This window comes from Manis pentadactyla, chromosome 8 (genome assembly GCF_030020395.1).
Source record: "Manis pentadactyla isolate mManPen7 chromosome 8, mManPen7.hap1, whole genome shotgun sequence".
Classification (NCBI taxonomy): Eukaryota; Metazoa; Chordata; class Mammalia; order Pholidota; family Manidae; genus Manis; species Manis pentadactyla.
In genome coordinates, this window is record NC_080026.1 from 22,779,325 (window position 1) to 23,067,682 (window position 288,358).

Below are 288,358 nucleotides of genomic sequence, written 5' to 3' on the forward strand. Positions count from 1 at the left end.
TCCCGATTTTTAACATGGGAACAATGTTACAAAGTTCACAGGACAGCTAAGGAATGATATTAATTGATACATTTATCACAGGCACTTATAATAAATGCTAACTATGTTACTAAAACAGGAAGTTGAGAATGAATTACAGAGATTAGAATTAACCCTCAAGAGTCTATTTACTTTCACAAGACACTGTACCAGCAGGGGGTTCCCTCCTTTTAAATTGTGAATCATTATTATTCTAAAAGGTACATTTTAAAGAGGACAAAGGAAATATTTCTAATATATTTTAAATTACATATTTGAAAATCATGACGGGAACCAAAATAATATTCTTTGTGTTTGAAACATCCCTTAACTAAGAAACTTTCAACTCATTTTACTAAAGTCACGGAAACAATAAAACACAATAAAGATTAAAAATTGCTTCAGATTTAGGACTAGAACTGGGAAGTTTCTTATAAGGATCTTGGAAGAATACATCTAGCATGCACTAAAAACTCCAAAACTCCTAAATAGTGCATGCCATAATTATTCCATGATAATTAAATCATACTGTCAGCTTAAAATATGGTAGAAAATAACTCAAGTGCTTAAAATGATAATGTACAATGTCATGTCTTCCAATGAACCATAAAAGATAATCTGTTATATGAGATGTAAAAAAGAAAAAAGTTACTTTTTAGGAAAAAAAGCTTAAGTTTAGAGAGTTTGATTTCTGTTTGTTTAATAATTGATAAGTACTATAATGAACGGTGTCGTCACTTTCAAATAAGTGTATAGAATAAAATACTAGCAATGATAGCCACATAGACTATTTTCATGGTCTAAATTAGTGAATGATACACAGTAGAAATCCCCTGAATACAGTATTAAGTGGAAAAATTTTCTTCATATTTTCTATTTTATTAAAAGACAGCAATATCCCTCCTAACATGTATTTTTCCACTCAACAGTATATATTTAGTTAACATAAAATTTACTCAGGTAGAAGCATCAAAATAAAGATATCACCAATATGCTTATGGAATACAACTAAGATATCTCTTCACATTAAACTGTAGGAACCCTCCTTGTTTCTCAGATGCCTAGTACAGTGCCTGACAGACAGATGCTCAGTATATGTTTAAAGAATAGCTAGTACAATCTCATTTGCACATACATTCAAAATCCAGACAAGTTTGCAAAGGTACATAAGTTGGACATAGGCTTTCTGGCTGACTTCATGGGGTCCCACTGATGACTAGGAGTAAATCTTCATATCCATAGAAAACTGGCAAGTTGGTAATTGTCTGGATAAGGACCAAAAAAACAAAGTCAGGGAAACATGTCACCTAAGTAACAGTTGCTCTATAGAGTTGGTAAAAGCGGTTTAAATCATTCCAAAAATCTATTGCAGCACTCAATGAAATGAAATTTCAATGTATTCTGAACATTTGCTAGTGTATTTTTTATTGGAATTTTTTTGATTATCCTGTATTTAAAATAAATCACTTTTGTCAATTTGCATCCTAAAGAAGGATTAGGTGGGGTTTGTTCTTACTTATTTGCAGGATTTAATTTGATTAATAGAAAAAGTGAGAACAACAATAAAGATAAAGAAAAAAATTTTCATGGTAGTGAAGAAATTGTAGCAGGGAAGAAAGGATAAAAGAGGAAAGGGAAGGACTATCACATGGCAGTAAAGAAATTCAAATATGACTAATTCAAATATTACCAATCATGACAAACAACCAATAGGGTACTGTGCACTGGACACTGTGCTGTGAGGGATATGAATGTTAACTAGACAAAAATCTTTAGCCTTAAGCTGTTAATAAAACAAGACTCACAACTAAACATTTATAACAGAATAGGCATTCCTCTTATATATATATATATATATATACATATATATATATGGGTCCTTAATATAAAAGTAAGAGTATATTTATTAATTGGAAGTGTAAGAAAAAATAAATTTTAGGGAAAGCTGAAATAATTCTTGAAATAGCAATAATCACAATGATAAAAATCAGTACCTCAAAAAAAATTACTGAATTATAAACAGGCAAAATTATGGTTTAAAGCTATTCATCTTAATATTCTGGAAAATATTCCTCCATATAAAATCTTTGAGTGCTATACATAGAATTGTGCACAATAATTTCATTTCTGACAAAGGAAAATTAAGTAGTGTAGCATAGTGAATGTCAAGAGATGTGAGTTCTCTGGTCCAAGCTCTGCCCACTTCAGGCCTTGGAACATTGTAACCAAGTTCCTCAAGTTCTCTGAACTTCAGCAGTATGGAAAATGAAGAGTTGGGCAAAGTGACCTCCACAATACCATCTCATTGAAAATTACAATACAAAAAATACATCTTAATACTTAAAAACATAAGCCATAAGAAAAATACAAGGCTCTCTAAACATAAATCATTATCCAACTTCAAAGAAATCTGGAATTTTCAAACCATATAAGGTTACCCTGGGATGGGGGTATATAAAGGAATGTTTTCAAAGGAAAACAGAAATAAGAGTATGTAAAGGCATTACATTCAAGACTAAATTTGTACTCAGCTGCCTACTGAGCAACCACCACCCTAATTAGGTATATAATTCACTTTACTCAAAATTGCTTTCTTCACTAATTTCAACTTTCTATCTCTTATGTTAAGGTTGCTGAGGTATTAAGGTGAAGATAAGAAAACCTAGACGGACACAGATGGTAGGATTGCTGTTGGGAGAAAAACTTAAACTTGGCACAGATTACTGCTTAAGTGCACCAATTACACATCCGAGAAAGGTTAAGACACTGTTCACATTTGTAACAGAAAGGAGGGAAATAGACCATATTGTTTACTGCTACACACCTTTTTTCCCTTGTGTATAAATGTCTACTTTTGAACACAGTTGGTAATTAAAATTTTACAGAACAAGTTTCTACATATGTAATGCTTTTCTGCCACTAAAATACATTGTTTTGGCCTTATCATCAAGAAAATAAAAAATCAGAAGTATTATCATGTCTCCATAACACTTACGTCAAATATCTTTCTAGATTTATTTTTCTTCAATCCTTTTGTAGTTGATCAAACTGCTGTTTTCATATTGATTGCCAGTCTGATCACAAAATTGGGGCTTTACAAAAGAATATTTTTTGCTGACATAAATTATGGGATCAGAGATATCAATGCAGTAACAAAAAGGGTGTGTGTGTGTGTGTGTGTGTGTGTGTGTGTGTGTGTGTGAGAGTGTTTGTGTGTGTTTGTGTCTATGAATGTGTAAATCCATCTTCAACGAAAGGATAAATTTATGTATGAAACAAAATACCACTTTCCAATACAAGCCCGAGTGAAAGGCCTACGTCGGATATATACTTTCTACATTTGTGAAATAAAATACAGCACTGAATTTGAAAGCCATTCACTGAGAACAGACCATGTAAAAACAGAGAATAGTGATTTTTATCAAGATTGTTATTCTATAAACCTAATTCTGGAGTTATCTTTCAATTTATATCTAACTACAGTGAATAGACTGCAGCTTCACGATTTGACTCATAAAAACATATTTTAGAAATTTGTCTCCTTTCACATATAGTGAGCAATTTGGTTCAATACGAGAAGAGATGAAAAACTCATCTCAATTTACAACAGTAAATAAATAATTCAGTTAAAATTGAAAGTGGTACCAATCCAGTAAACTACTGATGGAGAGGTCTGGTCCTGCATGAAGCCAGAACAACATAAAGTTTTCAGTAGGGATTACTTGTTCGGACAAGTTACAAAGATTAGAAAAACACCCATATTAATTATGAAATAGCTGGTATTCTCATCTTATGGAAAATAAATATCAGGAACGTATGTGGGAAGAGACAACACCAGTGGTACTTAAACTTTAAGCATTTTAAGCTTTGAACTTTATATGATGATATATGAAACAAACATCTAAGAAAAAAAGCAGTAATACAAGTCAAAACCTGACCAAAGGCCTCTATCAACTAAAAATCTTAAATTTTCTATGCAAGTCAGAAAAAATGAAAAAAAGGAAAATTGAACAGAGAAAGCAAAACCCAGTTGAGTCTGTCCCAACACTTAAGTCAATATCCAAATCACATAGAGAACCAAAAAGGGGAAAACACTCAGGTCTACAAATGGATAAGCAGTTCCCATAACAATCCAGATCCCGACATTTTCCCACTCAGAAACAAATGCAGTGGAGCTTTTCCTAAGGAAAAAGGAAAAAAGCTATCCAAATGGATTTTTTTAAGTGACATCTAGAAAGTGCGGTTCTTTCTGTCTCTTTCCCTGGCGCCTCACTGGAGGAAGGAGGGGTTGTTTTTGTATTCTCCCCCATTGGAGCAAGACACAATCGGTTGTTAGCTGGAGGAGAGAAACCACTTTTGACAACAGCAAATAAAAATAAAAGTGCCCTTCCTCCGTGACAGGACGAACGCCCCCTCCACCCTGCCCACCCCCCAGTACCACCCCCTCTCCTCACCCCGAGCTCCACTGCGTATGTGGTGCTGTTGCCCCGGAGTTAAGTCAGAGCCAGAGGCAGGCGGCAGAGCCCCCGCAGACGCACTTACCTTTCCTGCCCCCCACTTCTGAGTGCCTTCCCCGGAGCTGAGGAGGATGACACAAAGGGTAATAAAGGGGGGAGTGGAGGCGGCGGCGGCGGAGCGCTGGGGCAGCGGCTGCTCCCGGGTGTAGTGAGACGTCTCCAGCCAGGGCCAAGCAGCGGCGGCAGAGCAGGGCTGTGTTGCTAAGAGGCTCTGGGCGCTTTCTCTCCCCGCACGGCCAGAGAGGAGGAGGGTGGGGGGTCGGGAGGGAGGCTCGTGGAGGGGTGAGGGGGTAGGAGTCGTGGATGGGGGTTTTCGAAGAATAAGAAACTCCTTCTCCTTCTCTCTCAGGCTCAATCCCCTTCTCAGGTCTCAGGGCTTGAGGGTGGGGGAAGGAACTCAGCCGCCTTCCCCCCCACCCTCCTCAATTCAAGGTTGAAGTGGGGTAAAATTAGTGTCCTGTCCCTTTAAAAATAGAAATAAAAGGTGCCCCCCCTCTGCCACTGCCTCTCTCTTCATCATCAGCTGCTGCTGCTGCTGGGGTCTCTCTGCTTGGGGGGGGAGGGGGGGCTCGGGTAGAAGAGACGGGAGGCACTCACTGCGCATGTCCCCCTCTGACGGGAGGCTGGTTGGTTGAAGACAGGAGGAGGGGGAGGGGAGGAAATGAGATGATTTCCCAGAAGGCTCCGAGGCGCTCGTGACCCGGAAGATATTGTAGCAGGGGGTAGTGGGGCGGGGGCGGAGAGTGGGAGGAAGTCACTACTCTTTAACACCACCAACCCCCTCCTTCCTCCTAAGGGAAAGTGGAGGAACGGAAGTGGGCGTGACGGAGGCGATAGGAGGTCACGTGCTTGGGCGGGAGGGGGCGGAGTGGGAGGGCGGTGCGTGCACGAGGCATGCTGGGAGTAGCGATGTGTCGTCGGCAGCTGCAGGTGAGGCTGAGCAGGCGACTCGGTGAGGGGAGCCTGTGAAGCGTTTCACGCGGTCTCTAGATCCCCGCTCTGGCCTGGTAAGGGCAGACTTTTCTGTGAGAGGTAACGTGGGATAGGCTAGCCACGGAACGAAGGCCAGCGGCACCAAGTGGTAAAAGGCGAGTCGGAAGGGGGCGGACGAAAGGCTGTGGAGACTGGGAATGCGGGGAGATGAGCAGGTTTGTCTAGGCCCGCATGCCAGAAACCGGGCGGGCTCCTTCTGTCTCGTGGCCTCCTTTTGAGCCTACGGACGAATTCCTGACGAGCTCAAAGAGTACTGATGCGACTAGATCTGTGGCGGGTTGGTGAGTACACCCGGGAGTGATGGGGAATGTGACCGTCCTCGTGTTAGAAATGGGAGTTGCGGAGCCTCAGCAAGATGACTGGTGACTGCTTCATCAGATCAGAGCAGGGGACATACCCAGGGAGAGAGACAAACTCCATGTGTGAATTTTGGTAACTTCTGGCATTACGTCTATTACTTATTAGATGTATTGGGTATTATGACCATCAGTCCTTTCTTCGCTACCCTCCTTGAAATTTTGGCGTGGCTTTGAGGAGGGACCAAGCTGGGAAGACGAGTGGAATTTCTCTCCCTGTCTTGGCGTTGTTGCTGTAACACAACGCCTCTGCCGGTTCTCAAAAGAGGTTATAGAATTGTGTAGTCCTGATAACAGTGTACCGGTTGATAGAAAAGGAATATCATTAAAATTTTCCCTTTCTGTAGTATAGATGAGAGATTTTTAAATGGGTATTTTGTTTTAAGTTTTTTTGGTTACCTCCCTCTAATTTAGAGCCTTTGGATTCCCAGATAAATGCTGCCTACATATTTTTGCTGGAAATGTTTCTCTCTTAAGATCAGAATTAATTCAAAATACTAAGAATTCATATATTTACATTAGTAAAGCTTTAATTTTAGTAAAATAGTACCATTTATTTTTTGCATTGTTTATACAATCTTAACTAAAATCATTCCAATTCTTCCTTTTGTAAAGGTACCTTGAAAGATTATCACCCATGTATGATTTCTTTTAAGACCGAGAATCTAAAATTAGTGTGTATTGTGTATTTTAAAATTTTATAAGAGGTTTGTAATTTTCAACTATCACTAAATTTACTAATTTTCTACCTTTTACCTCTTACATGTTTGGCAGTGGACTCTATATACATCATTGTCTAGTGCTTACTACTTTCTGCGTGTGCAGTAATCTTGTCAAATGGAATAAAACCTAGACTCCTTTGCCTTAAAATTTTGCTTACATTGAAACCAAATGATTATTATTTCATAACAAAAAAAGTTATAGCAAAGAATAGAAGTACTTTAGATAACAATTTAAAAATCATTTTAATGGGAAAATACTAAATAGGCAAAAATGTGCACAAATTATGCATATTCAGTGTAATGAATAATTATAAAATGAACAATCTGTAATCTACTTCTAAAGTCAAGAACTAGAACAGTGTTGGCGCCTAACACATACTCTTCTCCCCATTCCATTCTTAATCATTTCTCCCTCCTCACCATTTCCAGAATTAACACTCACTGAATATTTCTGTTAATTATATATTTTCTTCTTTCAAGTATTTTTTTATCCATCTATGTCAGCATTCCAAAATAATATAGATTAGTTTTGCCTCTGTTACCTGTAAATAAATGAGTTATACATTATGTGTAATTTTTCTCTCATGTTGCAAATATTAAACCATTTGAATATTTAGCTTTACTTCGTACGCATTCACTCCTGTACAGTAATGTCTGTAGTATAGTATGTATAATGTAGTAAGGCCTTTTATGAATAAAGAACAATTAATTTAACTGCCCATCATCATTAATGGCCATTTGGACTGTGTCCAATTTTTAAGCAATTATGAACAATGCTATTATGAATGTTCTTATACACATAATTTTATACACATAACATGCATTTTTTTCTAATTTTGGTATCATTAATCAACAATTACATGAGGAACATTATGATCATTAGACTGCCCCCATCATCAATTCCCCACCATATACCCCATTACAATCACTGTCCATCAGTATACTAAGATGCTATAGAATCACTACTTGTCTTCTGTGTTGTACAACCCTCCGTGTGCCCCCACCTGCATTATGTCTGCTAATCGTAATGCCCCTTTTCCCTCTTGTCCCTCCCTTCCCACCCATCCTCCCCAGTCCATTTCCCTTTGGTAACGGCTAGTCCATTCTTGGGTTCTGAGAGTCTACTGCTGTTCTGTTCCTTTAGTTTTTTTCTTACACTCCATATATGAGTGAAATCATTTGATATTTGTCTTTTTCTGTCTGGCTTATTTCACTGAGCATAATACCCTCTAGCTCCATCCATGTTGTTGCAAATGGTAGGATTTGTTTTCTTCTTACGGCTGAATTATATTCCATTGTGTATATGTACCACATCTTCTTTATCCATTCATCTACTGATGGACACTTAGGTTGCTTCCATTTCTTGGCTATTGTTAATAGTGCTGCGATAAACAAAGGAGTGTATATGTCTTTTTCAAACTGGGGTGCTGCATTCTTAGGGTAAATTCCTAGGAGTGGAATTCCTGGGTTAAACGTATTTCTATTTTTAGTTTTTTGAGGAATCTCCATACTGCTTTCCATAATGGTTGAAATAATTTACATTCCCACCAGCAGTGTAGGAGGGTTCCCCTTTCCCCACATCCTCACCAAAATTTATTGTTGTCTTTTCATGGTGGCCATCCTTACTGGTGTGAGGTGATATCTCATTGTGGTTTCAATTTGGATTTTTCTGATGATTAGCGATGTGGAGCATCTTCTCGTGTGCCTGTTGGCCATCTGAATTTCTTCTTTGGAGAAGTGTCTGTTCAGATTACCTGCCCATTTTTTAATTGGATGATTTGCTTTTTGGTTGTTGAGGTGCATGAGCTCTTCATATATTTTGGATGTTAACCCTTTATCAGATATGTTATTTATGAATATATTTTCCCATACTGTAGGATGTCGTTTTGTTCTATTGATGGTGTCCTTTGCTGTACAGAAGCTTTTCAGCTTGATATAGTCCCACCTGTTCATTTTTGCTTTTGTTTCCCTTGCCCAGGGAGATATGTTCATGAAGAAATCACTCATGTTTATGTCCATGAGATTTTTGCCTATGTTTTTTTCTAAGAGTGTTATGGTTTCATAACTTACATTCAGGTCTTTGATCCATTTCGAATTTACTTTTGTGTATGGGGTTAGACAATGATCCAGTTTTATTCTCTTATATGTAGCTGTCCAGTTTTGCCAGCCCCATCTGTTGAAGAGACTGTCATTTCCCCATTATATGCCCATGGCTCCTTTATCAAATATTAATTGACCATATATGTTTGGGTTAATGTCTGGAGTCTCTAATCTGTTCCACTGGTCTGTGGCTCTGTTCTTGTGCCAATACCTTGTCTTGATTACTGTGGCTTTATAGTAGAGCTTGAAGTTGGGAAGCAAGATCCCTTCTGCTTTATTCTTCCTTCTAAGGATTGCTTTGGCTATTCAGGGTCTTTTGTGGTCCATATGAATTTTTGAACTATTTGTTCTAGTTCATTGAAGAATGCTGTTTGTACTTTAATAGGAATTGTGTTGAATCTGTAAATTGTTTTAGGCAGGACGACCATTGTGACAATATTAATTCTTCCTAACCAAGAGCATCGGATGAGTTTTCATTTGTTAGTGTTCTCTTTAATTTCTCTTGAGTGTCTTGTAGTTTTCAGGGTATAGGTCTTTCACTTCCTTTGTTATGTTTTTTCCTAGGTATTTTATTCTTTTTGATGCAGTTGTGAATGGGATTGTTTTCCTGATTTCTCTTTCTGCTAGTTCATCGTTAGTGTATAGGAAAGCAATCGATTTCTGTGTGTTAATTTTGTATGCTGCAACTTTGCTGTATTCCGATATCAGTTCTAGTAGTTTTGGAATGGAGTTTTTAGGGTTTTTAATGTATAATATCATATCATCTGCAAATAGTGACAGTTTGACTACTTCTTTACCAATTTGGATGCCTTGTATTTCTTTGTTTTGTCTGATTGCCGTGGCTAGGACCTCCAGTACTGTGTTCAATAACCGTGGGGAGAGTGGGCATCCCTGTCTTGTTCCCAATCTTAGGTGAAAAGCTTTCTTCTCACTGTTAAGTGTGATGTTGACTGTGAGTTTGTCATATATGGCCTTTATTATGTTGAGGTACTTGCCCTCTATGCCCATTTTGTTGAGAGTTTTTATCATGAGTGGATGCTGAATTTTATCAAATGCTTTTTCAGTATCTATGGAGATGATCATGTGGTTTTGTCCTTTTTGTTTATGTGGTGGATGATATTAATGGATTTTCAAATGTTGTACCATCCTTGCATCCCTGAGATGAATCCCACTTGGTCATGGTGTATGATCCTCAATGCATTTTTGAATTCAGTTTGCTAATATTTTGTTGAGTATTTTTGCATCTATGTTCATCAGGGATATTGGTCTGTAGTTTTCTTTTTTTATGTTGTCTTTGCCTAGTTTTGGTATTAGAGTGATGCTGGCTTCATAGAATGAGTTTGGAAATATTCCCTCCTCTTCTATTTTTTGGAAATCTCTAAGGAGGATGGGTATTATGTCTTCTCTATATTTCTGATAATATTCTGAGGTGAATTCATCTGGGTTGGAGATTTTGTTCTTAGGTAGTTTTTTTTATTACAGATTCTGTTTCGTTGTTGGTAATTGGTCTGTTTAGATTTTCTGTTTCTTCTTTTTCAGTCTTGGAAGGTTTTATTTTTCTATGAAGTCCATTCCTTTAGGTTATCCAGCTTGTTAGCATATAGATTTCCATATTATTCTCTAATATTCTTTGTATTTCTGTGCAGTCCCATGTGATTTTTCCTTTCTCATTTCTGATTCTATTTATGTGTGTAGATTCTCTTTCTCTCTTAAAAATAAGTCTAGCTAGGAGTTTATCTATTTTGTTTATTTTCTCAAAGATCCAGGTCTTGGTTTCATTGCCTTTTTCTATTGTTTTATTCTTCTCAATTTTATTTATTTCTTCTTTGATCTTTATTTTGTCCCTCCTTCTGGTGACTTTGGGCCTCATTTGTTCTTCTTTTCCCAATTTCAATAATTGTAAGTTTAAACTATTCATTTTGTATTGTTCTTCTTTCTTTGAATAGGCCTGGATTGCTATATACTTTCCTCTTAGAACTGTCTTCGCTGTGTCCCACAGGAGTTGGGGCTTTGTGTTGTTGTTGTCATTTGTCTCCATATATTGCTTGATCTCTGTTTTAATTTGGTCATTGATCCATTGATTATTTAGGAGCATGTTGTTAAGCCTCCATTTGTTTGTGAGCCTTTTTGTTTTCTTTCTGCAACTTATTTCTAGTGTTAAACCTTTGGGATCTAAGAAGTTGGTTGGTATTATTTCAATCTTTTTGAATTTACTGAGGCTCTTTTTGTAGTCTAGATTTGGTCTATTCTGGAAAATGTTCCATGTGCACTTGAAAAGAATGTGTATCCTGCTGCTTTTGGGTGTAGAGTTCTGTAGGTGTCTGTTAGGTCCATCTGTTCTAGTGTGTTGTTCAGTGCCTCTGTCCTTACTTATTTTCTGTCTGTTTGATCTGTCCTTTGGAGTGAGTGGTGTGTTGAAGTCTCCTAAAATGAATACATTGCATTCTATTTCCTCCTTTAATTCTGTTATTATTTGTTTCACATATGTCGGTGCTCCTGTGTTGGTGCATATGTATTTATAATGGTTATATCCTCTTGTTGGACTGACCCCTTTATCATTATGTAATGTCCTTCTTTATCTCTTGTTACTTTCATTGTTTTGAAGTCTATTTTGTATGATAAAAGTACTGCAACACAACATCTTTTTCTCCCTATTTGCACGAAGTATCTTTTTCCATCCCTTCAATTTTAGTTTGTGTATGTCTTTAGGTTTGAGGTGAGTCTCTTGTAGGCACCATATAGATGGGTCTTGCTTTTTTATCAGTGCTATTACTCTGTGTCTTTTGATTGGTGCATTCATTCCATTTACATTTGGGTGATTATTGAAAGATGTGTACTTATTGCCATTGCAGGCTTTGGGTTCGTGGTTATCAACGGTTCAAGGGTAGCTTCTTTACTATCTAACCATCTAACTTAACTCTCTTATTAAGCTATTATAAACACAGTTTAATGATTGATTCTCTCCCTTCTGATTCTTCTTCCTCCATTCTTTATATGTTAGGTGTTTTATTCTGTACTCTTTTGTGTTTCCTTTGACGGTTTTTTGTGGATAGTTGATTTTAGTTTTTGCCTTTAGTTAGTATTTGGTTGGTCTGCTTTGTTTGCTGTTATTTTATTTTCTTTGGTGACATCTCTTTAGCCTTATCAATGTTTCCATCTAGAGCAGTCCCTTTAAAATACCCTGTAGAGGTGGTTTGTGGGAGGCAAATTCCCTCAACTTTTGCCTATCTGGAAATTGTTTAATCCCTCCTTCAAATGTAAATCATAATATTGCTGGGTACAGTATTCTTGTTTCAAGGCCCTTCTGTTTCATTGCATTAACTAATCATGCCATTCTCTTCTGGCCTTTAAGGTTTCTTTTGAGAAGTCTGATGATAGCCTGATGGGTTTTCCTTTGTAGGTGATCTTTTTTCTCTCTCTGGCTGCCTTTAATACTCTGTCCTTTTCTTTGATCTTTGCCAGTTTAATTATTATATGTTTTGGTGTTGTCTTCTGTGAATCCCTTGTGTTGGGATATCTGTGGGCTTCCATGGTCTGAGAGACTATTTCCTTCCCCAGCTTGGGGAAGTTTTCAGCAGTTATTTCTTCAAAGACACTTTCTATCCCTTTTTCTCACTCCTTCTTCTTCTGGTACCTCTATAATGCAAATATTGTTCTGTTTGGATTGGTCACACAGTACTCTTAATATTCTTTCATTCCTAGGGATCCTTTTATCTCTCTCTGCCTCAGCTTCTCTGTATTCCTGTTCTTTGATTTCTATTCCATTAACAGTCTCTTACACCTCATCCACTCTGCTCTTAAGACCTTCTATTGATGGTTTCATTTCTGTTATCTCCCTTCAGACTTCATCCCTTAGCTCTTGCATATTTCTGTGCAGGTCCATCAGCATGATTATGACTTTTAATTTGAATTCTTTTTCAGGAATATTGGTTTTATCTATCTCCCCAGGCCATCTCGCTCAGGTTGTCTGAGTGATTTTTGACTGGACCAGAATCTTCTTCCTTTTCATGGCGTTAGAAGTGGTCGCAGGCAGGTGACGCATGTTTCATTTGGGAGAACAAAGATTGTTCCTGCTTGCTGGTCTTGCCCTTCTCTGCTGCCTGTCTTGGTTACTCGCACACAGGGAGCAGTCTGTGGGATAATCTCCTGAGCTGCCGTGTGCGTGGCAGCCCTCGGGATAGCCTAGAGCCCTGCGGGGGTTTGCAGACGCGCCTTGTGTGTTCTCCTACATGAATGGTGCCCCTTTGTGCCTTCCGGACCTTGCTCCGGCTTCTGCTGCCTGTGCCATTTACCCACACACGGGGATCAGTCTCTGGGATACTCTCCTGAGCTGCCGTGGGCGGGCCGGCCCTCCGCATAGCCTAGGGCCCTGCAGGGGGTTGCAGCTGCACTGGTTGTTTTCTTCTGAGAGAACGGCGCCCCTTCCTGTCTTGCGGACTTTGCTTTGACTTCTGCTGCCTGTGTCATTTACCCACAACCAGTAGCAGTCTCTGGGATAATCTCCTGATCTGTCCTGGCTGGGATGGCCCTCGGGATACCCTAGGCTCTTGCTGGGGGCGGTCACAGATGCACCGGGTGTGTTCTCCTGCAAGAATGGCGCCCCTTTGTGCCTTCTGGACCTTGCTCTGGCTTCCTCTGCCTGTGCTGGGCAACTGTATGGCAGCGGCAGCCTCTGGGTCTGTTCCAGTTAGCTGCGCACTGGGATAAGACTCTGTGTGGTTCCGGTGGGCGGGCTGTTCTCCAGCTGCTCTGCAGCTGTGGTGGGTTAGCCGGTTTGCTTGCAGCACTGGCCGAGGAGAATGAATGGCAGGTTGCTATCACCGTGAGGGACCTCGGAGTTGTGTTGCCACCCAGAGGGTTAGGGCGCCTCAAGTTCCTCAAGATTTCCAACCTACTGGGCTGAGTGTGCTGGGACGATTTTGTCCAGCTGTTAAGCCCTTTTCCCTTTAAGACTTTTAAAAAGCGCCTGCTTTTCTTTTGTCCCAGGGAAGCCGGCGTGGGGACCCACTTGCAGTCTCCTTCTCGGATTTTACTTTTCCTTTTCTCTAATATCCATTACACCATGCAATGTGTGTCTGTACTCCTGATGCAGATTACTTGGACTGGTTATTTAGTAGTCCTGTGCATCCACTCCCTCCCCATTCTGATTCTTTTCCTCCTGTTGGTGAGCTGGGTTGGGGGGAGTGCTTGGGTCCCTTCGGGTCATGGCTTTGTATCTTACCCTTTTAATGAGATGCTGAGTTCCTGCGGATGTAGATGTACCCTGACTGTTGTACTGTATCTTCTGGTCTCTCTTTTAGAAATAGTTATATGTGTTGTATTTTCAAAAATATATATGGTTTTGGGAGGAGATTTCTGCCACCCTACTCATGCTCCCATCTTGCCTCTTGTCACAGAAACATGCATTTTGTAGAGAGTAAATTATGCGAAACATTTCCAAAGTGACTATCAATTTATATTCCCACCGGTGGTATATGATCAATCCCTTTTTTATAGTCTCACCCACAGTTGATTTTTGTTTTTGTTTTTGCCAACCTGATGAATCTAGCTTTATATTATTGAGTTGCAGTGCCCTGGTTATTAATGAAATTGAGTTTTTAAAAAATGTACTGGCTGTTTGGATTTCCTCTTTGAATTGTCTTTTTCAGTCTTTTGTGCAATTTTTCTATTAGGTTGTCCATATTTCACTTTAAGATTTGAGCAGAGTGGTAAATATCTTTGTGCTTGGAGCATTTCTCACTCCCTAAATAATTCTGTGTCCATTTAATTCCTTACTGGCTTTTAACTACTATTGTTATTTGAATTTTATTTGTAATTTTAATGCCAGGAAAAAGAATGTATTAGTGTGGTATCCAGTACAGCAGCCACAGGCTGCATGTGATTGTTGAACACTTGAAGTGTGCCTACTCTTACTGAGGAAGTGAATTTTTAATTTTATGTAGTCTTAATTTTAATTTCAAAATCCGTGGTTCTATTGTTGGAAAACCCTTAAGTATATTTGGAACAACTTGGGTATGTAAATTTACTGTCTCAACTGTAAACTTTATGAAAGTAAAAATCTAGAATTTCTGATGACAGTTTAAATTGTCATGTTCTGGAAATGTCAGATAAACATCAGATTTCTAAGACTTAGTAGGAAAACAAAGTAAAATAGTTAAACTTTTTATTATGATTGCAATGTAATATAATAACTTAATTTCACCTTGTTTTACTTTTTTCTATGTGGGTACTAGAAAATTTTTATTTACATTTATGGGTGGTATTGTATTTCTTTTGGACGACACTATTCTTTACCAATATCGAGTTATATATTTCTACATATTTACCATTGTTAGTTCTTTCTTTATTCTTGTATCTACCAGTTTTCTTTGGGGATCTTTTTCCTTTTGCTTGAGTACACTCCTTAGAACTTTAATGCAGGTATGATGATGGCCAGTTCCCTTAATGTTGTATTTAACTGTATTTTGTCTTTGTTTCACCTTTAGTCTTGAGGAATGTTTTGGGGCTATTAAATTACAGGATTATGGTTGTTTTTCAGCACCTGGAAGGTAACATCACACTACTTTTTCTTTGCTTCCGTTATTAGTTTTGAGAAGTCAGCTGCCAATGTAATTCTTGCTGCTTTGAAAGAAATCTGTCTTTAAAAAATTCTTTTTGCGTCAGGTTTTCTGCCATTTTTGTCATGATTTTGTGTTGCATTCTTTTTCTGTTTTGGGTTCACTGAGATTTCTTGAATCTGTGAATCAGTGGGTTTTTTAGGAATATATTGCCTGTGTTCATTCTTACTGTTTCTAGCTACCTACTAAAAATAAGAATTGTGGCTTTTATTGGCATTATACTTATAGTTAATTTTTTGTTTATAGTTAGTTATTTTGACTATTTCAGTTTCTAAATTTTTTATGGGTCTGTTTCTGCTAGTTCATGATGTTTTTTTCTTGTGTGCTGGTTGTTATATTTGAGAAATTACAGGACTGTTTAAGGCCAAGGATAATGATACCTTTCTCAAGAAGGCATGTTTTCCTAGGAAAGATGCTTTGTGATGCTAGCAGTATCAAGTCACTTAGTTCATTTTCAAGACTTGGGTTTCTTTTATACACATGACATTAAGCAGGACCTCAAGTCATATGAGTTCTATTTTACCTCCAATTCTCCCTTATTTTTATGATGTCTCTAAGATCTCAACTTAAATTGGGGGATGATTTATTTGAGTTCCCACGTTAGGTGGGCCCTGTGCTTTGACTTCTTTTCCCATAGCCCAGCAAAGCCACCACTAGCTCAGCCTTTCTTCTTTCTTGGCTTTTCTGTCTGGACAGGCAAAAGGACTAAGGAGAAAGCAACTGGGTGTGTGTGGTTTATTTTTCCTGTTTACCTTCTCCTAGATTTTGGCATGTGATTTCATTTTGCCTTTTTTGTTTTATTTTTATTATGAAGTTTTTTGTTGGCTTCAGCAGGAGGATTTATCTGAGCTGCTTGTTACCATGACTTGAATTCTTTTTCTCATTCTTTTTAATTTTTGAGATTTGATTTCAAGATCTTTCTGCTTCTAGCCAAAATTATGTGTTTTAACTTAATTCATACATGAGTTTAAGTTTTTAAATCATATTGATCTCTACAGTATTAGAAGCTAAGTTAAAATTGAGAAAGAATTTTCAAGTATCTTCTCTTTTTTAAGTTAGTAGTTTCAAATGTAAAAGAGCGCCTACTTGAAGCATCAATTACTTCTACATGGCTTATTATTAAAAACAGCTCATACCAATTTATCACAGTTTCCGTTCTCTATAATATTGCCAGTCAGAGTTGCTCCATGGCAAACCAAAAATGGTTGGGCCTTTCTCTCCTCATCTTGTCCAGGCCCAGGAAGGCTGTGATGTTGGATAAGGTGACTGTTACCTATCTCCCTTCTCTAGGGGCAGATACTTTCAAAACTTCTTTTTGATTAATTTGGATTTTCACCTCCATTATCTAAATTACATATTGCTACCCCTTGATTCTTCTTTTTAGGCATTATCTGTTGACTTCTCCTATGGATGATGTAAATTTAGATTTTTTTTTCCCAGAGATACTCCAACCACTCTCCCGTTGCTCCACTGATACCTTAATTTTTAGTAAATAACCATTTAGTGACTGTATAATTTTGCAGTATTTATCATTAATTTAGTCCCAGACTATTTGCTTGATGTCAGAAGTATCAACATTTTTTAAAAATTACTTCAGCCATCATTGGGCGATTTCACCTAGTATATTCTGATCTTCAGTTTAGGCTGGCTGCTGGATGTAGCTGTCCTTCATGCAACCTGTATTCTGTGGTGGATCCTCTGCTTCCTATATCCATCCCATGTAATCCTTTGTCTTGTATACTTATTTTGTTTGGGCACAGTCTCCACTGAGTGGCAAGTTTTGAGGTACTAGTTTTCATGTAAATGTCTTTCCTGTTAGTTTGGGTGTAGAATTTAAAGTTGAAATGTTTTTTTTTTTCAGAATTATGGAGGTCTTCTTAGTGTCTTATAAGAAATCTGAAGCCATTCTTATTTTTAACACTTGGCAGTTCACTTTTTTCTCCCCTATGGAAGCTTCTGCAACCTTTTTGTTTGAAGCTTACAGTCTTTTCTTATTGTATCCAGTGTTCTGAAATATCACAGTGATGTGAAGTGACTTAACTATAAGTCTATAGCATCTACTTTTCTGTGCATTTCATGGGTTCTTACAGATTGGTATCCCTCAGAAAGTTTCTGGTACTTTTTCTGTAATTTCCTTGCCTCTGTGTTTTTGGTTCTGGAACTGCAATTAGACATTGTACTCATGGACTGTTTCTTTTCTCCCATTTTTCAACTTTTTCCAGTTTTGATTTTTCAAATCTTTGAGATTTTCACTTTTGCTATCATCTTTTAAATTTCCAATACCATTTTTGTATGGCGTTGTATTTTTCTCTTTATGGATAATTAAATTTTTGTTTTGAAGTTTACTTCTCCCTGCTTACTCTATTTTCTCTTAAGTTACTCTTTCTGTTAGCATGTTTTGGCTTCTTTCATGTTTAGAGGCTTTCCTCAGCTATCTTGTGATCCTTGATTATATGTTCAAATTCATGTGAAGGGCATTAGAAAGCTATTTACGGCCTCTGAACTTGACTGGAGCTTTCTAGCTATTAATGGTTCTCACTATGGAAAGATTTGCTGGGAATTTTTTTGGGGAAAAAGAAATGTGTCTGTTTTTTTAGTTTTGGAAGCCTTTATCGTGGGCTAATTATAGTCCAATGAAAAGGATTTTCCAGCCTCCTGCCTCTAAGTCATTGGTTCTTGGCTGTAACAGTATGACCCCCAGGGGACATTTGGCAGTGTCTAGAGACAGATTTGATTATCAGAAGTGGTTGCTACTGAAGACTGGTGGGTAGAAGCTACAGGTGCTGTTGAACATCCCCAATACACAGGACACACACCTATAACAAAGAAATAGTTCAAGAATCTCAGTAGCACTTATTATGATAAACCCTGATCCAGGATAAAAGCCTGATGGTCAGTGCTCTGAGAACCCGGTGAAAACAGGGAGATAATGAGGTGAAGATTATAAGCTAGGAGGCAGATGAAATCTTGAATTAACTATTGTTCCCCATCCTTTATTCAATTTTATTCCCCCTTTTCATCTCAAATTCTGCTGTAGGTGCTCATCTTAAAACAAGCATGTGTTAATTTCTTTTTCCCCTAAGCTCACATTCTTGTCCCCAATCAATCCCCCTTTTTGCCTCCCAGTAAAAACACAAAATCTTAGTTTATTACTGCTTCCTTGATTAATGTGGAAATTGAGATTATTATGAAGGTTTGACCAAAAGGTTGAAGTCACACTTGGCAAAATTCAAGTTCTAAGTGTATTAGCTGTTAGCTTTTCTTTTGGTACACATACTCACACTTTTACTTTCCCCCATGTGCTTTCATCTTCCCACCATTTATAAAAACATATACATTTTTTATATGGTTGACTCTGACATGTCAAGCTATAATGCTCTCTTAAAATAATCACTTGTGGTTTATTTAGGTCTCAAGTCAACTTACTTTACAATGAGTGAATTAAAAAAGCTAGGTTGCAACTAATTGCCATTAGATTTCAGTTGTTTGTATCATGTCCAGTGTGTTATAGCACCACTCTAATGCAATGTCTGGTGGGCATTATGCGTTTAAATATTTAAAACTGTTGAAACCAGTTTTATACATGTGACTTATGTTTATAAGTTAAAATGAAATTTTTAGTGTTACCACACTGATTATTTATATGGTCAAATCATAAACATCATCTGATTTAAATGTACAAGATAATTTCTTAACGTTATAAAACAGGTGATAATACATTCAGGGTAAAAGTGATAAAAAATGAAAACAACCTATAATCCCTACACCTGGAAATAATTCTGTTAAGGTGTTGGTATATTTAATTTTAGTTTTTTAAACCTACATTTCTATATGTTTATTAAAAGAGCTGAATCATAGGGTTTCATAGGTTTTAGGGTTTATCGTGTGTGCTTTTAAAGAATTAATATGTAGTTAACATCTTTCCTTGATACTATGTTTATTTGCTTTACATGGTAGAAATCTGCCAGCCAACCCTCTGGGAATTATCTCCTAAACAGTGTCATGATCAGAGAAAATAAAATATTGAAAATTTTCTTACTTTCATATATATATTCTTGAAACATCTGATTTCTTTAAAAACAGCAGATGAGTTAGTATTAAAGTATTTTTAAAGTAGCTAACATACCCCTTGAATTACTGTCCATTGTGTTGCAAACATTCCTATAGGGACACAGTCTGCTAAAGCAGATTTTGCCCATACATTTTATTTTCCAGAGATTTTTACTTCTATTATCTAAATAACATATTGCTACCCCTTGATTTTTTAATAGGTTGTAGATCTTACTGATGTAAAACTAACTTTTGTGCTTACATTTCATTTTCACAAATCTTCTATAAGCTTGTGTTCCCACCTGCTTTTTAAATTATTAAAAAGAGTAAAGCGTATTTGAGTTTAGATTTCTGCATGTATTTTGGGATCACCATAGTTGACTGCAGGGAAAAGTAACAATTGTGACTTTGAATCTTCATTTCTCCTTTCCCTGCTTTTTTCGTATTAGCACTTTTTTTTTTAAGAGCAGTTTTAGGTATACAGAAAAATTGAGTGGACATTACAACAAATTCACTTACATCTCAGCTGGACCACCTGCCTTTATCACTAACCCAGGTTCCCTACTATTAAGGTCTTGCTTTAGTGTGTGGTATGTTTATTACAATTGATGAATGAGTATTGATGCATTGTTGTTAAAGTCCATAGTTTACATTGTTTCACCCTTTGAGCTATATACATTATGGGTTTTGCCAAATGTGTAATGACATGTATCTACCACGCAAGTATCATACGTAATAGTTTACTGCCCTGAAAGTACCCTATGCTCTTATCCTCCATCCCTCCTTTGAAATCTTGGCAAACACTAACCTTTAGCTCCACAGTTTTGTCTTTTGCAAACTCTGATATACAGTTGACTTTTGAACAAAATAAGGCTAGGGGCACTGACCCCCTCCTTACACAGTAAAAAATCTGCATATAGCACTTGATTCCCCAAAAACTTGACTACTAATAGCCTTTTGTTGACTGGAAGCCTTACCAGTAACATAAACAATAAAGACATGTTTTGTATATTACATGTACATATCAAATACTTTTTCTTACAGTAAAGTAAGCTAGAGAATAGAAAATATTTTTTTCAAGTTGTTGCAAATTTCCATAAGCTTTTCAAATATATTTATTGAAAAATATGTTTGTATAAATGGATCCCTGCAGTTCAAACCCATGTTGTTCAAGGATCAACTGTATTTGGAATCATACTGTGTGTACCCTTTTTAGAATGGCTGTTTTCCCTTAGCAATGTACATCTAAGTTTCCTTCATTTCTTTTTATGGCTTAATAGCTCATTTCTTTTTAGTTCTGTATAGTATTTCATCTTATAGATGGAGCACAGTTTTTCCATTGACTTACTAAGGACACCTTGGTTGCTTCCAAGTTTTGGCAATTATGAATAAAGTTAAAAACATTCAGTTACGGGTCTTTGTGTGGACATAGTCTTCAGTTCATTTGGGTAAATATCAAAGTGCATAATTGCAAGATTGTGTGAGAAAAGTGTATTTAGTTTTGGAAGAAACTGCCCAACTATCTTCTACAGTGGATGTACTATTTTGCATTCTATTCAGCAGTACATCAGAGTCCTTACTACTTCCCATCTTTACCAGCATTTGTTGTTGTCATTGTTTGGGATTTAGTCATTCTAATATATGTGGAGTGATACATAATCTTAATAATGCAATTCCCTAGTGACATATATTGGGCATCTTTTCACATGCTTATTTGGCACTGATATACCTTATTTGGTGAGGTGTCCAGATTTTTTGTCCATGTTTTAACTAGTTGCTTATTTTCTTATTGTTGACTTATTTCAGAATACTTTGTATATTTTAGATCCCAGTCTTATCAAATACATGTTTTGCAGGCATTTTTTCTCAGTGTGGCTTGTCTTCATTCTCCAACAGTGTCTTTTGGAAAGTAGGAATTTTCAAAGTCCAGTTTATCTATTTTTTAATCCATGGATTGTGGTGTTGGTGTTTATCTAAAAGCTCATTGCCAAACCAAAAGGTGCCTAGATTTTTCCTGTTTCCTTTTCAGATCTTATAGTTTTGCATTTTATGTATAGATCTGCAATCCATTTTGAGTTAATTTTTGTGAAGGGTATCAGGTCTCTTGTCTGAATCATTTTTTTTTTTTAATGGAATGCTTCATGAATTTGCATGTCATCCTTTTGCAGGGGCCATGCTAATCTCTGTATCGTTCCAATTTTTTTTTTTTTTTTAGTATATGTGCTGCCGAAACAAGCACTGTCTGAGTCATTTTTTTAGCCTGCAGATGTCCAGTTCCTCCAGCACCATTTGTTAAGAAATGATGAAGGACTTTCTCCTCTGAATTGCCTTCGCTTCTTTGTCAGAGATCTTTGTATTTTTGTGGGTCTATATCTGGGCTTTCTATTCTGTTCATTGATTTCTTTCTCTACTCTTTCACCATTACCATGCTATATTTGTTAGTCTAGCTTTATTATAGTAAGTCTTGAAGTGGCATAGAGTGTGACCTCCAATTCTGTTGTTGTTGAGTATTGTCTTGCCTCTTTGTCTTCTGCCTTTCCATATAAGTTTTAAAATCACTTTATCATGTACACAAAATAACTTGCTTTTGACTGGAATTGCATTGAATCTATCAAGATTAGAAGAACTGGCATCTTAACAATATTGAGCCTATCTATTTATGTACGTGGAATGTCTCTTAATTATTTAGATCCTCTTCTATTTTTTTAGTCAGAATCTTGTAGTTTTTTCTTTTTTTTAAATTAAGGTATGATTGATATACACTCTTATGAAGGTTTCACATGAAAAAACAATGTGGTTACTACGTTTACTCATATTATCAAGTCCCCACCCATACCCAAATGCAGTCACTGTCCATCAATGTAGTAAGATTCCACAGACCCACTATGTGCCTTCTCTGTGCTACACTGTACGCCCCATGATCCCCAACACCATGTGTACTAAACATAATACCCCTCAGTCCCCTTCTCCCTCCCTCCCCACCCGCCCTCCCGCACCCCGGCCCTTTAGTAACCATTAGTTCATTCTCAGAATCTGTGAGTCTGCTGCTATTTTGTTCCTTCAGTTTTGTTTCATTGTTATACTCCACAAATAAGGGAAATCATTTGGCATTTGTCTTTCTCCACCTGGCTTATTTCAGTGAGCGTAATGTCATCCAGCTCCATCCATGTTCTTGCAAATGGTAGGATTTGTTTGTTTCTTATGGCTGAATAATATTCCATTGTGTATATGTACTACATCTTCTTTATCCATTCATCTACTGATGGACACTTAGGTTGCTTCCAAATCTTGGCTATTGTAAAAAGTGCTGCGATAAACATAGGGGTGCATATGTCTTTTTGAATCTGAGAAGTTGTATTCTTTGGGTAAATTCCAAGGAGTGGGATTCCCGGGTCAAATGGTATTTCTATTTTTAGCTTTTTGAGGAACCTCCATCTTGCTTTCCACAATGGTGGAACTAGCTTACATTCCCACCAGCAGTGTAGGAGGATTCCCCTTTCTCGGCATCCTCGCCAGCATTTGTTGTTCTTAGTCTCTTCGATGCTGGCCATCCTTACTGGTGTGAAGTGATATTTCATTGTGGTTTTAATTTGCATTTCCCTGATGATTAGTGATATGGAGCATCTTTTCATGTGTCTGTTGGCCATCTGAATTTCTTCTTTGGAGAACTGTCTATTCATATCCTCTGCCCATTTGTTAATCGGGTTATTTGCATTTTTTGGGTGTTGTGAGGCGTGTAAGTTCTTTACGTATTTTGGATGTTAACCCCTTGTTGGATATGTCATTTACAAATATATTCTCCCATACTGTAGGATGCCTTTTTATTCTGTTGATGGTGTCCTTTGTGTACAGAAACTTTTTAGTTTGAAGTAGTCCCATGAGTTCATTTTTGCTTTTGCTTACCTTGCTTGAGGAGATGCGTTCAGGAAGAAGTTGCTCATGCTTATATTCAGCAGATATTTACCTATGTTGTCTTCTAAGACTTTTATGGTTTCATGACTTACATTCAAGTCTTTAATCCATTTCGAGTTTATTTTTGTGCATGCAGTTAAACAATAATCTGGTTTCATTCTCTTGCATGTAGCTGTCAAGTTTTGCAAACACCAGTTGTTGAAGAGGCTGTCATTTCCCCTTTGTATATACATGGCTCCTTTATTGTATATTAATTGACCATATATGGTTGGGTTTATATGAGAGCTCTCTAGTGTGTTCCATTGGTCTATGGGTCTGTTCTTGTGCCAGTACCAAATTGTCTTGATGACTGTGGCTTTGTAGTAGAGCTTGAAGTGGGGGAGCGTAATGCCCCCAGCTTTATTCTCCTTCTCAGAATTGCTTTGGCTATTCGAGGTCTTTTGTGGTCCATATGAATTTTAGAATGATTTATTTCTAGTTCGTTGAAGAATGCTGTTGGTGTTTCGATTTGAATTGCATTGAATCTATAGATTGCTTTAGGCAGGATGGCCATTTTGACAATATTAATTCTTCATATCCATGAGCATGGGATGAGGTTCCATTTATTGGTATCTTCTTTAATTTCTCTTAAGAGTGTGTAGTTTTCAGAGTATAGGTCTTTCATTTCCTTGGTTAGGTTTATTCCTAGGTATTATTCTTTTTGATGCAACTGTGAATGTAATTGTTTTCCTGATTTCTCTCTCTGCTAGTTCATTGTTAGTGTATAGGAATGCCACAGATTTCTGTGCATTAATTTTGCATCCTGCAACGTTGCTGAATTCAGATATTAGATCTAGTGGATTCTTTAGGGTTTTCTATGTACAATATCATGTCATCTGCAAACAGAGACAGTTTAAATTCTTCCTTGCCAATCTGGATGCCTTTTATTTATTTGTGTTGTCTGATTGCCGTGGCTAGGACCTCCAGTACTATGTTGAATAGAAGTGGGGAAAGTGGGCATCCTTGTCTTGTTCCCAATCTTAGGTGAAAAGCTTTCTTCTTACTGTTAAGTATGATGTTGGCTGTGAGTTTGTCATATATGGCCTTTATTATGTTGAGATACTTATCCTCTATACCCATTTTGTTGAGAGTTTTTATCATGAATGAATGTTGAATTTTGTCAAATGCTTTTTCAGCATCTATGGAGATGATCATGTGGTTTTTATCTTTCTTTTTGTGGATGATGTTGATGGATTTTCGAATGTTGTACCATTCTATCATCCTTGGAATAAATCCTTATTGATCATGATGGATTATCTTTTTCATGTATTTAGAATTCAGTTTGCTAATATTTTGTTGAGTATTTTTGCATCTATGTTCATCAGGGATACTGGTCTGTAATTTTCTGTTTTTGTGTTGCCTTTGCCTGGTTTTGGTATTAGAGTGATGCTGGCCCCATAGAATGAGTTTGGAAGTATTCCCTCTTCTGCTCTTTAGAAAGCTTTACAGAGAATGGGTAGTAGGCCTTCACTAAATGTTTGATATAATTCAGTGGTGAAGCCATCTGGTCCAGGGATTTTGCTCTTAGGTAGGTTTTTGATTACTAGTTCAATTTCATTCCTGGTAATTGGTCTGTTCAGATTTTCTGTTTCTTACTTGGTCAGCCTTGGAAGGTTGTATTTTTCTAGAAAGTTATCTATTTCTTCTAGGTTATCCAGTTTGTTAGCATATAATTTTTCTTAGTGTTCTCTCATAATTCTTTGTATTTCTGTGGTATCTATAGTGATTTTTCCTTTCTCATTTCTGATTCTATTTGTGTGTGTAGACTCTCTTTTTTTCTTGATAAGTCTGGCTAAGGGTTTATCTATTTTGTTTATTTTCTCAGAGAACCAGCTATTGTTTTCATTGATTCTTTCTGTTCTTTTATTCTTCTCGATTTTATTTATTTCTGCTCTAATCTTTATTATGTCCCTCCTCCTACTGACTTTGGGCCTCATTTGTTCTTCTTTTTCTAGTTTCATTAATTGTGAGTTTAGACTGCTTATATCGGATTGTTCTTCTTTCCTCAGGTAGGCCTGTATTGCAGTATACTTTCCTCTTAGCATGGCCTTGGCTGCATCTCACAGATTTTGCAAGGTTGAATAATTATTGTCATTTGTCTCCATATATTGTTGATCTCTGTTTTTATTAGGTCATTGATCCATTGGTTATTTAGGAGCATGTTGTGAAGCTTCCATATGTTTGTGGGATTTTTCATTTTCTTCACATAATTTATTTCTAGTTTCATACCTTTGTGTTCTGAGAAACTGGTTGGTACAATTTCAATCTTTTTTAATTTATTGAGGCTCTTTTTGTGGCCTAGTATATGATCTATTCTTGAAAATGTTTCATGTGCACCTGAGAAGAATGTGCATTCTGCTGCTTTTGGTTGTAGAGTTCTGTAGATGTCTGTTAGGTCCATCTGTTCAAATGTGTTGTTCAGTGCCTCTGTGTCCTTACTTATTTTGTGTCTGGTTGATCTGTCCTTTGGAGTGAGTGGTGTGTTGAAGTCTCCTAGAATGAAAGCATTGCATTTTATTTCTTCTTTTAATTCAGTTAGTATTTGTTTCACATATGTAGGTGCTCCTGTATTGGGAGCATAGGTATTTATAATGGTTGTATCTTTTTGTTGGATTGACCCCTTTATCATTATGTAATATTCTTCTTTCTCTCTTGTGACTTTCTTTGTTTTGAAGTCTATTTTGTCTGATACAAGTACTGCAACTCCTGCTTTTTCTCTCTATTAGTGGCATGAAATATGTTTTTCCATCCTTTCACTTTTAGTCTGTGTATGTCTTTGGGTTTAAAATGAGTCTCTTGTAGGCAGCATATAGATGGGTCTTGTTTTTTTATCCATTCAGTGACTCTATGTCTTTTGATTGGTGCCTTCATACTATTTCCATTTAGGGTGATTATCGATAGGTATGTACTTATTGCTATTGCAGACTTTAGATTCATGGTTACCAAAGGTTCAAGGTTAACTTCCTTACTATCTAAGAGTCTAACTTAACTCATTTAATATGCTATTGCAAACACAATCTAAGTGTTCTTTTTCTCCTCTTTCTCCCTCCTCCATTCTTTATATATTAGGTATCATATTCTGTACTCTTTGTCTATCCCTTGATTGACTTTGGGGGTAGTTAATTTAATTTTGCATTTGCTTAGTAATTAGCTGTTCTACTTTCTTTACTGTGGTTTAATGACGTCTGTTGACAGCTATTAAACCTTAGGAAGACTTCCATCTATAGCAATCACTCCAGAAAACACTGTAGAGATAGTTTGTGGGAGGTAAATTCTCTCAGCTTTTACTTATCTGGAAATTGTTTAATCCCTCCTTCAAATTTAAATGATAATCTTGCCAGATAAAGTAATCTTAGTTCCAGTCCCTTCTGCTTCATTGCATTATATACATCATGCCACTCCCTTCTGGCCTGTAAGGTTTCTGCTGAGAAGTCTGATGATAGCCTGATGGGCTTTCCTTTGCATGTGATCTTATTTCTCTGTCTGCTTTTAGTATTCTGTCTTTATCCTTGATCTTTGCCATTTTAATTACTATATGTCTTGGTGTTGTCTTCCTTGGGTCCCTTGTGTTGGGAGATCTGTGCATCTCCATGTCCTGAGACTATCTCCTTCCCCAGATTGGGGAAGTTTTCAGCAGTTACCCCCTCAATAACATTGTCTATCCCTTTATGTCTCTTCTTCTTCTTCTGGTACCCCTATAATGAGAATATTGTTCTGTTTGAATTGATCACACAGTTCTCTCAATATTGTTTCATTCTTAGAGATCCTTTTTTCTCTCTGTGCCTCAGCTTCTTTGGATTCCTCTTCTCTCGTTTCTATTTCATTTATTGTCTCCTCCAGTGTATCCAATCTGCTTTTAATACCCTCCATTGTGCTCTTCAGCGATTGGATCTCCGACTGGAATTCATTACTGAGTTATTGAATATTTTTCCATACCTCCATTAGCATTTTAATGATTTTTATTTTGAACTCCCTTTCAGGAAGAGTCATGAGGTCCATGTCACCTTTCTCAGGGGTTATATTAATTTTACCTTAAACCAGGTTCCTTAGGCTTTTCATATTTGTTTATGGTGCCCTCTAGTGTCCAGGAGCTCTACTCTCTGGACCTGCTCAGCCCCTGAAGCAATGTCGCTGGTCACAGAGGAGTGGTATTGGTGCCTGTTGGGAGGAAAGAGCTGTTCTCTGCTTCTTGGCTGCTATGCTTGTCTCCACTGCCTGAACCAGTGGGCTAAGCACACAGGTATAAGCTTTTGTCCCAGAGCAGCCAGATATGGATCCCTGCTTTCCACAAGTGGCTGGAATCTCAGTCTCTTCTGGAATTCTGCCTGTCTTAGCTTTCCAACCTTGTAATCACGAGAGTATTATGAAAGCCCCATGAAATGTAGGTTTGTTCTCCCAGAGCAGATCTCCAGCGTTAGGTATTCAGCAGTCCCAGGCCTCCACTCCCTACCTGCTCAGCTTCTCTTCCTCCCGCCAGTGAGTTGGCATGGGGGAAGGGCTTTGGTCCTGCCAGGACACAGCTTTGGTATGTTACCCTGTTCTGTGCAGTCTGCTCTTTTCTACATGTGTGTGCAGTCTGGCACAGTCATCTTTTCTGTTGCTCTCTCAGGATTAGTTGTATTAATTATATTTTTGTATAATATGCTGTTTTAGGAGGAAGCCTCTGTCTCACCTCTCATGCTGCCATCTTTAATCCCCTCCTCTTTTGGAGAATCTTGTAGTTTTCTGCATAAATTCTGTATGTATTTTGTTAGGTTTATTTTTGTAAGTATTTTGTGGAGGTTTTTTTTTTTCAGCCCTTACATAAGTAGTATTATGTTTTTTAATTTCAAATTCCAGTTGTCATTACTGTTGTGTGGGAAAGCGGTTGCTGTTGGTATATTAACCTTTCTTTAATAGTTTGCAGCCATGCTTTAATAGCTTATTAATTCCAGTAGTTTTGTGTGCATGGATGCTTTGGGACTTTCTACATATACAATCCTGATATCTGCAGATGGAGTTTTACTTCTTCCCTACCTGTATACCTTTTACTTACTTTTCTTGTCTTACTGCATTAGCAAAGGGTTCCAGTACGATGCTGAATAGCGGTGGTGATCCTTGCATTGTTCTTGATCTTAGAGGGAAAGCATGTACTTTCTCACTATTAAAAGTCATGATACCTGTAGATTTTTTTAAAGTTTTTTTTACTAAGTTGAATAACTTCCCTTTAATTCAGTTTGCTGAAATACTTTATCATGAATGGGTGTTGGATTTTATTAAATGCTTTTCCTGCATTCAGTGATGAAATCATGATTTTTCTCCTTTATCCTCTTGATGTTATGGATTACATCAGTTGCTTAGGAATGTTAAGAGTCTTGCATACCTGGAATAAATCCCACTTATTCTTTGTTTATAATTCTTTTTATATATTGTGTTATTCAGTTTTTCCTTAAGTGTTTGGTAGAATTCACCAATGAACCCTGATATTTTCTGTTTTAGAAAAGATTATTTAATTATTGACTCAATTTTTTAATAGATAGAAGCTTATTCATACTATCTGTTTCTTCTTGTATAAATCTTGCTAGGTTGTGTCCTTCAAAGAATTGGTTCGTTTAATCCAAGTATTAAGATTGTGATTACACAGTTCATAATTTTCCTTTGTTATCATCTTAAGGCCCCTAGGATCAGTAGTGATGGCCCTGCTTTAATTTCTGATGTTAGTAGTTTGTGTCTTCTCTTTATTTAGTCTTTTTTTCTTAGCCTGGATAGAGGTTTATCAGTTTTAAATTTTAAATGAAACGGTTTTTTATTTTGTTGATTTCCCTGATTCATTTCTTGTTTTCAGTTTCATTGACTTCTCTAATTTGTATTCTTCTCTTCTCACTTTGGGTTCAATTTGCTTTAATTTTTCTAGTTTCCTAAGGTGGAAACTGAAGTTAATTGACTTTTAGGTCTCTTTTCTGTTCTAATATATTCATTCAGTGCTTTAAATTTCTCTCTGAGGACTGCTTTTGCTGCATCTCATCTTTTTGGTGAGTTTTATATTCATTTTTATTTCATTCACAACTTTTTATTTTTCTCTATTTGTCTTTGATCCATGTGTTGTTTAGAAGCATTTAACCCCTGTATTGTGTTAATTTCTAGCTATGTTTGTATTATTTGATTTAGTTTAATTCCATTATGGTGTTAGAGCATACTTTATGTGATTTATATTTTTAAAATTTAAGGTATGTTTTATGACCCAGAATGTGGTCTGTCTTAGTGAATATAAAATGTGAGCTTGAGATGAATGTGTATTCTGCTTTTGTTGGATTCAGTATTCTGTAAATATCAATTAGGTGCTCTTGACTGTTGGTCCTGTCCAATTCAAGTGTCCTTACTGGTTTTCTATTCAATTATGAATAGAGGGATGTTGATGTTTCCAAGTATAAAGGTGGATTCATCAGTTTCTTCATGCAGTTCTGTCAGTGTAATGTCATGTATTTTGACCCTCTATTGCTAGACATGCACATTTTCAGTATTACTGTCTTATTAGAGAATAAACTCTTATTGTTTATGTAATGCCCTCTTTGTCTTCTTGCTCTTAAATTTTCTTTGTCTGAAATTAATATAGCCACTTCTCAACTTTCTTTTGATTAGTATATATCTTCCTCCCTCTCTATACTTTAATCTCTGTCATTATAGTCAAAGTGGGTTTCTTGTAGACAGCATAAGTTAGGTCTTGTTTTTTTACCGACTCTGACAGTCTCTCTTTTTAATTAGTGTATTTATTTAGACCATTGGTCATTAGTGACAGATTAATTTCTACCACATTTATTGCTGTTTTCTTTTTGTTGCCCTTATTCTTTCTTTTTTTGCCTTTGAGAATTTTTTATCGTTCAGTCAAGCATACCTTTTTTTTTTACTTTTTTAGCAGTTGCTGTAGCTCGCAGCATACATGTATAAGCAGTTCGAGTCCACTTTTAATTAACACTATGCCATTTAACAGGTAGTACAAATATTAAATAATATTTCCAGTTCCTCAGCCCTGTACCTTATAACATTCTTGTTCAATTATTTCTACATTGCATATCAAAGGCATTCTTTATTTCTGTTTTACTCTTTTGATTTCTGGCATTTCCTTTGGCTTCATTCTTAGAGTTTTCATCTCTCTGCTTACATTGCCCATCTGTAATTGCAGGTTGTCTGCTTTGTCATTTAGAGCCTTTAGCATATTAGTCATGTTATTTTAAGTTCCCAGATTGTCAATTCCAAAATTTCTGCCATATCTGAGTCTCATTTTGTATCTTCAGTATCTTCAAGCTGTGGTTTGTTTTTTTTTTTCCTTTTAATATGCCTTGTAATTTTTTGCTGAAAGACAGACATGATGTATTGGGTGTAAGGAACTTGGTAAACAGGTCTTTAGTATGAGATTTTTATGTTCATTCAGCTCGAAGTTGTTGCTGGGCAGCTGTGTCTGGGGAGGTTTCTCCCTGTGCATTATGTGAAACCTCAACTGGGATGGGGAAGGGTTCTTGACTCTGAATGAGAAAGAATTCTCAAGAAGGTCACATGAGTAAAGGTAAGGAAGGAATTCATTAAAGCAGGAGTAGCAGGGAATGGCAGCTGCTTTGAGGGCTGCAGAGAGCAAGACAGAACACGGAGGAAAGGGAAGCTCATTGAACTTCTGTTCGGCATAGGGCAAATCCCTTGCCAACTCCTGAAGCCAGGGTTACCTACCATCCACTGTCCATTTGAATCTGCACGGTGTGGGAACTAAGTGCCTACCACCCCAGGATTTGGGGGGAGCAGCAGAGCACTGGATGGAGTGAGATTATGTTCTGAGAAATTCCCAAAGGCAAAGAAAGGAGATATTTTCAGGTAGGCTATCACAGCATGAACATACAGCGGCAGTCCTGTCTGGGTCACCTAGGTGACAGGAACTTGAAGCCCAAATCAGAGATCTCAGTAGCCCCTCCCTACTTGTCTTAAGTAGGACAGAGAGAGTGAAGACTTGTGTTTAATCTAGAACATAGAATGAAAAGTAACAAAGATGCCTAGCACTGGAAGAGTGCAGGGAAAATGCACTAAGTTGAGCAGTGAGAACTCTTTAAAAGCAAAAAAGTACATACACTGAGAAAGGGTAGTGTGGGCAACCTCAGAGAGGAGGAGTACTTAAGTGTTCAGGATTCTTTCTTTAAGGCTTTTAGGAATGGGGCAAAGGGTAGAGGGGAGAAGGGTATAGGCTTGACATGTAGTCTCATGATGGCTCTCTCCAGTGAGAGACATTATGTCACTGTCCACAGTCAGTCATCTGTATAATACAGATAACTGTGTAATACAGATAATTCTGTAATATACACTAAACACAAGGGATTTATTGCTCTTGTTCTTTTCCAGGATAGTGGTTGCCCTCAAGAACTGGAAACATAACAGTTAAGGATGCTTGCCTTGCCTTAAGATAAGTTCAGTTGTTGGCTGATTACCAAAGAGTATGTTAGGAATCTTACTCCAAACTCCCTGGTTTTAAAATGGAATCTTAACCTTAAGATGGAGTCCTTCCTGTTCTTACTGTACTATTTGTAATGGCATTTTTCATCATAAGCACGAAAATTTAATCATAATGCTTGCCCTATGTCCCTCAGTAGTAGTAATAGTGGATATGCTGTTTTTATTCACAACCCTTTACACAATGGATTTTTGATAACTATCCTATTTCAAAATAAAGAACCAGATTCTAAAACAATGTTATTTTCTTTTTCACATGTCTGATTTGCTAAGAGATTATTGATCCAGAGTCTTTTATTCTGTTTGTGAATTCTGTGTGACCTTTATCTATAATCTTTTAAAATCTTTTGTCCAGTTTTATTTTAGAAAGTTTATATTAGGTGCATAGCGTACAAAGGGCCTGCATATTTTTTTTTCTCAATATCAGAACTGTTTAAATCCCTTTGACCTTTTTTGAATGTTTGGTTAAAAACTTACTTCCAAACCTATGTGGTGTTATACCTATTTTGTGCATAGTTTTGAGCCCCTTTTCCTTCCTTGTTTTTTATTCTCCATTAGTAATAACCATTCCATCAATTTTATGCCTTGATCCTTATTGTTCATTATGTACTCTTGTTTTTAATTACTTTTCTAGCTTTATAAGTTACATGTTGCAAATTCCATATTTATTTTTTTCTTAATAACACATTTGTAAGTTTGTTTGATACTAAGTAGTTATATACCTAATTCCAAGGTAGTAAGTGTAGATGTGGGTTCCCGATGCTACCAGATAATTCTCAGACACCAGGTGTGTGGGTATCCTATAATTCATCTTAATTCTGAAACTGTTTACCTGGAGATAGCACCAGATTCCACAGGTTGAGAGCTCAAATCTAAGACTGCACCCACCCCACACCTCACCCCACACTTAGGATGCAAGCCACAAGTCAAAGATGTTACATGTGCTTGTGACTAGCCCATTATAAATTGCAGATTTCAACAACCCCTTTCCATTAGTTTGCTAGAGCAGCTCACAGAACTCAGGGTAAAATTTTACTTTACTTGTACATTACCAGTTTATTACAAAACTCAGAAATGGCTAGAGAGAAGAGATCCATAAGGGAAGAGTATGGAAAAGGGCTATACTCACCCATGTTATAAAGTCCCCCCCCTCCATCCGATTGCAGACACTGTCCGTCAGCGTAGTAAGATGCTGTAGGGTCACTACTTCTCTGTGCTATGCTGCCTTCCCTGTGACCCCTGTACATTATGTGTGCTAATCATGATACCCTTTAATCCTCTTGTCCCACCCTCACAACCCACCCTCCCTACCCACTTTCCTTTGGTAACTGCTACTCCCTTCTTGGAGTTGGTGAGTCTGCTGCTGTTTTGTTCCTTCAGTTTTGCATTGTTGTTAGACTCCACAAATGAGGGAAATCATTTGGTATTTGTCTTTCCCTGGTTTATTTCACTGAGCATAATACCCTCTAGCTCCACCCATGTTGTTGCAAATGGTAGAGTTTGTTCTCTTCTTATGGCTGAATAGTATTCCGTTGTGTATATTGACCATCTCTTCTTTATCCATGCATTTGCTGATGGACACTTAGGTTGATTCCATATCTTGACTATTGTAAATAGTGCTGCGATAAACATAGAGGTGTATGTGAATCTGGGATCTTGTTTTCTTTGGGTAAATTGAGGCTTGTGGGTTCGTTATATATTTTGGATATATATATATATATATGGTCATTTATGAATATATTCTCCCATACTGTAAGATGCCTTTTTGTTCTACTGATGGTGTCCTTTGCTGTACAGAAGCGTTTTATTTGATGTAGCCCCATTTCTTCATTTTTGCTTTTGTTTCCCTTGCCTAAAGATATGTGTTCAGGAAAAAGTTCCTCATGTTTATATTCCACAGATTTTTGCCTTTGCTTCTTCTAAGAGTTTTATGGTTTCATGACTTACATTCAGGTCTTTGATCTATTTCAAGTTTACTTTTGTGTGTGGAGTTAGACAATGAAACCGTTTCGTTCTCTTGCATGTACCTGTCCAGTTTTGCCAACACTGTTTGTTGAAGAGGCTGTCATTTCCCCATTGTATGTCCATGTCTCCTTGATCATATATTAATTGACCATAATATGCTTGGGTTCATATCTGGACTCTCTAGTCTGTTCCATTGGTCTATGGTTCTGTTCTTGTGCCAGTACCAAATTGTCTTGATTACCAGAGCTTTGTAGTAGAGCTTGAAGTTGGAAAGCATAATTCCCCCAGCTTTATTCTTCCTTCTCAGGATTGCTTTGGCTGTTCAGGGTCTTTTATGGTTCCATATGAATTTTAGAACTATTTGCTGTAGTTCGTTTAAGAATGCTCTTGGTATTTTGATAGGGATTGCATTGAATCTATAGATTACTTTAGGCAGGACGGCCATTTTGACAATATTAATTCTACCTATCCATGAGGACAGGATGTATTTCCCTTTATTGGTATCTTCTTTAATTTCTCTCATGAGTGTCTTGTAGTTTTCAGAGTATAGGTCTTTCACTTCCTTGGTTAGGTTTATTCCTAGATATTTTATTCTTTTTGATGCAATTGTGAATGGAATTATTTTCCTGATTTCTCTTTCTGCTACTTCATTTTTAGTATGTAGGAATGCAACAGATTTCTGTGGGTTAATTTTGTATCCTGCAGTTTTGCTGAATTCAGATATTAGATCTAGTAGTTTGGGGGTGGATTCTTTAGGGTTTTTTATGTACAATATCGTGTCATCTGCAAACAGTGACAGTTTGACTTCTTCCTTACCAATCTGGATGCCATTTATTTCTTTGTGTGGTCTGATTGCCACAGCTAGGACCTCTAGTACTATGTTGAATAAATCTGGTGAAAGTGGGCGTCCTTGTCTTGTTCCTGATCTTAGAGGAAAAGCTTTCAGCTTTTCTGTGTTAAGTATGTTGGCTTTGAGTTTGATGTCTATGGTCTTTATTATGTTGAGGTACTTATCCTCTATACCCATTTTGTTGAGAGTTTTTATCATGAATGGATGTTGAATTTTGTCCAATGCTTTTTCAGCATCTATGGAGATGATCATGTGATTTTTGTCCATTTTGTTGATGTGGTACATTATGTTGATGGATTTTCTAATATTGTACCATCCTTACATACCTGGAGTAAATCCTACTTGATGATGATGGATGATCTTTTTGATGTATTTTTGAATTAGATTTGCTAATATTTTGTTGCGTATTTTTGCATCTGTGTTCATCAGGGATACTACTCAGTAATTTTCTTTTTTTGTGGTGTTGGTATTAAAGTGATGTTGGCCTCATAGAATGAATTTGGAAGTATTCCTGCATCTTACTTTTTGGAAAACTTTGAGGAGGATTGGTCTCCTCTAAATGTGATAAATTTCAACAGTGAAGCCATCTGGTCCAGAGGTTTTGTTCTTAGGTAAGTTTTGATTACCAATTCAATTTCATTGCTGATAATAGGTATCTTCAGATTTTCTGTTTCTTCCTGAGTCAGTCTTGAAAGGTTGTATTTTTCTAAAAAGTTGTGCATTTATTCTAAGTTATCTAATTTGTTAGCATATAATTTTTCATAGTATTTTCTAATAATTCTTTGTATTTCTGTGGTGTCTGTGGTGATTTTTCCTTTCCCATATCTGATTCTCTTTAAGTGTGTAGACTCTCTTTTTTTCTTCACAAATCTGGCTAGGGGTTTATCTGTTTTGTTTATTTTCTCAAAGAACCTGCTCCTGCTTTCATTGATTCTTTATATTGTTTGATTCATCTCGATTTTATTTATTTCCTCTGTGATCTTTATTATGCCCCTCCTTCTACTGAGTTTGGGCTTCTTTTGTTCCTCTTTTTCGAGTTTCATTAATTGTGAGTTTAGACTGCTCATATGGAATTGTTCTTCTTTCCTGTGGCAAGCCTGCATTGCAGTATACTTCCCTCTTAGCACGGTCTTTACTGTGTCCCACAGATTTTGTGGTGTTGAGTTATTGTCATTTGTCTCCATATATTGCTTGATCTCTATTTGATCATTGATCCATTGATTATTTAGGGGCATGTTGTTAAGCCTCCATGTGTTTGTGGGCTTTTTTGTTTTCTTTGCTTAATTTATTTCTAGTTTCATCATTTTGTGGTCCAAGAAGCTGGTTGGTACAATTTCAAACTTTTTAAATTTACTGAGGCTCTTTTTGTGGCCTAGTATATGATCTATTCTTGAAAATGTCCCATGTGCACTTGCAAATAATGTGTATCCTGCTGCTTTTGAGTGGAGTGTTCTGTAGGTGTCTATTAGGTTCATCTGTTCTAATGTGTTGTTCAGTGCCTCTGTGTCCTTACTTATTTTCTGTCTGATTGATCTGCCCTTTTTAGTGACTGGTGTGTTGAAGTCTCCTAAAATGAATGCATTGCTTTCTATTTCTCCCTTTAATTCTGTTAATATTTGTTTCACACATGTAGGTGCTCCTGTGTTGAGTGCATAGATATTTATAATAGTTATATCCTCTGTTGGACTGCCCCCTTTATCATGTGATGTCCTTCTTTGTCTCTTGTTACTTTCTTTGTTTTGAAGTCTATTTTGTCTGATGCAGGGACTGCAACTCCTGCTTTATTCTCCCTATCAGTTGCATGAATTATCTTTTTGCATCCCTTTACTTTCAGTCTGTTTATGTCTTTGGGTTTGAAGTGAGACTCGTGTAGGCAGCATATAGACAGGTCTTATTTTTTAATTCATTCAGTGACTCTGTCTTTTGACTGGTGCATTCATACCATTTACATTTAGGGTGATTATTGATAGGTATGTACTTACTCCCTTTGCAGGCTTCACATTTGTGATTACCAAAGGTTCAAGGGTAACTTCCTTAGTGTCTAACAATCTAATTTAAGTCACTTAGTATGCTATTACAAACACAATCTAATGGTTCTTTTTTTTTTTTCCCCACCTTTTTCTTCATCCTCCGTTTTTATGTATTAGGTATCATTCTGTATTCTTTGTCTATCCCTTGACTGACTTCAGGAGTGGTTGATTTGATTTTGCATCTGCTTAATAATTAATTGGTCTACTTTCTTTACTGTGGTTTTATTTTCTCTGTTGACAGCTATTTAGCCTTAGAAATACTTCCATCTATATAGCAGTCCCTCCAAAATACACTGTAGAGGTGGTTTGTGGGAGATAAATTCTCTCATCTTTTGCTTATCTGAAAATCTTGGGGCTGCATAGCTAGCCAGATGGATGGAGTGACTGAAGCTCCTGAACGTTCCCAGCGTGTTGGGCAGAGTGAGCCTATACAATTTTGTCCACCTGTCCTTTCTCCTGAATAGCAAGCTCTGTGCAGTCCTTGCCCCTTTAGTAGCCCTCTGGCTATTAGGAAGTCTCTCAGACTGCCTTCGTTTCTTTTGTTCTAGAGCAGTCAGATGTGGATCCCTTTTTTCCACAAGCAGCTGGAATATCAGTCTCTCTAAGTATTCCGCCTGTCTTAGCTTTCTAACCCCACTAATCTCCAGAGCACTATGTAATGTAGGTTCGTGCTCCCAGTGCTGATCTCCAGGACTGGGTATTTAGCAGTCCTAGGCTTCCACCCTCTTCCCATTCAGTTTCTCTTCCTCTTGTGAGCTGGGGTGGAGGAAGGGCTTGGGTCCCTCTAGGTCATCCTTGAGGTTTGCCGGTTTCCCCAGGTGTAGGCAGTCTACTGCAATATTCTTTCCTGTTGCTCTTTCAGGATTTGATGTATTTGCTCTATTTTCATATTATATGTGGTTTTGGGATGAGGTTTCTGTCTCACCTCTCATGCCATTATCTTTAGTCCTCTCCTCCTTTTTCCCTACTTTTATGGGGATTTTTGTTGAAGCTTTATCACACAAGCATGGTCTTTTAACCCCATTTTTAGCCGTTCTCCCTTCTCAAGAGAATGGATGGGAGTACTGAAAAATTCCATGCTTCTGATCATGGCTTGGTCTTTGAACTAGCCCTTGTCTAGGACCAGCATAGGACCCCACTAAGAGTCACCTTATTAGAAAAGATACCCTTATTATACTCGGGAAATTGCAACCATTTCAGGAGCCGTGTGCCAGGAACCGGGGTCAGAGACCAACTATTGGAACAAAAAATGCTCCTGGTGCTCATACCACTTAAAATATTATAGGAGTTTCCCAAGGTCTATGCCAGGAACCTGGGTCAGAGACCAATATATATATTTTCTGTTACTTCACAAGTACTATTAAGTTTTTCTCCTAAATTTTTACTTTGGTCACATCCTTTAGATTTTTGCAATAATTTGTGCGTTTGGGGGTGCCAGGTTGTTTTTGTGAACAAATTTATAATATTCACAGTCAATTCTCAATGTCAATAATTGGGTTATCAATACTTTTAGTGTTTTTTATAAATTCTAAAGAAGGCTGTATTAAGTATAGTTGGATTATCAATACCTTTAGTGCTCTTTATAAATTCTAAAGAAGTTTGTGTTAGTTGTCCTTTGCTATAGAGCAAACTACTCCAAAAAATTTGCAACCAGTAGTGGCTTAAAACAACAGATATTCACTTTCTCATGCTATTTCTGTGGAATTTGGGAATTCAGGAGGAGCTTAGATGAATGGTATTACTCTTATATCTCATGAGGTTACTGTCAAGATGTTAGCTGGCGTTGTAGTCATTGAAGGCTTGAGAGGAGCTGGAGAATCTGCGTCTAAACTGGTTCACTCATGTGGTTGGTAGGTTACTACCAACCCTTGGTGAGAGGCCTCAGTTACTTAACCATATGGACCTCTTCCTAGGGTGGCCTGACTGTTTTCACTACATGGCAGATGGCTTCTCCCAGAGCAGGTGGTCCAAGAGAAATCAAGGCCAACCTCAGAAGTCACACTTCATTATTTCCGTGATACCCTGTTTGTTACGATGGTCAGCTCTATATTGTGATAGGAGATTATTCAAAGACATGAATTGTAGAAAATGAGAACCACTGGAGGCCATTTTGGGGGCTAGTTAACATAAAGTAGAAATAAGTTTTCTTTTGAACTGTAAAGAAAACCTTGCATTTTGAGTATGAGATTTCTCTCTTATGAGGGCCAGAAAGTTATCTGGGAGGCCACTTCCCCTTAGGCTCATCAATGCTTACTCTAGGTATCTTCTGAAGCAGCTCTTACTTTTATGTAGAGAACTATACTTGAGGACTGCAGTTGGGATAAATGGAACAGCTAAGTATTCAAAATTAGAAATTGTTAAACTCCTTTATCATTCATTGCCCTCATCTCCTTTTATAATCTTTGTCCTGCTACTTGGATCCTCTTATGGTTATTCTGAAGTTCTGAGAAAACTCATCTTTTAAAGTTTTTTTTTTTACAAATATTAGGTTTTAACTCCCTCTCTTCTAATGGATTTTTGGCCCATGTTCTAAACATTTTGGTTTTCTCAACTTTTTAGCTTTCCTTATAGCACAGATTTATCCTTTTTAGTGTTTCTTCTGTAATATCAGTAACATTTCTGGAGCAAGGCAAGGTAAATAGATGTGTTCAGTCAGCCTTCTTAAATAGGAAGCCTCTTTTCTTCTGAACCTATCCTTCTCTGAGGTTTGAGTCACTATTATATAATCTTGTCTGCCTTCAAAGGGATAAAAAACTTGTTCTCGCATATTTTTTCTCATGGATTTATTTAGAAAAGACTCTTCTTTATCAACAAGTAGATTGCACCACAGATCCAGTTTGGAGATTCCATCATTTACTTGCTGCCTTTTCAAGGGAATAATTGAAATATCAAACTAGCTCTATCTTACGTAAGAATTAGGACACTGATTGGCCAGGATGTATTTTGGATTATTTTTGGCTACTGATTGATTTTTACCTTAACCAGTTAATGAGACTGGTGCTTTTCTTTACTGTTGGCAAGTTTTGTTTCCATGAGGGAGTTTTTTATTGTTGTTTTCCTTACCTCAAAAACTAAAGAATAACATTTTCTCAGGACAAAGAATGGTGTGTTTACATGATAAAAGGTGTATAAAAATGACATCAATAGAGGAAATGCTACATAATCCTATCTAACTGTTCATCAGTTAGTTGTCTTATTGACAGTCCTTGAACCACCCTGGGAAGGGGAGAGGGGAGGGACTTAAGAAAACAATGGACATATTTCACCCAAGTTCTTGACCTGGATCTTCCTGTAACTGTGTCTGTGTGTAAATTTGTGTCACCATTTTTTTCATATATGTAAATGAGGGAGTAATGTTTGGTGATCTTGCTAAAAATACTTGAATCTGTGTCTTTTTTTTTTTTTTTGAGAGGGCATCTCTCATATTTATTGATATATGATTGTTAACAACAATAAAATTCTGTATAGGGGACTCAATGCACAATCATTAATCAACCCCAAGCCTAATTCTCAACAGTCTCCAATCTTCTGAAGCATAACGAACAAGTTCTTACATGGTGAACAAGTTCTTACTTAGCGAATAAGTTCTTACATGGTGAACAGTGCAAGGGCAGTCATCACAGAAACTTTCGGTTTTGATCACGCATCATGAACTATAAACAATCAGGTCAGATATGATTATTCGTTTGATTTTTATACTTGATTTATATGTGACTCCCACATTTCTCCCTTATTATTATTATTATTTTTAATAAAATGCTGAAGTGGTAGGTAGATGCAAGATAAAGGTAGAAAACATAGTTTAGTGCTGTAAGAGGGCTAATGTAGATGGTCAGGTGTGTGCCTATAGACTAAGTATAAATCCAAGCTAGACAAGGGCAACAAAACATCCACGATACAGAAGATTTCTCTCAAAACACGGGGGGTGAGGTTCTAAGCCTCACCTCTGTTGATTCCCAATTTCTCACCTGATGGCCCCCCTGCGACTGTGCCTGTCTTAGGTTGTTCCTCCCTTGAGGAATCTTACCCGTCTCTGGCTAACCAGTCATTTTCCAGGGCCATGCAGGGAAATGTAAAGTTGGTAAGTGAGAGAAGCATTATTGTTTGAAAAGGTTAGCTTTTTACTTCTTTGCAGATTTATGCCCTGTGGCTTCTATGCCCAGCATTTGTCTTGAGGTATCTTTACCACTTGGAAGAATTATGATACTTGGTAATTTCAATATGAGGCACGAATTCTACTTAAGGGTTGTAATTAGGAAGGAAGAAGAAAAGCTATAGAAGTAGTAGACGGAAGAAAACATGGGAAGATTGATTATTTCTTTGACATATCTTCATGTAGTGTAACATAAGCATGTATAGGTTTTAAACTACTAATTAAATTGCGTGCACACATTAACATAATAGGAATACAGCTACATAACCAAAGCAGACCTACAATTACCAGCCATATCCAGTGAAACCAAGAAAACCAGTTAGGCACCCTAGGCATTTGTGAAAACTTATCAATGATATGATGGATATTGTCTAACTGAATTTGAATAGTTTGAGAAAAATCAGACATATTAAAACAACACATTCCTGGGAACTGTTCACATCCCATGTGTTCTTTTAACAGTAGATAGTCTATAGTCACAAGATTTTGGAGCACTGCAACTTGCACTTCTCCTAATTCTTGGTTGAGTTCCAACAGTATAGATCCAGTCAAATTTGTTGTTTTACTGTATGCACAGGCCAGCTTAGATACCTCCTTCTTCATTCCAATGACAAGTCCAGGAATGAGTGGGATGAATGCAGCTACAACTACAACAGCGCCAGGATCTTTGTTGAAGTTTTTTCATGATCGTCTTCTGGAATGACTCTTCTAGAGAATGTTGATGTTGGAAGTTCTTCTTCATATCGTATCTTAATTCGTTTTCTGTGTAGGCAAATTAGGCTTTGATCCTCTGTATAAACACAAACAAACCCTTTGCCCACCCTTTGATATGCCCTTAATACCATTGTGAAGAACTTATTGGAGATCACCACACAGGAACTACTTTTTTTTTCTTTAAGAGAAAGGAATATTATCAGAAAAATGTACTTCCATAGCTGATAATCTGACACCCTTTAACTGATCAAAATTAAGGATATTTAAAGCATGCATTAATCGGTGATTTGCAGTTAGTTTTATCCTATCAGGGAGTAATCCCCCTTTTCTTTCTTTTTTTTGTTATCATTAATCTACAATCACATGAAGAATATTATGTTTACTAGGCTCTCCCCTATACCAGGTTCCCCCCACAAACCCCTTTACAGTCGCTGTCCATCAGCACAGCAAAATGTTGTAGAATCACAACTTGTCTTCTCTGTGCTGTACAGCCCTCCCCTTTCACCCACCCCCCCATTATGCATGCTAATCATAATACCCCCTTTCTTCTCCCCCCCCCTTATCTCTCCCTACCCACCCATCCTCCCCAGTCCCTTTCCCTTTGGTACCTGTTAGTCCATTCTTGGATTCTGTGATTCTGCTGCTGTTTTGTTCCTTCAGTTTTTCCTTTGTTCTTATACTCCACAGATGAGTGAAATCATTTGGTATTTCTCTTTCTCTGCATGGTTCATTTCACTGAGCATAATACCCTCTAGCTCCATCCATGTTGTTGCAAATGGTAGGATTTGTTTTCTTTTTATGGCTGAATAATATTCCATTGTGTATATCTACCACATCTTCTTTATCCATTCATCTACTGATGGACACTTAGGTTGCTTCCAGTTCTTGGCTATTGTAAATAGTGCTGCGATAAACATAGGGGTGCATCTGTCTTTATCAAACTTGAGTGCTGCATTCTTAGGGTAAATTCCTAGGAGTGGAATTCCTGGGTCAAATGGTAAGTCTATTTTGAGCATTTTGAGGAACCTTCATATTGCTTTCCACAATGGTTGAACTAACTTACATTCCCACCAGCAGTGTAGGAGGGTTCCCCTTTCTCCACAGCCTCGCCAACATGTGTTGTTTGTCTTTTGGATGGTAGCCATCCTTACTGGTGTGATGTGATACCTCATTGTAGTTTTAATTTGCATTTCTCTGATAATTAGCGATGTGGAGCATCTTTTCATGTGTCTGTTAGCCATCTGTATTTCTTTTTTGGAGAACTGTTCAGTTCCTCTGCCCATTTTTAATTGGATTATTTGTTTTTTGTTTGTTGACGTGAGTGAGCTCTTTATATATTTTGGATGTCAAGCCTTTATCGGACCTGTCATTTACATATATATTCTCCCATACCATAGGGTACGTTTTTGTTCTATTGATGGTGTCTTTTGCTGTACAGAAGCTTTTCAGCTTAATATAGTACCACTTGTTCATTTTTGCTGTTCTTTTCCTTGCCTGGGGAGATATGTTCAAGAAGAGGTCACTCATGTTTATGTCTAAGAGGTTTTTGCCTATGTTTTTTTCCAAGAGTTTAATCGTTTCATGGCTTACACTCAGGTCTTTGATCCATTTTGAATTTACTTTTGTGTATGGGGTTAGACAATGGTCCAGTTTCATTCTCCTACATGTAGCTGTCCAGTTTTGCCAGCACCATCTGTTCAAGAGACTGTCATTTCTCCATTGTATGTCCATGGCTCCTTTATCAAATATTAATTGACCATATATGTCTGGGTTAATGTCTGGAGTCTCTGATCTGTTCCACTGGTCTGTGGCTCTGTTCTTGTGCCAGTACCAAATTGTCTTGATTACTGTGGCTTTGTAGTAGAGCTTGAAGTTGGGGAGTGAGATCCCCCCCTACTTTATTCTTCTTTCTCAGGATTGCTTTGGCTATTCAGGGTCTTTGGTGTTTCCATACGAATTTTTGAACTATTTGTTCCACTTCATTGAAGAATGTTGCTGGTAATTTGATAGGGATTGCATCAAATCTGTATATTGCTTTGGGCAAGATGGCCATTTTGACGATATTAATTCTTCCTAGCCCTGAGCATGGGATGAGTTTCCATTTGTTAGTGTCCCCTTTAATTTCTCTTAAGAGTGACTTGTAGTTTTCAGGGTATACGTCTTTCACTTCTTTGGTTAGGTTTATTCCTAGGTATTTTATTCTTTTTGATGCAATTGTGAATGAAGTTGTTTTCCTGATTTCTCTTTCTATTTGTTCATTGTTAGTGTATAGGAAAGCCACAGATTTCTGTGTGTTAATTTTGTATGCTGCAACTTTGCTGTATTCCGATATTAGTTCTAGTAGTTTTGGAGTGGAGTCTTTAGGATTTTTTATGTACAGTATCATGTCATCTGCAAATAGTGACAGTTTAACTTCTTTTTTACCAATCTGGATTCCTTGTATTTCTTTGTTTTGTCCGATTGCCATGGCTAGGACCTCCGGTACTATGTTAAATAACAGTGGGGATAGTGGGCATCCCAGTCTTGTTCCTGATCTCAGAGGAAAAGCTTTCAACTTCTCGCTGTTCAGTATGATGTTGGCTGTGGGTTTATCATGTATGGCCTTTATTATGTTGAGGTACTTGCCCTCTATACCCATTTTTCTGAGAGTTTTTATCATGAATGGATGTTGAATTTTGTCAAATGCTTTTTCAGCATCTATGGATATGATCATGTGGTTTTTGTCTTTCTTTTTGTTGATGTGGTGGATGATGTTGATGGATTTTCGAATGTTGTACCATCCTTGCATCCCTGGGATGAATCCCACTTGGTCATGGTGTATGATCCTTTTGATATATTTTTGAATTCGGTTTGCTAATATTTTATTGAGTATTTTTGCATCTACATTCATCATGGATATTGGTCTGTAATTTTTTTGTGTGTGTGGTGTCTTTGCCTGGTTTTGGTATTAGGGTGATGTTGGCTTCATAGAATGAGTTTGGGAGAATTCCCCTCCTCTTCTATTTTTTGGAAAACTTTAAGGAGAATGGGTATTATGTCTTCTCTGTGTGTCTGATAAAATTCCGAGGTAAATCCATCTGGCGCTGGGGTTTTGTTCTTGGATAGTTTTTTGATTACCGTTTCAATTTCTTTGCTCGTAATTGGTTTGTTTAACTTTTGTGTTTCTTCCTTGGTCAGTCTTGGAAGGTTGTATTTTTCTAGGAAGTTGTCCACTTCTTCTAGGTTTTCCAGCTTCTTAGCGTATAGTTTTTCATAGTAGTCTTTAATAATTCTTTGTATTTCTGTGGAGTCTGTCATGATTTTTCCATTCTCATTTCTGATTCTGTTGCTGTGTGTTGATTCTCTTTTTCTCTTAATAAGTTTGGCTAGAGGCTTATCTATTTTGTTCATTTTCTCAAAGAACCAGCTCTTGGTGTCATTGATTTTTGCTATTGTTTTATTCTTCTCAATTTTGTTAATTTCTTCTCTGATCTTTATTATGTCCCTCCTTCTGCTGACGTTAGGCCTCATTTGTTCTTCTTTTACCAGTTTTGATAATTGTGATGTTAGACTATTCATTTGGGATTGTTCTTGCTTCTTCAAGTGTGCCTGGATCGCTATATGCTTTCCTCTTAAGACTGCTTTCGCTGTGTCCCACAGAAGTTGGGGCTTTGTGTTGTTTTGTCATTTTTTCCCATATATTCCATGATCTCTATTTTAATTTGTTCGTTGATCCATTGATTATTTAGGAGCATGTTGTTAAACCTCCATGTGTTTGTGAGCCTTTTTGTTTTCTTTGTAGAATTTATTTCTAGTTTTATACCTTTGTGGTCTGAAAAGTTGGTTGGTAGAATTTCAATAATTTGGAATTTACTGAGGCTCTTTTTGTGGGCTAGTATGTGGTCTATTCTGGAGAATGTTCCATGTGCACTTGAGAAGAATGTATATCCTGTTGCTTTTGAATGTAGAGTTCTATAGGTGTCTATTAGGTCCATCTGTTCTACTGTGTTGTTCAGTGCCTCCATGTCCTTACTTATTTTCTGTCCAGTGGATCTATCCTTTGGGGTGAGTGGCATGTTGAGGTCTCCTAAAATGAATGCATTGCATTCTATTTCCCCCTTTATTTCTGTTAGTATTTGTTTCACATATGCTGGTGCTCCTGTGTTGGGTGCATATATATTTAGAATGGTTATATCCTCTTGTTGGACTGAGCCCTTTATCATTATGTAATGTCCTTCTTCATCTCTTGTTACTTTCTTTGTTTTGAAGTCTATTTTGTCTGATATTAGTACTGCCACCCCTGCTTTCTTCTCTCTGTTTTTTGCCCGAAATACGTTTTTCCATCTCTTGACTTTTAGTCTTTGCATGTCATTGGGTTTGAGGTGAGTTTCTTGTAAGCAGCATATAGATGGGTCTTGCTTTTTTATCCATTCTGTTACTTTCTGTCTTTTGATTGGTGCATTAAGTCCATTTACATTTAGGGTGACTATTGAAAGATATGTACTTATTGCCATTGCAGGCTTTAGATTCGTGTTTACCAAAGGTTCCAGGTTAGCCTCTTTAGTATCTTACTGCCTAACTTAGCTCACTTATTGAGCTGTTATATACACTGTCTGGAGATTCTTTTCTTCTCTCCCTTCTTATTCCTCCTCCTCCATTCTCTATATGTTGGTTGTTTTATTCTGTGCTCTTTAGTGTTTCCTTTAAATGCTTTTAGTGGGTAGTTGATTTTATTTTTTTGCCTTTAGTTAGTATTTGGTTTGTCTGCTTTCTTTGCTGTGATTTTATTTTCTCTGGTGACATCTGTTTAGTGTTAGGAGTGCTCCCGTCTGGAACAGTCCCTCTAAAATACCCTGTAGAGGTGGTTTGTGGGAGGCAAATTCCCTCAACTTTTGATTGTCTGGGAATTGTTTAATCCCTCCATCTTATTTAAATGATAATCGTGCTGGATACATTATTCTTGGTTCTTTGCATCTGCCATTCTGTTTCATTGCATTAAATATATCATGCCATTCTCTTCTGGCCTGTAAGGTTTCTGTCGAGAAGTTTGATGATAGCCTGATTGGTTTTCCTTTATATGTGACCTTTTTCTCTCTAGCTGCCTTTAAAACTCTTTCCTTGTCCTTGATCTTTGCCATATTAGTTATTATGTGTCTTGGTGTTGTCCTCTTTGGGTCCTTTCTGTTGGGAGTTCTGTGTATTTCCGTGGTCTGTTTGATTATTTACTCCCCCAGTTTGGGGAAGTTTTCAGCAATTTCTTCAAAGACACTTTCTATCCCTTTTTCTCTCTCTTCTTCTTCTGGCACGCCTATAATATGGATATTGTTCCTTTTGGATTGGTCACACATTTCTCTTAATAATTTTTGATTCCTGGAGATCCTTTTATCTCTCTCTATGTCAGCTTCTATGCGTTCCTGTTCTCTGGTTTCTATTCCATCAATGGCCTCTTGCATCTTATCCATTCTGCTTATAAATCCTTCCAGAGTTTGTTTCACTTCTGTAATCTCCTTCCGGGCGTCTGTAATCTCCCTCCGGACTTCATCCCTTAGCTCTTATATATTTCTCTGCATCTCTGTCAGCATGTTTATGATTTTTATTTTGAATTCTTTTTCAGGAAGACTGGTTAGGTCTGTCTCCTTCTCAGGTGTTGACTCTGTGATCTTTGTCTGCCTGTAATTTTGCCTTTTCATGGTGATAGCAATAGTTTGCAGAGCTGGCACGAGTGACGTCTGGAAGAACTTTCCTTCTTGTCAGTTTGTGGCCTTCCTATCCTAGGAGAACAGCGACCTCTAGTGGCTTGTGCTGGGCAGCTGCCTCTGATTCCTGCCCAGCTGCTGTGGAGTTTATCTCCGCTGTTGCTCTGGGCGTGGCTTGCCTCAGGTTCCTGCTCCGATATGGTGGAGCTGCGTTGGAGGGGCAGCGGCTGGGATGCTACTTATGTCAGTGAGGGGCCTCCGTGCTCCCTAGTGCCCAGAGATCCCCAGATTCCCTGCCGCTGGACTAAGTGTCCTAGGACGCGTCCTCCAGTTTTGGGTTCCCTGTCCCTTTAAGACTTCCAAAAAGCACTTGCAAAAAAAAAAAAAAAAAAAAGCCACTCGCTTTTCTTTGTCCCTGGGCACCGGCCTCAGGGACCTGCTCACAGGTCTTGCTGTCCCGTTTCCCTAGTATCCAGGACCCCACGCATGCACTGTGTCTGCGCTCTGGTCCGGATGGCTTGGGCTAGTTGTTTAGCAGTCCTGGACTCCCTCTTCTCCCTCCCTGCTCCCACTCCTCTCCTCCCACTGGGAGCTGGGGTGAGGGACGCTTGGGTCCCGCCGGGTTGGGACTTGTATCTTACCCCCTTCGTGAGGCGCTGTGTTCTTGCAGGTGTGGATGTGGTCTGGATGTTGTCCTGTGTCCTCTGGTTTCTATTCTAGGAAGAGTTGTCTTTGTTATATTTTCATAAATATATGTGGTTTTGGGAGGAGATTTCCGCTGCTCTACTCACGCCGCCATCTTGGCTCCACCCCCTTGAGTCTGTATCTTTTATGGAGATACTTTGGATATTTTGTTGCCTTAAGTCATGATGAGAAGATATTTTGCAATACAAGGAATAACAAAATTTTTAACATTCTCCTGGTTTGGTGTCTGAAAGAGTTTTCCTCTGTATTGTGCAATGTCATAAAAGAAAATACTTTTTTAGCACTCTACCATTTAAAAAAAATATTTGAAGATTTTATTGCAGTATAAATGTTTAAACTCAAATTTTTCATCTGTCATGGCAAAGTTACCTAAACATGCTTCTTGAGGGCAGAGATGTGTATATTTATTAGCAAACACACTTGGAGTGCATAACTTCTTTGGCCCTACTACCCATTATAGAAATTTGGTCTCCTTTTTCAGTGCATAAGCTGAAGAGTGACTAGAAACACTATATTGTTCTTAAAGTTTTTAGGGAAAAATCTAAGATTTCTGGTTCACATGGGAAATTTCTAGAAATTCTCAAGTGGTTTCTAAGGCAGTGCTATTTTCCAATTTTCCCTGCAAAAATAGTTTAATTAACATTTCCTAATTAATTCACTGTGGTTGTAGCGTATCATATTTACATTTACATAAATTCAGCTGTGTTAGCATGTCAAAGGAAAAAAATTATTTAAATAGTGAGGAAGATTCTATTCATTAACCTCAAAATGAGCATGTGCCCTGGAATAATTGCGCTTGCAAGAAAGTCCAGTACTGTATAGTGCTGTTCGTTATGAGCAGTTCAGGGCTTTTTAAAGCCAATTTGCCTGCATGTGCTCTCTCCTTATTCACTGACTTGAGTGCCCAGGTCTTATTTTGGGTTTCATGTACGATACCCTCCTCCTTCCAAAAAAATGATATTTTCATTGATTCAAGTTTTTGTTGCCTTTGTTCAGTTTATCCATCCAAGTAAACACATTAGCTTTGTTTCATAAGCTTAGTTCCTCCTCCCATTCAGCATGTTTCTAGTCAGATTCTATCTTGTCAGAGAATGTAGACTACTGTTGGTCAATATAGTATTTAAGATGCAGTTAAAAGATAAATCAGGACCTATAAAATGATAACGTGAAAGGCTGAAAGGATTTCTAGATTGTTCAAAAATTTGTGTTGCTTCCTTCATTAGTCTCTACAATTCAGATGTGGATATATTTTATTTTTAGTCATCTGTATAAAGAAGTCCTAATATTATCTCTTTTTTATTTATTCTTTTATACTAATGCAAAATTAATACTTCTTATCACTTACAATGGGGATAGTCCATGGCTAATAATTTTAAAATACTGTAGTAATTTGTAAATGCATTTTTTCCTGAGGATTTCAGGTTATTAAACCTATTTTCCACTGAGTGTGTTCATTTATTTTGTGACTGTTGATCCACCATGTTCAGAAAAAGAACTCCATGGGCATATTTATTAATATCAGGATTCTAATAGGTACTTTAAAGAGTAAATACATATACTAAAATATATGTATGTATATGTGTCTGTATGTAAGCATATGCATACATAAATGTGTGGGGGTATGTTTTTATATGTATATGTGGTTCTGGAGAACTGCAAACCTTTCAGTATGAAATATTTGGTGAGTTTTTGATTATTAGAAAAAATGTTTTTCTTCATTTTATTTTAATTTTTTAGTTTTGATATCATTAATGTACAATTACTTGAACATTATGGTTACTAGACTCCCCCCATTACCAAGCCCCCCCACATATCCCATTACAGTCACTGTCCATCAGTGTAGTAAGATACTATAGAATCACTACTTGTCTTCTCTGCATATACTGCCTTTCCCATGCCACCGCCCCCTACATTATGTGTGCTAATTGTAATGCCCTATTTTCCTCCCTCCTTATCCCTCCCTTCCTACACACCCTCCCCTGTCCCTTTCCCCTTAGTAGCTGTTAGTCCATTCTTGGGTTCTGTGAGTCTGCTGCTGTGTTGTTCCTTCCATTTTTGCTTTGTTCTTATACTCCACATATGAGTGAAATCATTTGATACTTGTCTTTCTCTACCTGGCTTATTTCATCAAGCATTGTACCCTCTAGTTCCATCCATGTTGTAGCAAATGCTAGGATTTGTTTTCTTCTTATGGCTGAATAATATTCCATTGTGTATATGTACCACATCTTCTTTATCCATTCATCTACTGATGGACACTTAGGTTGCTTCCATGTCTTGGTTATTGTAAATGGTGCTGCGATAAACATAGTAGTGCGTATGTCTTTTTCAAACTGGGGTGCTTCATTCTTAGGGTACAGTCCTAGAAGTGGGATTCCTGGGTCAAATGGTATTTCTATTTTTAGTTTTTTGATTAACCTCCATATTGCTTTCCACAATGGTTGAACTAGTTTACATTCCCAGAAGTAGTGTAGGAGGGTTCCCCTTTCTCCACATCCTTGCCAACATTTATTGTTGTTTGTCTTTTGGATTTTGGCCATCCTAACTGGTGTGAGGTGATACTGTGGTTTTAATTTGCATTTCTCTGATGATTAGCGATGTGGAGCATCTTTTCATGTGTCTGTTGGCCATCTGAATTTCTTATTTGGATAAGTGTCTGTTCATCTCCTCTGCCCATTTTTTAATTGGCTTATTTGCTTTTTTTGTGGAGGTGCATGAGCTCTTTATATAACTTGGATGATAACCCCTTATCAGATATGTCATTTAGGAATATATTCTCCCATACTGTAGGATGTCTTTTTGTTCTGATGGTATCCTTTGCTGTACAGAAGCTTTTTAGTTTGATATAGTCCCACGTGTTCATTTTCGCTTTTGTTTCCCTTGCCGGGAAGATATGTTCATAAAGAAGTTGCTCATGTTTATGTCCAAGAGATTATTGCCTATATTTTTTTCTAAGAGTTTTATGGTTTCATGGCTTACATTCAGGTCTTTGATGCATTTTGAGTTTACTTTTGTGTATCAGTAATCCAGTTTCATTCTCTTACATGTAGCTGTCCAGTTTTGCCAACACCAGCTGTTGAAGAGGCTGTCATTTCCCCATTGCATATCCATGGCTGCTTTATCGTATATTAATTGACCATATATGCTTGAGTTTATATCTGGACTCTCTATTCTGTTCCACTGGTCTTTGGCTCTGTTCTTGTGCCAGTACCAAATTGTCTTGATTATTATGGCTTTGTAGTAGAGCTTGAGGTCAGGGAGCTTAATTCTGCCTGTTTTATTCTTCCTTCTCAGGATTGCTTTGGCTATTGGGGGTCTTTTGTCATTCCATATGAATTTTAGAACTATTTGCTCTAGTTCATTGAAGAATGCTGTAGGTATTTTGATAGGGATTGCATTGAATCTGTAGATTGCTTTAGGCACGATGGCCATTTTCACAATATTAATTCTTCCTAGCCAAGAGCATGGGATGAATTTCCATTTATTAGTGTCCTCTGTAATTTCTCTTAAGAGTGTCCCATAGTTTTCAAGGTATAGGTCTTTGGCTTCCTTGTTTAAGTTTATTCCTAAGTATTTTATTATTTTTGATGTAATTGTGAATGGAATTGTTTTCCTGATATCTCTTTCTGCTAGTTCATCGTTAGTGTATAGAAAAGCAACAGATTTCTGTGTATTAATTTTGTATCCCACAACTTTGCTGAATTCAGATATTAGATCTAGTAGTTTTGGGGTGGATTCTTTAGGGTTTTTTATGTACAATATCATGTCATCTGCAAACAGGGACAGTTTGACTTCTTCCTTGCCTATCTGGATGCCTTTTATTTCTTTGTGTTGTCTGATTGCCATGGCTAGGACCTCCAGAACTATGTTGAATAAAAGTAGGTGAGTGGGCATCCTTGTCTGGTTCCTGATCTTAAAGGAATAGCTTTCAGCTTCTCACTGTTAAGTATAATGTTGGCTGTGGGTTTGTCATATATGGCCTTTATTATGTTGAGGTACTTGCCCTCTATACCCATTTTGTTGAGAGTTTTTTTCATGAATGGATGTTGAATTTTGTCAAATGCTTTTTCAGCATCTATGGAGATGATCATGTGTTTATTGTCCTTCTTTTTGTTGATGTAGTGGATGATGTTGATGGATTTTGGAATATTGTATCATCCTTGCATCCCTGGGATGAGTCCAACTTGATCATGATGGATGATCTTTTTCATGTATTTTTTAATTTGGTTTGCTAATATTTTGTTGAGCATTTTTGCATCTATTTTCATCAGGGATATTGGTTTGTAATTTTCTTTTTTTGTGGTGTCTTTGCCTGGTTTTGGTATTAGCGTGATGTTGGCCTCGTAGAATGAGTTTGGGAGTATTCCCTCCTCTTCTACTTTTTGGAAAACTTTAAGGAGGTTGGGTATTAGGTCTTCACTAAATATTTGGTAAAAATTCAGCAGTGAAACTACTATTAAGATTTTCTGTTACTTTCTGGGTCAACCTTGGAAGGTTGCATTTTTCTAGAAAGTTATCCATTTCTTCTAGGTTGTCCAGTTTGTTAGCATATAATTTTTCATAGTATTCTCATAATTCTGTGTATTTCTGGGTGTCTGTAGTGATTTTTCCTTCCTTATTTCTGATTCTTTTTATGTGTGTAGACTCTCTTTTTTTCTTGGTAAGTCTGGCTTTGAGTTTGTCTATTTTATTTATTTTCTCGAAGAACCAGCTTCTGCTTTGATTAATTGTTTCTAATGTTTTATTCTTCTCAATTTTATTTATTTCTGCTTTAATCTTTATTATGTCCCTCCTACTGACTTTGGGCCTCATTTGTTCTTCCTTTTCTAGTTTCATTAATTGTGAGTTTAGATTGCTCATTTGGGATTGTTTGTCTTTCCTGAGGTAGGCCTATATTGCAGTATACTACCCTTTTAGCATGGCCTTTGCTGCATCCCACAGATTTTGTGTTGTTGAATCATTGTTGTCATTAGTCTCCATATATTGTTTGATCTCTGTTTTTATTTGGTCATTGAACCATTGATTATTTAAGAGCATGTTATTAAGCCTACATTTGGTTTTTGTGCTTTTTCATTTTGTTCGTGTAATTTATTTCTAGTTTCATCCCTTTGTGATCTGAGAAGCTGGTTGGAACAATTTCAGTCTTTTTAAATTTACTGAGGCTCTTTTTGTGGCCTAGTGTATGATCTACTCTTGAAAATGTTCCATGTGCTCTTGAGAAGGATGTGTGTGTATCCTGTTGCTTTTGGATGTAGATGTTTGTTAGGTCCATCTGTTCTAATACGTTGTTCAGTGCCTCTGTCTCTTTTTTTATTTCTGTCTGGTTGATCTGCCCTTTGGAGTGAATGGTATGTTGAAGTCTCCTAAAATGAATGCATTGCATTCTATTTCCCTGTTTAATTCTGTTAGTATTTGTTTAATTGTTAGTATATGTAGGTGATCCTGTGTTGGGTGTATAGATACTTATAACAGTTATATCCTCTTGTTGGATTGACCCCTTTATCATTATGTAATGTCCTTCTTTGTCCGTTGTTATTTTCTTTGTTTTGAAGTCTATTTTGTCTGATACAAGTACTGCAACTCCTGCTTTTCTCTCCCTCTTAGTTGCATGAAATATCTTTTTCCATCCCTTTACTTTCAGTCTGTTCATGTCTTTGGGTTTGAAGTGAGTCTCTTGTAGGCAGCATATAGACGGGTCTTGTTTTTTAATCCATTCAGTGATTCTATGTCTTGATTGGTGCATTCAGACCATTTACATTGAGGGTGATTATCAATAGGTTTGTACTTATTGCCATTGCAGGTTTTAGATTCGTGATTACCAAAGGTTCAAGGATAATTCCCTTACTATCTAACAGTCTAATGTAACTCACTTTGTGTGCTATTACAAACACAACCTAAAGGTTCTCTTTTTTTTTCCCCTTTTTCTTCCTCCTTCATTCTTTGTGTGTTATGAATCATATTCTGTACTCTTTGTCTGTCCCTTGGGTGACGTCTGTTTAGCCTTAGGAACACCTCCATCTATAAGAGTCCCTCCAAAATGCACTGTAGTGGTGGTTTGTGGGAGGTAAATTCTCTGTACTTTTTCTTATCTGAAAATTGTTTAATCTCTTCTTCAAATTTAAATAATAACTTTGCCAGTTATAGTAGTCCTGGTTCAAGGCCCTTCTGCTTCATTGCATTAAATATATCTTTCCACTCCCTTCCGGCCTGTAAGGTTTTTGTTGAGAAGTCTGATGATAGCCTGATGGGTTTTCCTTTATATGTGATCTTTTTTCTCTCTCTAGCTGCTTTTAAAGTCTGTCTTTATCCTTGATCTTTGCCATTTTAATTATTATATGTCTTGATGTTGTCTTCCTTGGTCCCTTGTGTTGGGAGATATGTGCACCTCCATGGCTTGAGAGACTGTCCTTCCCCAGATTGGGGAAATTTTCAGCAGTTACCTCCTCAATGACACTTTCTATCCCTTTTTCTCTCTCTTCTTCTTCTGGTACCCCTATAATACGAATATTGTTCCATTTGGATTCATCAAACAATTCTCTCAATATTCTTTCATTCTTAGAGATTCTTTTTCTTTCTGTGCCTCAGCTTCTTTGTATTCCTCTTCTTTAATTTCTATTCCATTTACCGTCTCTTCTACTACATCTAATCTGCTTTTAAATCACTTCATTGTATGTTTCATTTCAGATATGGAATTTCTTAATGATTGAATCTCTGACTTAAATTCGTTACTGATTTCTTGAATATTTTTCTATACCTCCATATGTATGTTTAAGATTTTTATTTTGAACTCACTTTCAGGCAGATCGGTGAGTTCAGTTTCATTTGACCCTTTTTTTCTGGGGTTTGTGAGATTTTGGTCTGAACCATGTTCTTTTGACGTTTCATATTTCTGTGTGGTGCCCACAGTGCCCAGAAGCTCCAGTCTCTGGAGCTGCTCAGCCCCTAGAATGAGGTTGTGGGTTATAGGGGAGCAGAGCTGGTGCCTGGGATGAGGAAAGATCTTTTTCCTGATTCCCATCTGCGGTTCCTGTTTCCGGTGTCAGAGCCAGTGGGCCCAGCACACAGGTGTAAGCCTCTGTGCTTTGCATCTCTAGCTGTTGTAGGCGGGGCTTCCCTGTGGCTTCCCTAACACCAGCACAGTGACTGCAGGTTTGTGAACCACTGTTGTCCAGCTAGGAGGAAGGCGCATCAGGCTGCGAGTCACAGTGTGGGGCCTCGGAGCTGAGTTGGCAGCCAGGGGTTAGGGGCACCTGAAGCTCCTCAAAGTTTCCAGCCAGCTGCACAGAGCGCACCCAGACAACCTTGTCCAGCTCTCCTCTCCCCTGCACAGCAAGCTGCGTGCAAACCCCGCTCATTCAGCAGCCCTCTCGCTGCTAGGAAGCCTCTCAGACTGCCTGCCTTTCCTCTGACACAGAGTGGCCGGGTGTGGATCCCCTCCTCCACAAATGGCCGGAATCTGTCTCTCAAGGACTCCACCTGTCTTAGCGCCCCAACATCCAGAGCACCACACAGTGTAGGTTTCTGCTCCCAAAGCAGACCTCCAGGGCTGGGTGTTCAGCAGTCCCAGGCTTCCACCTCATCCCCTGCTCCATTTCTCTTCCTCCTGTCGCTGAGCTGGAGTGGGGGAAGGGCTTGGGTTCCTCCTGATTAAGGCTATCATATGTTACCCAGTTTTGTGAGGTCTGTGTGCAGTCCCTGGTTTCGTGAGGTCTGTGTGCAGTCTGGTTCAGCCTTCTTTCTTGTTGTTTTAGGGTTAGTTGTATCAATTAACTACATTTTTATACTATCTGTGATTTTGGGAGGAATTCTCCATCTCACCTCTCACACCTCCATCTTGAATCCCCTGTTTTTCTTCATTTTAATATCAATGAAGAAAATAGCAAGTCATTATGATTAAACTAAAGATTATTAAGGCTTGGGTTCATTTGATATGAGTGAATTCCTGAGTAAATTGTGTCCTGCTATATTCACTGGGAATAAATGAGAAGAGATTATGTAAAATTGTGAGCAATTATCAGTTATTCCATTGTAGACAGTTTATCTAGAAATCACAAAAAGCAATTATTTTATTTGGAATTACTCTTCAGCTCTGTAGAGCTCAGGGAAATCATCTCACCAGAGACTGTGTCCCAACTTGACTTACTAAATCGGCCTAATTTCATATACAGCATTTTCAACCTGATCCCGTTAGGAAATACTAACAATATGTTTGTTAACTTAGAATTTTTACTCATTTTTTTCCACCTTATTTCCCCTACCTTTAATCTTTCTTTTAACTCTATTTTAATCTTAACCTTGCTACAAATGCTGCAACTAGAAAGAGGTTAAGTGTGAAAACTAATTCTAGCTGGATGAAAAACAGCTTAAATATATTCTTAAATCAGTTTCATCTTAAAGAACAATCATGAAATGTGGAAACCACCCATAAACTTCTCCTAAAATACCTTTTGTTTTACATTATTTGACTGTTTAATTAAGAACTTTCACTGAAGAGATGCAAAGTTCTAACATTTTGTCCATTTTTACCTTTCTTGAAAAATGTCAGCCACATAGAGAGTTAGACACTAGGTAAACAGTGGTAGAATGTGTATTTTAACTATTACCTAAATTAAGCAGAGGTTGATAGTGGTATAAATTTCAGTGTTTTCTTCTATAATCATCAGAAACAGAGTAGTTAAACATTTTTAATTTGCCAGTAATTCTTGTCACAAAGTAATACTCCCCTCTGCTGGAACTTTAGGTTTTTGCTCAAAAGAAAAGCTGTAATGATCGTTTATATATGTATTTTTTCTTTTTCAGTCTGATGCAACAATTTTTTTACAAAGGTTTTTGTAGGAATTCTGTAAACAAAGTTCATCTTCTCTGTAATTTTCCGCCACAAATTGAGATGAAGACATTTTCAAAAGTCTCTATACATAGCAGTTTTAAAAAGCAGTTTCTTTCCTACTTGTATCTTAAAATTCTTCATGAAGTATTTTTGATTTTCTTTTATTTGCTAAACAATCTGCTTTTGACAGGCAGCCACTTTTCATTCTAGAAATTTATTGAAACACCTGAATTATTTCTCTTTCATTTAAAAATCAGAACAATACCTTCAAGTTCAGCAAGTCAACTGGCTTCACTGGGAATAAATGAGAAGAGATTATTTCACCCAACTGAGTACATACACCAACACTGTGTGGCAGTAAGCTGAAAGTGAATAAACAATGTGATGGTGCCATTTGTAATCCCAGTTACTGATCTGCTATTAGGGATCCTGGGTTGCTGTTAGTGACATGACATAACCTGCTAACACAGGAATCAAGTGAAGATAGTAATGTTAATTTATATATTAAATATTACCTAAGCTTAATTTAGCTCCTATTTTTTTAGATAAAAAATTGTAAGCATAAGTTTTTAAATACTTTCTTTACCCAAGAGGGTTATTTTATAGCAACTATCTTAGAACCCATTGATCTGCAGGATAAGAAAAACTGTTTATCTCTTTGACCTACTTGGACAACTTTGAAACTGAGTAAAATAGGACATGTTCTCATGTAAATACTTACCTTTGGTATATAGTTATATGATTCCTGCTCACATTACTACTGTAAACTTCATCTAATTTTCCTTTCTCCTTACCTTGTCTCTTCACTACTCTGTACACTTGAAATAGAAGTGTACCTCCGAAGGGCTTAGCTGAGGTGCTTCATTAAGCATTAGCAATGCTTCATTCAAAGGAAGATGATTTCATGGTATTTCAAAAGATTTTAATAAAACTTCTTAAACATTTTATTCTACCTTATCTATAGTACATTTGGCCCCTGAACAAAACAGTTATTGGGGTGCCAACCCCCTGCACAGTCAAAAATCCATGTGTAATTTATGACTCCTTGGGACTTAACTAATAATAGCCTACTGTTGACTGGAAGTCATTCTGACAATATAGACAATAGATTAACACAAATTTTGTATGTTACATGAATTCTATACTGCATTTTTACAATAAAGTAAGCTAGAGAAAGGAAATGTTTCTTCAAATTTTGTCACTAATTTCCAAAAATGTTTCTAATATATTAATTGAAAAATATCTGCATATAAGTGGACCCTCAAAGTTCAACCCTGTGTTCAAGGGTCAACTATATTTTTAATTATTAAGCTGAGGTTCGTCATTTTTTTTCTTAAGCAGTTTAATCAACTATTCTGGTTTTGTTCCTTTGCTTTTAAGTTAGTAATAGGAAAAGTAATAAGATATATGCATAAATATACTGTGTGGGTGTTTGTACAAATGTATGTATAAATGTGGTAAATTGTTCATACCCTTTTAAATGACAAATATGAAGCAGTATGTAGGGGATCCATTTTAGTAAAATTGCATGTGTGTGTGTGTGTTGTGCACTCATGAATAGTATTGCTTGCATTCAATTTTCCTATTTTTAAGCAAATAAAAATCGTAGTAATTGCTGAACTTTGTGTATTTATTAAACTCAAGAGATGGTTTTATGAAAGATTCCAATCTAAGGTTAAAAAAAATCTTTTACACTGCATGTTTCAATTTTAGACATTATTGTCTTCCTACTATGAAAAAATGAAGAAGTTAGCACTCATACATTCACTCTATCAAGATTTATATGTTCATCATCTTTTTAGCAACTGTAATTCTTACAGTTGTTTAGTTTTCTTTAATGGAGTCAAAGCTCACCACTGTGTATGTGTGTGTGTTATGTGTAAGTAGTCATGATTCAATTGGCTGGATTTCATGATTGAAATCCATGTATCTCCTCTGCCACTGTATCTCCTCTGCCACTATTCCCCACCAAAACTTTATTTGCTGTGTTTGCGAAGTCTGTTCTAGGTTCACAAGATTATACCTGTTACCTTTATATTGGAATGAGATCATTACTAAGTATGAATCTTTAAACTCTTTCTCTTAGAACTTTGTAAATTTTATCTCATTGTCTTTTCAGCATTTATTTTTCTACCTTGTAGGTGTTTTTCTGCCTGGAGCCTGATGCATGCTTTATTTAGGCTTAATGTTTGATGACCATATTATGATTTTTACAATTTTCTTCTTTGCTTATTTCACACATTTGTGAGAATTTCTGGGTTTTTGAGAGTGGGTTGAAGTTGGAAGTTGTATAGAACCCATCTATAATTTTCTAGGCTTTTGTTTCTATGTGTAATACTAACTTCTGCCTCTTCTTTTAATTACTACTAGAATATTTCCCTTTTTTCTAAAGGTGTGTGTGTGTGTGTGTGTGTGTGTGTGTGTGTGTGTGTATTTGTGTGGTAAAATATCACATAACATAGAATTTGCCATCTGAACTATTTTTAAATGTACACTTCAGTTCAGTGGTATTACATTTGTATTGTGCCAACATCATCACCACCCATCTTCAGGACTCTTTTCATCTTATAAAACCTAAGCTTTATCTATTAAAAAATAACTCCTTATTCTCCCCTTCTCCCTCAGACCCTGGCTCCCTCAGACCTTATATTATAGGAATTTTAGTATCTGATTTTGACTATTCTGAGTGCTTTACATAAGTGGAATAACAGTATTTGTCTTTCAGTGACTAGATTAATTCCCTTAATATAATGTCCTTAAGCTTCATTCATGTCATGTCATATGTCAGTATTTCCTTCTTTAAAGTTGAATATTCCTTTGTTAAAGTTGAATATTCCTTTGTATGTGTATGCCATATTTTGATTATCCACTCATTTTTTGATGGACACTTGGGCTGCTTCCATGTTTTGTCAGTTGTGAATAATGCTTTTGTGAACGTGAGTGTACAGGTATCTCTTTGAGACCCTGATTTCAAGTCTTTTCAGTATATACCAAAAGTGGAATGGCTAGATGATATGGTAATTCTGTTTTTAATATTTTGAGGAGCTACCATACCATTTTCCACGGTTGTTAAGTACTATTTTACATTCACCAACAGTGCTCAAAGGTTCCAATATCTTGTCATCATCCCCAACATTTGTTTTTGGTTTTTTTTTAGGTACTAGCTGTCCTAATGAGTGTGAGTTGGTATCTCTGTAGTTTTGATTTGAATTTCCATGATTTGTGATACTGGGCATCTTTTCATGTCCTGATTTGTGTACCTTCTTTGAAGAAATGTCTATTCCAGTTTTTTGCCCATTTCAAATTGGAGTATTTGTTTTTGTGATTCTGAGTTTAGTTCTTGTATGTATTCTGGCTTGTGATCCTTTGGTGGATTGCAAATATTTTCTCCCATTCTGTGGATTGCCTTTTACTGTTAATAGTGTCTTCTAATGCACACATTTAAATTTTTTCATGATGTCCTATTTACCTTTCTCTTTTGCTTGTTCCTTTGGTGTCACATCCAGTAAATTATTGCAGAATCAAATGCTGTGAAGTTTTTGCCCTATGTTTTCTTTTAAGAGATTTCTAGTTTTAGGTCATTGATTTTGGTTTTTGATGCATTTGGAGCTGATTTTTTTTATACATGGTGTTATGTGAGGGTCCAACTTCATAACTTCTAGTATGTCGAGGTAGTTTCCTTCTGTTCCTGGTTTTGAGTTTAGTGTTCCTTGGTTTGAGTTTAGTATCATGAAAGTGTTAAATTTTTATAATGCTTTTTGTGCATCAAGATTATCATGGTTTTTTCCCCCTTTGTTCTTTTAATATGGTGTTTTACATTGATCAATATTCAGACGTTTGAACCATCCTTGGATTCCAGGAATAAATCCTACTTAGTTGTAATGTATAATCTTTTTACTCTGCTGTTTCAGTTTGCTAGTTATATTGTCAAGGATTTTTACATCAACATTCATAATAAATACTGGCCTGTAAGAAAATGGAGTTTTATTGTAGTGTCTTTGGCTTTGGTATCAGTAATGCTAGCCACAAAGAATGAATTAGGAAGTATTCCCTCCTGTTTTAATTTTGGAGGAGTTTGGGAAGAACTGATATTAGTTCTGTAAATGTTCGGTAGAATTTACCAGTGAAGTCATCAAGTCTAGGGTTTTTCTTTGTCAGAGATTTTTTAAAATTTTTTATTCAGTCTTCATTAGTTTTGGGTCTATTCAGATTTTCTATATCCTTTTGATTTAATTTTTTTTTTTTTTTTTTGGCATTTGTGGCAAACCCACTTTATTAGCATAGGAATGTCAGAAGGCTGGGGCTTAGCTATTGTCAGCTATCGTCTCAGTAATCCAGTCCACAAAGTTGCACACCTTGATGTAAACCCCAGCCAGGCTTGTTCTTTTGGGCACAGCCATAGCCCCAGGAGACAATTCCTTGAAGCTGTCCATTGCAGACCACAGGGCCGCCAGAGTCACCTTGGCAGGAATCCTTGCCTCCCTTGAGGAAGCCAGCACAGACCATGTTGTCAGTGATCTGCCCAGGGTAGGAGGCCTCACACTGGGCCTGATTTTGACTTAATTTAATTTTATGTTTCTAGGAATTTGTCCATTTTATCTGTATGATCCAATTTGTTGACATAGAGTTCATAGTGCTCTCTTATAATTCTTTTTTATTTTTGTATTGTTGGTAGTAATACCCCACTTCCACTTCTGATTTAATTTGAATCTCCTTTTTTTAGTCCATCTGTCTAAAAGTTTTTTGATTTTTTGATCTTTCCAAGTATTAGCTTTTGGTTTCATTGATTGTGTTTTTCTATAGTCTGTTTATCTCTGCTCTAGTCTTTACTATTTATTTCCTTCCATCTGTTTTAGGTTTGGTTTGTTCTTTTTTTCTAGTTTCTGAAGTTGTAAAGTTAGGTTGTTGATTTGAGATTTTTGTTGTTTTTAAATGTCAGGGTTGATAGTTCTGAATTTCTCCCTTAGTATTGTTTTAGCTGTGTGCCATAAGTTTTGGTATATTGTATTTTTGTTTTCATCATCTCTAAGTATTTTCTAATTTGCCATGTGATTTCTTTCTTGATCTATTGGTTAAGACTTTGCTGATAAATTTCCATGTTTGTGAAATGTCTATTTTTCCTTATGTCTAACTTCATCTCATTGTTGTTGGATTAGATACATTGCATGATAATGATCTTTTCAAATATATTAAGACTTAATACGTGTGCTAATATATAGTATATCCTGGAAATGACCCAAGTGCACTTGAGAAGACCACGTGCATTCTGTTAGGTAGAACGTTCTGAATACATCTCTTATATCTGGTTGGTTTATTGTGTTATTCAAGTCCTCTGTTTCTCTTCTGTGTTTTTCTATCCATTAATGAAAGTGGTTCTCCAACTATTAATTATAAAACTGTATTTCTCCCTTCAGCACTGTCAATTTTTTCTTCATATACTTTCATGGTCTGTTATTCTGTTATTAGGTGTGTAAATGTTTATAAATTGTTATTTTTGCTGTATTGAACATTTTAATATAGAATGTACTTCTTTGTCTCTTGTATTCTTTTTTGATTTAAAGTTTATTTTATCTAAAGTCTACTATGGTAGCCGCCTCCACTCTTTTGGTTATTATTTGCATGGAATATCTTTTTCCATTCTTTCACTTTCAAACTATATGTCTGTGTATCTAAAGTGAATTTCTTGTAAACAACATATAATTGTATTATGCTTTTTTATCCATTCTGCCTATCTGTATTTTGATGTAGAGCTTAACCGTTAACATTTAACATAATTACTGATAGGAAAGGTATTATTTCTGTCATTTTGGTATTTATTTTTCATAAGTCTTATAGCATTTTTCTCCCTCATTTTCTACATTTTTACTTTTGTGCTTAGTTGAAATTTTTTTGGTAGGGAAATATCTAAATTCCTTTTTTATTTGCTTTTGTTTATATTTATAGATATTTTCTTGGTGGTTACAATAGGGATTGCATTTAACATCATAAAGTTATAACACTAGTTTTAATTTATACTATGTTACATCAATAACATACAAAATCTTTGCTCGTTACTACTCCCTTTCTACCCCTTTCAGTTTTGATGTCATAAAAATTCACCTTTAAAACTTGTGTGCCCAAAACCATAAACTAATCATTATTCAAAATGCACTAGTCTTTTAAATTATGCAGAAAACAAATGGAGAATTACAAACTATGGTTACAATAATACTAGCTTTTAAAATTCCTCATGGATGTACCTCATTGAAATCTTTATCCCTTCATATGGCTTTGATTTACTGTCTCATTTCTTTTCATTTCACCTTGCCAGACTCCCTTAAGGTTTAGTGGTAAACTCCTTTGACTTTTAATTATCTGGGAATGTATTAATTTCTCCCTTGTTCTTGAAGGACAGTCTTTGCTGGATATATGATTCATATTTCTTTTCTTTTGGCACTTTGTATATATTGACTCACTTCTTTCTTGCCTCTAAAGATTTTGATGAGGAGTCAGATGATAATCTTATGGAGGATTGCTTGCATGTGAAGAGTTGCTTCTGTCTTACATCTTTCAAAAGTTTGATTATAATGTGCCTCTCTTGTAGGTCTCTCAGTTCATCTTAGTTATAGTTCATTTAGCTTACATGGTTATATTCATGTCTTTCATCAAATTTGGAATGTTTTCAGCTATTTCATCAAATAATCTCTCCTCATTTCTCTGTTCTCCTTCTGGGATGCCAACAATGCATGTGTTGGTCTGTTTGGTGGTGTTCCACAGGTCACTTAGGCTCTGTTGACTTTTTCTCAGTTCTTGTTCTTTCGTTTCCTCAGACTTGATCATTTCCATTGTCCTATCTTCGTATTGACTGATTGCTTTCTTTTGCCTGCTCAAATCTGCCTTCTAATCCCTCTGGTAAATTTTTTTTCATTTGTGTACTTCTCAACTCGAGAATTTTTTTGTTTCCTTCTTCTTTATTGGTGTTTGCATTTTGTTCATAGATAATTTCCTTGTCTTTCTGCACATCTTCCATTAGTTGTGAGCATCTTTAAGGCAATTGTTCTTAAAGTTTTTGTTTAGTAGATCTGCCATTAGGTCTTTTTAAAGAATAACTTCTGTTCATTTATATTTTTCTTTTGAATGGGCCTTGTTTTCCTTTGTATGTCTGGTATTTTTTGTTTGAAAACTGGACATTTGGATCTAATGATACAGTTACTCTGAATAGTTTTCTCATTCTGCAGGGTTTGCTGGTTTTTTTATTTGTTTACTGTTTCTGTTTTTTGATTGCACTGTAGCCTGTTTCTGTGTTGAAGATAGTCTGATGTGTAAACTTAGGTCTTAGGTTCTTTTGAGGCTGTACCTTTCTCTGGACATATATGGTGACATTCTGATTTCCCCTTATATGCAGTTTCTTTTGAATGTCCTAGTCTTTAATAGCTCCCAAAAAGAAAAATAAAATAAAGGAAGAGGGACTTGCAGCAATAAAGGGAGATGGACCAACAAGGACCACCAGTCTCTCTCTGTTCCTTTGAAATGGGAAGCCATGAGTAAAGCATAGACATTTGGGTGACAGGGTCATTTTTAGTCATCCTTTCACCTCAAGCTGTGTGCAGGCTGCTGCAGGAACAAGTGCCTAGCTGCCTTCCATTGGGGTGAGTGGTGGGGAATGGGTAACTGCTACTGTGCTGAGAGCCAGAATTGATCAACATTAAATTGCTTTCCAAGTCTTCCCCCTTTAGTATACTCTAGAGTTTCTAAGTAGTTAGATTAGACAGATTCTGCCAGTACTGTTGCTTTCTAGATGTGGAGACAAATTTCTTGGTGCTTCCTACTCCACCATTTTACCATAATCCACCTAGAGAATTTCTTTTTAACTTTTTTTTTTTAATTAGATAATGCAAGAACAGAGAGTCTCTTGATTCTGTTTTGCTCCATGATACTTACCTACATGACCTCTTATTGGCCTTCCAAAGTTTCTGGGATAAACATGTATTACTTTCTACTGAGAAAAAAACAAGTATATGACTTAAGAAATATAGATGTCTATAAAAAAATAATTGTACATATACACATCTGAAAAAAGAAGTGGATAGCCAGCCTTAAACATCTGGGATGCTAACAATTTTCTTTCAGAATGCATCCATATGCTGTTTTTGTTCCACCAAAGAAAAGCTCAGAGATGATATTGATGGCTTTTTTTTTTATGTTCACAGGTTTTTTCCCCATGCCACTTGAGTCTAACCAAACACTTCATTGGGTGTCACTAGTTCTAAAAGCTTCTGCTTGTAAGTAAGTTGTGTGATATTGGGTGGGTCTTTTAAAATCTTTTTGCTCAGTTTCCATTTTTATAAAAAATGGACTGTACATTCTTCAAGGTCCTTTTCTTTACTAAATCCATGAGTTTATCCTTTGTTGTATAATTTTACTACCTTTTCTGCTTTTACATTCATATATCTTATTCCAGATTCTAAGCTTCTTGAGGATAGAGGCCAACTTTTATATTTCATCATTCCTATAGTGCTTATCACATGACCTTTTAATAAGTAAATACTTGCTAATTACTTGTTATATTGGATTGATTGAGACTCTGCCATCATCTTAGAGTTACTTGGTTTTCTTATTAACTATAATACAAGGAGGCATTTTTACAGAATAAATATTTAACCCTTTATCAGAATGCACTTATTTTCTTCTTCATTTGAAATGTCATTCCCAGTAACATGGGTGTTTCAATGTAGTAAAAATGTTTCTTTAAGAAGTGTCTGAAGCTGAAGCCATAAACTCACACACACACACACACACACACACACACACACACACACACACACACACACACGTCACCCAAACACATATACATACAGAAACATACATTCACATGGAAATTGTAAAATATACCAAATATATGTTGTTTTGCCATCTTATTAATATCTTTGGCCAAGAGAAGTTAATCATGAAATGTTATCATTGCATGACAATATCATCATAAAATGTATATGTAGTTTACACAGCTGACCGGTTGAGTGCCTACAATATGTGACATGAAAGGACTTGTAAGTGACTTAAAACAATAGTATTATTTTGACACAGCAATAATCTGTTTGACTTAGAAGCGCTTGTTGTATTCTATAATTTATTTATTCCCAGATGTAGTTTATGGTATTGCCATGTAAGTCTTGTGATTGGTGCTTTTTAAAATTTGGTAATTCTAAGAGTAGTATTCAAAATTAGGTTTAATCTTGTCAGTGTAGATAGATGTATGCTGTTGTTAGTCAGCAAGCCAAGATGTCTTTGGTCAGTTGACCAGACTTCAAAAAATAATCTCACTTGAGGGACTTTCCCAGGCATCTATACATATTGGTTTTCCCTTAATGGTTTAGTATTGTATTAGTCAAAAAGAAAGATTAGAAACAGCCTGAAATAAAGAGATTAAGTTGGCTGTGCATATGCAGTAGATCTTTGTTTGCCATTCCTAGGGTGGGAAAACACTTGACATCTGTCTGGATATTAGCTATATGTGGAAATAAGTCATTAGTGTTAATTATTTCTTTCCTAGTAATCATTTGCATTGTTGGCCAAACAGTTAATCCAAAAATATACTATATAGAGATAGTGAAGTAGAGGTAGAGGCTTTGAGTGGGGGTTTGGAACTGAGAAAAGCACCATGAGAACTATATAACTGCTCGTGTAATCTCAGAACCAGTGAAGGACATGGTTCATAATTCTCAGAAATATATCAACATGTCTTTTTTGGAAAGCATAGGAATGGGTAATTATCATGATAAATAAGCCACTTCAGTTGATAAGTGGAAAGAGTAGATATACACATGATTGAATCTTGAACTTACTCATTTAGTAATCCTGCTTTGGTTAACATGTTTTTAGAAGTCTAAAATTCCAAATATAGTTATGGTAAGTAGTGGTCAATGAATGTATTTCAGTGTTTTCACCTTTTAACATCCCTTCAGTTGTAAAGGTGTAGGTTGTAAGGATCTTGATGTCATGGAAAATGTAGATAGGCTATTCTAATCAGGCAGCTTCAGGTGACATTTTTATAATTCCTGTCATTTTTGTCCTTTGTAATGAAGGAATAAATTTTACATAATATGTTCCTGATTTATAATATAGAAGTTGTTTGGAATTGTTGTAGTCATAACAATTCTCCACCTTATGTATCCACCTTTATATATGTGACAGAACTGTGTAGATTGACCTAAGACAGTAGAAATTCACAGCTACAACTGCCACTTATTCGAGCTCACTTATTTGAGACAATACTATAAAGCAGTGGTTCCTAGACCTGGTGATACAGCCGAGTCAATTGCTATATACTTTCCTCATAAGACTGCTCGCTGCATCCCACAGAAGTTGGGGCTTTGTGTTGTTGTTGGCATTTGTTTCCATATATTGCTTAACCTCTATTTTAATTTGGTCATTGATTCATTGATTATTTAAGAGCATGTTGTTAAGCCTCCATGTGTTTGTGAACCTTTTTGCTTTCTTTGTACAATTTATTTCTAATTTTATACCTTTGAAGTCTGAAAAGTTGGTTGGTAGAATGTCAATATTTTGGAATTTACTGAGGCTCTTTTTGTGGCCTAGTATGTGGTCTATTTTGGTAAATGTTCTATGTGCACTTGAAAGAAATGTGTATCCTGTGGCTTTTGGATGTAGAGTTCTGTAGATATCTGTTAGGTCCATCTGTTCTAGTGTGTTGTTCAGTGCCTCTGTGTCCTTAACTTATTTTCTGTTTTGTGGATCTATCCTTTGGAGTGAGTGGTGTGTTGAAGTCTCCTAAAATGAATGCATTACATTCTATTTCCTCCTTTAATTCTGTTATTGGGTGCATATATATACTTATGATGGTTATATCCTCTTGTTGGACTGAGCCCTTTATCATTATGTAATGTCCTTCTTTATCTCTTGTTACTTTCTTTGTTTTGAAGTCTATTTTGTCTGATACTTATACTGCAACACCTGCTTTTTTCTCCCTATTACTTGCATGAAATATCTTTTTCCATCCCTTGACTTTTAGTCTGTGCATGTCTTTGGGTTTGAGATGAGTCTCTTGTAAGCAGCATATAGATGGGTCTTGCTTTTTTGTACGATTTATTTCTAGTTTATTACTCTGTGTCTTTTGATTGGTGCATTCATTCCATTTACATTTGGGTGATTATTGAAAGATGTGTACTTATTGCCATTGCAGGCTTTAGATTCATGGTTACCAAAGGTTCAAGGTTCGCTTCTTTACTGTCTAACTTAACTCACTTATTGAGTTATTATAAACACTGTCTGATTATTCTTTATTTAGCCTTAGGAGTACTCCCATTTAGAGCAGTCCCTCCAAAATACCCTGTAGAGGTGGTTTGTGGGAGGCAAATTCCCTCAACTTTTGCTTGTCTGGGAATTGTTTAATCTCGCCATCATATTTGAATGATAGTCGTGCTGGATACAGTATCCTTGGTTCAAGGCCCTTCTGTTTCATTGTATTAAATATATCATGCCATTCTCTTCTGGCCTGTAAGGTTTCTGTTGAGAAGTCTGATGATAGCCTGATGGGTTTTCCTTTATAGGTGACCTTTTTCCTCTCTCTAGCTGCCTTTAAAACTCTGTCCTTGTCCTTGATCTTTGCCATTTTAATTATTATGTGTCTTGGTGTTGTCCTCCTTGCTTCCCTTCTGTTGGGAGTTCTGTGTGCTTCCGTGGTCTGAGCGACTATTTCCTCCCCCAGTTTGGGGAAATTTTCAGCAATTATTTCTTCAAATACACTTTCTATCCCTTTTTCTCTCTCTTCTTCTTCTGGTACCCCTATCATGCAGATATTGTTCCTTTTGGATTGGTCACACCGTTCTCTTGTTATTGTTTCATTTCTGGAGATCCTTTTATCTCTCTCTGCATCAGCTTCTCTGTGTTCCTGTTCTCTTCTTTCTATTCCATTAACAGCCTCTTGCATCTCGTCCATTCTGCTTTTAAGTCCTTCCAGAGATTGTTTTATTTCTGTAGTCTCCCTCCCTACTTTGTCCAGTAGCTCTTGCTTTTTCTCTGCAGCTCCATCAGCATGGTTATGACCTTTATTTTGAATTCTTTTTCAGGAAGATTGGTTAGGTCTATCTCACCAAGCTCCTTCTCAGGGGTTGTCTCTGTTAGTCTGGTCCTGTTGGCCTGGTCTGGATCAAATTCTTCTGCCTTTTCATGGTGATAGAGGTAGTTTTGGGAAGTTGGCGCGTGTGTCAGCTAGGAGAATGTTCCTTCTTGCTAGTTTGTGGCCTTCCTCTTCTGTGAGAATGGTGACCCCTTGCGTCTTTTGCTGGGCAGCTGCTCACAGACGGGTCTCTGATTCTTGCCCATGCTGGTGTGGAGGAAGCTCTGCACAGCTGTTGTGGGCGTGGCCGGCCTCCGGCTACTGCTCCGCTATGGCCGGACTGCAGCAGAGGGGGAGTGGGCAGGAGTCTGTTTATCACCGTGAGGGACCTCAGAGCTGTGCTGCCGCCCAGGGCGTTAGGGTGCCTGGAGTTCCCCGGGATTCCCAGCAGCTAGGCTGATTTCACCAGGACGCTTCCGTGCAGCTGTGAGGCCCCTGTCCCTTTAAGACTTTCTAAAAGCATTCGCTTTTCTTCTGTCCCAGGGGCCCCAGCTGCGGGGACCCGCTCGCAGATTTTACTGTCCCGGTTCCCTAGTATCCAGCACACCAGGCACTGTGTGTCTGCGCTCCCGGTGCAGAGAGCTAGGGCTGGGTATTTAGCAGTCCTGGTCTCCCTCTCCCTCCTTGCTCTGACTCCTTTCCTCCCACCGAGGAGCTGGGGTGAGGGGCATGCTTGGGTCCCGCCTGGCCACGGCTTGTATCTTACCCTCTTCATGAGGTGCTGGGTTCTCGCAGGTATAGATGTTGTCTGGCTGTTGTACTATATCTTCTGGTCTCTCTTTTAGGAATAGTTGTATTTGTTGTATTTTCAAAAATATATATGGTTTTGGGAGATTTCCGCTGCTCTACTCATGCTGCCATCTTGGCTCCTCCCTGAATTGAAGGTTTTTTATGTGAAAGTAGTGTCATAAATGGGGTTAAGATTTGGAAAAAATAAAAGAAGTTCCCATGTATTTCCTATCAAGAAATAATGGTGATTTAAAGTAGAATAGGCAGGTAGTGATAGAAATGGATTGGAATGAAATTTTTTAGGCAATAGAATAGACCAATTTTGTTACATGAAATTCTGAAATTGAAAAATTAGGTTTATTCATTTGAGTAAAACATAATTTGAGAGAAAGATCTACTAAAAAATGATAATACAGGAAGTGTACAAGCTAAAGAAGGATGATGAGGCTAAGTCATTCCTTGTGATTACCCATTTCATTGATCCTTGGAATAGTATGCATGAGTAATAGTGGGTTCTGCCAAAAATTCTACATCCAAATAATAATAGTCACCTAGGGTTGCATTTGGTACTGACGTGCATAGACATTCAGCTCTTCTTACTCTTTATGTCTTGTTCTGCTATGATGAAATAGTAAGTAAAATCATAGTATAGAAAGCACCGTATAAGTAGGAGTCCCAGGATCCCCTGCTATAACTTTTTTTTATTAAGTATTTTGTTTTTGTCTGCAGAAGTGTTCATTTTAGAATATTTGTAGACTAGAGTATAATAAAAGACAAAAAAAGCCCACATATAGTTACATCCAGAGATAACCACTATTAATATTTTTGTGTATCTTTTATGAATTCTGTTTTGTTACTTAAAAGTATTTTGCATGTTATTTTAAGTTCTTTATAATTTCCTCAGTTGCTGTAAAATATTCCATCTAATGTGTTATTTAGCCATCCCATTGTGGTTTAATAAACACCAAGAGATTTGAACATTTTTCATGTTTTAAAACTTGTGTTTATTTTGATTACATAATAGTTCTTTAAATGATCTCTTTAAACCAATAGTCTTTATTATATTCAATTAAAATTATTAATATTACTTTTTTAAGGATTTCAAGTTGTTGAAATGAGCAGTCGTAAATCAAAGAGTAACAACTTGATACATGCAGAGTACCTTTCACAGGTTAGTATATATTTTCATTCATCTCAAGGTCTGTTACCATGCAACATCGATCAGAGAAATAGTCATTTTTTAACTTGAATTCTCACTTTAGCACTTTGAAGAATCACTCTGTCCATTCCAAAGGGGGAATGTCTTAGACTATTTCTTAATTTTACCCTTTGTCTGTTTTTGGATAATTAGAACTAACTTTACTCATGTCTTCCTAAATGTGTTTTTATTTCAGTTTATTTTAATATTATCTTCAGAGTTTCAAGTTCATTCCTAAGTTTTACTTCTTTTAATAATGTTATAAATGGTATTGTTTTCTAAATTTCATTTTTTATTTTTACATTGCTGGTGTATCTAAATGCAGTTGATTTTTTTATGTTTTGTACCCTGCAAACTTGCTGAACTATTAATTCTAATAGTTTTATAGTGTATTCCTTAGGATTTTCTGTGTGTAAGATATATAATCTCCAAATAGAGATAGTTTTACCTCTTCCTTTACAATCTGGATGCCTTTCATTTCATTTTTTTTTTTTTTTTTGTCTAATTGCTCCCATTAGAACCTTCAGTACAATTAAGAGTGGCAAGAACAGACATTCTTGTTTTGTTTTTAATATTAGGGAAATGCATTCAGTCTTTCACTATAGAATATGATTTTAGCTGTAGGTGTTCATTGATGCCTTTCAATTAAGTTGAGGAACTTCTCTTAGATTCCTATTATATTGAGTGTTTTCTTCATGAATATTTAATATTGTCTTGAGTGCATACTGTAGTCCAAGTGCTGAAGCATGTATCTATGTATGTCTCTCTCTTAGCGCTTTCAGTAGGGAATGGGCATTCTACCCTGGCATTTCTATTTATCTGGCTTGACCAGAATTCCTGTTTTTGTTTTTTTGTTTTTGTTTTTGTTTGTAATCAAAACTAAATTTTACTGGTATCTAAGGTCCTTCTTTTGTAAAGGAAAATGTTTAAATTAAAAAAAATTTTAGCTGAAATGTAACTTATTTATCTTTGTAAACTACATAAATCTTCCGTGTACAGCTTAATTAATTTCTATACATGTATCTATTTAACCTCCATCTCAGATCACTTTGATTTTTTTGAACCTATGTTTTCACTAATCTTCACTTGATTAACGCTATCTTTTATTTTATACATAGTTGTTGATTCTCTGTTAGACCTTAATAAAGTTTTAAAGAAAATGACTAAGATTTGTCTTTTGATTTCCAATGATCTTACCTAAATAGTGGAAAAGACATTATGATTAGTTGAATCTCCACATAAACTCATTTAAGTGTTTTACAGATACCATCTATTACTTATGTAATACCTATATTGTGTTAAAGATAACTGCCTTACTTAATCTTCAAAAGAGGCCTGTGAGAAATTGTATTGCGTCCATTTCATAGATTAAAGAAGTTAAGATTTAGGAAAGACTGACTTTAAAATTCACGTAATTGGCTCTTCTGACACCAGTCCTTTTATTCTTTTTTCCTCCATAATGGTAAGTATGGATTATTCTATCCCCAGTGAACAGCCTATGGTACATGTTCTGGTACATTATATCTTCGGTACATGAAGGATCAGTCCCATGCTCTCAGTCTGGGAGAAGCAAATAATCTTGGAGTCCTCCTGTTTCTGTTGATGGAGCCAAATCTGAAATAACATCCTAAGATTTTTATCCATGTATCAACAGCAGATGCAGAAAAGGAATGGCTTTAATGGTCCATCTTTCTAAAGAATGTGGTAGACATAATTTTTTAGAACTAAGCCAGCCCACATTCTCAGGCTAACTCAAAATTTAGCTGTTTACAATATTTTTTTTCAATTCATTCCGGTGATTCCTTTTTTTATAGTTTAGGTGAATGTGATTTCTTCCATATAACTGAGCATTTCTTTATATGCTGAGTTACTACTATTTTGCAGGTTGTTTCTTGAATGTGTCATTTCTTTCCAAACATTTGCAGTTTTTAGGGGGCATGGGTTATATTCTTTTAAAATAGTATTACTCTCTGCATCTTATAGGTCCTAAATAACTTTTGATTTTTAAACTTACTCCCTCAGAATCCTGACTTTTATGACAGGTGCATACTGACAGGGTTTGAGCTAAAGCCAGTTTAAGATGTGTTGATCTCAGGAGATTGGAGTATGGTGCCATGAACATTGTTAAATTAGATTACATTATTAGATTCTTTCCTGTCTTTGTTTCTTGGCTGACAATACCTAAAATAATTAGGTATTTATTCATTCACATGTATTAAAATAGCCCTCAAATTACTGATGTATCTCAAGTAATTCTTCTACTGAAACCTTCACAACTAAATTCTCATCCATTCTCTGGGACTTGAGAACTGTTAATTTTGTAGCTCATGAAAGTGGTGACAGAACTCTTGAAGACAAGTTATTTTTTCAGGGAGGTTTGAGTTTATTCAGAAATACCTAATTCTCACTGTTATAAATGTATGTTTTCATTCATTTTTTTTATTGCATGTATAATATTTTCACTTACATTCATTCACTTCTATTTTTTATCAGGTACAAAGAATTTTACGTGAAAGATTTTGTCATCAGAATTCACATAGTAACCTATTTGGAGTACAAGTACAATATAAGTAAGTTTAGCTATCCACTTGTCTGTTAGGAACTTACTTAAAGATGCCTTTTAGGTTTTATAGCAATTATACAGAAATTGTTGCTTTGTGTCTATCATGAACATCCTGAAGCAAGAGCAGATACAAATACTTCCATAATGAGAAAGCCATTTAACTTTCAATCTTCTGTTGTTTCTACTATGTGGTATTATAGAGAGAATTCTGAGCTTCTTCCATCTAATACTGGCAACCAGGTATGGAGTAAAAGGTCCTAAGAGTTGCCACTGTTGTCCCTTGTGAGTCATGTGCCCGAGGGAGAGAAAAAAGGAATGCCAGTTTTCTGTGCATATTCAAGTTAGCTTTAAAAAAAATATTAGCTAGCGAATTATTACAGCCTTCCTTTTTAAATTTTGGTATATTTATTTCATTTCAGACACTTAATTGAGCTGCTAAAAAGAACTGCTATCTGTGGAGAAAGTAACTCTCTTCTCATTATTGGACCCCGAGGATCAGGAAAGACCATGGTAAAGCTGTTGATTTCTGGTGTTTCTTTGCTTTGGTAGGCATGTGATGATTCTTACAGACAATAGTGAAAATGTTTTTTATTGTTTTGTTACTGACATTTAGCTTTTTTTTTTCTTTAAATCATAGAACTCATACAAAAAAGCCTTATAAAGTTACGGTGGTATATTTGAGTTGAGTATATCTTTTTTTACCTTAGTTTTCCCCACCACAACAAATTTTCAGTTGATGTTTGTTCCATAATGGTTCTTTGTCCCTGAAGAATTAGTTGTTGCCAGTGGAAAAAGCAAACTAGCATTTACTGAGCTGTACATTGGGCTTTTAATCTGTGTTTACACCAAACATACAAGTTAGGTATTGTCCCTGTTTATAGATTAGGTAACTATCATACTGTGCTACAATGCATTCTTTTTATTTCCCCCATTATTTTATTATTTATTGTTTAACCCTAACTCAAGCAATTTTTCATGTGTACAGTCACATCTCCTAGAATTCTCTTCTACTTTATATCTTTATTATAATTGCTTGGTTACCCCCCAAAAAATTATTTTTCCTTCTATACACCACTATTTCTTTATTCTTGAGTTATTGTGATTTTCCTTTGTGTTTGACTTTATTGCTATTATGGGTAGTTTCAACAGCAGAACTATGTGACTAGTAAGTTGCTATCAGTGATTATTAACAATAGAAAAATAGCAAAGTGCATACACAGAACAGTCACAGAAATTAAATATGAATAGGTCTCAAACTTATAAACATGTATATTTTCACTCATAATTAAGTAAATTAAATGAAAACTATAGCTGTTTTTTTTCTCAGGTTGACAGAAAACACATAGGATTTGATTGCACACTGAATTTGTGAACTTATGGGAAAATAGAACACATGTCCCTGATGGTAGTGTAAACTGATGCAAATAGAATTAGGGAAAATCTAACCATACTACAAATGCATGTACCTCTTGACTCAGCAGCAGCATTTATAAGAACCCACACTTAGGAAATGATATATGTACACAGTTACTCATTGTAGCTTATTTGTTAGTGAAAGTTGTCATACAACAGTAATGCCTATCAACAGGGTACTGGTAAATAATTCATGGGTACACCCATCACTATTATGCAGCAACAAAGAAGAATAAGGAAACATTTGTGTATAGTCTGTAAAAAAAAGGGAAGAGAAAAATTCATGTATCTATTGGTTTGTATGTGGACCCAAAATTCCCTAAAATTTTAAACAGTCATACAGTGGGTTATTTGTTGAGGGGAATAGGACCTAGGCAAACAGGAACAGGGCTAGGGATCTTCTCCCTATTAATCCTTTTGTAATTTTTGATATGTGGACTGTATGACCATACAATCTATTTAAAAAACTAAAGAAAGAAAAGTTGGTTGAAGCCTGGGGTGTGGTAGTGAACCAATAACTTGGTTAACAGAACAAATCACTAAAGCCATCTAGACAATAGAAAAATAAGAGGAAAAGGAACTTTAAGAATATTGTAAAATATGAAAAAAATATTTAAAATGCATCACAAGTTTTTTTGCACATCACTTACAATATGCTGGGTTTGAATTTTTTCCCCCTTTGGAATTATATTTGATTTCTGTTTTGTGGGAAAAGCTCAGGGGCAGGCTTTTCTTTTTTGCCTTTATAAACTGCTATATCAATCTGGATAGTTAGATCATGCAGTCATAACAACCTTCACTCAGTACCTGGACACAGTAGAAGTATACTGTTTGCTTTTGTGTTAACTAAAAGTATTTGATAAACATCAATGATGACCACTAGAGCTAATTTGTTTTGAGTTTGTGTTGGTTATAAAATTGATAACTGCAAAACTGGACTTCATCTAAGAAAATGAAACTGGATTACTGTCTAACTCTATACACAAAAGTAAACTTGAAATGGATAAAAGACCTGAATGTAAGTCATGAAATGATAAAACTCTTAGAAATAGGCAAAATCTCTTGAATATAAACATGAGCAACTTTTTCCTGAACACATCTCCTCAAGCAAAGGAAACAAAAGCAAAAATGAACAAATGGGACTACATCAAACTAAAAAAACTTCTATATAGCATAGGACATCATCAGTAGAACAAAAAGGCGTCCTACAGTATGGGAGAATATATTCGTAAACAACATATCCGATAAGGGGCTAACATCCAAAATATATGAAGAGCTCACATGCCGCAACACCCAAAAAGCAAATAACCCAATTAAAAAATGGGCAGAGGATATGGACAGACACCTCTCCAAAGAAGAAATTCAGACAGCCAACAGGCACATGAGAAGATGCTCCACATCACTAATCATCAGGGAAATGCAAATTAAAACCACAGTGAGATACCACCTCACACCAGTTAGGATGGCCAACATCCAAAAGACAACAATCAACAACAAATGTTGGCAAGGATGTGGAGAAAGGGGAACCCTCCTACACTGCTGGTGGGAATGTAAAATAGTTCAACCATTGTGGAAAGCAATATGGAAGTTCCTCAAAAAACTGAAAATAGAAATACCATTTGACCCAGGAATTCCACTCCTAGGAATTAACCCAAAGAAAACAAGATCCCAGATTCAAAAAGACATATGCACCCCTATGTTTATTGTGGCAGTATTTACAATAGCCAAGATATGGAAGCAACCTAAGTATCCATCAGTAGATGAATAGATGTTGTACGTATACAAAATGGAATATTATTCGGCCATAAGAAGAAAACAAATCCTACCATTTGCAACAACATAGATGGAGCTAGAGGGTGTTATGCTCAGTGAAATAAACCAGTCAGAGAAAGACAAGTACCAAATGATTTCCCTCATATGTGGAGTATAACAACAAAGTAAAAACTGAAGGAAAAACAGCAGCAGACTCACAGAACCCAAGAAGTGGCTAGCGGTTACCAAAGGGAAAGGGGGTGGGGAGGGCAGGCAGGAAGAGAGAGAGAAGGGAATTAAGGGTGATGAGCACACATAATGTAGGGGGGTGCACAGGGAAGGCAGTATAGAGCAGTGAAGACAAGTAGTGAGTGTATAACTTCTTACTACATTGATGGACAGTGTCTGTAATGCGGAATGAGGTGGGGACTTGATAATAGGGGGGAATCCAGTAACCACAATGTTGCTCATGTGAAACCTTCATAAGGTTGTATATAGATGATAACTTAATAAAAATCTGGTAACTGCAAATTTTTAAGCCTTCTTAATATAAACTCATATCTTTCTTCAGTAAAGGATAATTTGTTTTCCTAGTTTTCATTTTAACTTCAGAAATTCTATATAAATGTTTGAAGAAGACTTTTTTTTAGTTACTACAATTCTTCAAGAAGCCTATAGTGATACTCATATCAGTACAAGAGTAAATGAGGTATAGGAAATCAATACATTAGATCTATTATTCTATCTCAAACTGTATATCTTAAAACAACATTACAACAGAGAAGTTGAATATCAGTGATTTGTACATCAAAGTGGCAAGCCTAACTAACAATATAATCTAAGCAGCTAATGACTGAATTTATTCTGAACTTCATCTTGGAAGTGTCTCCCTAAAAGCATGGAGGAAGTTCAGAAAAAGGAAATAGATCTAATGAACACTTTTAAAAATGTTTAAGTAAATACATATTAAAACTATACTCTGTTTCACTAGTAAGCTGGCTAAAATGGATACATTTTTTAACAGGAAAAGTAAACAGATGGTACAGAGAATTCCTGTATTACCCTCCAACACACAAACACAATTTCCCCTATTGTTAACATCTTGCTTTGGGTGTGGTACAGTTTTTAAAAATGACATACCAATATTGATGCATTATTATTAACTAAAATCTGTTGACATTAAGGTTCACTCTTTGTATTGTGCAATTTTGTACAAACGAATTATGTCAAATTATCTACCAACTCAGCACCTTACAAAATAGTTTCACCACTGTAAAAATCTACTGTGCTTTACCTATTCATCCTCCCACCCCCCAACCCCTGGCAACCACTGGTCTTTTTATTGTCTCCATAGTTTTGTCTTTTCAAGAATGTCATATAGTTGGAATCATACACTATATCACTTTTTCAGATCGGCTTCTTCTACTTAGCAATATGCACTTAAGGTTCCTCCATATCATTTCATAACTTGACAACTCATTTCTTTTAATTGCTGAATAATATTCCATTGTATGAATGTACCACTGTTTATCCATTCACCTATTGAAGGACATCTTGGTTGACTCTCATTTTTGGCAATTATGAATAAAGCTACTATAAGAATTTGGTGCAGGTTATTTTATAGATACAAGTCTTCAACCTAGGAACATAAGGTGTTCAACTTAGGAATAACAGTTGCTGGATCATACAGTAAAACTGTTCAGCTTTATAAGAAGCTGCCAATTTGTTTTTCAAAGTGGCTATACCATCTTGCTTTCTCACCAGCAGTGAACAAGAGTTTCTGTTGCTTTGTGTCCTCACCAGTATTTGGTATTATCTTTTTTTTTTTTTTAATTTTAGCCATTCTAGTAGAGAAGCAGTGGTATCTCATTGCTATTTTAATTTGTAATTCTCTAACAGTATATGATACTAAGCATCTTTCCATATGCTTATTTTTCATCTGTATATTTTTGGTGAGGTATTTTATGACCACTTTTAAATTGGGTTGTTTCTTTTCTCATTGATATGTTTTAAGAGTTCTTTGTAAATTCTGGATATATCAAAGATGTGTTTTGTAAATATTTTCTTCCGCTCGGTGGTTTTTATTAACATTGTCTTTGGGAGAACATTAAGTTTTTAATTTCAAAATGTCCAGCTTATTAATTATATCTTTCATATGTGATTTTGGTATTGCATCTAAAACTTCATCACCAAACCCAAGGTCATGTAGGTTTTCTGTTATATTATCTTCTATAAGTTTTTGAGTTCTTCATTTTACATTTAGGTCTGTGATTAATTTGAGTTAAATTTTGTGAAAGGTTTATGTCTAGATTCATTTTTTTGCATATAAATATCCAGTTGTTCCAGCACTATTTGTTGAAAAGGCTATCTATTCTTCACTGAATTACCTTTGCTGCTTTGTCAAAGAACGGTTGACTGTATTTGTGTGTGTCTGTTACTGGGCGCTCTGCTCTGTTCCCCTGATCTGTTTGTTCTTACATCACACTGTCTTGATTACTGTAGCTTAATAGTAAGTCTTAAAGTGGGGTAGTGTCATTCTTCTACCTTCATGCTTTTGCAATGCTGTCTTGGGTATTGCAGGTACTTTGCTTTTCCATATTAACTTTAGATTAGTCAGTTTATCAATATCCATGAAATACTGGGAATTTTTGTGTTTGTGGGATTTCATGTTCCATCTGTAGATCATATTGGAAAGAATTGGTTTCTTAGCTAGATTGAGTCTTCACATTTACGAGCATGGGATATTTTTCCATTATTCAGGTCTTTTATCAGGGTTTGGTGGTTTTCCTCAGATAGACCCTATATATATATTTTTAGATTTATGTCCTAGAAATTGAAACTTTTTGGTGCTAATGTGAATTATGTTTTTAATTTCATATTCCAAATGTGTTTTGCTCATAAATAGGAAAGCAAGTGACTTTTTTATTATCTTGTATCCTGCAACCTTGCTATAATTGAGTATTTGTCACTTCTTTGGGATTTCCTGCACAGATGGTTATGTGATTGCAAACAAAGCAGTTTTATTTCTTCTTTCCCTACCTCTAATCTATACCTTTTAATTTCCTTTTCTTGCATTATTGCATTAGTTATCCACAAGCTACATCTAAGGATTGATGATAAAATTTACTGATATTTATATGAACCCTCTCAATATGAACTAAAGTCTTTCTTTAATAAAAAATGATCTTTTATTTTTGAATATTTCTCTCATTTCTTGTTCTTTCTTTGGATTAGAGCATACAGTTGTTAAGCCTTTGTTCCCATTTCTTGGTGTTATTTCTTTTGTGTTTCTTTTCATCTTTTTCTTCCTCTCACTTAGCATTCTACTGTATCACCAATGTGACCCTTCACCATCAGTTCTGTGTTTGCTTCTTCAAATGAGCTACTGCATTTTGGTTTTGGACAGTCTTTCTCTAGCTCCTTGTCATTCATCTTACTCTGTTGTCTTTTGTTTATATGTCTAACTTAAATAACTCAAAACACTTATTTCTTAAAATGTGCATTTTCAGTAGTAAATAATCTTTTTTTGTCAGCTTGCTGTTCTTTTTCATTTTATTATGTAATAAATTTATGAAATGTATAAATGTTATGAAATTTATTTCTCTTTCACATCATCTTATTATAAACTCCTTATGGCATAGTATTCACCAGTTAATAAAATAGATATTCTTGGCATGCTGATAGTTTATTCACTTGTTTACTTCTTAAACCAGAGCTGTGTTCAGATGCTTTGAAGTCATTTATCTGGTGTGACTTCACTGGAATATGGAAGAATCCTCTGCTTGGTATTCCATTTCAGTACAATTTAATTTATTCCTGCTATACTCCAATAATGAGAGGTCAAAGAGCTGAGAAGTATTGTTTAACTTGTGCCACTTTTGTAATTTGTTGTGTGTGGGAGTATCCTGAGAGAGAAAATAAGTTATTCTTAGATAAGAACTCTCCCTGGTATAATTATGTGTAAATTTGAATTCAAAAGAGTATAGTATATAAAACACTATTCTTAGCCAAACTCTCTGAAATACATTCAAAATCTATAGTTAATGATAAAGATAACACATAACTGATACAGTTCATTGTATTTCAAACCTTTTATTTTTAAAAAATAGGTGCCATTTCAAATGACAGACTAGACCCTGGAAAATTCTCTTTTACACAGAAATTACTGTAGGCAAATTTGTTAAGTTGTTAAACAGGATATTTCTTCTAGTCGCAAATTGTTGAATCTTGTGTATTTTAAAGTATTTGGGACATATATAAGTGTTAAATAATACGTAAGTATTAAAATCCCTGGTTGCTGACATTTCTAAGTGAATTATGCTGGTATGTTTAAAAAATTAATTTTTAGCTACAAAGAATGTGGAAACAGGTAGTCAGGTTGGTTTTGCTAGTTAATGTATCATTAATAATCAACTAAGTTTATTTACTATATAATATAGTTTGAAATATTTGAGAAGATGACATTGTATCCATGAAAAAAGTAACTTTACATGATTGATTACCTAGAAATTGGTAGTAAATTTAAGTATCCAAATTAGAACTGAAATTATTTGAAGACATACTTGCTAATACATTCAAATTACTGTTTCAGACCACACACACATACACCCCATAAAAGAGTTGTGAGCTGACCTAGGCAAATCATAATAACTTGATATTTAAAGTAAATTCAGTGGAAGGAGTGCTGTAAATCTGTTGTATAAAATGAAGGTATTATTAATATTAGCCCCATTACTTTCTGCAAAGACATTGAAATGTTTCCAACAATTCATCAAACATAAAATCAAAAACAGGGAAACATAAATGTTACGTAAGTAAAATATCAAGAGGTGGAGGCAAGAATGTAAGAAAAGATAGCAAAGGTCATATTTTGAAAGAACAAGTTTGTATCATCTGCAGATGACTCTTGTGATAGGGTCTTTCTTGATCCAAAGGTAGCGAAATACTATCTCATCTTCTAACAGTTCTCTGTAAAGAATGTTAGTTCTCAGCTGGGGTTTTAGTCATGACAGTTGTTATTTTGAGACTGTCCCCTTTTAAAGACCTAGATTACCTATAATCTGTGGTTAGAATATGCTTTTAAAAGCCATATAAATATCAGTAATAGCTAGTATGTTTGATATGCTCTTGTAAAATCCAGTTACTTTTAAATGAAGATAATTGCTTTTTCCTATTGTACAAAGATGTTTTAGTAACAAATAGAATATTGTAAATACGGATAGTATTGTTTTTTACAGTAGTTTACCAGTTGTCCCTGTGTCTTTGTTGAATAATCCTTTTTTTCTCACTAAATTTTGATGGCATCTTTACCAGTCTCCTTTTTTCTATACAGTCTATTTTCATGGATATTTTGTGATAATATTCTTCTATTTTAATATTAGAAGAAATAGTCCTCCATCATATCTCTTCCTTTTTAAAAACCTTTTGGCTTTTCTTAATTCTATTTATTTTCAAATTTTAAAAAATTATGCAGTATTAATATGAAGAACTGTGTGTGATATTGCAATATAGGAGTGATATCAAAAATCAAAAAATATAAAAAAATGTGGCTAAGTGGCATAAAAACGTGAAGCTTTATAGTTGAATAGTTTATGGTGGTATAATTCTTTCTGAATATATTTTTAGAAGTGGTTATTTTATTAGTAGTAGTAATAATTTTTTCATTGTAAGCTCTAAGTTTCTTTAATAAGGACTTTCTCTGTATATAGTATTCCCCCCTTACCCATAGGGGATATATTCTAAGGCCCCCAGTAGATGCCTGAAACTACAGTAGTACCAAACCCTATATATGCTGTTTTTTCCTATACATACATACTTATCTATGATAAAGTTTAATTCATAAATTAGGCACAGTAAGAGACTAACAATAAAACTAATAATAAAATAGAACAGTTATAAAAATATACTGTAATAAAAGTTACATGATTTTTCTGTCTCTGAACGTATGTAATAGTACTATACTCACCCTTCTTGTCTTGTAATGATGAGAGATGATGAGATGCCTATGTGAGGAGATGAAGTGAGGAGAATGATGGAAGCATTGTGATGAAGTGTTAGGCTACTAATGATCTTCTGACGATACATCAGGAGGAGGACTATCTGCTTCCATACTGCAGTTGACCTTGGGTAACTGAAACTGTCAAAAGCAAAATCGTAGATAAGAGGTGACTACTGTATCTAGCAACTAACAGAAGGAACATCTCTTTTTCAGCTTAACCTCTTACCGTTTCTTTCTTTTTCAATTTTCATTTCATGGTAACATCCACAGTAATTCACAGTATGTCATAGAAGTTAGTATGCTGGGAGTAGACTTTTAAAATACAATCATTTTGCATTGTTCATACATATTTTTCAGTAACTTTTAACTGATTTCAGTATGTATTAATGTTAGACATATATAATAAACTGACTGAGACATAAAGTTCTTAAGCAGCCATAGTTTTATGTGACTTACAGAGAATATTTTTTTGAAAACTTAAGGGTTGTTTCTAAACATTTATTAGAATTTGGGTGGATGATTCAGAGTATATGGCAGCAGTCCTGGCTCAGCATCCCAAAAAGAGCCAGACATTAGATGCCCTAGTAAAACCTTTTAATCTGTAAAGAATCTGCTTATTTGTTTGTTTAAAGTAGCAATTTGTTTATATTCTGTTCCTGTTATTCGTGGTTTAAAAAAGAACATGGGCTCATCATCTTTTACCTATTAAATATTTTATAAACTTTTCAATATTATTTAGTTAATAGACCATGCTTTGAAAGAACTAGTGAAAGTAGAAGAAGTGACTGAAAATATATTACAAGTTCACCTAAATGGTAAGTATGTCATCATTTTGCTTTGGAAATGATATAAATTATGTGAGCCTTTTATATTGTAAAACTTAATTCACTATTATGTTTTAAATCTGTATTGACAATTGTTTTTTAAAAACTAGATCCATGTTTAACAACTTTTACTTTAGTACACCATACACAGTATTTTTTTTGTTTGTTTTTTGTTTTTTGTTTTTTTTTATTGAAGGGTAGTTGACAACAGTATTACATTACATTAGTTTCAGGTGTACAACACAGTGATTCAACATTTATATACATGATAATTCTAGGTACCAGCTATCACCATACCAAGTTGTTACAATATTTTGACTATATTCCTTATGCTATACATTACATCCCGGTTACTTATTTATTTTACAATTGGAAGTGTGTTTATATATATATATATATATATATATATATATATATATATATATATATATATATTTGTGAGGGCATCTCTCATATTTATTGATCAAATAGTTGTTAACAACAATAAATTTCTGTATAGGGGGGTCAATACTCAATGCACAATCATTAATCCACCCCAAGCCTAATTTTCGTCAGTCTCCAATCTTCTGATGCATAACGAACAAATTCTTACATGGAGTACAAATTCTTACATAACATACACAGTATTTTTAAAAACAAAACAAAAAAATAATGAAGGCTCACAAGACTCATGTTTTTGTCTTTTTCTTTTTTTTAAATAAAACTAACCCCAAGGGAGATGGTTCCTTGAGTCTACCAATTTTCTTTATTGCTGAGTTTTAAAAAGGAAATAATGTAAACTAAGGGCTTTGACTTTTTTTTTTTCCTAGTTAAATTTAAAAAGCATTAGAAAATTTGCTGGACTGGAAAATAATCTATACTATATCAACTACATATTTCATTTTAATTAAATACTTTTAAATGACTTTACTTCAGGACTGCTACAGATAAATGATAAAATTGCCCTAAAGGAAATAACAAGGCAATTAAATCTGGAAAATGTAGTTGGAGATAAAGTTTTTGTAAGTATCATTTCCATTTTTTTATTAAATACGCTTCAAAGTAAAATCTGTACAGCATAGATATATTTTTATATTTTGAGAAGTGTAAGGAGGGTTCAAAGATTCTAAATTAAAGTATTCAAGGTTCTTCTCATAAAAATGTGTAATGTACAAGGATGCATTTATTCACCAAATCTTTATGTTTAGATTTTGTTTTTAAGTAGACTGTACTAGCCCAGCTATACAATAGCTAAGAAATCCAGGTTTATATAGATATTATCTGAATTTGTTTCTCTGTCTGTAAGCTATTCTGATTTTCTATCCTTGGAAATAGATTATTTTTTTTTTGAAATACTACAGTCTATTTCTAGTCTTCATAGATTTGGGGTAGCGTGGGAATAGTGGAAAATGTGCTAAATTTGAAGCTAATGAAAGGTGGATTTGAGTCTTAAAACCACTGACTACCTTGTGACCATGGCTGGCGAATATTTCTGAATTTCAGATTCCTCATCTGTTAAATGACATTACCTTACTAAACAGATTTGTTCTAAAGACAAAAGGAAATATTATTTCTGTTAGGAAAAAATAATATTGCATTGGTAATTCCTGTACAAATGTCAGCTATCTCTTACCATTAAAATGTTTTCAGAAATAATCCATAACTTACTGTAACACCTTGGAATTGCCGGACAGTGACATCAGTAACTCAAAAGAAACTGATTAGAAATGTTTGGAGCTTTCATTTGTACCTATCACTTGATTTATAGGGCTCAAAGGAAACATGATTAGCTTAATTTGCAGCTGCCTGAATTTTCATGATCAAGTGATTCATCCTTATAATACTTCAGTAATTGAAGTGGGTTATATACATCCCAAATTCATTGTCTGGTCATTCATGATCATACAGTGCTGTCATTCCTAATCTCTAAACTGTGTGCTCTTTACTGTAGTGATGCAGCCATAGTTGTGTTGAGCCTCCTAGCATTTAGTAGTTTCATTCATTATTAATTACCTTTATTTAGAGCCTATCACGTATTACCTTTCCATTGTCTTCAGGTCTTCGAAGTGCCGGTTCAGAATACCCTTCTATAAATCTAATGTTCTACCTTCTGTTCAGACTCAAATGTTGAAAATAGTGGCCTACTTGGTTAAGAAGAGTTATTATTACACAGGCTCAGTTGGTCTTCTAATTACCAACTGGTGGGGATTGTTGTTCCTAACTTTACTAAGTGGACCTATTTACATTGGATCCATATGAAATAATGAAAGACAACAGTTGTTTAATATCCTAGTCATCAGCAAAGTCCTAATACTCACATATAGAGATTATTAATATTAATTTCTTTATTGATTAAGCACATGAATGTCAGAGAGCATAATTAACTTGACTAAAGGCTGGGCATTAAGAACCTTAGTCATTTAACTCAGCCCAGAGTCTTTCTGTTCTGATACATTTAGAGCAAACTTGTGTATTCTTATATACACACACACACAGATATGTATATTTATATAGTACATACTTACATAGTACATTCTTTAATGTGCATATGTGTTTATGTAAGTAGTATATACTTACACTTAATGTTAGGTAAATAGTCTTTAAAAAAAAAAAAGACAAGCAGCTGTTGAGTAACTTTGACCTCTGATTTTCCAATTTCTCTAAACCTTTATTTATGTTATGGTAAATACCTCTTGTTCTGCCTACCCTGGAAATAGTATTGAAATACTATTGTCTTGACAGCGTATTATCATCACAAAATACCTAGAAGCTCTTAAAAGCCTATTATGTTATTTTATATCAGTTCTCAATTGGGAAACAAACGGGTTTCTTTCCTCCTTTACATCTCAAATTTAAAGTTGGTTTTATTAAATTAAAAATATTAATGAAGTAAAAATTAATGGCTTTAATGCAAAAATATTTCAACAGGGAAGCTGGAATATCTGGATAATATCTTCATCTGCTACTCTATTAATTTCCATCTAGAATATTCAAGTTGCATCCAAAAATGTTTAGGCTAAGTAACTAACATAATGAAATTTGATATTGATGTATACAAATTCTATCATATGTATTTGAACAGAGAAATATTATTATAGTATGGAATATTTGAGGTGAATTTCTACTTTTTCCTTTTGAATCTCATTTATATTCATGGTCATTTTTTTTTAGTGGTACTAAAGAGTCTGATATGTTTGAAGATAAAATGTGTAATGCATATCTAGTTATCTGACTGTTTAGAATATCACAACTCTTAAAAACTACCTTTAAATAAAGTTAACATTTTTACAAATTTTACAGGTTTCTTCCGTTAAATAACATTATGAACATGACACAGTAATGCTAATTTCAGTGCTATACCATGAATGCATTTATATTTAAAGTTAGATTGTAAGCATAGGGATGCTCAACTGAAAGTCTGGCCAACAACTAATTTACGAGAAAAGTTAGATAGTGTCTATATTACTATAATGTCTAAGTTACTTAGTGCTCTTTTGTTCATTATTTTACTAAAGTTATAATCATAGTATCTCTCTTGTTTAGGGAAGCTTTGCTGAAAACCTTTCGTTTCTTCTGGAAGCTTTAAAGAAAGGTAAATATTGGTATATTTAACAGTATTAAAAGATATTTGTTTAGCTTTATTTTCCCTCTGAATATTAAGGTACTACATGCTTTTACAAAAAGAAAACCCTAATAAATAAAATAAATACAAAAAAGTTTTCCCTCTGAATATTAAGGTACTACATGCTTTTACAAAAAGAAAACCCTAATAAATAAAATAAATACAAAAAAGAATAAAATAATGATCACTGTAACCCCACCACTGCAGTAGTGAGTATCCCAATTATATTTTCCTATCTTTATTCACCTATAATGTATTGATAATAGATGGACATAATTTTTATAAAAGTAAAATAATTTTCCATATTGTATAATCTACATCTCTTCACTTACTAACAATATATTGTAAGCATCTTTCCATGTCAGTAAATTATAACCTGTATCATTATTTTTATGCTTCTCATATGTTGTTTCATAAATAAAAATTACAGATACAATAAATCATAACTTACTAATCACTAGCTAGGACATTTATTTCTAATGTATGATTAGGAAGAAATTCTTAGATGATCATCCAGGTATTTTGTTGGGTAAATTTCATTGAATAGAATTCTGGATTAAAAGGTACCACATTTAAAATAGTAAACATCACCAAACTACCCTAGAAAAGTCCATTTTCTTAACTTATTTAAGAGTATCTTTTTCTTCACAACCTCAAGAACAGTTACTAATTTTCATGTTTGCCTCATAGAAAAAAATTCCATCTCTCAGTTTAATTTGTATACTTTTGGTAGCCATGATGCTTATCATCTCATATTTTTATTGGCCACTGATATTTTCTGGCTTAGGTATTTCCTGTTAGTTCTTATTTTGGTGGTTATTTATCTTGTACTTATTAATGAGAAGTCTTGCACTTTCTTTTTTAACTTTGGTTTGGACTTTGCTGTTAAACAGAAATTTAAAAATTTTTACGTGGTCAAAATTTTTTCTTCAAATTTTGAAGGCGTTCACTAATTTTTTTACTTAATACATAATTCATAATTTGGAATTTATTTTGGAAAGACATAAAGTGATATCTGACTTGGAATAAACTTGTTTTCCAATTGATAGGTACTACTTTAATTTACCAAATACTAATTTCTATATTATGTTGGTCCATTTCTAGACTTTTCAGTAGTCCCTATGGTTTGTATGCCATTTAGGTTAGTCTATATGTTCTATTATGTTGGAGTAATTGCCACCTTACCAGATTTTCTTTTCACTTGTTTATGCAAATATAAAACCGTAAACCTTAAGGTAGTAGTGATTTTTCTGCTAAGGTAGTTTGCATTGTTGCTGTGAGAAAAATGAATCCACAGAATTCTGTTACTTTCTTCTGTGTCAAAATGTTAAAACTGTTTTTAGAAGGAGTTAAAGTAGTTTTGGTTGAACTTCACAGTCTAACCATGGTTTATAAAAATTATTTCTGTAGGAAGATATACTTTGCATTTTTACTGACTAAACAGGTCTCTTTTGAAGCAATAGTTTTGTTCATAAATTAGTGACTCTTATTATTTATCCCAAAGTGTTTTGGTTGTATAGGTGTAACAAGATCTTTGTCAATGTTTTGATGATAGAATTGTTTACATAATTTTAAAAACAGTCTCCAGTCATTTAAATGATTTTCTTAATTTTTTATCAGTAAACTACTAGAGTCTGGTAACATAACACTGTGAACTACTTGAGGGCAATAGGGAGCTATTTTGTTCTGTGAATAACTTTTTTGTTGAATAGAGGTACATGCATTGCTAAGTGCCCTACCCATAGTAGGTTATCAGTATATGTTGAATTGAGTTTTAAAAACTGAAATACGAATAGTTTGGAAATTTAAGAAAGGTTGATATAATTGCTTGTTAATATAAAACTTTTATTCTATCTTAGGTGACCGGACTAGTAGTTGTCCAGTGATCTTCATATTAGATGAATTTGATCTTTTTGCTCATCATAAAAACCAAACACTTCTTTATAATCTTTTTGACATTTCTCAGTCTGCACAGAATCCAATAGCAGTTATTGGTCTTACATGTAGATTGGTAAGTCTTTCTTTCTATTAAAAAATGGATTATAATATTTCAGATATTAAAGCTCAGTTATTGACATAGTCACTCATGCAGGTCATTATATTAGGTCTTTCAAAAATGTGTTTCACCATTGGCTTGTGCATTTATCCTGCTTTCCAACAACTCAGACTGCAGAAAAGAATGACCACACATGTTCATAAAGTATACCTCCCTCCCTCCACTGAAATATCTCCCTCCACATAGAAAATGTGACGTCAGATTATGCTAATACAAATAACTTCTGCATTAGCAAGAGTAAGTTAAATAATCTCACCACCATTTTAATAAAAATGATTAGTGGTTTCTACTTTCACATTTAAAGTTCTTTCTGTATTTTGAAAATGCTTGGAATCAATCAAAATGATACTATCCCAAGTCTGTAAGTACATGGGAGGTATTATTTCATCAAGTGCCACGGTCGATAGGGGCTTTTTGCTTCTTTGGGGATTTTAGATTGATTTTAACCATAGTCTTAGTGTCACTATCACATTACTTTGTGAAGACTCTGTTCGTTGTACACCTTCAAACAGCTTATTATGTTTACCTTCTTTTATTCACATAGTATGAACTTCCTTACTGAGTTCAGGTAAAACTGGTATTTAAGAGTCATTTCTCTTCTCATCCTATGGCTGCCATGTGTCTGCATCTTTCATCTTTTCCCTTCACCTTTTTGGTAGGCTTATGTCAGGCCCACTTATTCTCCTTTCTTACAGCTCTATCCCTTTTTAGAAAAGTGAAATTCTTCAAGTCATTCTTCAACAATCCTCCTTCCAGTTCTGATTTTCTGTGGAGTGTCTTTCTTTGTCTTCCCTCCTTAGTGCTCTAGAGCTTATGATGTATGCTTTCATAATAACCCTCCCTAACATCTGGCTGGTTCTCCAAATATCTTTATTCCTCCTTGCCAAAAGCAGCAGCCTACATTACAAGGGGTAAGGAGCCCCTACTTCGTGCGAAAAAAACCTTTCTTTGAGTGGAAGTGGCAGTGGTAAATGTTAATAACACAATGAAGGACCAATGAAAAGGTCAGTAGCTTCCTTGGTAGCGTTGTCAGAGGCTTTTTTATTCTGTATGTGTAATTTTATTCTATATGTTTAGTTCTCCAACTCTGTCCATGTTTATAGGGAAAAAGTAAAATGATGGATAGAAATTAGTGATTTTGCCAGCAAACAACCTCTTCCCTGTGGAAGTAATTCTTGTTTTTACTATTCCACTTCTTGCCACATTGCCAACTTCTGCCATTATTGCCCACCACTAAAATATCTTTTGCTTCCATCTCTTTCCATTGTCATGTTCAGGCTTTTATTACTGGTTGCATAGAGTGTTGCTTACACTACCTTTCAGTCACCTATCTATAAGAGTAATGGAGAACTGTTCTTTAATAGAAAATAAATGTGTACTCTTTCTGTCCCTGAATTTAACTTTCTTCTAATTATCTTACACCGGTACTATATTTTTCTTTAACCTATAAAAAATTCCAGGTTTTTATTCATCTTCTCCCCAATTTATATCTAGCCTCCAGCTATTAGTCTTTTCTGCCTTCCTTCCCAAACCATGATCCCATTTTGACCTCTTGAATTCTTTCTTTTATAACATTGTACGAAAATCATCTGGGTGATTTAAAATCCATATTTCTGGTCCTCACACCACAGCAGCTTCTTTTTTTGCTTAATCACTTTTATTACAAAAATTGACAGCAAATTTGATTCCTAACTTCTTCTTAGGAAAAAATAGCACAAATAGAAACAGTTTCTAAAATATCAGTATAAAAAGACCAAAAGATGGAATGACTTACCAGTGGCATGCTATGTTCCTGCCAGTTTCCGCCTCTACAGTTTGTTCCTGTACTCCAGCATGTCTCTAGCTTAAATGTGTAGGCAGGTAGTTTAGTGAACTGAACTCTTTTCCATCACCCATGCTGCTTCTAGAGACTTTGTTACTTAAAACAGTGAAGTTGTTTAATTTTTCATGAATGTAATAAATCTTAATACATTTTATTATCTTAATTTTTCATCTGAATTCATAGAATATATGAAATTCCTTATTGAAACTCTTGATGTTACTGTGGTATATAACTATTCTTTAAATTTTTTTAACAATTACTGTAGGTCTTAGAATAGTAAAGATTAGCTGAGAATAACATGGCAGGAAAAAAGACTTGACATCACCAGACCTACAAATGCTTAGAAGGGAGTAATTGAAGACTTGTAACCCTAACTAGATCAAGGAAATAATTTGTATTGCTGTGTAATATAATTTGAGCTTTTAGAGGCTTGCAGAATTTTTTTTTTAATACTTAATTGTATATTATAGGGTAAGCATTGCTAATTGCAGGTGATACTTTAAATACTTAAACCTCTATCATTGACTGTTTTTGTTTGTTTGTTTTTAGAAAACATGCATTCTCATAGGAATTTTTGTTTGTTTTTAAGGATATTTTGGAACTCTTAGAAAAGAGAGTGAAGTCACGATTTTCTCACCGGCAGATACATTTAATGAATTCATTTGGTTTTCAACAGTACCTTAAAATATTTAAAGAACAATTATCTCTACCTGCAGAATTTCCAGACGAGTTTTTTGCTGAGAGGTGGAATGAGAATGTTCAGGTAACCTGGAACAAAGGCAATAATGTTAAAGTAATTTACATGTCAACAGCTATACCATTTAGCACAAAAGTTTTGATGTTACTCTAGCATAAAATTGAAGTAATACAAATTATATACTTTTGTGTGCATGTATTTTCTTCTTTTAAAAGGCAATTGAAATGCCGTATCTTCTAAATTTTTTCTCCCAAAGAACTTAAATGAAATTTTGGTTCTGTTAAAAATCTTAGATTATTTTTCATGAATTTCTATCTTAAAAAATTTATTTTCTTATATTTGACAAGCTTAGTAATCTATTAGCTTAATGGTTCACGCCTACCTATGTAATGTGGGTTTTTTCCCCAATTCTCAAACAACTTCAGCTTTTAATCTAATAGTCCAGACTGGCACCTCTGGTTATATGACCTACTTTGATGAATTCTATCTTGTAGTCCCTGGAGCCCTGAGAGACTTACTATAAAGGCACATTTACACGTTGTCTTAAAGATTTGCTAAACCTTACAGACTCTGTAAATTTACCTCTGTTTACGTTGAACATCTTAACTTGTAAAGGCCTTTGTTAGAACTTTGTACAACTCAATATACTGGCATCAGTTTATCTTAGTACTGACAAGATATTTCAGTTGGCAGGGAAGGGGGAGAGGGTGTGTGTGTGTGTATGTGCATGTGTGTGTTTAATGACATAATTGAAAACAATATTGCTGAATAAATCCTTTATGGTAGAATTTTTTTAAAATATGGGTCCTGTGAAAGTGTAAAATCATACAGAGTCCTTAGTTTTGAAAGAATAGGGAAAAATTGGTCTGTAATATTACAAATGTATGAGTGAGAATAATTCGCTCTCTGGATAATTAGAGTTACATAATCTGTATTCACTGGCTTTTAAAAATTATTGTTTTATGTAAGTCAGTAATGATTTTAATCTTAAAAGAATTTTGCAGTTTTTTTCTCGATGATTCTTGTTTTTTCTGATCTTTGTTCAGGAGTAATTGACAAAAGTTGTACATATTTAAGGTGTGCAATTTGATGTTTTGATATACATATGTATTGTGAAATGCCACAATTAATCTATTTAATTTATCCATCACCTCACATAGGTACCATTTTCTTCTTTAATCTTGTGGTGAGAACACATAATATCTATCCTCTAAGCAAATTTCAAGTGTACCCTACTGTATTGCTAACCATAGTCAGTATAACATTACATTTCCAGAACTTACCTTGCATTACTGAAACTGGATTTCTTATTTTGATTATAACATATAGTGTGCTCATGTAAGCACTATTAATTTTGACACTTCATTTTATAAAATAAAAAGTTTATTGAACAAAATTTAATCAGGGTGTAAGAATACATGGTAGAAGGTGGAAGTGTCTCTTATACCCATGCCCATCTTCCCTTCTACTGAAGAACAATTATTTGATTTGCAGCATTTCAGACCTTATATACACTAAACTTCTGTTTTTACATAAAGGGTTCAAATTATACACACTGTCATTTGGTTTACCTTTTTATTATATTCTAATAAATTCCATGTTATGTTTTCTAATATAACTGCAGAATTGTATGTAAAAATGGTTGACTTCATTCTTAAATTTCAGATATTGTGCTATGATGTAATTAGGTATGGGTTCTCTCTTCTTCCACCCTCCTCCTCAAATTAATCTTTCCTGGGACTCAGATGCTTGTTAATGCAGGCAAGTTTCTTCAGTGGTATATCTAATTACAAGATTACATTCTTTAGGAGCACTTTACAGTTGCTGATCTCACATTGTTCTTTCCCTTACCTGGGTCTAGAGTAGATCAGAGCTCTGAATCTTTGGCCTCTGAACCCACTTTTCTGTGCCTCCGGACGGTCACCTTCTAGAGTTCCTGAACTTACTGTCTTGTTGCAACTGTGTTTTTTTCTGATTGCTTTGAGATTCAGGTTCAGTCTTTCATAGTATTTAAATGCTGTGCTTTCCCAGAGCTTTCGTTATTTCTGTACCTGCTCTCTTTCTTTCCCAAGATGACTATATAGCCCAGGTTGTACTGTGCCATCCATCCCCATCCTTCTGTCCTTTCCAGCTATATTACATTCTTGAGCATTTCAGAGTAAGTATATAATGTAGTAGATGATGGGAGTTACTGGTGAAGCATAATTCTGGGTGACTTAGAATATGGTAGTAGAATGACTAACTCTTATGTTTGTGGATCTTTTTTGCTGATCCTGCATCACTAAATTTAGGTGCAGATATTAAGAATGAAATTGGGCACTATTTTGTCATCTTTTTGACAGTCTTCTCAGTTCTTTAATAAGGTAAAACTGATACCACTGGACTTCGTGTTTCATAGTTCTAATATTTTCTTCCCTCATCCTAATCATCATTTGCCACCTGCGTTTGGTATGCTAATAATGAGCTTCACTTAAAAAGTCTGTCAGCACCATGGCCAGAGGCCCTGCCCAGGAAAGGATAGGAGGCTACATTGAGGGAGCTATCCTTTCTCTCAGTGCTGACTATCAGCAGTTTTTTCTAATTCTGAGGTTAAATCAAAAGCAGTGGTATAGACAACAGGTTACCTATGGAATCTCATCCAAGAAATATCTTTAGGATAGGGTTGAGCCTGGACTTCCTGCCTAAATTGAATGTTTGTTTTAGCCCTAATCCAAATGAGTCACATTAGTAAGTAAGTAAACACCATCTCAGCCTGGCACTATAAGAGAAATCCCAACACAGAAGAGCGTTTAAGAGGACTATAGCTATTTTTCCTCAAAGGAAATTCCCCAAAAGTACCATAGCTAAGTTCAAGGAAAACTTACCTTTGCCTTAACCTTCCCTGTTTAATTAGCAGAAGGTGAGAAGGTTTAACGGGAACTAACTGGGAGATTTAGTACACATACTGCTGCCACTGAGTTATCCCTGTAGCAGCACAAGTCCTGAGGTACCAGTGTGATTCTGTAACACACTGCTTAGACAAAGAGAACAGTGGCCAAGCAAACTGCAGTCAGCACAATAAGAACTTGCTTCTCCAACTGCTACTCATGTGTTACCAGTAAGCAGGAAATATATCAGCTTCCTTGAGTAATGGGAGGTCTTCTTTTATTTCTGGAATTTCCCCCATGTTCTGATAAGGGGTGGTGTCAGTCAGTCAGTCTCTCTCTATTTCCTTACATTATTTCCTGAGCCAACCATAAGGGAGCTTTCAATTAAAAATGACAAGAAATTCAGTCATGTTTCAAAACCCAAGATCAAGTATCTTCAATGACTGTCATAATTAGTTAAATATAATAGGTGTCCAATAACTGGTTTTTTGATGAAGCTCATCCTCAGGTAGTTTATGTTTGAATCAAGGTGAAATTAAAAATAAAATAAGGATTTTTTTTAATAGCTCACATACAGTACAGGTCTTGTAGACTTTCTAAAACTGCTGATTAATAATGAGAGCAAGAAGGTGATAGATTTCAGAAAGATGGAGAGTTGGACTCAAACCTCTAAAAATATAGAGATAAGCAGAAAGGCAGAGTAAAGAAAATAACTCTTTGAAGCATCATGTAAAAGAAAGCATTCTACTTTAAAAATAACTGAATTTTTGCCCAGGAAATTTTTTCATCAGTATTTTTTTCCAGGTGATTTTCTTTAGTTTTTGTAAGTTCTTTGATTTAATACATCAACTTTATTAAGTAACTTGATAAGAGCCAGATTGCAAAAGCTAGGATCACAATTCGTATCCAAAAGTTTTCTACTTATGTTTCTTTACTTTTATTATCATATGTTCATCTGTGTACTTCCAAAGGGTATTTTACCCTGTTCATGATAAAAAGAAATGTGTAGTAACAAGTTTTTTAAAATAGAAAGAGAAAAGTAAAAACAATAGCAAGGGAATGGGGACTATTAGCTAGGATAAGGTATTTATTCAGATCATAAAACTTCATTCCAGTAGACTAGAACAGTTTTAGCTCCAAAAGTTACTTTGTTTTCTAGGCTTTTACTTATTTTTTTAAGGAAAAAGAGTCTTTATCCTTGCAGATGGTTTTTAAAAACTTATGTCAGTTTTCCCAAAGCCTTTCTTTGTTCTGCCAACTCTGAATTATTTTCCTCTTATCTAATCTTTTCTTCAGTTGCAAGTATACCTCACATTTCATTAATCCTGATTCACTGCAGTCACTTGGCTCTTTCAGACAGTGCTTTCTCAAAGGGCCCTATTGACCTCTGTATTTCCAAAGCCATTAGTTTCTTGTCTAAATATATCTTAATTAAATTATACAAAATCGTTTACATTGTTGATCACCATTTCCTCTTGAAGTTCTCTTCCCTTGGTTTCATTGTTCTTTCTTGGACTTTCTTCCAGTGTTCAGTGTGTTTCTCAGTTTCTTATTTTGCTTCTCTTTTTCCATTTAATTCTTAAATATTACAATCCAAGTTTCACTTCCTGACCACACTGCATTTTTCTCTCCTGGTATATTCTGTCCCCCATAGTGTCGTCTCTGACTTTTTTCTTCCGCCTTCTCTAACTCTTCCTCCTCCACTCCCCACCAGTTGATTCTCCATGAGACATATTTTCTGTAAATGTCTTAATTCTCTGTTGTCTTTACACTACTCTATTAATTCAGACCCTCTTTGTTTCTTTTTGGATAATTCCAATTGCCTTTGTCTTTCCATACAATCACTTTGCCAATAACTGAAATTCAGGATTACTTGACTACTAATCTTCTGGTAGTATGCCACAATCTTCCAACATTGCTCATGCTGTTCACTGTATCTGAAATGCTCTTTCCTCTTTTTAGCCTATTGCCTCATACAAATAAAGCATTCTTTGTAATACTTTACCTTGTTTTTCCAAGTAGAGTAACTTCTCTGTTACATTTTGTGCTGCATTTGATCATGTTTCTTCACATTTTAGACTAGAAATTTTGGGATACCAAGGATTGTTTTATCTTTGTGTTTATTGAATTAATGTAAAAGGATAAGGAGAAAATGAGTAAACTAGAAATTTGATTTTGATTTTGGTTCTATAAATAAGCCCAACATCTATTTAATAATCGATAAATACAAGATAGACTTAATGAGGTACACCAACCAGTGAGGCACAAGGTTATATTTAGGTTTTAAACTGCATTATTCCTTAATTCTGTTTTGTTTTTTCTCCCCTCTAGTGTCTCGCAGAAGATAGAAGTGTGCAAGAAGTACTTCAAAAGCATTTCAGTGTCAGCAAAAGCTTGAGGTCATTGTACATGCTTTTGGTTTGTATTTTATTTTTATCACTCATTTTCTCTCACCAGGTAATTATGTTCTGATGGGATTGATTAAACCTATATAAACAAATTTTGGGAGAATTAACATGTTTACTGCATTGAGTTTTCCAATCACTGAACATGGTATATCACTCCTTTTCTTAGTTCTTTGATTTGTTTCATCATCATTTTAAAATTTTCATCACAAAGACCCTGTACATGTTTAAATTCTATACCTGAGTATTTAATTTCTTTTGGAACAATTGTAAATGATATTTTGTTTTTAATTTTGATTTCAACATGCTGCTTGTTAGTATATAGAAATGTGATTGATTGTTGTGTGTTGATGTTGTATTCGGCAACCTTGCTGAATTCATTTATTCTAGGAGCTTCATTATAGATTTCCTTGAGATTTTCAATGTAGTTAATCATGTCATCTGAAAATACAGTTTCATTTTTTTCTTTCCAAAATGTATATCTTTAGTTTCTTTTTCTTGTCTTATTACAATGGTTAGAACTTCTCACACTGTTGAATGAGTGGTGGGGGTGGATATCCTTACTTTGTGCCCAGTCTTATGATTCATTAATCCTAATTCAGTCCTTCACCATTAAATGTGATGTATGTTGTAGGTTTTTTATACTTATTCATTATCAAGTCAAGGTGTAATTCCCATCTATTCCTAACTTGCTGAGAGTTTTTATGAGTGGGTATTGGGTTTTGTCAAATGTTTATTCTGTTAAATGGATATGATATAATTTTTTTTAAATCTTAATTGATATGCAGGATTACATTGCTTGATTTTTGAATGGTGAGCTAGCTTTGCATACCTGGGATAAATCCCACCAGATCATGATCTTTCACCAAGTAATTATACCTTACGCTTAAACAGTATCAATAAAAGGGTACTTCATTGTGAAAATTAAAGCTCTTCCTTCAAAGAGTATTTGATGTAGAAAATTATCTGTGGCAAATACTTTCACAGAGAAAATACTTTTGGTTTCACGAATTTCTCCTTGGTTACTTTCATTCATAATAATGAGTATCATATATTGAATAGCACATGCACCAAATAACATAGTTACTTTACCATCATTAAAGACCTTTTTCTTCCCTATATATTTTCCCTCTCAGTAGCACATACTCCTCTCATGCATCAAAAGCATACTGCCATTTTCAGCAACAGTTGTCTTTATCATAAAGCAATTTAGGGACTAAGGGTTTTCACAGTGACATTTTTAATTATGTATGTACCAACAATAGACTTCATTAACTTACTGTATACAAAGGATACATATATATGCATGTACACACACCTGTCATTATTATGGGAAAATATCTCTGTCTTAAAATTGTCGACATGAACAATCATTGTTTTGCCAGTTCCATTTTAATTCAGGGTAATGGCTTGTTTTTGTTTTGATTTTTCTTGTATAAGAAAGTTTTAGAATTGGTAGAAATTAAGAAGAGGAAAAGTCTTGAGTGAGATTAAATATAGTTTGGATAATTTTTCAACAAAATTAGGAGTTATACACATAGAACAAAATCCTTATTGCATTCTGAAAAGTAAATCCTAGATAGATAAACTTTGAAAAATTTAGAAGAAAACTATAAGGGAATATATTTGTAATCTTAAGATAGGAAAAATTTCCTAGAGAAGATGTACAAATCACAAACCATAAAAGAAAAGATGGATAGAATGAATTACATTGAGTTTTTAAATGACTGGACACCAGAGGATACCACCAGCAAAAGCAAAGAGCTTCTACAATAATCAGTAAAGGAATGAGCTAAGAATATGAGCAAGTAATCCACCAGTATAGAATCCCACATGACCTAGAATATGCAAAGATGTTTAACCTCTCCAGTAACTAGAAAATGGTACAATTTACACTTTACAGTTAAATACTGCAAGTTTTTTTTTTTTTTCTTGCAGCCTTGTGGGTTTCAAAGTATATGCCTGATGGTATGGTTTCTGTGACTATTAAAATTTATTGTTGCCAGTAGTGTAAATATGTGTAAGTACTTAGTTTGGAGAGCAATTTTGCAAATTAGGTATCTCGAGAAACTAAGATGCACAAGAAAACATATACAAGATTGGTTTTGCAGTCTTATTTATGATTGCAAAAAAAATGAAATGACAAATATCGATCAGTTAAGAGAAAGAATAAGTTGTGAGTGTATCTGAAGGAGTACAATACAATAGAAAAATTAAATAAACTAGAATTGACACCACAGTGTGGATAAAGTCTCATAATAAATGTTCAGTAAAGAGGGAGTTGCAAAAGTACAATAAGGTATTTATATAAAACTTGAAAGTTACTATGTATTGTCTAGGAATACAGATATATGTAGTAGAAGTGTAAAGATATGTGTGGTTTTTCTCTTACAGGGAAGAGTAGAGTCCAACCAGGGGAAGAGACAGGGTCTTCAACTCTGTAAGATTGTATCTTCAAAGCTTAGGCAGTGGTCATAGATATCCATTATTTTATTTTCTTGTATCTTTGTATGTCAAAAATATTTCTCAGTAAAGAGAAAAAGAAAGGGTAAGAGAAAGGGAAGGAACTACTGGGTATGGACAGGGAGTTCAAATAAGAACCCTAGGTGCTGATTAAAATGGGGGAGAGTGTCTAGTATAACTGTATCCAAAATATTACATGGTGCATACTTACACCAAGAAATCAATTAATTAATTAATTAATCAGCTAAATCTGCTAAACCTAGTTAAATATTATGAAAATTAAAAATAAAAAAATCTTCATATTAAGTAGTTGTGTTGTAAAGACAAGTAGCTACATGAAAAGTGGGCTCATATTTTTCAGGAGAGTTGTCTGTGAATGTAATTTTGGTTTTTATTTTTATCTTTTTTTTGTACTCTGGAACATAAAGTAGCTAGCTAACTTCTGTCTGTTGTTTAACATTAACCTGGATTGGTTGATTAGGTGGTTAAAGTTTATACAAATCACAGATCTGCCTTTTGGTTTAGTTTGGTCTGGTCTGGGACTTTGAATAGTATTCTTCTTACTTATCTTTGGTTTCTTCTCCTTGCTTTATTCTGTTTTAAATATTTTCCTTTAAGGAGTTGTAAAAAACAAGATTTAAGTAGGAAGGGATAGAGCAGCAAGAATATTTTTTATGCTTTACATTTATAGAGTTATATGACATATGAATCCAAATATTATATTTTAACAGAGCTAAAGATGAGAGAATACTGTTCAGCCATTAATATTAACTTTCCAACAGAAGTAGACTCTCCAAATTAAGCAGTTCTGTTCAGTAATATCTACAGAATGCCTGAGGGAGTATGTTAATTGTTTTTCTGATCCACATTTCCCTAGATGCTTGCTTTAAATAGTGTAAGAACATCGCACCCATTTTTGACTGCGGCAGATCTGATGGAGGCCAATCAGCTGTGTAGCATGGACTCTAAAGCAAATATTGTGCATGGTGAGAAAGGTAGTTTTTAATAACCTTGAGATTATATAATGGAATGATTTCCAATAACGATTAACATTGGGTGTAGTACTTTATATAGAGAATACTTTTGTATTCATACATACAGTATTTAACTCGGCCCTTTGAAAGGTACAACACATTTAAAAATGTGAAACCTAAAGCTCTGCCTCCCTTGCCACATTGGTAATCCAGCTAAGACTGTTTTGCAGGCATTCTCATTGTACCAATGGCTACCGAAGAGCATTGGCTTTTAGTCATTTTGGGTTCACATTCCCTTTTGAGAATCTAATGAATCTTCTCTCCAGGAAAAAAATTTTAGGTATAATTGCTAGGGGCTTAGGGATCCCCTGAGTAATCAATGGCCCTATGTAATTTATTTATTATATATAATATGGGTGTTTATTATAGTATTGATTATAAAAAGTAAGTCAAAGCATTAATTGAATGTCAACCATCAAGGGCCTCTAAGTAAGTAAGTCAAAGCATTAATTGAATGTCAACCATCAAGGGCCCTATGTGATTTAAAGTAGTAATTGCAGCTTCAGTTTATGTTTACTGTGGGCTGTTTGGTAAATGCTTGATAATATTGTCTCTTATCCTTATAACATCTCTAAGTTTAGAAAGATCCTTATTTTACAGATATGAAAACTAAGCTCAGGGAAGTTGAGAACTTGGTTAATTTTATGTAGATAATAGATATTGAAACAAATTTGAACCCAGTGGAAGGTCAAGAACTCCCCCCAACCTCTCAAAACCATGGTCTTTCCCTTTATCTGTTTGGAGGACAGTTATTTCAGATTTATGTGCCAGTAAGTAATCTTCATTTACTCTTTCACTATAGGTTTGTCAGTCTTGGAAATTTGTCTTATAATAGCAATGAAACATTTAAATGACATCTATGAAGAGGAGCCCTTTAATTTTCAAATGGTCTATAATGGTGAGATGAGATTGGTGGTTTCTTTCTGACTTTACCCCACTCTTTACTTGAAGGTACTAATGTTGTCCTTAATTTCTGTCCAGAGTTTCAGAAGTTTGTTCAAAGGAAGGCCCATTCTGTTTATAATTTTGAGAAACCTGTTGTCATGAAGGTAAGGTTCACTGTTACTGTTCTGCAGACAGGTATATTTTTACATCCAATTTGAGTTTATATGTCATAGTTCTGTACTTTCATTAATTTTAAAACTTAGGTATTTATCATAGGCATTTTTTTTTTCAAAACACAAAAATTATCTAAAAATAAAATGTTTGAATAATTATGAAAAAAAGGTGGTTCTGTTTTACATTTGGTAGAAATATACTGCCCTCTACTGTCTGTTCCCAGCACTTGCATCCTGAAAGGAACTATTCATTACAGTCTATCAAATAACATTAATATAATCCTGTCCTTATACAACCTAAGGGTTGACTTTATACACTTCACAGTAAGAGGAGACAAAAATATAAATATGAGCAATGAAAAAACTAAAGAATAAGATGTTACTGAGGTCATACAGAGAAAGGGTTATTAGGGCTTAGGTGAGGCATTAATAACTTGAGGAACTAGCCTACCATTGTCCACTAGAAATATAATGTGAGCCAGATAATATAATTTTAGATTTTCTAGTAGCAACAAAAGTTTTAAGAAAAAAGGTGGAACCTACTTTAATAATAAATTTTACCTAATATACCAAAAACATTTTAATGTAAAATCGATATAGAAAATTATGGATGTAGTATTCTTTTGTTTTCATTACGCCTTTGAAATTTGGTGTATGTTTACACTTAGAGTACATCTTAATTCACTAAATATTTATTGGAAAGACTTGCTCCTTAGATTCCATAAAATTTTTAGGTGATCTAGATTTATATTCTGAAATTGTTCCAAACATAATTTTCCAGTTGACTCAAGGATCAGTTTTGAAATTAAACTTAATGAAAATTAAATGAAATGGAAAATCAGTCCCTACATTTCAAATACTAAGTAGCTCCATGTGGCTAGGTTACCTTATTGGACAGTGCAGATCTAGAGGACTTTATGGAATGAAACATCTTATTTTTTCCAACAATGAACCCATATCTTTTGTATTCCTTAGAGGACCTGATAGAATTTTATTTCTTGTACCAACCAAGAAGTGTGAGCACAGGACAATGGAATTTCTTCAAACCAACAGGAAAACTATTTAGCATACTGGAGATTGTTTTTTTTCCCATTCCTAATGACCACATCAGTCTGATAGTTATAGTTTGTGGGAGCTGCATAAGAAAGGGTTCCCCAAGCATGTAAATTCTTAAGAATAATTTATTGCTACTCATTTCTACATTTTATTTTGCTGCTAGAAATATTTTAAGTTTCCTCCATTTTATGCGGCCGCATACCTACAGCTCCTAGTATATTCTCATCTTCAGAAATGATGTCGGAACTGTTTTTCTTTTCATCAGAAGAATTTTTATGATACATAAAGAATATATTCCAATATTTTTCACAACTATGCTGTAAGAATAGAAAGCTTGAGAATCTATTTCAGTATATCAATATTTAGTGGTTAATATGTTGTGATTTAATGGTTTCTATTTTTTCATACCCTAATAAAATACCCAAAACAGCAATCAGTGTTAGAAAAGACATAATACATGAAATATTAGAGGTAAGAGGAAGCCGACAGTAAAGAGCCCTCTTAAGGTGGAGAAGACAGAAAAAAGGGACAGGTTACAAGCAGTCTCTGTCAGACTTAAGGAAGCAGAACCCTATCCTCTTTCCTCTGTGCCCATACCACTCTGCTAAGTCATTCATTTGTTTATTTTACTTATTTTATTTATTTTTTAGGAGAGCAAGGTACAGGCTTTTATTTAGAAATAAAATGAGAGAATAGAGCTCCTGGCTCATGCCAGGAGGGGACAAGAGAGCCCCCTAAGTCATTTTTTTTTATAGGATCAGTTGAACAGTCTTGGTGTACTTGTTAGGGGTCTTTCCTGCCTCTCTCTTTTTCTGCAGCTGTATTAAACTTACATAGCTAAGTCATAAAAAAGTAGAAACAAAATGTAATATTTGAGTAACCTAGGTAATTAGTCAAAAAGTACTGGTCTCATCAGATCTTACATTTTTGTAGAGAACTGAACACTCTTCAGTAACTTCAGTATGAGGACATACGAAATAGCATGAGGCTAGGAACAAAAATCATAATGAGTTTATATGCAGCAATGCAGGGACAGATAACCATATATTGATGCTGCTGCTTCACCAGCTAATAGGAAGTTTTTGTGAGATTGATGAGAGTTGTTTTTGAATTATTGATTTCTGTTAAGTGTTGTTTCTTGGCAGTCTGTTCCAAAGCTGACCAAAGCCCCAGCTGTTCTCTGGGTTAACACTGTTGTTCTACTGTCCCTATTCAACCTAAATATTTCTTTCATATTTCAGGCTTTCGAACACTTACAACAATTAGAGTTAATAAGGCCCGTGGAAAGAACTTCAGTAAATGCACAGAGAGAATACCAGCTGATGAAACTCCTTTTGGATAATACTCAAATTATGAATGCTTTGCAGAAATACCCCAACTGTCCTACAGATGTTAGGCAGTGGGCAACATCCTCATTAAGCTGGTTATGAATATAACCAGTGTCAGGCACACCTCTCTAAAAAACTAAAGCTGTTGTCCTGTAACAAGATAATGTTACATTTGCTTATATTCATAAACGTGTTTTTGTATTTATGGGAGACTGCTACATGTATTTATATATCCTGGCTGTGTCTTGCCTTTGAATAATGGGCAGTAACATGATTTATAACTCCAGTGGTTTAGAATATGTTGTAAGTAGCAGCTCAAACAATAAATGCAACTACTTTAGGGATGGAACTATATATATGCTTATTTAACACTTGTGTTTACATGGTACATTTAAAGATTGCATTTCAACCCGGCAGCCAGATGTTTTTACATACCTTAAAAAAAGCAGTAAAATCAATGGTAAGAGTTGAGGTATAATGAGTAATCTTTTGCTTTAGTGGTAGGTGCTACATTATTTTCCTGTGTCCAAAGAGATTTTGGATTCTATAACATACCCAGGTCCTACAGGTCAGGAGACTGAGCAGTTTGGACAGGAGGTGGTTAACTTGGAAGAAAAAGGCCAGGAGTTCATACATTTTCTTCTAGATTTCTCAAAGTGTGTTCATACCATCTACAGAAGAATCCATTGTGGGACTTCTTAAATTCAGATTCTTGGGCCTATTCTAGGCCAAAAGGATGGCAATTTGTCTTTTTAACTAGAAAATTCCTAGAACCACTCCCACAAATGAGGAGGAGTGTTTGTCAGTGTTAATTAAATCTATTTGTGTTTAAAAAGTAAATCCCTAAGAAGAACGTGAAAATGTTGGTCAGAACATCTATCACCTTATAAATTCAGGAACCCCTGAACTAATACAGGTGTGTGTTTAAAATCAAATTTGATAAGAATTAAATGTTAGTGACTTCATTTATTCAGAAATATTTCCTTGCCTATTGTTTTCATGGAAGAATATTTACAAAAAAACAGAGTCCCTATCCATTCAGTTTAGAATTTTAACTAACTGTCAAAGGCCGTATGCAACTTAGGGTCTTGTGGATGAGAAGACGAATGCAGCAGTGGCAGGGTCCGGTGTCACACAGGTAGAGAATGACTGACAGACCCTGGAGTTCAACTCCGGTTTGAATGACACCAAAGCCCCCTGCTAGGAAGAGCCAAAGTCCAGTAAGGATTCCTAAACATGTATTTTTAAAATATGCTCTAAGAAATGATTTATCTGGTTTTATTGTCAGATGTACAATGGAATATAAGATTTCTGTGCCCGAAAGTAACTCATAAGTAGTTACAACCTATTCCTTTGCAGACATAGATGTGCCTTCCTGCTCTGTGTGTCTCCAGATCACTGTCATTACTTTCAGCAGTGTCTCAATAAAATGAAGGCTTACATACTGGTTCTATGTGATAGTCTTACAGAGTCTTAGGGGATTATTTGGGTAGCATCAGTTATTACTAGAAGCAAGGATTTTACACTTAAGCTAAAATTGTTCCTTTAAAATTTTTTTCTGAACTATTTTAGGGAAGTATTATCTTCCTTAAAGTCACCAACTGTAGAATCACCTGAAGAACTGATGTGAGGATTGCTTAAGTTGCCATTAAAAGGCTGAGAGCCCTCATCTGCCTCGTAGCTACATAAGAGCTACAGAAGAACTGTCAACATCCAGGTATACAGATCAGAAGTAGCAAAGTGGGTTTTTTGTTTTCAGTACAACAAATATAAAGTAGGTGAGAAAACATAGGTTAGCAAAAGTCATACACATGAATGACATACCTGCATCACGGGCACTTTCTGAGGGAGGAGCAATGTTGATGTTCCCCTTTCTGTACTCCCTAGTACAAAGAAGCTAAAATATACTTACCAGTTTTTAATCTAACTTGCTTTAATCTCCTAAATTGCTTCAACCATCATCAATGAAATAAAAACCAAATTATAAAAGCCCTAGTAAAAAACTGAAGAAAAATGTAAACAAATATGGCTTAAAGATACTTTCTTCATTTACTAGAAAAGTAGTGTCATTTTTAACAGCCATCAAAACTGAACTCCTTGGGTCATCAGATTGAAAACAGGTGAGGAGGAGTGTTAGCGGCTTCAGTGCACTTTGTACTCATGCCTTCCCTCCCGGTGCCCTACTCAAAAGAGGATTGTACAGAAAAGAAATGCCTCCCTCCAATTCACATGCACATGAGTGCAAATGACTCTGAGAAGTTAAACCTGTTGGTCCAAACTGACTCCCATAATGCTTTATATGCTGAGTATGTTCTGTCTAAAGATAATTTGGCAGAACACTCTGTGGAAAATAATTTCAGTCTTTTTATGGAGATTCAAGCAGATTCCACCAGTTTGCGTTTTCATTTGGTTTAGAAGGCAAGGCAGCAGGTTCTTTCAAACTACCAAAACCTAAGCATTGCCCCTTCCTTCACCTTTACCCTAAAGAAGTTGAGAATCTATTGGTGTGAACTGTGACACTCAAGGCAGCAATGTGGGGGTTTCCACCCCCCCCTTTTCTTTGAAAGCCACAGGATAAAGGAAAGCCTTTGCAACATAGTAATTGCAACAAATGAAAGCTAGCTTTGATGATGATTCTTCCTGATTACCCTAAGTAAAAGTACCAGAATCCTTCCATTTAATCGGTAAACTGGTTTCAGTTAGAAAGTACAGTTTCTATCTTTGATGACTACTTCTTTTCCTAAGCCACATTTTTCTTTTTCTGTATGAAAAACAAAAAAGTTAACTATGCCAGACAGCCTCTGGCCTCTAAAACTGGCAGGACCAACATACTGGGACTAAACCTGCGCAGACAACAAAGGAGGGAAATGCCATGGTTGAAAGCCTCCCTTCTTTCACCACTATCCCCATTCTTGCAAATCTCAAGTTAATAAGCCTCAGTATTACAAAGCCACTATTCCCCTCCTTAAGAACATATAGCTGAAGAAAAACTTCATATGCAAATCATACCATTCATTTTTTTTTTATTTAACTTGGGAATAGAATGGGGATAGCATACATTTTATTTGTACAATATTTAACAATCACTTACCCAAGGTGGGGTTTTATGGGGCTTTTTTTTTTTAGCTTTTCGTTAAATACTTGCAGAAAAAAAATAGCAAGTACAGTTTGACAGTAGTACAACAACCTGTGCCCAAAACACTGACAAGAAATACAGAGTAAAGCTAAAATAATTGTTTACCAATATTTTGAGAGGTAACAAATAGGATATGGGTTGAGACTGCATAAAAAATGTACTGCTGGTTGAATATCTGAGGTAAATGATGTTCAATCAAGATGCTACTTGTATCATTTTGCCCATAAATCAGTAAATAATTTTATGCACATTATACCAAATGTTCCTAAAAAGTAATTCTTTAAAAAGGTAAAAAAGAGGAACTGGGAAGTATCTGTGGTGAAGCTTTTTTTAAAACAGTAATCAGTTTATTCCACCGAACTATCGTCTGGCTAGGGTTTTTTCCCCTACCACCTGCATTTTATTTAAATGTAGCTGTTACTTAGGGGACGAAGAGGTTCTTTTTTAATTTAATGGTATATTATCCTATTTTTAAATTCCAAACTTGTTGGATTTTCTTTTTCCTTTTCTTGATTGTATTTTCAAAACATCACCATCAAAGATAGTGCAAGTTCATGGGACCGACAATTGTGAGGCACAGTCTCTTCTGGAATTCACAAGGTACCTGTAATAAACATTCAGACAACCACACATCACACGATAAAAACTTCCTAGCATCTAATATAGATACAAGAGCTGTGCAGGGCATAGACTTTGAATAAAGCCAAACACTGATTAATCCATCGTCCTATGGCAGTTGATCATAAAGCATTCCTTACAATGAGATCTGGGCAAGGTAGAGTGTAAGTTAGAGCAGCAGTTCTGATGGATATCAGAAAGGCAAAATACAAGATGAATCATAAGGAGCACCATACACATGAGGAAAAAATTATTGGGGTCTCAGTTTGCCCCAAAACAAAGAAGTCATTTTTCTCATTCTTTGATCTTTCTTTTTCTCAATATCCCTAGCTCAAACTTTTTGTTAATTTGCCCATGCTGCACTGACTGTAAACCAAACATGAAAATGCCCTGCAAAAGAAGGTTTTAACAACACGGTATCAGGACAGGTAGCCACTGGAACATTCTTATTTTACTGCTTATAAAAAGTGTTTTTCTATTATATTTCTCAAAAGGATACATGTTTTAAAGTTGGTTAGCTGGAGTTAAGTACAATATCCTGGATTTCTAAAAAGTTTTTCTAACAAGAGAAAACTTTATGTTGTGAATAAATGGTCTTACAAAATTTATCTCTAGTCCTCACATAAGCCAAATGTTCATCACAATATTCCTTTTTTGTTTGATTTTTTTTTAACTTTTAAAAACAGGATTAAATGCTAAAACAGGTAGAAACTAGTCTTCAGGAGATTAACAATTTTTGTGTATGAACTTTCTCATTATATTCCCATCTTGATTAGTTGCAGAGTGGAACCAAAACCAAATTAAGAAATTGAGATAAGTACTTTTTTAAAACAAAGAGGTGAACTATATTAAAACGGTAATTCTTAGGAATACAGTGAAACCTCCGGTACATACGTAACCAAGAGTATGTGGTGTGTGGCACTCAGACAACAATGCTATTACTCTTCTTCCCCTCCCTGCCTAGAGTCTGTTGACCTATGTATTTATAAATAAAAAAATTCCCAGAGATTGTGTACGTTATATGTAAAATGTAGTGTACTGTGTGGTAAATAACTAGCCATTTGAAGATGATAATACATTCAGAGTGAGCTCCTGATGGTGACACATAAAAAATTCTTTTATAAAATTAATGTATGGATTTTTAAATGACCTGACCAAAGTACATAGCGTAATACTGGCTATTTGTTGGTCAGTATTCTACAAAGTCAGGAAATCAGTGTTTTACTTTGGCCTCTGTCAATTTGAAGAAGAATCCAATTCTAATGTAATATTGTTTTGAAAAGCACTTTGGCACCTACCTACCATCAGTTCCATTTCCTTATCAAGGACAAGGCATGAACTATCCGTAATATCAGCGTTAGTTGTGAAAGCAGTTTGCAGGAGGAGGCTAGACTTATGTTACCTATATGGACATTGGTTACCTCTAAATGTCATTGCATATTTTAAGTTATAATTGTAACTTGTTATCCCTGATTTGTTTTAAAGCAGTAACATCTGAAATCTGTGCTTAAAATTTCGAATCTCTATCCTAGGATAATTCTTTACTTATCACAGACATCAAATATTACTCTGACAGGATGGCACCAAGCAGAAATATAGTGATCAAGTTGCAAGTTTCAAAGCAGAGAGTGAGGAATTCTGATTAATGACACTTCCTGAGGTGATCCTAAAACAGTGATAAGAATGTCCCACACACTGTTTGGTGAAAAGAAATACACTACAATTTTACATATATAAATTAAGAAAAAAACTTAATTTTTAAAGAATAAAAATTAAGAGCTTTCCAGTGTCACAGCTCAAAAAAATTTAAATCATGCTTTTAAATTTTCAAATATTCCCCAAACACAGCACACCTAAAAAAAAAAAAAAAAAAGACTTTTAGGTTAAGTATGCAATATTTTGGGAACTGGATAAAAGATAAACCTTGAAAACATGGGAAGGGGGAAATGACACCATTTTTTTCATTTCAAAAAAAGCACTTTTTTTCCCCTTAAATTACAAGCTAGCACAAGAAAGCTAAAAAACACTGCTTTACGAATGGCCACTTACAGTTGGCACTAAGCATAGGTAGCTTACCTTTTTTTCTTAAATAACACAGTGAATTTCTAATACCTTGTTACAAAACATGGGTTGATTTATTCAAATTTTGTTAGTGTTTTCAATTTTATAATTTAGCAACCGTGGAACTGAGGTATACCTGGTTGAGGGAGGTTAAAGTAATGCTTGGAAGCCTCTTTACTGTACCCCACTTTGATGACTATGTACACGAACAGCAGCACACGAAACATTCACAAGCTGTGTCATTGGCATTACAATGTCATCTATAGAAACACAACAGCAAATGCAGTAAAAACAAGTTAACCCTTTTTAAAATCTGAAATGAAAAGTTTTTGATTTTAAAAAAAAATAGCAGTAGTTCATTTAAGGAATTAGTGTCTTCTCACAGACATTAAGAAATCTGAAGTCAGTTTTCAAACACTTGATTAGCCAGGTCCAAAAGATCCTTAATTTGGAGAGGGCCACGTTTTTCATGTACACTGTTCTCAAAAATTTCTTTACAGATTCTGCAACTTTTCTCTTAGTCTCACGTCCTTCACTTCTCTGCTGTAGGCAGTGCCGTAAAGTCTCCCAGAGTCACGTCTTTAAACGCCCATCTTCTTTCCAACGAGTCCAGGAGACTTCTGCTCATTTCACACAGAAAATAAACTAAGCAGATTTGTTAGCTTAGCAGCTCCGGTTCAGAGTCCTGTTTCTCAGTGTGTACACATGGTGCAACCATCATAGACTAGATTCTTTGGGAGGAAAGTCAACATTTGTCACCATTGTGACCACTGTTACAATGTCCTCTGTGGTAATGATATTTGTTAGTCTTTGCATCTGAGTAATTCTTTCACCTACACATCCAGCTGATAACCTGGCTTCTGCATCGTGATCCCAACATTCTTCTATCGTTTCACACAGCATTGCCATTCCCTAAAAAGGAAAAACATAGAAAATAGAACCTGCTGTGGTGTTTGACTATTTTGAAACAATAAAATTTCCATTAAAAGAATTGCTATTTTTGTGGCTCAAAGAAAGTTTAAAGAGGTGCCAACTTTTAACTTTCACTTTTAGTATCTATTTTATGCAGGAACATGAAAAAAAGCACTAGAACAATTTTTTTTAACACTGGAGACTATCATGGCAGGTGATTGTTTCAGTTCCCCAAGTCCCTAACCATTGTTCATAAATCAGGTCATTGCAAAGCTAACTCCTGAACTAGATTCAAAACCGAGGTGAAAGGAGACCAATTTTTATTGTGTTCTTAGTTAACAGCATTTCTATCTTGCAGTTAAACAGGTTAGAAACCAACCTTGAGGATTCTCTACCAAGTTTTCTAGCCTTGGTTCTAGTTATACCTAGACCAAAATAACCAGGCAGTACTGCTCTCTTCTTCAACTACCTAGTCTCTAGTTTCAGAACACTGCTATGAACTTGAAAATCTTCCAAATCCAAATCAAAAGGCTAAAGTGAACTCCCATGGAGAGGAGAAAACTGGGTGCACTTCACTTTTTAAAATAGCATCATATGGGATGGTGGTTATCAGCAAGGTTACCCAATCACCCATAGGCTCAGAGTCAGGCACTCCTTTCCCTGGGAGGCTTTCCAAACAGGGGAGACAACCATGGAGAGCCCCCATAAAGGCTGTGACTTCACCATCTCCTTCGTGAATATACAGACACAGCCCTAATTCTGTTCCTAGAACTCTAGTACAAATTAACCTGTATGAAGATCATCTCCCCAGAAAATCCTCCCAAAAGAAAAAGTGCAGAGATAAAAATCTCTCCTGAAAAGCATTTTATTGGAATTTTAAATGAAATGCTAACTGTATAACTTACAGCATGTTTCTGCCAATAATCTCTTAAAACAGGCCTCTTTTTTTTATGCACAACAACTTCCTGCATGTCTTCAAGAGATGGATGCTGGCCAATTTCCTCCTCAAATGGCAACATGTACTCATCTACAGGTCCTGAAATTAGAAAAAAAAATCATTGTGGTTCAAATCTTCCTCACTTACAAACTGGAAGAAACTTTCTAAAACATACTCTATCACCTTTTCCCAACTTTTACATACTAGAGTGAAGACAGAAGAGAATTCTCAACTGTACTCATACCACAGTGTGACCCGAACTCTTAATTTAGGAGAAATCGAAAAGTCTGTGACTTAGCATGTAACCCCACTAAGGCTATGTAAGGAGCTTTCTTGCTACTGTATGAGAAATGCCTAAATCCTGCATAGGTATACAGGACATGGGCAGCATTGGTATTTGCAAATCAAGGGTAAAATAATCCTTTTAAGGTTCCCACTCCTCTTGCAACTCAGACTGTAAAAGAGGGGTGCTTCCGTATCTGAAGATTTTGGGTTTAATCTTTAAAAACCATCTTTATTCTATGACACACCCAAACAGCGTAAGTGCTCCACATGAGGAATTATGTGCCCCAGAGTCACACCTCTGCCCTTATAAGAGCTGCCAAAAACATTACGTTTTTTAAAAAATCACAAACATACTGTCCAAACAGGGCTCCCAAGAAGTCAGAATGTGCCTTTGCTCCAGCAAGATTATTCAACAACAGAAGTGATTGCTTTTTTTCCTACTCAAATAGGAAAACAGGTGTTAATAACTAATATTTGATGAGCACTTATTACCCTGAACAGGAGCTTTACATACATCATTTATTTCCATTTTACCTTCAGTGTGAAGGTGGCATTACCTCTATTTTACAGACAAGAAGCTCCGAAAAATTATATAATTTGCACAAAGGCATACAGCTGTTGAGTGGTAGAGAGGAATTTGAATCCATCTCAGAATGACTGAAGTCTGTGATTTGAATCACTGTATGTCTCCCCTTGACAGAAACTGGTCACTAATGAGCAATTTCAGTGACTGACGGATTGTGTCTCTATATATGTGCATATATGTAATAACACACAGATACAAACTTTGTAAAAGCTCTTGGAAGCATGAAATTCTCCTGGATGTAGACTTACGTTACAATACATCATGAAGGTCATCTAACTCGACCCTCTCCTAACTCTAAGGCTCCCTGATGTCTGGATAGTCACTGCTGGAGCAGTTTTCCAGTGACTTGCATGTTCTAAGGTGTCTAGTCAACACTTACTACTCAAAGTGTGGTCAACAGTTCAGCAGTACTGACCCTGACTAGTAGTTTGTAAGAAATGTATAACTCAGGCCCCAACCCAGAGATACTGAGTAAGAATCTGAGTTTTAACAAGATTCCCAGGAGCCTGTTAGGCACACTAGTTTGGGAGTTGCAGACCTGAACCATCAACAATTAGCCATAAACAGGTTTTAAAATGCTCCCTACCAGTGTTCACTCTACCTCATTTCTGACTAAAAGCCTAACTGCAATTAAGTGTTTCATAGCACATGCAGGCTACTAAGCAATGTCGGCATCAGTCCTTTTTTCCGTAACTCCTCTGAGAAACCCTCCTCCCCATAAACAGCATTCCTCACTTCTCTGAACTCCCATAGCATCCCCTAAGTTTCTTGGGTATTACATTCATCTAAAAGCATTTACTGAATACCTATGTGCCAAGCTCTGGGCTAGACAATCCACACTTCCCTTACTCTGGAGGTAACTGTCCAGGATATATTTTATTACCCTAACTAAACTATATTGCTTAGGGCAGGGCCTGTGTATGCCCCCTAACACCTATCCAAATGGTTTGCTTTAGAGAGTTCTTATGAAATAAATTTTCCTATAAAGTCTGCCAACTGACCTACTTCTCCTTCCATAAAATATACTTCTCTTCCATTTTGGGCCAAAACACACTGAATGGCTTACTCTTCTTCCTAGAGACTTCTAAGCAAAAATTATATCCAAATTACTTTCTTAGGTTCTGGGTCCACTCCCACACCAAAACCCAATCTTAAGAAAAAATAGCTGTTCATTCCTGAGCACTTCTACCAAGTTCCCTTTTTTAAAAGCAGTGTCCCAAATCAAATCAAATTTCATATGCCAGATGTAGTCTGTCCTATACTGAGACTATTACAGCACTCAGAAAACAGTATGCTTACAAACGTAGGTTAGGTTGTTTATATCTTCTTAGATTTTCAACACAATATCTTCCATAGTCTTTCACAATCAGCAGGAAGTTTTTAGGCAATTATAAATTAAAATTTAAAAAACAGATTAAGTTAATTTACATATATCGAGAAGTTTGCCTTATATTCTCACATCCAAAAAGGAGTTGTAATATATCTTAAGAGAGGAGAGACCTTGTAAGGAGATCTGAAGGCAAGAGCACCTAGAATACCTGTGAGTCTGTCACACCAGGAACACAGCATGCAGGCTTATAACCAATCAACCAATGCAAATGCTTAAGAGGACTGGAAGAAGGAATTCAAATTCAGTAACACACAGAAACGGATCCTTCAGAACCAAGGTGCTGTGCTAGAGAATGTACTGAATGTTTTCAACAACATGTCACACCAGACTTTAAAAGCTTTCGGGAGACAGAATTTAACCTGTGGTATATCCAGAGACATGCTCATTTCTGCGTGCATCACAGTGGACAGGCTGTAAATTCAATCCAGTTAGTTAGGTATATGTGGCATCACAGGAGTACTGAATAGATTCAGCTGAGCATCCTAAGAAGCAAAGTCCTTCAAGTCAAGGTGCATCTCTCTTTGAAAGACTCCATTTTAGCACCTGGGGGCAGGACCCACATGACCTAGCCAAAGTTGCAGCCCAACCCCACTTCTGGATCCGAGTTTCAAATCCGGGTTTCACCACTAACCACCTTGAGGCTAACTTAGGCAAGCTACTGATTTCTATTTAAAATCTGAGCCTCAAATTCCTTATCGGTGAAACTGGTAAGTGAAATGCCCAGCAAAATATCTGGCAATGGTGAACGATCATTACAGAGCAGTACCTTTTCCCTCCTGCCTGCCCATCTCCTGCCTCCTGAATTCTCTTTGAAATTATCACTTCTTAGGGTCTATTAAAGAAGAAGAAAATGTATACAATATTACCTTTGAATGTAATTATCCCTTTTCATACATGTACAGTAGGCATTTATATCTTTTTAAAAATACGTGTTCCCTTACCGTCTGCAGCAGTACAGCGAGAGGCCAGTTCCCACAGGACTAATCCCATGGCATACATATCTATCCTCAAGAACGCGTCCCTTTGGAAGTTTATAGCACCCTCTAATACCTCTGGAGCCATATACCTCCGGGTACCAACCTGAAAAAGATGAAAGCAAAGTTACTCATTAACTTTATGAACTAATATTTTATGATTTTTTTAAAAGAATCAAAACCCAACATGTTCTGGTATCAGGTAAGGCAGCTAAACTGTGACCACCAAACTATACGGTAAAGCAGAATTTTATTCTGTTTCAAGAAATACAAAAGCCATGACACTGAAAATAGTGTCATGTAAGTAAGCATCCATCAGTAGGGACTGCTTGAACAGAGGACTATGCAGGTCTTAAAACACATGAGGTAAATTTATAAAAACTGATATGGAAAGAATTCCAAAACCAGTGAAAAATAAATACAGCAAGAACAAAGCAGTATATATACTGAGATCTTTCTGGATACACTTAATAAATCTCAGTAGACATTATGCTGGCATAAGCATACAAATTTTCCCCCTTCTGGAAGTAATCACAAAAAACTGAACAATGGTGGTTTGTGGAGAGAAGGATGGAAGAGAGAAAAGGCTGTGTACTTTTCAATTTGAAGACTGTTTAAAATTAATTTTAAAAATATTTTTGAGGGTTTCTCTGTTATATTAATAATATAAAACATAGAATCCAAGTAAAAGATGGACAAACTTTTTAAAGTTCTATTTGTACAAAATCTATGTATTATTCGTGATTTCTGTCTTGGACTTGGTATCTGTCCCTAACAATTTGTAATTTTTTAGTAATGTAACTATGGTTACTAAGCTAGTACAGCCAGCTTTTGTTGGTGCTTGACAACATTCTTAACATGAATGCTGAAAAAATTTTGTGAGATTGCTGGGTATCCCAATCTACCTGAATTGTAATAGACCTAGGAGTGGGCCAGATCTTGTTGGTGCTCAAAAGCTGCATCCTTGGCTGACTATGATCTTTAGACTAGAAGCTGGGCAATTACCTGAATAAACATGTAACAGATGTTTAAAAAAAAAAGACAGCTCACTGGGAACCTAAAGTTTTTAACTCATTTAAAAAGAACATTTTAAAGAGAAGACAAGTAGCTCTGCTTTCCCAAGTCCTCCTGAAGATGAATGCATGCCATCCAAAGTGCTTTCTAATGAGTTGCTGACAACTCCTGTGGTAGTGTAAAATGTCCTTTTAGAAACCTACCATAATGATAGATAAAATCTTATCTTTTTCCCAGTGTTCTTTCTTTGCAATAAATATATGTGCAATAATATGCATTTTGAAATTTTCTGGTCCATGAAATCTAAAGTCAAGGAACCACTGATGTAAGTAATTAGTAATTAGTTATTTTTACATGTAATCCAACTGGTGAGAGTATTATATGAAAAAGCCCCTATATTTTTTCTTCAAAAAACAGTGAGGTTATCATGTACCAAAGGAATAAACTGTCCCCAAAATTTAGTCTTATGATAATCACTTAGCTCAGATGTTTGATCCTAGACCTCCTGCACAATTTCCCATCTCAGTTAACATTCTCCACATAGCTGCCTTCATTCCCAAATGCATTTTAGTGTCAACTTTCCTAAAACTGACTGCTGACCACTGCTCCAAACTAAATTCTTGAATTATTAGTCATTTTGCCAAAATTTGTTGTACTATGATTCTTCAATGACTGTGTTGTTGGAGGTCAATGGGATATACTGGGAAAAAAAGCTGAGGATTAGATGACTAAATGATTTGCATGATTCAAAAGATTAAAAAATGATTATGCAAAGCCTAAATCATTTGGCTTTGTAAGGAAATGTCATTTTTCAGATCAAACTGGTTTTCTTGATGAAAAGGTGATATTGTAGCAGTGAAGACACCTTTCCTAGTCTCACAGTTTCTGATAATAAAAATGCATGGGTAATGTTCTTTTCTTCTTTGGCCTTCTGAAAGGTTCCCATTGCTGAGATCTCTGTGCATACCTTGGCTAGAGTTAGGCTCCTCACCCAGGGGTTTACAATCGCTCTGAACTCTGGGAAGAATTCAGAGAAGAGCTATAAAGTTGATTAAAGAGCTAGTGAAGCAGTAAAAACCAAGAAGAAAGAAATTATAATTGTTGTCTGGAAGAAACAACATATCTTAATACACTGTAGCATGAATAATGACTGATTTTTCTTCCATTCCTCTTAAGATAGCAGAAGAATTAACAAGTTAAAACTACTGAGTTAATATGAAGCTCTCTAAGAATGAGGTCTGTTAAAATGTCGTAGATTCTTGATTAGTTTTTAAAACAGAATCCCATGACATCTGTCTAAGGTTATCTTATGAACTGTTTGATCTAAACCACATGAGGTCCTAAGAGGCCTTCACAACCATATGAAAATGTCTTTGCAAAGTTAACATATTACTCTTAGGGAGTCATTGTACTTTGGATGCTGATTTAATAACCACCACAATAATTTTAGACCAATTCAATCCAGATATGCTATTCTAAGAAAATAATGGGACAAGAGCATTTTTTCTTACAGTTCATAGTTAACATCCTTACCTGTCCATGGGTATCGCCAGCAGACTTGCCAGCCTCAAACTTTAACGCCAACCCAAAGTCAGCAATGCAAGCTGTCAGATTGTTTTTCAACAGCACGTTTTTACTTTTGATGTCCCTTGCAAATAAAAAAAGCATTCAAATTAAGTTTAAACAAGTTATCTTTTAAAAATTTTCACTGAAAGTAGGAAAGAGGGAGACTGTGTATGCTCAGAATAAAGTATGAAATACAGCAAAAGAGAGAGGGTGAAAAAGCTTAAGCAAAGTCTCCATATAGCTTGAAACAAAAGTACAGTGACAAACTCCTATTCAAACCATGAACCCTAAGAAGGAATTGTCCCCACAAAGCAGTGTTACGGAGCTGCCATTCCAAAGGAACTGTCCAGCCTATATTGTGACCTATGTCACACCTACCTGCCCATCATGAAATTGCTGTTTTTTTTAAAATAACAGTGTTCAGAGTTTATGGTTAGAAATTCCCATTAAAACAAATTAAAAAGCAAAATGCAAGAATTTTCAAGCAATAGCTAAACTGAGGCCTGCCTACTGGCATAGGCCTATATTTTAGAATGATCTCTTATTTTAGGGGTTCTTATATTCATCAATCTGGTTGCAGAAAAGTATCTCTAGGAATGCTGAACAGAAATTTTTTGCCATAAGCACACACTGTTCTAGCCACATACTGGTGTTCTAACAAGAGTAACCATTTTAAGGCAGTCAGATTTCCTCTACACACTAGTCTCAACTGGCTCATTCTAGAGATTACTATACCTAGCTAAATATTCCTATGCCCTGAGCAATGGTTACATTTATGTGTACAGACACAGACTCCAAGAGTGGGATAGAGGAGGCACAGGTAGACACCCACAAATGCTACAAAAATTAATCAGTTTTAGACTCAAAAGATTTTTAAGAACTCTACTTCTAATAACCCTTGGGGGTTCCAAAGTATTAGTTCCCAAAGGACTAGGTGAGACAAGCAAAATTCCAGAAAGAGGCAGTTAAGACTGTATGTAGGAAGGTGAGAAGAAAGGGGAGCTATTTCTGAGGTGGAAGTCATTTAAGGTTTACAAAAATCATAATCTAGATTACAGCTGGAATAAAAGTAATGCCTCCCAGAAATCTAAACCACCACCTCGTGGCACTCAACTAAATATATGTTAAATGACTCAGTTAATGTATACTTTTAAAACAGCCACCTTCAACTGAATACAACATGACAAACTGATCCTATAATCAAGGAAGTTAAACAGACAATGGCAAACTGAATCCCGAGGGATTCCTAAGGGAACTAACATTGTCCTTTTTGAGGGTATGACAATTGTTGGGTCCAAGTACTATTTCTGCACTGAAAAAGGCAATTAAGTAAACCCAGTTGTTCAGATGGTGTGCCCCTCCACTTCAGCTCACGTTAATGATCCTATGGTCATTCGAAACAAAAGCAAAAAAGATACTCCAATTCTCTCCTTAATTACATGCCCTTATACCTATTTATAATAATCTTTGAAGTAAATCATGTTCTGAGGGAAAACAAATTTCTTTCTCCTTTGAGATTTTCATTTTAAACATTTAGAAACAATACAAAGTAAAACATAAGTCAATAATTAAACTTTGCTAATGATGTTAACATACACATTATCCAAAATACTTCTGGGCCAATCTCAAAGCTTTGCAAAACAAATGAAAATCAACTGCCTCTTATAACATGATTAGATAACTACGGGGAAAATAAATTTTTCCCAGGGGATTAAAAGTTTAAATAAACAAATGCTGGATTATTTGGGAAAATAATATAAATTTAGCTCTACCTGTGAGATATGGCAGGTTTGTGGCCATCTTTTAGGCCAGGTATATCCTCATGTAAATATGCCAATCCTCTAGCCATGGTTTCTGCAATATGACACAATTCATTCCAAGAGACCACATTAGCCTTAAGAAAGTCTGACAGTGAACCCTAAAGAAAGGGGGGAAAAAAAACAACTTATGCTCTTGACAAAAGCCATATGTATATGGAGACTTTCCTTTTTACTTTTCAGAGGTTATGGAAGACAACGTATCTTTCCTTTCAGTGAATAATAAAATCCAAAAAGCAATCTTTCTGGAACAGTTCAAGTTTCACATTAAAAAACATTTGACTAGAAAGGAATACCACTAATCTTTGCTACAAGCACAGTCAGTCAATCTCCCTCTATTTAGAAGGCAAAGGAAAAAAAAGTTGAAAATCTAAAGCTCTAGAAAATATTTTAAAAGTTAAAAGACACTGACTATAGAGATGTTATAAGAATAGATACAACAATCTTCCTCCAGAGATTACTACCATCCTTTTAGTCAAGAATCAAGAGAAGCAAAGAAGCCACTTATATCTGACAATGAATAATGAAACTGATTGATAAGGAGAACACAATTTCCTCCATCATCCTGTGTACTTTCATACCAACTCAGAGTAGAAAAACTGAAAAACAGCAAGTGTGTGTGGGTGATAATAACCCAACAAATTAGTGACAGATCAAAGGTCAGACAAATTTCCTAATTCTAGTTGTATCACTAAGCTACACTGATTAAAGAGTTTTAAGAAATAAATTCAAGCTGGAAAAATGGTTCATGTAATCTAAATGGATCATAAATGGTAAAAGAAAATTACTAAGCACTGGATACACTAAAATAATTGTATCTGTAAGAGAAGTAACTGCTATACAAGAAATCAGGGACAAAAGACTGGTCTTATGTAAGTAGAGGGTCAGGTGAAAAAGTTGCCATCTTTGGTCTTTTATTAAATTACTTTTAAAACTGATTTTTAAGTATTAACTAACTTCAATAATACACTGTTCCCATGAAAATAAGCCTGAGAGATCTGTAGCCAACATTAGGTAGGTAAGCCAACCCTGACTTTACTGAGTGAAAAATGGGAAGTAGTTTTACCTTTTCATGAAATGCTGTGATTAGCCAAAGATCCACATCAACACTGGTGCCACGTTTTTCTGCACCAATGAACTGTAATATGTTCTCATGCTTCATTCCAGGCAAACTATAGACTTCATACTCATTTTGCCAAGACTGTTTGTCCTAGTAAGAATGCAAAGAATATAGGAAGATAAACTATATCTATGAAATTACTCAAGTAAGTTAGAAGTCAAAATAAAGCTAAGTATTAAAATATTCTTTGGTTGTGTTTTGCCCTGTTTTTTAATAAAACTCTGATAACAGGCAACAGTTCCATGCCAAATGCCTGCCCTGCCTCATTCCCTCAAAACATATTTTTCTGTGCTCCTTGTTTGTAAACAAGAGTTGATCAGAAATGCTGCACTTCTGTACCTAACAATGGCAACATACTCTGCTTACAGGTTAGTACTACAGTACAGTTAATTCTTGAGCAACATGGCTTTGAACTTGTAAGTTTACTTATATGTAGATTTTTTCAGTAAATATGTTGGAAAAATTTTTGGATATTTACAGCAATCTGAAAAACCATTTTCTCTACTTATAAGAATACAGTATATAATACATATAGCATACAAAAATATGTGTTAATTGACAGTTTATGTTATCAGTAATGTTTCTGGTCAACAGTAGGCTATTAGTAGTCAAGCTTTTTGCGTAGTCAAAAGTTGTATGTGGATTTTCAATTGTGCAGAGTCAGTACCCCAAGCCTCCACATTGTCAAGGTTCAACTAATTTCATCATGATAAAGTTACTTATGTCTTGCTATTCAAAATAATCTCCCTGAGAGATGAAATTTAGGTAAAATGACTGAGTAACTTTTTTTTTCCTGAAGACTTAACATATCAAACATTCTCAGCAAAATGCTTAGAATACCCTGCAAAGTCAAAGAGACAGTAATGGAGCATAAAATAAGCAATACAGTAATTTAGAACACCAAATAATCATTTGAGCCTACAGTATTATTCCATGCCTATAACATAGCTTCTTATAAAGGATTCATTTCTTTTCACAATGAAAGGATATGGAAAGTAGGAGACACCGTAACACAAAGGGCAGGAACCCTATGGATCTGAATTACCTATGAACCGTTGGCAAGTTACAAAATCATTCACTTTTCTCAGCAGTAAAATGGGGACTGTAGTGTCCACCTCATCAGGTGGTTGTAGCCATGTATATAGTATGTGCTGTATTGTATGTATGGATGACACATGGACACAACTTAGTACTCATATATGTAGAGCACCTGTATCTGACACAATAGAAACCTTCAATAAAATGTTAGCTAGTTATTTGCTGCTGTTATCATGACATTAATATCATCCAAGTGCCTTTCTCTAACTTTTAAGCTTCCTCGCAGAATAAAGAACAGTGATTCACAACAATGTATTTGTGAATCTTGGCATAACAGAATAGACTTTTTCTCTAAAAACTAAACTATAATTTACAGTATCTGCATTGCTACCAAAAAAGTAATGAACTTTGTCACAGACTCTAAAAAACAGGCTCTAGAGGAGGCAAGAAGACTGAAATCTAGGTATATTAAGACAAAGAAATACAAATTTAGAGTAAGGAGGACCTACTGTCCAGGTGCAATGGTAAAGCCTGCACTGCCAAACCTAGCCAGGGTCGCAACCATGCTTGGCATTAGCTGCAGAGGTTTATAAGCAAGAGACAGACAAGGAGGAAGAACTCATCACAGATCAATACTACCACAGCAACAAAACAGAACATAAGAACAGGTCAGAGGTCAAGTAGTGATTCTATAGCATCTTACTATGCTGATGGACAGTGACTGTAACAGGGTAGGTGGTGGGGACTTGATAATAGGGGGGAGTCTAGTAACCACAATGTTGCTCATTATTAATGTGATTGTACATTAATGCTACCAAAAAAAAAAGGTCAGAGGTGCATTAGACCAGGGTTTTATGAGGTTAGCCCCCTTTAAAAGAAAAATAAGTCATCAGTAAGCCAATTATTTGGAACCTTGATTCATGGCCTCTGAAATTCACCAAATAAGATCTGAAATGATTATATAAACAAAGTAGAACAAAAATGAAATCAGTTTGGTAATACCTGCAAGCAACAATTCTAAAACATAGCACACTTTCATTCTTCTGTTTGCTTTTTTTCTGATAATATCAATTGGATATAAAAAGTTAACCACTCAATAACTTACATTTTTTCACTGGAATTCTCATCTTCGCTTTGCATTTCTGCACAATTTTTATTGGCAAAAGATCTATATGTTCACTTACTGTAATTCCACCACCACAAACAAACATAATGACTATAGTACCATTAATCCCATTTCTCAGATGAGGCACACAAAAGGGCTAACCACTTTCCCCAGGACCACAAAGAACCACCTTGAAACACATGACTGTGTTTTTAGACTGTTCTGAGTTATAAAGACCTAAACAATTTCATCATTACAAAAATATATGCAGATTAGAAAGCTGCAATAAACATACCTGTATTGGAAATATTTTCACAGCTACATATTCACTGAGCAACTGGGCTTTCCAGACACAACCAAATCTCCCCCGTGCTTTCACTTCTAGTAACTGCAGTGGTTTCAAACCTAGTAATGGAGAAGGTGGGGGTGGTCCAGGGTCCTACAGATAAACAACAACAACATTATCAAAAAGTAGCACATGATACAATATCAATTCTAAACATGAGAAAAATGTGAGTATACTGGGGAATCAATTGACAGAAATGGTAAACACATACAAATGACATCAACTTCAATCTTGCAAAAATTGAGTTCCCAAGACTACTAAATTATCCATAGTGATCACAAGGCAAACAACTTGAATTAAATTTTCATAATAACATTCAGCACCATCGCTACCTATGTATACAGCAGGAGAAAAGATCTAAAATCTTTTTGATCCAGTCTCACTAATTTCTCCGAGATGTTGACCTTTTGGATACTACTAACTGTACTTTCAGTGGTTTCAACCAGCTGATCCTTCCTTACAGAATGAGGATTTGAGAAGTGCCAGAAATAGTAAATTTGGCTATGTCTCAAAGAAAACCTCTCCTCAAAAATCCACTGCTTTCCTCAATACCTGTTTAACTTCAAATCTTTCCTTCATTAACCTCAGAAATACCCAGTCATTCAAACACATTGCAGATAGTTATATCAAACAGAAAGCACATAAAAAAAATATGTAAGTTAATGTTGCTATAGCCAAACTGTTCCATTCATTCTATAATTTTTCAACATGTTACCAATTCACTCCAATAATGACTTCCCAAACTTATCTGAGATAAGAATTTTTTAGCATTCTGGGGCTGACTGGCAAAGAAAAGTACAAATAATAATCCAGAAAATGAGTGGTCATCCCAGGAGATAACAACGTACAGTAAATGAAAGAGATGTGTACTACCATAGTTTAAAATAAAAAAACGGAGCCAATATAGGAGTGCAACATTTACAAATCCCAAAGGATCCTGCACACATAGTGGAATGACAACCCTTTGCAGAAAGCACTGCATCAGTTCAGTGTCTGCAACTTAAAGTTAAGCTGTAGGAATCCTCTTCGGAAGCTTCCAGAAAAAGGTAATGAAAGTGTTCAAAAGCTGCATAATGAGGATTGGAAGGAAAAATTAAAATTTCTGTGGCAATAAGCAACAGACATTATGACACCGGGTGACACTTAGGACCCTTGGAAAACAGTTTGTCGCTCCTACCTCAATATATCTCTGCTTTTCCTCTCCACCATTTTTTTAGAAAAGTCATCTAAAGACTCAAGACTGTCATGCTTCCTTTAGCATTACTCAGTCCATTGTAACCACTCGAGATTTTTAAAAGTTGACATTTACATTAGAAAGACCTTCACTAATAGAAACACTGCAAGGTATTAAAGAGGAAAAATATGCAGTATCTTCTAAACTAGACAGTCACTATAAAATGGTTTGAGAATTCCTATTTTAAAACAGTAAGACTTCCTGTGACTCATTTCTACCTCAGATACTTATTTTTAAAAGTCTATAGAAGATGGTTTTTCTGCATAGTTCAAAATACAGAAGGTTAGTAGAGCCAAAGAGTGTCTTAGTTTAAAAGTCACTGGTCAAGGAAGTCAGATATAAACCTTACAAAAATATGGCTCCCAAAGTTAAGATTCTCAGTGAAAGGGGACACAAGAATCTCTGGAGAGGTTTTACCAAAACTAAACCCTCCATACCTCATTCCTTGATGGACCGTTTATAACTGTAAATAAGAGATTCTACTGATAGCAGTATATTGCTTATGCGAATGTAGAGACAGGAGGGAAAAAGGTTGAAAACTACACTTCTGGATGCAAAGGAAACCACTCATGCACAAAGTCCAAGAACTACTGGATAACTGCATAAAAGAATAATCATGCCAACTAAACAGAAAATGTTCAGTTTGTAAAACGTTAAGTATAAAAATAGATTCCCCTCCTTTAGAGATAAGTTAGATTAAGTTAGAGAAGTCAAGTTTTCAAAGCAGGATGTCAAAAGCTAAAATTTGTAGATATGGGCTGAAAGCTGAAGAGGGAAAATAACCAGGTAAAGAATAGTATGGCTCTAAATATAAACACTCTAACTTTTATATAAACTGACTGATAGTATCCCTCTAGACAACATACACATTAACCCATTCTGTTCTAAAGAGTACCAACCACATGGATATGATTCAGTTTATAAAATAGGATTTAATGACTTCATCCACATCTCAAATTAAGACAGTGTCAGTTCAAAATAAGATTTTGGAGTAGTATTAACCCTAACTTTAGGAAACATATGACAATTTTCAATGTCTGTGTTTACAGAAAAGAATCACTGAATATTTTCCAAATGCACAGATAAACTTCAAGGTTCCCATAAATTCCCAAGGCTCTGTTCAGCAAGTTTCTAAGTTACCATTATTTCAGTAAGAAACCTTACATCACTCTGTTAATATTATCATTATATTCAACATTATATCCTAACAGCCTGAAAACATACTGTTGTCAGAAATACTTGAAAGTAAAAAACTTAAAATTAAGGAAAACACTGGCCAGTTTTCAAAAGGTGAGAAAAGGTTTTGCAAAGGGATGTTCCTACAGAGTATCAAATCTTTTAGAAATTGCATGTTTTCAAATAATATTCAATAATGCTTAAAAGGCTGGGTTTAAAAATGAGTAACTCTGTAACACGGGTTATTACTGCATAAAATCTATAACACCAATCAATACACCTTTTTGCTTTTTTAATGAAAAATGACTATAATATTCTATTTCACACTTTATAGCTCTTCATTAGATTTACAGGAAGCTTTAACTGCATCTCTAATACCTAGCTTTCAGTTATCTTACAACCTAAGAATATTATAAATGACTTTCAGTTTACCAGCATCATTATACTAATTTATCCACAAAAACTCAATGCTTGATTCTAGGAATAAAGATTTATACCTTTAAAATAAATGAGCACCTGGGAAGACAAATTCAGACTTAAACTTCAAAATAAAACAACATTCTGATGCTATCCTTAAAAAATGTCTCTACCCTGCTACACAGAAAAACACTTTTGGGAGACAACTATAAAGACTGAAGAATTTCTGAAAACTTTCCCTAAGTCTCCAGTTCTCTTGCAGTATCTGTGCTGTTTTGAACAGTTAAAAAGATATGCTTAGACTGGCTCCGATTACATCTCTTCTTTATCCATTTATATGTGAAAGTTATGGCATCAGAAGACAAGTTGAAAAGCAACAAACAACAATAACTGGAAGAAGTGCCCCTCACCCCAACACCACTCCCCAATACCATTATTACAACCAATATTGGAATAAATCATTAAAAGTGAAGAGTCTACAAAGCAGTCTGTGATCATTTTACTTGTTCTGAGTTCTCCATGTGAAGGGTGAATTCTAAATAAGTCTTAAACCTCCAGACAGCAAGAAATCAAGTTATACTTCTCTAGCTAATCCACTTGTGAAAAGTGCCCAAGATGAGTGAAACTATCTAAAACATGTATTTCACATTAAAAGATAGTGAGTTCAACAACAAAGTCAGTCCCTGTAAAAATAAGCAGCACATGCTGGACATTTAAGCTAATGAAGTATTATAAAAATTACACAATACAAGGTTTTTAAGGCTAAAAATCTAGCCATTAGGTGTTAACGTCTATCAACTAAAACAGTTGTTTCTACATTCCACTTTAGATAAGTACAAAAACTATCAACAATCTTTTAAAGCCAAAAACTACTACTAGGGCAAATCAATCACTATTTAAAAAAAAATACTGAAAGTGGTAAAAAAAAACAAAAACAGCTTCATAACAAAAATGTATAAACTAGAAATGATGCACAATAAAGCAACAAAACAACAAAAAATCTAAGAACAGAATGTTTAGTATGCATCCACAAAAAGTTCCACAACCATAAAACAAACATCAATGCATCTTACCTCTATCATTATATGAAAGGCGTGCTTGTGAAGAAAAAACACAGGCAAAAGAAATTACGATTTATATTCAGAATGAAATGAAAAATGACACATCAGTTACAAAAGTGAATGAAGAAGAACAATGATTTAGCTTTTTAAAATTTGGCAATGATCCAATGTATCATAGTTTTAAAATAAGGATTAGGAACACTTTCCTTATAAACAGAGGAAAGTAATACAAAAAAACATGTATCTTGGACATTACCAGGCCGACAAGAGCTATTATTATATAGATGACTCTAGTATAACCCCAAGTTGTTATCCAACGGACTTTAAGCCAGCAAATAAACTAAACTAAGTCTTAAATAATTGTTACTTATTTTTCTAAGAAGGTCTAGAGTCTAAACTTACAGATAAAAGAAGCAATTTTAATTGAGAAGATGGGTGCTGGAATTGGTTTCTGGACACCAGGGGGCAGTATTGCCTTTAACAAAAACTGCTAAGACCAGCACTGAAGAAACTGTTACATGGTTTTCTCAGGCCAACTCTTGACAGTTGTCTTAAGACTCTAGAATCTCCTGCTTCCTGAACTGCTTTCCTCTTCTTTCATGGAAGAAAGCAGAACTGTAATAGAACAGTGTTCCTGGTGCCTTTGTGAATGTGTGCAACATAAATAATATACTTGGACAAGAGGACAGATGGGAAAAATAGGATCAGAAGTAGAACATTAATGACAGACCAGGTGTCTTGTTAACTTACTTGTCTAGTCACATTAAGAGTGAAGAAGTTGAGCAGTGGTGACCCTGGGAACAAGTATTCATACTTACTTTACAGTCTGAGGATTCTCACTTACTCAGAGAGAACAAGATTTTCATTTCCCAAGCATCCCAAAATTGGGAAGGGTCCAAAATTAAAAATAAGGGAAGTACTGTCACTGGTGTAAAAGAAGGCTATGAATCCCTCCAATCACTGATTATATTTTCCAGTTTCCAATATTTCTACAGAGAACAACAGCACTGATGAAGATTTGAAAACTTATTTATTTGCACCAACTGCTTAACTACTTTTTCATCCTTCTTGGTTTTTTCCTGTGATGATTCACAACTATTTATAATTCATCTAAAAGGCTTAGCTAATCCTACTATCAAATATCTTATCAGTACTACAGAGTAAAACTCATCCCTTGGAAGAAATACGTGCCAGATGAATAACTAGATAATAGCTTCCCAAGGCTTAAACATCTCTCAAGTTTTGTTTTCAAACAGGTGCTTTTATAAAGATGCCACTGTAATAACACTGTGCAAATAGGTGCTATCCATGCCATTTTACCAAAAAATATGTATTTGCTCAATATATTTACTTCTCAATAAATAAACATTAGCATAAGCTATACAATGACCCAGGCTAAACAGACACCAAGAACAGGCCTCAATGTATAAACTATGTAACAAAATGAAAGATCAAAAAATAGAATCCAAACAAATAAAATTCACTGAAATAGAGGCATATATGAAAAGTAACCAAACAAAACAGTTTGGATTCACAGCATGGAAAATGTAACTTGATTTTCATGTACTGTAACTGGAAATAGCAGTAAAAACCAAACAGCACAATAATGTCAAATAATTAGCTTGCTGGATGAGAGAGAGACTTGCTATTTAAAGGGGAAAGAAATTAACTATTGCCAAACATCTGGAAAAAAAAAAAAGAAGAGTGATTATCCATTTCATTCAACAGATCTTTCCTGAGTGCCTAGTTTGTGCCCAGCACTGCCTACCTGGGCTCTCATGGTGCCCACTGACAGACTAACCAAAGACACCACTCTAATGAGCGCATAGTTGTAAAATCAGAGCAAGAGAAAGGAATTCAGTACCTTGACACCCGTAAGGAGAAACCTGACTTCCACTGGCATGTTCAATAAGAGAGGGTTTTCCTGAGGAAAGGATCCTTGAGAAATGGATTAAGTACTAGAGGGAAGCAGATTAGGCGGGAAAGCAGCACTGGAACACATCCTGGGTTTCTGACCTTTGCAACCACATGGTTAACAGTTCCATTTACTGAGAACTAGGTTTGAGAAAGAAGATCATTACCCATGAATGTTAAGTGCTTAGAGACTTCAAGTGGAGATATTTACTAGGCAGTTAGATATACAGAACTGGAATACAAAGAATCTTAATAGAAATACAGACTTCACTCATTTATATAGTACAAATGAACATATATGATACACACTATAAGACTTTTCTTATTTATTACTTAAACCACTCCAAGATTTATATACATATATATATATATATTTGATTAACTTAGTCAACAACTTCTTACAACTACCAAAGAATCAAGAACCTCTTACCCAAAGAATTTGAAAACTGACAAATTCTGAATTCTTCTCATCTTAGTCATCTAATTATCTTACAAAGAAATTTTAAAATTGCTAATTTAAAAAAAGAGTATTGCCAAGAAGACAGATATAGACTCTAAAGAAACAGTACAATGTGTACATCAAGACAAATGTTTCTGAGAGAGGTAAAGCAAGACATTATCCATGAACAGACTCAATAATATTGATACCATCAAGTGCACAGCCATGGTTCTACCCAATTAGGCCTTCAAAGTTCCTTTGGGATTTATCAACTCCTACTTCCTACAGCTCCTTTCATCAAGCTCCTCCTGAAACTAAGCAAAGGAAGATGAATGTCGATGAAATGAGAGTTCCGGGTAAGTCCCTAAGAAGCAGCTGGCCCCTCAGGGAAGAGCACTGGGGTTAAGAGCCCTGAGAGATGTAGATATGCCCGCTCTCCTTTGGCTGCTGCTTAGAAGCATCACACTTATCATGGGGTATAAAAAGAAAATTTATTTTTATTTAGTTTAGCATTTGTATCCTCCAAGCAAAGCTGAAAACATGGAAAAGGACCATGCCATACATTAATAAACTGTGATGTGATAAATGGTTATGTTTACTTACAAGGCTAAACATACTCACTATAAAAACTATTTAAAATTTATGTGCTCTGATCCCTCCTTTTATCCTGCTTTAGTTTTTTTAACGGACCCCACCTAATTTTACTGAAATAAGCCATTCTATTAAAATTACGTCAATGGATAATTGTCTTTGAATATAAATGTCTAGGCTTTGCCACTCAGCAGACCGACACTAGAACAAGTCACATCACCTATCAGTGCCTCGAGTTTCTTATCTATAAAACAGACTTAATAAAACAGAACCTAGAGCATGGGGTATTAAAAGATTAAATGAGTTCATATGTATAAAGTGCTCTGTATAGTGCTTGATAAAGTACTCGAAATATTTTACTATGCTAAATTAATTTCAAATTATTGACTCATTTATATGTGTATGTGTGTATGCACCTATCTATAATAGTTTCAAATAAAAATGATTCCTTTTCACTAAAGTTTTGAAGTAGTTGCTCTGTTAGCAGTAACAGCTAATTTATTGAGCACTTAACATCAGCATGTTGCTCTTCTCCCAATCATTACAGAACTGGAATCAGACATTTCTCTTCCTTTCCTTCATTTATGCCCCAAATTGCTGAAGCAGCCCCCTTCTTATTCAATTTACTCCTCATTTGAAGCTACAGAGTCAATCAACCAACCAATCAATCTATTTTTAGTTCTACATATTAACTGTGGGCTCCAAGAGGGCCAACAAGGACTGTCCCTGCACCACTTTCCCACTATTCATCCAGCATGGTGCCGGGCACACAGAAGGCACACAAACACTGGGGGAGCGGGCAAGCAAAAACCAAACCGAACAAAAACCCCTCCCAGCCAAGTTTTCATTAACAAACGGACTTTCATTTTTATTATCTCAAATTAATAGAAAAATATTTGACAACAATGAAGTAGCCAGGAATGAAGAAACATCTAGAACAAGGTCCAGGAGCCAAAGAAGAGAGAGAAAAGCAAACTCACTTCTCCCAATCTACCATCTTCTTGCCACATGAGACAAGGGAGGAACTACCTACTCTGGTCTATATTCATTGGTCCCATCTGTAAACTGGTAGATGGGACTCACCACAAGCCAGAGGAAAACTGAACTCAAGATTTTTAAGTTTAAGTGGAATTCATTTTTAGAAGAAAGGTGCTTTAATTTTAATGTGCAGCTTTGTTTTAAACTTTTGATAAATCTTTTAATTTGTCCTTCTCTCCTTCACTTCTTTTGTGCCTTTGGACACAGAATTTCAGTCAGTCTCCAAGTGCGCCTATCTGTGCATTTGTTGTGAAACAACTTATATCCATTAAATGAGAGTAACTTTTGTTCAAGATACTTGACTGTGGATAATTTATGACACTTCTCCTCACAGTTTAGAAGTATAAATAAAATAAATTGTAATTCAGGTAATCAATATAAAAATAATCACACACAAATTGTACAAAAGAGGTATCCGTAGTAGTCCTGTACTATTTTTGAGGCATATATCACCCAAAAAAAAAAGAGATGTTCAAGCATGAGACAATAGAATTATATCACTGCATTTTAAATATGCTGAAATAATGCAGTTAAAAATATTTGTGAAATGCAGGTTCTGGCTCTTAGCAGAAACCTAACACAAACTTTAAGCTTATAAAACATCAAATTTTGATGTTTTATTAAACATCACTAAAGCTCCACTGAATTCACTTAAAAACATTTAATCAGAATGAGATATATTAAGAGTATTGAGCTGAAAAGCTGTCCTCAGTATACTGTTAAACTGAAAGAAACCAGTGGTGGGACAATATTTTATACTTTATAAAAAAAAAAAGCATATACTCAAATGAGATTAGAGACAGGTGTTAAAGATACACATCAATTTGTTAAAATTGGCTATTTCAGTAAAGTGATAAAGGAAAAAGAGGACAAACAAATGCTTCTCTCTCCTTTGTGGACAAACTCCTTTCTCTATAATTTCTCTTGTTAAGTATTTATAATTTATTTTTAAACGGAAGAGAATTTAAAAGGAGAGAGAAAAGCAAATGTGTTCATAAACTCCAACCACTTAGCAGTCAGCCTATTTCAAGATGTGCTTCTATGGATGTAATAGTTATTTTGCAAGTATAACTTAATATTAGCATAGTGAATACTTAGTAATACTTAGTAAACTTCCCCTGCATCCTCCCCAAATAATGAAGCAACACACCTTCCCAAACTGAGTTGGCTGAATGATGTGATGCTCCCCCATTCCGTTATCATTTTAAATGTGTACATACATAGACTCATGTTCAACAGGAAAATTGTTGCAAGCATTTTCACAGATGGCTTGGTATCTCAGTGGATAGCAATTCGACAAAGCATGAAATGACAACCTATTATTACTTTAATATTAAGGTCAACAGGACTATTCTGTATGCCCAACTCAGTGTCCTAAACACCTGAAAGCCTTTCCTCCCCATCAGACCAAAACTGAGACAAAATTTCACGATGCAAGCACTGAAGAGACTGATAATCATTTTTAAAAAGCATTAATGTCACAAACTGCAGTGCTATTTTACTCTTATAAATGAACAAGAAGCTAACCACAGCTTGTTAAAAGTAGGTAATTTATAGCCCCTAAAATCTATTTTCTTATCAAGTGGTATGTTTTATCAGCACAAATGTAGCTCATAAAGAGCAGGAAACTTAAGTTCACATATGGTTATGAAAATGATACAAATAGTTGTATTAAAGCCACATTAACTCTAGTTACAATAAGACTTCTTAAAAATAGAGTCCCTCATATTCATGACTCACTGAGACTACAAAAACCAGTTTGCATTCAGTTTATTCACTGTAGATTATAAGACCACTTTATTACATGTGGCAAGGTAGTTCCAGCACAGCTAAAAGAAAAGGGATTTAGGTGATGCAAATTAAAAGGATGCTTCAAGCATGTGATTATGGAAAGAATTGAATAATGGCATTTTCTTTAAAAAGTCTGAAACACTTCAACTTATTTCACCCCCAAGAAATACAGCATCGGATTTCTTAAAACAAAGCCCTAAAGCACCTGAATGTTTATTAAATGAATCCCTGAGCATACTGCACTATCATCGCAGTATAACTCAAAATGCAACTAAGTTGAGCAATTCATCACTTTACAGAATGGTTATTACATACAAATACTGTGTGAGGTACAGTAGTGATTACAATACATACATTGTCTTCAAGAAACTTATAGTCAAAGGAGGATAAAACAGGTACACAGAATACAGTTTTTCTCAATTTGGGTTATTCATCTGAATCACAGAAGTCGGAAACTCACTTGAGCACTATTCTCTCAATTCTTTCAAGGATGGTACATAACTAATACCATTCTCAATGCATACGATGGATGACTTGGTGTGTAATGGGAAAAAAAAATCAAAAAGCAAAGTATGCATGGCCATATGTCATGCTACAATCCTTGTATTCTCTGCTAAGAGCCCTCAAATATTTTTATGCACAGAAGTAACATGCTATTCTACAATGCTATCCATGTAAAATGCTATCCTACAGCAATAATAGAAATGAAGAGAAAGAACTGGAAGAAGCCCAGCTAAGAGATAGAAATAACGTCAGCCTCAGGGGTAATACTGTCCTGAACTACAATAAGATTAGAAAGAATGAAAAGGTGAATGACTAGCAGGACCTGGTAAATGACAGGGCCAAGAACAGAAGTAGCTGTCTTCAAGGATTTCATCCACGATGGCAGGAAAGACAGTGATAGCACGAAACAATGTTAGGAAGATAGTAGTTATAGGTCCTAACGAAAGAAGAATGGCTTTAATTTTAAAAACACACACACACACACACACACTAAAACTGCTTTTTTCAATGCGTTTAAGCTAGATTTAATAAATATTCTTTTATTTTTATTAACGTATTATTGATATACACTCTTACAAAGGTTTCACATGAAGTACAATATGGTTACTACATTCACCCATATTATTGAGTCCCCCCCTCATATCCCATTGCAGTCACTGCCCATGAGTATAGAAAGATGCCACAAAGTCACTACTTGCCTCCTCTGTGCTACGCTGTCTTCCCCAGGATCCCCCACACACCATGTGTGCCAATCATAATACCCCTCAATCCCCTTCTCCCCTCCACCCCACCTGTCCTCCCTGACCCCTCCCCTTTGATAACTGCTAGTCCCTTCTGAAGTCTTTGAGTCTGCTGCTGTTTTGTTCCTCCAGTTTTGCTTCACTGTTATACTCCACAAACAAGGGAAATCATTTCCTACTTGTCCTTTCCGCCTGGCTTATTTCACTGAGCATAATATCCTCCAGCTCCATCCATGTTATTGCAAATGATAGGATTTGTTTTCTTCTTATGGCTGAATAATATTCCATTGTGTATATGTACCACGTCTTCTTTATCCATTCATCTGTTGATGGTCACTTAGGTTGCCTCCATATCTTGGCTATTGTAAATAGTGCTGCAATAAACATAGGGGTGCGTATGTCTTTTTGAATCTGAGAACTTGTATTCTTTGGGTAAATTCCTAGGAGTGGAATTCCTGGGTCAAATGGTATTTCTATTTTTAGTTTTTTGAGGAACCTCCATATTGCTTTCCACAATGGTTGAACTAGCTTACATTCCCACCAGCAGTGTAGGAGGGCTCCTTTTTCTCCACATCTTCACCAGCATTGGTTGATCTTAGTATTTTTGATGCTGGCCATCCTAACTGGTGTGAAGTGATATCTCATTGTGGTTTTTTACTTTGCATTTCCCTGATAATTAGTGACGTGGAGGATCTTTTCATGTGCCTGTTGGTCATCTGAATTTCTTCTTTGGAGAAGTGTCTGTTTATATCCTCCAACGATTTTTAATCAGGTTATTTACTTTTTGGTTGCTGAGGCATGAGTTCTTTATATATTTTGGATTTTAAACCCTTGTCAGCTATGTCATTTACAAATATATTCTCCCATAGTGTAGGATGCCTTTTTGTTCTGCTGTTGATGTCCTTTGCTGTACAGAAGCTTTTTAGCTTGATGTAGTCCCATTTGTTCATTTTTGCTTTTGTTTCCCTTGCCCAAAGAGATGCATTCAGGAGAAAGTTGCTCATCTTTATATTCAGGAGACTTTTGCCTATGTTTTCCTCCAAGAGTTTTATGGTTTCATGATTTACATTCAGGAACTTTGATCCATTTTGAGTTTACTTTTGGGTATGGGTTTAGACAATAATCCAGTTTCATTGTCTTGCATTTGGCTGTCCAGTTTAGCCAACACTAAGTTGTTGAAGGGGATATCATTTCCCCATTGCATGTCCATGGATCCTTTATTGTACATTAATTGACCATATATGCTTGGGTTTATATCTGGGCTCTCTATAGTCTGTTCCATTGGTCTTAGGTTCTGTTTTTGTGCCAGTACCAAATTGTCTTGATTACTGTGGCTTTGTAGTAGAGCTTAACATTAAAGTCAGGGAGCAAAAATCCCCCCAGCTTTATTCTTCCATCTCGGGATTGCTTTGGCTATTCGGGGTCTTTTGTGGTTCCATATGAATTTTAGAACTATCTGCGCTAGTTCATTGAAGAATGCTGTTTGTATTTTCATAGGAATTGCATTGAATCTGTAGATTGCTTTAGGCAGGATGGCCATTTTGAAAATACTGATTCTTCCTATCCATGAGCACGGGATGCATTTCCATTTATTGGTATCTTCTTTCATTTCTCTCATGAGTGTCTTGTAGTTTTCAGAGTATAGGTCTTTCACTTCCTTGGTTAGGTTTATTCCTAGGTATTTTATTCTTTTTGATGCAATTGTGAATGGTATTATTTTCCTGATTTCTCTTTCTGCTTCTTCATCGTTAATGTATAGGACTGCAACAGATTTCTGTGTATTAATTTTGTATCCTGCAACTTTGCTGAATTCAGATATTAGATCTAGTAGTTTTGCAGTGGATTTTTTTAGGGTTTTTTATGTACAATATCATGTCATCTGCAAACAGTGACAGTTTAACTTCTTCTTTACCAATCTGGATGGCCTTTTCTTTCTTTCTGTTGTCTGATTGCTGTGGTGAGGACCTCCAGAACTATGTTGATTAAAAGTGGAGAGAATGGGCATTCTTCTATTGTTCCCAATCTTAAAGTAAAGGCTGTCAGCTTCTCACTGTTAAGTATGATGTTGGCTGTGGTTTTGTCATATATGGCCTTCATTATGTTGAGGTACTTGCCCTCATTCCTATTTTGTTGAGAGTTTTTATCATGAATGGATGTAGATTTTTGTCTAATGCTTTTTCGGCATCAATGGAGATGATCATGTGGTTTTTCTCCTTCTTTTTGTTTATGTGGTGGATGATGTTGATGGATTTTCAAATATTGTACGATCATTGCCCTGGAATAAATCCTACCTGGTCATGATGGATGATCTTTTTGATGTATTTTGAATTTGGTTTGCTAATATTTTGTTGAGTATTTTTGCATCTATGTTTATCAGGGATATTTGTCTATAGCTTTCTTTTTGTGGTGTCTTTGCCTGGTTTTGGTATTAGAGTGATGCTGGCCTCATAAAAAGTATTTCCTCCTTTTCTACTTTTGGAAAACTTTAAGGAGGATGGGTATTAGGTCTTCACTAAATGTTTGGTAAGATTCAGCAGTGAAGCCATCTGGTCCAGGAGTTTTGTTCTTAGGTAGTTTTTTTATTACAAATTCAAGTTGCTGGTAATTGGTCTGTTCAGATTTTCTATTTCTTCCTGGGTCAGCCTTGGAAGGTTGTATTTTTCTAGAAAGTTGTCCATTTCTTCTAGGTTATCCAATTTGTTACCATATAATTTTTCATAGTATTCTCTAATAATTCATTGCATTTCTGTGGTGTCCATAGTGATTTTTCCTTTCTCATTTCTGATTCTGTTTATTTGGGTAGACTCTCTTTTTTCTTGATATGTCTGGCTAGGGGTTTATCTATTTAGTTTATTTTCTCAAAGAACCAGCTCCTGCTTTCATTAATTCTTTCTATTGTTTTATTCTTCTAGATTTTATTTATTTCTTCACTAATCTTTATTATGTCCCTCCTTCTTCTAACTTTGGGCCTCCTTTGTTCTTCTTTTTCTAGTTTCATTAATTGTGAGTTTAGAGTGTTCATATGGGATTGTTCTTCTTTCCTCAGGTAGGCCTGAATTGCAATATACTCCCCCTCTTAGCACGGCCTTTGCTGTGTCATCCCACAGATTTTGCGGTGTTGAATTACTACTGTAATTTGTCTCCATATATTGCTTGATCTGTTTTTATTTGGTCATTGATCCATTGGTTATTTAGGAGCATGTTGTTAAACCTCCTTGTGTTTGTGGGATTTTTCGTCTTTGCATAATTTATTTCTAGTTTCGTACCTTTGTAGTCTGAGAAGCTGGTTGGTACAATTTCATTCTTTTTTAATTTACTGAGGCTCTTTTTGTGGCCTAATATATGATGTATTCTTAACAATGTTCCATGTGCACTTGAGAAGAATGTGTATCCTGCTGCTTTTGGGTGGAGAGTTCTGTAGACATCTGTTAGGTCCATCTGTTCTAATGTGTTGTTCAATGTCTCTGTCTCTTTACTTATTTTCTGTATGGTCAATCTGTCCTTTGGAGTGAGTGGAATGTTGAAGTCTCCTAGAATGAATGCATCGCATTCTATTTCCCCTTTTTAATTCTGTTAGTATCTGTTCACATATGTAGAGACTCCTGTGTTGGGTGCATAGATATTTATAATGATTAAATCCTCTTGTTGGACTGAACCCTTTATCATTATGTAATGTCCTTCTTTGTCTCTTGTGACTTTCTTTGTTTTGAAGTCTATTTTGTCTGATATAAGAACTGCAACTCCTGCTTTTTCTCCCTATTAGTTGCATGAAATATATTTTTCCATCCCTTTACTTTCAGTCTGTGTATGTCTTTGCATGTTAATTCTCAAGTCAGCCTTTAGCCAAAGCTTTAAGGAAATGTTTCCCTAAGAAAAGGAATGACAAATTTTATGTCAATGTCTAAAAGTGTTTGGAGAATTTGGAGATGAATGGTCCAGAAATACACAACAAGAATGTAAGATCTTTCCCTAACTGGTCTTGAAACTAACCTTTGAATATGGGGACATGAATATAGGGTGAAATACAGAAGTCACCTTAAGACTTCAAAGGTTTAGTGTGTTTCCCCTATCTACTTCTCCTATTCCATGAAAAAGTCTTGAATAAATAGTAGATGTTAGCACTATCAACTAAGAAGCACAGTAATCTTCACCTACAGCCCAAACAATGTTAATAAACCTATGCTAAAATGTGCCAAAAAATGCAATGAATGGAAAACACATGAATAGGTTCTTCAATATATCTATGATTTATTTTTCCTGTGTGAGACATATGATATTATTGCTCATTTTAGCAGTCAAACTATTCAAATCCACGGTAGGAAAGTAAATTAGCCTACAGAATGACTTTAGGATGGTAGGATGTTTACTGAATTATCTGAGACAACTGAGGCCAGCTGCTTTCTGGAAAAAAAGAGGCAGCATAAGTAGTAAGAGCAAAACTTTAGTGTCACAGAGTCCTTGGTTCAGAGTCCAGTTCAGACCCTTATGAGCTTTGCTATGTCTCAATTTCTTTATCTATAAAATGGAGGTTATACTACATAAACAGCCCTGTGAGGTAAAACCAAACCAGTACTTTTCACAGGGCTGGTCATCAAAATCACCTGGGAAACTTATTAGAAACAATGTTCCAAGGCCCATTCCATACTTTCACTGGGTGGTCCAGAAATTTGTATTTTTTAAACAAATTCCAAAGATGACTCTTATATACCTATAACAATTTGGAAATCATGACAAATAAAATTTACATATTTTATGTTTTTATATATTCTTACATAATTTATGTATTTATATGTATATTTAACTTACCAGTACCCTAGCACACTGTGAATCAATAAACACTCAATGTTATTATTAATAATTATTTCAAAATAGGAGATAAAACCAAGCATTTTGTAGCAAGGTGGCCACTAAGTAGTCTTGCAGAACTTGTTTGCATAAACCTCTCACCAAAAATGAAATTTAAAGGATGGCACTATGAACTGTTTGAGACACAGTGAGAGATGACATAAATGAAGTTCCACACTAATGACAATGCCCTTGTACATAACATAATTTATGGCAGAAAGCATAAAGTCAATCCTGTATTTTTTTCATAACAAAGCTTGACAATGCCAAGTTATTCCATCACAAAACCTTTAAATTTATTCCTAATTTTTAAGTAATTCATACAATTCATGTGAATTTACCACAGAGCAATTCAAGTACTAAATAAATGTGTAAAATAATATTAACATGGCAACAACTATCTAAAATCCAGAGACAGAAAGTCATTGAAAATCCCTGTTCTTAGTTATTTATGAATAATAATTACGTCTTTCCTTTTTAAAAATTCTAAACCCTTGACTTAATTAGCATTCCTAAATAAAGTGGGCTCATATATAAGATACCCAGCTCTTTAAAAAAAATCCAACCAAACTTTTATATCAATATTGTATACAAATCAATGTCATCTATAAGATTAATTTTTTAAAGTTCTATTAAGAAATCTAACAAATTTGTTTTTAAATGTAGTTTCTAGTTTGTTTCTGTCATATCACAAATACAGGATAAATTCAGATACTACTATACTACTAAACACTCTTTTCTAAACATAGATATTAAATAAAAAATAGTTACCACCAAATAAGGTAAAGTGTGTCCTATGGCCTTTTGGAGTAAACTATATATATATTTATTAGACACTAATTTTTTTATTTAAAATACTTTTTATAGATGATTTTTAACAAATCTATAACTGAGTTACTAATGTTCAAAAGTTAAAATATTTCAGCTGTGCAGAATAGTATGCTTACCTAATTTAGTGAATAAGGTATTTTACCTTTGGGTTTATCTTTCCATCTACACATCTTAACAAAGATTATGCAGATTGATGGTCTAATGGGTATAGACTGCTACGAGTACTGAGAAAGAAGTATGTTATATAAATAAACCTTAAAGAGCACAAGTTGTTTTGGTCAATAGGGCTTTACCATTTCCTTCTATCAAGATTTAACCATTAATCCTACTGGTATTAGAGAAACCATGTTAAACAAAGAAGTTTAGAAAGGTCAAGGTAATCTGATCTTAAAAGTTAAAATAAACACAGTGAAAACTAGAAATTAAAGATGTCTCAAGCAATACAACCAAAAGTCATCACGTTCCCTCAGAATACAGACTATCAACTACTTATGTTAAATGTCCTTATAAAGCACTGCACCAGTGCCAACTGTCTACATGACAGAGGAGGAAAATTTCAGGAATTTAATCTTACTACCACCACACCTGTACATTCAGATATATTCAGGGTTAGGGGAGTGTGAATCAAGGGCATTAAAAAAGTTTTCAGTCTTCAGTACATACTTGATATGCTTTAAAGACAAAGAATACACTTGGAACTACCAAAAACTTGTAAAATGTACAATTATAGAGAAATATTCCCTGGAAAATTCACAGATTTAGAGAAAGGTTGTTCGTTTGCTCCTCTTCCCCAAAACAACATTTTTATGGATGCATCTTCCTGATGCCTTTGTGAAACCTCTCTTCTGCACATTTTTTTGGTTTCCTTACTGGATGCCTCCCCATGTTAAAAGTATGTTTTGGCAAGTCATCTTAAAATAGGCACAAAAATTTAGGAACGGAGGAAAGAATGGAAGGAAAAGAAAGGTTATGATACCACTTCTCCGTCATGAAGTACTTCTCAAGAAATAAAGAGGGTCTATCTCACACTACTACAATGACAGTAAAACCCTCCAAAGAAGAGGAATGGGAATACCCTACATTCTAGTTTCCCTCAACCCTCAAGTGAGAAAAGCTGAGGACATAGCAAATTAGTTAAGTTTGCAAAACTAGCTACAGTTCCCATAGCAATAAACATTAAAAACTCCAAAGAAAAATGATTTGTAATAATCCACAGGGTTTCACCACACTAATATATCTTTAAGATATACAATTTAGGACAGCACAAAGTACAAGACAATAACTTACTTGAGTTGGAACAAGTACAGGAGGGTAGGCCATTTTATGATGCCTGTATACCCAAAATGCACAAATGACAATGCCTGCAATTAACATAAGCGGCACCAAGGAATAGAGCAAGATGTTGTAATAGGGTGGTTTAGGTGTAACTGGATTTGAAGTAGCTGTTGAAAGGAAAGGAAAAAAACAATTCAGTCTACTAAGTTCCACAATAAATTATTATAGTGTCAAATTTTAGAAGCAAAAGTAGTAGTAAATTATTCCATCAACACAAATATGCTTTGTTTTCATTCTGCCAGATGAACAGACCTACATGTTTTCCCTGTGAACTTACGCTGTGTGACTTCCATCTCTGGAAAGTAAGAAAACCTTTCGTTACACATATTGCCCTCACAGCAACAAAAATATACTTCAGGGCTGTCTTTTTTTTCTATACAATCAGTCCTACAAACAAACAAAGGAGAAATAATTAAAATCAACATTACTATACTGCATCTACAATAGGTGTCTTTTTAAAGTTTCTCTCAGATTAAATCATGAATAAGTCATTTATAGTCAATTTCAAGATTTTTATTAATACCCAAAAACCAATTCCTAAAAGCCAAAAATCTTCCTGGAAACCTGTTACTGAATATCACATCAGGAAAAAAATAACAGCTGATTTTACTGCAATCACATTAGCTCCTTGAGACTACTGCTTTAATTTGGTTTTTAATGATCAATCTAAGGCAACCACCTTTTTTTTTGTTTGTATTTTTAATTACTAGAAAAGCTGGAAGAGGAACATAAAGCCAAAAAGAACTTTGGTATAGGAGTGGTCCTCCTCACAGGAAATACAGCTTTCCCATTTCCCATGAATACAAAAGCTAAACACTGTATATAAATGGTATCTGTGTACATACAAATACATACACATATACATTATATACAGATAAATACATATACTTAGTGTATTTTGATATCGAATACTTCGATATTCCTTGTATCTTGTTTTCCTTTCTCTTTCTTCTCTTACTATCCTTAATACTTGTTTTTTAACCAAATTCAGAGCATAAAAACAAAAATTCACACATTTTAATTAGCATCTAACCTTTGGAAACAAAGCTGGTGTAGTAACTGCCACCATAAGAGCAAGTGTGTGCACTGAATGACCCACACCCCATTATCTACAATATTTAAACTCCAGTGATACTGGTTTTAGGTGAGAAGCCAGTAGCTTTTTACTACAAGAAGAACATGAGTCCCTAATTTCACCTAAAAAATAAAAGACAGTTTTGGATAAAGATGACCCCCAAACCTCATTTTCCCCCCAATTTCTTCCTACTTACCTTTTTGTTTTTTGAGATATGATTGACATATAATATTATATTAGTTTCAGGTGTACAACAGGATGATTGGATGTTTGTATACATAGTGAAATGACACAACAATGTCTAGTTAACATCCATCACCACACAGCAATGAATTTTTTTTCCCTTGTGGTGATAACTTTCAAGATCTATTCTCCTAACAACTTTCAAATATACAATAAAGTATTATTAACCTAGAGTCACCATGCTATACACTATACCCCAGGACTTATTTGTTTTATAACTGTAAATTTGTACCTTTTGACCACCTTCACCCATTATTCCCACTCCTACCCTGGCTCTGGCAACCACCTATGGTTGCTTCTCTGTATGTATAAGTTCATTTTTATTTCTGTTTTTTTTTTTTTAAGATTCCACATGTGAGTTCATACAGTATTTGTCTTCCTCTGTCTGACTTATTTCACTTAGCATAATGTCCTCAAGGTCCATTCATGTTGTGGCAAATGGCAAGATTTCTTTCTTACAGCTAATATTCCATTGTGTATATGTACTATATTTTGTTTATCCATTCATCTATTGATGGACACACTTCCATATCTTTGCTTATGTAAATAATGCTGCAATGTCCATAGGGGTGCATCTATGCTTTCCATGTTAGAATTTTCACTTCCTTCAGATAAACATCCAGAACTGCTAGATAGTATGGTAGCTCTATTTTTAATTTTTTGAGGACTCTCCATACTGTCTTCTTATTGGCCCTATTTACATTTCATAATACCAAATCATCACTTGATGATCACCTATCTCAGTTAACAGAAAGGCTAATAATCAGAAATGCAGCTGAAATGTACAATTATAGAGAAATATTCCCTGGAAAATTCACAGATTTAGAAGTATACCCTAAATACTAAAATAGACCTAATGACTGTTTTAATTTCTCATGATTATAGAACTAATTCAATTTTCATGGGTTTATTCAATGCATTTTGCTATTAATCACATATGGTAAGCCAACCGCAGACTCATGGTAAATCAACTGAGGCTCCTGAAAATGGATCGGGAAATATCTAGTGCTCTGTGAGTATATCACTATTTTTTGGCTCCACAAAGTCTAGTAATCTAGGACTTTGCAGCCTCTGCCAGTCATCAGCACCCACTCACAGTGGAAATCCTGTGGCCCAGGCAGTTTAAGTGATCTTAAACTCACCATCTATGAGACTCCTTACAGAAAGATCACAGTCAGCCAATAACATTTTATTTCTAGTACAGAATAAAACAATTTAAGCAAGATCTCTTAAATAAAATGTAGCTTTATATGAGAACTGTGTTAGTCCTGATGTAATTCTGAATGTCAAGTTAAAATGTCTCTTGGGGTAAAGAACAAAGGCCTACTTTGCAAGAAAAAAAGATAAAAATGTAGTAAGATCAATTTCTTCCCGATACCTAAAGAGGGAAACTAAAATGAAATTAAATACTATGATTCAGCTCTATTCTCCTCAAGGATAGATTTTCAACAGATATACACTTTCTTAAAGCAGTTTTTAAAATCCTTTTTCCTTAAAATGGGTATTTAAAAAAAGTTTATGATCCTAAAAACATATGGAAAAAAATAGTTCAAAGTATATCAAAGATAAAACATAAACATTACATATTTATTACCTTAAAATGCATATCTTGTTATTAGAGCATGTTATAATGACCTTAATAATCCCATCTTTAAAAAGAAACATTAAAGTGAAAACCCATGCATTAATCTTTCCTCTTTTTTCCTCTTTTAAAAAGGGGAGGGGGTGTGAAATTATTTAACACTCTCACAAAAAATAAAATGTTTCAATACCTGTCATAACAGTTGATATCATCCAGCCAACAACCTTGTTTCACTATTTCAATGGAGCCAGAAATATTCTTCCAAGTAGCAAAGCAATGTCTCCGTTTATCTTTATCACCATAACAGGGTTCAACACCAGTTCGATTAGTTCTATCTCTTTCCCAATTAGCATTATAGAAAATACACTCCTGAGTTTCTGATCTACCAAGTATAGCACCTGCAAAGTAATAAAACAACTTAATACAACTGTATTAGCTCTTAAGATACAAGTTAACGTAACACTATGAGCTCTTAATATAACAGATTGTTTCCCAGTGTATCAACCTCAGATGTTCCAAAAATGTCAATAACTTACTGTCTTCCCAGTGTTACAATATTGGGTTTAGGTTTCCAGGTCAATCTCTGTACTCTAAGTATAATAAACCTAATAATAGAAAGTGACTACATATACCACAAATGTCTATGGAAAAGACCAGTTTCACTTCACTTAAGAATACCCTTAATGAAAAGCAGTAAAGTTGTTAATTTTTAAAAATTTTGGCATTTGAGTATACTTCTCTTCAATACTCCATGTGAAAAAATGGGAACTAAGCTCTGCCGCATACTGAAATGTGAAAAGCCCTTGCATGACTGGGTTATGAACTAAACCAGCCATCATTATTCAGATTTGGTTACCTGGAAGACATGTTCTCAAAAATGAACAAAGCAAAACTGTTGCTTCAAGAAAAGCAGCTGACAATATGCACTGCCAATGATAAAATTTGAGTTTTCAAGCAAATATAAGAATTTTGGAAAATTTGTATCACACCTGCCCAATATTTAAAGAATTTTCTGATGAGGTTAGTGGTGATATTAACAAATGGGACTTTTAAATATTGAATAATGAAATGTGCCAATAATTAGAAGGTCTATATAATTCAGAGAACCAATGTTTTACAGATGAATTACACGTGATGCTATAAAAGCGTTCATGGGTAAAAAAAATCCATTCAATGTTCAAGACAGGCTAATAGATTTCAAAGTTACAGAACACAGAAGTTCATTAATAGTTTCAGATTCTGCACTGTAGCTTTTAAGAAACTATCTCTTGTCTTATATGGAAAAACAAGGGAAGTGGAATATTCAAAATAATTCTGAAGATGTACAAAAGAGAATTCACAGTACTTATTTTTTAAGACTTACAATAAAGCTTCAGCAATCAAGACGGTATGGGCAGAACAGACAGATACATGCATAAATGGGACAGAATAGAGAATCCACAAATATACACAGACATATATGGTCAACTGACATACAGCAAAGGTGACAATGCATTCAACAGAGAAAACTGTCTTTTCAACAAATGATGCTGTAACAACTAGATCCATATGTGGAAAAAAAAAAGAACTTCAACTCATATCCCATGCCCATAAAAATTAACTCTAAACATATCACAGATCTAAAAATAAAGCCTAAAACTATAAAACTTATGGGAAAGAACAAATGAAAAATCTGTGTCACCTTAAATTATGAAAGATTTCTTAGAACACAAAACACATGAGCCACAAAAAAAAGAACTGATAAACTGAACTTCATGAAAATTAAACTTCTAAAATTAAGGAAAAAGGTCACAGACAAGGAGAAAATACTTGCAAATTATAAATCTATAAAGGAACCAATATTCAAAATATGTGAGAAAGATGTCTCACAACTCAGGAAGAAAACACTACCTAATTTCTTATTAATGGGCAAAAGATTCAAAAATATGCTTTACCAAAGATATATGAATAGAAAAATGCTACATGAAAAGATAGTCAATATCATTAATCATTAGGGAAATGCAAACTAAAACTAATTCTAATATTAATTAGAATGACTAAAAACAAAAAACAGACAATCTCAAGTGTTGCTAAATTTGTATTGCAACTGGGACTTTCACACATTGGTGATTTATGTGTGATGTTATAAAAGCATTTATGGGATGGTCCAGCCACTTTGGAAAGCCAGTTTGACAGTTTCTTATAGTTAACCATATACCTAACCTACCATACTACTATAACCACATGCCCAGGTATTTACCTAAGAAATGGAAACATATGTCCATGCAAAAATATGTATGTGAATGCTCAGGGTTGCTTTATTTATAATCACCAAAAAATCAGAAATAACCCAGCACTGGTAAATGGATAAACATCCATACAATAAAAATAAATGAATTATTGATACCTGTAACAACATGGAATTGCAAACACACTATGCTAAGTAATGAAGACAGACTGAACAAGCTATATATTCATGATCCCATTTACACGATATTCTGGAAAAGGCAAAAATCAGGCTAGATGTTGCCAGAAGCTGGATGTGAGGGGAGAGAGCTGATTACAAAGAGCATGAGAAAACTTTTGGGGGTGATGAAAATATTCTACATGTCGATTGTGGTAGTGGTTATATGACTTATGGTTTAATCAAAATACATAGAATCGTATTATCTAAAAGTATATACTTTATTCTAAGTAAATTATACTTCAATAAACCTGACTTTAAATAGAAAGAAAAGAAACTACCATTTGTTGAGTTTTGGTATAGTGTCAAAGAAAAACATCCACAATTATCTTTAAAAACTGTTAAAAAACTCCTTGTTTTTCTAACTATATTTCTGCATATGGCCAGATTTCCTTCATATCAAAACAATGTATCACAACACACTGAATGGAGAAACATGAGAATCCAGTTGTCTTCTACTAAAACAATCATTAGAGATTTGCAAATTTTTCATTACTATTTTTTTTTTGTTTTAGAAAATATTTTTCATGTAAATCTGTTATTTTGTTAACATCTACTGGATTTATTATTGTCATTTTCTATATTAATTTCTAATATGATAAATAGTGCTATAACCCACGTGAAAAAACAGCTTTTTGGGGTTCTAAATTTTTTAAAGTCTAAAGAAGTTGAGACCAAAATGTTTGAGAACTGCTGCTCTGCAATACTAACAGAGATGTAATTATAGAATGTGTGGCAGTAATGTTAGAATGTGTGGCAGTAATGGTTGCTGTAGGCTCCTCTCAATTATGAAGAAATAAGAGCATCAGCAGACATAGTCTAAAGTATGGCTGTGAACTCTGTGGCCATAGCACCCTTTATTATAAAAGAAGGGCTGATTCTACTATTTATCTGTAGACAAGCAGTAGCTCTTTCCTAAATTACTCCTTTTCAGAAACATGTTGAAAATATCAGCAAAATAAGTTTCCCCCTTTACTAAATAATCCAAAAGCAATCATTAACTGCCCGCATTATTATCGGAAAACGGAATGGCAAGGTTTTTCTGAAAAGAGCCAGGCCGTAAATATTTCAGGCTTTGGAAGCCATATGATCTCTGTCACAACTACTCAATTCTGACACTGTAGAACAAAAGCATCCACAGGCCAGTAAATGAATGGTTATGTTCTAATAAAACTTTATTTATGGATACTGAAAACTATATTTTATGTAATTTTTACACATCACAAAATATTACTCTTTTTGCAATTTTTCTCAGCCATTTAAAAATGTAAAAATCACTCTTAGTTCATAGGCTAGACCTGGCCCATAGGCTTGTGGTCAGCTACCTCTTTAAATAATGCCCTAATTCCAACAGTCCAGCTAATCTGTTCTTTGTTTGTTTTGTTTTGTTGGGGAGGGGTCGTCTATGAATCAAAACTCATGTAAGTCAAATTAAAAACCACTACTATTTTTAATGTCTAAAAGAACACTCTAATGAGGAATAGGAACATCACTTAAACTAAATAAAACTGACATGTAAATGTTGCCTAATGATGAAATGCCAAATAGGTTTCAATCTCTGGTGTCAATCCCAAATATTAGAACAGTGAATTGAGATGGACTTTGAGATTAAAGGGTCTTCAAATTAGCATGGTTTGAAGGGGTAGCAATACCAGTGTCTTTTATTTGTCACCTCTGGTCTAAGGAAAAGGTAAACAAGTGATGATTTTCTTTATTTAAAAAATACTTCTATCACTTAGTTTTTAAAGACAAATAAGATTTCAGAATGATTCTCTAGATCTAGACTATCATTTGATATTTTCCATACAGAGACAGAAGATTGCTCATGGGGAAAACTGTGTCAATCTCTCTTCCCCTCCTCAAGTTCATCTTGTAATCAGTCTCTATCCCATCATATCCCTAACTGAATATTAAATATAATTATAAAAATAAAATTATATATACTTTTATGTTCTAAACTCACATTTAGACACATATTTTGTCACATGTGACTCTAAAAGTTCTAAAAAGAATGGCAGAAGTTATTTATACATACTCATTTTTAAGAGCAAGCCCCAATTTAAAATTTTCTGAAACTTTACATTTCTAGCCATTGGTTTATTCTATCAAAGAAATTCCAAATAGTTAATACTACTTTCAAAAGAAATAAATGGACATAAAAGGTTTGGTGCAGGATTTAGTACAGTGATTCTTAACCAATTAATGTGCATCAGAGTCTCCTATATATTTCCCCAATTTCATATGCTTGAGTGCCATTCTGTAAGCCTTGAGAATGGATAGCTGAAAAGTACTTTGAGGGGGGAAGGAATATATAGAGATAGAGTATGAGTGAGTGTGAGTGTGAGAGTGTGTGTGTGTGTTCCTCCCTAGTTAAGCACCACTGACTTAGTAGACTACGGCTGAACTTGGAATTTAGTTCACAAACAGTGACCCTGAACAAGTACCAATTTTTCACTACCTTGTTTTCACATCTGATTCAATTTGCATAAAAATTCCATAATTCTTATGGATAATTCATTTCATTATTCATACTCAACCTAGTTATAGTAAATCAGTAAGTTTTGTCACAAAATCCAGTATCAGAGTTAAATGAGATAATAGTTCTATTTCCAAAGTACTGGTTATGCATTAAATGACTAGTACTTACCATTTCATTCTTCCTACCAACAACAACAAAAAAAAAACATATACAGGGTCTGAAATTTGGCCATAAAATAGCCCTGTAAAAGTCATCTTCTAAAATATCCCCCTATGAGGAGAAAGTAAATTTCACTTTAAATGACTACATCTGAAGACAATCAGGGTTTTGTTTGTTTAAAGCATTAAGTAATAAAATAATACACCAACACAATTTTTACATAATCTTTCCCAGAAACAGAAGAGCAAAATCACTTCATAATGAATTTTGAGGCCAGTATTACCCTGATATCAAAGACAGCACAAAAAAAGAGAAATATGAGCCTACGTTTTTCATTAACTTTAGATGTCAAAGTCCTCAACAAAATTTTAGCAAACAGAACCCAACAATGTGCTTTTTTTTTAAGTAATACACCACAATCAAGTCGGATTTAGTCCAGGTGTGCAAGGTTGGTTCAATATTCAAAAATCAACCAACACAATCTGTCAAATCAAGGTAAAAGAGAAAAATCATATAGTCCATCAGGACCCTAGGAATAGAGGGAAACTTCCTCAAACTCACAAACAGTACCTACAAAACACCCAACAGCTACCATCATACTTAATGGTAGAAGACTGAATGCTTTCCCTCTAAGATCAGAAGCAAGGCACTGATTGTCCCATCACTCTCATTTAACATAGTACTGAAAATTCTGCTATTCCAATAAGGCAAGAAAAGGAAATTAATATAGATTGGAAAAGAATGTATAAAACTGTTTCTATTTGTAGATGACATGAGTGTCTATGTAGAAAATAGCAAGGCATCTTCAAAGGAAAAATGCTACAGTTAATAAGTGAGTTCAGTGAGGTTACATTCTACAAAATGAACATACAGAAATCGATTACATTCCTATATACTGACAATGAACAAATTGAACTGAAATTAAAAATGCAATACTAGTTACAATTGCTCCTAATAAAACACTTAGATATAATCGAACAAAAATGTATAGGATCTCTATGATGAAAACTATAAAATGTTGACGAAAGAAAGAAAACTTAAACACTTGGAGAGACATCATGTGTTCATGAACTGGAAGACTCAACATAATAAAGATGTCAGTTCTCCCTAAATTAATGTGCCTAGGCTTAATGCAAGTCATTAAAATCTCAGCAAATTTCTTTGTAGACATAAATGAGCTTACCCTAAAAATTTCTGAAAAAGAAGACTCAAGTGGGAAAAATCACTTTCTGATATTAAGGCTCACCATATAGCTTTAGTAAGCATGATGGAGTGGAACTGACAGAGACAGACAATATAGATCAACGGAACACAGACCCAAAAAAAGATCCACACAAATATGCCCAATTACTTTTGACAAGTGAGAAAAAAGCAATTCAATAGAGAAGAGACAGCCTTTTCAATACATGGTTCTGCAACAATGGGACATGGTCCAAGCAAGTATTTATTGAATGCCTTCAACCCCACTTATGCTATCATCATTCTAGACAGCCTGTAAACCCAGCTCTTAGAAAAAGTCTCCCAAGCTAAACTTCACTTGTGATAATTTTCATGATTTCCTCAAGGTAAATATAACAAAATCCTAGGAGTCCTAAGTAGGTATAACAAAATCCCACAAGTCCTTTAATCAGGACTCCTTCCACCAAAATGCACACTACTTGCAATCCAATATAAAATGTTTTATTTTGTATCTATTCATTGTTTTTAATTAGTTGTCTATATGTGTCCTTTCACATGTTAGAATACTATTAAGTCTAAGCCTATTCATCTTGCCCTCCAAACACAAACAGTACTTAATGATGACATGATTTTTCATAGGCCTGTAAGCAGCCTCACCATAACACAATTATCCTCTGTAGGTAACCAATATTAAACAGAAAGAAAAAAACTGTTTTGACAATTTACAAATCTGAGGCTTACTTCTGGAAACGTATTCTAATGCTATCTGAAACTATCAACGAGTCATGGAGAATACAAGCATGCAACTGAATAAATAGGTATGCAACTGAATGCCTTCCCCAAACTTCTGCCTCCCACAGGCAACTCAGTCCTCTAGGAAGGGTTAATGGAGTTTCAAAATTCATAAATCCAACTTGAAAAGCAATTCTTATTTCCCTTTCGTATGTCATTGCTTCCTGCCACTCTAGGGGTAGAACACACATCCAAAGAGAATCAGCTACAGAATGCAGAATAAACCAAATGATGTTTTTAATCTAAAATATTTTACAGTAAAAAATTTAAAAACATATCAAAAACATTATACAAAAGGGAGATTCTGGTACAGTACAATCCTTCATGGCATCAAGAAACACTAAAGTAAATGTATACATGTATTATTTAACAGTCTCCCACTATGCTAGGTAATCATCCAACTACCAGAAACTTTCAACCACAAATGAATGAATATCATGCAACGCTCAATATGAATTTTCCCCAATAAGATATTTAAAATTTTCTGATGAACTTGAAATATAAAAACCTTTGTAAATCTATATCAAATAATCCAAGTATACTTACTTCATTTCATTAGTTTCATGAACTGCTTTAAAATCATACAGCACAAAAATTTTACAAAACAATTTTGTAACCTCATATAAATCTTCAGTAAGATTCAGCTCATTACAAAAAGAATCATCTAAAAGTATCAAAACATAAATAATCTTCACTTACATGTAAGTTGTTTGAGAGATGATAGTTTTTGAAATTATATAGAATATTGTCACTGGCAATATTTTCCCAAGCCACAGAGATCTATTCACATAATAGTAAGATAGTTTTTTCCTATTATTCTATAGGTATATTTTATAATCTTCATAAACTAACTACTTATAATATTCCTTTTAAAAATTAGTTTTTTACGTATCTTACCACCTTTGTAAATGGTTTACAACAAATTATGATAGTAAACCATCCCCCTCAGGAATAATTATTTGTTTATATTCTGTATCCCCTTCTACTTATTCCCTCAGGAAGCCACTTCTAGCACTGCTTGGCATCATTTCAAGCTTGTCTGTCTTCTCCAAACATTACACTTCTATTCAAAATAAAATTATTGAGAGACAAAGCCTCAAAATATGAAAAACTCTGTAAAGACTCAAATTATAAAATGACTTTTATTTAATGATATTTTGTCTGAGGGAAAACCTTTTAGTGAAAACTTTGCTTTATATTGAGTATACACAGATGAAAAAATTGATCATATGCTTATACTATAAGTTAAAACATCAAGATAAGGGCTATAGACAAATGCTATAGAAATTTGGAGATGATAACCTAGAACTCTCCATTAGACTAGGAGCTTCTAGAACAAGCCCTGTTCTATTCTCACAATCAGAAAGACTTCCTAAAATTGTGCCGTTGACTGGCACAATACAGGAACTCAGTAAATACGCACTCAATCAATTCACACAGGAAAGAAAAAAGGAAGCTTTATGGAGGAAATGGGACTAAAGCAAGACTAGTTAGGAGAAATAGAACTAAGGTAAATAGAGACAGGGAAGATCATGACCAAATAAAGAGGACTGTGAATAATTAGTGTTTCACAAGACTGCTCTCAGAGATGTGTGTTCCACATTCTTTCATACTGAGTAAAATCACAGTAGGTTTCTAAGATATCAAAAGTTAAGAAAAGGAGAGAAGGTACATTTTTAAGATTAATTTGAAAGCAATGAGTAAAATGAGAATGAAAAGAAACTCAGTAAACCATACTAACCACCCAGTAAAAACCAATGGTCTATAATATCCATGCTGACCAGATGGCCACAGGTATCAAAAGGATTGGCTAACAAGAACATAGAGATCAAGTTTTACCTTCCACAGTCCCTTACCTGGTCTTCCAAGTGTAAGAAAGTAAGAGAAAAAAGTAATTTAGTTTATAAAAGTGGTTTGCATTAGGTGGTTGGCTGTTTCTAAATGTTTATCTTACATTGACAAAAGAAAGCTTGCTTCCATGCATGCTTACCATTTGTTGCTCTTCACTAGAACTCTCTTCCTAATATTTTTACTGTCATGAAATATATATAATGTGTGTGTATATATATATATATATATGCATATATATGTATGTATGTGTATATGTATATATACATACATATTGTCCGAGGTAAGATATCTTCAAAGATAAGGCACAACATGAAGCATTTCTGCCTACAGCCACAAAATATAAAATGCCTTGGTCTTAAGGTTAAAAAACTTCTACACAGTTCTCTGGCACTCCTTCAATATATGAATTATATCAAACAAGCACATGTAAATACAAGTATTACCTAGACACTGTAAAATAGATTTCTAATATTAAATATTCATCTTTGGAGAGGCAGGGGTTATAATGGTGACTGCAGCTAGAGGCCAATACTCCCACTGGAATTAGTGGACTATTGTTTAAATTGTACAAAAGCCAAAATTTGACATTAATTTAGAAGAGTTCAAGATAAAAGGTAAATTCTCAAAATTAGAGCTCCTAAAACAGATTATGGAACACACACACACACACATACACACAGAGTAGTTCCTACTAAAAACAATCTATGAGTCTCAGTTACACTGAAAAGACACATACATTAAGGTTTTTAGTGCTAATTTGTTTAGGAAAATGCAAGCCTTTTTAGTAAATCATTAAGCTCTGATACAGAAGGAGTAAAAATGGATCACTACAGCTGCTATGAAAATACAGTAATATGAAATATGACTTTTGAGAAACCAGTAATATCAAGAGTGAGAAACTTAAAAAAAAACTCATAACAAAAGTTTTCATCAAAGTAATAGCTGGCAGTTTAAAACCAGCATTTGAAGAAAATGAGCAATATTTATTAGAGTAGATTTAAACAGAAATACACTTCTATTAGAAGAAAAGAATGCAAACTGAAGACTCACTATGACATTAAATAACAACAGATACAGAATCACTTAACTAGCCTTATTTTAAAAATCACTAGCAGGCTTTTTCTTATTTATAACTAAGATTGCTAATATTAGAAAGAACACTCTAAAATTCTTATTTACTACTTTTGTGTGTTATGTTATTTCTTTCCCACCTCAAGACTCATTTTAATAATTTGTTTTTTATGTAACCCTAAACACATCACAGGTCTTCTGGTATCCTCTCTTTTCTGAGTTAATACACATTATAGAAGGCAAGTCATCTTCCCTATCTGGCTGCCCAGGGCTGTTTTAAGCTTTAGGAAGAAAAGTAAAGACCACAATGTTCCAAAAGATTTCTGATAAATAAGTTACAAATATGAGAAAGGAGAATAAATTTTCAAATAAAATTTTTGCATGGCAATGCAACATTTTAAATTCAGTCAATCGTTTTTTTTCTTCTTCTTCTTCTTTAAAGTAAGCACCTCCCTACCACCAAACAATCGTTTCTAAAGTAAAACACAAACACGTTCTGGCATTTTTCCCAGAATTTTTTTTGCCTTGCCTGTTATATTCTGTACTTAGGATCACTATCAGTCTGACAAAATATTGCAAGATTCTGTCCATCTAGCTCAAGTAATGGAAACTAAAAACACAATACAAAATAAACTGAAAATATAAACATTGTATGTTGTGACACTAGACACAGTGTATGCAGATACTTAAAAGGTACTTCAAAGTCAACATTTAACCACTGGTTATTTAAAGGCCCCTGTTAATTCCTGACAAACTACTGAAATAGCCACGTAAAATTTATTTCAACATTGTTAATTCCTAAGTGACTGATTTTCCCTATATAGATGGTTCTGAAATGAGTATATATCTATTTTGTACAGACCAAGATTTAAGGGAAAATATAAATTTCTAATTTCTCAAACCTCTTTCTTAAAAAGCCTCAACATAAAGTTTAGAACCTCAAAAAATACCAAATTTGTAATGGTATAATTCCCTTTTATGAAAGAGGCAAGCAGCCCCCTATAAATAAATTCCTTACCATTATAGATCCAGTTTGATACAAAAAGGCACATTTCTACATTAACAAAATTTTTGAAGGATCTCATTCTTAAGCTCTTCTCTAAATGTGGAAGATACTCTACACAGGGTTTGTTCAATAAAAGATGCTATCCTGCATTCAATTACCAAACTACTAAATAAAAAAAGACAAATATTTTCTCCCAAAAGACCCAAAAGAAAAAATTTCTTCAAAAGTCACAGATATACACACACTGACATACAGGTAGAGAAAATACAACATGGAAGAATCAGAATCAAAGCACTTTCATCTTGAACGGTAACTATTTTCACACTCTTAAGGAATGATTTGATATCTGTTTGGGCAGAAATATACCTCAAATTGGTATATTTGATTGGTTGCTTAGAATAAAGCATTGGCTTTATCATCAACCACCAAGGAATTTTACTTTCCTGAATACATAAAGTATATACAGAATAACAGGCACGAGGAAAAAAACAAATCACAAAACTCAAAATTTCTGATTCAACTGACTTAGCACCTGCCACCACAGCAAGATTACTTTTCTAGGACAGTCCAAGAAAGCCTGGCAAAATTCCAGACCTCAACCTCTCTGCTTTTTTAATAATTAAGAAAGGGAGAGAGACAACTCTTATAAGAAAAGACCTGCTTTCTTCTCACTTTAACCAATATACATAAAGGCTTATAAGACTAGGGGAAGAGAGAGAGATTTCCATTAAGCCAAGAACAAGCATAATAGGAGCCCAGTGCTTCCCTTTCACCAATGAGGAAAATACTACCCTTCTACCCTTTCTGCCCCCGGCAGGAGACTTTGAAGCCTATTTTACTGGCATGCTATATGAAGTTTTAGATGGCACTATAACTATAGCTTTCACACAGAGTATCTTCTTCATTCAACAAATGTATAGTGTTGGCATACTATGAGCCAGATACTTTGACATTTAAGTACTAAGCAGAAACAGTGAAAAAGAAAATACTTTCAGAAGTTGAGACATCTTTAACCTAAACCTGGGAAAAAAGGAAAAATAAGAAGGCTTAATTTTCAAAACAAGACACTGAAAGTGGAAAAGAGAGAAACTTAACAAATCTTTAGATACTTCTGAACTTCAATTAAGGCTTGTTCTAGGGTCTCCTATAAGGTAAGTGGGAAAGAAAGAATGAAAAATCACAAAGACTAGGGAAATTCAAGTATGCTCCTCTATCAGTAAAATTTATTGACAGGAAAAATTTATGGTATTCCTTACTTCTAAAAAAGTAGAGGTATTGTCTTGGAACTGAATTTAGAAGATAAAAAGATATAATAGAGAAAAATAAATATCAAGTGAGACATTCTGACAAAAGTGCTCAGAAGTCATCACTGCTTGGTGTTATAGAGCAACCACATCAACTCCTTATCGGTAGGTAGTATGAATACTTTAGAAAGTAAATAAACCCTCTATAAAGTCATTCTACAAAGAAAACACTCATTCACACTAGCACCTTTAATGAATAAAACAACAAAATAATGTTACTTAGCTTGTCAAATAAAAATTTATAGATAACTGAAACAATACCCCTCACCACCAAAAAAAAAAAAATCAGGTCAAAGTTTAAGTCTAAGCAATAGAATTAAGAAAATAATCTAAGCTAGTTTTTGGAGGTGAGTATCAGTGAAATAAGAAGCTTATTACTGCTAATCACCAATATCTGTCCCTGGACTAGAGAAAGAGCCTCCTTATTAACTCATTTCCCAGCTTCCATTGTTATGCCATCCAATCAGTTCTTCATCCAGAAGGCAGATCCTTTATTACAGCAAACAAAATGAAGTCCCTCCTCCAATTCAAAGCCATTCAGTAACTTACCACTACCCTTGGCCTTAAAATAAAACTTGAACAAATCTTATAAAGCCTTCCATAGTTTGCTATTCTTCAGCCCCAATTCACATCGGATAAGTGAACTTCTTTCTTTGAACATCAAACTCTTTCAGACCTTGATACAGTCCTTATACTACCTCCTCTTTTCCTATCCCTAACCCCTTTTAATAGGTGAGGTAATAGAGTTGAGTATAGCATTCAGAAAATGCTTTAAAAAGTTGAAGAAAGGTTACCAGATCATGAAATGAAAAAAGGCAAAATATGAAGTCTAATTTAGAAATAGTTCTCAAGCCACTGATACCACAGTTTGATTATATTTAGTAAGTTTTTAAATATATATTTTTTTATCATTTCCACTCCCAAGAAATGACTGATCTCTAAACTCTTTAAAAATTAAAATGATCAGTTAATTTTCTGATATTTCTATAATCATTACCCCCCCAAAAAAGAAAGCCTCATTTGCTCTTTAACTCGTAAGAGACAAAGGAAAACCCATAAACCTAATAAGCTTTGTCTAAAATCCCTACTCACAATAATAAAATACTCACTCCTTCTCCAAAACAGAGAAACCTAAGCAAAAACTGCAGATAAACATTCTAAATCAAATGAATATCTGAATATAGTTTACAATTACTGGCCTCTTGCATATTATTAGTAAAAAAGCATATTTGAAAAGTCATGTTTACCAACTATAAAAAGAAATATAACTAACACCTTTCAACAGTTACTAAAGTCAATAACTTGTCTGGAGCCTATAAAAGAGGAGAACAGGAATAACAGAATCAGATTAACGTAAGCATTTTTATTTAATATTACAAAATACATTTAATCTAAATTATTCACTTATAATTTTAAAACATTCCCTCAAAATCTAGCTTTAATCTTTACCTTCTAAACTTAAAGAAAAATGTTTTCTCCAACACTTTGTCTTGCTGTATTAATACTGCCCCAAATCTAACAATTTATTCTGTTAATTACAATCAAAGATTTATTTTAATACTATCTTAATAGATTTTTTTCCCCTCTACAACTTAATGGAACAAAATGCATGCACTATAGACAACTATTTTACTGTAAGTATTCACATTTCTCTGTATAACAAGTCAACAGTTAAGAGTTTTCAAAAATGAAAAAAGCAGCATGACAAATATAACACTAACAGTTTTAATCAGAACATAGTCTACACTAGCCTCTTTCAGAAAGCTTCATATAAACACCTGTAAAGCATAATTCTCACACTTAGTACAATAATTTTATCACCTTACTAATATAACTCACTTGAAATGTCATGTTTACTTCAACAATCATCAATAAACAAACAGTTTTACTGTCTATGTGAACCTATTAAACTACTTTCTAATAAGCTGCCACTAGTATTTCATTAATAAAACCAGAAAACTACTGTTTACTTAAGCTAATAGTGAAAGGAACTTTTTCTGTTAGGAGTGTGACAAGTTTGGAAAAGCAGAAGGGAAGAATAATAAATACAGTTAAACTATTTACTTTTAAATCCAATAGCGGTAGAAAGTTACATTGATACATCGTTGCATATGTTCTAGTAAGTTAAATATCTTGAAAATAATTGTTAGCCCACCTTGGATTCTATTCCACCATTTCTTCAACATTCTCCTACCCAGAAATATTTATATTTCATTGTTCTCTTAAAGAACAAAGATCCAAAGAATCCTAACAATTATTGGGGCTGTTCCCCTTCCTTTATTTGTGAAGCAAATAGACATGAGGCAAAAAATTCTTACTAATGAGCCCCTTAAAGATATCAAAATAAGATTTAAAGAACTTCAAATATACAGGGCACTTCCCTCCAAGTTAAAAGCTACTTTTCCAGGCAACAGCTGGCCAATGTTTAGGTTCAGGTTTACCCTCAGAATGAAAGTCTACTATCAAGATGCTTGTAGCAGATAGCAAAGGAATTCAGAGACAGAAACTTTAGTAATAATGCTACTATTGTTATCCCTTTGCATCCTCTGTGACATATTTGCACAATGAAGAGACAAAGAAGGGACAGGAGCAATCAGACAGAAGAAAAGGATAGAGACAAAATGCAGCTGGGAGAACATGGGAAACAACTGCATCCATCAGAGTTGTTCTCAGTTAAGCAGCTGGCTGGCTGGTGACTCAGGGGTCAACAATTCTAATCCTTGGCCTTCCACTAAGTCTGAAGATCAATTCCTGCTGGAATTCATACACCCTCCTCCCATTTAGCACTTATACCCACCTGCCCTTATTTTCAGCAGAGAACAATTTTGTTTTTAAAAAGCAAAGAATGGGGAAGAACTGCAAAAAAAAAAAAAATTGCCCTACAGCAACTTACCTCTAGGAATAAACGTCTCATAAATCTGATGAAGACAATGACAGTGATAGGCTGATGAAATGTTCTAGGTGCTACACAATCCAGGATCCATCTTAAATAAAAGCATTTTCAAATGCTGTATAAATAAGCACTATGACATATACCTAACACTTTCAGGACAGGGATTGGTATAAGTCAAGAAATAGGTTTTATCAAACCAAAGTCAATTTTTTGCTTACACTGGTACTTACGAATTTCAGTTTTTTTAATAAGCCATTTCACTCATTTATATAATTATTCCATGCAATTAAAAAAGGAAACCAGTAAGTCAGGGAAAGAGACAAAAGTGAGACATAAGAAAAACAAATAACTGTGAGTGAGCAGACTGCTTAAATGCGAATCAGGAAAAAAGACCAAAAATTGAGAATTGTTCATGGGAATGAAGGCATTTAACCCTTTCAAGAGGTAAATGCTACTGTTGTAAAAGATACTTGCAGGAGCATAGTACTAGGCACACAATAAAGCTCAACAGTTTTTCTCAACAGGAATACCAGACACTGCCTGTCTATCCAATTTTCTGCTTCCCACATAATCTTACCAGTTTTCATTAATGGATGATAATGTTTTTCAATCCCTGAAACTAGCTTAAAAAGTAAGGCTGAGAAATATAGACTCCCTTGAAAGCCAGCCATGTCCTATGATTTTCTTTTTTCATAAAATGTTTTTGGTGATACTGAACAGCTTTCAACTGCAGGTGGTAGGTTTGTCCCTTCTTCTGAGATCTGTGATACATCATTTTGAGTTCCTATGGAAAACACACACACAAACACACATGGAGTTCTGACGTGCAGCATTTTATGTTCATTTTCAAGCTGGACGCATACCATTCCTAATTTATACTATGTTGCCAGTGCCTATAATTTATGCCTCTGTTGGCAACAAGAAATTCAGAGCAATGTTTCTCAAAGTATGGGCCGGGCACAAACTCCATCAAAATCACCAAAATGCTAATTTCTGGGCCTCAATCCAGACCCACTAAATCAAATTCTCCAAAAGTGTGTTATTTGTCTGGGATGCTGCATTTTTAGTGAGCATTTCTAGATATTATGTGTAGGGCTTAGATATGAAAAGAAGAGTTTCTTAAGCATGAAACACTACTAACACATAGGAGATGTTCAATAATAGTCTGCCCTCTCTGCAATGGCAAAAATGGGGGATTATATTTTATCCCCAGAAAGTACCCTAGTGGTGGGGGTGGCTTTTTGTTCTGGGTTTACTTTTTTGTTGTTGCTCGCAAAGGGATTAACTGATAGAAAAAGAGCATTAAAGGCAGAGTACAGGTAATCCCTAAACAAGATTTCTACTTTAAACAATTAAGAATCATAGAAATTATGAAAAAAATTATTCTTAATAATATTATCAGAAATTATAATTATTCCTAATATTAAACACTTTAAACCTTTAAATTTAAAAATTAGAAAGGACATCATATATTCATAAATTTGAATGTCTATAATCCTGCTTAGCCTCTACACAACTAACAAAAGCAAAAAATTAAATGGGAATGGGGGAGATAAAAATAAACTCACTATTCTGTACGTAAGAATTCTGGTATCAATTATTTAGTAAGAACTATGATTCACCAAGACTTACTTAATACAGGAAACAATTATAGGCTTATAGCTAAAAGTCACTGCCTATATGCATATATGTATATGTACAATATATTACAATGTATGCATATGTAATATGTATTATGTATTATAATCTATAGGAATCGAAAATACCTGCCTATGTAATATGTACATATATTACAATCTACAGGAGTCTAAAATTTAACTATCTTTTCACTTACACTTATTTTTACAAAATTAAAGATCTCTTACTTTATCCTCATAATAATCCTTCAGGGTAAGCAGGAACAGATACCATTATTCCTAATTTCTACTCTAGATTTATAATATGGTAAGTAGATTCTTAATCTAGCCAAAACAGATCTTAGAATCATCCCTTCTATTGTATTCAAACTGGATGCTGTGTGGACCAGCTACACCTGAGTGCTAAATAAAACTTCCTTGGCTCTACCCTCAAGATTTATTCTGTGGGTCTAAGGTGGGGTTTAAGAACCTGCATTCTTATCCAGTAGTCAAGGTGATTTTAAAGCTGGGAGGACTTCAAACCACAGCTTGAGAATCACTAATCAATTCAATCTCAACTGAGTCCCAGGGAGATGAAGTGATTAGGCTTTTATGTGGTGGAGCTGGACTCAATCCTAGACTTCTGTTTTCATTCTCACTATTCACACCATTCACAAGACTTAGAAAGTCTTTCTTAACTAAACAGGAATTATGTATAAAGAGATTTTCATTAACAATTAATCAAGAGGTTTCACCAAGCTGAATTCCGAAAACTGCTTTAAGGGGTATTAGCTTAAAAGATGTGGTGTGAGCATGTATTCCAAGAAAACACTACAGTAACTCTTTTCCTCCCTCTGGATATTCCAAACTAAGAGGAATTAGAATTAACACAAGGTCACCACATGAACACGTGTTTAATCATATAATCCTATGAAGTAGATACTATTTCTGCCCATTTGATAGATGAAGACACTGAGGATTGGGAGGCTGTAATTTACCAAGGAATAAAAAGTTAAGTGGTCAGGCCAGTACTGGACTAAATTAAAAGCATAGACTTAACCTCACTTATATACTGAGACCAATATCCCTATCACAAGGTCCTCTTACTGCCTAAACAATACATTTTGATACAGTATTCTGCATAATCTTTCATTTGCTCAAATCACCAAGAACTCTGTTCACTTCTTATTTCATAAAAATCATTCATTCACCTCAGACCCTTTCTCTCTACTCTGTAAGTGTATGTCATCCTCCCCTGCTTCCCTGCTATCCATATTATTTCTCTGAAATCAATTTATCTGCAAATCTCAGTGGTTTTTCTTGGGTGTCACTATGAGTAACTATTTTTCTCCTATAAAGATACAGCCTAGACTAAAAAGCTCTTGGTTGGGGAAAGATGTTTTCCTTAAAATGATAATCAATTACTTTGCTCTTCCTGAAGAATATTGGCCATTGTCAAGTCCTGACATTGCTTATTTTCATCTTCTTTTGGACCTCTGCTGTTCTTATCTTCCAGATGGTTTCCCCACCATCTAAGTCCTCTTTCACACTGGTTTCTCAAACTGACTGTCTCCTGAAATCACAGCATTTCATACAAAGCCCCCTGCATGAAGTCTATCTTAGAGATTCATGTTTGCCCCTCCACAGGCCTTCCCCAATTTCCTGGGATCATCATAATTTGACCACTCTAGACTTGAGCTGTCCAATATTATAGCCATACTCATGTGTGGTTACCTTGCACTAGAAATGTGGCTAATCCCAACTGAGATGTGGCATAAGTGTAAAACATACACTAGATTTCAAAAGCTTAGTACCAAAAAACTCAGTAATTTCCATACTGATTACATGTTGAAATAGTATTTTTAATATTCTGAATTAAATAAAATACATGATTAAAATTAATTTCATTTTTCCTACATTTTTGGGACCACCAAGAAAATCTAAAATTACATTTTGTGGCTCACATTTATGATTTGCATTATATTCCTTTTGCATAACTGCTTTAGACACTCTACAATCCTGAGTGTGTCTGGCCCAGTGCCTTAGTTATAAACATGTCATATGAGACCTTCTTAAATAATACCCACTCTATCTGCTCAACCATTTCCTAAAGGTATATCACTTAGTTCATCCCATAAAAAAATTTGAAAATAATGTTTCATCACAACACCATCTAGGAATGAAGCTAACATGAATGTCTCTCAAGTGGGAAATGCAAGTTAGGTGTCAAGTAAATGAGCTCTTCAAAGCCACGTAAACCATCGTTGCCTATTCTAACAACAATCCTCTCCAGACACTTGGAAATTATTCGCTGCAACTTTTCTTACTGTCTTCTCTTTTGTGTACTTAAAAGGGCCCCCCAAGAAGGTAAGGTAATGGCTACATCTAACAAAGGAAAAGGGAAATCCTAGAAACCACAGAAAGACAAGTATAACTTCTATTGCAAAAGTATCTATATGTAGAACAAAATGTATGTAAGATTCTGGGAAATAGAAGGTATCTTATTAAAAGAGAAAATCATAATTTTCAGAAAGGATGCATTTAACAGCATCTGTCACAAAACCAGCTCAACCAGACGACCTGGTTGAGACAGTGGTAGGTGACTCAGACTCTACCATGGTCCTCTGGTAGCATTTCTATCAAAGGAGAAAATCATACCAGTATTTCTTTTAATTGTGTGAGCCAAGAAATGCATCAATGACAACTTCCCTGTATTTGCAGAAGTGGCAGTGACAAACTGAAACATCAGATGAAAAACATCAGATGGAATAGAAGCAAGAGTTTTCTGTTGAGAAATACTCCTAAAATACAAAGCACAACAAAATGTAAGCTAGCAATGATTTAAATCAACTATTCAGCATGTTGAATATCCATGGAATCCAACTTTTCATTAAGATCTCATAAGAAGCTTTTTACATCAAGACACATTTTACTTTTAACTGGGCTATAACATATGTTCAATATGGGGAAAAAAAATTGACTCCTTTTTGACAGATGCCAAAAATGGTAGGTAGGACACATTTAAGCAGTTAGCTATCAGTCATTAAAATTTTGCTGTGGTAGAATACATACATACCAAACCATGAGCTCCATGGTTTCAGTGCTAATTCAGGAGAAAATGGAAAGTATGTGATCTGGTTTGCCACTATGTGGGGTAAAAAAATTTGCATCAGAGAACAAGCAATCTTCACCACTAATAGTCCCTGATACAGTAGGCACTCAGCAAATTGTTTCTCTCCTTCTCACCCCAAAAACCAACAAACAAAACCAAGTCTCAAGGAATGTAAATGGGAGGAAGTAACATAAGAGCAGAAAAATTAACAAGATGTCAGCTTGAAGAAGCACAAGAAGATGTCAATGTGAGAAGCAATTTAAGATGATCCCAAAAATCAGGAGGCAAATTTGTCTTTAAAATGAAGTCTTTACAGATGGTTAAACCAGGGGCTTAGTCCTCAGAATATTTGTAAAATGAGTTTTTCAATATATATCAGCTCAGTTCCACTGATGCTAAAAAGATAGTACAAGGCTTCAGAGCAGCTGTTCCATGCTCCTGCTTGCTAGGATTTAACTGTAGTGGATAGCATTGCTTTTACTTTTTTTTTTTCCTTCACAGTATTTATATTGATATAGTATCAGCTGTAAACATCATTTATAATTAAATACATCACTTATACATAAATGCACAGGAACCTTGGCTAGATAATCTGCAAATTTTCCTGTGAGGAATAAGATACACAATTTTTAATTTAAATAAAACCCTAATTTACAAAGCAGATGAAATTAAATAGATTTTAGGTATTAAAATTCAAAGAAAGTGATTAGCAGAAGGTAAGTATAGGAGAAAGCCTACTTAACAATTAATTCAATTAGTAATGCATTAACTCTTTGGCATTTACTCAACATTGACCAAAAGGAAGGAAAAAATGTCTCCCTAGCAAATAATTTATTATTATAAAATTCTACAAGTATAAGAATTAGAACTTTACATATATGAGCTCTGGGCAAAGGGAGGAGTAACAATAACCATATGTAAGTGCTCTGAGTATGCAAAATGGAAATACACCAAGAGAAATAGAAGAGAATCTTTTTCGCCTTGGGGAATCTGCAATCCATTCTGAATATCAAACATACCAAAAATGTTAGCAATTATTTAAAATAACTTGTGTGCTTCTTTGCAAACCAAGTACATGAAGGATGTGAAGACTTAAAAGGATATAAAGGATTAATTAGAAAAGGCTCATAGAAGAAGTTTATCAGAAAGAGTCTATCTATATTTGGAAAGTAAAGATATTTGATGTCTAAAGAGGTAATGGGTGCTCAGGAAAAGAATGGCACATATGCGGAAAGCCTATACTGAGAAGTAAGGGAAAAGGAAGCTCATTAGAAGGGAAGAAGTGGGATCTTCACAATACATTCAGTGAATTAACTAAACAGGAAAAATAAATGAAACACATCAGGGTAAACTTATGATAATTACGTATGGTATTCAGCGTCACTGCACAGTAACTTTACAGGTTAGCAGGCTTGAACACGTAAAGGGTAAAACCGTCCTAAGCAGCCCATGGGTACTATAGACAGGCCAAAAACTGTACACGTTGACACTGCTCTCAAATTGCAAGCGCTTGGACAAGCATAACTCAAAGGGGCTTGTTAAATTCAGCATTCTAGCAAGGCATACTTTACTCAAAGACTAGTTCAAAAAAAAAAGCACAGATAGGTAGAGTTTTCTGAGATTAAAGGCACATTTCTGATTAAAGAACAGAGATGACCAAGTAGAACATTAAAAGGAGGAAGAACTAGGCCAATGCTTAATTTGATGCTATGTTACAAGAGAGTACCGCAATGACTGATGGGCATGTCTCAATACTGAAGGTTTCCTTATACATCAGTTTCACTCGACTAAAAAAGTTGTTTTCGCTTTAAAGAGAACATACACTCTCCATGTACACCCTCCTCTCACACCCAATACCCTCACACTCCTTCACACAATACCCCTCCACAGACCTTCCTCTTACTCCTACACACCTTCACAACTCCCACACACCATCACATCCTATCCTCTCACACATCCACACACCATCACACCCCCACAGAGCTCTCATATCCCCCACACCCACCCTCTCCTACCTCATTCAGTGCAAATATGCCATTCTCACTCTCACTCTCTATCCCTATCTTGGTTTATAATTCCTACCCTCACCTTTCCACCCCCACTTCTCAACCTCCAACATGCAAACACTTTCCCATCTATCCAAAATTTAATTCATCTTTCAAGGCTCACTGATGTCCCATTTTCTTTGTCAAGTTTTCCAGGTACTTTTGCCTCGATGATTTTTCTTGCTCCTCAACTGCTTAGTTACTCAGATGACATTCAGCTGGTTTCTCATGCAATTTAGCATTTAAATATGAATTACACTGGAACATTTACTGTTGATTTATATATAGAATTCTCTCTTCAACTAGAGCATAAGCATGGGCCACAGCTTTCTGTTTTCTCTGCAAATACTCAATAAAGGGCACACCCTTTCTGAATGGCGGTTACCTTACATGCTCTCTTCCTCTTTGACCTAATCTTGTCTAATAGTTCCCCAAACATATTCAATCTCTGGATTTCTATCCACAATTCCACAATATGACATTTAAACATACAACTGGATCTTGCAGTCATAAAGTGGACACTGACTTAAGAGAATACACAAAAGGCAAAAATGAAGTTTCTCTTGTGAATGATCCAAACTCAGTTTTATCATTTTTACAAATAACCTGGAAAAGCATGGGTACAGCAAAATCTCCAGACTTACAGATTTCAACAAGCAATTCAAGGAGACAAGTTACCAAGCCAAAAGGGAGCAATTTTAAAAAGTTCTCTTAGAGGCGTAAAAGTGTAGTATTAGAATATTTTCTAATATTGAAGGAAGAGTATTACAAGCTACCCTTAGTAAATGATTATGATGGGGGGAGGAATCTAGAAGTCATCAAGGATTTTTTAAAGATATCAAAAGACAATGACAGAAAATACTGATACATCCACAAGGCACACCATCTTCTAATCTTTAGAAAAGAACAACAAAAAAAAACCCAGAAATTAGTAAAAACCTTGAATAAAATAGGTTATCCACATCAGCTATTTCAATAAGATATTGAGAGCCTTTCCTCTGAATTCAAGATTTGGTGTTACTTTCCAGTTTACCTTTAATCCACAAGTTGATAAAGGGGAAAAAAGAAAAAATAAAATCTTAAGCATAGCACCGAAGACTCCATTTGATCTGTGCCCAACTAATTTTTCTTACCTTATCTCCCATTAGATTTTCTACCTCTCCTCTCCTGTCTAAAAGGAGAATTTGGCCTGTCTATAAATATTATCATATTTACTGCTTCAATGCTCTTGCATATGCTGGCCACACTGCACAGAATCTTCTTCTCCGTCACAGGCCAGTCAGCAAAATTATACCATCCTTTCCAGGTCCAATCAAATGCCACTAGGTCAAAATATAATTCTTTTTACACCTAATCCACAAACATAAGCTAAGCACCAACTCCACCTGCACTGAGCCAGGCACAAAAAATTCAGAGATAATTAGACAAATCACTTACAGATCTAATGTAAAAGGAGAAAACTATAGAAAACCTCAACAGTGTAGGAAGTATATTACAGGTGGATCAATAAAGTGCTATGGGAACATAGGCAGGAGCACCCAACAACCTGTTAGGGAAGAGGGGTCCCACAGGAACTGCAGGAAGTACAAAATGAGTGGAGTTTAGAGGTAAAAATGTATGTGGGAGGAAGGGAGGATTAGTTTTTTTAGTGTTATAGGATCAAAGTTTGAGGCAGTGAATGGTAGGAAATGAAGTTGGAAAGAAACGGTCCGAGAGGGTACTGTATTTCAGTACTTTTTCTTTTTTTAAACCAACTCTGTGATTTTTATTGATGAGCAACAACTTCATACTCCTAGATATCACTAACCTGTGTACAAGTGGAGACGCAGCATGACAGGAGAGCAGACAGCAGAATTAAACATGGCAGACTTGAGGAGATGTCAATCTTCACTGTTTTGCCCATTTTCCATTATGTGCACACAGAAGCATGAATGCAATTGGAAATCTTTTAATAGCAATAAAGTTACAATCACCCATCTATGTGGACTAACACCTTAACTCCAAATATTTGATCTGCAGTGTATATGTAAGCAGTTTCTCACTGCACAATTATTAAAATTTATTTTTCCTGTTAGGAACCAGCAACTCATTTTTTATGTTTTCTTCGAAGAACTATTTCTTCTCTCATAACTGGCTCATTTTAGCATTTATCAAAAACTAAATGGTGGGGGAGGAAGGAGTGATGGATTAAAAAATTTATTTTTTAAGGAAAGATAAAATTCATCTTCACAAATTTACAAGTGTTGCTGGTAAAATGCTTGACCCTTCATTCTGTGTAGGTGATAAGAAGTCAGTACAGGGGATTTAAGCAATAGCAGCTGAGTATCAGGATCAGATCTGCACATTCATGATAGATCTCTCAGTTTCTGTAATCTCTCTCCATGGTTTCCAGCAGAGTGTGGAAGGCAGGTCTTCTTTTTCCCTGTTGCTTTGTTTCGGGAGTAGGGGAGGGCAGGGTCCATTTAAGAGTCCAGGCAAGGATGGTACAGGTAGAACTAACACACTGGAGATGAGAATGGACAAGCAAGAACAGATTCATCAAATATTCAGAAGGGAAAACTTAAAAGGATTTAGTAAACCCTTGGATTTGGCAGAACACTAACAAGTAAGCGTTGAATATGGCACCCAAGTTTCTGGCTACAAAAGGCTTAAATTTTAATATTCCCTTTCTATAAACTCTCTTCTGAACCAATTCCTTAAGCACATAAAAACCTCAACTTTAGCTTTCTTCCCATCTCTTTACATCCCTTCTTAGACACTATTCTTAGAAAGAATCGACCACAACTGAATCTACTTCCTCATACACATTTGACTCATCTTCTACAACACAATTTTTGTCTCAACCATTCCACGAAATGTCTCTGGTGAAAGTAACAATCTCATAATGACAAATCTCATGATGAGTTTTCAGGGTCTATCTTATTTGATCTCTGGCAATGCTGAATGTTCCTTCCATCTAAATTTCTTAACAATGACCCTACACTTGTCTTCCTTCTATCTTTCTGGCCACATCTTGGTCTTCTCTACAAACTCTTCCTCCTCCTCCTTCCCTACCCTGAAAATGTTAGTGTTCTCCAGAGTTCGATCTTTGATTCTCATTTTGTTCTTCTTTCTGCCTAGTTGATTTCATGCCTGTACATCTACTGGCTCAAGACTCGTATCTCTCTCCAGCTCAGATGTCTATCATCAATTACTTATTTGATATCCCTATCAGGATGAGTCCCAAGTACTTTGACCTTAACTTAATGAAAACTTAACACACCTCTTTATGCTAAAGCTCTAATCTGATGAAGTACTCTTTGGCTCAAAATGGCCCTTCCACAGACTTTAGCATGAAGTTAACACTCCTGCACAAATCAAGCCCTTCATGATCTGATCCCTGCCCACCTCTGCAGACTCATCTCCCATCACTGCTCCATACCCCATAATATGCCTAATTATCTAGGTCTCATGAACTAATTCCAATACCTAAAATATGTAATAATTATTCATGTCCCATGTAAGTTGTTTGCTCTGAATTTGAAAATTCATGGCTTCTTTAGTCCCTTTCTATTCAAAGTACAGGGACTCACAGAACAGCACCCCTGGGAGCTTGTTAGAAATGTACAACCACAGGCCCCACTCCAGACACACTGAATCAAAATCTGTATTTTAACATTATAGGCAAGTGATTCATATGCATATTAAAGCCTGAGAAGTTCTGCTTTAATTTGTCATGACCACTACTGCAACACACAACACGTATCACAGAAAAGGACAAATCCAGCACACGTCACTTTCAGAGCCTTAGTCAACATCATTCCCTTATGCACACTGCTTTTGACTGAGTAGTAACGGATCCTGTTATTAACTTTCCTGTTCTTAGAGTCATCTCTCCCTCTACATTTAATGTTTGATACCATTTTGCTGGCCATGATACTGGCTCCACTGGAGGATTCTCACTCTCTGCCCGGCTGTATGTCCTCAAACCTTGGAGGCCTCCATAATGGGCTATGTCACATTGAGGAAGTATACCCACCAGACTTGACAAAGGCATAACATATTCCTCCCACTTTAGTCACTTGGTGAACTCCTGATCATCCTTCATGACCACCTCAAGCATCATGGAAGGAAAACATTACCTACTCCCTGTAATGAATCAGGCCATCTTTTCTGTGGTCCCAAGACACTCTAATATAGATATAATTGCTAGTTTACTAAATAATCACTCCCCTTCAACTAAGTTGTGAGTCCTCTAGGGTAACGATTTGTGTCTTACTCATCTCCATATCCCCATATGGAGACTGAACTCTGAGAAACCAAAGATAAAAGGATGGGCAGACAGAATACTGAGGTCATGAGGGGCTATAGTCAGAAAAACTGCCAGAGAAAAGGGACAAGAATTTCAAGAAGCTACAGGTAGACAATAGCATCAAAGTTACAGGAAAAATCAAGCAGAAATTAAATACAGAAAACAAGAATCCTTTAGATTAGGCAAACAGAAATTCATTAATCTTTGAGGGAAGTATTTCACTTACTTCAGGGTAACAATGGATTGAAGAGAAAACAAAAGGTACAGATGTAAAGCCAGTGGAGGATAGAAACCTTTCAAGAAACTGGAGAGTGAGAGGAAAAGAGAGGCAGTTTCATATTTATTTAGAAAACACTTACTGAACACTAGGAATGCATAACTATGCATTATTTTATAGATAAACATAACTATGGCCATAATTCCCATCCTCACGGTGCTTTTATCAGAAATAAATTATTAAGAAAAAAAGCTCAGAAGGACTCGTAGAGACTAGACCAAGGAGGATCTGAAAGGCATCCCTCACCTAGTAAAGTCCTAAAAGATACCAAAGCCTACCCTCCACAAAGAGAGAGAGAAGGAAATGTCCCTTAGGGCCTGCTGCCATTAATTAATTAATTAATTAATGTGTCAAATGTTTTTGGATTACACTTTCAGTTTCAGAATATGTACTCTGTTTATAGGGTAAGGTTTATCATTCCAAAGTGTCCAGTTTCTTAGAAAATCAAAGACTTCATATTCCTTTTATAGCCTCCATAGTACCTGGCATACTGAAAAGGACCAGAAGGGAAGTACTCCTTAAATGTTGGTTGATTTCAATTACAGCTAAATGGATTGAGGATACAATAATATTAGTTTTCTATAAATTCATTCACTTAAATTCAAACCAAATTCCTATGGATTTCTTAGTTGCTACTACTCACTTGCCAACTTAATTCATTCTTCCTGGTCTAAGAAATACAGAAATAAAGGATTTCCTTTTTGGCCTTTTTCTCTTCATCACATTTCAGTTCTCTGCAAGCTAATCTGTAATTTAAAAAATGGGCAGAGGATCTGAATAGACACTTCTCCAAAGAAGAAATTCAGATGGCCAACAGGCACATGAGAAGATGCTCCACATCACTAACCGTCAGAGAAATGCAGATTAAAACCACAATGAGATATCACCTTACACCAGTAAGGATGGCCACCATCCAAAAGACAAACAACAACAAATGTTGGTGAGGATGTGATGAAAGGGGAACCCTCCTACACTGCTGGTGGGAATGTAAATTAGTTCAACCATTGTAGAAAGCAGTATGGAGGTTCCTCAAAAAACTATAAATAGAAATACCATTTGACCCAGGAATTCCACTCCGAGGAATTTATTCTAAGAATACAGGATCCCAGATTCAAAAAGACATATGCACCCCTATGTTTACTGCAGCACTATTTACAATAGCCAAGAAATGGAAGCAACCTAAGTGTACATCAGTAGATGAATGGATAAAGAAGATGTGGTACATATACACAATGGAGTATTATTCAGCCATAAGAAGAAAACAAATCCTACCATTTGCAACAACATGGATGGAGCTGGAGGGTATTATGCTCAGTGAAATAAGCCAGGTGGAGAAAAACAAGTACCAAATGATTTCACTCATCTGTGGAGCATAAGAACAAAGCAAAAACTGAAGGAACAAAAACAGTAGCAGATTCACAGAACCCAAGAATGGAGTAACAGTTACCAAAGGGAAACGGACCGGGGAGGGTGGGTGGGAAGGGAGGGATAAGGAGAATAAGGGGCATTACGATTAGCACACATAATGTAGGGGGGGGAGCACGGGGAAGGCAGTATAGCACAGAGAAGACAAGTAGTGACTCTATAGCATCTTACTATGCTGATGGACAGTGACTATAATGGGGTATGTGCTGGGGACCTAATAATGGGGGGAATCTAGTAACTACAATGTTGCTCATGTGATTGTATATTAATGATACCAAAATAAATAAGTAAATAAATAAATTAAAGCTATGTAATTTAAAAGTAACAGAAAAATGAAGTCCTTGGGTTAGGAAAAACAAAGTATCTGTAATATATATCTTTATCAATCCATCTTAATGTATATGTGGGCAACAGAGCCACAAATTCAAAAGCCAGGACCATTCATACTTACCTAACATGTTCTTTCTCACCTAGCACAGGTAACAAACAGGCACAAAGGAAACAATTAACAACAACTAACATTAAATTATTTTGCAAATATCAGTCAAAAAGAACCTGCATTTGTTTTCTTCTACAGAAGCAAATTTCAATTAATTCAACCTCTCTGAATCAAGGTATAATCATTTTTAAAAGATGCATTTACTCTGATCCTTTGATTCACTAATTACTCAAGTGGTGATCAAAGCAAACTAATTCTGACCTAGTTCTGATTCTGGCTCATTGTATAACCAAAAGGAACAACTGCTGTTTCTCAGTTTTTTTAAGACCTGTGGACAATTACTTTTATTTAAAAGGTGGAGAAAGCTCTGCTATATCAGCTACAGAAACATGGTACACTATAAGCAGCTCAATGCATGTTTTACTACATCATAGGTTTAAGGGATACCAGCAACAGCTGCTGTGAAGGGAAGGGGGAAATCTTGGCAGAACAGATTCACAGAAAGGCATACTACATTCCAAAGTTACAACTGGTAACTCCTACTTTTAATAGACACTTCAGAATGTTTGATTCAATAGAAAGAACATATTTAAGCCCCGCAGACCTAGGTTACATATCCTCTACTTATGTAGCCTTAGGCAAGCCACTGAGTCTCTCAGTTTCTTCATCTATAAAATGGGGATAATATCTATCTTACAGTGTGAGTCACACACATTATCACTACAACTTAAAAGCACTTAGCCCAGAGCATGCAATAAGTAGCGGCTGTTAATGGCAGTTTTAAAAAATGAAAATCATTAATAATATAATTGTTTTACATAATGACTGGACTGTGACATAACTTGACAGTTCCAATTTTGACCAAAGAAATGCAATAATGTAAAATTCTGGAACATGTGTAATAGGACTCACCTAATAATGGATCATTATGAAACCAATTTTAACCATCCTTCATCAAAAGCAAAAATGATTAAGAAAGTTACTTCTACAGGAAACAAAGGCAGAAGTGACCTACAGCAACAATTAATATATGTGGATTTCTGGTTGCTATCAATCCATCCAGGCAAAGACAAAACAATCTCTTTCCTGGAATCAGAGCTCACTTCGGTGCTTCCTACTCCTATATTGCTACTTTACCCCAATCCCACCCCACTCCCCCACCCAACAAACACCCCAGTTCCCTGGCAAAGCACGGATTATGGTACAAGGATTATTTGCAAAGCAACTACCCCTATAAATGACTGCAAACATTTCCCCCTCTAAGGGTGGGAAATGGCAGAGGAAAATGAGAGTAAACTTGGTAAGCATTCTTTACTTCTACAAAAGAACACTGAACTTAAAAATCAGGGTGTAAGTGCTAGCTCCTTTCATTAGTGACTTCAGGTAAATTCTATTACTTCAGGGTCTGAGTTAAAGAAAAACATGAAACCTATCTCAAATAGGTTCAGACAGAATCAAATAGAAATATACATGATATCACTTAGAAAGCTACAATGCATTAATAAATGGAAGTTATTTTTGCAGAAATGTTAATATTTAAATACTGAGAAAATAAAATAAGCAGTACTTTTGGAAATTTCAGTTATTCCCCTAATACACAACCCACTCACTTTTGTCTTCATCTCATTTTGGAAAGGCTTTGAGGTGCTCTCTTTGGGAATACACTACTGAATGACACACTACTCCATTCTATTATACAGTTTTCTGAAAGAACCCCCCAAAATCTCTACATAAAACAATACTCTCAAATTACATAATTGATGCTAGAATTCCTCTCCAGAAACTAATATTCTAGAATTAAACCAGAGTCCAGTAAATATATAAATAAATATAAATACCATAACAAAACAAACACTACCATATTCTGAACTAAACAGCAGGGCTGAAAAAAGTATACTTTCTCACTAAATATACTGGAATGCCCTTAGTTTTAAATTCATTACATCATACTCATTCATATTCAGTAAATAGCTCAAAGCTAGATATTGTACTAGAAAAGAACAGCAGCAGCAGCAGCAGCAGCAACTGTTTTTTTCCTAAGACTTAATTTTTTTAGAGCAGTTTTAGGTTTATTAAACCTGAGAGGAAGGTCCAGAAAGCTCCCATGTACCACCTGACCCCACACGTGCACAGCTTTCCCCATTAATCAGCATCTCCCACCAGAGTGCTTCCATTTGTTACCAAGGATGAACCTACACTGACACACCATTCACCTGAAGTCCATGGTTTACCTTGGGGTTCACATTTGGTGGTATACACTCTGCAGGTATGAATAAACAAAAACAGATATCCATCATTATAATATCATACAGACTATTTTCAATGCCCTAAAAACCCTCTGTGCTTTGCCTATTCATTTTCCCACCACCCCATCCCTGGCAACCACTGATCTTTTTACTGTCTCCACAGTTTCACCTTTTCATATAGTTGGAATCATACAGTCTGAAGCCTGTTTAGATTGACTTCTTCCACTTCATAATATGCATTTAAAGCTCCTCCATGTCTTTTCATACCTTGATGACCCATCTTTTTCAGTGCTGAATAATATTCCATTGTCTAGATGTGCCACAGTTTATTTACCATTCACCTATTAAAGGGTATCTTGGTTCTTCCAAGTTTTGGCAATCATGAATAAAGGAGCTATAAAATCTGTATATAGCTTTTCGTGTAGACGTAAGTTTTCAATTCCTTTGAGTATATACCAAGGAGTGTGATACTGGATAGTATAGTATGAACATATTTAGTTTTATGAAAAACCACCGAACTGTCTTCCAAAGTAGCTATACCATTTTGCATTCCCACCAACAATGAATGTGAGTTATTGATGTCCCTCATGCCTTCAGCATTTGGTGGTGCTCACGTTCCAGATTTTGGCCATTTTAATAGGAGTGTATTGATATCTCGCTCATTTGATTGGCATTTCCCTGATGACATGATATGGAACATCTTTCATATGCTTATTTACCATCCGTGTATCTTCTTTGGTAAGATGTTTCTTAAGGTCTTTGGCACATTTTTAATTGGTTGTTTTCTTCTTGTTAAGTTTTAAGAGTTCTTTGTTGTGGTAATACACCTTTACCAGAAATTATCAAATATTGCAAATATTTTCTCCCAGTATTACCTTTCAGCTGATATTTTTTATTGGTTATTCAGAATGTTAACTACATGCCAGACATCATTCAAAGCACTTTACTATATTAACTCTCCTATACTTAACAACGACTGTATAAAGTATCATTATTATCTCCATTTTATAGATGAGAAAACTGTAGCACACAGAGATTAAATAACTTGCCCAAGTAACACAGCCAGAAAATAATGGGACCAAGGTGCAAGACTAGACACTCTGGCTCCAATGCTCTTAACCTATACTGAACACTATCTGAGCACTACACTGAATGAGTCTGAAAGAGCTCAGGGTCACCTGGTAGATGGATACATTAACAAGCAATTCTAATGCAAGAATAAGCAATCTTATAGGGGTAAGCAACAGGGCTAAAAGATACTAAGTCTTGAGACTTCAGATATTACTGTATGAAACTATTTCAATATGAATTAATAATTTCCACTGCAAAATCAAGAATCCCAACTCAGCCTGAGAAAGATGAACACATTTTATAAGGGTTTGCCATCCTTTCATTCAACTAACCAGGTATCTATCTACTATAGTTTTGTTATGTATTTAGGTAAGAACAAGAGCCTTCCTATAAATCTTTTACTTCCTAAGACAATTTCAAATCAAGCTAGAGATGGGAATCTGCATAAATTAGTTTTCACCACATCTGCTAACTCAATAAATAACAGAAACAGAGATGTCTTAGATATGTATTACAAATTTTAAGTATTTAAAATGTGTTTCTGAATGTGGACTAACCTAGTGTTGCTTAAGAGAGGCTTTTCCTTAATAATAAAAAAAAGAATAATTTTCAATTAGCATACAAAGCTACAAATCTCCAAAGCCAAGACTTCTGCTTGTAACACAATTCATAGAAGGTCTTGTTTTACCTACACCCACTTACAAATTGCCACCTAGGAACACCAACCCATCTGGGTGGCCAGGTGGCCTTGCTACTTGGGTTTCCCTCCTCATTCTCCTTTCAGCTAAAGACAAGATTATATTACTCTTCCTAATTAACCCTCATCCTCAAGCCCTTGCTGTTGGTATTAAGAGTGAAGAGCCCATTCGGGTGAAGTATGAAAGGAGCAGGGATAGCAATACAGAGGGGCAAGCAGAAAAAATAAAGGCAAAAAGATAGCCCCCTCCTTTCTTACACATCATGTCATTCTTCATACTGAGTTACTAACCATTTTCTTCCAGTGGCCTATCCTAACACTTAAGCCAATGCCTTGTCTCAAGAAATCTGGTGAGTTGCCACCAAGTAGGATTTTGTTGTCCTCTGAAACACAACAGAAGTCAGACATGGTTTCTTTCCCAACAGGGAGAATATTGTATAATGGACAAACCACATATTCTAAAATTAGGTAAGCACCTCATTTCTGAAACTTCTTAGCCTTATGACCCTGTTTTCTCCTAAATAAAACAGGTAACTATTTCATAAGGTAACTCAGTACCTGAAACACACTGTTAACAAGCAGTCAAGATGTTTTTCCTTCATATTTTTCATTTGGCTCTCATACACAGAAAGAGGAGGGAAAAGATCTCAGGATCAGTCTCTCAAGCCCTTAAAACTTAGGCTTTCAAACTTTCTGATCTTAGGAAACACATTTGCTTGGTGACCCAGAACATACATAACATACAACTGAGATTTCACAGAACATAATACTATCCTTACTATATATGATCATTCTGATATTTTTTGTTTTCTTTCTTCTCCACCCCTACCCCTCTGGGCTCCACCACTTCTTCCTCATCATATACTGGAAGCTCTTTTCAGTCTGGTCATCATACCACCCTACTGTTTCCCAGTGACCTGGATCCTTTCCAGAATGCAAAGCCCAGCAGGTACAAGAAAAGGGATCAGGAAGAAGGAAATCCTCATAATGCTAGGACAAATCTGTGGTTCTGCTGGTCCAGGAAGGAATACTAAATCCAATTTTCCCTCAGAGACAATGTTATTCCTGACAGTAAAACAGTACTGCTGGAATTCAGAACACTGGGAGAAAAACAGGCTTGTAGGTTGATCTGGGAACTTAACCAACACACATGACAATGATCCTATAAGAAAATGCTCCCTAGGTTCCGAAGTGGAACATATTTCTAAGTTGGGGGCAGGGTGCTACTTATACAATCAATGTCCTATGTCTGGGCTACTACTGCCTGTGGGTCAAATTCAGTCTGTAGCCCGTTTTTGTAAAGCTCCTGAACAATGGTTTTTACATTTTTTAATGGTTGAAAAGAGTCATAGGAACAGTATTTCATGACATGAGAAAGACACATAATATTGAAATTCCAGTACACGCTGATTGATTTACATATTTTCAGTGAGTGCTCTTGTGTTACAACTGGTAGAGAGACAGCTGCAAAAGAGAGTAAAGTATTTATTATCTGGCCCTTTAAAAAAAGTTGGTGGACCCTTTTCCTAAGTACTTGAAAGTATTCAAAATACCTACTATGTGTCAGACACTGGGGGAAACTACGTAGAATAAGTCAGATATGGCCCCCTCATAAGTATTCCTGGAAGGCAAGTGAAAAAAAAAGCTTAGAGGAATAAAAAGTACTTGTTTGCTGTAGGAACAGTCAGAACACCAACATAGCAAAAGATGAGATTGGAGAAGGCCCATATCAAAGTGTGCCTTTAAGGTCACTGTAGGAACAGACATTCCTCTAATAGCTTACATTCAAGTGTTTATGTAATTAACCCCTTTATTCACAGAGAGCATACAGATAAATGTCTACCAACGAAGAATCACAAATTCTGAATTAGCAGTGTTTTTATAGTTCACTTGAACCCTTCCTATTGCTTTCTACTCCTCGAAATGAACCACATTAATTACAAATATTTGGAATAATATCTCAAAGTTTTAAGAAGTTACACATGTATATGTATATATACAGTTTTTCCTAGTCAAAGATGATGCTCCTGAACTTCTGCCAATATAGTTATATATATATATATATATATATATATATATGTACACACACACATAAACATATGTAAGTGTGCTTGTATTTGTGTACGTAGCCTTTGATCCTCACTGTAATCTTATGAGGTAGGTATCATGAACTCCATTTTACAGATGAAGAAACTACGTTTATGGAATTTTCCTAAGTTCACATGGTGTATCACACCATGGTAAAGTTTTCTCCCTACAGAAATGTTTGCTTTTTTTACAATACTACCCCAAAAACAACTTTTAATTATTTTCACTGAGTTTGACATGAAAGATATTTGCTCTTTGTTTCTGAGAAAAAACATTCTTTCCAGTCAGCAGCTATATTTGTACCAATAAGAATAGCTTTCATTTCTATAAACTAGCCCATACTAGCTAACCACATGTTCCAATGGTAGAAAATTCTATACTGTGTAACAGACTAGGCTTATCTACTCTTATGCTCTCTGGCTTAGTGAGTTGATTTCTTTCTATATCATGGAAACAAAACTAGATATTAATTATAAAAATCCTGCTTAATCAGAGGCTGTTAAATACATGTTGCTAAACCAACTGGGAATTATAATTCTTGTGTGGGGCTATTCTTGGGCTACAGTAGTGAAAGATAAGATCTGTAGACAAGAGATAAAAACCACTCTTCACTCTGACCCTAATCTTTTAATTTTACTCCATCAATCATAAGTGAGGATCAGACTGAATAATTTATTCTCCATAAAAATCATTCTGATAGAGGTAGTTACTAAAGAAAACAGTACCTCAGTTTGTTATTCAAATAACATAATCAGCAATTAATTTCATAATGCAACACCCAAAACCAGATTAACAATCTCTAAAGGAAGAGAATAAAAAACGTCATCTGGTAAGATCTGTTATAAGATATTTAAATAGAATAAAAGGATGGTCAGTAGTTATTCAATCATTTCCTGGTCATTTGGTGCTTAATTCTACTTCTGAATAATCAAATTGCTTTACTATTAGGATGCCCATCTTGTATCAGTGAATATCTCACAATTGCCCTTACTCATTATTTATCCTTCCTTTCTTCAATTTTGACTTTTCATTTCTCCCCATGTAATTTTAAAGTGTACTTAACTCAAGTAATTTCAATTCATAGCTTAAGTAAACATAATTTAAACAAAATAAAAAATTTCATTCACTAATCCTGCAGCATGAAACACTACCACAAAGTACCACAAACCTAAGCAACTAATTCCTTTTCTAGAACTACTTTAACACATGGTGTGTGGGGGGTCACGGGGAAGACAGTTTAGCACAGAGAAGACAAGTAGGGATTCTGTGGCATCTTATTAAACTGATGGACAGTGACTGCAATGGGGCACAGTGGGGGACTGGATAATAAGGGTGAATGTAGCAACCACATTGTTTTTCTTGTGAAACCTTCATAAGAGTGTATTTCAATGATAACTTAATTTTTAAAAAGGGCCTATAATATTCAGAGTGAAACCACTTCTTCATAGAAGGTGGTTAACCAAGATAGCTTTACAACACATCTGAAATTTTTTTAAAAATCCAATGAAAAGAGGCAGCTGTCATTATATTTTTTACTTCAGTGAAGTTTAATGTCACTTCTAGCTTTACCTCTGTGTAATAATGTACTTTTTCCTAGTCAAAGATGATACTGCTGAACTTCTGCTAGGTAGAGTTGATTTCCATGTGCTAAGTACCACCTCCCCCTCTGACCAACAGTAAAGGCTGGAGAAAAAAATAATAGCCTATAGTATTAACTATTTATCCTTTCAGTCTTTATTCTAAGACCTTGATAACCTGTAAAGATATCAAATTCCTAAGAATTAAGATACAAAAATGGTGATTTTCTAATTCTGAATCTTCAACCATATCAATACAGCATATTGCATGTTTAAAACAATAAAGAGGTAATCTTGTGAAAAAACAGGCATTTGAAAAGGAATAAACCCAAAGTCTCGAAGATAAATTGGAATGCTTAGTAAATAAGAATGTAAATTAGCAGATGCACAAAATCTAAACATAGGAATTTACCACAAAAATTCAGTAATCTCTGGTCTTCATTTTATTTTTATGAGTTTTTTTTTGAGATGCTGTATTCCAATTTCTCATTTGCACAATAAGCCTACCTGTTTCTTAAGAAATAATACATAGGAAAAAATGGAGTGTCTAAGAAATTATGAGAGGAAGACTGGTAAATATAGGCAAGCCTTAGAATACAGAGAATATTCAAAGCTAGAAAGGTTCTGGAGAGTTTCTGAAACTTAAATTGATGTAATGCCTCAGAACTGGCCTCACCTCTTCACTCCTACAGAATGCCAATATATTTTCCAAAGTGACCCTAACACATAACCCAGAACTAGTTCCTCCCGATAACTCTTGGTTTCCCACTGCCCTCTGGATTTTATTCTAACTCTTTCCACATTAGACTGAAACACCTGAATGATCTTGTCCTTGTCTATCTCTCCAGTCCCATCCCTGCATTCATTTCTTAGGAAGACAGTCAGATATTTACTGAGTTTCTACTCCATGCAAGAAACTGTGCTATCTATCCCTTGGGGGTACTGTGATGAAGGTGAGGCACACTCTTTCAAAGCTTTAGTGCAAAGGGCAGACAAATAGGTGATAAATAAACTGATTAGAGATTGTGATGTGAGGCAAATAAGGAGTTTACCCTCTCAGGACCCTGTTTGTTTTTGTCAGAGCACATAAGACAATTTGTAATTATTTTCTTCATTTGACTACTTACTCTATGACTGTAAACTCCCTAAGGGCATAATCATGTCTGTCTTGTTCACTGCTGCATGCCAAGCACATAGCAAAGTGTCCAGTTCAATATTCATTAAATGAATGAATACTTTTTCATCCTTTTCAATTTAAAGATGAGTTAAGTGAAGTTTACCAACATCAAAGAAGAGTCAGTAGGAAAGCAGGAAATCTGAATGAGAGACTCTTACATTTTAGTCCAAAACATTTTACCACATTCAAAATATTGATCTCAAAACTCAAATGATCATGTTTTCATTGTAGCTGTCACCCAAAAACTTGAGAATCTTCAAGACTATTTTTTTACATGAAAATTTTTAACACACTTGAGGTTTAAGTGAAATTAAAATATTTTAAATTCCAACAAATAGAGATGATTTACTCCAATGTTTCCTTTTAATGCATGCTAGAACAATGAAACTTTAAAGAACTGTTTGTAAAAGAACCATAATATCAGAATGTCCTAAATAATTCCCAGCACCTATTTGGCACTCTCTGTTGATAATTTCTTTGGCTGAATCACTTATAGTCAGAACATTATTTCATATAACCTGATAATTTACCTGTAAGTTTTAAAATATTCCCCAAGAACTTAATCTATATTTTTTAATGTTTTACACACTACATTTTTAAAAATAAAACTTAAAGATAAGTTAAAAACTAACATGGGTGTGTAAGGTCTACTATGAACCAGTACTGTATTATGTGGCATATTACTTCATTTATACATCTGATTTTACAAATAAAAAAATTAAACTCAGAGTGTGAAACTTGCCAAGATCTCGTAATGCCCCTTCCCCTTACCTTAAAATATTGCCTTGGAATAAGCTTGATTTTTCATGTACAATCATAAAGATGTGAAGACCAACAGATATTTTTCTAATAAAGGTTTCATTTCTATAAAATGTAAGTTGTAAAGCTGTAACCATAACTAGGAAAAACCCTCCCTCAAAGCTATATATATATATATATATATATATACATATAAGCTTATTGTTATTACAATATGCAAAGATGATTCAGTTTTTCTTTTAAAGGTGACCCCTCCCTAATGGGTCCTTCTAATAATTTCTTATTGCTTTTAATTTATTTTCTTCAGCAACATTAGAAAGTAAAATGATTTCCAATGTGACAAATAGTTACTAAAAAAATAGTCAACCAAAGAAAAAAGTGCTTTTATCTTGTCCAAAAGAATGGCATCAAAAGGGTTTAGGATTCAGGTATGAATAGAATATAATCACAAAAGTTTCTAAATCTACTTACATCAATCATATAATTTACTGTGAGGAAAATGCCTCACATAGATTTCAAAGATATAATCTGGATGACCAGTATGAGCAATTACTCCATTTACTGGAATTTGACCATTATTTAAACACAAACAACATACTGAGCCAATAGTCTCCACCGTTGTAAAAGAATATTACATGCTCTTGTGTTTATGCACTACTGTTTTTCCAAATCTGTATTTTCGTTCATGCTTATAATCTAAATCCATATCTGTCTGCAGAATTTCTTCAGTTATGGAAATGCTTCCCATTTTCTTCTGCTTGGTTTTTCTTTACCAATTTTTTTCAGTAGTGCTAACATCCTAACTTAATCTTCAAGCTGCATTTCTGTCCTATACTCCACTTATCTGTATTTGGGACATCCACCAGGATGTCTCTCATCCACTCCTACCTCCTCTGGGTTTTAATTACTTTTCATCTGGATTTAACTTCCTCAAACTGAGACTGTTGTATCTTGTCAAGCAATTATAAACATTTTTCATCACATAAATCTCTTCCTCTGATTTAGCCAAAATTCCTCCACTCAATCTGCCTTCCATCCATGGTCTATTTACTGGCAAAGGCTCCCTGTGTTCCTGATCCTATTTTGCACCTTTTCTTTCATATTAAAAAGAACATTCTTCTCAACCTCCTGCCAACCTCCTCCCCCCAACCCTTAAGATCTATCTCCTCTAGCAAGTCTTTCTTAAATGAAAAAATCCGAACTCTTCAAAATTACAAACCTTATTTGGGTATGCTTAATTTATCCAGCTAATCCAGAAGAGAGAAGAGCTAAGCCAGGGCAGGTCCATGTTCTTTCTTAGGACCAGTGTGCCCTATATTCTGTACCTACATACATGTTCTCTACTATAGATTTAATAAAAACAAAAATATTTTTCAGTGCACACTTTTCATTACATGCATTTACTTATGCAGCTCCTTTCTCTACCCAGAGTTAGTGGGCAGACAGAATGAGTGAACTGTTGAACTAGGTCAGGTCATACAACCATTCTAACAGTTTAAGAAATCCAACTCAGAGACAAAAATACAGGGTGTATGAAAGTGACTACCCAGAGCAATGGGCAGACAGAATGAGGGAACTATTGAACTAAGTCAGTATTTTTTTTTTAGAGCCTATTAGTTGGTCACTGAATTAATGTCATAATCAAAAATTTTTTAATGAAATATTTAGTTTAGAGCCCATTAGTTGGTCACTGAATTAATCTCATAATCAAACCTTTTAAGATGAAATCAAATCTAACAATAAGCATCCTGCACAAAGTAAAGTTAGTTCATGAAAATTCTATTTCTGATACATATACATGTTTTATGTATATGGAAACTAAGTCATGATATAATGTATATTTCTTATTGTGGGCTATGATCAGAAAAGTAAAGGCCACTGAACTTAAAAAAAATCTCTAAAATGCCTTCTAAATCTATACAGTTCAAATTATATTAAAGATTTAGTCTAGGATCAGGGACAGCATTTTGAAAAAATGAGAAGAACTAAGGATACCCAAAAAGCTACCAGCAAAATCATTTTTTCTTAATAAAACATCACTATTAAACTTTAACTTAAAATTATAGAATCATAAAGTTAATTAGAGTAAGAAAAAAGTTCAGAGATTATCTAATCCAACTTTATTGCTTTAATACATAAAAGGAAAATTCAGGCCCCAAAATGAATAAATTTCACTTTATTCATTCAGTAGACCTTTGCTGAGCACCTTTTATCTGCCATGTTCCAGACTGGATCTATGGATAAAAAGACAGTATCTTCAATGAGCTCACAGTTTAAAGTGTACAGGCAAGAAAACATTTGCAGTAATTATAGGAATCAAGGCCATTTACAAAGTGTTAGAAGAACAGAAAGCAACTAACTCAATCTGGGTTGAATGACAAGAGAAAACAGTTCTGAAGAGGTGATACTTCTCAGTCTTAAAATAAAAGGAGTTAGCCAGGGAAAGGAGGAAGATCCAACGTATAAGAGAGTCTCATACTGGTATACAGTCAGGAAACTACAAGTCGAGTTTGTATGGCTGGAATACAGGACTCAGGCTGAGTAGACGACACAGCAGAATACCTCGCATTTATGTGACATTTAATCTTCAAACTGCTCTCTGAGGTAGCAGGCACTATTAATATCCCCATTTTGTAGATGACAAAATTGAAGCACAAAAGTTAGAGTGAGTTGCCCAAAGTTTAGTTGTAAAGTGAGGAAGTCTTGGCTCCAGAGCCTGCACAATTAACCATTTTCTAAGACTTTAGATTTCAGAGCCTTAGAATGTGACCTAAAGGTGACCCACAGTGAAACGTTTTAAGCACGAGTAACATATTCAGATTTATTTTTTATTGAGTTCAATCTGGAAGCTATGTGCATGGAATGGAAATTGTGACAAGGAACTAGGTAGTCTGAGCTAGAAAGGTATTAAAGTAATTCAGGTAAGAGAAATGACAGATGAGCTAGATGGTGTGGCAGTGCTGGCACCAGAACCCAAGTCTGCTGTCTACCACAAACAGATTCTTGTCCAGTAGCCATAAGAGCCCCTCAATTTTCTCCCTTAATACGACCATTCTAATAGTTTAAGAAATCCAACTCAGAGACAAAAACACAGGGTGTATGAAAGTTGCTAACAAATCTAGCTGGGCAATGACATTAAGTCAATTCCTATCTATAGTAGTTTTCTTACCTTCTTGTCTTCTTTTTCCTTCCTCTATACACTATTCCTGGAACTTTCATGTTCAATAGTCAATTTGAAATCAATGTTCTGTCTAGACAATACTATTATAACTTAACAGAATTAAATCTACCACAGAGGAAGTCTAATGTGGTCCCAACTGTGGCAATAAATACACTCTCTGGTCTGGTCAAATTTTGGCTTAAAATGAGATGATAAATGAATAATAATAAGAGGGAGACTTCCTGAAAGCAGCAAAGAGTTAAAGAAAACCAAAATATTAAAAAGGGATATGAGCAATTCTAAGTTCAAGCCATTTGATTCCAACAGAGTAACACTACTCCCAGTGTGTGTGGTATTCCAGAAACCAGTAAATGAAAGAACAGTGGAAAAGACTCTCTGGTCAATTCTCAAACATTCTAAATTCAATCTGTCTTGATTTAAACCATGGTGAGCCCTCTTGAGCCACCCCTGATGCTAAGCAACAAGTGGGTTCCCCAAGCAAGCAGCCTTCAGTATAGGGAAGCACATAAAAGACAGAGGGGAAAAAGAGAGTAAACAAAGAAGGGAGGAAAGTGGAAAGAGAACTACACTGAAAGGAATTGGAAGAAATGATGAGTTACATAACATGGAATAAAAAGTGAAGGCATACTAGTGACCCCAATATCAAACACTGCCAGCATTACCTAACTTACTGTCTGAGGAGCACTATTACAAATGGCAACCTAAGAGAACATGAAAAGACAAATCTGAATAACAGATTTATGAGACAACAAAGATGACAAAAAAATACAACAGTGAAAAAAATGAGATAGTTTTAGAACCCAAAAGGACAATTTAGAGATTATTAAAATCTCACTTGGTTCAGTTACAGTTTACTTCTCATAAAACCGTGAGTTTGGTAGACCCAAAAGGTGAAAATGTCAGTAGTACCAGAGATGTGCATGGGGAGGTGTGTTACAAAAACAGTATGAGACTTATTTGCATACTTTCTGTGGGAGTGACTTCAGAATTTTTCCTCTCCATAGTGTAGTACTACTTACTTTAAAAGTTTTACTGTAATTCTTTCTTATCCTGGCTGACTGGGTTAACTACCTAAAAACCAGAGTTCAAAACAAGGTAAGCACTTATTAATTATGGTCAAATTTTAACCTTGACTGGCTGTGGGGGAGGAAGCAGAGACCGTTTGCTAACATACTAATGCTTTTAAAAATTAAGAATTTAGAATAGGGCTTCTCAGCCTCAACACTATTGATACTGTAAGCTGGACAACTCTTTGTCATGGGGGTTGTCCACTGAATTACAGGATGATTGGCAGCTTCCAGTTCTCAACCCACCGGATGCCAGTAGCAACCCTCCCCTCTTCCCCACACTTGTGATAGCCAAAAATGTCTCCCAATGTCCCCTTGGGGAGAGGTGCAAGGACAAAGAGCAAAAGTCACCCAAGCTTGAGAACTACTGGCTTATCATAGATAGAAAAAAATTCAAAATGAATTGGGGGGAAGGGTATTTTTCTTCTGGTCTTGATGGTCGAGTATATTATATTTTAATGTAATCACAGGCTATATTCAAGAGATTCTGCCTTTTAAGAAGCAACGCATTTAATATCCATCTAACTTAGCCAAAGTTCAGAAGAGTCCCAGAAGATTCACTGTACTGCCAACTCCCCCTTCAACCACACACACACTCACTCACAGAAACATGCACACGCAAGCACACACAGTATTGCTTAGTTCTGAACTGAAGAAAATGCACATAACTACTTTATTTCCATTTCCTATTTCATCAAATATATGGACCAAACTGCTCCAGCTACCACAAAGAATCCAAAAGAATTCTCAGCTTACTCAATGCACCTCAGATACCACAATAGCTGCATCAGTCTAGGTAGAATAAACCTAAGTACTAGAGCAAGTATTGAACTCATCCTTACATTTTAACAACGATAGGAATTAACCACAGTGCTTTAAAAAAAAAAAAAAAACAAGGTAGATTTATGGTTTGAAACATAATCTGAGTAAGAGTAGTGAAAAAATCATAATCAAAGGGAATCTCAAGGCATTTCGGGATGAGGACAAATTCAAAAATGTTTCCCCTACAAATAGAGAAGGAAATTATACATTTAGCCATATCCTACAGGAATAGTCTGCATAGTCAGTCTCCATTGTACATACATGGGATAAAGATTTAAAAATCAGAGTCCAAAAAATGCTAAAGAAAAGAGTAAACATCCATCCTAAACACCTGAAAGGAAACTGCTCTTTACCACTATGCTCCATTCGATTAAAAAAAAAAAAATCAAATCAAATATTCAGAAACAAAAAACTGACAACTTGAGAAATGTTTTAATTCCCATAAAAATAACCATCCTCATGCTTCCAGCATGCCATATTACCTATTACACAGAAAAATCAATTAGGAAAAGAAACACAATAATCATTTTTTAGAGTGCATTTGGTTCATAACAAAAGCCCTTTAAAAAAACAGATTAAGTACTAAAAATCTTCACATATAAATATGGATGAATGTCTTTAGGATTATTTCAATTATCTTCAATAGATTTGTATTTTAGTTCAGCTAGGAATGTTTTTTTTTTAAAAACTATGCGACAATACTTAATATTAGCTTAACATAAATAGATTATATGTTCTATAACAACAGAATTACTTCATTTCAAAATTTTTGCTATTAACCTCCTGACCCAGTGAACATAATCCTACAAGAAACTAATGCTCAATTTTTTTACTCCCAAACCAGGCAGAGAAAGGTGTAAGATCTGTAGCAACAGCCTGCTTTTCCAGAAGTAATACCTTGAGATTGCTCAAGAATAACCTCCTTCACCAATTAGTGTGACTCAGGTGGGTTTGGGAGAGAATAATATCCACAATTCCTTGGTCAGTGGCCATGATGCCCCTCCTCCTCAAGGGCAGGAGATCAGAAAAAGGGATTTGAACAAGAGGAGTTCACCAACCAGAACATATAGGGGCGGAGGAGAAAGAGTACTACGAGAATAATAAAAACTGTATGGTTTAAGTCATGTCACAAAAGAGATTTAATGTTATCAAAATATTCATTCATTTCACACGCACCATTGTTTACCTTCCTCCCCAAACTATGCATAGAAAGAACTGTCAGCCTGCCTTAAGCATGTTCCTTCTTCCATTTAAACAGACATGATTCTTTTGGTTAATCTCTGGCAATGATCGCCATTTCACAACACATTCAGCCCACCCGGAACTGATCAATACCACTACAGACATAAGACTAGACTTTATCCATTTATTAACCACAGAGAAATGTACCATTCAGCAAGATTCTATACATTACAAAAGATTCTATTAAAAACGGGGGTAGGGAGGAACGACGGGGATGGACACACACGGACGGACACACACACACACACCCCAAAGAGGTACACAAAGAAAAGAGTACCACCCTCTAATTTCCCTGTAGCAAAGGAGATAAAGACGTGGCCATGAAACCTGTCAATTTGCTCCCACCTCCATAATTTAAATTTCTCTCACAACATAGAAACTGAATATTAAATTTGATGATAAACATCCCATTTCCCACTGCGACTTTAAGATTGTTTCATTTATCAAACTCTCCTGTTATGTACATCTGCACACCTTTGAGTTCGCTGCTGTATTCATTTACAGAATTTTAAATACAAAAGACTAAATAGTTTTCCAACCACTGGTTGCAACCCTAGAACGTTCTCACAAAATCGGAATTTCAAATGTAAAAGAGCCAGATTCTTCCAACCTTGGGCCCAAACCTATTTTATGACTATAATGTATCTGACAGTGGGAACAATTTCAATCAGGCTGTTCTGAACCGAAAACAATGCTTCAATAGAACGCGTTTAAAATAAGTATTCCGTAGGTAAGCAAAATCTATGCCAGAATAGAACACATAAATGGTGGTTGAAAGCCAGCACATTACCAACACACAGCGGCATACCTCTTCTGCGCTGGGTTATTGTAAATACTTCAACAACAACTACAACTATTTTTAACACTGCTGGACACTGAAGTTGAAGAAAACGTGAGAACAGACCCAGAGGAAATTGCTGATTTGATGCACCGTTTCTCACGGTCAAAATTAAGCAGCCACTGACTTGATCGCCGTCGTGTTAGTCACTGCTGAAGCACTAATTAAAAGACGATTAAAAAAAAAACACCCTTTATTTCGGAGGATGCCACACTGAATGACATTTTGGAATACGCCTTTCAGGTCTCCAACCTTTGCATAAATTTGTCACTTGCGGTATCTGCGGCTTAATTGCAACCCAAGCGGCGCTGTCATCCAGTGTTATGGCCACAAACCATGACTTTCTCACTTCCACAACAGAGCAGTTCTCCCTTACCAGTCCGCCAGCCTAACTCAAAGCAAGAGGAATCCATGGAGGTTCCCCGACCACAGTGACACCTGGGGTGGCCGCCGGGCTCGGGGTGGGGAGACCTCCCAGGCGGCCCTGGAGCTCGCCGACCCGACAGCGACCGCGGCCGCCACCGGCGGCAGCGGCCCCGCCGCGCCGCGCTCCACGCACCTACCTGAAGAACAAGAGATAAGAAAGACGGCAAACGCCAACTTTGCAGCAGCTCCCATTTTCCCGAGGCGCCGGGGAATCCGTAGGAAGTTCTCACCCGATATCCAGTTCCCTGGTCTCCCTCGGAGACAAACCTCCTGGTGTAAAATCAACCGTCATAAAACATATTCGGAAGCCCCGACCAAAAAAAAAAAAAAAACGTTCACGGGGTTAAAAAAAAAAAAAAGAAAAAAAAAGAGCACAACAATAAAAAAAAATAATGAAAAATGCACCACGGGGGAAAAACCGCCACACACAACGCACAACACACAAAACCAAACAACGAAAAGCCAACAATAACAAAAGCGGGCTTAAATCACTGTCAAAATCACTGTCAGCTCCGCTCGCCTCTCAGATCTCTCAGAACAAAACGCCAGGCTGAGGCGACGAGGAGGCGGCGGCGGCGGCGTCCGCTGCCGCCCGGACAGTCCGGGAACCGAGCTGGGTCCGACGTCCGGACCGACCTTCAACCCGGACACCCAAAGTCCGCGGGCCACTGGCGGCCAAGCTCGCGGCCGTGGTGGCCGAGGCGGCGGCAGCGCAGAGTAGGAGAGGCGAGCGGCGGCGGCAGCAGCGGCGAAAGCGGCGGCCAAGTTCTGGTCCAGGCTCTGGCTCCGGCTCCGGGCTCCGGGCTCGGCCGCGTTTTCGGTCCCTTGGCCTCCGCCGGCCCCGCCCCCCAGACTTCCGGTTCCGGCCCGAAGCTGGAAGCTAGGCACAGGGGAGGAACGCTCCGCGGCGGCGGTGGCGGCGGCGGCGGCGGCGGTGGCGGCGGCGGCAGCGGCCCGGGCGTAGCGCGCGTGTCGGCCGGGAGCGCGAGGAGATTGCCGGGGAAGCGAGGATGGAGCGGGGGAGGGGTGAGAGCGCGGGCGGGGCCGGCTGGAGGGCGAAGAGGCGGGGCGGACGGCGGCTCGATGCAGCAAGGCCTCGGCGTCCGGCCTGCTCGGCCTGCCGCGCCGTGGGCTCCGCCAGTAAAGCGGGTGGCTGCCGACGGGGACCTCGAGCGCCTGCTTTCTAGTCTCGCCCCGCTGGCCTCTGGAGCGCACGCCCGAGTGGTCAGGGGGAGCAGGACCCCGAGATGGGGAGGGCGGCCGGTGACTCCTCCGAGGGGCGTCTGCGGCGCCCTGTCCTTCCTCTGGGGGGACGCCTCGTCCGCTCTGAGGCTCTGGGCGCCGGGAAGCCCGGAGTGGGAGCTGGTCCGTCGCGCCCGCCAAGCTGCCCGAGCGAGCTTGGTGTGCGCGAGCTGGCGTCTGGGGCACCAGTCTCGGCGACGCGTCCCACCCCTGTAGCTTCTACTTAAGCGTTTTGTTTTAAGCTAAGAGAGAAAAGAAAAGGAAAAAAAAAATAGTGAAGTATGGTTTCTCCATCCGGTCAGCTTATCCACGGCAGTTAACACGATGTGCAATTTGAATCCGTTCCCACCATCCCTTTTATACACAAAGCATTGTTAGGAGCCGGTCTGCATGTAATAAGTTCGCAAATATTTATTACGCGATCGACATATTGGATCAGACAAGTGTTTACATTTTCAAATTTTAGTTCCTTTAGGGCTTATTTTTACCCCTTAACCCATGTTGATTGCTTACAAACAAGGTGCTGTGCTAAATGTAAAATGTAAGGAAAGGCTCCCTACGTCAAGGAGCTCACAGTATTTGCTGTACTCGAAGTTGGCTACGGAATACAAACTATAAAGACCATATTAAAGGTACTACCTTTGTCACTTACCACAGTTAGCGAGCTCCATGGTGGTAGGGATCTTATGTTTTCTTCCCCATTTTATCCAACACTCAGTGTCTAGCATATTTAGGTGCTTAAATATAGTATAATGACTAGAGGATAACTGCCTTTTTTTTAAAGTACAGTATTCTCACATGCACTCTACAAATTTTTGTTTTTTATGAATAAAAATGATAAGCAACTATACTGTATGGCCAGTTCATGTTTTACTTGTGGCTTACCAAATCCCACATTTTTCCCACAAAGCCAAGCTTTCGCCCTTGTATTTATAGTGTTTTACTTTTCTCTTCCTCTAAATTCCTCTGTATTGCTATTAAGTTCATCCTGTAATTATCTGCCCATTCCTACAACTTGTCAAGGTTATTAGTAATCATTATTAACTCTTTAAACTCTCTCCAAGATTTCCTTCCAGTTATCAAGTCCTGGAGCTCAGAATTTGATATTGTGCAATAGTTAAGAAAAGCCCCAAGTTGGTCTTCAAGGTGTCTAAATGATCTCATGTATATCTCTGGACTTCAAGAGCTGGTCAGACAAGTAAATATAAATCTTCCATTCTCTTCTTGAACTAAGAGTTGCTACTAATGTTTCTGGAATGGAAGTGTATTTTACTTAGTTCATTCAGTAATTAGATGTGATTACACCTACACCCTGGATGAGACCCCACTACTGTCTTATCTCTGCATCACTCCAATTATTTCTTGAGTTGTGAAACCAAAGCAAGTGGAATAACTGGAATAACCAGTAATAGGACTAAAACTTGAAAATATGTTCCTTATCTTACCACCCAAATTTCCAGTATAAGAATGTAAGAGTAGTTGAAAAATTATTTTTCTGTGGTATGAAAGAGGAGCAACAAGTCAGTCTTCACTAGACTATTCTTCTCTAATAAAGAGTTAGAATAACACCTGGGATCCCTCATTTGTGGAGTATAACAACAAAGCAAAACTGAAGGAACAAAACAGCAACAGAAGGGACTAGCAGTTACCAAAGGAGAGGGGTTGGGGAGAGCTGGTGGGAGTGAGAGAGAAGGGGATTGAAGGGTATCATGATTAGTGCACATGATGTGGGAGGGTATCATGGGGAAGGCTGCAGCACAGAGAAGACAAGTAGTGACTGGCATCTTACTACACTAATGGATGGTGACTGCAATGGGGTATGGCGGGGGGACTTGATAATATGGGTGAATGTTGTAACTACATTGTTTTTCATGTGAAGCCTTCATAAGAGTGTATATCAATAATACCTTAATAGAAAAATAATAAAATAACACCTGGGAGAAGTTAACATCCAGTAACAGTAGTTACCTATTCCTAAATTTGTATTCACCTCTACCCTCTGTATCTTTTTAAAATTCAAAAACAATTTAACCAATAAGATAGAGTATGTGACTAATTCCCACTGGAATTTCAAAGCTTAAAAAGATAAGAGTTAGCTGCAGCTAACCCTACTTTCCTAAATCCTCTTTCTTTCCTATTTCTAGAGTCACATTTTCTCATCTACACATCTGGCGCCTCCCTAACACAGTGCAAGCTGTACAAACTGGGTTTAGAAAGGAAGGTGAGGAAGAAGAAGAAAGAAAAAAGACATGAAAAGAATTCTGGTCTATCAGAGCAATTATGTCTTAACAGCTTTAGCTAATATCACTCAATCCCAAAATTTGAGACCTGGTCTTGTCTCCACTCCAATCCTAGAATTTCAAGTCCGGAGAGTCCTGACAATAAATTTTAAGTTATTCCCTGCTGGAAGAATCTTGATAAGTCAATTCAATCTAAAGATTCAAGTCTGTTGGCCTGATGAGAAGATAGAGGTGCTTGAGTATTGTTATCTAGAATATAAGATGTTATTTTTTTTAATGCTAGAAACATGGATCAAAATGGTATGGACTAATTTTAAATCTTAACTCTAAAAGTGGGGCTGGAATTGAACTAGACTGGAATTGAACTTGCCTATGAGATTGGGTAGTATACCATTTTTTGTGAGGAAATTCACTGTAAGGTATTCACCTGCCTCTGGACGTACCAATAATCGCATTCAAGATATGCTATATCTCTCTTCCTTCATCTTTGGTAAAATGACTAAATCCCTTTGGAGTATGAAGGATGTTGAAGGACTTACAAGTATTTCTGCTGCTTTCTAGCTGCTGTAAAAGTCTAGTCCTGTGTTCCGATAACATGGGCATTCCTGGACTGACAAATAATGAATTTCTTTTATGTTAACTCTATAAGGCATAATGCATAGGGAATAAACTGGTAACTTGGTAAGTCAAAGAAAGGCAGATAATAATATGCATATCTTCTACGAATATTTTCCTCTGCATGAATGTACAAGGTGGGAATAGAACTCCCTGTGTCTTAGCTGTTGCTGCTACTATTCCTCCCTTTCTACTTAGGTCTAGCCATAGCATTGCACTGTGCTGATGGGGTAAAAAGAAACACATACTGAGATGAATAAGGATGCGAGAATTGATGTGGGACAAAATATTAAGGCAGAATATTTTAGGGCAGGAAAGTGAGTGCAAAGAGTTAAGAAAACTAGCTATGATGGAAATAATGTATCCAGCACTTTGGTAAAAATGCTACACTCATCCACCTAAGTATATAAATCTCAACAACCAGTTACTTTCTCTGGAACATCCCAAAGGTTACATTTCACTTTTTTGCCCACTATCATCTTCAAAATACAGTAAATGTGTGGAAAATAAAAAGAACAGGCTTAATTTGAGGAAGGTTTTCCCCACTCTCCAATTTATATTCATGACCACAGGGGCTTAATTTTTTTAACTATTTAATTTCTGTAGTTTTCTAGCTATTTTAATTCTAAAAGTTTTCAACTATTCTTTCATAACAAAGAATAGTAGAGGCTTTGAGATACACTACCTAAACTAATCCCAATGACCTCAGTTATCCAAGTTGGAGTAAACCAACACTAGTCCAAGTGCAGTTCTCAGACAAGTGTTGGTCTCAAAGTAACTGTTACTGGTCTTCAATGAGATAGATATTGACAACAGTTTAGAAGTTTTGTAGAAACTTCACAGAATGATTTTACATCTAAGAAAGCAAATAATAAAAATAACTGGGCTTATATTTAGTTTGTTATTTTTATTTCATGTTTTTAGTAATTCAACTTTACTGTATTTTACAGAAGTCTCATAGATTGGAAATTCACCCTTGGTAATTGATTGGTGCTGTAATAGAGAACAGCATATGTACCCTAGACTCCTCAAAAATAATGGCCTCCATCCATTTTGATAAATGCTTAAAATCATGAATAAAGCTTTGATGCTATAGTCCTAAAATTTTCTACAGTGAAAAACTGCATAAGAATCATTTACAATCATTTGCATTACATTGCCCATTTTTGTTTGTGGTATTTATTTATTCAACAATTAATTATTAGCTATAGGACTTGTGCTAGGTGTTAGTTGTATAGTCATATATGAAATAGATATAGTCTCTACCTCACTGAGCTTACAGTATCATGACAAAGACAGAAAAACAGCAAGTAAATAATTGTCATATGGCAAGAATTATTTATAAAAGCAGACAGGATGCTGAGATAAAGAATAAGAGTGGTGGGATTGAATAGGAAGAGGGCACCGATTTTAGAACAATTCAGGAAGGACTTACAAAGGAAATAGAACTGAAACTGAAACATACAAGATGAAAAGGGGATAGCCATGAAAGGAGCTCCTTAAGAAGGAACAGTATGTACAAAGCCTAGATGTATTCAACAAATTAGAAGGATGCTCTCCATGACAATGAAGAGAGTGGTATAAATAAGGAGAGAGAGGAACACAGACTCCAGACTATGCAAGATCTTACAGGCCAAAGTAAACTCCTTGGATTTTATTCAAGGTTAAGCATCAAGCCACTAGAGGGTTTTAACTAAGGGAGTTACATGTTTGGGGTTTTGTTTTAAAAGATTACTCTCACTCTTTTCTATGGAGAACAGGTTGCAAGAGATTACCAAAGAAAGCAGAAAGTCTAGTAGAAGGATATCACAGTAAATTAGGATCATGGTACGGTAAACATATATGGAAGCAGGTGGACAGATTCAAGATATATTTTGGAAGTGGAATCAACAGGACTTGCTGATGAATTGGATGACTCTTACCTTTTCTCTTGAGCAAATGAGCAGAGGTAGTGTCATTTGTTGAGATGGGAAAGATTTAGGGGATTTACATTATAGGGAAAGGAGTAGAGAGATGACGAGTGAAAAAATTCAATTTTGAAAATGTCAAACATCCAAATTGAGATGTAAAGTAAGCAATTGGATGTAAGTGACTGAAGATTGGAGGAACATGCAATGCTACAGATAAACCTGGGAATTGTCAGCACACAAATTGTATTTAAGACCATGGAAATGAATGAGAGTGGTAAATACGGAATGGAAAGAGAGAAGAAATTTAGTAAGTAGAGGGTTAAAATACCCGGAAAGGGAATGAAAAAGTAGCAGCCAGAGACATGAGATATCATGTTGATATGACAAGAGAGAGAGATCATACGTGACAGTGTTTTTACAAAAGGGAGATAGGAACAGTATTGAATCCTGCAGAGACATCAGTAAATTGAGGAACAAAATGATAAGGGGCCATAGGGTGTGGTATTATGGAGAGAATCAATTTCCTTGACAGTAGGTTCAGCAGAAGCCAGATTGAGGCAGGCAGGCAGAAGAGAGGGCATACAGAAGCAGGGGAGTTGATAGAACTGGATGCTGGAGGGTAATGATATTCCCAGCTGAGAGCTCTAATTTCCCTGAAATATAAAGCAAGGTTTTCCGCTTAAAGTGGTGGGGGTATGATGAAAGGTGTGAAATAGTCCTATGTGAGGTGGGAGAGCAAAACATTATAGTAGAATTGTCAGGGTTGAGCATCCACTTGAGGGTGGAGATTATGCTTATCATAACTCTAGTCTGCCCAACTGTGTGTATGGTTATTTCCTGAAGCACGTTGGAATTCACAGGCACAGAGAAGGCAGATGAGTGAGTTCTTCCATAGTTGAATATGTGAAGTAAGTGATTTTTGAAGAAGAGAGGAAGAAGGAAGTTACAGAAATTGTATGGAAGTCATTGAAAAGATGGATAATGGAACTTGAGTTGGATTAAGAAGAAATTATAGTCTAGAACAGGCAGTTGTGGGTAGGAGTAATAGGAGCAGTGGATTTGAAGGATGATACCATTAGAAAGACTCATTGCTTCCTGGCAGATATTTAAGCAAGCGAGCTAGAAGGATGGGAGCTATGACCTTAGAATAAGAATACAAGGTTTTGGAGGGGAGTTGTATGATCAGTGGCCAGGGAATTACAATTGCAGTGAGAGAAAAAATGGTCACTGGAAATGAGGAGATCCAACAATTGGGTGACAAAGTGTCTTGAGAGTTGGATGGGTCATTTGCAAGGATGTTGAAGCTACTTAGAATGGTGACCAAGATTAGACTGGTCAGCCAAAACATTAAGACTTCAAGAATACAGGATGTTACTTGCAAGCTGTTGGATGACAGCATTCCTCAATGTTATCTCTAACAAGATAAATGCTTTTCAAAGTGTTGTCATATACATCCTTACTTTATTTTTGTTACAACTTTGTGAGACAGATAGCTTAATGATATTATTACCATTGCATAGATAAGGAAAAAAAAAGTCTTAGAAAAACTACGAATGTTCTGGAAGCAGTTATAAGAAGATGCATAGTAAAGACAGTTAGTTGTCCTCTATTTTAAACTCAAATTTATGAAATAAATTGAGGACAATTTATTAAATATTTAAAAGCATTCTTTTTAAAGCTTCCTTTCAGTGGTACTTTCCCAAGTACAAGTTCACTTTAAATTTCTCTGTAGACAAAGAAATTCGATCTTCATGTTTTGCAGAAGCATATATTATGTGAAGTAAGAAAAAGTACCAGGCAAAGGAATCTGAATATTTGTTCCCGTTTATGATATGGTGAGACCATTTAAGAAAAAATCTGAGTTGAGATAAAATTTTCATTGAGATTTAAAAATAATTATGATTAAAACTCCATTTCTGAAGAATTATAAATAAGAAATGGAAAACAATACATGTGTGTTTGTGTTATTATTCTGTGTTAATGTGTTTTTGCACTTTGGCTATAAAGAATAATACATGTGCATAATACATAATGTGTTCTACAATTTTAAAAAAGTTGGGGGAAGAAAGATGATTTTCCTCCCTATATTAAAAAAATCTTTTGTTTTCTTAGGCTAACCTACACTGGATTTTCCCACCTGTTTAAGCATGCAAATTAAACAAAACACTTAACTGCTCTTTATTGTGCTTCATTTTAACTCAGATCAGAGGAATTTTAATCAAAGCAGTATGGAGGCTTTAGGGGAAACTGAATTGTAGGAATGTTTGTAATAATTTTAACTGGTCAAAATATATTGTATGCATTTCTTTATATTCAAAATCAGTTATTACTAGCTACTCTTGCAAATAAGTAATAATTTCATCCCAATTTTCAGGTGAACAAATACAAAGGTTAAATGGCTTGCCCAGGGGCACAGATTGAATCAGTAGCAGAAGTAGGATTATAACGCCGAACTACTGACTCAAAGCTTAGTCCAATGAGCCATGCTGTTTCTCAAGTAGTAAGCATATTAATTGTCACTCCAAGCAGGAACCAGAGCTCTAAATGGAGCATGTCCCACCCAGAAGGCCTAAGCAACATACCAGAGAGACCCAGTTCTTCCATTTAAAAAAAAATTACACACCAAACTGTCAAACTCACCTTTTAGTGAGGAGGAAATATGTATTATAAATTCAAAGAGCAATACAAAATATATGTTATAAAAAAGGTACTAAGTTGTAAAACCAAAAGAATGTTTTGCTTTTGTTTTTCAATACTGACATTAGACCTGGGAAAGACAGAATGGTGAATTTACAGTATTACACAAACTCCTACATAATTCAGGAATCCATTTTTCCTCTGTTATTTAGGTTAATAATCATAGGAAAACACCAATTCTACAAATTTTACGTATTATTTGAACAAATGATTCCCTGACTCCTTTTTCTAACTTCAAGTCCACCAGGTACATAGTTTATATGACCCAATTTTAACTGTAGTTTAAAAACCACAAATGAGAAGACTATATTGAAAGTAAAGATTTAGGAAAATTGCAAATTAAAAGTAAATGACTCAACTTCCACTTCTGGCTATGAAAGAATATTACTTTAACTCTCCTGTTGAGCACAACTATTTAGAAATAATATATACAACAACTGTTTGGAGTCACTAGAGAACTAAGGAAGTGAGTAGTGGAGGCACGAAGACCCCAGAGAGGAGAAAACCGTAATGAATTAAGCCCTGAATTCACCTCAGCTTTTCCCTTGGTATTTGCAGATTCATGGCATGGACGATAAAGGTTAAGAAGAAAGTGTCAACCTGGGTTTATGGCAGCCCCACTAGATTAGGGAGACATACATTGGAGTTTGAGGCTACCACAGTGATTAGGATTTGATAGACTAAGATCCAGGAGTTGAGAAAACCACAGAAGAATGAGCCCAAAATTCTGTGCCATTTCCCTTCAAGGAATGACTCCTAAATGATGTAGAGTAAAATGCAAAAAAACTAAGTGTAAATGAACAGTTTGGAAGTTAAAGAGCTAAGCAGAGATTTTGGCAGTCTTGGAGAATTTAGGAGACAGAGGTGAAAATTTAGAAACCACTAAGGTGCAAGAGCCCAAGTAAACACCTCAGAATTTCAGAGGAGACCCCAGAAGGCTACTCCTTAAAAATTAAAGGCTATACTTTAAGAGTTAGAATAAACTGGAAATTGATGAGGTTAAAAAAGTCTGAAATCCAACATTGACTGGAGTAATGTGACTAGTCCATACATGTATGACTGAATCATATTAAATCCTTTCTGAAAAAAGATAACGTCTTGTAGAGTCTCTGAAATTTTTGACCGTGATGTTCAGCATAGAATTAAAAAATTACCAAGTATGTAAAATCAGGACCAAATTTAAATGCTAGAACCAAAAATGATAAAATAAAACAAATTAAAACATGGGTTTATCATCCATTAGACAAGTCAGAGAGCAGAACAGTCAATGAAGTCAGAAGGCTGTAGAAAATATTCAAATTTAAGTGTAGAGATTAAAGGGATGGAAAATACAGAGGAGAGATTAACAGCTAGGTGGAACACAGTTTAAAAGTCTAATATACCCATAACTGGAGACCCAGAAGGGTAGGAAAGCATGAACTGAACAAAAGCAACATTTCAAATACTACTGTTAACTAAATTTGCAAAACTGATGAAAGACAGCAAGTCATGATCAGGATGCTCCACAAACCATGTGCAGGACATATACAAGGAAAATACACCCAGAGCATCATAATAAAATATCTGAAGTACAATGATAAAAAGAAAATATTGAAAGTAGTCAGAGTATACATTAATAGAAAATATTCACTACTTTCAAAGGATAAAAATGAGACTTGAGAATGACTTTTCAATAGAAACTGTATAATCCAGAAGACAATGGCATGACATCCTTAAAGTTCTGAAAGAACATAGCTACCAACTAAGAATTCTATAGTCACAAAAATATTCATCAGAAAGGAAGGTAACAGAAATACATTTTCAAACAAACAAAAGCAGAGTGAATTTGTTGCTAACAGACTTACACTAGGAGAAAGTCTAAAGGGATATTTTTCAAGTTTAAACACAGAATTATAGGAGAAAATTAAAAATACAGGGTAAGGCAAATGCGTAAATCTAAATGCAAACAAGAGTAGTAGTAATGTATTATGGCAGGTTAAAATAGATGTAGGATTAAAATACATGACAACAGAAAAAGTGCTGTCCAAGAAGTGGTAAATGTATTAGCTTCATAGTCTGTAATAAGCAAATGATGAAATGTCAGAATCCTTTATTTTAGAGTAACTAATAAAGCAGTAATAAATATATCCCTAACAATCTAATAAATTGGGGCAAGCAAGTAATAAACACATTATTAATCCAAAAGAAGATGGTACAATAGGAAACATAGTAAGAAGGTAGATTTAAATCCAAATACACCAATAATTACACTCAATTAGTTGGAGTAATACTCTAATTAAATGACAAAGATGGTCAAAGTAGAAAGAAAAATGATAACCAACCATAAGCTGCTTATAAAAGAGATCTTAAATGTAAGGACTCTTGAATTTTGAAAGTAATAGTATGAAAGACATAACATTAAATGATTACCCAAAGAAAATACTGTAGCTGCACTTATATCAGGCAAAGAAAAATGTGCTTCTAGAGAAAACCAGAGTGGCTCATAATGATAATGGGGTCAACAGGATTATAAACTTACATTTAAATGTACCTAATAATATAATCTTAAAATATGTAAAGTATGATCTTACAGAGATCAAAGATTCAATAGTTTGAGTCTTTCTAGTAATTTGTTCATTTCATCTTGGCTATCTAACTTGTTGACATACAATGTTCTTAGTATTCCTTTCTAATCTTTTTTATTTCTGTAAGATTGGTAGTGATGGCCCATTTTTCATTTCTGATTTTAGCAATTTGAGTCTTTCTTTTTTACCCCCTTTTAGTGTCAGTTGGGGTGGTATTCATAATTATTATGATATGAAGTGCTGATTTTCAAGGCTACCATGGATCTGGAGAGACAGCAGTCAAAATAGGGCAAGTTAAAATGTCACAAAGCCACAAGCTCACTGTTTTTACCAAAGTTTAGTTGTTTTTCTTGAATAAACAACTGTTTATAGAAGAGGAGATTTTCAGAGCTCTTTACTCTGCCGTTCCAGAAGTGCTTCTGTTTTGATATTTTTTTAAAGTGAAATAGTAAACAACAATAAAAATAATGAACAACTGCTTCATGCAACCACATTGATGAATCTCACAGAAATAATGTTGAGCCAGGGAAGTACAAAGAGTACATACTACATGATTTCACTTACGTGATGAAAGTCAGAATAGTAATTATCCTTGGCATGGTTGACTGGAATAGAACATGAGGGAATATTGTGGAATGTTGGTAATGCTCTATATCTTGACTTGGATGGTGATTATACAGGTGTATTAAGTCACTAAAACTGGTTTAGCAATATGCTTTGTGAACTTCATTGTATGAATGTATGCTCTTGTAAAAAAGAATATATAAATAAAAGTAAATGGTTAACCTCAAGGCCCTTCTTTAATTCATGGATATAGATTCCCTTGCAGAGTTTTATGCAAGGGGTAAAAGGTTTCATACTCATAGTTATGATGTTCACATATGTGCCACTGATACATAAAAATGATTTGTTTCTAATATTATTGTTTCTACTGATAACAGAAGCATACCCTCATGAATGGGGTTAGTGTCCTTATATAAAAGGGATTCAAGAGCTATCTCAAGCGCCTTCCACCATGTAAGAATAAGCGAGAAGTCTGTGACCTAGAAGAGGGCCCTGGTCTTGAGCTTCCAGCCTCCAAAACTGTGAGAAATAAATTTCTGTTGTTTGTAAGCTACCCAGTCCATGGTATTTTGTCACAGCAGCCTAGAAAGACTAAGACAGGAAAATACTGAATGTTTTTGTGTGTGTGTGTGTTTAAAGAGGATTAAAAAAAGACAAAGACTTCAAGGAGGACACACTGTATTTGGGCATAATTCCCTTTCTCTTAGGTAAAGGAACAAAAATAAGTTCAAAATGTATTTTACTTGGTATTTTTTCCAAAGTGTGGCTTTACTGGTGTACTTTCTACTAGTGTAGAAAGTGCTTTTTGGCAACGAGGAAGGTAGTTTTAATTGAACTTTCCACTCTCCCCAGTAGCTATATATATGTGTGTGTAGCATACCCACACACATATACATTTATGTAATATATTTTTTTATTATATATTCTTGACAGAGTTTCTTCATACATGTATCAGAAAATTTGAATATATTGTCTTATTCCTTTTTACAAAAAGTTCACAATATACAGTTTTTATTACTTTTTTGCATTTAATAATACATCTTGATGATCAATACTAGAGAGCTCTTCATTTTTTTAAACCACTGTGTAGTAATCACTCTATGAATGTTCAATGACTTTTTAAACTAGTCTCTTATTGATGGACATGTGAGTTGTTCCCAGTTTTTTTATTTCAAGCAGTACTGGCCAGGATAACATTACACATAATGATTCACATGTGAGCAAAAATAACCTATAGGATAAATTCCTAGAAGTGCAATTGTGAGTCAACAGGTATATGCAGCATCAATAAACCTTGTAAATTTGTCTTCATCAGAGCTGTACCAATTTCAACTCACCGTAATGTATGTGAGAACTTGTTTTTTCTATACACGTAAAATGTGTTACCAATCTCTTAAATCATTGCCATTCTAAAAAATGACATATCAGTGCAGTTTTAACAAGTCTTTCTCTTAGTATAAGTGGACTTGATCATCTACTTATGTTTCTAAGCCATTTAGATTTTCTTTTTTTATGACTTGAATATATATGTTTCTAACTATTTTTCTATTATGTAGCTGGTCCTTTATTGGTTTCTAGTTATTCTTGATATGTTAGGGAGATTAGTACTTGTCTATATTAGTTTCTAAGTTTATCATTTATCTTTTGATTTTGTTTATGGTTTTATATATCTTGTTAAATATATTATTTTAAAAACATTTTATGGAGTCTAGATTTTGTGTCATAAAGATTCTCTCCACTGAAATGTTAAAAATGGGCTTTCTGTGTTTTCTTCTACTTATATGCTTTCGTGGTTTTGTATGTACATCTTTGATGCATTTGCAATTTCTTCTGGCTTTACTAGATAGAATATGATGTAAGGTACAAATCCAACATCGTTCTTCCCTAGATATTCTCTCATCATTTATTGAAGTGTTTATCTTCCCCCCAGCAATTTTAAATGCTTTTTCACATTTTGAATTGAAGTATGCATTTGGAATTATTTCTGTACTTTGTATAATATCCTATTGATCAGTTTGTCTAATGATGAACAAGCACAGTACTGTTTTAAGTGTTCGTGTTTTTATGTTTTAATATAAAACATATGGTGCTAATTCTCCCTCATTGTCTTTCCTCTGCCCCAGTTTTCCTGCTGATTTTTGGTTATTTTTCCATATAAACTTGATGATCACTTTGTCTAATTTCAAAAACCCACCATCAATATTTTTATTTTTGGGCTCATGTTGAATTTATAAATTAACTCAGAAAGAACTGGCATCTTTTGACGTTAACTCTACAATTAGTACACCTACCTTTGTACAAAATTTCTTGTATGTTCTCCTGTAGTGCTTTAACATTTCATATTAAGCTTATTCCTGTCTTTTATCTTCTTTTCTTTTTTAAATGAGTACTTTCTTCCATTATATATTCATTCTGTTTGTTGTTTGTCTTTTGTATGTTAATTTTGTGCCCCACTACTTTGCTAATAGCTTTTCAGTTGAGTCTCTTGAGTTTTCCAGGTATGTAATTAAAACACTTGGCAGGAGGAATCCTAATAGATGCTGTGGAGGAGAAAATTTTGTTTTTCATTTTGGTGGATAGAAGTTCCTTCTGACAAATCTTTAGGACAAGTATGACTCTTAGGGACTCGGGTGCTGTAGACAAGACCAGGTAATGTCCAATGTTCAAAAGCTAGACAATCAATTTTAGGGTATACTAGGATATACTAGAATGAGGATTGTTTTAAAACATACTATTTATTATTATCCTAATGTCAGTCATCATAATTACCACTGTATGTTAAATTTATATAGCATTCCCTATTTTAAGAAAATAACTAATTCAAAGCTACCTATTTGTTACCACCATTGTTATCACCCAAAATTTCAAAACTATCTGTGGATTTTGATGTAAGGTTCAGTGGAGTTTAACTCTAATACAGTATGGCAAAGAACAAATCCAGTTGTACGCAACCAGCTACCCATCAGTATTGCAGTAGGATTTGTGTTTAAGTAGATTAGATGAGTTGCTTTGTGTTTATGACGGGCACAGCAAATCCTCCTTGCTGAGGTTACTAAACCCTCCTCACTGAACAATGATCTCCTTTGTTGACCTTCAGGGCATGGTGTCTCATCTGTTTAGTTTGGCTTTTTATTTGACTTTCATTGACTTTGCAGCCAAGCCTGTTTTCTTTGTTTGATATGTTAGCTCAGATATGTAGGTGAACTCAGCCATTTAGTGATGGGTGTGTAATTTTAAAAAATAACACATATTGGATTGGATGAGAAAATACATTTCCTAACAAATGGAGAAGGAAATGTTTAACTTTTGAGTAATAAACATCTTGCTCTCTTTTAGAGGAGTTGTGCAACTGTCTTTTGCTAGGAGACATAGACTTCTGGTTGTTGAATTTCTGCCAGCTTTTTTTCTATATACAGTGCTCAACCTTAAACAGACAGAGATGCCTTTTGGTTATTTTTATGTTCTTCCTGGGATAGTAGCACCTTTTAGTTTCTGGAGAGCTGCAGCTGTCACCCAAGTCTTAGTACCGAGCTAGCCATTATAACATGGAATTTGGTATATTGAAGAATCTTCTCATTTGGGATACTTCCCAAGTTGTGTCAAGTTTCTAACTGTCAGAAAAAATATAAACATACGTATTGGGCAGTATATCAATGAATATAAAAATGTACAATAGAGAAGTCAAAGATTGTGAATATGTGTATTTGTTCCTGTTGGTATTGAGATCCTTATTTGGTCTAGTAAATTCAACTTTATTGCTTGTTTCTGGTATGGTTGGACCTCAGTTTTGGAATTCTCCAAAAAAAAAAAAAAACCCAAGATATAAAATGCTTTTAAAAACCTAAAGAACTTATTATATAAATTTTATTTTTCTCTGAGACATTGCTTCTGAAGCAAAATCAGTGAAACTTCAGGTCAAATAACATGAAGAATCAAAATCTTAAGGCACTCATCTGTGTGTGTTGAGAGATGCTGGCAAGGGGAATACTCTCATAAATAGGGAATTTCTGTTGACCTCAAATGTGAATTTACTATATAAATGTCCCTTTAGTATGTCTGATTATATGATAGAGACCTTAGGGGGTGTTAGAAAGGTTGCTATCTTGTTTTATAGGCCTTCTGAAATGCTAACATAGTTGAAGTCTCAATATTCAAGTCATTCCTGTAACCTCTTCTTTTACTGATGTGATTTTAAGAAGTTTCAGAAACCTACTTACAAATGTTTCCTAAGAACATTTCTTTCTGTCTGAGGTGCGCTATAACTTTCACCCTCTTTCGTATTCTCTGGATTATTTAAAAGCATAGTGGTTTTCCAATACAGTGCAGCTTTCAAAGAAAGAAGCGTCGGAGAAGGAGAGGCAGAGCCGAGCCCAGGTTTCTTCACAAGGCCAACGGAAAGGCAAAGGAAGGCCCTTTCTACTCTCTTATAATTGACCAAGATGGAAGAACTCTGTAATAAAGAGGGTCCTAATTTTATATCTGTAAATCTTTGATTATCTCAGTCTTCTGGTGCAAATTGATATCAAGTCAATAATTAAGACTTTGAAGTAATGTTCCATCCTTTTGTACAGTGGAAGTATGGGGCAGCTAGTAGAACACAGCAATAGTGTCAGGGAGGTTATTATTTTTTTTTCATTTTAGCACTTTTTAATGAAGGTTGTATATAAGATTACTTTATTCCCACATCTTCTCAGTGTTTTCCTTCCTTATATTTGCCCTTTACCTTTCCTACTTGGCAAGATTTGTCTTACAGTCTTTGTTCAGTTTTAGCCTAGCAATAACCACCTTGCTGGGCTGACTGTCTATATAGACAGTTGTGTTTTCTTTATGGACTGTCTATATGGACATCTACTCCTGCTACACACGTTCAGTATGGACGCCACATTTCTTCCTGTAAACTTGGACTACTTTGCCAATCTGCTGACCAATTTCCTCATACAATGTGAACTTCATCATCTATAATTTCTGATGGACATGGATTGAACATTGTACTGTTTCCGCTCTTTGGAAAGAGGGAAAGACATAATCTTCCTGCCAATGTGGGAAGGTACATTGAAAGGCCTTTTACGGTTCTTGTTCTGGTCAGGAGTCACAAAAGCATTGAACCTCATTTTGGCTGCTCCTGCTTCAGTGCTGGCCACAGAAGGGTAGAGGAGATGGGGTTTTCAGAGCGGTTTCTCTAACTATAATGTCTTGGTGTGCTTGTGCGTGCAGGCTGCCTTTCTAATGCTCATCCACCCTTTTACCTGGCCTATTCAGTGTTTTTACTTCTAAAAGCTAGGATTTATAATTTTCACATATTTGGAATCCTAGTCAGGCATTTTGTTGCCCCTTTTTAAATGAATGTTTGATTTCATCTGTTTTATTGCTGCTGTTTGTGATTTTTTTTTAACTTTAAGGAGACATGTTTTAATCATATTAGAAAGAGAATGGTCTGTAGAGTCAGACATTTTGGGTTTGAACCCATATGCCCCCTTTGCTGACTTTTTAAATTCTTAAACTAGTTATATAACATCTCATCTATAAGTTGGTTATAAGACAGATCACATAGCATCTGCTAAGAAAATTCACTGAGATTATACTTGTAGAATACTACCCAGAGCCTAACACATGGTTAACACTCTATACATGAGTTTCTTTTCAATTTATTTGACATATTATAATGCCTATTTATTTATTTATTTATTTATTTTGAGAGGGCATCTCTCATATTTATTGATCAAATGGTTGTTAAAAACAATAAAATTCTGTATAGGGGACTCAATGCACAATCATTAATCAACCCCAAGCCTAACTCTCAACATTTTCCAATCTTCTGAAGCATAACAAACAAGTTCTTACATGGTGAACAAGTTCTTACATAGTGAATAAGTTCTTACATGGTGAACAGTGCAAGGGCAGTCATATCACAGAAACTTTCAGTTTTGATCACATAATGCCTATTTATTTTTGTGAAAGGATTTATGTTTAAAAAAATGTATACATTCATTCACTCATTCATTCATTAAATATTTGTTGTCTACTTTCTTTATGCCAGGCAAAGGTTTAAGAGCTGGAAATACATAGAGAATAAAAATGAGAATATTTAATAAATATTAAATTTATGTAAGATTTTGCATTCTTACAGGAAAGACAGAAAATAAACAAAATAAACATGTGAACTATGTAACATGTAAAATGATGTTAATAACTATTTAGGGGAAGGGGGTTGGCCTCTGAGCAGGTAAAGCTTGAGCAGAGACATAGAGGAAGTGAACTAGTAAGCCATGTGGATATGTAGGGCAAAGGGGATCACAGGCACATTATTCTGAAGCAAGGAGACCAGTGTGTCTGGAATTGAGTAGGAAATGAGGCCAGACACATAGCAGAGACTGTATCTTATACAACCTTTTAGGCTATGTGTAAGGACTCTGAGTGAAAGTGGAGCCAGTAGAGGTTTTTGAACAGAGAAGTGACATGATCTGACTAAAATTTAGAAAAAAGGCACTTTGGCTGCTCTGTTGAGAAAAGACTATTAGATGGAGTAGGGCAGAGGTGAGGAGGCTATTGCAGTGAGTAACATCAGCATGGCCTGGAGTGATAGGTAGCAGAGGAAGCAGTGAGAAGTGACTGGACTCTAGATATATTCTGCATAGAGGGGTGATATGACTTTTTGTTGGATTTTTGTAAAGAGTGAAAAAAAGAGATGAGTAAAAGATGACTCCAAAGTTTTTGGCCCAAAAAACTGGAATTGATGGTCATTGAGAGGAGAAGAACGTCATAGTAACATATTTGGAGTGGAGGTGAAAATGGAGATCACAAGTTTGGATCTGGGTATGTTAAGTTTGAGATTAAAATATCCACTAGACTTAGAAGTAGAAATGTTTATATTAGGTCTGTAAAGTCACAAGACTGGATGAGAACCATCAGGGGAAGATGTGCGACTAAGTCCTGCATTCCTCTAGCAATAAGAGGTGCTAGAGATGAAAAGGAACTATTTGATTTGCAAATATATTGCTAATAGTGATAGCATTAGGGAATACATTTTTTAAAATTTTGGTATCATTAATATAAAATCACATGAGCAACATTGTGGTTACTAGATTCCCCCCATTATCAAGTCCTCACCACATACCCCACTACAGTCACTGTCCATCAGCATAGTAAGATGATATAGAATCACTACTTGTCTTCTCTGTGCTATACTGCCTCCCCCTTGCCCACCCCCCTATGTTATGTGTGCTAATCATAGTGCCCCTTATTCCCCTTATCCTTCCCTTCCCACCCACTCTCCCCAGTCCCTTTCCCTTTGGTAACTGTTAGTCCATTCTTGGGTTCTGTAAGTCTGCTAATGTTTTGTTCCTTCAGTTTTTGCTTTGTTCTTATACTCCACAGATGAGTGAAATCGTTTGGTGCTTGTCTTTCTCCTCCAGGTCTATCTCACTGAGCATAATACCCTCTAGCTCCATCCATGTTGTTACAAATGGTAGTATTTGTTTTCTTCTTATGGCTGAATAATATTCCATTGTGTATATGTACCACATCCCCTTTATCCATTCATCAACTGATGGACACTTAGGTTACTTCCATTTCTTGGCTATTGTAAATAGTACTGCAATATAGGGAATACATTTTGGAGAAATTTATCTATATCCACTTCTCAATTCAAATGCTGAGGGTGAGTCTTTGTTTCTAGGAAATAAACAAATATTGCATGTCTATTACTTAAGAAGCATAGAACTCTTGAAATGTCAAGGTTCATAAATCATTGACCAGATCCTGAAATATATGGCCAAGCAGAGCAGCAAGAGTAGCTGGGAAATGTAGTTTTTCTCTGGGCAGCCATGTACTCAGCTAAATGTTGAGAGTCCTATTCCTAAAGAAAGAGGAGAAAATTAAAATTAGGAGAGTTAGCAGTCTTGCCAAAAGCTACATGCACTTGGGAGAAAGTAAAGAATATTTACATATGATTTGCATATTCCTAGCAGATTATGAAGCTTGTTCTAAGATAATTTTCAAAATAATTTTGTACATCCTTAATATTGTAATTTTGTGGTTTTTTTTTTTAAAAAAACTGTACCTCATCTTTCTAACTCTCTTACATAGTTGGCCTAAATATGCTCACTAAATGTCTATAGTAAGAAGGTTTTAGATTCAAAAGAATAATAGTTGCAAATATTGAGGTCAACAGGAAACAGAATCTGGAAGGGGAAAAATTAGAATTACTAGGGGAGTGACTATTTTGCCAGAATGAGACTTTTAACTTCCTATCTCTGGTGACAAGTTACCCAATTACAATAGGAAGAAAAGATAAGCTGGGGTATTAGTATGGGAGACACAAACTATATGAACAGTGCCACAGCTGAGCAAGACTTTGTATACCTTAAAACCTGAGGAGAGCTGCACAAGCCATCTTAGACCAGGGGAATGAATGCCATGTCTTGAGAATCACAGAACAACAAAGTTGCAAGTGCCTAGGTCCTCAGGACCATGGAGCTGCCAGGGGACCCCTGGACTGCTTGTGCTCTGACCTTAAGTGAGAAAGAAATCAATGTCTATTTGAGCTTTTGTGTGTGTGTGTGTGTGTGTGTGTGTGTGTTTTGCCTTTGTAACAGTGGCCAGACTTGTATCCCAATCTACTCATGACTCTTCTAATAGAGGCCAGTTCATTAAAGCACAGTAGTAGTTGTATTTGATTATCTGTTGATAGCATACATAATGACAGAAAAGTATTATAAATGCAGAAAGGTTTTAAATGAATTTTTATTTGCTTAATCATAGCTATATATATTTGAAAAACAAGAAACTTACGTAGGTGAGATATTGCTTATTTATTCTATTGATAATGCTCCCACTGGCATATAGATTCAAGGACTCTTTGTCAGACTCCTCCTTTAAAATACTTTTTGAAATCCATGGATTTATGCCTTAGAGTTACAAGTTAGATAACGCAATATAGGATCCAACTCAAATGATCTGAAATGTCAGGTTAACTATAGCCAATAGTCAACAAAACTGTTGACTATACCCAGGTAAATGAAGATACCTGAAGCCCGGAGGGTCCATCATCTATAGTGCACTGTGTGAACCTCCCCAACATCAGTTTGCCACTTCCTTATCACACAGCAGCCATCGCACTTGGGGGGAGGGTATACTGGATTGAAGAGTGTCCCCTGAAATTTGTGTCCACTTGGGATCTGTGAAAGTGTCCTTATTTGGGAATAGGGTCTTTACAGATACAATCGAGTTAAGATGAGGTCATGCTGGGTTAATGTGGGCTCTAACCCAAGGACTGGTGTCCTTATAAGAGGCAGCAAAATTCAGACACAGACATAGAAGATCATTACGTGAAGACAGAGGCAGAGATTGGAGTTATGCTGCCAGAGACTAAGGAAGACCAAGGACTGCCAGCAACTGAGGCAAAGGGAGATTTTTCCTGAGAGAATCTGGAGGAAGCATGGTTCAGCCAACACCTTGATTTTGGACTACTGGCCTCCAGAATGATGAGAGAATAAATTCCTGTTGTTTTAAGCCACCCAGTTGTAGGAAAACATTACATTCAAAATGTTCAACAACCAGGACATGATCTGCCCAAGAGAAGAGACGCCTGCTGCATTGCTGGAGCAGGGTCCAAACGTAGCCTTGCTTTGCGGACGTTAACTTCTTAGCTGCTGGACAGAGAAGTCAGGACGATTCCAGACTGGATGGCTGATGCAGTAAGAAACACTTGGAGGGACCCAGAGCCTTCCCTACTTATCATCTGGTTCAGAAGCATTTCAGTATTTAATTTAAAAACCTATGGAATTGTTACAGTGTGTGGCAGGCACATGCCTTCGTTGGTCTAGACCGATGCATCTTTCCTCCTTGCCACTCCAGATGATTCCAGGGTGGCCCCAAATGGGCCAATCAGAATGAAGCTGAGGACTTACTCTTTGCTGAGGAAGAACATACCTTCTCTTGGGAATCATGAATGGGAAAGAATGTGACCCTGGTTGCCGGCCTGGATTGCTGAGCCAGTAATCAGAGAAGGGAAGAACTGAGACAACTGCAGCCAAGTATCCGGAGCTCTGGTCATTTGCACCCAAGTCTCTCCCATCTTCTGGACTGTTAGTGACATGAGCCAATAAATTCTCTTTATTATTCATGCAACTTTAAGATGGGTTTTCTGTTGTTCCTACCTAGAAACATACTAATACAGTCCTTGTAACTTTCTTAGCAGATATTTATTAGGTCCTTTTTTTTGAAACATTTTATTTTTATGCTTACTAGTGTGATTATTTTGTAATTACCCTTTACCTTTGTGTTCTGTTAGTAAGTGAGAGACCAGTTAGACAGGCTTCAAGGGAATAGGATTTTGCTGAAAATCTATTACTATTACCAATTTTATACGGAATCCTTATTTTAGAATACAACTCAAAAGCAAATACACACACACACACACACACACACACACACACAGACCTGCAGCTACCCCCATCGCATTCTCTGCCATACGTGTAAGAACTAACTTGCGTTAAGGATGCAGTTGCTGGGCAAAATGGCACAAACAAATAGAAGAGGATTTGTAATCTATGGGGGAAAGTGGAAAAATAAAAGAAAGTATTAAGGAAATGTGGCTTTGGGAATGAAATTCTCTTCTATAAGACTAACTCCCAGATAAATCAAATGGTACTGCAAGGGCCAATTTAAATACAGAGGCTAGCAAAGGAATGAAGATGGAGAGAGATGAATAGAGGCAACCAGGGAAAAATCATGAAGTTTAAGCTCCTTTTCCTCTGTCTCAGCCTCTAAAACAAATCTTTCTTTTGCAGTTCTAGGGGCCATTTCAATAACAGGGCTAAGAAAGAGACAGAAACAAAGTATTGGTATCCTCTGTAGCCCCCTAAAAATGAAAAATTTGAATTGACTGCATTGACTGAGGTTACCATGAGTTCATCTATTTGCATACTGGATCTGAAGCTTCTGCTTTATATATCTCATGGCAGTTACCATATCTATATCATTAACAATTAATATTTAAAAATGCAATTCCACATTTAGCCAACATTTCAGGTACCTTTGATTGATTTTGAAATTAACATATTGCTTTCAAAAATAAGGAAAAATAAGTTTAGAAAGGAAACTATTAAAATGATAAAGTAGCTTTTCCCAATATGCAGTTCATGTTAAATCACTGATGTCTGAAGAATACAGAACTGAGATTTTATCAATACATGCAGTACCACACATTCCCTATTTTAGTTGCTAATTAGTATTCAGGTGTGCAGTGGAATACATGAAATTAAATGCTGAAACTGTGTCACTTGTGATTTAACATGTACAAATTATTACTATATGCAGCATTACCCTGTCTATATACATGTATAATTGCTGTTTTTTATTTTTTTCTTTGTAATCATATCTTCATGTATTCATTTGATTCCATATTCTAAGGCATATATGACTAAATCCTTCTGGGTTCCAAAAAAATCATTACCTTCTGGAGTTTAGAAATGAAAATAGGTATCTGAGAGTCATTTTTAAAAGGTTTCAATTGAGGACTTAGTTTAACTGACCCATTAGTATAGATATTTTAATTTTTTCCTATATTTTGTTTCAGTTAATTTGTGATTAACAGATACATAAAATTGTGAACCACCTAATGGAAGTAGTTTTATCAATATTGCATGCCATTTTATGTTCTTCAATTTGTACTTTCCTTATCAAGAATTTTTATGTTAAAAAATTTCAAAGTTAATGTGTGAGGAAGTAACTAGCTACTTTAGTTAGTTAGATTTCTTCTTCCTTGAAGAAAATTACTATAATGGTTACTTTTGCTAAAATGCAATTACTGTCACTGCAACAATCAATCATATTTTTATATAAGAAACGTTAACAACTTTTGAATGCATTAAGTAAATGAAAAAGACTCAGTGTGAGATAATACTAGACACCCAAAACCCCCACCTCTGACATCTAATGTGAAAGAAAACTCAGCTACCTTTCTTGTAATTTATTTTAATGCCTTATCTAAGATCACTGTGAAAGTTTTATAATATCATAGCAAGCAAGTTTCTTAGAACAGCACTGAAAAATATATTCGTCAAAAGTGTATTCATCAACTAGGAGCTATTATTTCTGATAAATAGTTTACTCCTAATCCATCGGAATCTGTAGTCCTCGAGTTTTGCAAATTAAACCAAAAGACATCATTTGAAAAGGTGTAATGCTGTTATACTCCTACAAAAATATCTCCACGTGAACAGTGAAGATTAAAAAATATGAAATGAATCAGTTCTTGGCTTCAATAAAGAGATCATTAGTTGAGGTCAGAAAAGATCTTTTGTCTCAAAATTTTGTGCAGTCACATGGAGACAGTATTTTCCCCAAAAGCATCGTTAAAATACTCATGAAGGTAGAATACTAAATATAACATGAAATTACTGCAACTCAAAATATTATATTCTTCATATAGTATTGGGAATATAGAAAGAGATGACCTAGTCCATACTCTTATTTAATAACAGATTTTTGACATGATGAATACACTTAAATGGGACGTTATTCAAAATACACAAAGGAATAATGTATGGTAGGTAAAACAGGTGATTTTTATGTAGCTATTATACTAAAACAAAATTAATGTCTGCTAGCATAGGCAACCACATCTTCTGATCTTTCCTAATCCATCCCCACCGATCCCCATGTCTGTCCATTTTCCTTCATATCTTCAGTGTTATAATCATCCAACTAGTTTCCTAAACTGGATGCATGAGAGAGGTATTTTGATTACTTCCTCTTCCTTAGGTACTTCATTCAATCTGTTAGTCATAATATCCATTTGAACTTTGCAAGGTCTCTGCAGACAGCCAGTGTTAGTTCAGGTGCCTTCTCTGTTACCTCTCTGAGCTCTCAGTGGAATTAGTTTCTCTCCTTTGTCGCTCACGCTTTCCCTGCTTCCAGAGTTGTCTTTCCAAACTGCTTTGCAGGATGTACTAATTCCATCCCTGTTAGCTTCCTGGGCATTCCTTCCCACCATCCGCAGGGGACACAGTTAATCCACAAAGTCCTATCACAGTGGATACTGCCTTTTCTTCCTGGCATACCATTTTCTCAGGCTTCTGATTAGAAACGTACTATTTCTCATTCAAGACCTTCACTTGAAAGGTCTTCTCCGACACGCCCAGGTGAAATGCAGTGTCTATTCCTCTGTGCTGTTACAGCTGTCTGGGCATAAGTGGTTTGCAGCACTGTCTGGTTTTTGAGCCTTCCTCTGCTACACTGTGAGCTTCTCTGGGACAAGGACGTGCCTTTTTCTTTTTGGTACCCTTAGTGCTTAGCTCAGTGCATGACAACACAGTGGGCTCTCCATATAGAGTGAAGGAATGAGGGAATAAGTAAATCCCTTCGTACTTTTAGTTGTGAACCAATTTTAGTGTTATTACTTATGGATTCACACATTCTGGCTGGAAACAAAGCCATTAAGAAAAATAATTATTTTAAGTCATGCTATAAAAATTAGTTTTTACCAATTTGCCCAAAAGTAAAATCCATTTCAATTAGAGATCATTCTTCATTATTAGGAAGCCTTCTATTTTTATGGATTCTTTTCTTTTCTTCATTTTTTTTTTGGTATTGAAAAATATGAGCTGTGAATGACCAGTGGGTAACAGCTGCACAATTATTTTTTAATAAAAAATCCCAAGCAAAGGCAGCCCATTACTGGGTATCTATTCGATATTAGATTTCTTTTATTTCCCTCAAAGCTAAAGCTGGCCATATAGTTCATCTGGTAGCAATTTTTTGAATGTGTTTTAAATGGAGATAGCAGCTGACCAGTGCTATCTATAGAAAACTGCTTTTGGTTCTATTGCCAATATGTGCTTTTTTTAAATTTCCCACACTCCGTCTGTTATCAGAGAACTAATGAAGGTTCTTCTTTATGTCATTGTCATGCTTTCTAGAAAAGGGAAAAGAATAACAGCATAAACTTCAACATCATCCCCCTCTCAACCAACAGACACCTTCCAATTCTTCTATTTAAAGTGCATTTGCATTAAACATCAGTCATTTAATCTGGCCAGTGTTCTGCCAGCTCCTGCTGCAGGAGTGGGCAGGAGTCTCAAGCCTGTCCAATCATGCTATCTCATCCTTCTGTCTCACAGTGTTTGATGCAAGTGGTGGACATGTGACCCAGACAAGACAATTTACAATCCTTCAATGAGAGTATGTGCTTGTGTGTTGGGAGAGAAGGGGCTTATTTATTTTTTGCACCTCAAGATGTAAAGACACACACTTGGAAATACTGCCACTAATGTTTTTTGACATGTGGAGATAATCTGTTTGGAGTAGGAACACATGAATCTTTACACAAAAGGCAGCAGAGGCTAGCACAGTTGAGATATGTTGAGTAAATGCTACAGATATTATTTGCACCCCTGAACCTAGCCATACCTGAAGCAAAAGCCGTCTTTAAGTTTCCAGGTATATGAGCCAATAAATTCCCTTTTCTGCCTAAGCTGCTTTGAGTTCTTACAACCAAAGTAGTGTACATCAGAGTGACATTATGCTGGGAAAATTAAGTGTTATGGTTCTTCAAGTATGAAATGTCAGGGTTAAATAAATAAGAACTCAAGATCTCTCCACTGCATGGGAGGAAAGTTCTGAAAATGAATTCTCTGACATCTTTCCATATTTTCCAGCCTAGAGCACTTGAAAGTTCTAGCAAATCATTTTATTTCAAACTTTCCTATTTTAAATACAGCTTTTAGTTAATTCACAGTACTAACATGGTGTTATGGTTTTATACCATGTTAATTTTCCCAAATTCTCTTCCCATGTGGTCCCAGGTTAGGGTTAAGTCATGAGGGAAATTTGTGCAGCATTTGGCACCAAGTAGTAGCCATTCCTAAGCGCTGAGGATTGCTGCAGGGTGAGCATTGTTGGAGTCTGTGCACATTGTCCCAGATCTGCTGTTGGCCAGGGACAGCTACTGTGCCCACGGCACCTGCAGCTCCCATCAAACTCCTTCAGCTCCTGAGAATTGAGGGCCAGGGACACATTACTTTAGCTCTATGGTAAAGGATGCTGGCTTACCCCACAAGAACTCAAGGCAGTGAGTGATTAGGCGACCTTTCAATTTTTCCTCTTAGATTCTGGTTTACCCTTGATTGCCTCTACTTCATGTCTATCTTCTTTTCCTGATTGATGATGTGCAGGCTCAGCACCAGAGCTAGAGGGAGCAGGTGTCCATGATTGCATAAGGGCCAATGCCTGTAATAGTGAATTGCTTGTTCTCTGTCACTCATAGTGGTTCTGCCTGCCTGATCAAACCCTAACTGATGGGTGGTCTATTTTTCATTATTCACTTGTGAAGCCATATGAAAATTTATCTATTACTGAGAAGCAACGTGGATGAGGTTCAAAGTATTCAGGCTTTATACTCAGTTTCTATGTTCCACCTTTATCACTTGTTATCTGTGTGCTTTTGACCATTTATTTGATCTCTTGATGATGTAATTTCTTCAGCTATCAAATGGGGAGGAATTTATCTACCAATGAGATTGCTATTAGGATTCACAAGGAAATAACATTTGTTTTGCCACAAGACTATTGTTCATTATTGCAGCCCAGCAACTAGCTGAAAAATAACTACATTGTATCTACTCCATAATCTTTTCTAAACTGATGAATAAACAAGTATTTGTGCTTAGTACATGTTAATCTCTTCTCCTTATACTTTATTTGAGGAGTTGTGGTAAGGTAAATCATTGCTCAGATAATATTTAGTCTCTTCCCCTGCCACACCTCCAAGGGAGAAGTATATATCCCTATCCCATGGATGTTGGTTTTGGTCATGTGACTTACCTTGGCCAATGGGATGTTAGAAATGTGATCAAATGTTTGACATGTGCCTCTACAATATGATTTGCCCTCCTTATCTTCTGTTTTCACCAGGATAAGAACATACTCCCAGGCTACTATTCCTTCAGTCTGGGGCTCTGAATGGGACCAGTGAAGCAGAGAAGTTCTGGTCCAGTCTGGAGCAAACATACTCCAGCTGACCCATAGACATGTGACTAAGAATCAATGCTTATATTTCTTTGACTTGATTATTAGTGTAGTTTTTTATGGAACAGTTGCTGACTGATACAGAGGGACTTAATTATAAAGATAGGATCTATATTTATAGATTTAGCATGTGAAAGAAACTTCAAACTCAAATGGATCTATGTACCTATTATAAATTAGATAGATAGACCTGAACAATAGTTTAAGATTCTCTTTGGCCAGATAAATCCATCTACTAACATAGTTCATGAATACAATTCTGGTCATAAGCCTGGCATGGCTTTAATGGGAATTTAAAGAGCATAAAACTTGGTAGCTGTCCTCAAAGAGTACATGAATATGTTCTCAAGAAGAGTGAAAATCTTCTTTTAAAAAACTAGCTTATCTCACAGCCCTGCTACTGCCTCAGTATAAGGTCATTGTACTGCTTATCATCTGGACATGTAGAAAGAATTCTGCACTACTTAGAGATTGTGAGCTTGGAGAAGAAGAAACTCGACTTCATTTCCTCATTTTTAAAATGAAGATAATAATAGTTACCACTCAATGGAGCTGTGAAACTTAACTGAAAGCAAGCATGCATCACTCTTAGTATACTGTTTGGCACATAATAAGTGGTCAATAGAAGAACTAATAAAGTTCTTAGCCCTTGTTATGGTTGCTGTTCTTGTGAGGGACAAGAGGCCAGGCTAATTCTGCCACTGTAAGCCACAGTGAAATTATGGAGCATTCCAGGTTGGCTCTATGCTTGCACAGTGAAACTTATAGCAGTCTTGGCATTCATTAAGGGGACAATCTAGGAGACTACCACCATAGTCCTTACGAAAGGGAAAATGTATATCATAATTTTTTTGCAACTATTCTTATGGTGTCTGTTGGATCAGATTCAGATTTCTTTTCCTTGGGGTAAGGAATCCAAATACTTTTAGTTATGTTTGTTGTTAATTTATGAATCGTCTACATATTTTTCACATGTCTTATTTTATTTTGTGTAGACTATGGGCCAAGGAAGATCTGATCTTAGCAAACTACAGTGGAACAATAATAGGCTGGTATAGAGTACATATTTTATTGTTTTATTTTGTTCTATAGCATTCATTCCCAACCTATTTTTCTCTCTTTGTAGCCAATGATTTGAGAGGTGGGATTGGCTCAGTTCTCAGCCCTGAACCAGGCCTCGTTTGGATTATCAATATGTCATCTCTCTGGCCCTTGTGATTGGTTCAGAGAGAGGCACATGATCTAATCTGGACCAAGAAGATCGTGAAACAAATATTTGTATTTGCCGTTGAAGTTTTTCTTTTCTTGGTTGGCATGATTTGATGACGTCAGGCTTGCAGCTGCCCTAAACAGGGCCATTCGGGGCAAATATATGGAGCTGAAGAATAAAGCCAACAGTAAGAGACGTAATGTGTAGGTTATAGAGACAAGTTGGCTCAGTGATAAAATCAGTGAAGGTGCTAAATTCAGGCTTACCTGCCTCTGGGTTTCAGCTCCTTAAGCACTCTAAGGCAATTTGATTTCGGTTTTCTGTTATTGGCAATATGAAGAGTAACGTATCTCCATGCCACACCCTTATTTGTATGTCCTGTGAAAAGCTCAAGTGATCAGTAATAATGATAACGTTAATTTTTTTTTTCTTTTTCACAAATGAAAGTCCTGCTTTATTTTAGCACTATGGCACATTCAGCTGGCTGCCTATTTTTTTCACTATTCCCTTTCCTTCCTTTTGACTTGGGGTGTGGGCAGTATAAGGATCCCTTTATTACACTCCCAAAACACTTTCTTAAGAAAATATAATGTAAGATGTAAAGCTAAAAGAAAAAAGCATGAAAAGAAATTCTATATACATACACACACATATTTAAAACGTGTATAATTCTACATATAGTATAATCTCAATTATGTAGACACACAGGAAAATATTGCTTTCATAAGCCAAAAATAATAAACATTTTTAAGAATGCTCCTTCCTACCATAGCACTATGAATATAGTGTTGTTCTTTTTAGATGTGAAACATCCCCTCACTGTCTAGATGGCCCTCATGACACGAATGTTTCTCTCATTTGTCACACCATCATGTTACTGAACAATTCAATGTGATCAAACATTACAGCATATTAATTCCCTAGAGAGACAAGTTAGAATACAGTGTGCCCTGCTATTTTGTCACATTTTCCTCTTTTTACTCTTTCTTTTAGCATCACCAAATTTGGTGCTTTTATCAAAATGATTGACTCCTAAATGGGAAGATTTGTTTGATGGCTAGGCTTCATATGTTAAGTTAGAGAGTTTTGCTTAAGATTTGTAAGTCTGTCAGTGGCATTATCTTCACTGGCCTAACATAACACATATATCACATATATCAGGTACTAGATTTTTCTTTTCTGAAGTTGTAGTTCAGAAACAAAGAGAAAGTAGAAGAAAACTTTCTACTCTTGAGGGTAAGTGTAAAATGTTTAATGACCTTCTCTGTATTTTCTAATCATGACTAAATGTTATTGTTTCTATCTTGACATTTACCTTTAAAATAGGTATCTTTCTGACAAAGCAAAGGAAATGAGTTATTCAAAGGGGAGGGCTAATGAAAGTGACATTAATTTAATAAGAATTTTGAAATGTCATTGTCATGGTTGACTTGTAAGCTCCATGACTCATTTTGTTGTTTTTAACTGTCATGAGAAATGTTTACATTTCCAGGAGTACAGAAGAAATGATGGAATTTTTAACAGGAGAGAAAAGTAACACAAGGAAATAATGCATATGTCTTCCTAGTGAGTGATGTAATAGCTAGGGTGTTTTTAAAAATTTGAGTCCTTTTCTAATGTCTTTGACCATATATGGCTTCTTAGGGCTAAACCTCTTCTCCTTTGAGGGAACAAGGATGTGGGAGTGGGGTTGGGGAGAAAAAGGTATGGTGAGAAGAGAGACAAGTAGGAAGGAGCCTTGGAGTTTTGCTCTGTGTTGGTTTAACAAAGAGAATTTTGTAGTTTTCTCAAAGTTGATTTTTAAAACATTGATCATACAGTGGAACCATTGTTATAACACTGGTGACAGATAAAATTTACATTTATCACTTAGGTTTTTCTTCTGCAGATACTCAAGGTCATATTTGAACTAAAGTAGAAATTTAATCTACAGTAAAATGAAACAAATTATTGTAAGATCATAGTGTACTTTGATTCAACCTAGGTGTTAAGTCATGTATCTCAGCACAATAAATCATAGTAAATGAGCATTTCTTTTTCTATCAAGACATTTGCAGTAATAATATACTTAATTATAAGTAAGATGATAGGCAAAATTTTAAAAATCTTTCTTCTTCCTCACCAAGTCATAGCAGTTCTGTAGGTACTGTGTGCATAGAGAATGCATATCAAATATCCACTGAACTTGCTAAGATATTTGAAACAATAAATGCTGACCAAGGTTAGTGAGATTTTGTTCCTTCCCAATATGGTGGTTCTAGTCCACTTGTTCTTAGGCTCTGTTATATAAAACACACACACAAATCCTTAGGTATTTTGCATATCTAAAGAAAAAATTTTACATATGGTATTTTTTTCCACTTAGTGTTAAGTTTAACAGTTGTTTTAGAAGCTATTAACAGACAAATTGACAAATTAAAATTCAAAAATTTAAGCGCAGTTAGCATCAGAGAATATTTTTAATATATGTGCATTTAAAATAATTATCAAGCATTAAAATCCATCTTGAAAATATGAAAATTATCATTATTTTCCCCAAATCTGAAATGGTGCCAGAACTTTAGCTCATTTTCTATATTCACAATTAAGTATGTTTAAGACTTCTAAGGGGTCTGACAGATTGGATTCTAATAACTGTCTGTGGGCTTTTAACTTACAATCTTAAAAAATTACTTTCAGTTGTGCATTTAATGGTATATGACAGAGTTTAAGAGCAGGGACTCTGGAATCAGGCTGACTGGCTCAGCTCCTTACCAGATATCTAATCTTGTTCATATTCTTTAACCTCTCTTTCAGTTTCCTCATCTGTGAAATGGGAATTATTGTATACTTCACTGCTGGGCTATTGTCAGGATTAAATGTGTTGATAATTGTCAATCATTTAGAATTGTGCCTGGCCTAGAGGGGGCTAGATAAATGTTATCAATTTTGATTGTTTTTAACTCTTTCTCAAGGGTTGATTTAAAGTAGTGCAATTAATTTACTTTATTATTCATTCAAGTCAAAATATGTCACACCAAATATATATTGGGCCTCAAGCCTTATGTTATTTTATTTAAATGAAAATATCAGAATATCTAATCAATACTTTCAGTACTACTTTATATTGCATTATATAAAGAAGACAATTAATTAGTGTGGGATTTTCTTCATCTGTGTCACTAATATTCTAATGAACTCAAAATAAAGTATTTAATATACATGTTACAGGAAGCCTATAAGTCTAATATAATAAGTTTCTCATTCCCAGGGTGCTTATGATGTTTAATTAGTTAACACTTGAAAAGTGCTTTGTGGATTAAAGTGCTACCTAAGTGCTAAATCTTCATTGTTAGTAACAAAAGCTCAAATCTGAAAGAACACATCAAGCATATTTTACAGAAGAATTGTATTTTATTATAATTTTTGCTTTTCAACTATGTAGAGAACTGCCATTAAAGTTTATTCTCCTAAGAGATAAAAGCAGAGCACACCCACTGGCAGTCTCAGCTCAGTTAACTCAGTGATAAATGGTGGGACTTGGACTAAGCCACCCCACCGGAGGCCTTTCACTTCCATTATTATTGAAGTGAAGATATCATACACTTAATTCATACCTACTTAATGAAGATACAAAAACAAATATTCCTGTAAGATAAGCTCTGAGTTCTTTGCAGGATAGTGCAATTTACTTACAACTGTTAAGATTATTGCTCAGTGATACCACATGCCCTAGTATTTAGTGCAAGGGTGTTGAAGCAGGTAAAGAGTTTGCACCCACAGCACTGAGTGCAGAGCCAGGCAGTCTCCTCTCCATAACACTCCATCCCCTTGTAGAGAGAGCAAGTGGGGAGTGCACAGCAAGCTGGAGAATCTTTGAGCTGCAAACACTCTTTTTTTTTTTTTCCAGTTTTAGGGGTTTTTTTAAATTAATTTTATTTTGGTATCATTAATCTACAATTACAATTACCTGAAGGACATTATGTTTACTAGGTTCCCCCCTTCACCAAGTCCCCCCACATACCTGTTCACAGTCACTGTCCATCAACATAGTAAGATGCTGTAAAATCACTACTTGTCTTCTCTGTGTTGCACAGCCCTCCCCGTGCCGCCCCCCACTATACATGTTAATTGTAATGCCCCCTTTCTTTTTTCCCACCCTTATCCCTCCCTTCCCACCCATCCTCCCCAGTCCCTTTCCCTTTGGTAACTGTTAGTCCACTCTTGGGTTCTGTGCTTCTGCTGCTGTTTTGTTCCTTCAATTTTCTTTTGTTCTTATCCTCCACATATGAGTGAAATCATTTGGTACTTGTCTTTCTCTGCCTGGCTTATTTCACTGAGCATAATACCCTCTAGCTCCATCCATGTTGTTGCGAATGGTAGGATCTGTTTTTTTCTTATAGCTGAGTAATATTCCATTGTGTATATGTACCGCATCTTCTTTATCCATTCATCTACTGATGGACATTTAGGTTGCTTCCATATCTTGGCTATTGTAAATAGTGGAGCTGCAAACACTCTTGGAGATGACCTAGGCCAACACTTTCATTCCCCAGACACAAGTAAAATCCACTCTGAAAAGAAAACTGTAATTGCACACTTTAAATGGGTGAACTGTATGATATATGGCTGATATAGCAATAAAACTTAAAAAAAAAATGCCTGCATGAGCAAATGTGTTTGTGTGTGGTATGTGTAAATGTCTGCTTCTTGGGCTATTCTCTAAACTGAGTGGCAACCCTACGTACTCTATTCTCATTCCATTTGTGGTCTTTGATGGATTGTGGAATGCAGTGATGTTGGTCAGACAAGAACCAGATGATCTCTTCTTGCTTGAGAGCTAATGGCAAACAGTGAAGAAAAGTTATTTAGGCTTTTCTCTTTTTCAGATGGTATTGACTTTTCAGGGTTTATGAGAAGGTCTTGTTGGTACAGCAAACTTTCCTTTCCACACTCTTTCCCAACTCAGTTTCTTATCTGATCTCAAGCTGTTGGTTTCTGATATTCACCTTGGAGCTCTATTCCTAATAGCTCTGTGGTTCTCAACGAAGAGTTCTTTATGGGACATTTGGAAGTGCAAGGAGACATTTCGGATCACTCTAATCAGTTGAAACAGGGAACAGAGATGATGACAACTGTCCTGCATGAACAATCAGTCATGTAAAGAAAAGAACTATCCTACGCAGATGCCAACAGTACATGTGGTGAGAGATACTACATAGTCCAGCTCTACTTTGCTTCCTTTTAACATGTAAATACAGTCCAATTAACACTTGACTAACACGAGGTTAGGGGTGCCAATCCTACACAGGTGAAATCTGTGTATAACTTTTGACTCCATAAAAACTTAATTACTAAGAGCCTACTTAAATGAAATGGGTCAATAAACTTCAGATAAAACAAAAAGTAAACAAGTGGGAAAGAAATAGGAGGGCTGTAGAGTCCAACAGAGAACAGAAAGCAAGCAGATAGTGAATTAGCTGCTCTACTGGTCCCTGCCAGGGTTGACAGTTGCCTGCAGCCGGATCCGCTGGGGCTGGGAGGGGCGCATTACAGGGGGCTGAGATTCCCTTTCTCCTTCCTCTGAATTGCCCTGGGCTTCTCAGCTTCTGGTGTTTCTGTCTGACTCAGGTAGTAGCCGGTTAACGCAGTTAGCTAGTGTACCGTGCTAAGGACGTCAAGGTTCTGGATTCAGCCACTTTGTAAGACTTTTTTAAGCTACATCACCCATGGAATATGCTGCCTTATGTCTAAGTTCACACACTGCGTATGTACTGGGAAAAAAAAAAATATGTGTACAAGACCCCTGAAGTTCAAACCTGTATTGTTGAAGGTCAACCGTAGTTCCCCCTTCTCCACAGTTTCAGGTACCTGCAGTAAAAAAGCAGACGATCCTCCTTCTGACGAATCATCAGGACATCAGTAGCAGCCTATCTTTTCCTCACAATGCCTACGTCACTCACCTCACTTCCTCTCATTACGTAGGCATTTTATCATCTTGCATCATCAGAAAAAGGGTGAGTACAGTATAATGAGATGTTTTGAGAGAGAACTTTTATTACAGTATATTCTTATAATCATTCTATTATTAGTGATTATTGCTAATCTCTTACTGTGTTTCATTTAGAAATTCAGCTTTATCAGAGATGTGTATGCATGTATAAAAAACACAGTATATGTAGAGTTTGGTACTATCTGAGGTTCCAGGCCTTCCCTGGGGGGCTTGGAATGTATCCTCCGCGGATAAGGGGGGTGATGCTGCACTGGAGTTGTCATTGTCACTGGGGGCAATTCAATTTGTTAGAGTTACCTGGGAGAAGGGGCAGAATTGAGATCAGTTTAATTATAGCAACTCTAGCATGCAATACCTGGTTCTGTATGCACCTCAAGCCAGGTTTTATAACCGCTGATTTGAAATGTTCACGTCCACATATGTCCCCCCCACACCTCAAAACTCTTCTCTGCTAATGTGAAGCTGAGAATGCAGCTGATGTGAGGCTGAGTAATTTTCCTAAGGCAGCTGGAAGGTAGGACACAAACTTTCTGAACAAGGTAGAATGTAATTCACCTCTTCTTGAAAGTGGGGAAGAGATGTGGTTGGGTGTGCTTTCCCCATTGTTCAGAAAGAATTGCAGTGGCTTGTATACACAATATGATAAGACAAAAACATAGAAGAAATTTTAGGGTAAAATAAAAGAAGTAAGAATAGAAGAATAAGATTCAGTCTGGGTTAGGAGTGCTTGGAGAAAATTTGGTAGACCCCCTTAAACTGGAAGGAGAAAACTGAGTAATTCAATTTTAAACTAATAGAAGACTGATCAAAATACTTTTATGAATGGCTGATCTTTGTTATGATTTTTTTCATAAAGGTGGCAATATTTTTTCTTTATAAGCAGCATATGTAGTTTTACGTAAATGTACTGTTAATCTCAATGTTCAGGAATGCATATATCCCAACCTCATCTTGTAAATGTATGAGTTTTCTGAGATTGGATTGCATCATTACACCCACATAAATATGTAAACTTCATGCTGCTTTTATTTAACACAACAAGACCCAGTTACTAAAACATCCTTTGTTCCTTTTGTTTTCCACCATATGATATTGTTGAGAATAGTGTTTTGGTTCCAAGCACATAAGATATTTTTTAAATAAGCAAGAATTTATTGTCCTTGTAAAGATGTGGGTTGTCTGTTTGAAGCATTAGAAAAGCCACTCTTTGGGACTTAACACTTTGATTTGCACAGAGATTTTCAGTACGTACAGTAAGTACTTTGTGAAGCATACAGGTTCTTGGCATCTGTAAGTATTCAAATAGCCAGTATCGGAGAAGTCCCTTTGTATTTCTTCCTTTCTCTGGCCCTCACACACACAAATAGGGCCACTAACAGATCCACTGACTCAGCCCTGAGCAGGTATGGATGGACCTATCACAGCCCCTACTTGTTGTCACCACCTACATTTGTGTACACACATTCGAGGGCATAGAGCAGGATACCAGGAAAGCAAAACTAATCCTCTGTTCAGAGGTGGAGCCTCAGAACTTCCTCTTCTGAAGGACATAGAGATGTACTGCTTTGTGATTTTGTAACTTCTTTTATCATACTTGAAGCTAAAGAGGTTAGACACAGGACAGATGAAAGTGCTGATGAGCAGTTGTGCAAAAGCATTGTCAGTGTATCAGAGAAGTTCTACTGCAATGAACTGAAAAAGGATCATTGGAACTAGTTTTTCTGTTTTAAAAATATTTCTTGTCATTTCTAATAAGATTTGAGGGTGTCTTTTCTGTAAAATAGCAAAGATGATGAAGAATTTTTAATAGCAAAAAGCTATTAAGCAGACTTTTATTTTAAAACAGACTACAGGGTTTTGTTTGTAAGATTCACACACATGCTAATACTAATCAGTTGTTGGTAAAGTTGTTAAACTGGAGAACAAAAAGAATAATAAAAACCAAAAGAGTAATTTTCTCCACTTTGTGTGATAGTGGAAAATACAACTAAGAAACTTTGCAGGTAATCAGGATGCCACTCTACTTGCGTAATTAACAATTTACCCTTTGATGTGCTTTGAAATACCTGTAAATTGGTAGGCATGCTCCATAAATAAATAAATAAATAAATAGGCTGATTCTACTGTTTCTCATTTATAATGAAACAAAATTCTGTGAAGCTTGATTTACTATCTATTTATAGTAAATTAGTACATTATGAGAGAGCATGCTGCTAGTTTTTGTCTTTTCCTTCCATTTTGAATTGACCTCATCCATAATGAAAGTTGGTGATTCTGATGTTCAAGCTAACTCCTCCATTTAAATGCATTTATATCTATATTTGTATTTAAAAAGGAGGAATGAATGATTAATTTCCTTTATTTTCAGAAATAAAGAATCATTGAAATTAGAAAGACATTTATATTGTATTCACATCCATGGCCAGTTTTATGATTATTCTTGATGATTCTCCAGGTACTTTGTTCCATCTCACTATGAATCATTTGAGTGATTGGGTTTCCCATAATTGGCATAATAAAATATTTTATGATGGAATAGGGGAAGACTTTTCAGCTTCTGGCCTTAAGTGAATGGGGATATTTCAGTGTAGGTAAAGTTGCCTCTTCTGTTCTTGAGGGTCATGACAAATATAGAAGGCTTTGTGATATCAGTACTGAAGGACATTTGAGGGTCAAAAATGTACATGGTACTGAGCACGAGTGTGCCAAGAGAATCAACAAGACATGGCCTTCAGGTACCTGAGGCTCATAATCTAATACTAAAACCTGCTCATTCCCAGCTCTCTCTCAGAGTGTCTGAGCCTGCCTGGAATACTTCTACAGCTTGGGCCACTATGTGTGTAGCTCTGACAGCCAGCAGTCATGCAGTGAAGGCAGGTGCTTTTCAAACTTTAATCTGTTTGTTGTTTTTCTCTGAGGCTCATTTACTGTTAAACAGAAAGTTGTCCTCTAAAGCATTGCTTGTTATTGTCTCTCTTAGTAAATGATAAGTCAGAGAACAGAAAAAGTCTTCTGTTGCTGCTGCAAGAAAGAACTTTTTATATTAACCAGCTGGCTGGCTTCCATTTAATTGTGCATTATAACCATAACTAATAGTGTAAAGAGCCATGATAGGGATACAACACCTGAGCACTAAAGTTAGGTGTGTAGATTCCATGTGTCATGATGTCTTACCACTCAAATCAATTTTAAGGAGGATTTCTACCTCTCTTACTTTGGTGATATTTTGCCGGACCAGAGGATTTCTACCCCTCCCACTTTGGTGATATTTTGCTGGACCAGAGTTTTGCTCAGGTACATATGTTTTTGTCACTTGAAGGACATCAAAAATTCTTCCCCTCTGCCCCCCTACTTCGAATGTTACCTCACTGACTACCGTTTGCATGAATGATCCTGGATGTGATGACACTGCAGCCACGAAGCTGCTGCCCTGTTGAGCACATGTATCTTACTATAGATTTGTTTATCTGAATAAGTTTGGATACCTGGGAATGGGAGACAGGACAGCCACATTTTGTTTGGGAAGAGATGAGGAAAATTGAAACTGTCTATGGCCACAGGACTCTTCTAGGCAGACCTGTGAGGCCAAGCAAACTCTGCTACCCTGATGGTGGGAGGAAAACATTACAAAGTCCCTTAAAAGAAAAAGGCAGAAGTGCAGAAAAAGATTTGAAAGGCTACACAAGGTTATCCATGTCACATTTTTGACCAGAAAGGGCCATATCTAGACACCACACTGAAACAGGATCTGCCAATTTATGACTTTGTAAGAAGTAAACGAGCAGACGATTCATGCAAATTTATTCTAACTGAAAAATGAATTTTGAAAGCCCCAGAAGCTTAGAAACATAAAAATATGCTTTATTCTAAGTCTATTGAGCATAAAAAAAGTTATGTAAGGATAGTCTAGGGATGGTATGCCAAAATAATATTATAAATAGTGAGTTCAGATATTGGAGGCTTGAGGTAGGCTGAAATAGGCAGGGAGAATTAGGAGGAGGCCATCAAAGAGACATGAGGAATCGGTAGGATTTAGACAGATCAGCGGGAAGGAAAAGAGCTGAGATTCCAGAAGGCAAGAAAAGCATGAACAAACACAGGAGAATGGGGGTTTCCACAGCATGTTGCGTGGGATGTATGGTGAGCACAGCAGAGTCTGTTAAGTTGGGAGGCTCAGGTGGGAAGGGCCCGTGTGTGACAGTCATGTCTGAACACATCATTGAAGAGTTTGCACTCTGGTGGTGCTACAGAATGAGTGATAGGTGTATAGTTAGAGGCATTTAAAATAACCATGCTTCTTGTAATGCACCTTTCATGTACAATTTTAATAAACTTGATTACCCTGTGTAATCTATGAAAACATCACTGGATGTAAAAGCAAAGGGTGGAGTGAGATGACTAGTATTTATTATATGCCTGGCAGACACTATGTATATACACATATCTTTTTAAAGTATGACTCTTAGTTACTAACTATCTGACTTATGCAACTCAGTCTCTCTGTGACTCTATTTACTTATATATAATAATAGGGATAATGTAGGGATAGTAACCTCCCTACAACTAGGTGCCTACCTATCCGCCCGTACATCTGTTGAACTGGGAAATTCTTAAGGGAGAGTCTTTTTTGTGCTTTGAATGTATATGGACTCAACAAATACTTGTTCCCTGAATAAATGAATGGGCTGTTTTGGGGGCCATATGAATTGTGTAATAACTGAGAAATGTATCTTATAAACAGCAGAGTAACATATAGATGAAGGAAAGATCTCTACCCTCTGCTTCCTTCCCAGTTCTCTGCCGAAATTACACTAATTCTTGGTCTGAGTAGAGAATCATTCCCATCTCAAACTCAGCGGCCACTGCAGCAGAGACACTTCGTGGGCTCACTAAACCCATTTCCTTTTCATCCTTGGCTCAACAGCATTGCCTTACCTCCTGAGGTGACGTGAGGCCACGTGACTGAGTTCTAGCTAATGTCATGGACGTGGGTGTGATTACAGGCACAGCCCCTATAATCTCCAGGAACTGGCCCTGAAGTCGGCAAGATTCTCTGCATTCTCTCTTTCCCCATCTGCTGGCTGGATGACACCTGGTGACCATCGTAGGAAGCCATGTTAATTTGCCAGGATGGCAATAATAAAGCACCACAGACTGGTGGCTTAAACAATAGATTTTATTTTCTCATAGCCCTGGAGGCTAGGTGTCCAAAGTCACAGGGTCGGCAGGGTGGCTCCTCTGCGGCTGTAAGGGAAGGACTGCTCCAGGCCTCTCTTCGTGGCCTGTAGACGGCTGTCTTTGCCCTGTGCCTTCACACTGGCTTCCCTCTCTATGTGTCTGTGTCCAGATTTCCTCCTCTGTAAGGATATCAGTCATACTGGATGAAGGCCCACCCTCATGACCTCATTTTAACTTAATTGCCTCTGGAAAGACCCTATCTCCAAATATAGACACATTCTGAGATTACTGGGAGTTAGTGCTTAAATTTACAAATTTTGGAGGAGACATAATTAAGCCGATAAGAGAAGCCATGTGTAAAGTTAGGGAGAGCCTAGATACCCCATTGTCCCTAGTATGCATTGACTATGACATGAGCTAAAAACCTTTATTATTTAGCATGCTGAGACTTTGGTGTTATGATAGCAGCTAGGATATCTTAACTAATATAGAAATTTGGTATCAAGATTAGGGTGCTAGTCAATAAAAACCTAAAATATATGGCATTGGCTTAGCAGTAGGGGGGCAGAGCGGGTAGTGGAGAAACTAGTATTAAAAGCTGAACAAATGACAATCTATACATAGTGGCAACTGGTTTGGTAAAACTGTTGCATCTTATATTTTGGGAGTCAGAAGACATCTCTGTTGAACAAAGCTCTAGAGGAAATAGCTGGAAAGAATCAAACTGTCCATGTGTATTGACTACTGTTGGCTAATTTTTGAGAAAAATTTCAAGAAATAGATAAGGTCAGGAAAGAAATGGTCATTTAACAAGCAGAAATGAAGTGAATACAATCTAGAAATTTGGGTCCCTGAAGGGTTGGCACAGGTGACCGTTTCAAAGTCCTAATCAATAGGCAATGATAGAAAAAAAACGGAAAAACCCATTAATATCCAAGCAATTGGCAAAGATCAGATTAAGGATGTGGCTTTTCAACCAAGCTTGATGGCACTGAGGTGGCTGCTATTAAATGTACATATCAAGGTGTAGAGTGAGGAGAAGCAGAGATAAAGCATATTTGACAATTGTGTCTAGAAAAGAATTTTGGGATGTTTACTTAGCTAATGGGATGAACATGAGTAAAGTAGATTAGAAACATTTTATGCTTTTGAGGAGTGTGTACTACCAAAGAAACTGAAACCTACAAGCTTGAATTAAAAACAGAAAATCTTTAGTGTTCAAGCAGTAAAACAAATCTTGGATCCCAAGTTCTAAGAAGCAGCAGCTTATAAAATGCGCACAGTCTGCAAGAAAAGAATACTCCCAAGTACCCACTGCAAACATGATCAAAGAAGATGTTGGACAAGGAAAACGCTATCAGTGGGGAGAGGCAGGGGCCATGGATGAAAGGTCAAAGGAGTCCTCCCAAAGAGTAGAATAAGGGCCTATATAAGAAAATCTTCCCCTACCCCTACTCCATAGTAGGAGCCCCTCAGAAGTGTCTGCTCAGCAGAATTTTAGAATTGCTTTAACTTACGTCTGCTTCCTTTTCCTAAATAGGAGGGTTTTAAAAGGTTGCTCTGAATCCATTCTATCACTGAATTTTGGGAGTATGTGAATTAAGAGGCAGATAACCTGTGTCTTTTTTAGTTCGTAGTATACAAGAATTTGCTGAATCCTGTCTGGACTTGAGGGCTTGATCATTACTCAGAGATCCTGATCTTTGGGCCAGATGCACTGATTGAATGGGAATTGGGGCTACTTCTCACAGAAAAGGTAATTTCGTTCTGTGTATGGGAGAAGAGGGTGACATAGATATGTTGTGACCAGGAGAACAGACTATGGCAGAGACATTTCATGCACTTACCGAATTTGTTTTCTTTTCCAACTGGTGTGCAACAAAATTATTTTTCCCAGCATCTCCTGCAGTTAGGTGAAGCCATATAACTGAGTTCTGACCAGGGGAATGTGCATAGAAGAGATATATATCTCTCCTAGGCCTAACTTCTAAAATGTCTTAGAAATTCTCCACAGTCTCTTTGCCCTCATTCTTTTCTTGGATGATACCAGGGTGGTCTTGACACCTCAGTTGAAGAGTGAAGAACCTGGGGTCTCTGAATGGGTACAAGAGCAGTGTAAAGATCCTCATCTACCCCTTTGCTCCTTCCAAATCCCACTAACTCTCATTGAGCTGTGACATAAGCAAGACATGCAGTGTTATTATGTTAAGCCACTGAGATTTGGGGACTGTTTGTTACAGCAGTTGGCATAGTCTGACTGATACAGCCATCGATATTGCTCCATGACCATTTTGCTCCTTCCCAATTTATTACTTCTCACATACTGCATAGTGACCTCTTCACTGAGCTCATCAGTTCAGTAGAGGGACAGAAGATTCAGCCAGCCTACCGTCACATTTAAGGCCCCAGTGATCTCAACCTCCTCACTCTCTACATATGCAAATTTCCTGAGTAGTAGTGTCATGTACTATTTTAGGTAGTATTTGTGTGTAGTTGACCATAAACCCACCTCTTCAGTTTTAACTTCTCTCCTTAATTCCAGACCTAAATTTCTAGCTGGCTATTGAACATCTTTCCAAAATCAAGTTGAATCTGATTTTCAAGAAAGAAAGATCACTACAATCATTGTCTTTCTGTCAAAATCTGGGCCTCCTTTTTCAGTTTAATGGGATTGCAGGTTTTCCTGAAGTCCAGCTTGAGACTTGACAGTCATTTTCAACCCTTCATTCTATCTGACCCTCCATGTCCACTCTAACACCGGACAGTTTTTCTTTTCCGTCCAATAACATCCATTCCTTCTTTTCCCTCCTTCACCAATCAGGGCCTCCTCCTCTTAGGCCTGGTCCATTAATGGTTTTATCTGACTCTGGTCTCTCCCCTATCAACTCCATCCTTCTAATGCTTTCAGAGTTATATTTTTTAAACTGGTGGCTGGATCACAACACTTCTTTTCTAAGAAGCTCTGGCAGCATTTCATTACTTACAAAACAGATCTACACTCCTTAACTTAGTATTTAAGAGTCCTTATTCATTTATCCCAACCTAACCTTTCAATCCCTGTCTGTGTGCTTCAGCTGCATCAGTCTTGTTGGCAGTAGTCTCCACCTTAACATTCCCCAGGACTGCGGTAGGTCATTTTAATAGAAGTCCTCAGTTGCTGTCAACCACTGTCTACCTCAGAATTACAAAGTTTTAAAAAAATCATATACCCAGGCCACCCCCTTATAGGTCGACCCTCCTTGCTGTACTTCATATTGACTGTGCAATGCAAATAACCCTTGCAGGGGTGGGAATAAGAAAAAAAACTGTAGAAGCTTTAAAAACAACACAGTCTTTTGGGTGTTTCAGGGACTTCTGAATCAGGATTTGTAGGAATTGCATTTATGATATGCAGCAGCTTTGGGAACCACTGATAGGCAGGCTGAGAATAAGAAAGAACAGAATAAGGTATTAAATATGTACTTCAAATAATATTGCCAAAATGGAAAAGGGAAATACCACGAAATCAGGGATGATTTCTTTGAGTCAGCATACTTACAAAAAACTAGATACACAAGGATCTAGAGTTTGAAAAAAAGAGAAGTCTCCTTATTCATGTAGGATTTTCATCACTGGGAAAAATATGATAAAGGGCAAGTGACTTCCTTAGAGTAGGCAAGTTGTTAAAATATACATTAAACTTAAACCTCACTATGGTAAATTTTATATATACCAACAGAGAGAGCATATGTGCTCAGGAAACCTACTCAACAGACAAGAAACAAAGCACCCTGACAAGTGAATAAAGCAGGGAGGCATGAGGAGGAGAGACGACAAAGGCGTTTGTGTCTAACTGGCTATGTAACCAACTGGCTATACTGTCAAGTGGGGAAGTGAGAAAGAAAAGAGCCATTAAGGACTCCACTCTCTCTGGCTTAGACCTTATGCTTTTGCCCTGAGTGAAGAAAGAAAAACAACAATTCAATAGCTCATAATAACAAGTGAACAAACTGATGGTAGAAAGAACTATGACTTGCTAAGGACTCCAGGATGAATCAGCCTCTCTATTCTGACCTCGACATATGAATAGGAGAATTATATCCATTTTGCTTTTGTTCTTGGCTTTAACAATCACTAAGCCATTGGATGCCATACAGTAAGTAATTGAGGTAGAATGCAGCCACCGTGGGAATGTCATATTCTGTGACACAAGCAAATATTTGTATATGAAATGATTTTCTATGACGTGTTTTCTCTTTAACCTTAGGGATGATTGTTTCAAGGAATTCCATAGTTTGAAAAGGGTTAATGCCACAGTGCTGGAAACCAGATCTCTGGTCTATTTTTCAAGCTATGCTGTATTTAGAGATGTATTTAGTTCTGTGGGTGTCTTGAATCTATCACTGGAGTTGAACTTTCCCATCAAAACCGGACACTGCTTCTTGATGAGCTAGAATAGGGTGCTCAGTGCTGTTTGGTGGGACCTTTTTCATTTTGCTTTCCTACTGTGTGAAGAAATATGGTAGCAAAGGAACTAATACATTTCCCTTTTGGCCTGGTCTGTGTTGTGCATAGCCATCTCCAATGGGTTGTGCAATAAAAGTTATAGAGTTTATTTGGGGATTGCCTTGACTAAGAAAAGTCTTCAGGAGATGTGTTATCTAGGCAGTCCCCAGGTTTTTCAGAAATAGGAACCAACAAGTATTATTTGGAGATTAAATTACATTCTTTCCAGAGATGAACTGTTGTAAATAAAGGGAAAAATGTGATGAAAGAGAGAAAAGTGCTTAAGATTCTGGTGGATCAGGGTTCCATAATGAGCCTCCAACTAGTCAACGGGTGGGTACCCAAGATCGGAGGAGCTCAAGATTATACCTGAGGTTGGAATAAATGAAAATAAGGACCATTCTTTTTTAAATTGGGGACTGAATTTTTAAATGCTCTAGGAATCACTGAGCATGGAAAAAAGCCTCACACATATCTCATCTGATTGTATAGATGAAAAACATCATTCAGGGTAAAATGGTTTTCTATTGCTATTGTGTTATTTTGTCCAATTTTCCCCCCAAAGGTGTGATTTACATAACAAAGTTAGCAAAAAATTTCCAGGCCTAATTATCACTTTCAAAATAGAACCTGGAAATCAGCCATTGGTAACTGAAGATTACAGATTGTTTTTTAAAAAGCAAATCTTGAGTTCAGCTCGAATGTTACCCTTAAAACTGAATTGTATTATTTTGCCACATCAAATCAGTTACCTTTGTGGCACCAAAAAAGCAGCTCTCAAGCTAATTCATAACTCAAGTGCTGCTGGTTCAGGCTATCCTGAAGCTTTAGCTTTTTTAAAGTTAAAAAAGAAAAAACAATCATGCCTATATTGTTTGTAATGACAATTTGCCCATGTGATATTAGACATTAGTTGAAAGCCAAAAATGCAATTTTTCTTCAATCTATACTCTCTGACAGAGACAGTAGGTTAAGAGCAAGGCTTTGGGTTGGATTTCCTGAAGTTATTATATTCTGACTCTGTCACTCCCCAGCTGTGAGTCCTTGGGCAAGTTTTGAAACTTCTCTGTGTCTCAGTTCTTTCATCTGTAAAAGGGAATAATAATAGGACTTCTTTCAGTGAGTTTGTTGATTGAATGAGTCAGTACATGCAAAGCACTTAGCTCAGTGCCTACAAATAGAAAGCATTCAGTAATTATTATACTCTTAACACATTCTACATGTTGAATTCAGGAAGATGCAGACTTCTGTGTATAAAAGAATACTTACCACTCCCGGTCATACACGTACTAAGCTAGTTGAGAACTTCTTTTTTTAAATGTAGAAGCACTAGAAATTAGTAAAAACAGACATTTTTAGTATTGGAATGACAAGCAATTTTATAGAAAAGTTCATTTAGATGATGCTATCGAATATAGGCTCTTATGTCCAACTTTTCTCTCATGAGTTGTTTTCCTAAAATATTTGGATAACAGCCTAACTTTATTACTTAGTTAGATTAGTAAATAATACTTTCTGAATTCTTATGAAAGACAAAGCACTGTTCTAATAACTATGGGCAGTGGGGGTTTTCTTCAATAGCAGCTGTAATTTACATTAACAAAGTTGAGTTCTGAAATCTCTAGTTTGACTAAGAATATGAGATTTGCAACTGTGGTTAAATCCAGTGTTTTTGGTGGGTCCCAAGTAATCCTGCCTCAAGAGCACAATAGATAAAACTTCTGTTCATATTTGTTAATTTTGTTGAGCATGTACTGCATAGGCAGGTGCTATGGAAGATGCTGGAGATAAAAAAGAAGCGTAAGACAGGGTTGCTGTTCTCAAGGAATCCATGAACTAAGAGCTGTAGCAGTTATATTAATACAAGTAACATTCATTGAGTGATTACTACATTCTTGCATTAGTTATTTTTTTTATTCCTCATAAAAACTCTACCAGGTACTTACTCCTATGCTAATTTTGAAGATGAGGAAAACAGGCCTAAAGAAATTAAGGAATTTGGATGTATTTCCAAGTACTATTATAGATGAAATATGAAAATAAAATATGGTGGGATTAAAGCTAATTGAAAGCCTGCAGTGCCTATGTCATGCTGGATGTTATGCCATATGCTTTTATAAATATAAATATTACATTTAATCCAAATAATATTAACTCAGAGTTATATATTATTATTTCCAAAGTACAGAGAAGGAATATAAGTATTAGAGAGGTTAAGTAAAGTTCTCTAGATAACTCAATTTGTAGAAATGGAGTAAGAAATTTAAATCTGTCTCTTTCTGGATTCTAAACCCATGTTCTCTCCATCATGTTGCATGTCTGTACCAAGCGGGGAAAGGAGAGAGAACTACGGCAAGATCAGGGTGAACTTGTGATGGGGACCAGCCGCTGAAAGATTTTGGTGAGGAATATCAGATTTCTGTTACACAAAGACCAGCAGTCTGGTAGCAGGTAAGAATGATTACATCTGAAAATGTTTTATAAATTACCATTACTATATTACTTTTCCTTCTGATAAAAGCATCATGAAGATGAAGGTCGTGAGCAGGGTGTTTCATCATGCCTCTCTCACTTTGGAACTTAGATTCAGCACTTTCTCGTTTTTTTCCCCAGAGTTAGATGACTCATGCTCTTGCCCTACCCAAACTTGAATCTAGATTCCCAGCTTTTAGGAGGTATGCCCTTTGCTGTATGCACTTATTCCATTTTATATTTTCTTTCCACATTTATATCATGATATAATCATCTAGATTTGACTATGGATAATAGTCTCAAATCAGTGTGGTAATAGAGGTATCTCTTGTGTGCCATAATCGTGTAATAGGGTGGGATATATGGTGATTTGATGGAATTATCAATGCTATTTGTTTATCTATCAGTGTGCTGTACTGATTTAGAGCCAGGGCTCTATACAAGAACTGCCTGGGGGTGAGAATCCTGCCAAGCTACTTACTAGCTGTTAAGCACTTTGCTCAAGGTCATTTAGCTAAATAAATAATTGGAACATGGTGAGCAACTTGCTGTAATAGAGGAACATAGATAGAAAGCACAATGGGAACAAACTCAAGTTGAATTCTTTGCACTCTACAGTGCAAAGAGTACACTAGGTATTATGTTGCATGCTTCACATATCTCATTGCATTTAATAAGAGCATGGCAGACCTTCCAGAGCATCATGCTTTACATATAGACTCTCGCTCTTAATATGGTAGACCTGAAAAATGGGCATTATTTCCCAAGGTTGACCTATTTGTGTATTACTTTCCTTACCTTTATAAGAATACTAATAGTATCTCTGAGGTTATTATGAGGATTAAATGAATTAATCCATTACTATGTGCCTAGCACTAAGTAAGCTATCAGTCATTGTTAACTATTACCTGATGAACCAAGGGGTGATTTGGAACAAAAGTTCATGGACTTTGAGACAGAATAAGGTATGAAAGGGCCATGTTCTTACAGAAAAAAACAAAAAAGAAAACACCCTGCAAAGAAGAAACAGAACCATTTTTTCCAGCTGGTTTATTAGATTAAAGTAGAGCAATCTGACTAGCTGCAAAAATTGTGCTGTGTATCTATGACCACAAGTACAGAAATAGCACCAGTTTTTAGATTTAAACATCCCTGATAATTTATTGAAAAATCTTATAAAATGAATACTTTAAGCAATTATATATTCACTGATTAAACCACAGAAACTAAACTTTAATGAAAGAAAATCAGCTCAACTCTTAATCTAATGGAATCCAAGTCAGAAAATGCTAGATTTAAATTTTATGAAACTGACAAATAAGCAGATGAAATTGCTTGTAAATATCCATTGGATGTCATTTTGATTTCTTAACCAGTTTTAGATATGTAAATAACATTCATTTGTATAAAGAGAATATTAGATGAAAATGCAACCTTATCAAGAAAAACTTATAGGAAAACAATCTGTAGGAAAAAAAGGGACAGTGCTCGTCAAATTGGAGTTGAAAATGTGCGTGCAGTGAGCTCTCAAACACAGTATTCCTCTAAATACTAGAATGATATTCAAATTTTTCTCTATTAAACATGAAAATGATCATTGACAAATCTGAGTGGCCACACAGATCAGTTTTCCCATGGCAAGACAAGTCCAGTGAAGGTTCTGCTTAAACAGGCCTTTTTCCTCCATACTGGCTTATTGGGTCAAAAATACCAAATCATTCAGCCTTCAGTCTTATAAGTATTCAACAGTTATTCAACTCCTGATATACTGGAAATTTCAATTTCTTTATTCACCAGATATCAAGTCAAAGAAGAAATTTCAGAGATGAATTTCAAACTATATTTTCTAACTACTAAGGAAAATTTAGATTACTTCTCTTATTTCAAATCATTTTCTTCATGTGTCTGGATTTCTATGCTGCTTTTGTGCTTGGAGCTGTTTCTCAAATATAGATAGTCAATTTGGGAGGATAAAGCCCCAGAGTTTCAAAAACTAAATGACTGGTTATGGGATGGAAACTGTGTAAATAAGGAGATGATTCTATCTGCTAATACTAAAAAATACTAAAAAATAAAAAGAGATTTAAGAAACCCCTTCATGAGGAATTAATTCCTCTCTCTCCAGCCAGGTAACATTTAGTAGTCAATAAAAACTAGAGATGGTTGGTTTATCTTGTTTTGCCTTTTTCTATAGCATCAACAGGCATTTGTTTGCAGGTGGTGGTGGAGGAAGGAAGGTTGTATGAGTGTGTGAGTGTGTGTGTGTATGTGTTCATGTGTGTGTGTGTGTGTGTGCATATGAATGTGTAAGAGAACCAGGGTAGGAGCTAGGGAAAGGGTGCCTTGGGGACCTTCCTTTGTGAAGGTTTAATTCTCGAGATATGTCTTTGAGTGCAGTTGACATGCAAGGAGAAAAGTCCAAGTTGCTGAAGTTTTAATATTTGTTCTGCCTCTGTTTTTATTCCCTTCTGAAATTCCACTAATCCTTTAGGAAAGACATTTGCCAAAGTCTATGCAGTCTGGTGTTATTACTGTGGAAACTGAAAGGTTGTGTGGCAAAAAGAAAGGAGGTCCATTCTATACCTTCCTCTCCCAGGCTCCAGATGGAGGTCTAGAACTGAAGTGCATCCCACAGAGAGGCTGTCAGGAAGGGAGCAGTAAGAAAGGCTCTTTTTGCACGCACAGGGCAGGCACTACCATTTCCCTGATGGAGGGGGTAGCGACTCCAGAGAACTGGGTACCTTATAAATGCTTCAGTGCCCACTGCTGGTTGCTGGGCAACACATCCTCTCCCATTTCCACATACACATCTCAAGAAACACCTTACCCCTGTGTGACATCTCTTTCCCTTCTTTTATCTTTCTAGACTGTCCTTGACATTCGATTAAAGATAACATAAATTTTCATGGTAAAAAAAATGTTCTTTGATGATATCACTTGCCAAACATTCCCTTCTCAGTGAGATCTTTTCTGGATGCTTTGTTTATAATTGCAACCTCTCCCCTACCAGCATTCCTTATCCCCTTCCCCCCACATATTTTCTCCGTAGCACTCACCACTGTTCTCATAGATTACATATTTTACTTACTGATCCATTTCTCTAAATAGAGAAATGTTCATGAGAGCAGGGATTTTATCTTTTTCCTCACTGCTGTATATCCTCTGTGCCTAGAACAATGTCTCTGTCTAGTGGTCATTCAATGACTATTTGAGGCATGTTGGAACTGATGGCAAAGCAAAGTCCCTCTGTCTCTGCACAGAGCATCCAGGTGAGTACCAGTGTCACATTGATAGCTACATCTCGAAGGTTGGCTTGAGCCATCTGGTCCAATCATGACAGCCATGTACTTCACAGGCAGTTTTTCACACACACTGTAAGGAGGGTGCAGCACCCCCACGTCGCCTTTAGCTAACTCTGCCTTGTGTGTCCTCCTGGCTCCCTGGGTCTCCCAGGATACTCTCATCTGCTGAAATACCTGCCATTACTTGCTGCGGGGTACATGTCAGCACAACTGTTTGAGTTATTTTGGCTTCCTCATGGTCTCAGCCAGAAGCACCACTCCTGGAGCCATAGGTCCCCTTTTCACTCATGTCCTGGGGCGCGTTCTGCTGCCTTCACCAGGGTTGTGTTTGTCATCATCTTTGCCACCTTCCAGAGCCAGTGGATACTTCTCTGATTCTGATTTTGGTAAACAAGCAAACAAACAAAAACTTCAAGCTAAAACCTGTTTCTAGAAGGGCATGCACCTGCATCTGTAAGCTCCCACTCTCATACTGATATCCTTGGGAACTGAGAAAACCAGACATCCAACCTGGCACAGGGCCATTAACAGTTCCTTGTCCACTGGCGGATTTGTCTATGGAAGAGCATCACAGGCATCCTCCGACCTCGGCACGCCACTGAAGCTCTCTCTCTCTGACCCTTCTGGCTCTTTGCCCTCTATTGCAAATCTTATGCTTGAAACTCTGGTTCTGGTGCATGATCCCTGGGCTTGATGATTTGGGCTGACTGGTCCCAGGACTAGGATTTTGAAGCCCCTTTGGCCACAGCCTCAATCTAGCCCTGCTCATTGTTCTCCTAGATGCTGTTACTCTTGGAGCTGGGGAGGTTGAACCCAAAGGGTGTCTCTTCCAGCCTTTTCATATCCTATTGAGGATGCCTGGTCTCAACCAGGGTGAAGTGGGAATGAATAAAGAGAAGCCAAACATCCTAACCCATGTGTACTGGAGCACTGGATCTGCTGATGACAGAAACAAAATGATTCCAAGAGGACTTAGATATACACTCTAAAGATTCATGATACTCACCACACCATTGCCATAGCCCACATTTCAGCAGCTAGGAAGTCTTCCCTTTTCCAATTTGACCTAGGCTATGGGACCATCTTTCTAAAGCACATACACATTGTCAAAGGAAATCTGCCTTTTTCTGTCTGGGGCAGCATTAGACTCCCCCATGGATTAGAGGGTTGGGGAAGTCCAGAGGAGTTCCCTTGGGATTTTATATGTCCTTGGAATAAGGCACTGCTCACAGCTAAGCTCTCCCCATAGGGGCTCTTAACCTTGAAGCATAAGGCACATATTTGCTATCAAGAGTACAAGGAGGGGTAAGGAGGAATGCTACATGGTGCAATCAAACAACAGCTCTAGCCAGGTTGGGGAAGGTGGAGGTGGGCAAGGGACTGCTCACTTATCATCTGCCCACTTGGAAGTCTTGATGTCAAGAATTACCCATCTTTGTATACAGAAACAAATACAGTCTCTTGCACATTTATTAATTTAAGTTTAAAATGTTTGTAGGCAAACATTTATTGAGCACCTACTGTGTACACATTGTTGGGCTGAGAGTTGGGATTGACACAGTTTATAATGAGCAGCACCTATTTCCTTCTTTCTGAAGAGCTTCCTGTCTTGCGGGGGAGACAGATAAACATAGAAATAATACAAAAAAGTAAAAAAAGGGGCATGGCAAGTGATGAGTGTGGGGGTTGAAAATGGTAGTAGCTAGGAAAGATTTCTAATTTTGAGCTTTATTGTTACAGTGCATGTGAGTTTTATTTCTTTTGCAAAAGGAAGAATAAAAATTCTGCTCTTTTTTATAAGATTATTAAGCTAAACTACTTCCAACAACTTAGAGAAATTTGGTTATTCATGAGAATAACACCTTTTCTAAAAGAAATAAAGTTAATTTTCTACTCTTCTGCAAAGGAGGTCATTAATTATACATTTTAGATTTCATCAATTTCAGTTAGATGAGACTAACATTTTAACTAGGTGTCAAGGAAGACATAAGATATTAAGTTAAATACACTGGATGACAATAAATGGTTATGAAAGAACGTAATTCTGTTACTCTCATAATTTTCTCACTTGGGTGTCTAATTGAAGGCCTGAGTTTCACATTTAGGCAGTCAAGTCAATGTATAGCAATCCTGTGAGTTTTAAACAAAAGCTTCTAAACCACTGAGTCATTTCCAAATTAAGGACAGATGGATGGCATTTTTTTTTTTGAGCGCTTAATAGAACAAAATCAACAAAAACACTGACATCCTCAGTAGTAACCATCTATCTGCAAAAGAATCAACATATCTCTTATCCTGGTCCCACTAGGAATTTACTGTTTTTGAGATAGGAACTTTATCTTTAAAAAATGTAATGCATGTGAGTCTATGTTTTGGTGATAGAGATTTTCCCATGTAACAAATGTAGGGGCAGAAGGAAGGAAAAGCTAAGAGCACTAGCTGTTTGGCATGCGTGGTGATTTTCCCAGGTTTCTCTTCTGTGTTCACCCTCTACTGTTATTCAAAAATTGCCCTCTGTTTGAACAACCCCCCATCATGAGAAATAGGAGAAGTAACACCACACTATCCCAATGCTGCATGGGGTAGTCAGAGCCATCTTTCATTTCTCCATGGTCTTCTGCTCTCTTAGCCCAGATTTACACATGGATCTTTTTCAAATTGTTTTTTTTTGTATGGAATCCAGTGAAAAATATTAATCAATTTAAATTGTTTTTATTAAACCAGTTTTGAGGGGGAGGCATGGACTTCCCAATGAAGATTTAAGTTAATGGTTTTCCAGAATATAGTCTGAGGATTAAAAGTTTCTTTAAGCCCTTTGCATTCACACATCTGTAATGAAATTTGAATAGTGAAGAAAACTGTGTGCTGAAAGACTGATAGATGTGGGGTACATCACTTGCTTCCTTGCCCTATGGTCTATCCCACAAGTATAGTGAAGCAGTGAGGACTCTCACGGAGATGAGTAGTGTGGTGAATTGTACCTACCACAGAAGTTCAGACGGCAAATCATACTCATCTTTGATTTTGGTCCTGCATGGAATCCTCAGCTGGTCATATATATTGTCCCTATACTTTTGCATGTTGTATTTGTTCAGTCTATATTACATTCATTCTGTCCCTGTTAGATTTTGAGTTCTTCATGGGGTATAGTTAGAATCTTCTGCTTCCTCTTTTCCCATACAGGATCTATTCCAGTACTGCACATGTAGTGTCTGTTTAATAGGTAATTGTTAACAGACTGACCTTTTTCCTCCCAATAACTGATTGAAATTGGGTTCTTGGTTTTTTTTCTTCTTCTTTTATTCTCTTTTTTTCTTCATGTGAAATTGCAAAAATCTGACCTTAATCTGCAGTACACTACGTAAAGAAAAGAGATTACTTGAGTTTGTCATGAATTTGAAAAAAAGCAAAGAAACAGGTCATCCAAACTGAAGTCAATACTGTAGAGACTCTATGTGTAAAAAAATCCCTCTGCTTTCTAAGTGGCCACTTACAATTATTAACTGTCACTTAGTTTTTGTTTCCAGCTACTATGGACTTGAATTTCATCAGAGTGTCTTTGAAAGACCTCTAAGAGCAAACTTACATTTTAAAATACTTCTTTACAGTTTTGCCAATGTGAAGTACAGGCATTAAATCATAAGACTACTGTTCAATGTGGCTGAAGCTGAGGAGATAAATTTCCAGTGTATGAAGGGGCAAAAAAAAACTCTTAGTAATCTTTAAGAGAAAGAAGCAAGTACAATTCTGTAGGTTTTGGAGAGCTTCCCTTCTATTTCTTTTTTATTCGGTTACCATTTTTGCTTATTAGAAAACAAGTTCCCATCTGTTTTTTTATATGAAAAGAAAGTGTTTCTTAATTATAGTTATATGCGAGCCAATAATTCCAAGCAACAGGGTTAAGGCAATAAATAAATGACTTCAAGAAAGTACTTACAAAGGCCACTACCCTTCAAGCTTTTGGCATTTTTCATTGTCGAGTTCTTGGGTAAAATCTCCCTTGATTTCCCAATTGTTATTAATTTTTATTACAGTTATTACTGAAAAAGGAAGGTCAGTACAAGAAAAATAAGCCACTTCACAAAAGAGAAAATTTGTAGTAGCTACCTGAGCTATGGCTTATCTTTCACAAGGATAATTGGCTAAATCTAGATTCTAAGAAACTAGTATTTAAAAACCCATATTACCATGTCCTCATAGGAAAAGATTATGTCTAGAAAGTATGGCCTGTTGGTCAGGTCAGAAAGAAAAGTAAGACTTTCCAGTTTGATAGAGATTTTCCCATGTAATTATATTATAATATGGAGTCTAGGAATACCAACAGTTACGATAACCCCACTGACTCTCACTGGCTAAATGTTTCAGTTCAGTTCTTTGTTAGGTAGGTCCCTGTTGATTACTTCATTTAAATATGCTTTTTCTAGTGCATATAGTTGCTTATATAAGCAGAGCCATAAAGTTTTCAAAAAAGCTTTCAGTTAATACAGTTGTGGAGTGAATATGAATTTCGTTCTCATCTTTGTTTTGAAGTAAATAATAGAGAAAGATTTCAGAATGAAAAAATATACTTATTCAGAACATTTTGCTATTTGGACCATAGACCACCTCAAATACTTTGGAAATTTAAAATTTAGTTACAACGCATTTTCACGTACATCTGAGAAATGATCAGTGATAATCCAATACTGAAACATCATTTTGCAAATATTGCTTGTGCATTTATATGTACTAGGGACTGTGTTAAAACATAGAGACAAAATGATCTCTCCTTATGGCAGTTATAGGCTAGAGGTTCTGAAACTAGAGAAATGAAATAGCACCTGAGATGCGGGTGAACATGTAGGGAATTAATGCTCTGTTAATGGTTGTTCTTGTAATGACTAACAGATGACTTGAACAGGGTATAAGGTATACTTCTGGGAATGAGTAGGGTTATCTTATTCTGGGTGAAGGCAAATAGAAAAGAAGCCCTAGTTATCTTTGGACTTTGTCTAAGGAAGGACAGAACAGATGTTTTACCATCTATTTGAGGAAGTGGAAAGGAGACCCAAAAAGAGAAGCAGGTCATCCATGTGTCTGAGGTAGGGGAAAGAAAATGGAATGAGTAAAAGAAGAGAATGGAATATATATTCAGCTTCATGTGTCTATTATTTTATGCCTAGCAATCTTGAAGTAAGCTTTTTTGCCTTCAGTTGGTGTTCCAGTATGGGAGACCAATAACAAAGGCAATAAATTCTAGCTCTGTTCAATTCTGAAATCTTGGTTTCTTTTAGCTTATTAATCTGGCTTTGGAAACTCAGTAAAATATGTAGATTGGTGGTGAATGCTGTGGCTGAGATCAGTGTGTAGTCTAGCAAGAATATATGTATTTATTGTGTTATTGTCGATTCATAGTCATATATGAATACTTAATTTGTGTGCTGGAGAATACCTATAGTTAAATCTGCACTACACATGCTGATGGCCAATTTTAACAAGGATAAAAAAAAAAGATTAGCAAATTCACACATTTTCTCCATAACACATGGTAAGTTACACAACTGAGGGATCAAAGTCCTGTGCTATGAATGTATGTTTGCTTTTCACACCAGGGAGCCAAGTTTAACAGCACTTGAGAAAAATTCAAACAGAAACATTGTTTACTAGCCAGAGGCCACTGTAAAGGCCGCAACTAGATAAATGCCTAAGGAAAAGAAAGATAAGCATAGGCACAATCCATCTACACTTGCTTAGAAGTTCTTTTTTTCTTAGTGCCTATTACATGGATTCCCATTGCTCATCTATAAATTGGTCAGCGGTTTTTGTTGCAAGCCACGGAATCCACTCTAGCTAGTTTAAAGAGAAAGAGATTTGTTAAAGGTTATTTCAGGTAGCTCATACGATTTCTGTAAGGGCCATCATATCAAGTTTGAATGCAACACATTCTCAAACAATGCAGCTTGCAGCTCTGCTTCACCATACTGCAGATTTGCTGCTACCAAGAGATCACTGCCACCACTCTCCGCAGACTGTGCTCGGTGCTGCATGGCAGCTCCTGAACAATCAAATGCCTTCATTCCCACCTTTGCTAAAAGATTGATCTCCCTACACATAGCTACTGGTTGCTACCTTCCACCTTTTTCTTCTGGAGTCTTATATGGGTGTATTTGCTGGGAACAACTTAGGTCTGATGCTTGCACTGTAGCTGTAAGTAAGACTAGAAGGAGTAGTGATTTTTGTTTTTTTAATTTTACTTTGGCAAGGCTGGATTCATGATATGAGAATCTATCAAAATATTGAGAATGTTTAAAAGATACCAGACAGCTACAAATGATAAGGCTCCAAAGGCTATGACTGAAGAACCTCAGTGAGGACTCATTTATATCAGGATGAGCTAGAAATTAAAATTAGGTGGCACATTAACAGGATGTGCTGACTAAAAGTTGGAGGCTAAGATCTTTTTTGAATCTTGATGTGTAGGATTTGGACAAATTATAATTTCTAAGTTGCAAACATCCAAAATACCTAGGGGTAAACTTAACATGAAATATGCATGACCTCTGAAGAAAGTGATAAAATGTGCTGAGGGGCATAAAAGAAAATAAGGAATAGAAAGACACCTTTTCTTGGCTAGAAATGCTAATGTAAAGATGTCAATGATGTTAAAGTCAATCAATGTGTGAATGATAATCTTAATCAAAACTCCAAATGGTTTTTTTGGAGGGAACTTGACTAACTGATTTTTAAGGTAATTTTATATAAATACAGCCAAAATATCTGAAAAATATAATAGTCAATGAATGTCACAGCCAATAAAATTCTGAAAAAGCAAAGTGATGAGAGGTAACTTACCCCAGCATCAGGCATCAGTAGAACAGTGTGATTCTGCCAGCACAGGGACAGATAGAAGGATGAGATGAAGCAATGAGTGTAGAAGGAGATTCAAGTTAATAGGGGAATAAATATATGATAAGGGAGGTAGTGTCAAAAAGATGGATTATTTAATAAATGTTAAGAAAGCTGGGTAGTCATTCAGGAGAAAGAAGAGCTCATACTGACTTAAATCACTATGTTAACATAAAATCCAAGATTTAGTGTAGAAAACTAAACTATAGAATTACAAGAAAAAAAGCAAAAGTGGCTGGTATTATGCTCTTATTGTGGGAAAACCCTTACACACACACACACACACACACACACTCATATATACCATGAAGAAAAATATTGAAATGTTTAATTATGAAAATAAAAATTCAGTATAACAAAAGAAACCATGAAAAAATAAAGAACACACAGCAGAAAAATAATTTGACACAAGTATTTCAGAATGTATCTGAAAATAAAGTCAGGTGAAAACAGTCCTGTATTTAAAGACAGCAGCTCTTAATCTTTTCACACATGTAACATAGATGGACTGATAGTCTGGGTCTTTTTTATAGTTTAGTCCTTTTATAGATTTGTCATTGGCCATGTGTTTTATAGTAACTTAGTAAGGCTATGATGAAAAATTTTTGAAAATTTGGTTAAATCTTTTAACCAAATTATTTTTAAGTTCAAGGACCTTAAAATTTTTTTAAGGAACTTAAATTTTTTTAACTGGCAACATTTTTAAGTTAAAGGAACATATTTCTTAACAAAAAGAGTTTGTTGTCCACTGTTTCAAATCTAGTTTGTATATTGAATATGTTTTGCGCAAAACCTTTAGATGGGTTGCATTTCTGTAAAAAGTCATAAAAATTCTGCTGGAACTCTGTAGACTCTTCTAGCTTCTTTTGCTTTCCTGAATCCACGGAAGAAAAAGCAGGATTTTTAAAGGGGGAATTGCATTCCCTTCAGATTGTTATTCTAAATCTGACTTGATGGCAGAATCCAGAGTACATCATCTCCCAAATAAAGCTAGCTGCTTGCCAGCCTGCTCTGTTACAATTGAACTGTAAATGGCTCACATCAGCACATTCTGTCAACTTTATATAAACCCCACATTATGTAATGTGATTATAGGTCCCCTGAACACTGCTCTGTACCTGCAGCTCGCAGGCTGCTTTTCTTGATATTCTCTGTCAGACATGATGACCATGAAAAGCGGCATGGGGTAGTGTTGAGGACACAGGCAGAAATAACAGGGGGATGTATCTGGTTGTTTCATTTTTTAGAAGATAAGTTACCCCATGCACAAAATACAGTAGGTGACTGTGTTCTTCCTCCCTTTTACCCCAAGACTTTACTCCTTGATCTCTGTCTTAATCACATCCAGAGATGTTTTGGGGCTTCCTTACTTTGACCAAAGCTCTCAGCATTCTATAAGTAAGGCATGTAACTCATGTGCCCAGCATGTCCTTCTGCTCAATAAGATTTATCCAGGAAAGCTTCACTCTCCATTTCCCTTTGATGATGTGATTCCTTCTGGTCCATTTTCAGGCTGACCTGATAGCATGAAGAGTTCCTGGGAGATTTGGTTCAGATCAGTGAGTATTTACTGAGCCTCCTCTGTGTGTAAGCACTGAGTAAGGTACTGGGGATACCAAGATATATAATGCAAGATCCTTCTTCTGTGGGGGTGTCAGCCTAGTAGGAAGACAGACAAAAACCAGAGTTTCAATGTAATATAATCAGTGCTAAGATAAGACTCCTGGATGCTGAGTATAGGAAAGTCTGACATGGGATCCGGGAAAGGTTTCACAAAGAGATGATGCCTAAGTTGAGTCTTGAAGATGAGAAAGATTTGTATAGGTGGTAAGAGAAATCCATGCAAAAACTACAACCTAAAAAAAATGTCACAGAGCTGTGAAAAGGGGACATGGGTAAAGAAACTCCCAGAACTCAGAATTACTGGAGGAAAATGTTTCAGGTATGGAATGGTGGGAGATGAGGCTGAAGAAGGAAGCATGTGTCAAGTGGGGAATGACTCAGTTGCCATGCTATAAGCCTGGGTCCCATTCTATGAGCAATGCTGTGTCTTTTATCTAGCTTTTTCTCAGACCCATACTCAATGCTTCAGCAAACCCTTTTGACCAGATCTTCCAAATCTGACCACCATCACCAGCCTAGTCCAACTACTATGGATCACAGCAATAGTCCCACAATTTTGGTGGCATTCGGCCTCCTTCCATTGCTGCCCCTCTAAAGTCTACTCTCTTCACAGAAGCAGGAGTGCTCCCTCTAAAGTGTAAATCAGATAATGACATTCCCTGTGAGCACTCAAACCTCTAGTGGATTCTTCATATTTAGAATAAAATCCACATTCTTACCAAGGCCTGAGAGGCAAGGCCTTACTTGAATTGGTCCCTGCCCTGCTCCCCAGTTCGCTTACACACTGCACTCTGGCCAGGCAGGCCTCCTTGATGCGTCCGGGATGCACGGCATCTCTCTGACTCAGGGATTTGCACTCACCAATCCCTTTGCCCAGAGTGCTTTTCCTTCCTGCCCATCTCTCTCATGGCTGAGCTCTCCCCTCATTCCCCTCTGCTGAGAAGTGGCTCTCCTGATTACCCTTTCTAAACCTTGCCCCCACCTCCTTCACTCTCTTTTCTACTATCCGTGTATAGGTGTCTAATTATTGCCTGTCTTGTTCACAGGAATGGAAGCTTCAAGAAGGCAAAGATGTGTATGTTTTGCTTACCGTTGTTTCCACAGGGCTGGGGCATTGGGGATTTGTTGAATGAATTGATGGATGAATTCGAAACCATTCAAAACTTGGGAGTGAGAGGATCACGTGTGTGTTTTACACAGGTCACTCCAGCTGCAATGTGGAGGATGCATGTATGGGGGTAGATTCAGGGTCGGGGAAGTGGGTAGACAGGAGTTAGAGAGACCAGTTTGGAAGTGGTTGTGTTAGTCCAGGTAAGTGGTATTCACTGAATGAATGCAGGTGGAATTTCAAATGAAGAATGAAGAGATAGATTTGAGAAGTGTTTTGGACATAAAATTGGTCAAACATGATCAAATTACATCTCCCTTCTGACTCTTGGCTGCATAAGGGGATGATAAAGGATGCTGGAACTGGAAGTGGTCCAGAATCAAGGGAAGCAGAATGATGTTGCCTGAGTGCCTTCTGGGACCAGTGCTTTTCCATTTCAGCATTTTCCTGGATTAAAATTGCCAAGGAATTCATGTGTCCCTTGCAAAGCACAGAAACATTGTCTTGCTACAGATCTGAATGACTACAATGAGTTGGATGTATTTTTGGCACCAGATAGATGTTCGATAATAGTTTTAATGATAGTTTCTACAGCAAATGGGTTTACCCTGGAGGCTGTCCATCTCTCTAATGACTAGGGCCAAGTCTGCTTAGTTTATAAGATCTGGCAAAATTACAGTGTTAACTGGTAATGCTGTGGGCTGTTATACAAATTACACTAGGTCTGTCTCTGAGGAACTTACCAAGCCCGGTGCCTCCAGAGGCTTCAATAATACTGACTTCAAAGGAAGTGCTGTGCTGTTATGAACACCACAAATCATGAACCTAGCAAAACAAAAAGGGGACCGACAGTGCCTAACTTCTGGAAGTATTTGATCTGCTTGAAATTTTGAAAATACATTTGAGCTGTTGAAATTGTCACTTGGTAGAGTGTCACAGTTTTGTTTTCCAAATGGTTTGGGAAAGTTCTTTTTAGCTTGGAAACATGTATTATCTTAGCCAAGGAAAGAATTATGTATAGGCCTCAAATCTACAAACTCTCAATCCAAGAGAGATTATGGAATTATTTTGGATGATTGAGACAGAGGTCTTTCCAAAGACCAGGTTTATCACATGGGTGATTTAAAACACTACCAAAATTGCCTCTCTAAGCAATGACCTAAAAATCTGACAATGTGATAATGAATTCTCAAACAAAACAAACAAACATAAAAATCACATTGGAATATTTCACAATTGGCAGGATGAAAACTGGCAACAATGACTTCTGAGTGAGATAGATCTTATAGCATTAAAGTGAGTTTGGGGAGGAAAACATTCAAGTCAACACTTTTGTTGGAATTTTGGAATGCTCAATTTCCCACAATCTCATTATTTCTCTGCCTGACAATTGTAATTATTCTTCCTCAACTTGACAGTCAAATTTGCTTCCTGTAGTGATAATGTACCTGCTACCATCCTGACCATATTGGAGAAATAGCTTTTTCTTTGATAGGTTTGCTCATTTTGAAGCAAACTTTCTATGTTATTCTAACCACTCTCTTACATTATTCATTAACTAATCACCATTCATGCTTCTGACAGTAGTTTGTAACTTTGGGAAAAAATGAGGAGATCCACAATTGCCTCCATGATTACTACTTCACCTATGTTACAGATTAGAACAAATTAATTACTCAGGCAAGGTATGACGTACTATTTGAGAAAATACTGGACATTATCATATGTTTCCAAAACATCCAAGGTATGGTGGGAAGTGGTCAGATCCTGGATGTATTCTAAAACTAGTACTGTTGGATGGATTGTTGGTGTGAAAGGAAGATACAAGTCAAGGACCTTTCCAGGGGTTTTAACAAGCAACTGGAAGGAAAGAGTTGTCATTTGTATTAGATGTTTAGCAGAGCTGTAAAATACCACCACAAAGTGGATGACTTAAAATGACAGAAATGTATTCTTTCACAGTTCTGGAGGCCATAAGCCCCAGATCAAGCAAAAGGCAAGCCTTGTGCTTCCTCTGAAGGCTTTGGCGGGAATCTGTTCTTTGTGTCGTCCAGCAGTGGTGGTGTTGGCCCTCACTGACATTCCTCGGCTGCACCACTCCAGTTTCTGCCTCTGTGGTCACTTGGCCTCAGTCTTCTGTCTCTCAGGGCCCTTGTCTTAGCGTCCATATGGGGTAATCCAGAGTGATCACATCACAAGATCCTTATTTATACCTGCAAAGTCCCCTTTACCAATTAAGGCAACATTCATAGGTTCCAGGGATTTGGAATTGGATTTATTTTGGGGGACATCATTTGATACACTACACCCTTCACTGAAAGAGAGCAGATTGTGGGTAAAGCAGGTAAGGTGAGAGGGAGGAATATGAACAATTTTTCTTGTAGCTGAGAAGACACCTGATAATGGCCTGAGTTGTTGAATTAAATAATCAGGTACTATTATTAAATATATTCATTATATTGTCATATAAAAGAATAGATTATTAAATCTCTATAAAAATCCAACATTCTGTTCAAATTTGGCCATTATCCTCACTCTTCATGAGATATTTGAACTTAAACTGTTAGAACAAGTAAATCATTCATGTTTGAATTTTATTTCCTCTGCCTTTCACCGATCTATGGCTTGTTTAAGAAATTCATTTATTCAACAGATATTTATTTAGTATGTAGAGGGTGCCATGCATTGTTTTAGGCAATTCAAAGGCACAAAGATCATCAAGAAATAATTTCTATCATTACAGAACCAACATATAATAATTTGACTCAAACTAGTGTCCCCCTCCACCACCACACACACAATCTGTCCTAAGGTGGCTCATTAAGCATATAACTCACCTACAGTAGGCTTTTGTGATTGAGAACTTAGGTGACTAAGACCCCTTGGCTGGGTAATGGTTGCCCATTGCACAGTCTTTCTTTTGCTTTCTGTTTCATAACCTTTGTTCCCCTTTACATTGAGAAAGTTTAGGCACTCATAGTGAGCTGCAGGTTCCAGAAGTGCTTTACAGTGCAGAAATGCGACACCAGAATGAATATATAGTGGGTGGAATCAGTTTATTTGGAGGAGCTTTTCCTAGAAATAACCCCTCCTACACTCTAATTTGGAGAAGAGAGTTTGCTGAAGACACAGAAGTGCCAGGGAAACAAGCACCTTAAAATGTAACTCATGTAAAAGAAACTGTAATCTTGGAAATGGAAGCATGTTTGTGACAAATGGTCCTTATGGAGTTTAGGAAAGGGAAAGTTGGGGAGTATTTTCCAAGACTGCTCAACAGGAGGAAGAGGCTATATTTGATGTACTAGTAATCTGATCACTTAAAATGTGATGAATTCTCTGATCTCTGAGACAGCCTGATTTAAAATAGTTCACAAGGTCCCCTAGCCTCCTCTGCTGTGAACCTGGGTTCAGCAGACACCAGATGGTTACTACCGAGAGCTGGTGGGGGCAGTGCCTGATGCATAATATGAGCTCCACAAAGATGAACTACTATTACAAATGATAATTTTGTTTTTCTTGCTACTACTTTATCTTTTCTCCTCATGTGATCTGGTTATATTGAGTTTATAAACCTTCATGGCCCAATCTAGACTGATGATTCTGGATGTGATCAGTTATTTAACTAGTAGCTCCTGAAACAGTCTGCTAGTTCTCTCCTAATGTTACATCAAGAATGTTTCCTCACATTGAGATAATATTGACTGATTGTCATGTATCACCATCTTACTATGGTCACCAGCGTGATATATTGTCTATAATCGCACTGAATCACTGTTCAATTATGTCTCTTCCTCAGACATCTTTTAGTAGGTCAGGGGTATCTAACAAATAGTCTCAACTCCCTAAGTAGCACTCAAGACCCGCTTGTTGCCATTTGATTCCAACCTGATTCCACCTTACTTTTCCCACGACTCCACCATTTATTTCTAGGTTGTTGCCATAGTAGATCATTCAAAATGTGTGCTCTTTTACCTCTATGTTTGTCTAAGGGCCTCTTACCTCCAAGCCTGATACAACTTCCTACAGTTGCTCATCTCTGATTAGAATCCTCACCATCACCCAAAGGCCAGCTCAAAGGCCATCTCCTCCCCCAAACCTTTCTCTCTGGCTGGAAATGCCTACTGAAAAAAAACTGCAGTTCATTCATGGGTCTGATTTCATGACATTGCCACATCACAGTAATTTGTCTACATGCAGGAGATGTAGTGTAGTATGGAAAGGAACTATTGCTCCTTGGAATCAGAATGACAAGTCCTACTTACTAGCTTAAAACCTTGAGCCACTTACTGAAATAATGTGAGCTTAGTTTCCTCACCTGTAAAGTGGGCATACAAATACCTACCCATAGTGGGTTAAATGAGATCAAATATGTGCTATAAAGCTCTTGGTGCAGTCTCTGGCACGTTATATGACCCAATCTATGTTTGAAGTTATTATTTGATCGCTGTTATTTCATCCTCTTCTACTTAAAGCTTGTAGTCATTTCGAGACCATGGACCATGCAGTTTCATTCCTCTTCATATTATGCTTAGCATAGTGTCTTGTACATAGGTCCTCATTTGCTAAATTTGTGAGTATATCTATATCAGTTTTGCTTTTCCAACTATATTATATATCTCTAAAAGTCAAGGATAATGCCACACATGCTAGAGTATACATGCTTAGTGCTCAGGTAAAGGCTGGTGTAATGTGTATTATACCTAGGTGGGAATAAGACCTGTTCAGGCACACCCTCTGCTAGCAATGCCACTTACTTATTACCCCTGTGGCTTTGGGCAACTGAATCTTGACTGCAATTGTTAGTTGGGGTCTTGGAGATCACCTCATTCTGGACAACATTCTTTAGTAAGGTTTGAAGAAATTGTGGGCAATTAATAATAATTGAACCCATGATATGTAGTAATTACTACTATACTTAAAGTGAAGTTATTTGTGAATATATATACAACAAATACAGTGAATATTGAATGTTATTCTGATAGTGACATTCGTCTCTTCACATGAGGAAATTGGTGAAATCTTAGGTGTGAATCAGAAATACCTCTGACCTAGTGTTGGTCCCTTTGCATAGCTTCTTTTCTGCATCATCTGCTCTACATGTCCTACATGTGCCTGCCTCAGAATGGACATGCATTGCCTCACACTGAGGATTGCCATCACAGGAGGATATTTGCTTGTCACATTGACAGTTGTGTAGGACAGCCTTTAAGTAGAATTTTCATAAACCATATCTTCAGGAAATTGCATCAAATGTAATTTGTGTTAAATCCATTATTACATCAAATGTACGGCAGATTCCTGTGCCTGTCCTGTATTCTACAAAATCCTCACCCCCATTTTGGTCTGTGGAGTGGGATTATTCTTTGCAAGCGTTGCTGCAACTTGCTTTCTCTGAGAGCTTTTTGGTTTGCCCTGTTTTGAGGGACTGGAAAAAAATTATATGTATATTCATGAATTTTTTGACATAATGGAGCCCCTACTGCCTGGATTCAACCTGAAAAATAATACTGTCTTGTGTACACATCATTTCTATGACATCCTGGGTGTTAGAGTCAAGTATCTTCTATGCCTTCTAATTAAAAAAAAAGTAAGCATGATTGAGTTACATGGCACTATTAAACTCTCAAACTTATTGAGTAACTTTGGAGTTGTTATTGTTCTGTTCTGACAGTTTATAGCATGTCTGAAATCTAAGAATAACAAATTCCTAAATATTAACTATCTACATTCACAGATTCTGAAAAGTGTCTTGTGATAGTCACATAACCTATGTATTACCCTCACAAATGAGGCCTGGACAATTATGAATCTCTATTACAGTGGAAAGATTTCTAACTAATTGTATGAAGTCTGGTCATAATAACATTATGAAGTTTTTATAATATGAAGAAGTATGAAGGAGTAAATTCAGAGATGAAGGTGAGATGACAGAAGGAAATTAATAAGGAATTTGAAAAATCATTTAAACTTTTTCTCTGGTGGATTGTTCCCCAATGTGTCTCTGTTCGTTCTTCATCCATCATGTGATATACATTATATTTGGTTTATAACATTAAAATTCTCTCTCCTATAGATACTGGAATTTATTTCTAGCAACACAACTGGATTTTTTTTTGGCAGAGAGATAATTTTGAAAGCGAAAGGGAAGTTGCAATTCAATCATCTTTTCACAGCTGGATAGAAATTAATTTTAGCTGGTATTAGAAAAATTAAGTGTTATAACATTCCTTTGCTTCCAAGAAATGGAACATTAACTCTGATGGTGACTCTCTAGTCCACTTGCTTCATTTTAACAAATGGGAGAAGACAGAGATACTCAAAGAAACACAAGGAATTGTAACACAACTCAAGTCTCTTGACATCTAATCCAGGATATTTTCCACTCACTTCATTAATTCTATAATTCTTTTAATTGTAAAGTTGCAGGAAAAGGACCAGTGTTATGGGCTGAATGTTTGTATGTCTCCAAAATTCATATGTGGAAGACCTAATAACCCCAATGTGATTATACTTAGAGATGGGGCTTTTATGGAAGAAGTCAGGGTTACATAAGGTCATGAGGCTGGGGCCTTCATGGAAGAATTCATGTCCTTATAAGAAGAAACACCAGAAAGCTTGCTGTTTCTCTCCCTGCCACGTGAGGACACAGTGAGAAGGTAGCTACTGGTAAGCCAGGAAGGGAGCCGTCACTAAAAATCAACCAGGCTGCTGCCACCCTGCTCTTGGGCTTCTCAGCCTCCAGAATGATGCAAGAATAAATTTCTGTTGTTTAAGCCACTTGCTCTACTGTATTTTGTTATGGCAGTCTGAGGAGATGAATGCAACCCTAAAAGAAAAATTACCTTTTTAAATATGGCCATATTTGGCTCTTTTCCCATTGATTTGGTATTGTTGCAAGTACTGATGTACTTTGATGAAAAACAATTAGAAGGTGAGAAGTAAAACAGAAATATCTTCATCCCTGCAGTGCGTGCTAAGTTTCTGCAACTCACAAAATCACATTTGTAGATAGCACTGTATTGCATGATTTATGTGCAAGTTCTATTCTTGGGCCTGCCCTAGAGATGGAGCTGCTTATGCAAACAAAGATTAATTTGATTTAAAAGAATATTTATTATGTCTTAAAATTTCTTTTTCAAGTGGGAATATGTTATTCACTACTGAGTGTTCAGGGCTAGATTAGGTGATTCCTAATTATCTTGGTCAAAGGGGTTAGTAGCAGAGGGAGTTTGCATTTCTTATGTTGCAAGGTTTCTATCCACGTTATTGCCCCGGCTTCCAATGAGGTAAGAATTAGATGGCAATGTCAAATGAGCTCTACATTGTCTGTTGAATATGGAAACCTAGACATTTAGGAAGGAGCTGGAATCAAAACTGTTGCTTTTTTCCCCCAATTTTTGTATATGGGCTTTCTTCGTAACTGAAAAAGAACTCTTGATTTTTCCATTGTAAGTCAAATTTGGGGGGGAAAAAACAGCAGGGGACATTGGCTAATGTGTCAGTTTTGGATTGAGAAGTATCAGGAGGGGTCAAATTGTTTTTATTTAAGTAAAGTTAATGTGTATAAGGATATTAATTATAATAGAGAAATGTCTGAAAAGATTTGACAGTAGCACTTAGTTAATAGTGGTTATCTATGGGAAATGAGACTATTGTAATTTAATAATTTATGTATATTTATATTATCAAAATGTTAAAGCAAAGAAAATAGTATTTTTAAAAGCTGTGGCTTTAAGGTCAATGAGTTTTAAGTCAGAATAAAATATTTTTTCATTTAGAAGAAAGAGGCATTTAGGAAAGCAGTAATAGGGACACATCTAGAGTATAACACAGGGTACATTATAAAAATGGATCAGTAGAGCAAACACGAAATCTCAAACTTTCCAAAATACCCCTTTTAGGATTTATTCTGCAGTACAAGGGTAATAATAACAGTAATGATATGTCTTGCCTAATAGGGCTTTATAACTTCTTAGTTAAAAGACATTCTCTCATTCAGCCCCACACAAGTACTCTCCAGCAGGTAGGGCAAATTTGGCTTCTTAATTTTACCCATAAAGTAAATGGGGTGTCTGCAATTAAGTGACTTGTCCAGACTGAAAGAGTAAGAAATGGCAGGAAATAGAAGGAGAAATAAAATCCAGTGTCATTCCGGTATAGGACTCCACGTTCACTAACACCACATCACTCACCTTCTCTCACTTGAGCCCCCATCAGGTTGTCATCCCTGCCATTCCTGTGGACTAGCCCTCAGAAAGGTCACCCGAAAACTCCATCTTACTTTATCAATGGTAAATTTTCAGTACTTACTGTACTTGACCCCTTGGCAACAATCTTTCCTCAAAATTTAAAAAACATTAAAAAAAATACATGTCCATAGTATAAAATTCAGAAAGTACACAAGAGTGTAAACTGAGAGCCTCTCTTCCCAACACAGTTCTCATGCCGAAAGGTAATTTTGTAATCAGATTATTCTGTATCCTTTCAGAGATATTCCAGGCGTATACAAAGATATATGTACCTATGTTGTTTTATTTCCTTGTTTATTTCCTGCTAATCTAAACTTTGACTTGTTTCCTTAATCATATATCTTCAGGAGCTTTTCATAAGGTACTTATAGAGGTACTTCATTCTTTTTAACAGCTGAATACCGTTTCAGGATGAGCCACAATTTATTTAACCAGTTCCTATAATATTATTATATTTACTTCAGGATGAGCCATAATCTTTATTAACTTGTTCCTGGTGATATACATACAAGTTGTTTCCAATATTTTGCTGTTGAATATAGCTCTTCAGTATATATTCTAGTACATGTCTAAGTAAGTATACTATAGGATCAGTTTCCAGAAGTAGAATTGTTTTGTCAAAGGGTATATTTACACTTAAAAATTTGATATTTGTCAAGTTGCTCTCTACAGAGAAAATGCCAATTATACTCTCATCTACAATATATGAGACTGTCTGTGTCCCTACAACCTTAGTGTGTCATTAAACTTTTTGATCTTTTTTAATATGATGGGTGAACAATGATATTTAAATCTTGCAAAGATACTGAAGTTTTATTTTATCTTATGATGAAGACGATTGACTATCTTTCTCTTAATAAGAGCCATTTGTATCTCATTTTCCATGAACTATATTGTCATATCCTTTAGTTATTTGTTTCCTTCTGGAAACTCCTTAATAATTGATTTCTCACCATCCTGGTGTTCCAGCTGCTGGACTGGTGGTTCCTTCTGAGTCTCTTGTCCTGGGTCTTTGTCTTACAGACCTCAAAATGGTAGACTGTCCCAGGGTTCAGTCTCCAGCCCTCCTTTCTTTATTTCATACTCTTTATCTAGTGATCTCCTTCTGATCCATCTAAGGGCTGATGGCTTCCAAACTTACATCTCCAACTCTGGTCTCTTTCCCAGAATTTTATATAACTGCCTCCCTAACATGTCCACCTAGGTGTCTAACAGGCATCTCGAATTTGGCATGCTAAAGTATTACTCCTGATTAACCCCCTTCTCGCTAAATCTTTCCTATTTCAGTAAAGAGAACTGTCCTTCCACCAGCTGAGCAGACTAAAACATGAGTCATCCTTTGTCTCACTCCCAATAGCCAATTCATTAGTAGGACTGCCAGCTCTACCTTTAGAACATTCTGAAACCTACCAATCCTGATTACCACTAATGCTGCCACCACTTACACTGCCATTGCTGTGTTGGCTACACCCCCAAGTCCAACCAGCCTCTGTGGCTTTATCTGTATGGGGAGGTACAGTGTGTATTCTCATGTGGATCTGAGAACCACTCACCACATGCTCCAGTTTCACTGTGTAATGTTGGCAGGAAGCTGGAATAACTCCTGGAGAAGAGAGCTTGATTTAAAGATTCCTGGTTGCCAGGAGATTCTCACTGCCTATTAGATTGGGGAGCATTTTGAGAGTCATTCAAGACTGGCTTATTCATCTGTGTATCCACATGCTCAGAATAGGGCCTACTATGAGTAGGTGTTCAATTAATGTTGGTAGAATGAATGAATAACTGACCCCTGGTGGGAGGTGGCAAACATTATTTTAGAGAGGCTAGTGATTCATTAGCCACAGATCATTTATTCAACAGATATTTTGTAAGCGTCTAGAGCATAAATATACCTCCCAGTCTTCATTTCTCATCATATTCAATTTTAGCAGCAGACACAGGGTTCTTGAGCAGACCACTCTGATTCTTTGACTTCACAGTTTCTCTGATTCTCTCAGATGGAGCCATAGCATTAAGTCTGCTATCTTGAACTTGTTTTTTATTAGGGGCATTTTTGTTAGGAGATTGACCAAGGGGCCCAGAGGTTCTGCTTGTAGTCCACCTCTTACCTTATGTGGTAGGGCTAATCATCAGGGCCTTGTTTTGCACCTTACCAAATTCCAGTAACCAAGCTGTGTCTTCCTAGTCCTACCTTGGTAATTTGCCTCAGAGAGCCATTGCTCTAGGATGTATCTTAATTTAGACCTTTTTTCTGGTTTTCTAGAGCCTGCTTCTGGTCTCCCAACTCCTGTGGCTGAATACTTGATACCAGGTGGAAGGCCTGTGGTTATTGTCTTTTTCCAGACCTGTGCTTGTTGCCTACTGCCTGACTCTTTAAAACTTGCCTATCATCCCAGATTTCCTTCTTCTTGTCATGTCTGCATTTCGTGGTCCTGTCACCTCTGGTTTGGCTTGCTATTCAGCCTCTCAATGACCCTCTGTTTGACTCTCTATATTGGGGTGTAATGAAAGAGTGCAAGAGAAAGTCACCTTAGACCGCTTTTTAACCTGGGTGATCGTAGAGGGAAACAATCGTGGAGATGAAGGAAAGAAGCTCTTTCTCCTTCATCCATTTTGTAAGTGCCACAGATGTTTAGTGCTGTGAACCCTGTGGTTGATTTCTGCCTTTGTTGAACTCCTACAACACAGTCAGTATTTCCCAGAGTTCATTCTCATCATTAGGCATCCCATGCGAGTTAATGATCTCTTTCCAGTAATATGTAAGATTCTTAAGAGTATATATCTCAATTCTTATTCCAATATCCAGTACCAACTAACATTTTTGAGCATCGATGGTATGGTAGATACTGTGCTAACTGTTTAATTTACATTAACTTATTTGGTCTTTAGAATAATCTTATAGGAAGGAATAATATTCCTGTATCACTGGAGAAGAAACTAGAACATGATGGAGTTGTGATTTGAATCCATGTATGTCTAGTTCTAAATATTTTATTCAATGACAAAACACAGCAGTGAGTTCAATCAATGAATAATCTTTGACTTTTACCTTATGGAAATACATTTAAAACTTTTATTCTTACATCCATAGGATGGCTTCTATAAAAAAAAACAGAAAATAACATGTGTTGGTGAGAATATGGACAAATTGGAACCCAAGCACACTGTTGGTGGGAGTGTAAAATGATGCAGCCACTGTGGAAAATGGGATGGTGTTTCCTCAAAAATTTTAAAATAGAATTACCATATGATCCAGCAAATCAATTTCTGGGTATATATCTGAAAGAATTGAAAACAGGGTCTCAAAGATATATTTGGACACCCATGTTCATAGCAGCATTATCCACAAGAGCTAAAACTTGGAAGCAACCCAAGGTCCATTGATGGGTGAATAGGTAAGCAAAATGTGATATACACATACAATGGAATATTACTCAGCCTTAAAATGGGAGGAAATTCTGATACATGCTATAACATGGCTAAACCTTGAGGATATTATACTAAGTAAAATAAGCCAGTCACAAAAATACCATGTGATTCCACTTATATGAGGTATCTAGAGTTGTTAAATTCATAGAAACAGAAAGTATAATGATGGTTGCCAGGAGCTGAGGGGAGGGGAAATGGGGAGCTGTTGTTTAGTGGGTGTAGAGTTTCAGTTTTCCAAGATGAAAAGTTCTGGAGCTCTGTAGCACAACAGTATGAACATACTTAACACTACTCACTGTACACTGAAAAATGGTTGAGATGTAAACTTTATGTTATGTGTATTTTACAACAGTTCAGAAAAAGCATTCTTACACAGAGGGTAAACCAAAGTACTAGATAGTATTGTGCTATGTCAAACAACACATTTATAGTGTAATTTTGCTGTTAAAGATAGTAGTTCTAGTGATACGAATGGTTAGTTCCTTACACAATGCAGTTGTTCTAAATGCTGGATTTAAAGTTTATTATGTTAAAAATGCATATGGGCAGTTTGTACAAATATCGTCATAGTGTTGAAGAGTTGTTAAGAAAAGTTGGTGAGAGCTGAAGAGATGTTATGCCTCTTAAATTTAATATGGAGTTGTTTTTCTTGGTGCCACATCAGTATGTACGTGTTGTGCAGGCAGACACACAGCTACTGACCCTTTAAGTGACTCTGAAAATGTGTATTATTTAATGAGTCATTCCCTTCCCTGGGTGATAAATGTGCTTATTTACACTTTGCTTTCTTATACCTAAAAATTTTACATGTCTTGTACCAAATATCATGGTCAGATTTACCATATATTTCATTATACCTGAAAAGAATATCTTCTCTAGCTTATGTAATATATTAAAACAGAAAAAAAACTACATTTTTAAAGTGAGAAAATGCCCTTTATTTCATAAGTTTTTGGTACATCAAATAGATAATCCCATTGGTTTTTTTCTCCATCAATGAAAGTTTGTATTGCTTTGGTTTTTATAATATCATGGCGTATTCTTTCTGATTTTTAAAATGCCAAGAAGTTTAAAGTGTTCTGATTTGTACCATATAAAGAGATGTCTATGGATTTGACAGGAAGCTGGGACGTTTCCCCGCTCAGAGCTACAGGCCTACTGTAGACTGGAAATGCCACCTATGATGATCCAGTGCTTTCTGTTAGGCTTTCCCTCATTTGGTGGCTTTTTTCTAAATTGCAAATACTCCAGGAAGAAGTAATATACAGAGTGACTCACGCCTTGTTATGAAATAATTGATCACATCTCTTCGATGCTATGAAGGACCACAGGGGAAGTACTGACACAGGACCCGTGGAAGAGAACCAGCTAACATGGCCCCGGCCCGGGAAAGCAGCCACGGCAGAAGATTTCCCTCCTGCCGAACAGACAGCCAAGTTCTGGGTCCTTCTAAAAAATGAATTTCTCAGTTGCAGGTTTAAGTTTTGTGGATATAAGCAAAGTGAAATGGAAATCTGGGACAATTACCGGAATTATTTCATTTTTAAAAACCTTCATTAAGGCTAAACAGGGATTTGTGGCTTAAATTATTCAGCAGGACTAGCTGCATTAAAATTATCTAAAATTGCCTTGCTCTCTATTTCACCTTATCTGTTTGGAGAGACAGACCTTAGGCTGCAGCTGCATTACCCTGGGTGGGTTGATTTGGGGCCAAAAAACCTCAGTTAATTCTATTCACCGAGGGCCATTACAGCACTGAGCAAATGGCCAAATGAATGTGTCTGCTTTCCTGCTGCCCCATTTCACTGTCAAACCTGGTCGGGACTGGGCCTGATGTAGTTAATGATCCAGTTCAGTTGGTTCACTGTGTGTCTGTGTGAGTGTTCACTTGGCATCTTATTTATTTATTTTTATTGAAGTATAGTTGACATGATATTATAACAGTTTCAGGTGAACAACCTTGTGAAGCCACATTCATATACATTACAAAGTGCTTGCCACAATATATTGCCTCTGAAAACTCTTGCTTTGGGACAGGTAACAGAGCCAGTTCATTGGGAAGCAAATTTGGAAAGCAATTTGAGGCAGTGTGTTGCTAGCTCATGGCGACTGTGTACTTTCCGTGTGCTGAGTTTTTATTATCTCGTTAATCTGAGGGTTACTATAAGTGGTTCAATGGCTTCAACCCTGTGCAGTTTGGCTCTATAATGCATTTGCTTACATGCAGCTCTATGTGAAAGGCAGTGGAGCCCATTGGTCAAGAGTGTTGGTTCTAGACTCAGGTGATAACAGTTCCTAACTGATAGGGTTGTTGGGTGGATAGAGAGTTAGTACATGTAAAGCACTTAAGAGTACTTGGCATGTAGCAAATTAGTTAATAAATACTACCTATTATTAATAATGTCATTATTACTATAGTTCCTGTAGTCAATATAAGCAATGCTGTCCAAAGGGATTATGTGGAAATTCCTGCTTTTGTCACTAAATTTACCCCCCCACCCCCCACCTCCACCACCTTTCACCCATCCCTGCACCACTCCCATCCACCTCCCATTATACTTTCTTAAAAGTTAAGGTTGGCTTTGGGACTATAAATTAAAGCAGAGTCATAAATTAAGATCAAATGAGCTATTTTGGTTCTTGTGACAGTCATATGCTTATTTCTTATCTTTTTATTCAAAAACGTGGTCATAAACGTCATCATGATGATGAGATTTGTGTAGCCCTTCCTGCTGTTAGCATATTTTTATACTCGTTATCGCATCTGATGCAGCAACACTCTGTGAAAGATCATGCAGATGCAACTTCCCTCCCTCAACAGAAGCTGTAATGCGGAGACATCAGGTCACTTACGGGAGGGCGCCTCACTCCTGGCGGCGGGGGGAGTAGAAGCTGAGGGAGGGGGCCCCAGAGCAGTCCGTTAGCAGTTTTGAGTTACTGGCATTGTCCATGTCAGGCCCAGGGCCACGGGTGGGGGGCAAGGAACCCTCAAAAAGGGAAAAAAGAATAGACAGAGGCAACATAGGTAAAGAAAAAGCAAATAGGGACACGAGGCGGGTAGACTGGGAAGAAGAGAGGGAGCTCACAGCAGTTTCTCCCTGGTTGCCAGCTAGTCACAACTGAAAATGCAGGTTCCTCAATGGCAAGGTCTTTATCTAGGTCCTTAATTTCTTCTCATGGTGCTTAGTGTAGTATTGTTGAGTGCCTAATGAATTGTTCTCTCTTGTGCAAAGGACTTCCACTCTAGCAGAAACTGTGAGCTTAAATGATGGGAAATGGTTCATTTGTCCCATTGAGGAGAAAGGAAGACCTCCTATGAAGTCAAGGAATTGGAGGAAAATGATGGGTATTCTCTGGGGTGTTTGAAATTAGAGCTCTGTGGTCCGGAAAATACACTGTGCTTCAGGACAGATACATTTATGGAAACATCAATAAACACTGTGATTAAACTGCAGATAGGATTCCATCAGAGAGAACAATTCAAATAGCATATGAAGTTATTTTAAACCCCCTTTCATATTTGCAGGTAAAAATTCCATTTTAATCAACCAGATGGGTTTACAGGCAGATGTTTTGTTAAATTCAAATTACGTTAAAGTAAAAATCTATTGCGTCAGGGTATGGGAAGTTCCCTTTTCCTCCTTGCCTAGGTGTGCACTCTGTGCAAACAATAGCTTTTTACCATTGAAAGCTTTGATGGGGACATGGAGCCTCTCATTCAATAAGCAATTATTGGGTGGCTGTTGTGTGGTGAGCATTAGGCTTACACTGAGGGTATTCTGACAGAATTCTTGTTCCTTAAAAGATTAAAATCTTTTGGAGATTAAGAAACAGCGTGAGAATGACAAGGGCTCCTAGAGAGACAAGCTCAAAGAACCATGGGAACCCCAGGGGAAGGGAGTGGTGGCAGTTGGGGGAATGAGTCGGTCTGTGCCCTGGCTCAGTATCAGGCAGGACAGCAGGTGAGGGTGAGGGGCCAGTGTGTTTAGGAAGCTGAGCAGTGCTAAGCTACTGAGACGGGGATACGCAGGAGTTGAGGAATATAGACGGGGATTGTAAAGAGAGACAGGAGAAAAGATGAAGTTGGAACTGTAGGCATTCTAATCTTAGAGGGTCTTCTCTGTCCTCAACTTTGAAGTTTATTTGGAATGCCATAGGGGTGCCATTTAAAGAATGTAAGCATCATGACAGCATTGCAGGTGAGGGAGCAGAAACAAGAAAGTAGAGTGGGTGTACAGACAGTTAGGTAAGAAGTTTTGCATTTTTGATAAAGCCCTCTGGGCTGCAGGGTAAGGAATGGGTAGGGGGAGGCTGAAGGCAGTAGCTGGTGTTGGGAGTAGTCTGCAGGAGAGGTGATGACAACAATGAAGAGAAGGGGTCAGGCTTGACCAGCAGTAAAGGGACGAGTTATCAGTGCTTGGTGATTGACTCAGTGCCGGTGAGTGCGAGAGAGGGGTCTAGAAGACTCACAGATTTCAGGCTCAAGCATCCAGTGGTTTATTTTACTGAGAGAGGGTATGGTTGTGGAGGAGAGGGTATGAAGTTCAAGATGATTTAAGCTGGCTTTACTGGGGGAAGGACTGTTGGAATTAGCATTGCCTGGAATGGTGAACATCATGGTTTCCTGATTTCTGCTTTCTGGCAACTGTCTCTGAAACAAATTTTGATTGTCCTGTCCTGTCTTTTTCTCTGGCCCTGAGTCCCTGTCTCACTACCCTATTGCTGTTTTCTTTCATCCTCACCTGTATCTGCAAGTGCTTCTTTCCAGGTTCTCTCCAACCTACCCCCTCCAAGCCACCTCCACTGAGACTCGGCCAACACACACGCACTTAGAATAGAACAAATACATACCAACGTTTTTGTTAAATAGATTGACTGCTTTGTGGACAGGGATTTGTCAGCACATCTGTTCTAAAGGATTTTATTTTAATGGATTTTTCTGTGGAAACCAGATCAGCAAAGCACCAGTACTATGGCCTATCCTTGGAGACTTGGAAATTGCTGTGCTAAGCAGAACTGATTAAATGGTAATTTTACCTGTTTGGAATGAAACTTATAAATTGTTTTTGAAAATTGTTGCTATTATTTGGCCAAGGTAATTGAGGAGAAGAATATACTATTTATTATATTCTAGGACTGAGATTTATGATCTATGTCTATAGCCAATGGGCTCCCTCCTCAATCAGATAAGTGCAACCTAGAATGTTGAAGGGGCTCCATTCAGAGCAGAGAGAACCCTGTAGGGGGGAGCCCAGAAGCTGACCAGCAGTGTAACTAGGGACATCGCCAGATATAGAGCTAGGGCACAGGCAGAGCAGATGATGCCTGGATCCACTGTGGATGAAGTGGTCTTTCTCAGATGTACCCTTCATATGACACCGTGTACGGGTCTTGCTTGCAAATCCAAGAAAATGAAGGTTGGATCACCTGGATGTCTGAAGATGTCTGACCCACAGAGTGAACATTATCCTGCCTCAAGAAAGTGGAGGGGTAAGGAGAGTCTGCCAGTTCTAATACCCTTTCACGGTGGGAAAGATGCAAGGTCTGCCTGGTCTTCCCGCAGAACATGGACACACACCCTAGAGATAGTGTGGTAGGTAACCTGGCTTTATCCACCCAGGCAGCCTGAAAACAGGCGGTTTAAGAGCAGAGATTCACAGACAGGGATCATCTTGTCCCTGCCTGCATCACTTGCTTCCCACCTGTGTAACTCTGAGTAAGTTCCTTAACCTCTCCAAGCCTCACTTTTCTCTTCGTATAAAGAGAATAACAATACTCATCATGTTGGGCTGTAGTAGAGAGTAACTGAGCTACTATGCTTACCGTGCTGGCACGTTGTTTGGCATGTAATGAAGCTCCATAAATGTTAGCTGGCATTATTAGTGGCTATCTGATGGGAAGATGAAGTTGGAACTAGTGAACTGCAACAAAGGGCTCTGTAAAATAAAGATGTTTTCATGGGGTGGTGTTAAGGAATTGGTCTTTGGGGATTTGGTTATAATGAATTTGTTACAAGGAATAATCCTATACTACAAAAGCATTCTTGGGGTTTGCAAAAGTCCTTATTTTTCCCTGTGCTCACTGTCACCCTGATCAACAGTATTCCACAAACGGCTGTCACTTAATGTCAGTTTTAATGCCTGGCTCTGATCACTCTTCACCCGCGGCCAGTTACTGACTTGCGTAGGCAGTTTCCGCATGACATGTGAAGGGTCTGCCACAGAAGTCAGAATCCTGACTCTGATTTTCCACATCTCTGGGCCTTTCTTCTTTTCCTTATTTCTAATCTGCATTGCTAGGGAGATTAAGCATCTTCTAGAAGAAAATAGAGCAGTGGTCCTTAATTCTGGCTGCATCATGACCAGTTGTAGAGCTTTTAATGAAGTGTAGGTGCCCAGGTGCCTGATGCTGAACCCACAGAAGACAGCTTACCTAACTCACCAGAGATCTTTCCGTGATGTTTTCAAGGTAGAAGAAGCTGAGGACCACCCACAGTTGAATTAAGCCATCAAGAGACCTGCAAACATACCCTTGTAGTTATGAGGCTTTGTGTGTGTGTGCCTCGTAGGGCCAGGGTGTTCATAAAGGAATCAGTCCTCTTTGGACATTGTTCTCTAGTACAGGGACTTTCTGATGGCATACATGACCTCCATTGATTGCATTTGTCTTTGGCTGAAACTTTTCCTTTTGCTTTTGAACAAACATATCAAATGAGAGAAATGAAGGATATGTTTTACCTCCAATGCAAAATACTCTTTAAGACAGCCAGCCTTACAACAAAACCTTCTTCCATATCTAAAATAAATTTGTGAGGGGTTATCTGGACAGAGAAGAGCTATCTCCTGTCTGCCTGCATGTCTTCTGGGAGATTTCTGCTTATTGGTGAGACACCCTTTTCTTTGCAGCAGTTTACAGTTTCAGGCTCCCAAATGCATCCCCCTCCCCTGCCCCCAAATTTGGCTGAAATAGCTGAAGTTACAGACTGTTCCCTTGTGAAGAAAGTATGCCTGACTGGGGGCTTGCCTTTATTTAAAAGCTTAATGCCAGCGTCTGTCAAAGCTAGATCTGCCTTTTCACCAGGAAGATTTTTCACAGGTAAATTTTAAGGTTAAAATGCTTTTACCAGTACTAACTTGAAGGTTGTCATTTTTTCCATCAATTCTGTTGCATTTCCTTACTTGCCCCAAATTAAAATAGACCTGTGAGCATTTCTCAAAAAATGTTCCTTCATTCCAAGGGTGTTTGTAAGTGTCGCTGGAAAAGAAAAATGTTTCCCAGTGAAAGAAGTTTGGGGAAATGCTAGAAAAACAAGTTGGTTTCTTCTCTACAGGACTTATCAGAGCATATATTATATGTAATATTCAGTGTGTATATAATATTTTCCTCAAAATTTTGTCCCATAATTCTTTTTTTTTTTTTTACAGAGCATTTCTGAGGACTATGTTTTGGGGAAAATGCTTTGGGAAATGGTGTTCTAAATTTCCTAAACACGAACTATAGAACTGAGAAGAGAAGTACATTTCTTTGTAAAAAAAAATTGGCATTCGTGATCAGACATAGTCTCTGACAAAAGACAATTGGATCTTCCTCAAATAATAGAGAGTTTTTTATCACCCACATTCCGAGAGGGTGTTGGGAGACTGTACAGCCCTGGCAAACTCTGTAGCCACTGGAAAACAAGGGTCTTTGATATTGTTCTCATTGAAAAAGTAGGTACACAATGCTGAAAATGGGGTGATGCAGACCAATCCTGTAATCCTAACACTGCTGCCTAGAGAATTAAAATGTGGAGAAAAGACCCACATGACCTTTCCAAAATAGGCATGACATTAAATTGCACCAGAGATAAGTAGGCAAGATGTAAAGTGTGGGACTGCTGCTATGGCTGGTACTGCTCAGTAGACAGGCAGAATTACAGGGTCATCTCATTGATTAACACACCAGTGTAGCCAGCCATTAAGAAGGAATCACATTCATGTTGCTCCTGTTCAAAGCATGCACTGATTCAGTCAACAAATATTTATTGGTTGCCTATGAAGTAGGGACTATTCAGGTCACTTGGACTAGAGCAGTGACAAAATAGGGTCTCTGACCTAATATGTCTCCTATCTAGTTTAATCTTTACAGTGTCTCTATTTATTAGATGACAAAACATTCTAAGAGATTCTAAGAGGTTCAGACTATAGATTTGCAACTCTGGAAGGTACCTTAGAAAACTTATTTTTCAAACTCTTCATTTTCCTCAAGAAAGAAGTAAGTTTAAAGGGTTACTTTTTGATTGAAAATAGTGACAGCCAGGACCAAAATCCAGGTCTTCTATCTTCCAGCTCTGGTCTCTCCCTGTCGCTATCTGCTGCTTAGAAAATTGATGTGGATGTATACATAGGCAGTCAGTGGAGGTGTGATTCTCAGAGAGAGGCTGCAGTCTCTGCCCTTACACAGTCAGAACTTAACACTGTCAGATCAAGCTGCTAACTGAAAATTCAAAAGCAGCAGTGACTTCAGGACCATGCCAAATAGTATTGCTCAGGATAAAGGAGGAAGGGGCCTCCTTTAACTAAGAAGGATGAGCTAAATGGTCCCCGAACTCCTGCTTGCATATTGCTGGAGTATGAAAGCACAGGGAATGTGCTCCAATTTAAACTTGGCTAGACGCTGGGGGATTAAGTTTCATGACACAAGGAGTTGGTGTTGCCATCCTTAAGTTCACATGAGAAGATGGAGCTCCTATGTGTCATTACGTGTAGGGAGGGGATTAAAGGACTATGTTTCTGTTATAAATAGTGTTAGAAATCAGTATTTATTTTATTTCCTCATGATTGCAACACCAAGTCTAGGCATGTCAAGGGAGAGTGTACTTCATGAAATGCAGAAAACTTGGTTAAAAAATACCTAATTGATAAAATTATGTGTCAAAGAAAGTGCATGAAGCAAATAGCACACATTTCATATTTCAGTGTTTTAATTTGAATTAGTTGAATGGTTATTAGACTGTGATTGAATAGATGAATGAAAGAGGGATTTGATGAATATCAATCAACACTCTTGAGCTTAAGACATGTACTAAGCATCTACTATGTGCAAAGTACCATTAGATAGTAAGAAATATAAAGATGAACAAATTCTTATCCCTTAGAGATAGAAAATGCTGTTGTACAAGGATGAAAGTTTTCATGTTCATTGAAGAGGTATGGCATATTTGGGAGAGTAAAATTATTTCTCACTATGGGAAATATAACAATAAAATAATGAGTAAGCATTTGTTGCCTTTGAGAATGCTGGGTCTAAAGAAAGTGGTTATTTTGACCCAATGAAATTATGGAATTACACAGTTTACCTTTTGGAAACAATTTGGTAAAGATGGTACAATTCAAAATACCATTTGCACTTTGATCTATAATAATAGCTGTTATTTTTTGAGATGATGTTATACTGGCCCAGATCCTTCTGAAGTCAGTTATGACATTTATAAGGGAGCAGTGAGCTCTTTTGCAGACAGCAAGCTTACCATCCTTGCATACTTGTATCTAAAATAGTCCTAAAATTCTCTTTATTGCCACTACACTGTTTCCCAAAATGAAGCATGAGATCATGGTAGTATTTAGTTATTGGTTCAGTTTCCTGTCTTCCTAGATCTTTTTAAAGCTCATACGTCCTTACAGAATGACCTCCTAGCTTAATGTCTCATCACGTGATCAGCTATTTACAAAGTGCTGCTGTTCTAATTTGATTCCTTTTGATAATATGAGGGTATTTAGTTGTATGGTCTGTGGTAAATATAATTTATTTCATATTTTTAGAGTCTTCTGAGACTTGCAGTGGCAAAAAGCAGACCGACTAAGTAGTAACATTCTACAAGAAATTAAGTCAACCCTGATGTAAAGGAATTTCTCCCAGTTTTCCCTGACCAGTTGCGTAGTTCTAAATGAAATAAATTTAAGAAATTTTAGCCAGTGAATGTGCCCAGCCATGCTTTATCAAATTTATTGTAAAACTATAAAAAATGTCTATGTATTACATATATCCCATCATATTTGCATAGAAATATATACACTAAAAAGGTAAAATTTCAATTTGTACTTACAGTACTTGTAGTATCAGTTACTTAAATTCTCATTTTAGAACCCGTGGCTGAAGGTTCCTTTAAGGCAGCCTTGTTAAATACCAGTCCCCAACTTTATTGCAAATCTATTATGCATGCATAATGTATTCCACACTCTTGCAAAATGCAAGTCACTACTCCACAACATTCTTAAATAGAACATACTTTTTTTTTTTTTTTGCAGGAATGAAATATGCCCCCTGAGTGTGCATTATCTTGTTTTGTGGATTTTACCTCTGACCTTAGAGAATTGGACTTGATTTTTTTGAAAAATGTAACACATTATTCCTATGCAAGTCTCCATGAGTGGCTATTTTTGTTCTCAGTTCTCAACAGGAACAAGTAAATACTGCTGTGTAAGTTATTTTTAAAGGTTTTAAAATAGTGTTTGTTATTTCAAGGCATTAACGAGTAAAACTTCTTAGAAAATACTGGTCAGTTGTGTTTATTGCCTCATGTCAACACGCTTGTCATTTTGAGAAAGTGTCATAATCCTAGAAGAAGGCCATTTGCACTCCTTGAGTCAGAGTCTAATCTGAGAAGTGTTCTATGTATCCCTGTGTATATCTCAAAGGATCTGTGGCTGCACCTCTATAAGCATCTTGCTTCTCATAGCAGAGTGCATGCATGTCAGGAAGGCTTAAATTCTTTCTACAGCAGTCTAATTGCAACTTGGGCAGCTAATATGGGAGACTGGAAGGGTCCTTATCCACCTGTATTTTTCCCCCTTTTTTCCTTTCCATAGTCTTAATGATGTTGAGACATTTAGGATAAGCCAGTTGTACTCCAGGGTATGGCCTAAACACAGAACCCTGGATTCCAGGCCTGAACTTGCCCATAAGCAGCTATTAGACTTCCAATGTAAACTTCTTGAACCTCAGAGTCCTCATAAATGAAATGAGAGGTTTGCAAACTGGTGGCTCACGGCTTAAGTCTAATGTGCATAGGTGTTTTGTTTGGGCCACATATCATTTTAAAAGTCAGGAAGCTGCACACATGATTTCTAGTATCTCTTTGGCAAGAAGGGGCCTGCATTCTCAAATGACAGCTATTTCCTATGCCCTGAGGCTTCCTTAGTTTGCCATTCTTGCACTTGACTGGGTTTTGTTCCCTGGATCGATCCTCTAAAATAGTGTGACTCTTTAGACTTTGTTTCAATGAACACTGGGAAAAGTTTAGTTCCTCTTAAAATGCCTTAGACGTGTTACCTTTTTCCCCTTCCCTCTGGTACCTTTCTGACCTCATCTCTTACAGAAGATAGTGCTCCACCTGTGCATGGCCTGTCCTTATTTGCCCTGTCTTTAGGGACAAGGACTTTATTTTTCATGCCTCCATTTAATTTTGCTCCTTCCAAATTTTACTTTCAATTAGATAATGCAAAGTTATTTGTCATCACTTCTGTGGAAATTAGAGAAATAATGACTTTCTACCCATGAAATCCAGAAAATTTGTGGAACTGAGAATAGAATAGTAAATCTCACTTTCTGAAGCTGTGCTTGTTCATGTGTTTTGGTTGCCACACTGTATCTAATCAGATTCTTGCAAAGCAATGCTATGCATGAAATGATTCTCCTATAACTCTCTTTAGAGACAGGGTGCAGCTGCTATGGTGAGGTTTAGCTGCTTCTTGTGGCTTGGGATCATCTTACATTAAAAATTACAGACGGCAGTATCTACTTCTCACCACAAGAACTGATAGAAGCTTTGGTCAGACGAAAAGGAATGTATGACCATGAAAAGCTTCTTCAAGCACAGCATATCTGAATCATGTCCAGCTGTCATGTGTCTTCAGTTGAATCTCCATCCATGATTCTTAGAGAGACTCAATAGAGTCAATAAAAATACAGGGTAACCAAATTACCTTGGATCTATGAGAGGGATGAAGGGGAAGAGAATGATCAGTGAAAGGAATTTATTTATCATTGATTTATTAGGAATTGAATTTGTGTAGGAAAAAATTTAAGTAACATTAGAGAGATGGTTTAGAAAAAGACAATACTTATTTGCTAAAATAATGCAATTGTTTCATCTTAGGTTCTGACAGCATGGCTACTCTACAGCAGCTATAAAGCAAAGCAAATGTTGCTTCTTGTCAAATGTGATTGTTGAAGGGCTTGAGTATTGACAGTGAGGGACCATCTCATGATGCACATTTTTAAGATGATTCTCTTTCACTTACTGATTAAATTGTGAAAATTTTGTGAGCCCAAATGCAAATATCTCTGTTCTTCTTTTACTGGACAGGCTCCCAGGACTAGACTAGAGGTAATGCAAATTAGAGAATTTCCACCAGTTGATTTGGGGAAATAGCTAGCTTTAAACATAACCTCAGCAATGAGCTCATGCTGAAAAAAATAACATTTTTATAAGGTTCATTTATTTTTAAGCTTGAAAGGGGCCTTGGAGTCAGATGGACTAAAGCCTTCATTTCATAGATGAGAAAACTGAGAACCAAAGACTGTAAATGCAGTGATTTAGGTTACATAATTTCTTAGCTGTGGAACCAGGCTGAATTCTTGGTTCCTAGCCCAAGGCTTTGTTATGAGGGCCTGCTGCCTTAGATATTCCCCCCAGATCAAGCTGCTGGCTTGGGTAGGATTCTAATAATTGATATTTCATTTTTGATGAAAGTTTGTTTTGTGAAGCCTGCATCACATTATGTCCTTTCAGCACTGTAAAAAGGAGTTTAATTTGAATGTCCTTGTAGCATACTGCACCAACTAAGTGTACTAGCTTAGCCGGCACAGTATTATCACCAGGCTCCAAGAACACTGTGTAACTTTTCCCACCTGATGCTAGCCCCTATCTGTCATTTTCAGTTTTAATTGTAAAAGGCTGTCCAATTTCTCCTGTATCTGAATAATCTTACAGAAAAATATTGCCTGTAGTGTATGGTGATTTTCAAGGAATCCTCCCCCAAAACCTGCTTCAAGTTAATGCATGGTAATAAATGGAGTTATTTCTTTCCATAAAAATATAGGCATAAATAACAAGTGCATCAGTAACACATTAGTTGACCATTATGTTGAGACATCTAAGTTTATATAAAAATTGCTATTATCCTAAATCATGGAACTAAAGTTCAGTATGTATATGAGACCCAACCTTGGGATCTCTTAAGCTGTCTATCTTTGAATTCTAGGCATCTAGAAATTGTTGATTTGAGTATCCAACTTATTTGTATTTTTTTTTGCAAAGATTTTTGAAATCTATTTATTGGGAAAGAAATTTTTTATTAAAGAAATAAAAAAAAAGGAAAAATCTGAACATGGAGAAAGCTCATTTGAGAATATCTGTGACTCTTAGACTATCTTTGTGTATTATTTCTGGGCCTGATCAATCTCCATGGGTTATAGGTGCCACAAAAGTCCTGGCCTGGGAGAAAGAAGGGAGGCGTTGGAGGATAAAGAAAAAGGGAGACTACGAAAGAAGCAAAGGAGAGAATGGGAGTGGCATTACTTCCAGAAGTGGCTCCAAGTATGTCTGTGCTATGGTCTCTTACTCTTATGTTTTTCTTTTTTTTTCTTTTAAACAGCTTTATTGAGTTGTAATTTACCTACCTAAAAATTCCCCTATTGCAACTGTACACTTCAGTCATTTTAAGTGCTTCAAATTTGTCATTCTACTGTTCCTTGGCCTGTGTTGTGTCTGATGAGAAATCAGTCTTTAATTGCATTGTTGTCCCTTTTCTCCTTGCTGTTCTTCAGACTGGATAACTTCTATGGCTCTATCCGCAAGTTCCCACATTTTTTTTCCATATTACTTCTCTGTTGAAACCTTCTTCAGAATTTTTCATTTCAGTCATTGTACTTTTCAACTCAAGAATTTCCATTTAGTTCCTTTTATAATTTGTATCTCTTTATGGAAATTCTCTATTTGCTGAGTTATTATCATTATATTTTCCTTAATGTCTTTGTTAAATCCAACATCTGAGTTTCCTCAGAGACAGTTTCTATTGGCTAGTTCCCCCACAACCTCCTTGTATGGATCATAATTTCTTTTTTTTTTTTCTTTGCATGTCTTATATGTTTTGGTGATTTCTGGACATTTTAGATAATCTCTTGTAGCCACACTGGATTCTGACCTTTTTCCCCTGAAGGATTTATTGTTTGTTTGTTTAGTAACTTGCCTGGACTAAATCTATAAAGTCTGTCTCCCCTGCAGTGTGTGGCCCCTGATACTCTACTCTTTTTTTAAAAATTTTCTTGTTTGTATTTTTAGGCCTGGATTTCTAGGGATCATTTCTATGCTTATGTGACTTAGTATTCAGCCAACAACTTGTCAAAGGCTGCTCAAAGACCTTGATTCAGAATGGCTTCCATTCTCTGCTGATGCATCTGTGTGCAGGTTGGGGCATGTACTCAAACTTCAGGTCATTTCCAAACATGCATCATGTTCTCCTTCGTGCTGGCTTTTCTTGCATCTCCTCTCCAGACTCAGTTCTGTCAACCAGGAACAGTGTGTGTGGCTGTGCATGTGCATGGCCTATGGTCAACCCAGGACACTCAATAGTTGATCATATCCCCTATGGATATTGTATTTCCCACAACTCTGTTAAAACTCTGGCTAGTCCACAGGTCCACTGCTTGCCCCAAATAGGCCAGCAACTTCCCACTAATGGAGCCCTAGCTCTCCCTTGCCACCAGGTCTCCTCTTCAGTGGATGATGCTCCTCATCAGCTGAGTTTCCCCCAGCAGTGACAACAGTAGCAAAGCTTGTTATTTTCACACCCGTCCCCACACTGGCTGGACTGCTAGGCCAAGAACTGCAGGGATGCTTGTAGCCCTGGGAAAAATGCCATGGACTTGTGCAATTCTTACCTAAAGTTTAGTAGTTTTCATGAATAAATGCTTCTCAGTTTGTTATATGTCTTTGGTCACAGTCCAGAGTGCTGAAATGACGCTTTTGACTATTGTGTTCAGCTTTATAGTTACTTTTTGGGGAGATAATTTTTTTTTATTACTGACTTATTTTATTTTGTCATGATGGAAGTTGGAAGTCTCCCAACTTTATTTTAATGACAAGATATTAATCGAAGGTGAGCTGTCCCTACCCTTTGCATGTGGATGTAAAAGCTCAGCATATGTTCCAAAAGTCATGTACTCAATTTGATAATTTGTCCCAAAATGGGAAATACTTCATCCATTACCCATCTTCATAAAACAAACAGGTTTGAGGCTCTGCCCATACCTCTTCCTCCATTTCCTTGTGAATGAGCATTCAGTGTTTTCATTTCTGAGTGCTGATTACCAAGGCTCAGAATATTATTCTTCCCCTTGGGAACACTAGCAGTCATTTAGTTTTCAGGTTGGGGGATTGACAACAGAAAAGCATTATCTTTTTGCCTTGTTAGCAGTAGATATTTAAAAAGTAATAAGAATGTTGACCATTTAGTGAGTAGTTAGTATGTGCATGGTACTTTGTTCAGCATTTCACAAATTTATGCATTTTTATCTTCATTATGAGGCTTAGAAAAGTTAAGTAACTTGCCTGGGTTCACTCAACCAGTAAATTGTGGAGAAAGGATTCAAATTAAAGTCAACTGGATGCCTAACTCCATGTTATAGGTGACTCTGCTATACCCTTTTGGGGTACCACTACATCCAGATGCCAAGCAGGCAAACTCAGTCCACTCTTGTTTTGAGAGACTGGCTTCCAGTAAGGTGGCATTGCTGCTGATGGGCATGGCTGTGGTGATTCTTCTCTGTCTCAGCTAAAATCTTCCTTTTCCAGCCTTTTTTTTACTGGTTCACTAAATTTACCTGTAAGTTAGGTAATGGAGGAGGGGATTCAAGGGAATCATGCTTAAAAATATTTTATTTTTCTAAATCTTTATCTTCTCATTTGAAGGATACATCCTGTCGCAAGTTGGATCCCCTGGGAAGAAGCATCTAAAATGGAGATTAGCATACAAGAGGTTTAGCAGGGAGTGCTTTTGGGATTAACACCTCTGAAGGGAATAGAAGGAGGCAGAACTGGGCAGAGAAAGGAAATTGAGCTATGATGTAATTTCAACAGTGTCCTCAGATAGCCCTCAGCCAGTTCTGAAGCTGGGATACGCTTTCGTTGTTGGGGGTTGCAGGCCAGGCCTTTTATACCCAAAAAGATCTGTCGTTGGATATGAACCACCCCGGGGGAAAGGGGTGTGATTTTGCGTGAGGTGGTTCTCGTTAGCTCATGCAGGGCCTGAAGGGGGCTGAGCACTGAGAGCTATCAGCCAGCGGCACCTGTTCCCAGCTGGGGAAAATAAGTCCTATTTTCCTTAAGGGAGGTCTAGACAGTTTATTGGAACACCCAGCACAACTGATTACATCCATACATTTTTTTCAGTTTGGCAAAATTGTTTATTGGGAGAAAACATTTTTTTTATTGAGCTAGAATTGACATGTAACATTGCATTAGTTTTAGGTGTACAATAGAGGGATTTGATATATGTATCTATTGGAATTCTTTATTCTTTCATTTTCAAGTAACATATAATTTTTAAGTGTGACATTTTTACCAGGCACCGTATGAGAGACTGGGGATATGACAATGAAAAATATGTTCCAAGTTCCTGTTCTTATGCTTATAGCCTGGGGAAGGCTATGTGTGTTTAATCTCCTTCCTTGAAGTCTTGTGTTTAATCAGAAATTGGTTCTAGGTCAGTAACTCAATGTGGCCTAATTTAAGCCAATTTTAATCTCTCGTCCAAGCCTTCAGCACTTAGTTGTTGTTTCTGCAATCCTTTTAAATTAGAGGATATCTGTTTTAGAATTGTACTAGGCTATGTTTGGAAGTTTTACTATTTGTAAAGTTACAATTGTCAGTTAATGGACTGAGGGATGAGGAAAAGGAATTTCTGTACTTTTTTAAAAAAGCATTAAAATTAATTATAATATTTGACAGAAAGTGGTGATAGCAGCAGTTTAATTTGTTGCTTCAGATTATCCTAACTTCTTAGTGTTATCTTATTATCCTTAAAAAAGAAATAGTGTGTTTTAATTGTAATTACTTTTGATAATTTTTTTATCCTAAGAGGTAAATTATTAATTAGGGTGTGCATTGTAAATTACTTTTTTATTAGGTGATTTCTGTCTGACAGTAGTTTCTAGTTTTTTTTTAAATTAAACTATGTCTCTAGGATTTATTATTAATAGCTTTGGGCTCTATTAAGAAGGATGCTAATCTGATTTCCACCTTAGAACTCCACATACAACTGGAAAATGATTCTGCCCAACTGAGATAACTGGTGAATTATATGTGGCCAATATGAATGGCTCTGGGTGAGGAACAATTTCTAAATGAAGGTTCATTTTCACACTTTTCCCCATAGTATTTCACTATAGGTTTTAAGTTAATTTACCTCACCATTACATATATGTCAGGAGGAACAGACTCAAGTCTTTAACAAATGGTCCAAGTATAAAAAGACACCAGGGAGAGGAAAAGAAAACTCAATGTAGAATCAACTCCAAGTGATTAAAAAAAATAAACTAATGGATCACTGATTATTTTCCCATTTGTGTATAAATGGGATACCTCTGCTAAAACTGAGTTTTAGACTTTTTTTTCTCCTGAAACTTCGTAGGTCTAATTTTGAAAGCAGAATAAAATTTAAAAGAAAAATACTCAGAAAGAGTCAAGAAAATACTACATAAAATAAGAGCAATCAGAAAAGTAAGAGCGCTTAAAGAATAAAGATATTATTGCCTATTTAAAAAGAACTTAGTGCAAGAGCTGGAAAATGAAGTAGAGGAAATCTTCTAGAATGTAAAACAATAATAAGTAGAAATAGAAATATATGAAAATGCACTAGCTAGGGGACCAAAATGAGGTCCAATATCTTCTGAAAAAGAACAGAACGGAGAAGGTGAAGGGGAGGAAATAATGAAAGCAAGAAGAGAAAACAGTTTCCCAGAGCTGAAACATATGAAGGTTCAGCTGGAAGGGGCCAATCAGTGAGTGAAAAGTGAGTTCTGAGCTCTGAGCTCTGAGGAGCATAAGAACAGGGCCTGGCATCTGTCCTTGCAGAGCCCAGCATATCAGGACATTAGACCTACAACTTGTTGGTGGACTGTTCTCAACTATTTGAAGCACAATTTGTGCTTTATTTCATGAATAAAGCATTTTATCTATATCATTCTGGCCAAATGTTGTTGGTTGTGGGATGAGAAAAAGAGAGGGCTGGTCTTTTTCTATCCAGGAAAAGACAAATGTTAGATTCAGATTCTGTTGGCATTTATTAAGATACTTAAAGAGTTTTGGGTGCCTTTATGAACTCGGTAGAACAGTGAAGAAGCAGGTTACAGCACAGAACGTGTATGTGGTCTCCTTCACTTGTATATACATGTAAACTTAGAAAGTAATCTAGAAAGATATATCCCATCTCTGGATGGTGAGATGATGGCTGATGTTTATTTTCTTCTTATAATGTCCTATATTTTATGAAGCAAGTATTTATTAGCTTTATAATTAAAAATAATAAAGTTGTTTCTGTTTTGGGATGGGGGTAATTTTTTGTATTTAAAATGAAAATACTCCTGGGAGGAGAAGGTGAAAACCTGGGGAGAGTAGATTGTTGAAAGTAGTAATAGGAGAAACCCCTCAAGGATACTGAGAAGGAAGGCCTGGAGCAGGAAAAACTGCCGAATTAGGTTGTAAAATCCTAAAGGTCAAGCTATAGATAAACTTCATCTGCCTCATGGCTCACCCTAGTCATGCCTTAACAAATTTCCTAACTGAGATAAATAATTTTCTTACACCACTGGCATGTTGCTTGAGGGCTGATGAGATGCAGGATTATCTACTAAGGGACAGAAGAGACAGAACCAGAATCTAGAGAGTCTGGCCAGGGCCCAGCTGTGAGTGAAGTAAAGTAGCCCAGGGCTTATAGTGAGGTGATTGGGCCTGGCTCACCTATAGACAGTCTGAGTGCAGAGATCTTTGGAATTTATTTTAAAATAGGTACACAGTGCTTACTGACCATTTCAGCATCCTTGAAGAATGTTTCTGTAGCCATTGTCCCTACTGTCATCATAAAGATGCATTTATCCACGTGGAGAGCTATTTTGGGCACTTTAAAAAGCAGGTTAATAAAGAAGGAATGGTTTCTTTTTCCTAAGAGCTTGCAGGTTATGAGAGAGAACTATTTAAAAGCTTACTTTATATAAACAGAAATGATAAAATGTAGCTCCTCATAATGATGTCCTGAATGGCAATGTGACGATCCAGTTGGTTAAAAACATCCCTTAACTGAATTCAGGTCACTAACTTTGGCCTTGACTCCCACGATAGCCCAAACTTTAGGAATATTGAGTACTAAATGCATCTGGATTAATTTGATAACCTATTTCAAATAGTAATGATGTAGAATTGTCATAGAGTTTTCCATCCAAGTCAAACTTTTTTTTTTCCAAAAAAAGACATTGTATTATAAGATTAAAAGCAAATAATTCAAGTGCTAAAAGTTACTTTCCCTGGAAAAATACTATTGTGGAGTTATATTTTTTTTCAATGCAGAGAGCAACAAAAGCAGGGGGAGGGTAGAAAAAGAACAGAAAAGTCAGTTTAAGAGATAATGTACTGCTTTTAAAGAACTTGAATGCCATTATTTTTCATCATTTAACTTTTCAAAGAACACTTTCAGCCTCCTTATTTGCATGTTTCATTGTTTTCCAGCCTTTATACTGTATGCTTAAAATGCAAATGGAATAATATAAGAATAATGAGAAGTAATACTTAGAAATATTCTGAGAAAATGTTAAAAAAGGACCTGGATTCCATCTGATTGTAAGGAGGTAAGACTTGGGAGAGCAGTCAAACTAGATATAATTTGATGTTAAGGTCTAAGTAGAAGGATCATTGCTATCCTCTCTCCTTTGTACTGTTGCAAATTGGTTAATATTTCTCTTTCATGGTTCCTGTGTTTGTTATCCATTTCTCCTGTTCTTCACATTAGGTGCCAATCAATCAGTTAACTTCAATTCAACGAACATTTATTGAGCACTTATTAACTAGTCATGCCAATCTGGAATATAGACTAAATAGTTCTTTATTAGGAAAATCAGGATTTGGCTAAGAGACAAACAAGGGGGAAACCTTTGCCAGTCTCTTGCTCCAGCTCCTTTGATGTCTGGCTGTCTATTGAGTGGGCCCAAAAATCAGACATCCTGAGTTCCAACCCTGCTCTGCCATTTCCCAATGTTACTTACCTTCTCTGTGCCACAGTCTTCTCATCCGTAAAATGGAATAATAACACCGTTCTCTTTGGTGGCTGTAATGACTGAGACAATGCAAATAAAGTGATTATAGAAACACTTCAGATGCTCTCTCTGTCGTTTGGCCTGTGATACAACAAAGGAAGTGTAGGGGAACCAATCATAAAGGTTTGCCTGAGACTGAGGGATTTTCTGGGACATGGTTCTTTTCAGTTTTAAAATGGAGATGGTGTCAGACAAATCTGGATGAACTGCCACCCTTGAGATAGAAGAACATGTATCCAGTTAGTCATAACCCCAAATTGAATCAACCAAATTGCATGCTGGAGGAACAGTTATAGTGAGGCATTGGGCAAGGCATGGCAGTTCCTTCAGGGAGAAGGAAAGAGCGCTCTCTGCAGTGGGAACTGAAGCAGCAAGGGCATGAAGGGGAGGCAGTGCATGGCCTGCTTGCGGAGACTTAAGCAAGCTGGTGTGGACGTGTGGGGGACACTTGAGAGAATGTAAAAGTTCAAGGTACAAAAATGTGTGGTTTGGCCAGATAAAACAAGGCCTTGAGTGTGATGCTTAGGACTGTGAATTTGTTCAGAGGTAATAGGGGGATTCCACCAAGGCGGATGGAGCAGAGGTAGAACATACGCCTTTGTTTAACCCCATGTTTCTAATCAGGAGCTTGTGTGGCCACTTCAAATACATAAAAATGAACAGTTTGTCTTCAGCTCTCATTTTTTTATTAAATAATCACATAATTTTCCATTGTGTTCAGGTATTTAAGGCTGCTCTCCTCATATGATAGTAGATCAAAGCTGTGAAGTCACCTTTGTCACCTTCCAACCTTGGGAGAATCTTTGATTCTTCCCTTTGCATTATCCTCCTTATCTAATCAGTGGCATGTGTTGCTTTTTGTCTTTCCAGCCTTATTTTCTTCTTCTCCATTCCCTAGCTTAGGTGCTAGTCACGTTCCTCTAGATTTCAAGAAATAATTATATGTAGTCCATGCTCCCAGTCTCTCCCTAGATGTAAATATTCATCCTGAATATTGTGCCCACTTAATCTTGTTAAACAGAATTTTTGTCATGTCACTTGCCTATTCAAGAATCTAGTATAGCTTCTTATTAACACCTGGATCTAGGCCACTTTTGTCAGCCTGCCTTTAAATATTTCTCTGTCAATGGGCCCCTCCCTACAAGTACTTGGGTTTCTCAGAAACCATTTATGCTATTCAGATCCACCTTCTTTTCATCGTTTTGTTTTGTTTCTTTTTCTTTAAAAATTTTTAATTGAAGCAAAATGCACAGAACATAAAATGTAGCATCTTAAACATTTTTAAGTGTACAATTCAGTGGTGTTAAATATATTCACATTGTTGTGCGACCACAACTCTTCATTAACTTTTCATCTCTTTTTGTCTTTAACACTAGGCCTTACTTTTACAAATCCAGCCCCTCCATCTGTCTCAAGCTGCTCACCACACATGGAATTGAGTTTCTTTTCCTTATCTCTTCCTGTTCAAATTCACAGCCAAACTCCAAGAAGAGAAATCCTATGTAAAGTATGGTCTGTGAAGAATAGGTGCTCAATACATGGTTCAAGTACTACTGTTTGTCTATTTTGTACTGTTATCCAGTTAGAGCTCATCTGTGGAGAACACTTAGTCATTCACAGCATGCAGGCCATCCCCTCTAATCCTCATGACAGGCCTGTAAGGTAGATACAGTAGATGCTCTTATGTGTAGTTTTCAGATGAGGAGCCCAAGAATGACCAAGGTCCTTGCCCAGGATGCTGCAGTTAGTAAGTGACTCAGCTGATAGAAGAATCCAAGTATTCTGACTCTTAACACAGGGCTCTTTCCACTGTTTCTAGCTGCCTCCTTTCTTTGAAGCTTATCTTGTCCCCCCAACAGGAGTGAAGGCCCTCTGAGAGCAGAAACTATTAGAATTGTCTTCAGCTCCCCTAGAGTGCATCTCTGTGTTGGGCACAAAGCTTTTGTTTCTTAGGTACTTGTGAGCATACTGGTAATTCCCTGCAGTATTATCTATGGCTTCTTCAAATATTTTCTATCATTTTATATATATTCCATGTGTTTCCTTACATAACTCTGTAGAAGAGACTTTAGGTCTCAATTCTTTTGGGTATATGAGAAAACTGCATCTCACTTGCTTCCCCCTAACACTTGGAAGAGGTCGTATGACAAGTTCTGGCCAACAGGTTGTGAGTGGTGGGGCCAGGGGTCTCTCCAGTCTTTTTTCTCTGGCCACCCAGTCATGTTTGAGATGATCAAACAATAATCAGCAAACAGATCAAAGGATCAGCGATTGCTACCCTACAGCTTGGACACCGGCTACCCTGGCCTGCCAGGGACTTTGTGTGAAACAATCAACTTGTGTCATATTAAAGCACAAAGATTTTAGTTTGGTTTCCTTTTTCTTTTTCTAACCTCAGCAGAATCTACCTTATCCAGTTAATACAAAATGGAAATATTTGATGGCCAGCACATTAGTGTTTCAACCCCCAAGAGTTGCCCTGGAAAAATAATAATCTTAATTTACTCAAGGGCCCAGAGAGGTTTAAAGAACGGCCTTGAGCCATTCCTCAATCAGTCTCTTAACCGAGGTTGGTGATCTTTTCCCACATCCTTAAGGACTATTGTAAAAAATATAAATCAGGTGCAGAAAAATGCAGACTAATACTCCAACCTGCTCTCTTTCTATGTCCTCTGGCTTCAGCCCTCCCCTCCACCTCACCTCCATCTCCCTTTTTCTGGCTGTTTTCCTCCTCAACTACCAGCTGGAGCCTTTACCAGGGCAGGCTGTTTATCGTCGTGCTGCCCGAGCAGCCGCAGCCTGCACAAAGATCCAGCTGAAGGGCTAGAATGGGTACGAAAGAGAGCTCTGTTCATCTTGTGTGGCCCCCTGAACCACTATCTCCTACCCTTGCCCTGTGTGAGTGAGGAAGAGATTTAGGTCAAGCTTGCCGTCTTTCTAAAGAGGAGCATGTTTCAGAGAGAGAGACAAAGAAAGAGCGATAATCTCGTAGTTTCAGTCCAATGACATAACTACAGCTTTTCCTGGCTTCCATTTAAATCCTTTCCCAATCAAATCAATTCTTATTAATAATTCCAAATAAAGTCTAGTTACTAGAATTTAGGGTCTTCTTTCCATCTTCTAAATATGTAGACTTTTATATAACTTTATTTCCCTAAGGTTATATATGTTCATGCACACACACACATACACACATATGTCTTACATAATATATAATATATGAAACTTTATGTACACGCAGTATATATTATTTTAGACATTTTTCTTTTCTTTTTTGTAAGTTTTATCTGCTTTTGGGGGAATCTATGTGGAGGGGTTATTGAGACACTGAGTCTCAGACCCAGACTAATTTTTTGGTATGAATTAGCATGGCCTACCAGAAACTTACCAATGTTTCTTTGCAGCATTACAAAGTTGAACAGATTATTCAAATCATATTTTAACCTCACATTTACAACTATTAAGAAAAAGCTGAAAGGGAGGCTGAAAAGATATCCCTGAGGGAATTTTCATTGCTGAAATAAAAGATACCAATAGACTTACAAAAAGTTCCATAAAACAAATGGGAAAAAAATGTTACACTGAAGATACAGATAATTTGGGAAGCTGCAGCCATCTGGTTATGGTCAAAATAGCTGCTTCTGATGTCCTTAGATGGTACAAATTACTGGCAGACCTCAAAAACCAAAACAGGAATCCATTTTGAGATCAGATTCCTTTCGCCTTTAAAACATGTTTACAAAGAAATCAAGATCAGAGGAAACAGAGCAAAAACTGAAGTGTGGAGAGAACATATCACCAAAGACTTACTTAATTTGGACAGTGGTTAACATGAGCTGCATTTGGATGAGAAGGCAGGTGGCTGTCCAGCCCCGCCCAGGTCATTCATTTGACTTTTCCACGTTACCATGGCCATTAGTGCCCCCAGCTTCCCACCCAGGAGCTGGCTGGTCGTCTCGTAGGGGTGTGTTACCCTTACCCTTACTCAGCTGAAATCAAGAGACTTTTTCTGGTAACGGGGCACATATGACTCAGTTTCCTGCAGGCTCCACAAGCAATGTGTGGGTGGGGGGGGGCACTTTGCAGGGTTTGAGCCAGGAGCCTGGGAACTTCATTTGTAAGGAGCAATATTATGATTTCAGCACTCAAAGTTAAGTGTATTCTGAATTTATAATTCACAGGTCAATGAAACCTTCACATACCAGTCACATTACTGAGCTGCTGCTAGCAGCCTATGAAGGGGTTGCCCACTGACTCATCCTCCCTGCAGTCACTACATTCCTGACCACTCAGCACCCTCAGCTCCCCACTCCCTGCACATGGTCCCTGGCTGCCTGAGCACAGCACTTTCTTTCCCTTGTATTTAAGCCTGGACAGTCTTTCTTGCCCATCAAATCTTCTCTCTTCCCCCTCACCTTCCTTTTCAATTTCCAGGACTGGCCTCTGCTCTGGTCCCCACTTTTATTTCCTGTTCCAGCAGTCTGTGAAGTCAGAAACTAAGGAATTAAATAACTTCCTGAAAATACTTGTTCTTCAGTAATGGGGAGGGGAGGATGAGGAAGAGGGAGGTTGGTGTTCTTGTATGTGAAAAAATAATTTGCATACTTCAACAGACAATTTATACATGCTATTTACACAGATTTTAAAAAATAATTTAAAAATGTTTTTGGAAAGCACTTCTCTTTGGTAAAAATAAGTCAGAGTAATTGCCTAGAATATTGAAGAAAAGAGCATTTACCTTACGTTGGTTACATGCATACTGTTTTTTGTTTGGTCCTCACATTGTTCAAAACACTGAAACTTCATTTTATGTCTTCAACTGAGAGGGGAATTGAGACACAATTTGTGTAAATAAAGTTAAATAACCTTAATCAAACAAGTACTAAATGGCATACCAGATATTCACTTGCGACTTTTCTGGGGGCCACTTCAAAGAGACAGATACTCATTCTCTAGGTAGGCTGAGATTGAGGCATCCTCAGAAACTCTTGGCTTGTGAATAAGGAAAAGAATTTTGCATGTGTCAAGACTCCCTGACAGAGAAAGCCAATAGTTATTTCAGAATGAGTCTTAAGTGAACAGTCTCAAGGGCAGATACTCAGGTTTGTGGATGTTGATTTGCAATGAAGTTGCTCTATGTGGCTGTGCTCGTGGGTAAATAACAACAGGGTCTTAACCATAGATGGTTAGTGCTTCTCCTGAGTAATACCCAGGAGATCAGTCAAAACTGAAATGATTTTAACAAATTTTGAGCTGATTTTTATCTGAAAAATTGTGTCTGTATTAGTTAGGGTGGGCTGCCATAAGGCTAGACCCTCAAGATGAAAATACAGCTGAGAGAATAAAATAGTCAATAGTTCTGTATATCTTTCTATGTTGGCAGATAGTAATTACATTGCTTGGGGTGAGGATTTAATAATGTATATAATTCCTGAATCACTGTGTTGTATACTTGAAGCCAATATAATATAGTATATCAACTATACTTGAATTAAAAAAAAGGATAAAAAAGAGAATAGACCCCCAAATAGATTATGGCTAAAACAAAACAGAAGTTTAGTTTTTGCTCACATGATATACTGGGTAAGTGAGCAGGTTAGATTCCTCTCTTATGAAGTCATTTAAGTGCCTGGGCTAATGAAGGCTGTATCATCTTCAACATGTGGCTTCCATGTGCTTAGCTGGTGGGGGGAAAGTGCATAGAGAAGCATGCAGGGGAGGGGGCCTTATGGGCCAGACCTGGAAATGGCAAAGGTCACTTCTGTGCACATTCCATTGGCGACATGGCCACATCTAACTGCAGAGGAGGGTGTTCCCAGGAAGAACATAGCTTATAGTGGGCAGGCATCTCTTTATCAGTCAATGACCTGTAGGAATAGACATATTTCATTCAAAGGATTAATTTTCTCAAAAAGGTTTAAAAAGGAGCTCTCTGTTTCCAAAGCATTCTAATAACTGTGACTTCATCCAAGGAAAAATACTTATTTTAATATACAAGGTTATAAAACTTAAGCATTCTGTGTTGCCTGGCTCTGTCTGCTCTGCACCCAAATCAGACAGGAACAGTATTCTGTCTTAATTCCCCAAGACAGTCATTTAATATCCTAAGGCTGATACTTAGATTTTTAGCAAAGTGTTTAATAAAGCTTTACTTAATTCAATATATTATCACTGAAAACATTTATTTGACTATATATTTGTGTGTGTGTGTGTGTGTGTGTTTTCTATCATTGAAATAGGGGCCTGTTCCCAGGGAATGACCTAACCATGAATCTAAGTCATTTGTTTTGACTCTACACCCTTTAAGATCCACTCATTGTTAAAATGAGCATGATATATCTCTTTGAACTTTTCTGGCTCTTGAAAATGAATAAGTTCACCCTGGCTGGGTAGGCAGTACGAGTAAGAGGACTTAAAATGACTTAATGACCTTGTTCATTACTAGCCTTACATTGTATTTAATCTGAGGGTGGGCCCTTGCTGCTGCATGACTTGCAAAACCAGTTATGTTTTATACAGAATGACTTTGTTCCTCTAAAATCAGAGGTGAAGTCTTTGTGTAGGCCAATTAGGTGGGTAAAAGGGCAAAGAAAACAAAACTGCTTTGGATCCAACTTGATTATGTAGGTTTATGAAGAATAGTGAATACTTTCGATAACTGAAACATGCAGATAATCCCTAAATCTCACTCTACCCATTTGTTTTAATCACTTCCTCCATGGGTCTGGTACCAGGCGCCTCAAATCAATCACTTTGTTTTTCCTTTTTCCCCTGCCTACAGCCCCCTTTTGTGCTCATTCTTCTGAAGGAGGATCTAACAAAAGGTTCTTGTAGTAAAGATGTGAGAAGCTGGGTAATCCATAAACTGTAAGAGGTCCTGGGCAACTGAGGGTTGACAGCAAATGATCTTTTCTTATTACTGGATTTATGGCACAAAACAGAATAGGGAAATGGATTGGGAGCTCTGAAGCCAAAGACCTTGGTGCAAATCTCACTGCTACCGTTTACCAGCTTTGTGATTTCAAGCAATTATGTAACTTCTCTGAGCCCTAGCTTCCCCATCTGCAAAAGGAGACTGAGTTGTCCCTTTCTCATAGAGTTTTAGTAAGCATCCAATGAACTCATGGCATTATATTCTGAGTCTGGTGCCTGGCATGCTGTAAGCACTTAATCAATTTTAACTGTAATGGTTTTCTATGGAAAATCGGATGTCCCTTTCTTCCTTTCATGTTCCAC

The 288,358-nt window shown here is 36.3% G+C and overlaps 2 protein-coding genes, 1 non-coding gene and 1 pseudogene across 16 annotated transcripts; 1 reads left to right on the forward strand and 3 right to left on the reverse strand.

The window, feature by feature from the left end:
- The first annotated feature begins 4,482 nt into the window (after window positions 1-4,482).
- On the forward strand, window positions 4,483-105,141 carry ORC4 (origin recognition complex subunit 4). 14 transcript variants are annotated; one of them, XM_057505620.1, is made up of 15 exons: window positions 5,427-5,542; window positions 64,899-64,974; window positions 70,651-70,724; window positions 73,245-73,321; window positions 73,734-73,824; window positions 83,217-83,292; window positions 84,217-84,302; window positions 86,824-86,872; window positions 88,762-88,913; window positions 91,370-91,543; window positions 96,676-96,762; window positions 100,090-100,198; window positions 101,049-101,144; window positions 101,228-101,295; window positions 103,602-105,141. In XM_057505620.1, exons 3-15 carry the CDS (start codon window positions 70,668-70,670, stop codon window positions 103,788-103,790), a joined length of 1,311 nt encoding a protein of 436 aa, XP_057361603.1. In that variant the 5' UTR covers window positions 5,427-5,542; window positions 64,899-64,974; window positions 70,651-70,667; the 3' UTR covers window positions 103,791-105,141. The 14 variants fall into 14 exon arrangements, with proteins under 14 accessions (XP_057361606.1, XP_057361604.1, XP_036782876.2 ...); XM_057505622.1 differs by having other exon boundaries at window positions 73,245-73,310; XM_036926978.2 differs by having other exon boundaries at window positions 64,899-64,970.
- LOC118933013 (U6 spliceosomal RNA) lies at window positions 21,497-21,608 on the reverse strand. Its single transcript, XR_005032996.2, has one exon. It is a non-coding gene; the product is annotated as a U6 spliceosomal RNA (small nuclear RNA).
- A 2,624-nt stretch (window positions 105,142-107,765) lies between the features above and the next one.
- On the reverse strand, window positions 107,766-189,251 carry ACVR2A (activin A receptor type 2A). Its single transcript, XM_036926974.2, has 11 exons — window positions 189,120-189,251; window positions 143,600-143,807; window positions 140,787-140,896; window positions 140,462-140,616; window positions 122,543-122,686; window positions 120,051-120,194; window positions 118,940-119,085; window positions 117,135-117,249; window positions 114,555-114,693; window positions 111,321-111,451; window positions 107,766-110,415 (listed from the first exon to the last, which is right to left on the reverse strand). The coding sequence occupies exons 1-11, from the start codon at window positions 189,172-189,174 to the stop codon at window positions 110,221-110,223; spliced, it is 1,542 nt and encodes a 513-aa protein (XP_036782869.1). The 5' UTR covers window positions 189,175-189,251; the 3' UTR covers window positions 107,766-110,220.
- A 16,237-nt stretch (window positions 189,252-205,488) lies between these two features.
- LOC118933011 (60S ribosomal protein L26-like) lies at window positions 205,489-205,925 on the reverse strand (annotated as a pseudogene).
- Window positions 205,926-288,358: the final 82,433 nt, after the last annotated feature.

Excerpts from the sequence above, each read along its gene's own strand:
- ACVR2A (XM_036926974.2), bottom strand. The coding sequence starts at position 189,174 with ATGGGAGCTGCTGCAAAGTTGGCGTTTGCCGTCTTTCTTATCTCTTGT. Across the intron at positions 143,808-189,119 it reads TCTTATCTCTTGTTCTTCAG|GTGCTATACTTGGTAGATCA; the intron begins GTAGGTGCGTGG and ends ATTACTTTGCAG. Across the intron at positions 117,250-118,939 it reads AAACCTGCCATATCTCACAG|GGACATCAAAAGTAAAAACG; the intron begins GTAGAGCTAAAT and ends TTTATTTGCAAG.
- ORC4 (XM_036926975.2), top strand. The coding sequence starts at position 5,785 with ATGCGACTAGATCTGTGGCGGGTTG. Across the intron at positions 5,810-70,650 it reads ACTAGATCTGTGGCGGGTTG|GATTTCAAGTTGTTGAAATG; the intron begins GTGAGTACACCC and ends TACTTTTTTAAG. Across the intron at positions 86,873-88,761 it reads TCTGGAAGCTTTAAAGAAAG|GTGACCGGACTAGTAGTTGT; the intron begins GTAAATATTGGT and ends ATTCTATCTTAG.